The sequence below is a fragment of the Lepisosteus oculatus genome, chromosome 18 (genome assembly GCF_040954835.1).
Source record: "Lepisosteus oculatus isolate fLepOcu1 chromosome 18, fLepOcu1.hap2, whole genome shotgun sequence".
Lineage (NCBI taxonomy): Eukaryota > Metazoa > Chordata > Actinopteri > Semionotiformes > Lepisosteidae > Lepisosteus > Lepisosteus oculatus.
In genome coordinates, this window is record NC_090713.1 from 10834355 (window position 1) to 11122712 (window position 288358).

Consider the following 288358-nt stretch of genomic DNA (forward strand, 5'->3'; position numbering starts at 1 on the left):
CAAAAAGCTCATAATATGAAACAGATGAAGACATAAATACGAGGAGCAACACGTCTCCACTCTCCAGTGCCATGTTGATTGATTATATCAGCCAGTGATGTATCTAACTGAGTCTGCCTAGACTAAATGCTCACGTGACTGACTAAATCGTTCGACATAGAACCGCGCCGAAAGTTCCGTAACTTTTTTCTCCCTTGCTAGAGAACATTTTATGTTCGTCTCTCCACAAAGCGATATGGCTCACTCTTAAAATATTTAAAAGAATACCTCACCCACGTATTGATTCCACACAGCCACTCTGTCTCCTTCAGAGATATCAGACAGTAAGCCAGTGGACCCCGCAATCCCAAAAACCCACTCATTGTCCCACCTCACTAAAAAAGCTGACAACCCACAGTGGGGAGTCTTGTGCGCTACCATTGTTATCAAGTAGTTTGTCTTGGTTTTGGATCCAGCAGAGTCTGTCTATCCCTTCTGTAGCTCTGTGTGAATTTATGTAGTTTTAACATATACTTTTTGTTGTTTTAGTATAGTTTGTGAATATAATGTTAATGTAAATATGTTCAGGTGAAATGCAAGTCATATTAAGATAAGATCACTTTATTGGCCATATACAATTTCTTGTATTAGGAATTTGCCTTTTTGCATACCCCAACTTTATCTCCATGAGACACACAGACAGGGAGAGAATATTGGGGTCAGAGCACACGGTCAGCCATTTATAGTACACCCCTGGAGAAGCTGGGGTTAAGGGCCTTGCTCAGGGGCCCAACAGAGTAGGATTCCTCTCCCAGCCACAGGCACAGATCCTTAGCCACAGAGCCACCGCACCGCCCCATATATTGTAGCTCAACCAGGTTAAATTAACATGTCCTGTGCTCATTGAACTGGAGGGGGTCTGAGGCTATATGTCCTGAGAGATAAAAAAACCCTGGAGAGCGAGTATCAGGACAGCAGTGTGGAGAGATCCGGAGTATACAGTTCGGCTAGTGAGCTCGTAGGGGTGAGTTTAAATTTAATTAACAACTGGAGGAAAAGAGGAGAGATTATTGGGAAAAGAGAGAAACAGAAGGGACTGGATTGGGATTGGAAAAACGTCTGGAGACATCCACATTCATTCTTAAAGAGAACACTCGGGATCTGCGGACCGTAGTGAAGAGGCAGCAAGTTTCTCGATCGTCAGAGGCTGTGAGTGAACCTGATGATTTACAGCTCAGAACAGTGGACACAGGACACAGATTATTCTCACCGAACTGTTTGATTTATTGTAGTCAGGACTCAAATCTATTTTACTGTTTTATTGCAGACAAACCTGTTTTTTACTGACTTAACTTTTACCATCCAGTATTAAAACACATTTTTTTAAAAAGTGTGTGAAATTACTAAATTTGGGGAATATATCATCTCGTCTCTTAACCAGCGCGCCAATGATTTTTTTGGTTTAAGAGACTCCGTACATTCCTTTATAGTGAATATTGTTTTTTTTTAGTTTCTCTAACGGTTATTTACAGATGAAGCCATTTAAAGTGCGCAGTACAGACACGTACCGGAGGTAATTGGCTACAGCGTCGCGCATTGTGACGCAAGATGACGTGCGGTACAGCGGTACGTGATTGGTTGACCGACAGGGGCACTCGTTGGTCTGTCGTAGAAAGATTTACAGTAAACGTCTTTACTGTGCCTGTTGTAGTATTGAATATTCATATGGAATTTTACCACTTAAGGGAAATCTTAGTAGCTGAGCATAAAAAGAATAGGAGCATACTGTAATGCGTGTGAAGGCCATAAACGATATTAATTTTGGAACATAAACATACACTATATGGCTGGTCTAGGTACTTTAAAGAAAAAATACACAGCAGTATTCCATTTCTCCCTAAACATTTTAAGCATCGAAGTCTTTAACTAAAGAGATACCGGAGTCAACAAGCATACTTTTAGAATTTGATTAAAAGGGAATATAATATGGAATCGCGTATCTAAAGAAATTAATAGCGATATAATTATATTCATGTACCGCAACACAAGAATAGTACACACTATACATTGTCTGTCGATAATGTTTCTGTAGTGCTTTTTCGAATTTAAGTCTTTTTAATAACAATGAATAGTCACCTATGCGTTACAAAATAAACATTTATATTGATTTGAATCGCGTTTTTATTTAAATCAGAAAATAGCAGTATAACTTTGTTCATGCACATCATTATATCTCATTTTGTATTTCTATAAAAAAAATTGTTTGCCCAGCCACTATTGTTGTTATTGTTTTTATCCTGTAAAGCGCTTTGAGGAGCATTTAATTATATGTGTTTTTTTAAATCATAATCAGACTAATGCAACATAAATTGATACAGTATCTTTGTCTTCTAAGTATCTTAATAAACTTTCAGCATAATTTTCTACCCGTTTAGATTTATTTTTCTTGGGATTTTGGGATCAAACGTGAAAGGATTAGATTGTAATCGTTTTTATTTTTCAAATACGTTTTAGAAAAGTGTAATCTATACCTGCCCAGACTGTACGCCTTCCTAAACCTCGCCCTGACCACTTTCACTCCTGTCCTGCTCTTCCCCGTGCACCCCAGCCGGGCGCCCTTCGGCCTCTGCCGGAATGTATATTTTGATATTTACACCCGGCGCGGCACCGAGGGAGCGTCTGCATTTATAACTTAGTTTTTAAAATTAATCAAGCAATATGAAGCATCTCCTTTTACTTTTAAGTCCCTTAAATACATTGAGCACAGTGTTCTCACCACTTAGATTACTTTTTGATACCATCCTTACACAAAGCAGAAACTTATTGTATTTTCCGATGACAAGTGGAAAGATTACAGATTTTAATCGTCTTTTTTCTGAACCAGGGAAAATCTGATCATGTTTCTCTATAACAATTATAAAAAACTTTATTTTACATATCACCTTTAAAAGTGGCATCTCAAAACAATACAGTAGATGTAAACCACAGATTACAAAGTAAATACCCAGACAAACGCAAACGCATTTTTAATAAAATGCTTTAATTCATTCAGCAGAGAGAGAGTGTAAAACGGGTGTAAAAGCTGTTCCTTTTTCTGATCACGTCTCGCCTGTCCTGTTCTTTGTTTTCCTAATTTGCCGATTATGCCTGCTGCGATCCACTCCTACCCTCACACCTATAGAAAACTATTTTAAATTTCTTTGCGCGGTCCATTGTGAAATTAACCCTTGTTTGTGCTGTCCTTAAGGTGATATCATATAAAGGTGATATGTAAAATAATGTTTTTTTATTATTGTTATAGAGAAACATGATCAGATTTTCCCCGGTTCAGAAAAAAAGATCTAAGGTATACTAGTTAAGAAAAATAAATCTAAACGGGGAGAAACTATGCTGAAAGTTTATTAAGATACTTAGAAGACAAATATATCAATTTATTTTAGTTAAAATTTTATATATCACCTTTAAAAGTGGAATCTCAAAGCAAAGTAAATACCCAACACTGATTGTACCCATCTGTCATGCTAATAAAACACCTTGAATTGAATTGAATTGAGGGAGAGAGGGGGGGAGGGCGAGCGAGATAACCTGGCCATAGAAACTGGGCGACACAGGCAGACCTGGCTGCCCAGAGAGGACAGGCTGTGCTCCCACTGCCAGCAGGGAGAAATAGAGACAGAGGTGCACTTCCTACTGCACTGTGACAGATACTCTGGGATTAGAGAAACATTCTTCCCGAAATTCAGAAATCTAATCCCAGAGTTCCCACACCTGCCAAAACCACAACAGGTCCCAATCCTACTGGGAGAGGGAGGAGGGAACTCAGTTGATCTGGCAGCCCAGTATGTGATCTCCTGTCACAGCCTGAGGAACAGTGAGTCCCTCTCCCAGTAATGCTCCAGCCGCCTACAGTAGATGTCAATATTATATAATATGTCTTTGTTGTAAATGTCTGTAACATGTCTGTAGATTTTATTTTACTTCTATTTTTTGTTTTGTTCTATGTTAATTTTATTATTTTTATTTGCTTTGGCAACACTGATTGTACCCATTGGTCATGCTAATAAAGCACCTTGAATTGAATTGAATTGAATTGAGTCAGAGAGAGACAGACAGAGAATAGAGACAGAGGTGCACTTCCTACTGCACTGTGACAGACACTCTGGGATTAGAGACACATTCTTCCCTAAATACAGAAATCTAGTCCCAGAGCTCCCACACCTGCCAGAATCACAACAGGTCCCAATCCTACTGGGAGAGGGAGGAGGGAACTCCATTGAACTGGCAGCCCAGTATGTGATCTCCTGTCACAGCCTGAGGAACAGTGAGCCTGTCTCCCAATAATGCTCAATATGTTTACAGTACATGTAAATATTTTATGACATGTCTCTGTTGTAAATATCTGTAATATGTCTGTAGATTTTATTTTACTTTTATTTTGTGTTTTGTTTCATGTTAATTTTATTATTTTTATTTGCTTTGGCAACACTGATTGTACCCATCAGTCATGCTAATAAAGCACCTTGAATTGAATTGAATTGAATTGAATTGAATTGAATTGAACTGATAACCAGGACATAAGGCAAATAAGATACACTCCACAGACATTCACAACAGCGACATATCATAAAACGTTTGCACATATAGTTAAGTTATTACTTGGTTTTCAAAGTGCAATGAAATACAATATTGTTGTTGTTGCTGTTCTTGTTGTTTTTATCCTGTAAAGCGTTTTGAGAAGCCATCTTTAAAGGCGATATATACTGTAAAAGCGCTGATTCTTATGGAATGTGTTCCGCCGGGGATTCAAAAAATTTTTTATTTTTTTTAATCGCGTATCTAAGGAAATCTCAGTATAACTTTGTTCATGCACAAACAGTGGCATGTTACATTATTAATTTGGGTGTCTCCTCTTGCCAGAAAGCTCTAAATTGCAGTTTAAATAATTTTCAGTGTTGGAAATTATGAAACGCTCTGTTAAAAGCAAGGGAGTTTTTGTGCCCGTAACAGTAAAAGAAAATGCCTGACAGAGTAGGGCTTGGACAGATTCCAAGTGCATTTTTGCAATCGGCCTTATTTATGGGTTGCAATTTAAAAAAAGTCAAAAACCAAAAACTTTCTGGCAAGAGGAGACACCCAAATTAATAATGTAACATGCCACTGTTTGTGCATGAACAAGGTTATACTGCTATTTCCTAGATACGCGATAAAAAAAAAAAATTTGAATCCCCGGCGGAACACATTCCAGAAGAATCAGCACTTTTATATATCGCCTTTAAAGGTGGCTTCTCAAAACGCCTTACAGGATAAAAACAGCAAAAACAGCAATAACAGCAACAACAACAATATTGTATTTCATTGCACTTTGAAAACCAAGTAATAACTTAACTATATGTGCAAACGTTTTATGATATGTCGCTGTTGTGAATGTCTGTGGAGTGTATCTTATTTGCCTGTCTGTCCTGGCTCTCTCGCTTGCCCTCCCCCCTCTCTCCCTCAATTCAATTAAATTCAAGGTGCTTTATTAGCATGACAGATGGGTACAATCAGTGTTGGGTATTTACTTTGCTTTGAGATGCCACTTTTAAAGGTGATACATAAAATCAAGGCTTTAACTTGCTTTAACTCCGCAAGTCTTAGTTATCGTGTCTGTCCTATCCGAACTCGAAAGTATTACAATATGTATCTTTATAGCAGGTGGTGTACAGCTTTTTAGTATAGATTACACTTTTCTAAAATGTATTTAAAAAATAAAAACGATTACAATCTAATCTTTCCACGTTTGATCCCAAGATCCCAAGAAAAATAAATCTAAACGGGGAGAAAGCTATGCTGAAAGTTTATTAAGATACTTAGAAGACAAAGATATCAATTTATGTTGCATTTGTCTGATTGTGAATCAAAAAACACATATATTTAAACCCGCTTTTGCGATTTAAATCAAAACGCGATTTAAATCAATATAAATGTTTATATTGTAACGCCTAGGTGACTATTCATTGTTATTAAAATGACTTAAATTCGATCATGTTGTGATATTTAGAAATATAAATTTGTTTGGTGCGAGTGAGGTTTTATTTAATCTCTGACCAAGGGAAATGTTTCATTTTTTCAAAGAAATGTTTGTTAAAAAAGTCATGGTTCCAGTGGGATTCAATCACAGACCATGTGACATGGGAGTCAGGAACCTAACCCACAGTGCCACTGGGAAGGTCACATGGAGAGAGCTGAAAAAGCACTACAGAAACATTATCAACAGACAATGTACAGCGTGTACTATTCTTGTGTTGCGGTACATGAAAATAATTATATCGTTATTAATTTCTTTAGATACGTGATTCCATACTATATTCCCTTTTAATCAAATTCTAAAAATATGCTTGTTGACTCCGGTATCTCTTTAGTTAAAGACTTCGATGCTTAAAATGTTTAGGGAGAAATGGAATACTGGTGTGTATGTTTTCTTTAAAGTACCAAGACCAGCCATATACTGTATGTTTATGTTCCAAAATTAATATCGTTTATGGCCTTCACATGCTTTACAGTATGCTCCTATTCTTTTTATGCTCAGCTACTAAGATTTCCCTTCAGTGGTAAAATTCAATATCTACAACGGGCACAGTAAAGACGTTTACTGTAAGTCTTTCTATGACAGACCAACGGACCACGAGTGCCCCTGTCGGTCAACCAATCACGTATCGCGGCACCGCGCGTCATCTTGCGTCAAAATGCGCGACGCTGTAGCCAATTACCTCCGGTACGTGTCTGTACAGCGCACTTTCAATGGCTGCATCTGTAATATGGAATCGCACATCTAAAGAAATTAATTATATATTTTTATTCTTTTAAATCACATTATCACAGTAGTACACTTTCTTTGTAAGCATCTGCATCAATTTGACTCATTCAAATTTACACTCATTCAAGTTTCCACAATTACTTGGAAACTTTTTGCTTTCAGCTACAGCCTAAGTTGTTAAGCAGCATGTTGGTGTAATGGGTTAGGTGTATTTCTTGTATACTAGAGGGTGGTGGTTCGGACCCAGCTGTTGCTATGAGTTTTCTTTTGACAAATAAATAAATATGTCTTTGAAAAATTAAATACCAAACATTATGGAAAATAATATATATATATATATTAATGTTCTTATAGTGGTAATAGGCAATGGACTGTCATGTACTGCGCTGCAAACCCGGATCAGAGAATTACTTTGTTTCTTACAGAACTGAATTTATAAAAATAGTCCACTATTATAGCTTAAAAAGCATTTAAACACGCGTTTGCAATTTTAATAAATAAAAAAAAAGGAAAATAGTGTGAAAATGTCTTCTCACCTCCTTGTCCCCTGGGGGTAATGGGGACTCTCCATTATAAACGTAAATGTAAAGCCCCAAAATAAACACACTGTAATAAATAACGTGTTCTACATTGACCTTTTTATTAAGTGATAGACAAAAAACAGGGCAATGACTTTCTCTGCCAGCCAGTTGAAGAAGTAAGTAGGCGACTCAAAGCTTGAAGCTTGAAGATTTTCTATTGATCTCCTTAAATCTTTTAATATACTCCTCTAAATGTTTTGTTTTATATATTCATCCAGTAACAATGAGTAAATTTTCCATCTCCCCCTTAATGTTTGTGTACCTGGTATTCAGAATTTTAATTGTGGTGGTAGTTGAGTGCCATCGAGTCAGTATTGACTCATGGCGACCCTATGGACAGTCCCACTGTCACTATCCATAGAGTTTTCATGGCAAGACAGGGAAGAAGATTTGCCAGGCCTTTCTTCCACGCAGATACTGCCGACAGCTCTCTCCTATATTGCTGCTGCCCAGTATGGGTTATTAGAAAACTTTGCGCCCGATGTGGGACACAAACAAGTTACGACCACAAATGGCACCTGTCATTAATTGAACCTCATTACCTCGTTAATCTATCACACCTGACTCCTTCACTATTTAAACCCTCATGTACCACTTTCCCATGCTCGGTAATGGAGTCTCTCTCTCTCTTCTGAGCTCATTGCCTGTCGGCAAGCTCCTTCCATACATTTCTCCTGAACAACTCTCCCGGCTTTTTCGATCAAGTTCTTTGACCTTTGGATTTCACTCTTTTTGGACTTAACTTTTCAGATTTGTCTGCCTTTCGGAATATAAACACGTGCCACATAGGGTCCTGCTTATTCAGTGGTGTTCAGCTCTACCTAACAGAACCAACTACCCTGAGATTATAACTCCCATGCTCTACCAACAGAGCTAATCGGGGATGCTGAATTCTAATTGTACTGAACCATAATTTGAAATAACAAGAGGATAGTGGCCTTAGTAAACTGTAAGATGTCATATGTAACCAAAAAATAATCTAATCTAGAAAAGGAATTATGTCTGCTAGAGAAAAAAGTATAGTCCTTCTCACTAATATGAAGGGTTCTCCATACATCTGATAACGTATCAATTAACTTTTGAAGTGGCTGCTTTGAAAGGCTGCTCCCTGTTTTATCTATAGTATGTCTCATAAACACGTTAAAATCTCATCCAAGGTATAGAAGTATCTTTAAAACATATGAGTCTGGCTTCTATTTATATAAAAATACAGGATTATCTAAGTCCATATAGTAAATATTGACAAGCTTGAATTTTATAAAAAATAAATCAACCATTGTGATCCTCGATTTTATTCTCTAACACAAATGGTGCTGTTTTTGTATTCGTATGGTGACCTCCCCTTGAGGAATTACTAGAACAATAGACCTGATCCACCTAGTCCCAGCAAATATGATAAACATTTGAAAATTCTAAGTGTTTCTTGCAGAAAAGCCACTTGTGTTTTGAGAATCTTACACCATTTGGCTGTATTAGCAGCTTTTACATTTTAAGTCACAGCATTAATAGAATTATCCATCTTAAAACCTCAATTCTTAATAAGAAAGGAAAAGACTATCCATAACATCCATCACAGTACCAATTAGAACAGTGATAATTAACTCCATCTCCTAAAATAAGTCCTCTGGTGGGTCCTCATCCCCCATCACCCCACCTGTATTCCCTCTCAGAAATTTCAGTATGGCTTACCATAGTGGAACATTTTTTTTCCCTCACCCTCTCAAACTAAATTCAAACAAATTACTTTTAACCTCAACTCATCTTTCATAAACAGTTTTACCCAACTCCTCGGTTTGTACAGTACATGTCTTTTTCATTTTTTTTTCTATTTTCAATACATTTTCTATTTTTTTTATATTTTGCTTTATCCCTTTGCTTCCATTATAATAATATTTCTTCTAATTCTTCTACACTGTTAGTCCATAAACGATTCCTTTAGACGCATGTTATCATTTTGCAGTTTTTCCGTGGTATGAGTGAGTACAACGACTTTGTCACTTAGCGTTTTATTCTCTTTCTTCGATTAGTGTTTAATTGAGGATTTTAATTTTAATTTACCAGCGTCACTAACAACTTTCTGTAGCAGATCCAGCTTCTGCAATTTTTCAGATATGGGGATATCTTTTCAAATAAGTAGATATCAACTGCAGACCCTTTACTGGCTTTACCCTTGGTCTTCATAGCCTGATCTTCTCAACTTTGTCTGTGCTGTTCACAGGGTTCAGCTGAAGAGATTAGGGTCACCAGTCCCCAGCTGTGTGTCTATGATGAGTGACGAGTCAATGGAGCCACCAATACAGTTTGGAGATGGAGCCCTTGACACTGACCCCAGGTGAGGTCACTGTTGTCCATCATCTCTTCCTTTCTTATTTTCTTTGTTCTGTGAAAAGTTTAAGAAGTTTATGAAGAATAAATACCTGAAAGCTGAAAACTGCTAAAAAGAAATGTACAGCTAGTATTTTCTCCTGACCAATGGATGAAAAAGTGTGTATCCACTGCAGACATGATCAGATATACACACAGGTTGAGGAACAGAGAGCTGTAATTAAGTACAGAAGTAATTAGAAAGGACCTGGATTCCTCAAAACATGTCTAGCCCTTGAAGTTGTGTGACATCATATATGACAGACGCAGAGATCTATAGATCCAGCTCCCTGCTGTGTGTTCATGAAGACCGACCCTTCAACAGATCAATCACTAGAGTGTGGAAAAAGAAACTCCACTAGGACACCCTGTCCATTTACACAATAATGTGAACCTGGTTTTATTGAGTTTAATTCCTTGTCAGTTGCATTGGGAGCAGATTGAAGACAACTTGATGATGATGGATGGCAGCTGCAATTACAATTGTTAATCTGGGTATTTCCTTCACACTGTATTGTAATTATTTGTTTACAAAGTCCAGCCCCTTGTCCTCACAGTGGAACCTGCCTAGAGAGTCCTGTAGTCATGTGGGTTCAGAGTCAACAGGGTGACTTGTATTAGTAGACAGACACTGGTAGGTGTAGGTAAACACTTGATACCTGCATTGCATACTACAAAATAGTGTATTCTAGACAATATGGGAAAGCAATAAAACAGGCATACAGAATGTTAGGTTATTTAGTTCAAAGCAAAGAATTTGTTGAAGGATCTTCTGTGAAAACTGTATAAAGCACCAGTGAGGTCTCATTTAAAATTGTGAACAATTTGTTTGAATTTGGTCACTGTGGTTACAAACAGATTACGTCTCTGCAATTAGTCAAGATACAATCCTGGAACAAAGGAATGTCTAACAACTGAACATTTCTAATCTTATAAGAGTGGCTAAGGGGAGTCCAATTCAAGATTATAAAATCCTAAAGATAATGACACACTCAGTCCAGTGACCTGAATCACTATGAACAGTGATACAAAATGTGAGAGACATGAGTTGACACTACAGGAAAGGACATTTCAAGCTGAGGACAGGAGGACCTTCTTTACACAAAAGGTTGCTGAAGAGTGAAACACACAACTAAGCCATGTTACTGATACCCTGGTGTCTTTCAAGAACAACACAGTCTGAGAGCCTTGGACCAATTAGGTACCAACTAGCAAACTGGCTATACTGCCTGAATGGGCTCTTCTAGTGATTTTAGTTTAGCGCTGTAAATATGGAGCAATACTTGTACCTACTGGATTTTTACATTTTCACATACGGGCTGTGTTGAATTTCTGCTGCTTTTATAAGATTTATAATTTAACGTGGATTAATGATTGTCAAAAACATGCAACACCCATGTCACTCTGCGTACAGTATTTATAAACAAGGTGTTTCAGAGGCCTACATTCTGTTCACCCAGACAACCCCAGACTGCTACTAAGCATTAAACTCTTAATGCATAGAGATAATGCATAAGAGGCCACTTAAGAGATAAGCTGCCTTCTAACTAAATATAAAGCAACCTGCAGTTAAAATCTCTTTCTCTCTGCAACCCAGATGCCACAAAATAAATGGGAGCCTATGTCCCAACCATAAAAATACACCCTAAGCAGGGCAGATGTTTCTAACTGAGGTATCTTTTACCCAGGAAACCCAAGTTCCCTAAAAACACAATAGCATGCTCTCTCTAACCTAGTTCAAATGCTTAGCTCCAGTCAGGTCTGGTTTGGATGATCATGAAGTAGGGGCTCTTGCCTGGCACAAGCTTCAAGTCCCAACTCCTGTTGACTCCTCTCTCTTCTCTGCTTGCCTGCTTCTTGTTTCTTCTTCTCTCTGTGCTCTTAATGTGATCTTATATTGAGTGTGTCTGTCTTGCTCCTTGACAATCATTAATCCACAAATGTATACTAAGGTAAACTTTACAATTGTTTTTCCTCAAGGGACCCCCAGACCTCAGCAAACATCCTCCCTGCTTTGAAGTTATAAGTGTTTACTCTGTCAAGTGTCACAAACTTAATCTAAAATCGAAGAGACACTTCTCAGCCACCTAAAGCTGTAACAATACACTACTGATTTATCACTTATACCTACAACATCACCAGCTACATGATCAATATGTGACTTCAGTCGAGCAGTTCAGTTGAGAAGTGGGAGAACAGCCCCAATACCAGCACAGCCAGTCCTGAACATCATATACCGCAGGCAGCAGGAGAGAAGCACTTGAATACTGAACGAGACTTTCTGAAGGGACACACTTGGTCACAGTACTTCAGACCAGTGTCCAGATATGGAGAAAGGAGATTAATGGAAAGAATGTGTCTGTGCTGTTCACAGAGTCAAGTTGGACAGGCCAGGATCACCAGTGCCCAGCTGTGTGTCCATGAAGAGTGACTGGTCAATGGAGCCACCAATACAGTTCAGAGGTGGAGCCCTTGACACTAACCCCAGGTGAGTTAATGTTGTCCATTGAGTGAATCTGTTAGCAGGTCATGAAGTGAGATTGTGTGAACTGGATCATCTCTCCCTTTCTGATTTCCTTTGTTCTGTGAAAAGTTTAAGAAGTGTCTAAAAACACAGAATAGCATGTTCTCTCTAACATGGTTCAAATACTAACAGTAGCTCCAGTAGGGGCTCTTGCCTGGCACAAGCTTCAAGTCCCAACTCCTGCAGACTCCTATCTCTTCTCTGCTTGCCTGCTTCTTGTTTCTTCTTCTCTCTGTGTTCTTAAAATGATCTTATATTGAGTGTGTCTCTCCTGCTCCTTGACAATCATTAATCCACAACTTCCCTATGTATACTGAGGTAAACTTTACAATTGTATTTCCTCAAGGGACCCCCAGACTTCAGCAAACATCCTCCCTCTGCTTTGAAGTTAGAAGTGTTTAATCTAAAGTCGAAGAGACACTTCTCAGCCACCTAAAGCTGTAACAATGCACTACCGATTTATCACTTATACCTACAACGTCACCAGCTACATGATCAATATGTGATTTCAGTCGAGCAGTTCAGTTGAGAAGTGGGAGAACAGCCCCAATACCAGCACAGTTAGTCCTGAACATCGTGTACTGTAGGCAGCAGGAGAGAAGCACTTGAACACTTAATGAGACTTTCTGTAGAGATGCACTAGGTCACAGTACTTTCGACCAGTGTCCAGATACAGAGAAAGGAGATTAATAGAAAAACTTTGTCTGTGCCTTTCACAGGGTCAAGCTGGACAGGCCAGGATCACCAGTGCCCAGCTGTGTGTCCATGAAGAGTGACTGGTCAATGGAGCCACCAATACAGTTCAGAGGTGGAGCCCTTGACACTAACCCCAGGTGAGGTCAATGTTGTCCTTTGAGTGTATCTGTTAGCAGGTCGTGAGATGATATTGTGTGAACAATTTCCTTTATTTCCTTTGTTCTGTGAAAAGTTTAAGAAGGATAAATACCTGACAGCTGAAAACTGCTGAAAATAAAATCAAAATTTTACAGCTAGTAAAATGGGTGAAAGAGTGTGTATCCACTGCAGACATGATCAGAGACACACACAGGGTGAGGAACCTAGAGCTGCAATTGAATACAGGAGTGTATTTTTAAGGAGTGATGGGCACTCCTGATCATGTGTGACCCAGGCAGACATCTGTGGAATCAACTGTGTGTCCATGAAGATCAACTAATAGAGTGTAGAAGAGTAGCTCTGCTGTGATACTCAGTCCATTTACACAGTATGATGAACCTGATTTTATTAAGTTGAACTCACTAAAATGTGTATGGCCAGAGAGAGGTGTGATGATCACTTGATGATGATGGCATAGTTGGCAGCTGTAATTTTTACTTTTAATAGAGATGTTTCCATCACACTCATATTATTATTATTGATTTACAAGTCCAGCTCTTCATCTTCATAGTGGAACCTGGTCAGTGAGTTTTGATGTCATGTAGGGTCAGAGTCAGCAGAGTGAAATGCAGAAGAACCGTCTCAGTGCTGGTGTGTTTTGATGGCCTGGTAGACATCCTGCATCTTGAACACTCAGCACACAGGGTTCTGGCCAAGTCAAGCCAGTGCAGGAGTCAGAACAAGGAACAACCTGGATTATCTGATTGTCCATTCTGATGGACATTAATCAGAAAGAGACATCCAATCGTCTGGCCATCAGGCCACTTGATCGAGGTCTCACTAGGTCAAGATGTGTTTAGGCTCATGTACAGTGATTTCTCCACAACAAGATGTCACACACAGGTATCTCATAACCCTAGCATGTTGTCCAGATAATGTAGAGACCAGATAATGGCAAAACGAGCAGAATAGTGTTGTCTTTTGACAATCCCATTCGTTTCTCAATTTCTCTTTCCCTATTTAATGCCGAGGCACCTCTTTAACAGTGCTTTGTCATTATTCGGCTCACCCCCTTCACTCCCTTTCTGTGAGGACAGACTACATCACAGGACAGTGTTTAAGGAAAATACACATTCTACATGTTGCAACTGCAACAGAATTACAATACGTTCACATGACAAAGTCAATTTACTTTTACTTTTTTGTGGATGTGAATCTCCTCCTGTCCTCAGCTCTACTGTATATGTGGTCATGTGTTTGTATTCTTGTCCTCAGCTCTGTGTTTGTGTGCATCTCAATCTCTCCTTCTGTCCTGAGCTGTATCTTTCCCCCCTTCCTGTCTTGAACACTTTATGGGTCTTTTCCTCTTTTTTTCTCATGTCCTGAATTCTTAAACCTGTATTTTCTTAAGGAGTGATATAGTGAGTGTCAGGCAGGCTTTATAACTCTAAGATAAAGGTACAATGTGAAGATTTACATTGCTTTTGCTCATAGGTCTGCTAGGCAAGTGGATGTGTCATGTGATATCTGCACTGACAAGAAGATGAGAGCTGTGAAATACTGTCATGTCTGCCCAGCCTCCTACTGTGAGACACATGTCCGACAGCACTACACGGTCCCAGCCCTGCAGAAACACAGACTGGTGGACATCAGTGGAGACCAGGAGTCCAGACTGTGTCAGCAGCACCACAGAGCTCTGGAGCTGTTCTGTAAGACTGACCAGACTCTCATCTGCAGTCTGTGTTCAGTGCAGGAACACATGGGCCATGACACCATCTTTAAGTCAGAAGAGCAACAGACACAGGTAAGAGGCTTCAGTCACTTATCTTCTATATGAGATCAGACCTGTGCAGAACACTAACATTCTTTTCACCTGCTGACTCAGTGAAACTCTAAGGGCTGACTGCTTCTGTACTGTGTCATCTCTTCCCTGAGCTCACGGAGATCTGTAGTGACCAGTGTGACTGAATTAATACACACTCATCACTGAAGACAGCTGATTGACTGTGTGCTATTTTATTTCACATGTACTGTACAGTGTAAAACATTAGTGACCAGAACTCATTATCTCAGTACAGAAACACTGAGGGATGGTCTCTTACTCTTACTGCGGAACTGTTTTCACTATGGATGTTGTCCTTCTCTTTCTATGAAAACTTTAGATCTATTGATTTCTTTACACTCTGCCAATTCTGCCTCTTCCTGAAGTCTCACCCCTTTCTCTGCTCTTCATGCTCAGGATGTGGGAAGAGCTGTGAGTGACCTTACAGATGATCTTGAGAATTTCTACACAGGAGGATTTCAGGAGACTGACCAAACAGGTTAGTGTATAAGTGTGTCTCTCAGGAGAAGGACAGACTAGGTCAGTGTGTGAGTGTGCTTTTACGACTGTTACTGTAGGACTCAATTAAACATAATTAAACATAATTAAACATAATTTTAAGTCTCACACATAATTTTAAGTCTCACACATGGATTCTAAATATGCAATATACACAATATATGCAATATATATGCAATATATATATATATGCAATATACACTCTATTGATACAACACTAAAACATGCATTACAAACCAACAAGAGTCAAAGAATATATTTGTGAATCTGTCTGCTGTAATATGAATTGTTGATTGTTACTCAGGGATTAAAGATCTGTAAATAACAACAAAGTTAAATATATATCAACTATTGTTATTGTCTATCTCATAGGGTATATGAATCTCATATCAGTATCTTTTATATATCTTATCAGTGGTTAAATCACATTCATATTCTCATTGACAAGACTACTTTACAACTACTTTACAACTATTTTATCAAACGCGTCTGACTAAAGAACCGAAAAGACAAAACATAACTGTCTCACAAAAAACAAGATTTCTTCTGTTTTTTACTGTTGCACTCTCTCAGACTGCTTGGTGTCATGTGATGAAAACAGTCAGATTGCCAGGTTAGCTGGAGAGAGAAAAGCTGAGCCAGTGAGCAAACCAATGAAATGACTTGTGTGCTACCTTATAAAACAGGAAATCACAGTTGTTGATTGACTGGGATGTCAGCAGATATATCTTGATACCCTCTAGGTTCCTCATTGGTTGATCATACAGATTGGAAGGTTAGTGATGTCTGACCCATTATCTTGGGTCTTGTTGTCTTGGTGAAAGCAAAAGGAAGATTTTTAGACATCTTTAATAACAGCTTTAAAATCTCTAAAAACTAGTTCTATAATAACACTGACAGCACCCGCCTGTCCAGGAGCATTTGAGCCCTCAATCAGTCGGGTCTCCTGGTTGTTCTGTCACTCTTGTGCTTTAGACACAGTACCACCTTCTCGGCTATAACTGGATGCAGCCTTACAAGCCCTTGCTTTTACAAGGTAGGGGTAGAACGAGAAACTTCCCCTGCCGATGTAAAGGTAGAAAGTGAAAAATAAAAAAAAGTTTTCTATAATCCTATAATTAAAATAATAAAATTCCAAATATAGTATAATGTAACTTAAAATACAAATACATAAAAGTATACTCTCCTGTAAATAAAATAAACATTGGAGTTTGAGTATTATCGTTTATTAAATGTATAAATAATATAATCTTGTAACAAAACTAGATATTTACAGAAAATACTTAGCAGGATAATCAATAATTAAAAAGCATTATTATTATTGTTATTATTATTATTTAGGATATTGCATTCCAATATATCTCAATATGCTTCACATAAAAGAAAAGCTAAAAAAGAAGTCAGGGAACTTAATAATAACTAAAAACAAAATAGATAGCAAATTAGTTTATAGTGCCGGAAGTTGAGAGGCTTGCTGGTAAAGAAGGGTTTTAAGATCTATTGTAAAGTTCTGGGTGGAAATTGCTTGTCTGAGATGATGCTTTGCCTAGACTAGGGATATAATCTGATTTCCTTGCTCTGGTCAATACCAGTGAGTTGGTGGGAACTTATGTGAAACGGTAGCTGAGTAACTGCTGCCTTCTTGAGGGAATGGGAATCTGTGAATGGAACTGTCTCCTTATTTTAAAAATATATCTTCTAACCAAGAGAGACTGTTTTTAACTAAGGGATTCTCTATACAGGAAATCAGAGTTTCCTATAAACAACAGAATGGTAAACTCTCTTAATAAGGTTCAAATAACTAGAATCTGGTGTTTATGGGTGACAGTAATCTGGACAGGCATGTCTTGCCTTTGGTGTCTCCTTTTTTCTCTTCTGTGTTCTTCCCCTTGTCTCCTTCTATCTCTGTCTTTGTAATCTGTTTTCCTGGATTGTTGATGACTCTTAATGATTTACCTCTAACTTAATTAACCAGGCAGTTCCTTTGATCAGTGTGTCTCTGTACCCCTACAACTCAGCATACACCTCAGTTTCTTTCTTGCTTTAAAGCTTCTGAGATCTGCATGAATGTTTTCAGTAGATGTTAACCACTGTCTCTAAATTCTTAGACACCTCAATCCAATAGCCATAACAATTTACTGTACAATGCATTACCCTACACTGTACTGTTCAACAAATGAAACACAAAATAAATCCATAGTAAATAATAAAATAAGATCATGTCATGACCAGGAATCAGAAACCTGTTACCAGAAAATGCTCTAACCAGTCCCCAGCGCTTTCTAATTCCACAATTGTTGGATTTTTGCCTGCATAACGACTCAATTTTTTGCCTAGCAATTTAGATTTTATGCCTAACGCTCGGAGATCACCGCACAGGGTCCTGAAATACTTTTTAGCAGCTTGCCATAACAGATAATTAAGGTCTTTCCCTGACATAACTACATTACAAGTTAGTCACAATTTTCAGCAGAAAAGCACATGATGCAGAAGATGTAAGAGGATGAAGTAGAGCCTTATGTAACACAGAAAATAGGTGTCCCTGTATCAGGTCCACTCATAGCCTGCTTTGTCCAGGACTAAAACAGTCCATTTCTTTCAGAGGCTCCCTATGCAGTATGTTTTGTCTCTTTAAATTGTCACCTGTTGAACATTGTGCTGAAGGGAAAAAATGGTCCATTTAAATTCATTTAAACTTGCATTTAAAACCTAAGGAGTTTGTGACAGACTACCCTTTTATGGTAGCTAAATGTTAGGAACTTACACACATGAACTCTTGACTTGACTTGACTGGATCTTTTGCACCGCATCTGGACATATATCATTGTATTTAGCTGCTTTAACTCTAATTTGGTCTGTAACTATGCAGCTTTCTTAACCTTTCCATACCTTACGAACAAGTAGCAGTGGAATGAGACCTCAACTCTGTTGTGTCCATTTTGGCTAGTCTGCCCACTCTGCCTTGTTTTTCACTGGTAAGCCAACACAGAAACATTTTGCCAGCTAAGGTTCTCATTTCCCCTGGCTAACAGGGACCGTTCACTCCCTGGATGCTCACATAAGGAAAACTTGGCTTCACACAGGTCACCAATCCCCTAATAACTTCCTGCTGATTGAGCACACATTCTCCCTGGGTATTTAGAGTATCTGTATGCCTCCCTCTGGTGTCCTGTTCATGTACTTGACACTCCAGATCTAGTTGCCCTGTTACAGAGACATAGAAAACTTAAACTGTTTTAATATAGTAAGTAGCCTCTTCAAGGCCTGAGATTTCAATTTTACTTAATTTTTGTTCCTTTGTTGTGGTAATATTGGAAAAAAAAAGGCATTACTTCAGCTTTAATTACAATATTCATTTCTTTTTCACATATCCTCTTTTGGTGTTTCTAATATCTTTCTTTTTACATGTGCTTGTTACAGTTCATTATACTCTATAATATGTTGAACATAATCTCCATTTCTTTCTTAATGATTTTATAAAGTGCTTTATTTTATTTCAATGTCTGAACCACTGTTACTGCACAGTTATGGTATTATGGTTTTTGATAGTTGTAAAAACTAATGGTTGTTCAGAAGGAGTCCTGAAGAGGTGTATTTTCTGACTGCAGAAAGTCCTGCAGAACTACTGTAGGTTAAACTACGTGCTTCATCTGCTCCTGCAGGAACCCCACTCTGACTCCGGCAGCCAGCTGCATAACCTCAGTTACTGTAACTGTTCCCAAATGCTGGAGCACATGTGTCCTTGTGGAGCTCTGAATCCTTGATCATGTAAATTCCACTACTGCTTCAGCTGGGCTTCTTCAACCAGATTCTACTCTGGTACTTTCCCTTAAGTCTTCTTACCTTTAGAAACCCTCATCAAATTGAGCTCCTATCCTCTGAGCTCGGGGAACACTGGGGTCCAGTTGTGCTCCCCTTTGTTGTTGCAACTTTTTCCCCACTTAAATTTCCAGCCATCTTCTTCTCCCTCTTCTTCAGTGGGCTGCAGACTTTTGGCACCACCTCAGCCTCTCAAAATTACTAAATAAATAAAGCAAAATTATTCAGTTGGATATATAAGAATTATTTTATTATTATAGCCTCTGTGAATACAATGTTTTTTTTACAGATTTACATACACATTAACATAATCTATATTTTATCTTACTACTATTTTAAGTAATTGTTACAGCTGGAACGGTAACAACTGTGTTTGTATGTGAAAGTAACTTTTAGAAAATAGACTCTTGCCATAACAACAAAGGTTTATGATTCTTATAAAGCCTTGATAAGCCTGCCCTGTACAAGAGCGGTATCCAAAATCCTTCTTACTGTAAGAGTTTATGATGTCCTAATTAGAAGATAAAGAATCCAGATTGTAAGTCAAAGTCCTACCCATGATTTTCTTTTCCCTCGTAGCACCAGAACACTGCCGTAGATAGTATATTGCCTAACAATGTGACTCAACAATATGCAAGACACATTATTCCATGAATAAATAGAATGCTTATACAATGTATTATAAAACCCCCAACATCAACATAGCAGCTGCTTGTTTTTCAAACTTTATTTGAAAAACTAAACTGAAAAAAGACCAAGCCTGTGTAGTAATACTGTACACCCCCAACAACCACATCACTGGTACAGCACACAGGTACTGTATGACTCACAATATTAGGTGATAAACAGTAGAAGCTCGGTTATATTCAGCACTGTATTACTTGTTACAACAGACACATATTTTTAAAAAAGCTTTAAAAAACTTTTAAAACAAAAGTTATTAATCCTATTTCACATCCATGTGTGAGATCTGGTGTGCATCATGTCATTCAAAACTACTGACCTGTTTTTTTTTAAGTCACTATGTATAATATATTTTAAAATCATAATTGGTGTACACATGACTACTGATGATTCTATAAACTGAATTTCATGAAAGAAACAAAAAATTTTAGTTGTGTTACTGTACTGTATGACTAGTGCAGGAATTTACTAATGGGTGAACATTTAATTTTTATTATTAAAATAAGATACACTGTAGGTTAGACACAATGTTTTGTTAAGGATTCACTGTGCCACCTGGCAGTTTTACAGAGTAGTGGAGTCCTGCATCAGATTATTTAAAAAATAAGGTTGGTACCTTTCAACATACCATGGCATTGTAGTATTGTAGTGTCTTGCAGTATTAGGTTTTTGTCTATGATCGGTCCCAAATAATTTTAGTAATTGACATCTATTAAGTGGGTTGAAGGGGGGAAGCATTTTTCCTGAAATCAATGTTAAGTTCTTTTGTTTTCCAAATATTTAACTCCAAAGATTTTTACCCAGTTTCAGCACTAGAGGGATCACTAGCTCACTACAGGTATCAGTATTCACATTGCCACGTGTGGTTCAGATTTAAAATAATTTCTTCTTTAAATTTGAAATCTTTCCATCATTCTGTTGAAATCAGAACTCAGATTCATCTGTTGTGTTATAAGCAGTTCTTTCATTTAAAACTACACAACTGATATTTGTGAGCAGGGCCATCCCTAGCTTTTTGGGGGCCCTAGTCAAGCCCTTGGAAAGGGGCCTCCACATCACGATTTGTGCATACACTACTATTATCAGCTCCCAACCAAAACTGATAAATTAACTATTAAGCTAGAAAACATTTATTAACCAGCTTCAAAGAAATCATAATAAATAACTTAGAAACAAGAACAAGACACATGCATTTTATAAAGATAACATACAGATGCAGCCATTCAAAATGCATGGTACAAACCCGTACCACATGCAATTACCCACAAGTCACTGTGTTGTACTGTGGTACGTGATTGGCTGGCCAAAATGACCAACAGTGGCACTCTTGGTGCAATGGTCATTAGTGAAAAGATTTAATCATTTAATCTCTTTACTCTGCAAGGTCTGAGATTTTGATTTGACTTCATTAATGTTTTCTTGCTATTTTGATACTGAAATAAACCTTATTTTAGCCTCCATTACAATATTCATTTCTTTTTTCACATATCCTCTGTTGTTCTTTCTAATATCTTTTTTACCCATGCTTGTTCCAGTTTATTATACTCTGTATAATATGTTGAACATCATCTCCAATCGTTTCTTAATTATTTTCAATGTATATTCTTTTATTAAAATATCTGAACCATTGTTTATGAACAGTTTCATTATGGCTTTTGATAGTTGTGGAAGACTAATGGCTGTTCAGAAGGAATCTTGAAGAGGTGTATTTTCTGACTGCACAGTCAAGTCAAGTCCTGCAGAGCTACTGTAGATTAAACTACCTGCTGCAGCTGCTCCTGTAAGAACCACACTCTGACAGCCAGCTGCTGATCCTCAGTTAACTGGTCCCAGCTCCTGGAGCACATGTGTTCTTGTGGAGCTCTGAATCCTTGATCATGTAAACTCCACTGCTGCTTCAGCTGGGCTTCTTGAACCAGATCCTGCTCTGTTGCTTTCCCTTCAGTCATCTTACCTTAAGAAACACTCATTAAGTTGAGCTCTTTTCCTCTGAGCTCAGTGCACACTGGGGTCCAGTTCAGCTCCCCTTTGTTGTTGCAGCTGGTTCCCCATCTGAATTTCCACCCATCTTCTTCTTCTTCCTCAGTGGGCTGCAGACTTTTGGCACCACCTCAGCCTCGCAAAATTACTAAATAAATCAAAATTACTCAGTCGGATATGTAAAAATTAGTTTATTTTCACCTATTTAGTTTATTCTGCCTGTTGTGAATACAGTGTTTTTTTCAAGATTTATGTACACATTAACATAAACTATATTTAGTCCTACTACTACAGCAGGAACTGTGTTTGTACTGTATGTGAAAGTAACTTTTAGAAAGTAACCTCTTGCCATAACAACATAGGTTTATGCTTCTTATGAAGGCTTGATGAAGCCTGCCCTGTACAAGAGTGGTATCCAAAATCCTACATACTGTAAGAGTTTATGATGTCCTAATTAGAAGATAAAAAATCCTGATTGTGAGACAAAGTCCTATGTATGATTTTTTTTTCCTCGTAGCACCAGAACACCGCTGTAGATAGTATATTGCCTAACAATGTGACTCAACAATATGCAAGACAAATTATTCCACAAATAAATAGAATGCTTATACAATGTATTATAAAATCACCTACATCAACATAGCAGCTGCTTGTCTTTCAAAATTTATTTGAAAGACTAAATTGAAAATCCTCAGACCGAACCTGTGTTGTAAAACAGACACATATTTTGAAACATTCTTTTTAAAAAAAGCTTTTAAAACAGAAGTTATTAACCCTTTCTGTGTGAGATCATGGTGTGCATCATGTGTCACATGTGTTCAAGCTACTGACCTGTTTTTTGTTGGTTTTTAAATATAACGTTTTTAAAGTCACTATGTATAATATATTTTACAATCAAAAACTAAAATGAAATTGTTTTCTAATTGGTGCATACATGATTACTAATGATTCTGTAAACTGTATTCAAAGAAAGAAACAAAAAATTATTTTAGTGTTACTGTAGTGTATGACTAGGGCAGGAAATCACTAATTAATTACTAATTATATTTAATTTTTATTATTAAAATGTTTTATTATTAAGTTAAGATCAACTGTAACTTAGAAACAACAGTACATTAAGGAATAATTTTGCCACTTGGCATTTTTACAGATTAGTACAGTCCTGGATCAGATTATTTGAAAACAAAAGATGTTGGAGGTACCTTTCAACATACAGCGGCATGTGTCTTGGAGTATAAGGTTTTTGTCTGTGATCAGTCCCAAATAATTTTAGTAATCAGCATCAATTACAGTGGGATGAAGTGGGGCTGCATTTTTCTAAAATCAATGATTAGGTCTTTTGTTCTCAAAATATTTAACTCCAAAGCATTTTACCCAGTTTCACCACTAGAGGGGTCACTAGCTCACTAGAGGTATCAGTATTCACCATATATTTCAAAGAATTTCTCCTTTTAAATTTGAAATTCTTCAGATTCATCTGTTTGTTTCATTTAAAACTGTTAATAGTGATATTTGTGAGCAGGGCTGTCCCTAGCTTTCTGGGGGCCCCAAACAAAACCTTGAAAAGGAGCCCCTCCAGATCACGATTTTCACATACTGTACACTACTATTATGAGGTACCAACCCAACTGATTTTACTACTTAGAACAGTTAAATAAATTATTAAGCTAGAAAACTTTTACTAACCAGCTTCAAAGAACATATAATAAATAACTTACAAAAAAAACAAGACGCATGCATTTTACAAAGATAACATATTTTAAGAATTAAAGTAATAACATGAAATGTGAATCAGTTACTTTTAGGAAAACACCTCAAGTAGTCTATGTTTCCAGCTAGAAAATGTGGCTTATCTACCATTTGCCAGTTACATGGAACAAAACAGACACAAAACTAAATGAAATAAAACATTATTGCAGTGTCTTGATTTGTTTTGAGATCGCTTGTACTTGTACTGAAGCCAGCAACACAGAACCAGTCAACAGAGCTGCACCCTCTGCAGCTGACCAGGTGCTCTCGCTGTCTGCAGATGAGGTGAGGAGATCTCTGCTAAAAGTGAACACACGCAAGGCTGCAGGACCTGATGGCATTCCTAGTCGCATCCTCAGAGCCTGCGCTAATCAACTGGCGGGTGTATTCACAGACATTTTCAACATGTCCTTGGCCCAAAAATAATCCCCACCTACTTCAAGACAACCACCATCATCCCAATACTGAAGAAAACTACAGTTACATGTCTTAATGACTACCACCTGGTGACACTAACTCCTGTTATCAAGTGCTTCAAGAGGCTAGTAATGGGGCTCATTAAGTACACCATTCCAGACATACTGGACCCGTACAAATTTGCCTACCGGCCCAACAAATCCACAGATGAAGCAATCTCCATTGCAATACACACTGCCCTATCCCATCTGGATAAAAAGAATACATATGCAAGATTACTATTCATCGACTTCAGCTCAGCTTTTAACACCATCATTCCAGAGAAACTAGTCAAGAAACTCAGTGCACCTTCTGCAGTTGGATTCTGGACTTCCTGACAGGCAGACCCCAGGCTGTCAGGCTTGGAAACCACAACTCCGGCACACTAACTCTGAAAACTGGGGTCCGCCAGGGGTGTGTGCTTGGTCCAATGCTCTACTCCCTCTACACCCACGTTTCTAAGGCCAACCATAACACCAACCCCATCATCAAGTTTGCGGATGACACACAGTTGTAGGTCTGATCAAAGACAATGATGAGAGGGCCTACAGGAAGGAGGTCAATCTCCAACAACCTCACCCTCAATGTCAGCAAAACCAAGGAGCTGATCGTTGATTTCAGAAAACAGCAAAACAGTCATGCCCCTATTCACATCAACGGGACTGAAGTGGAAAGGGTCAGTAACTTCAAATTCCTTGGCATCCATACTGTATCACCAAGAACGACACATGGTCTCTCAATGCCACTTATCTGATTAAGAAAGCACAACAGCGCCTTTACTTCCTAAGACAGTTGAATAAGGCTAAGATATCTCCCCAGGTCCCCACTAACTTTTACAGATGTACTACAGAAAGCATACTGACAGGTTGCATTAAAGTGTGGTGTAGGAGTTTTGTGAATTTACTGGGACAATTTATTAATTGTAACAGTAATCATGAGGTGATTTGTTATGACTATTAGAAAATCAATCGATCAGCGACGCACACACATGGATTCAATACATGAAATACATTTATTAATACATGAATTGTGCATATAAAACATATACAATAACAGTCTACCTGGATACAGATGGTAGATCTTACTGTGAGGGTTATCAAAGTGCAAGGCATATAATCACGAAGAGATGCAAAACACAAAGAGATACAAACAAAGAATATGCTTCAGTATACCATTCGGCTATACTATCATTAATCAGTTTCATTAATACCACTTCTACATTAGATACTCAGAAGTAAATACATTGCTCATGAATTAAGTTGATATCAACTTGTGTTGAGGTAACAATTGAATTCTCGAGATGCAATTAAGAACATTGTGTTTACTTATCCAGATATGGATTCGTGTTTCTCTAAACAGACACCAAAGACCAGCTAGCAGCTGCGTACAATCACTGCGGCGTTCAATAGGCGTTGTCTCGATGTCCTTTGGCTCGCGGTCAACCAGTTGGGGTGCAACTCGGAGTCGGAAGAATTAGGAGGAGAGATTTCTGCTGTGGTGATGCACCCAACAGTGCCTCTCTCAGGGACCTACTAGTAGTACAGCTGACTAATAGAAAGCCTCTATGCACAGAGGGTGACCGCGGGTCCGAGCAAGTCACTCTTTAGGGGGAAGAAACTCGGTTTGCTTCCGGTGTAGCGCTGCTGCTGAATAAAAACTTATCAGGTTGTCGACAAGAGTCCAAAAATATACTTCGGTGATCAAGTGAAGCGTCCATGTTGGCGGCCAGCGATTTACATAGGGCATTCCCCGAACACTTTGCTGAAACAAGGTTTCAGTCCCTATACAGACAACACTGTCCATCATATGATTGTCTAAGGGTGAGAAAATGGCTGGAGAAGCTAAATTCTCAGCTGTGCAGTCTTTTAAACCAGAACCAAGACAGATGGTGATTGGTCGAAAGTTTAGCGGGCATTTCCGACCCACGTGGAGTTACCACGCCCTGCAGGTTCCTGATTGGTTGATCAAGGTGAGTAATGAATAACAATGACCTCTGACATCTAGGACTGCAATCCAGATGTTCCCAAGAATCTCACCACAGAGATGAGGATGAGAGAGATGGGGCCTCATTTAGGAAAGCACAGCAACACCTAATTCTGTCTTATTAATAAGCATTGCTGCTACTGTGGTATGGCAGTGGTATGATTTGGCACATCTGTTGTTGTTTTGCACATTGCCTGTTGTCTCTGTCTTTCTTTTCTTACACAATTGTATTCTTGTCTTTTGTACTACTAACCATCTGAGAGCCAGCTAAATAGCATTTCATTATACCAAATACCTGTTTATGAGTATAATGACAATAAACTTGAACTTGAACTTGAAGATGAGACATTTACTACATCAACAGTGAAACATACCACTACACTTCCATTCACAACTCATAATATTATAATTTAACTAACAAACATTAACATAACAGCCTAGTCTAGCACAGCAGCAACAGAAAGAGCCATTAAAGGGAATTATTTACTCACATTTAAATATGTAAAATGAAACAATATGTCGCCCTGCACATTGAGGGGTCCCCTGGTGATCTCAGGTCTGTTTGCAGTTACAGTAAACCCTCAGTTTGACATGCTTCTCATAACACACTGTGGATTAAACACACAAAATCTGTTAAACAGGTATTTTGTTTGTAAAATCAGAAATGCCTTTCCTTTCCCTGCAATAATGAGGGAATTCACAAATATTAAAATAAGGTTAAAATAGTTTGAAAAATAAAATTCAGGAATATCAGTAGTGCACTATAGGGCTGGGTCACGTGCTTGATGGGTTTCATATGTTTCAGTGAATCTTATACAGTACAGTATATTTATGACACATTAAATATAGAGCTTGTGCTGTATATTTATGACATAAGACAATTTTCAAAGTGATTATTGTAATTCTTAAAAAAATGAGTCAAAAGATACAGAAAACAAATATTTTAGTATAATCTATATATAATTGTGTGTTTTGGGTTGAAAAAAGTCACTGCGATTTAACAGACATTCAACAATAATGGACCCCTTCCCCCATTAGTCTGTTAAACCAAGGATTTACTGTGGTCACCCACCCTTGTTTCTTGAATTTCATTATCGTTGATTATATTTCTCCTGTGTGTTACTGTACTGTTACTTTATTTTTATCAATCAAATACATGTGATTCTGACGGTAATTGGGTTCATGTGAGCTAATTAAGAATCACTGCTACAAGTGGGTGGACTCTTATCTACTATTAGTTTGCTTAAAATGTTGTAGAATATTGTTCACTTGGATGTTGAAGGTAGGATGTCAGGTCCAAACTATAAGGCAACAAAAGTTGACAATTTTTAAAGGGAGTTCTATAGACACTGTATATGTACTCTTGTAGTGAGTTTACTGTTCACATTCTGTTGTTGTATTAATAAATTATTTATTATGTACTTTTAATCCATGTGCAAATATTGCTTTTACTGTACCAATTTCTAATTGATCTGATAAATTCAATTATCACATCAATTCAGTGAATACATATTTTAAATATTTTTTTAAGAATAGTGTATTCCAGTAAATATTGTGACTCATTTGGCTTTTGCCACAATGGTCTGTCAACATCATGAATTAATTTCAGCTCAGCTTTCCAATATCTAGAGTAGTAAAGTAGTCTTCATTCTTAGGAATGGAAATATCCCCTGTGTGGAAACTCTCCTTATGACAGGGTGAGTCTGTAAGGCTGTGAGAGAGCAGAACATGACTATCAGAGGGACATTAAAAATGAGGAGCTGCTGCCTGGAGCTCTGATGGACTGTGTCTGTGACTGGACTTTATCTGTGTCCATCTGTTCTGATTGTGTCCTACTCTTGCAAATTTAAACCTCAATAGCTGGTGTCCCTATAAGAGATCTATCAATACACTGCCAGGGTTTCTCCTGCAGCCTCAGACTGTGTCTTTACTATCATGTGTTCTGTCTGTTTCAGGGTGGCTGCAGACACTGAAAGACAAACACAAGGAAGCTCTAAAGAGGAAGTTTGAAGTTGTGTCTGAGGGAATTGCTAAGCCAGGAGAGCAGACCCTCCTCAATGATGTCTTTACACACGTGTGGATAACTGAGGGCAGCTGTGTTGAGGTGAACCATGGACATGAGGTCATGCAGGTAGAGACCATGTCCAAAATCACAAAATCAGAGATCTGCTCCATCAAGTGCAGCGATATTTTCAAGCCACTGCCAGGACAGACAAGACCCATCAGGACTGTACTAATGAAGGGAGTCGCTGGCATCGGGAAAACATTCTCTGTGCTGAAATTTATTCTCGACTGGGCTACTGGAAAAGACACCCAGGACTTTGATTTTATATTTTTTCTTCCATTCTGTAAATTGAATTTGATCAAATCAGAAATGAGTTTACAGGAACTTGTTCAGTGTTTCTGCCCAGAAATTAAATCATCTGCTAATATTTTAGACCATTGTAAAGTCCTGTTCATCTTTGATGGTCTGGATGGAAGCAGACATCCTTTGAACTTTAGAAGAAACCAGATCTGCTCTGATGTGAAAAAAACAACTTCAGTGGACATTTTGATAATAAACCTCATCAATGGTAACTTTCCTGTTGACACCTCCATCTGGATCACTTCCAGAATGGCTGCAGCAGGTCAGATCCCTCCAGAGCTCATCAGCAGGGTGACAGAGGTCCAGGGGTTTGAAGACCAGCAGAAGGAAGAGTACATCAGAAAGAAGTGTAAGGAAAGAGCTCTAGCAGACAGAATAATTTCACATTTAAAGACACAGAGGAGTCTTTACATGATGTGTCATGTCCCTGTTTTCTGCTGGATTGTAGTTACTATTCTGGAGCACACATTAGAAGAGAACACTGGGGAGAGTCCAAGAACTCTGACAGATTTCTATACAAACTTTCTGCTTGTCTTACTGACAGCAAAGGAAGAGAAAGAAGAGAAAGAAAATGTCCTCAAGTCACATCACGAAGCAATTCTGAAGCTGGGAAAGCTGGCATTTGAAAGTCTGGAGAAAAACATAATTGTGTTCAATGATAAAGATCTGAAAAAGTACAACATTGATCTTAACAACTGTTCACTTCACTCAGGGTTGTTCAAGGAAATATTCAAACAAGATTCAGTCTTATTTCAGGAAAAGGTGTACTCCTTTTTACACCTGACTGTCCAGGAGTATTATGCAGCTCTGTATGTTCTAGGTTCCCATCAAAACAGCAATATTAACCCACTGGAGAAAGGAAACCCACCAGCTTCCACACTGTTCCACTTAAATGAAGTTGTCCTGGGAAAGGCCATCCAGAGCAGGACTGGTCACCTTGACCTGTTTGTCCGATTCCTTTTGGGAATGGGAATGAAGAACAACCAGGAGCTTTTGAAGGGATTCCTGTCACACATGCAAAATTACCCCAGTGACATCCAGAAAACAACAGAACACATCAAGAAACTCATTAGAGAAACGTCCTCTCCTGAAAGATGCATCAACCTTTTCCACTGTCTGAGTGAACTGAAGGACAAGTCTTTAATGGATGAGTTCAATGTGACTCTGGATAAAGTAAAACATTCAAGACAAAGACTTTCACCTTCCCAGTGTTCAGCACTCGCCTATTTCTCACTGCTGTCTGAGAAAGAGATTGATGTCTTTGACATGAGTGAATATGCTACATCAGAGGAGTGTACACGGAGATTGCTACCTGTGGCAAAGATAACAAAAACCCTTAGGTAAGTACCTCAGATTTACTTCACATACAAGATCCGAACTTATACTCTAGAACAGTTTTTAATTTTCAACATTAAATCCCTCAATTAACTATTTTTTACTTTTTAAAAATTATATATAAAAATAATTTGTTATTGATTGTATGGTACAATGTCTTAACATATATATATATAATATAATATATACATAAATATATGGCAGTTTGCCAAGTGAAAAACTCACAATTCATCCTTCAGACACTTCAGCTGCAGGTGTAATGCATCATGTTACTATTTCTATTCTGAGTTTTGTTTCTTTTTTTTGGAGCTGCTGGTCAAAGATGTACTTGACCCCCAGCTCTCATGTGCACGGTCCAGGGCCTCGCTCTCTCATCATGTGCTTTTACTTGTATGAAGTCAGGGAATTGGTGCTGCGGGCATCGAAGGTTCATGCCAGTTTCGAGACCTCCGTGTACTACTCATTTCCAGGGCAGCTGTTTTGGAAAGGGGTTTGGTTGGGCTGGGGGAGGCTGTAGGGATTTTGTTTTCTTTCTGACTTTTTTCTGTTAATTTTATGGTCTAGTTTTTTAATTATTTTGATATTCCACTATATCACTCTCCCTCATTGGCTAGTGTATTTTATAATATGCCTCATACTGAATTGCAATTAATCAAATTCATACAGTCAGCTTTGTGAGCTGGAATCTTGAAGGTTTAAATCATCCAGTAAAATGATTTAAGAATGAATGACAGCTGAAGGTAGGAATTGCATTCCTTCTGAAAACTTTGTCTTATCTCTGACTAGTTTGTGTCTGTAGAAATTGCACAAGTCAGACTTGCTACAGCCTGAAGCAGGCAAGGACTGTACAGATGAAGCCCCTATACCACACTGCAGTACACCTCCCACAGAAAGATCACTGGCCAGAGAAGATCGATGGGTGGCACTTGTAGTGCATTAGACATTAGAGAAAACATCAGCTTTATTTAATCTGTTGCCTTATTTCTTTAAATGCACTTAATATAGAATATTAATATCCAATCATTTAAATAAAGGGAATTTTTGGAAGCTGAAAATAAGTTTCTTAACATCATTAACAATATTGATTTACTATTTAAAATATGGCTGCTGGCTGAAATATATATATATATTTATATATGAAATAAAATATATCTACATAGCTGGTAGTGATTGCATATTCTACATTTTTCATATACATTGGTATGGCATTGTTTAACTCAGTCACCTGTGGTTTTCTTGGAAATATGCTTGTTTTAAATACATTTTGCTGTTTTTATTGTTGTAATGGAAAATGAAAGGCTTGTGAACTGAGTGATGTTTACGTTAAGTGGTAGTATTTTCACCTGTGAGACAGCTCTCGGGCTCAATTCCTGACCAATGCAATATTTTACTATCAAAGAAAGACTCTTTTTTTGGTAATAAAATACGATAATGTGTACTATACTGAGTTATTATTATTATATATCAGTGAAACAGTGAAATATTAAAATAATATACTATTTAGCAAAATAGTTAGCAAAATGTGAATACTGTGAGTAAAAATCAGTTCTACCAGATATTCAGAGAGAGTCAGAGAATTTAAAGATGCCCTTAAACAGAAATCACAGTTGAGGTTTTTAAACGCATGTTTGATTTTAAATACTTATCATTAAAGCCACTATGCATAATATATTTTATAAGTAAAATTTAAAATAAGAAAGAGGAATTAATAAGACAAAAATGACAAACTTTTTTTGATATTTTGATATTCTACAACAATCTTCCTCCTCCCACTTCTTCACCACTTTGATGATGAGGACGCTGGGACCCCTGCAGAGTGAGAAGGGGGGAAAAGAGGAGGAGAAGGGGTGTAACAGATGAAATATGAAAAAAGAGGGATTTGGTATCATGAGAATTTCAATGAGACAGGTCATGTTGCAGTATGAGTTATACTTTATCTGACCATCATGTTCTTTAGCATTTATATACATTTGGAGATTTACACGGTTTAAACTGAAGAGCAGTGCTTTTCACTGTAGCATGAACAGGAATCTGTTTCTCAAAGTGAGACTACTCAACCAGATAGCTTTAGTAAATTGGCAAATGTCTGTATTTTCAGATTGATTTCATAAAGCAAGATCAAATTGTATTTCGTTAAGTGACTACAGTAGCTCCAGGAACTCATGTATGAACTGGCTTCATCACTATGTTCCCCTCTCCACTGATAGGTGGCGTGCAGTGAGCATACTGGTGCACTTTGGCTGCCTTTGCATTATCATGTGGTTGCTACACATTGGTGGTGGTGGAGGGGAGTCCCCATTATCTGTAAAGGCCTTTGAATCGAATGTCCCAGCTGCAGTTCTATCCATTTTGAATACTCTTGAGATGTGTCAGTTTGCATCTATACAATCTGTAGGAAATGTGGTTTTCCTGCAGGAATTAAGAATTATTTATTATATATTAAAATATATGTCTGTTAAATATTCACTTTACATTCACAGTCTCTTAAGCCTTTTGAAGATGACTGCCAAGTTTCAAACTTTGTCACCACATTTGTACTGGGGGGTGTGTCTGATACAGCCCCCCCCCCCCCATAAGCAGCACCCAGGGGAAACCCATGTGAATGGGGAGAACATGCAAGCTCCACACAAATGGCCCACCAGGAATTGAACTCTTTCAATTGAGCTACCACAAATTGAGCAGTAATGAATGAGACTGGTTGTTCTACACTTTGTAGGGGGGCTGAGTGATGTCACCCATCCCTCATAAAAATAAGATACTAGATCTCAGAAATGGAAGGAGCACAAACACTAGTGCCAGGTCATGTAGGTGATGCCACCTTGCATCAAAGAGGCAAAAGGTAGCTGGATCCAGTTGCTCTGTGACCTGCGTAGGGGAAGACCATAGATGTCTGAGCTGGATATGCCCAGAGTCTGTCCTGGGAAAGTAGAAGTTTTTATCCGAGCATGAAGGTGGCTGGTGAGCTGCTAGTCGTGGCGAGCTGTATGGCCCTGTAATGGAGCAGGGTCTGCATGGCTGAATTCAAGTTCAGTACTTTATGTCCTTAACTAGCTGTATGGAAATTGATTCAGTGAGCTCATACAGTTAAAGAATACAATACAAACATGCAACATAAATCCAATAACAGAATGCATCCACTCTGCACATTCACAAAACACCCTAAACAAACACCAGTTAAAAAATAAATAACAGTGAGATAAATAACAGTGGGGCCTAAAGGAGCTGCACAAAAATCTCAGAGTTGAAGTGCATAGTTTATGCATCTCACAGCCTCCAGATAGGTGCTGTTACAGAACCTAGTAGTCCTTGTCTTAATAGACCTAATTTACTTATCAGAGGGGAGAGAAGTAGACAGAGGTTGGGCAGTATATGAAGGGTCAGTGAGAATCTTCACAGCTTTGCATTTCAGAATCCACAGAAGGAAAGTGACATCCTATAGTTTTGGAAGTGATATACACTACTCTCTCTACCTGTTTCTTGTCCAGGGCAGAAGTGTTGCCATACCGCACAGTGATGCAGAAGGTCAAAACACTCTCGATGACAGATCAATGTCACAATCTCAGGAAGAACAGCCTCTTGTGAGCTTTCTTGACCAAAATGGGTGTGTTGACCTCCCATTTTAGAGTGCTGGAGATGACAGTGCACAGGAACTTAAATTTTTCCACCATCTCTACAGCCTGACCTTTGATGAATAGTGGTGAGAGTGCTCCTTTGCTTTGCCTAAAGTCTACCACAAGATCTTTTATCTTGAAATCATTTATTTCAAGGTCGAGGTTTCACTGTTTAACTAATTGAGCTATTTTATTCCTGTATACTGACTCACCATTGTTTGTGATGAGCCCTATGAGAGTAGTGTCATCAGCATACATGACCATTTTAACTGAACCAGATTATGAAATAGTCATTTGTTTTCAGAGAGTAAATCATAGGTGATGAGACACCAAGGAGCTCCTATGCTCAGAGTGAGAGGCTTAGAGACGGTATCCTTCAGCTTCACCAGCTGATTCCTATCAGAAAGGAAATCCAGCAGTCAATAGCATAAAGTCTGATCAATACCACCATCTGCTAACTTATCCAAAAGCTGGAGAGGGAAGATCATGTTAAAAGCAGAATCGCAGTCAATAAATAGGATCTGGCTGCTTCTAGATGTTGAAATACAGATGCAGCCATTCAAAGTGCCTGGCACAGACACGTACCGGAGGTAATTGGCTATGGCCTCGTGCATCGTGACGCGCGTTGACGCAAAATACCGCGGTACGTGATTGGTTGACCGACAGGGGCACTCGTGGTGCGTTGGTCGGTCGTAGAAAGATTTAAATGTCTTTACTGTGCCCGTTTTAGTATTGAATATTTATATGGAATTTTACCACTGAAGGGAAATCTTAGTAGCTGAGCGTAAAAAGAATAGGAGCATACTGTAACGCATGTGAAGGCCATAAACGATATTAATTTTGGAACATAAACATACAGTATATGGCTGGTCTCGGTACTTTAAAGAAAAAATACACACCAGTATTCCATTTCTCCCTAAACATATTAAGCATCGAAGTCTTTAACTAACGTGATACCGGAGTCAACAAGCATACTTTTAGAATGTGATTAAAAGGGAATATAATATGGAATCACGTATCTAAAGAAATTAATAACGATATAATTATATTCATGTACCGCAACATAAGCTGGAATCCAGCCGGAGCCATGACTTTTTTTTTTAACAAACATTTCTTTGAAAAAATAAAACGTTTCCCTGGGTCAGAGATTAAATAAAACTTCACTCACACCAAACAAATTTATATTCCTAAATATCACAACGTGATCAGATTTAAGTCATTTTAATAACAATGAATAGTCACCTATGCATTACAATATAAACATTTATATTGATTTCAATCGCGTTTTGATTTAAATCGCAAAAGCGTGTTTAAATATATGTGTTTTTTCACAATCAGACAAATGCAACATAAATTGATATCTTTGTCTTCTAAGTATCTTAATAAACTTTCAGCATAGCTTTCTCCCCGTTTAGATTTATTTTTCTCGGGATCTTGGGATCAAACGTGGAAAGATTAGATTGTAATACATTTTAGAAAAGTGTAATCTGTACTAAAAAGCTGTACACCACCTGCTATAAAGATACATATTGTAATACTTTCGGGCTCGGATAGGACGGACACAAGAACTCAGACTTGCGGAGTTAAAGCAAGTTAAACCCTTGATTTTATATATCACCTTTAAAAGTGGCATCTCAAAGCAATACAGTAGATGTAAAAACAGTTAAAAGGACCACAGATTACAAAGTAAATACCCAACACTGATTGTACCCATCTGTCGTGCTAATTAAGCACCTTGAATTGAATTGAATTGAGAGAGAGAAGGGGGGAGGGCAATAGAGCACAGCCAGGACAGACAGGCAAATAAGATACATTCCACAGAATTCACAACAGCGACATATCATAAAACGTTTGCACATATTGTTAAATTATGACTTGTTTTTCAGGAAGTTAAAAAAACACTTGAATTACTTATCCCATCTCTCGAAATAAAATTATTATTTCGGGCAACGTGTTTTTTTTAATCCAACATTGACAGCCACATCTTAAATCTTGTCAGTCAGCTCTTTTTTCTCTATTTGAATTGTGGTGATTCAAACAACTTGGGATAACAAGTGGTTTCAAAGTCATCAAGCTCACAGAGCTTCAACAACAGATGACAATTTCCTTAGTCCTTCCTTAGTCTTCCTGAAGTTGTCAGATTATGAGTGAATAAAAGCATTTTATTAAAAACATGTTTGCGTTTGTTTAGGAGCTATATTATGTATTTTTCATATGTAAGATATAATGATGTGTTCCTGCTTACACATCGCACGACTTTAAAAGCTAGAAAAACAGGTTTTGATTCATATTATCTGGCGAGCCTTGTTTTGTCAAACGACAGCACACTCTCTCTCGCTTGCCTTAAACAGACAATACACAGGGGGGAGGGAAAGCAAGAGAGAGATGGGGGGTGTGATATGTTTATATGATAATGTGAATTCCCTCAAGTCAGGCACCTGTGAATTTGCAGTATTCCCAGAAAGAGCCGCATCCCATCCACTGTTCCTCCATAAAGCTTATGCAGCAGTGAAGGAATTAAATATGGAATTAATATGGAATTTAATATGGAATTAAACCGGTTTCACAGGTATTTTCAAAGTAGAAGGGGGCGAGATTTCCAGCGAAAGACACCTCCCCCCCTCCAAAACCCAGTAAGTACAGTACTTACTAGTTAAGAAAGCTAGGTGTTAGCATAAATTATTAGTAATCAATAATATTAAATTTAGCACTGTAATAAATTGTGCTAATAATAAATTATATTCTACTCTGAGAATGTATGGGGGAGGAAGAATGCCTGTGGTCTTTTCACATACTGCAATATTATGGAACCTCAATTGACTTAAAAAAAACAACAACTTTTTTTTGACAGCCGGTACAGCACCCCACCGCGCCCACACGCCAGCATTATATTCTCATGTATGGGTAAAATATGTTCATTGTCTTCCAATGAAAGAAGGGTTCCTTTCTCCATAGTCGGGAGACATTAGAAGCTTGCCACACCCGGACTGTTACACCAACGCATTAGCATGTTAAAGTGATTTCATTGAGGAGCCTAGCTTTCTTAACTAGTAAGTACTGTACTTACTGGGTTTTGGAGGGGGGAGGTGTCTTTCGCTGGAAATCTCGCCCCCTTCTACTTTGAAAATACCTGTGAAACCGGTTTTATTCGTCACAGCCAGCACTCCCGCAGAGAGGGGGGTTGTACTTGCAGTGCATCGGTATAGATGGGAAAGCCAGAGCCGACCGCTACGCCGCCCCCGTGTTCGGGGTGCTTATCATTCTCAGTGCATAACAAGGAAGATTAATAAACATAAACATAATCTCATGGTTAAATAGTCAAGTCTAGCCATGTGTGAGTCTAGTCTCACAGAGCTTCAACAGCAGATGACAACTTGTGAGTTTGATTAAGAATGAATAAAAGCATTCCATTAACAACGCATTTGCGTTTGTCTGGGTGCTGACAAAGTAAAAAACAATTACTTTTTGACAATGAAGAACTGTGTGTGTGTGTCTCTCTCTCTGATGGCTTTTGTAATCGTTTTTATTTTTAAATACATTTTAGCAAAGTAATGTACCATAAAAGTATTGTAAGACATATTTGGGTTAACATGTTCAGTGTTCAGTGTGTGGTAATTTGTTTGCTGTGAGTGAAGTTTTATTTAATCTCTGACCCAGGGAAAAGTGTGGTGTGGACAGCTGAGGAGAGAATGCAGGCTCGCGCTGTGTCCGTTATTCTTTTTGTCTTCTTCTGGCTTGGTCGGATAGCTTTTGTTTTTGTTTTATCAATAAAGTTTGATAATTGGCCAGTGAAAGCTCTGTTGTCCTTCACATGAATGCCTGAAACATTGTACCGAACCCAGGATTTTACAGTATTTTTTCTTTAAAATACCAATAACAGCAACATACAGTTTACATAATATGTTGATGTTCCAAAATTAATATTGTTTATTACCTTTATGACCTTCGTTATGCTCTTCGTTAATGTTTAAGCCGGAACACATCATTATATCTAATTTTGTATTTCTTTTAAAAAAAATCGTTTGCCCAGCCTAACAGTATTGTTGTTATTGTTTTTATCCTGTAAAGCGCTTTGAGGAGCCACCTTTAAAGGCGCCATATACAATAAAGTTTATTATTATTACTATTGTTAATTTGCTGGACAGAGAGGTGAACATTATTACGCAGAAAACAAAGAGCGATTTACGTTGCATTGTGCATTGTGCTGCTGTAATACAGTTTTAAATAATTAAAAGTCTAAACAGTATCAGCTTTATTTATGGGTTTTAAATAATAGCGATTTAAATGCGATTTAAATCAATATAAATGTTTATATTGTAACGCATACAGTAGGTGACTATTCATTGTTATTAAAATAACTTAAATTCAATCATGTTGTGATATTTAGAAATATAAATTTGTTTGGTGCGAGTGAAGTTTTATTTAATCTCTGACCCAGGGAAACATTTTATTTTTTCAAAGAAGTGTTTGTTAAAAAAAAGTCATGGCTCCGGCTGGATTCCGGCTTGTGTTGCGGTACATGAATATAATTATATCGTTATTAATTTCTTTAGATACGCCATTCCATATTATATTCCCTTTTAATCAAATTCTAAAAGTATGCTTGTTGACTCCGGTTTCACGTTAGTTAAAGACTTCAATGCTTAAAATGTTTAGGGAGAAATGGAATACTGGTGTGTATTTTTTCTTTAAAGTACCGAGACCAGCCATATACTGTATGTTTATGTTCCAAAATTAATATCGTTTATGGCCTTCACATGCTTTACAGTATGCTCCTATTCTTTTTATGCTCAGCTACTAAGATTTCCCTTCAGTGGTAAAATTCCATATAAATATTCAATACTAAAACGGGCACAGTAAAGACATTTAAATCTTTCTACGACTGACCAACGCACCACGAGTGCCCCTGTCGGTCAACCAATCACGTACCGCGGTATTTTGCGTCAACGTGCGTCACGATGCACGAGGCCGTAGCCAATTACCTCCGGTACGTGTCTGTGCCGCCCACTTTGAATGGATGCATCTGTATTACTGTCTTAGTCAGACATGCTGAGAACCTGGTTACTGTTTGTACAACTCTAGTCAGGACTTGAGTCTTTCTAGTAGGTGGTAATAAGAGGGTGATTTGGATGCACTGTTAGATAAAGTGCAATAAAGGGCTGTGAAAATCATCACTCGCACCACTACACAGCAGGTGAGAACAAGCAGCAGTGCAGCTGATGAAGAACGTGCATGATTCTCTACACCCACTGCATGAGATGCTTCCTCCCAGGAGAGCTGCTGTTCAAACAGGCTGGTGAGGAATAGAAATCAACTGACCTGCTTTCAGGCCAGAACAAATAATCTGAGAAGCACCACCCTGTCCACCGCTGTCAGGCTTTAGAATGACTATAATATTTTTACATTTTGATTTCTAAATATGTATTTTACAGTATATAGCTTATGATTATGTTATAGTTTATGAATTTTGTAAACTATACTTTATTCAGTTTTTAAATGTCTCTCAATGTCACCTTTTACCATCTTTACAAGCATGTTTCTTTCCTCCTCCCCCCTAATCATGCAGTCCTTATTCAAATAGTAAAACCAATCCCAGAGAGATAATCTTATCTTAAATAGCATAAACTAACATTTAAGAGCTTAAATCAGGATACTCATTTTAAACTTATGTGTCTTCAGGGTTTGAAAGAAAAAATCATGCTGTCCCCTTTCCGTTTTAACTGAATAACAACAATAAACATGGAACTACACATTGTTCCCTTTGTCTTTTAACAGTTTGTTTTCTGCATTAACTATTACATCTACTGTTTAGACTAGAGAAAAAAAAAACAAGCCTAGAAAACATATACTTCCAAATGATGTTTTTTGTGTAGGTATTCTTTAGATTACTCATATGGTCATATGCTCAACTCATCTTCTTGATTCTCTTGTCTCTGAAGAGATTGAAGTAGATCTTGAAATTCCTTGATGATGCTGCCGATCACTTTCTATTTTTCTCTGACTCCTCTGTGAGCTCTGTGTGACCCAGTACCAAGCTGTCAGTTGCTCCTTCCAGTCCAGGCTGCTGGGTAACTCATCCCGAATCCCAAATTCCTCCAGGCCTGTGGACACTGTACTGCTTCATACATTCTTATCCCATTCTCTTAAAGACAGTGTCTGGCTGGGAAGAGAATGTAGGATTTAATGTGCTCATCCTTCAGCTGTTTTCAGATGGGTCTGTACTGATGTCATTCATTTTGTCAGTTAGCAGAAAAGCCCTGTTCAATGTACATGCTAGCACTGTTGTATTTACAGTAAATCCTTTGGTTGCCCAGGCTGCTTACAAGACCTTCTGTCTAGTAGTGTAGATCAGTTAGTGATCTTGGTTGGGCTCCCAGTTTCCTGTAGTCAGTTGCAGGAGGTCAGTGGTAAATTAGATGGCAAAGAAGGGGATCTGTGTGAAATTAACTTGAAATTAAACCATTGCCCTCTTGTTATGAACTAGAAAGTATTTTTATTTTGGTTGGTGGTCTCCAGATTACTGGGTTTGTATTGTGATGAACAACTCTGCTCTCTGATTTCGGCAACTGAAAGCTGACACAGAGGAGACAAGAGACAAGGATTCAATTCTAATTAAAGAGGGTTTAATTGCCCTTTTTATTACAATGATTGTAATGGTCACTAGGGAAGGGAGAAACCTAGAGACCAGAGAAGGGAGAGTGACCACAGACTCAAAACATGCAGTGAAAAAATTGAGAGATGGGGTCCCCTCTATTATAGGCTGTTGCAGAGGAAGTAGAAGCAGACAGGTTCAGAGGTCAGAGTGGAGAGAGCAGCAGTGCAGTTCCACATTGTGAAGGAACAAAATGCTACAGTTCACTGGTGTCGTTTCACTAGACCAAGAGAGGCATTAGACTAGGTTGAACACCAGTACTTGTGATCGATCATCCGAACTTTCATGTTTGTTCTGTTCTTCACTGCTGTAATTTGGGTTAATACAAGTCACTGTTGTGATGTTTGAATTATAGGGGTCAGCCATGAAGTGTAACAGAATATGTCCTACATCCTGACCAATCTGAAAATCCCACAACAGTGATTCTAATTATGCAAAACCTAAACAATGTCTACAGAGGCCAGCAGCAGAGAAAGGCTGCCTTCTGAACTAAACATAATCTTAAGGATGCTACAAAGTGAATGGGATTATATTTCCATAATCCAAAAAATACATCCACTAAATAAGAGATTCTATTTTTAACTTAAGGTTTCTCAATACAGAAAATTATTTTCCTAAAAACCACAGAATGGCAAGCTCTCTTACCAAGGTTTAAATACTGAACTGGAACCTGGTCTTGAAGGCAGATCAACACAAGGAGCTCTTGCATTCTTTCATTCTCCCTCTGGAGACTCTTTCCGTCTCTCCTCCCTCTACCTGCCACTGTGTGCTGTCTTCCTGGACTAGTGATTGACACTGAATCTTTTACCCAGAACTTAATTAACCAAGGTAAACCAAGGTGTTTCAAGTCATCTTATACTCAGCAAACAACCCAGTTACCAAGAACCGTAAATGTTGAAACCAGCCAGGTGTTAACTATTACCTTTAGATTCTACAAACACTTCGAGAGTAACTTCAGGTAACAATAAAAATAATAATCCACCCATTCCCTATTCACACTGTCCAGTAAAGCAGTGTTTAACCCACATACCTGTTGCTTTTCATTCCATCCCACCTTGATTTGATAGTTAGTCATCCATCCTCTTAAGGGCGCTCCGGACCTTTCGTATTTTAGTTAATTACATGCACCTGCCCCCTGTTCTGTCTCCTTATTTAAGCCTGGTGCTCTCACTATTCCTGGCTTAGCACTGGAAGATGGACGCCCGGAAGCCCACCTACCAGCGGGTTCAGGAGAGACCCGATGGCATAGGCTTCAGAACGGCATCCTGACAATCCGAGTCTGTGGCTCAGAGTGCCTGGCCTTGTTACCCTGGTTTTTACTTCCTGTTCCTGCTCTGGATCCCCTTTCGGATTTTAACCCTGTCTGTCCCGGATGGATCTCACGGCACATGGACCATGGACTGCCCCCCGGTTTCCCCTCTTGGACTGTTCAGACTTGTTCGCTCCAACAAAGTTTAACACATGGAAACAAACATTTCAAATTAATCTTTTTATTAGATCAATGAAAAAGTTGGATTGTGTAACTGAGGGCTCGGCTGGAACAAAACCCAACAGGTGTGTGGGTCACCAGGACCAGGACTGGGAACCACTGCAGTACGGGGTCACATGGGGTCCAGAGCCCAACTCAGCAAGCAACAGGCACAAGGCAAGATACACCCTGGTCTGGACACCAGTCCATCACAGATCACATAGATATACTGTAGGCACACAGACCAGGGCAGTTTTCCCCCAGACATTAATTAACTTACAGTATTAGTGTGTTTTTAGACTGTGGGAGGAAACCAGAGCACCTGGAAAAAAGCCCACACTAATTTGGGGAGAACATGCAAACTCCATTCAGATAGTACCAAGGAACTGAACTCAAGGTAACATTGCTAACTCCTGCACCATCATGCTGCCCCTCACTGAAAGATCATATAGACCATAAATATTGACCAGTGACCTCTTTTACATGCCACCGTTGGCACAAGGGGCAGCAACTTTTTCCTGTTGCTGTTTCATAACATCAGGTTTTTACGGGACAAGGTTGTCAGCCATGCTCCCATGTTGCCTGTTGTGGGACACAAACCAACTACCCTGATATTGCAAGTCTCATGCTCTACTAGCTGAGCTACCTGAAACTATTGCTTCTGTTGTGCTTTCCAACAAGACTGAGTAGACTTAGCTTTACTACCCATTTTTATACCAAATCGTCACCACCTATCCCTTGAAAATATCAAGAGGAAAAATAACAGAAAAAACACATTCCACATTATATCCAAATACATTATAAAATATCATATATTCTAAACACCTAATACTTCAAGATATAAGAAAACCTATAAAAAGGAGAACATCTCAGTCAAAGGTGCTTCTATTATGAAATGTACGATAGCTAGGTGGGTCTAGGAGAATAAACAGGGCCCAAATTCACTAGAGTTAATTTACACAGGTTGGTTTTTAAATGTGTGGCCAAAAGACATTTCTAAAACAGACTGAATCAGCTAAAAGGAGAACTGTTTAACTTTGCCTCGTAAATACTGCTAAATGAAAGGATGATAAAAACAAACGTGTTTTCCTCTTTTATGTTATAATAGTAGTTTTAGCAGAGTGACAGTTAAAATTTGTGGACTGTTGCTGTTCTTGGTGCTGATGTCTCCCCCCTGGGGCAACTCAATGTCTGTGTACTGAGTCTGCCTCGGGTGCTGCACGAAACAGTGCTCAGATTACCCCAGAATATAGTGCTTTTACCACCTAGAGTATTGCATAAAACATCAGAATATACTCTGATATACAACAATTAAATCCAACTGTATCAATGTTAACAAAATTTACAGCAGGTTCCCAAGTCATGTGATTTCCCCTGTGTCTCTCTCTGGAAACTTGTGTGGGGATACAGCCTGCCTGGGAAAGCCTGTACAGATTTATCTCTGTGAAACAGTGGAGAAAAAGTAATACAACACCAGTGGCAGCCATTAGAGTGGCCAAGATAACTAGAGGATAATTTTTGTTCTTCTCTCAACTGAGCTTTATCGCTTACTCCTAAAATAAAACAGTAGAAAGAAAGAAGTTGTCAAGTAGTTTGTGTCTGTTTCGGATCCAGCAGAGTCTGTCTGTTCCCTGTGTGAATTTATGTAGTTTTTAATATGTCATTTTTGTTGCCGTTTTAGTACAGTATGTGAATATGAATATTAAATATGAACATTACATATTAATGTGAATATGTTCAGGTGAAATACAAGCTATATTGTAGTTCAACCGGGTTAAATAAACATGTACTGGATGGGGTCCAAGGCTACTGTACGTGTCCCGAGAGAAAACAGCTGGAGAGCGAGTATCATGACAGCACTGTGGAGAGATCCAGAGTATACAGATAGGCTAGTGAGCTCGGAGGAGTGAGTTTAAATTTAATTAAGTGCCAGAGGAAAAAGTGAGAGATTATCGGGAAAAGAGAGGAAAAGAAGGGACTGGATTAGGATTGGAAAAATGTCTGGATAGATTGAACATTGTGCGAGCCATCCACATTCATTCTAAAAAAACTTGGGATCTGCAGATCGCAGTGAAGAGGCAGCAAGTTTCTCGATCGTCAGAGACTGCGAGTAAAGTGCCTGATGATTTACAGCTGAGAACAGTGGACACAGGATACAGATTATTCTCACCAGACTGTTTGATTTATTGTAGTCAGATCTCAATCTATTTTACCAAGTAATCATGGACAAACTTGTTTTTTTCTGACCGACTTTACCATACAGTATTAACAAACACACTTATTTAAAAAAAAGAATGTGAAAAAAGGTTACTGAAATAACATTTTGGGAATTCATCCTCTCCTCTCAACAAGCACACTATTTTTTAATTAAGACTCAGTGCATCCCTTTATAGTAAATGTTTTTTGTTTTTGTTTGTTTCTCTATGTTTTTGTTTTTGAGAAATTTCATAGTGTAATGTGGTCTGTACTGTTACACCGTGGGAAAGCAGGTTCTGAGGCGGACAGGTTTCGCAGACGTCTGCTCTTTATTGTGCATAAACTCTGACACAGAATGGCAAAAACTTAAGTGTCGTAAAGCAGTAACCCCCCGAACCATAAACACAATGGCATCGTAAACCCCAAACCGAAGTTGTTTGCGACATGACATCCACCCCCTTCAGAAAATGAAACAAACATAGTTCTTCGAGACAGTGAAAAGGACTGCCAGAGGTAGAGCTGGCAATCACAATAAAAGCAATGAAAAGTCAGTTATAAAGCCTTTAAGCCAGGCTGGTCTGGAATGGACCCTGGCTGGCCGTGGAGAAGGGGCTATGGGCTGCTCTCCCACAGGAACGAACAGCTCCACAGGGATGTTGACCTCACCTGAGAGTCCGACAGGGACAGCCTCGACTTCAACGTCAGGGTGTGTGAGTGGTGTCACTCTGCTGAGGCAGCTGGTATGCCATCGTGACCCATCAAATAGACGGAAGGTGGTGGGACCCAACTGCTCTGTAACCTAAAGGAAAAGACCAAAAAGACTGGAGCTTGTGCTCCGGACTGGATCTTCAGATCCAGACCCAATCCTGGACAGCAATTCTATTGCTGGTGGCGTCACCTTGTGTGATCTGTTATACTGCCTTTTCATGTGACATTGGCATTTTGCTACAGTGCTGTGGGTGCTGTGGGTGCGCAACAGAGGTGTTGGAGCTGAATATACCTGGAGCCTGTCCAGGGGCATTTGTAGTTCGCAGCCAAACATGAGGAAGGCTGCTGAGCTGCCAATCATGGTGTACTTTGTGGCACTGTAGTGAAGGAGAGTGCGGAGGAGCACGGCTGAGAAGGAACAGAGAGTCTCCTCTTGAGAGTCTGATTGAGTTGTTCCACACCCCTGCTCACCTTTGGGTTGAAAAAAGCACTCTGTGTCGAATGCCTTGGTCAGCCAAGAAAGACTCAAACTCTCCAGACACCAATTTCCCATTTTCAGTGGTAATGACAGCTGGCAGCTCTCAGTGGGTAAAGAGGGATTCCAGAAAGTCTGTGACAGCTTGACTTGTGACTGATCCTGTGAGGGCTACTTCTGGCCATTTTCAATGGAGGTCATAGACCACTATGAGGAAGCACTGATATGGCAGCTCCCCACAGATGTCCAGCTGTTTCAGGTGGAGACACAACATTGGCCACATTAAGAATATAGATCATCCCATGTGTTATATACTGCATGAAATTAATGTTATACCTCTGGTTGTGGTTACACTTCTGCACTGATATTCAGGTACACTTTCACTGCTCTAGCACCTGCTCCCTCCTGACTCCCATGCTGAGTCTCTTGATCCACCTGTTCTCTAACCTTAGTATGGCCTTCAGCAGTTGCTGTGTTGTTGTGTTTTGGCTCATGTTGTGTTCAGGGTGAGTTATGTCAATAAGAAGAGAATTGTACCCAGTGCACTTTCTGCTGGGCCAGACCCAACTCCTCTTCTACAAGAGCAGGATTAACACAGTCTCAGGTGGAGGGTCTGTAGAGGAGGAGAGTGTTTGAGGGGTTGGTGAAGAGCAGGATCTCACTAGAATTCCTCTAGTAAAACTGTAGAGATTCTTGTTTGAAGGTGTCAGTGTGTTTTGACTATGTTACATGTGAGAGTCTGTGTAGAGAGTCTTTCATGTGTAAAACGTGTGCAGTGTTATGTAGTTTTGCAAGGGATGAGATTTGTTTAGTTTCATGATCAATTTCTTTATTCTTTTTATTACTTTTTTGAAATAATAATTATATTATTGCTTAATATAATTATTAATTATTTTTATTTGGTGTTATAGTTAAAATCCTGTTTTTTTTTTTCTTCAAATGGTTTATTTTCTTTAAATGGGAAAGTTGTTTTTCTCAAAATATCTACAAACATCAAAATCTCCAGTTCACTTACTCCAGTATTGGTCATTTACATTTGGGATTAATAAACCATTTGAAGAAAAACAACAACACTAAAACTAACTAAAATAACTATACGAAGATGACGTCATAATAAAATATAATAATACATGTGAAGCAATTTTGTTATGGTTAAAAGTCAAAGTCTCTCTATTTCTGTTTCCCATTTCCAGTCACTTTAGCTCCGTCTGTCTCCCTGTTTCCCACTGTCTCCCTTCCTGACAATTTCTTCTCATTTTTCTTCTTCCTCCTGGAACCCAAATTTTGAAGCAGCTTTTGTCTTCATCATCCTCACCCATGTACACTCTGAGATGGATAATGACATGATGTTGTATATTACTGCTGAGCTGGGTGTTGGAGTGAAGACTTGGGCAGAAAGATGCGGATGAGCTGTGCAGATGTTCAGCTGTGCTCCTGTCTTTTTGTCTGCAGGATGGAGAGATGTGGACTAACAGAGAGATGTTGTGAAGATCTGGCCTCTGTTCTTCAGTCTCAACACTCCAGTCTGACAGAGCTGGATCTGAGTGGCAATAACCTGGGGGATTCAGGAGTGAAACTGTTGTCTGCAGCTCTGAAGGATCCCAACTGTAAATTAACAGAACTGTGGTAAGTGAACACTGGTGATTTTTGTGTTTTTTTATGTGCTAATGCTGAGACACAACATTTGCTTTTTCACATGCATCAAAAAATTAACACCTAGGAAGTACAAAAACGAGAAAGAAGGAGGGCATATAGAAAGATAAAAAACTGCTACGTGATTTTATACAAGTTGCTGTGTGTGGTTTCTTTGTTAACATCTCATTACATACTAACATGACATATTAGACATCTCGACATGCAGTCTTTCCCAGTTTGCCCATCTTTTTTACACATACTGTATATAGGGATGCAGCCATTTAAAATACACGGAGTACACTGCGGTAAAACAAGGAATCACCTTGTAAAACTGCCAGGTGGAGCTAATAAAGCTTAACGTCTTACAGTATGTACAGCATTTGAGCTGTCACCAGAAAACACACGGTTTTGAATCCCGATCACTGATGAAGGACAGTCTTTTTCAAATTAAGAATTTAAGTTGTATACTCTTTAGATTTTTAATAATTTTAAACTGTGTATTACAGCATGTTAATCATTAAACATTAAAAAGTTGGTATATTTTATTAAAGCAAGATTACTCAGTTGGACAAAAGTACACAATCTTCCACCTGCATCATAAATATTTTAATTATGCAGAAATATTTTATGCATCAAAGTCTTTCCGAAGGTATTACTAATAGTATTAATAATGAATGACCTTGGACAAGCTGTAAACTCAATGTATTACCGTGGTCCACTTCCTTTGTAACCGTCTTTGTAAACGAAAATACTTTATTTTTTAATTGACAAAAAGTAACACCAAAGCACTTCTGATCACGTATTGATTTCCAATCATACAAATTAAGTTTTGAAAATCTCTGATTCACCATGCCTTTCACATGCACATAAACGATATTAATTTAGGAACATAATCGTATTATGTAAACTGTATATGGCTGGTCTTGGTAGTTTAAATAAAAAAAACACCAGTATTCATAAACATTTTAAGTATCAAAGTCTTACATGTGGGTATGTTGGAAACGTTTTTATGTGCCTGTTCTGACTATATTAAGTTTATATACATTGTAGAAAATTATAGTGTTTGAACATTTTCTGCGAATATGCTCGTTATTACAGTAAAAACACGCATACTTTTTAGAATTTGATTAATAGGGAATATAATATGGAATTGCTTATCTAAATAAATTAATAAAGATATAATTATATTCATATACTATAGCTCAAATTATCACAGTAGTACACTTTCTTTGGAATTGTCTGTATCAGTTTCACTCCTTCCCATGTAATTACTTCTGGGGCCTAATGGGCTAGGCATGTGCTTTATTTACCCCCATTACCCCCATTTTGATTAAAATCGCAAATGCGTGTTTAATTAAATGCCTTTATTGATTCACAATCTGACAATGCATTGTAAATCGTTATCTTTGTCTTTTAAGTTCCTTAGGTAACTTTAAGCACAGCTTTCTCACCATTTAAATTTATTTTTCATACCATCGTTAAACACAGCAGGAGTGTAATGTATTTCCTAATGGGATCACACGTGGGAAAAATAGATTGTAATCATTTTTTTTTAAATAAATTTGAGAAAAGTGTCATCTATACAAAAAAGTTGTCTTTATTTAATACCACTTGATAGTTATATGAATAGAGATAAGAATTTAAGTTGTATACTGTTTAGACTTTTAATCATTGTAAACTGTATTACAGCATGTTAAGCATTAAATGTGAAGAAGTTGGTATATTTTATAAAAGGAAGATTGCTTAGTTTTACAAACGTACACAACCTTCCACCTTCACCATAAATATTTTAATTATGCAGAAATACTGAGATGGTTAATTTAAGTAAATATGTTGACAAATATCTGAATTTTTACCAGAAAAATTAGTATCCAGCTGTGAATCAGCTACGTGACCTCGCCCCCGTGAAATTGTGGGAAAGAGGTTTAGTGGGCAGTGTAGTGACCATAGTGTGTTTTAATACACTGTGTAGTATAACAGTATAAAGCTTGTTTTTTTGTTTGTAAACGCTATTCTTGCAAGTACATTTTGTACAGTGTGCTTCTCTGTGTTAGCTGGTGGGCAAACGTTTGAGGTGAAAATTCATCCACAAGGAGTGTACCTTTAAAGCAGAGAAGACCGCACCAAACGTTTTTGGCTCTGTATGTCGCTCCAGACATTTCTCTTTGACACTTTCTTTAGTCATAGAGGTGGGAAGATGCCTCCCCCTTCCCTCTGCCTGCCTCACCTGTTCCCATTTTAACCAATTTAGTGGTTTCATTAGTGACAAAGGCTAAACTTTCTTGGAAATAATGTCTTTTATGTTTTGCAAGAAACTGACTTGCTTTAACAAAATATATTTACAAATCCTTTTCCCTGGCAATCTACCTAAATGCCCATCGCCTCTTGTTAAAAAGAACATTTCAATGTTAATGCAATACGGAAGACGTTATTAAATCCCAGGGTGTTTCTCGAAAAGAGTAGGGGTGTAACCCCGGCATCCTGTCCAAATTTCCCCTTGGCCCTTACCAATCATGGCCTCCTAATAATCCCCATCTATGAATTGGCTTCATTAATCTGCTCTCCTCCCCACTGATAGCTGATGTGCGGTGAGCGTTCTGGCGCACTATGGCTGCCGTTGCATCATCCAGGTGGATGCTGCACATTGGTGGTGGTGGAGGGGATTCCCATTACCTGTAAAGCGCTTTGAGTGGAGTGTCCAGAAAAGCGCTATATAAGTGTAAGCAGTTATTATTATTATTATTAATAATGTAGCACTTTCGGGCTCACCTGAGTATGCAGCTGAAACGTCACTGTTTAAACGAATAAGAAATTAGATTGCTCATAAATCTAATAACTTATTCTGCATAAACATAACGTAATTGCTCTCTGAAAATGCTCTTTTTCCTGTCCGTTTAAAGTTATACTGCGCAGTGGGGGACGGTGCGCTATTTTGTCAGCAACCTGCTAATCTGCTTAACACCTGTAGAAAACATGATTTTATTTCTGTACGGAATGCGCGGAAAGTGTTTCAAAAGTTTGATTAAGAAGTAAAAAGAATTTACAGCTTACACAAAGACTCAAACTACAGTATGAAAATACGAGTGTTTTGGAAAAAAAGGACATTTGATTGCTGATTTCCTTATATTTATTTTAAAAATGCTTTAAATTATTCACAATCTGACAATGCAAGACAGAACAAAAGCATCTGTGAAATCACATTCCGAATGTCCCCCACTGCGCTCAACAATCTTAGGAAGAACACGAAACAGCCTGTTAACAGCTTGTTTTTTGCCTAATCTGTCTGCTGCTAAAAAATCACGCCCGACTTTTTAATAGCAGCAGATAGATCAGCTAATCAAGGAAGAAAACAATTATCTGCTGTTTGCTGCTGAGGCTGGGAGAGTAAATCTTCTCTATAACTCTTCAGTTTACAGAGCAATTTCGCCAGAGCCTCACCTTGTCCAAAAATACTCTTCTTGTGTCAAATTTTTTGTTCGGCAGGATTTGAGTTACAGTATATGAATACAACTATATCGCTATTAATTTTTTTAGATACGTGATTCCATATTATATTCCTTAGTAATCCAATTCTAAAAAGTACGCGTTTTTTTTACTGCGATAACAAGCTTAAGTATTCGCAGAAAAGGTTAAAACATTATTACTTTTTCCGAAGTATATACAGTAAACTAACAGATGAAGCCATTCAAAATGCATGGTACAAACCCGTACCGCCCGCACCCGCCGTACTACGGCATGTGATTGGCTGGCCAAAATGACTGACAGGGGCACGTGTGGTGCATTGGTCGGTATTGAAAAGATTTAATCCTTTAATCATTTAATCTCTGTACTGTGTATGTTTTAAAATGTAATTTTACAACTAAAGGGAAATTTTAGTAGCTGAGCACAAAAAGAAGAGGAGCATAATGCATCTAATGATCATAAACAATATTAATTTAGGAACATAAACATATTATGTAAACTGTATATGGCGGGTATTCCACTTTCTCCCTAAACATTTTAAGCATAAATAAAGACATATAGAAATCCCTACGTTACAGACTGTATATGGCTGGTATTGGTAGTTTAAAGAAAAAATACAAACGTTTTTACGCGCTGCTTCTGACCATATTAAGTTTATATACTTTGTGAAAACTGATAGTGTTTTAACCTTTTCTACAAATACGCTCGTTATTGGAGTAAACAAAAGCATACTTTTAGAATAGGGATTAATAGGGAATATAATATGGAATTGCGTAGCTACAGAAATGAATGAAGATATAATTATATTCATGTACTGTAGCACAAACTGTAGTATAAGACTTTCTATCGATATTTTTTTATGTGATTGTGTTTGTGGCATGATGGCTTAAGTGACTGACTTATATGCCTGGGGTTGAGTGTTCAGACCCACCTATCACCATGAGTTTCATTTTAACAAATAAACATTTCTTTGAAAAAGTAAAATAGCAAATATTATGGACTCCATATTGACGTTTTTTATATTTCTAAATATCACAACATGTTTGAAGCCAAGTCATTTATTAATAACAACAAATAATTTCAAACTGCTACTGATATCTTTACTGACAATAAATATTATCGATACTATTTTGTCATTACAAACGTATGCCATACGGCTTCCGTGTTACTGAAGCTAAAAGTTTAGCCTTTGTCACTAATGTAACCACTAAATAAAGACATAGAAATTGCTACGTTACAAACTGTATATGGCTGGTATTGGTATTTTAAAGAAAAAATACAAAGTAAATACATATAAGAAAGACAAGCAGTTAGAAGTGCTACCAAAATTAGAAAATGAAGCAGATACAGACAATACAACTTCTGAAATGAAAGGTTTTGAGGTAAGATTTAAATGCACTCAGGGTAGGTGGCTGGTATTGGTATTTTAAAGTAAAAATACACACTAGTATTCCACTTTCCCCCTAAACATTTTAAGGATCAAAGACTTACATGTGGTTATTTCAGAAATGTTTTTATGTGCTCCTTCTGTCCATATCAAGCTTAATATCTGAATATTAAATATATTAAAAAAGTGAATCCTGTTTTTTTATGGTCTGTAGCTCAACTCCTGCTTAACTAAAAATTAAACACAAGAGGAGTATTATTGGACAATGTCTGCTTGCCTGCACGGTGATGTCACCGTCTTTCCCTCTGATAGCTACAGTAGCAGGAACCTGTACTGTGTGGATCCCTTTAGATCTCCCTTCAGATTTAAAAGGTTATTAATAATATCTTCAGTGTCGCATTAACATTGGAATATTCTTCCAAGTGTAGAAAGAGGCGATACGCAACGTGTCTTCTTCATACATTTTCAGTTTACAGGCCGTACAAGATCATTTATTATTAATTATGTCTTCCGTATCGCATTAAAATTTTCACAGGTGTAAATCCACCTATTTTCTAACCGCTTTATCCAGGACAGGTAACAATTTCACAACTCATCCTCCCCCCTGCCTCTCTGACTTTCTTTTTAACCCTTCTGTACGAATCGCAGTGGGTGAGAGAAAAAAAGTGAAACAGAGCGTAAACAAAGATTTCTCTAGTTCCTAGTTTCTCTATGTTCCCTTTAAAATAAACTATTATTCCACAATGCCGTGTACTACATGGCCGGTAGGGAAACTAAAGGGAAATTTTAGTAGCTGAGCATAAAAAGAAGAGGAGCATAAAGTGTTTGATAGTCATAAACGATATTAATTTAGGAACTGTATCAGAGATATTTTTTTTAACTGCACTGCATCGGGGAGAACAAGTATAACTTGTGGGAAATATATTTATTTGTCCTGCATCAAAGTTTAACTCATTCAGAGCGCCCTATATTACAAACTCCAAGCATTTCATTTTGAGCTGAAGACCCTCACACCTGAAGAAGGCTTCACAGCTGAAACATTGCGTTTTCTCTCTTCTCTTTTCAGCATGGAATAAACCTATTACTTGTTCCTTTTATTTTTATTTTACTTGAATTTTGTAAATTTAACACGAATTTCATACAGAAATAAAATCATAATATTTACAGTTGTTAAGCAGATTAGAAGGTTTCTGACAAAATAGCGCACAGTCCACCACTGCCCAGTGATATAACTTTAATGTAAACAAGATCTAATATCTGGTGCACTCCAGGTGTAAGTTAAAAAAACCTGAATTATGTACTATGCTTATGTCTGCGAAACACCTGATCATCTACAGTACTGTGACGCTTTCAGTGCCTTGTGTATATTCTAAACGGAGTGGGGGCAGGGTGTGTGGGGACAGGTTTAGGCTGAAATTGAATTGGTGATCTGTATTCTTCACAACTGAAACACTGTTTTCTCTGAAAGCGTTTTCTTCCTTGTTTAGCTGATCTTTTGCTGCCTGCGCATGCTTACACAGCTCCCTGTGTGAATTATCATACTTGACTGAGAAAGCTTTAGAGAACTTAACATTTTTATTATTAACAAATTTTAAAAATGACTTTTACATTGGCGTTATTAAATTTTCACTTAAATGTATGGAATAGAGTCAGCTGTCAATGAGAGCAAACCCCCCCTCTTAGGCTGGGCAAACGATATTTTTTAAATTAATTAAATTTTAAATTAAGGCAAATGAAAATGAAGGATGTTAAAGTGCTAGAGGTGTAAAAAATTAAAAATACACATGAGCAAAAAGATTTAGAAATGGAGCAGGATTTGTAAATATATTTTGTTAAAGGAAGTCAGTTTTTCCGCAACACCTAAAAAACATTTTTCCAAGAAAGGTTAGCCTTTGTCACTAATGAAACCACTAAATAAAGACATAAATATAGAAATCTTAAGCTTTTTTTGATTCAGTGTTGGTAGCAGGATGAACTGTCAGGTTGAGCTAAGTGTATATTTTGTCGCAGAGTTGCTGCAAGATGTTAACAGTGAAAAAAGGTATTTAGAAATGAGTTATTTCAAGAAGAACATTTTCAGAATAATTGCAAATCTAGCAGGATAGAGGAAGCACAGAAAATAGGCAGTTAGATTGATCAGATTAGGATGAAAAGCCGTTTAGCAAAGAGGGTGTGAGAAGAGTGACAAACTAGTATATTTTTTTCTGAACCAGGGAAAATCTGATCATGTTTCTCTATAACAATAATAAAAAGCTTTATTTTATATAGTTCCTTTAAAAGTGGCATCTCAAAGCAATACAGTAGATGTAAAAACAGTTATAAGGACCACAGATTACAAAGTAAATACATACTGTATAAGAAAGACAAGCAGTTAGAAGTGCTACCAAAATTGGAACATGAAGCAGATACAGACACTATGTCTTCTGAAAAGAGAGGTTTTGAGGTTAAATTTAAATGCACTCAGGGGAGGTGACTCTGATATCACGGGGGATACAAATTCAGAGCTCTAGGGTGCAGCTAGAGAAGGTCCTGTTATCCACAGAGTGTAGATGTTCTCGAGGACAGCTAGAAGACCAGAGTCAGATGGATTGAGGATGTGAGGGAGTGGCACGGTGAAGTGCGCTGGCAGCTGTGTGATGCAGTGGTGGCCGGGCACGGTGAGGTGCGCTGGCGGGTGGGTGACGCAGAGGTGGCCTGGCACGGTGAGGTGCGCTGGCAGCTGTGTGGTGTGACGCAGTGGTGGCCTGGCACGGTGAAGTGCGCTGGCAGCTGTGTGGTGTGACGCAGTGGTGGCCTGGCACTGTGAAGTTCGCTGGCAGCTGTGTGGTGTGACGCAGTGGTGGCCTGGCACGGTGAAGTGCGCTGGCAGCTGTGTGGTGTGACGCAGTGGTGGCCTGGCACTGTGAAGTTCGCTGGCAGCTGTGTGGTGTGACGCAGTGGTGGCCTGGCACGGTGAGGTGCGCTGGCAGCTGTGTGGTGTGACGCAGTGGTGGCCTGGTACGGTGAGGTGTGCTGGCAGCTGTGTGATGCAGTGGTGGCCGGGCACGGTGAGGTGCGCTGGCAGCTGGGTGATGCAGTGGTGGCCTGGCACGGTGAGGTGTGCTGGCAGCTGGATGGTGTGACGCAGTGGTGAAAATGTTCACCATGTTTCACCATGCTGAAAATGTTTGTACCAGACTTTTTTTAGGCCTGTTTAATTGTGTCTGAAGTCTGATGTTGTAAATTTTATTGTTAAAAAGATCCATGAAAATGTCACTACTAAAGTTAGCTGGTACTGTTGGTATTGGAAGGGGCAAGTAGAGCTCATATTTTAGATTTTGTGTAGTTGCTAGTTTTGAACTGTGTGTTGGATGCACATGAATATATTCATTATATGCCAGCGCACCTTACCGTGCCAGGCCACCACTGCGTCACAACACACAGCTGCCAGTGCACCTCTACATACCCGACCACCACTGCATCACACTGCTGCCAGCGCACCTCACCGTGCCAGGCCACCACTGCGTCACATAACTGCAAGCGCACCTCACCGTGCCAGGCCACCACTGCGTCACAACACACAGCTGCCAGTGCACCTCTACATACCCGACCACCACTGCATCACACAGCTGCCAGCGCACCTCACCGTGCCAGGCCACCACTGCGTCACACCGCACAGCTGCCAGCGCACTTCACCGTGCCAGGCCACCACTGCGTCACACCACACAGCTGCCAGCGCACCTCACCGTACCAGGCCACCACTGCGTCACACCACACAGCTGCCAGCGCACTTCACCGTGCCAGGCCACCACTGCGTCACACCACACAGCTGCCAGTGCACTTCACCGTGCCAGGCCACCACTGCATCACACAGCTGCCAGCGCACTTCACCGTGCCAGGCCACCACTGCATCACCCACCTGCAAGCGCACCTCACTGTGCCAGGCCACCACTGCGTCACAACACACAGCTGCCAGTGCACCTCTACATACCCGACCACCACTGCATCACACAGCTGCCAGCGCACCTCACCGTGCCAGGCCACCACTGCGTCACATAGCTGCAAGCGCACCTCACCGTGCCAGGCCACCACTGCATCATACAGCTGCCAGGGCACCTCACCGTGTCAGGCCACCACTGTGTCACACCACATAGCTGCCAGCGCACCTCACCATGCCAGGCCATCACTGAGTCAGAGATTAAATAAAACCTCACTCGCACCAAACAAATTTATATTTCTAAATATCACAACATGATCGAATTTAAGTCATTTTAATAACAATGAATAGTCACCTAGGCGTTACAATATAAACATTTATATTGATTTAAATAACGTTTTGATTTAAATCGCAAATGCGGGTTTAAATATATGTGTTTTTTGATTCACAATCAGACAAATGCAACATAAATTGATATCTTTGTCTTCTAAGTATCTTAATAAACTTTCAGCATAACTTTCTCCCCGTTTAGATTTATTTTGGGATCAAACGTGGAAAGATTAGATTGTAATCGTTTTTTATTTTTTAAATACATTTTAGAAAAGTGTAATCTATACTAAAAAGCTGTACACCACCTGCTATAAAGATACATATTGTAATACTTTCGGGTTCGGATAGGACAGACACAAGAACTCAGACTTACGGAGTTAAAGCAAGTTAAAGCCTTGATTTTATATATCACCTTTAAAAGTGGCATCTCAAAGCAAAGTAAATACCCAACACTGATTGTACCCATCTTTCATGCTAATAAAGCAGCTTGAATTGAATTGAGAGAGGGGGGGGGGGGGGTATATTTGCTTTGTGTATAAAGTACATTGTGAATGTTTTCACAGCCTTCACTTTGTCGTTTTTATGCCATTTTTTGACCATGCACGAATATTCCTATGTCCATATCTTCACAAGGGAATCAGTGCGAATTTTAGTACTAATTAAATGACCGCGGGCACTTTCCACCACCTCTACATTCTCAGAGTAGAACAGACTAACCTTCTAATGAAAGACAGTCAACCCCCCACGGACAGGAAAAGTGCCCACAGGCACTTAAACTTAATATGGTCAGTAACAGTAAACAGTAACATGGTTAGAAGGAGCACGTACAAACGTTTCCGAAATAAACACATGTAAGACTCTGATGCTTAAAATGTTTCGGGAGAAAGTGGAATACTGGTGTGTATTTTTTCTTTAAACTACCAATACCAGCCATATACAGTCTGTAACGTAGGGATTTCTATATGTCTTTATTTAGTGGTTACATTAGTGACAAAGGCTAAACTTTTAGCTTCAGTAACGTGTACATATCTCCCCTTTTTATAAAACGACATGGTTGAAAACTGTTCCAGAGCCACTGTTGTTTCATCAGTGAAAAGTACATCATGAAATGCCTCTCCTTGTTCAACCCACTGGAAAAAGGAAAAGGAGCATAAAGCTTCTGATGGTCATAAACGATATTCATTTAGGAGCAGCATCAGAGGTATGTTTTTAACTGCACTGCATTGGAGAGAATACCATAGTGTGTTTTTTTTTTTTTACTCCCTGGCGGAAACTGGCTTCCAGAATAATCAGTATGGCTCAGAGATTAAATAAAACTTCACTCGCACCAAACAAATGTATATTTCTAAATATCACAACATGATCGAATTTAAGTCATTTTAATAACAATGAATAGTCACCTATGCGTTACAATATAAACATTTATATTGATTTAAATCGCGTTTAAATCACCTTTATTTAAAACCCATAAATAAAGCTGATACTGTTTAGACTTTTAATTATTTAAAATTGTATTAAAGCAGCACGATACACAATGCAACGTAAATCGCTATCTTTGTCTTCTGTGTAATAATGTTCACCTCTCTGTCCAGCAAATTTACAATAGTAATAATAATGAACTTTATTGTATATGGCGCCTTTAAAGGTGGCTCCTCAAAGCGCTTTACAGGTTAAAAACAATACTGTAGGGCTGGGAAAACGATTTTTTTTTTAAGAAATACAAAATGAGATATAATGATATGTTCCGGCTTAGACATTAACGAAGAGCATAACGCGTGTACTGTATACACTGCAAGTACAACCCCCCTCTCTGCAGGAGTGCTGGCTGTGACGAATTGAACCGGTTTCATGGGTATTTTCAAAGTAGGAGGTGAGATTTCCAGCGAAAGACACCTCCCCCCCCCTCAAAAACCCAGTAAGTACAGTACTTACTAATTAAAGGCTAGGCTCCCGACTACGGCGAAAGGAACCCTTCTTTCATTAGAAGACAATGAACATATTTTAGCCCTGAATGAATTAATAGCAAACATGGTTTACATAAAAGACATTTTTCCAAGAAAGTTTTGCCTTTGTCACTAATGAAAAAACTAAATAAAGACATAAATATAAAAATCTTAAGATTTTTAAAATACATGACTTTGATAAAATTTATTTGAAAATAAAAACAATTACAACCGCCAGGGGAGGGAGAGAACAGGGGAGGGATGTTGGTTTTGCATAAGGGGCGGGGCTATGGAAATTAGGTATGTTTGGGAATGTGTAGTTACATGTTCTGGCTGTTTGTGAATTATCGTTGTTGAGTATGGAGTGTTGAGGTATTGATTTTGTGTAATGCTTTATGTTGAAAATTGAGGTGGATTTTGTTTATGATAAACAGGATAAACTGGGATGGGAGGAAGGTTTGGTTTTGCATAAGGGGCGGGATTATGATAATTGGAGGACTTTGTGAGAGTAAAATGGTTTGATATTGTAACGCTTACGGCTGACAGGCACTGTGTAAGAGCCGGCGTACCAGAGCAGGTGACTTCACCGCCCTTCCCTGTGATAGCAGGACTACAGCTACTGGGCTGTGGAGAGATCTCTCTTTAGCTCACGGGGCTAGGTCGCTGTAGAGAGACGCGGAAGTCCTGGGTTTGAGCCCCGGACAGTGTGGGGCTGACCTGATGCGGCAAGGTCGCCCGCCTGAGCCCCCGTTGCGTTACAATATATTTGATTTTGTATTGTGGTTGTTATCTATTTTGTTTGTTTTTGTTTTTGGTTGGTTTTATGTTTATATGGTTGTTTTTGTTGGTTGGTTGTTATTATGGTTATTAATAATACGATCTATAGTTGAAATCTGAGCCTAAATAAAAAGAAAAAGCAAGTGATTAGGTTTATGAGCAATCTAATTACTTATTCATTTAAAACGCTATATAAAATAAAGTTTATTATTAATTTGCTGGACAGAGCGGTGAACATCCTGATCAGTTTAGAAATCTGTGTACGCTGTAAGGTTTTTACTTCTTAAACTTTTAAAATACACGTTTTGAATAGAAAGAAATCCTCTTCCTGGTACAGTATGTATAGCAAACCAGCACGTCTTTTTTCTCCAATCAGAGGGGTGTCAGATGGTGTCAGCCAATCACCATTCTGAAGCCCTACCATAATCTCTGGTATGGGGAGACCCCAGAATTCTGTCCCATAGTTTAGACAGATGATAGATACTTTTATTGATCCCGTGAGGGAAATAAAGTAAATCATTTCATTTTAGGAAATTATTAAACGCTTGGTTAAAAGCAAAGGAGATTGTCTGTTATAGTGGACATAAAAACAAGAGTTCGCTGGCATTTTATCCTAGAAGACGTAGACCGGCGCAAGACCGGTAAAATGCCTGATGAACTAGGGATTGGACAGTTTCCAAGTGCTTGTACAATCGATGGAAATGTTCAAATAAATGTGCAAAAGAAATAAACAAAATAATCATTTATTTCTTTATCATATTGGCTAGCTAATGTCCTCTCTTTGCTAGTTAGTGGCTGTGTTTCTGCGTTGGGTAGCAACGGGTGACTGTTCTCAGGCGGAAGATGTAAACAGCTTAATTTTCGTGTTAAATAATTTTTTAAAATTAAAATTCATTCTATACAGCAATCGCATATTTGGGTACCGTTTCATAAAACTTTCATGCTTAAAATGTTTAGGGAGAAATGGAAGACTGGTGTGTATTTTTTCTTTAAACTACCAAGACCAGCCATACACAGTACAGTTTATATACATACAGTAATGTTTATGTTCCTAAATTAATATCGTTTATGACCTTCAGATGCGTTATGCTCCTCTTCTTTTTATGCTCAGCTACTAAAATTTCCCTTTAGTGGTAAAATTCCATATAAATATTCAAAACTAAGTGGATTAAAATGTGCACAGTAAAGACATTAAATGATTAAATCTTTTCACTACCAACCAATGCACCACGAGTGCCCCTGTCGGTCATTTTGGCCAGCCAATCACTTACCGCGGTGCCCTCCGGTGCCCTGCGGTGGCTTGTGGGTAGGTTACTGTACCGCGGGTTTTTACCGCGCATTTTGAATGGCTGCATCTGTACAATTTGGCAGTACTGCTACGTTAGCATGTCTTTGCTAAAGTTGACTTTACCTGGTCCAGGAATTTTTTTTCTTAAGCAGGGTTTAGGCTTTCATTTCATTTTGAAAGGTGCTGCCAAGCTAGTGTCACTTAATGTAGCTAGCAGTACATTACAATTTGGCAGTACTGCTACATTAGCAGTAGGCTGCAGTATGTGTCCCAAAAGCCTAATATACTCACAGATTGATTCAGGTCTGTTTCAGGTGGAGGCACTGCCAATTTAAAAGAATCATTTTGTTATGCAACATTAAGAACATTAACATTGGTCACATTTAGAACTTAGGTCATCCCATGTGTTAAATACTGTATGAATTTAATGTTGTACCTTTGGTTATGGTTTCACTTCTGTGCTGATATTCAGGTACACTTTCACTGCTATAGCACCTGAACCTGTCTGACTCCCATGTTGAGTCTCTTGATCCACCTCTTCTCTAACCTTATTCTGACCTTCAGCAGCCCTGCTGTTGTGTTTAGGGTGAGTTATGTTAGTAAGAAGAGAATTGTACCCAGTGCACTTTCTGCTGGGCCAGACCCAACTCCTCTTCTACAAGAGCAGGATTAACACAGTCTCAGGTGGAGGGTCTGTAGAGGAGGGGAGTGTTTGAGGGGTTGGTGAAGAGCAGAATGTCTCTAGAATTCCTCGAGTAAAACTGTAGACTCTTGTCTGAAGGTGTTGGTGTGTTTTGACTATGTTACATGTGGGAGTCTGTGTAGAGAGGCTTTCATGTGTAAAACGTGTGCAGTGTTGTATAGTTTTGCAAGGGATGAGATTTGTTTAGTTTCATGATCATTTTTTTAATTCTTTTTATTACTTTTTGTATAGTTAAAACCCTGTTTTTTTATTCAAACGGTTTATTTTCTTTAAATGGGAAAGTTGTTTTTCTCAAAATATCTACAAACATCAGAATCTCCAGTCCACTTACTCCAGTATTGGTCATTTAAATTTGGGATTAATAAACCATTTGAAGAAAAACAACAACACTGTAACTAAAATAACTATAAGAAGATGCCATCATAATAAAATATAATAATAAATGTGAACCAATTTTTGTTATGGTTAAAGTCAAAGTCTTTCTGTTTCTGTTTCCCATTTCCAGTCACTGTAGCTCCATGTGTCTCCCTATTACTGTCTCCCTTCCTGAGAATTTCTTCTCATCTTTCTTCTTCCTCCTGGAACCCAAATTTTGAAGGTGTTATCTTCATCATCCTCATCCATATTGTTGTATATTACTGCTGAGCTGGGTGTTGGAGTGAAGACTTGGACAGAAAGATGCGGATGAGCTGTGCAGATGTTCAGCTGTGCTCCTGTCTTGTTGTCTGCAGGATGGAGAGCTGTAAACTAACAGAGAGATGTTGTGAAGATCTGGCCTCTGCTCTTCAGTCTCAACACTCCAGTCTGAGAGAGCTGGATCTGGATAAAAATAACCTGGGGGATTCAGGAGTGAAACTGCTGTCTGCAGCTCTGAGGGATCCCAACTGTAAATTAACAACACTGTGGTAAGTGAACACTGGTGATTTCTTTGTTTTTTATTGTTTGATGTAGATATTCTGAAACGCACAACAATCACTTTTTCTCATGCATCAGAAAGAAACACCTAGGAAGTACGAAACAAGAAAGAAAGAGGGCATACAGAAAGACAAAAAACTGTTACACAACTTTATACAAGTTCTTGTCTCTGGCTTCTTTGGTAATATCTCATTACTGAGAGACTCGACATGCAATCTTTCCCACTTTGCCCATCTTTTTACACATATGTTTACGTTGTTGTTGATTTATAATTCTGTGGGTAACATTGTCTTTGAGATTTCATTCATAGAGTCCTTCTTCATTTGAACACAAGGTCTGTTCAGCTTTAACCAGTTTCTAGTGATTTATTTCATGGCTGCCGTCTTGACAGTTCTGAACAAGTATCTTTCTGCCTCTGAAGGCAGCTCATCTGGTGTTTGTCCCAGAAGAAAAAAGACTCCTAATAAGGATTGTTGTATATTTCTTCAAGATTTTGAAGACTGGGCCAGCCTAAATTTCTCATCTGTATCTTACTCTTAACTCTTGTATTCCTTCTGTATTTTTTAATATTCTATATACATCTGAAAGGATGTAGCTGTGGAAGTGAGTTAGGTATGCAAACTTTATCAATACTGTATGTTAACCTCTTATTTTAGTCTCATTTAATTCTTCTCAGCTTTGAATTTTTCCAGTGTTTTCTCCTCTCTCTCTGTGCTTTAACCTTGCCTGTTTGACCAGGTCTTGCACTGATCCCTGTGCTCTGAACCCTGCATGTTAAACGACTCTGCCTGGTGCTTTAATCAGTTCCTCTCAGCTCAACCCTTCCATTTCGATCGCGTCTCTAGTTTCACTTTCTCCTGCCTGCCCTGCTTGCTTCCAGCAGAGCCCGCACCTGGATTCAGTCTCCAGGTTACTGCTTCCATCAGCTCAGTGCAGGAGATATCACACTGGGGCCCTAGGTTCAATTCCAGAGCTGGGGTGCTATCTGTATGGAGTTTGTATGTTCTCCCCATGTTTGTGTGGTGTTCCAGTTTTACTTGTGGGAAAGCTGGCACTGGTATGAGTGTGTGCTCTTTGATAGACTGGCATCCTGTCCAGGGTTCAATCCTGCCTTGTGTTCAATGCTTCCTGGGACAGGCTCTGGGTAACTGTGACCCTGAATTGGATAATTGTTTATTAAAAGTGATGTTGATGGTGTTCAAATGCTGCACTACCACTTTTTCAATTAGCTGACAGTATAAACATATCCCTGTAATGACAGATAACGTCAAATTTCAGGGCAAACTTCAGTCTAGATTTATTTGGGAGGGAAGAATACCTCAAGTAAAACCTACAGAACTCTCTCCTAGATCTACAGTCTAACTTCTGTGCAGCTCAGCTTAAAGCTTCAACAACCTGAGTGACCGCTCCCCAGCAAAATGGTGAAGAGGTATTCATCTCACTTAAAACATTATGTTTTACACCTAGTATAACTCAAAGCATTATGAAAATAATTAAATTCTGCAATTTAAATACATTAATCATTTAGAAAATAGTGTGTATTGAAAAAAAACTCAAGAAAGGAATAGTTGTTTTGAGGGTTGAGAGAAATAGCATGGCACCCTGACTTAAAACCACATAAAATACACAGACGTTTTAGAAATGGTCATTGAGGGGCATAAGACAGAAATAAGGAGGAAGACAGAAATCCTGGAAGTACATTCATTCTTGTTGTCCCAATCCTTCCCAAGAGCAAGGGAGAAATTAATTTCCATTTTTTTAAGTTTTGCTTCATGTCAGAATAATGTCAGATTCTGTCTGCACTGCTTCTCGGAGGTTACTACTAATGTAGGATCTAAATGATTGAAACAATGATTTGGACGAGCTGTGCAGATGTTCAGCTGTGCGCCTGTCTTTTTGTCTGCAGGATGAGTGAGTGTGGACTAACAGAGAGATGTTGTGAAGATCTGGCCTCTGTTCTTCAGTCTCAACACTCCAGTCTGAGAAAACTCTTTCTGAGTGACAATAAGCTGGGGGATTCAGGAGTGAAACTGTTGTCTGCAGCTCTGAGGGATCCCAACTGTAAATTAACAACACTGTGGTAAGTGAACACTGGTGATTTTTGTGTTTTTTTATGTGCTAATGCTGAGACACAACATTTGCTTTTTCACATGCATCAACAAATTAACACCTACAAAACGAGAAAGAAGGAGGGCATATAGAAAGATTTAAAAACTGCTACGTGATTTTATACAAGTTGTTGTGTGTGGTTTCTTTGTTAACATCTCATTACATATTAACATGACATATTAGACATCTCGAAATGCAATCTTTCCCACTTTGCCCAACTTTTTTACACATACTGTATATAGGGATGCAGCCATTTAAAATGCACGGAGTACACTGCGGTAAAACAAGGAATCACCTTGTAAAACTGCCAGGTGGAGCTAATAAAGCTTAACGTCTTATGTACAGCATTTGAGACGAAAACACATGATTTCAAATCCCAATCACTGCTGAAGGACAGTCTTTTTCAAATTAAGAATTTAAGTTGTATACTCTTTAGATTTTTAATAATTTTAAACTGTGTATTACAGCATGTTAATCATTAAACATTAAAAATTTGGTATATTTCATAAAAGCAAGATTACTCAGTTGGACAAAAGTACACAATCTTCCACCTGCATCATAAATATTATAATTATGCAGAAATATTTTATGCATCAAAGTCTTTCCGAAGATATTACTAATAGTATTAATAATGAATGACCTTGGACAAGCTGTAAACTCAATGTATTACCGTGGTCCACTTTTTTTGTAACCGTCTTTGTAAACGAAAATACTTTATTTTTTAATTGACAAAAAGTAACACCAAAGCACTTCTGATCACATATTGATTTCCAATCATACAAATTAAGTTTTGAAAATCTCTTATTCACCATGCCTTTCACATGCACATAAACGATATTAATTTAGGAACATAATCGTATTATGTAAACTGTATATGGCTGGTATTGGTAGTTTAAATAAATAAAAAAACACCAGTATTCCTAAACATTTTAAGTATCAAAGTCTTACATGTGGGTATGTTGGAAACGTTTTTATGTGCCTGTTCTGACTATATTAAGTTTATATACATTGTAGAAAATTATAGTGTTTGAACATTTTCTGCGAATATGCTCGTTATTACAGTAAAAACACGCATACTTTTTAGAATTTGATTAATAGGGAATATAATGTGGAATTGCTTATCTAAAGAAATTAATAAAGATATAATTATATTCATATACTATAGCTAAAATTATCACAGTAGTACACTTTCTTTGGAAATGTCTGTATCAGTTTCACTCCTTCCCATTTGATTACTTCTGTGGCCTAATGGGCTAGGCATGTGCTTTATTTATCCCCATTACCCCCATTTTGATTAAAATCGCAAACGCGTGTTTAATTAAATGCCTTTATTGATTCACAATCTGACAATGCATTGTAACTCGTTATCTTGTCTTTTAAGTCCCTAAGGTAACTTTAAGCATAGCTTTCTCATCATTTAGATTTATTTTTCATACCATCGTTAAACACAGCAGGAGTGTAATGTATTTCCTAATGGGATCACACGTGGGAAAATTAGATTGTAATCATTTTTATTTTTTTTAATACATTTGAGAAAAGTGTCATCTATGCAAAAAAGTTGTATTTATTTAATACCACTTGATAGTTATATTAATAGAGATAAGAATTTAAGTTGTATACTGTTTAGACTTTTAATCATTGTAAACTGTATTACAGCATGTTAAGCATTAAACGTGAAAAAGTTGGTATATTTTATAAAAGCAAGATTGCTCAGTTTTACAAACGTACACAACCTTCCACCTTCATCATAAATATTTTAATTTTGCAGAAATACTGAGATGGTTAATTTTAGTAAATATGTTGACAAATATCTGAATTTTTACCAGAAAAATTAGTATCCAGCTGTGAATCAGCTACGTGACCTTGCCCCCCGTGAAATTGTGGGAAAGAGGTTTAGTGGGCCGTGTAGTGACCATAGTGTGTTTTAATACACTGTGTAGTATAAAACTGTTTTTTTTTTGTTTGTAAACGCTATTCTTGCAAGTAAATTTTGTACAGTGTGCTTCTCTGTGTTAGCTGGTGGGCAAACGTTTGAGGTGAAAATTCATCCACAAGGAGTGTACCTTTAAAGCAAAGAAAACCGCACCAAACGTTTTTGGCTCTGTATGTCGCTCAAGACATTTCTCTTTGACACTTTCTTTAGTCATAGAGGTGGGAAGATGCCTCCCCCTTCCCTCTGCCTGCTTCACCTGTCCCCATTTTAACCAATTTAGTGGTTTCATTAGTGACAAAGGCTAAACTTTCTTGGAAATAATGTCTTTTATGTTTTGCAAAAAACTGACTTGCTTTAACAAAATATATTTACAAATCCTTTTCCCTGGCAATCTACCTGAATGCCCATCGCCTCTTTTTACACTTGTAAAAAAGAACATTTCAATGTTAACAATAATTATTGCGACATGGAAGACGTTATTAATAATGTAGCACTTTTGGGCTCACCTGAGTATGCAGCTGAAATGTCACTGTTTAAACGAATAAGAAATTAGATTGCTCATAAATCTATTAACTTATTCTGCATAAACATAACATAATTGCTCTCTGAAAATGCTCATTTTCCTGTCCGTTTAAAGTTATACTGCGCAGTGGGGGACGGTGCGCTATTTTGTCAGCAACCTGCTAATCTGCTTAACACCTGTAGAAAACATAATTTAATTTCTGTACGGAATGCGCGGAAAGTGTTTCAAAAGTTTAATTAAGAAGTAAAAAGAACTTACAGCTTACACAAAGACTCAAACGACGGTATGAAAATACGACTGTTTCAAAAAAAAGGACCCTCACACCTGAAGAAGGCTTCACAGCCAAAACATTGCGTTTTCTCTCTTCTCTTTACAGCATGGAATAAACCTATTGCTTGTTCCTTTTATTTTTATTTTACTTTAATTTTGTAAACTTAAAACGGATTCCATACAGAAATAAAATAATGTTATCTACAGTTGTTAAGCAGATTAGAAGGTTTCTGACAAAATAGCGCACAGTCCACCACTGTCCATTGATGTAACTTTAATATAAACAAGATCTAATATCTGGTGCACTCCAGGTGTAAGTTAAAAAAACCTGAATTATGTACTATGCTTATGTCTGCAAAACACCTGATCATCTCCAGTACTGTGACGCTTTCAGTGCCTTGTGTATCTTCTAATTGCAGTGGGGGCAGGATGTGTGGGGACAGGTTTAGGCTGAAATTTAATTGGTGATCTGTATTCTTCACAACTGAAACACTGTTTTCTCTGAAAGCATTTTCTTCCTTGTTTAGCTGATCTTTTGCTGCCTGCGCATGCTTACACAGCTCCCTGTGTGAATTATCATACTTGACTAAAAAAAGCTTTAGAGAATTTAACATTTTTATTATTAACAAATTGTAAAAATGACTTTTACATTGGTATTATTAAATTTTCACTTAAGTGTATGGAGGAGTGTCAGCTGTGGGAGCAAACCCCCCCTCTTAGGCTGGGCAAAGGATATTTTTTAAATTAAGGCAAATGAAAATTAAGGATGTTAAAGTGCTAGAGTTGTAAAAAATTCAAAAATGCACGTGAGAAAAATGTTTTAGAAATGGAGCAGGTGAAAGGATTTGTAAATATGTTTTGTTAAAGCAAGTCAGTTTTTTGCAACACGTAAAATACATTTTTCCAAGAAAGTTTAGCCTTCGTCAATAATGAAACCACTAAATAAAGACATAAACTTAGAAATCTAAAGATTTTGTTTGTTCAATGTTGGTAGCAGGATGAACTGTCTGTTTGAGCTCAGTGTATATTTTGTCGCAGAGTGGCTGCAAGATGCTAACAGTGAAAACAGGAATTTAGAAATGAGTCATTTCAAGAAGAATATTTTCAGAATAATTATAAATCTAGCAGGATATAGAAATCACAGAAAATAGGCAGTTAGATTGATCAGATTAGTATGAAAAGCCATTTAGCAAGAGGGTGTAAGAAGTGTGACAAACTAGTATATTTTTTTCTGAACCAGGGAAAATCTGATCATGTTTCTCTATAACAATAATAAAAAGCTTTATTTTATATAGTACCTTTAAAAGTGGCATCTCAAAACAATATAGCAGGTGTAAAAACAGTTATAAGGACCACAGATTACAAAGTAAATACATACTGTATAAGAAAGACAAGCAGTTAGAAGTGCTACCAAAATTAGAACATGAAGCAGATATACAGACACTATGTCTTCTGAAAAGAGAGGTTTTGAGGTTAAATTTAAATGCACTCAGGGGAGGTGACTCTGATATCATTGGGGATACAAATTCAGAGCTTTAGGGTGCAGCTAGAGAAGGTCCTGTTATCCACAGAGTGTAGATGTTCTCGAGGACAGCTAGAAGACCAGAGTCAGATGGATTGAGGATTTAGAAGTTGACTCAAAATTCGAAACCTGATAGGAAGCCAGTGCAAGGACTTGAAGACGGGCGTAAGGCATCCCGATCAGGATTCTGGCTGTCCAATTCTGAACATATTGGAGATTGTTCAGTGTGGATTTTATTACCCCAGTGAACTGGATGTGCATTTATTAATTCTAGAAAAAATGCCTTTCTTGATTTGTCTAGTTCCCTTTAAAAGAAACTATTTTTCCAAATGCAGAGTACTACATGGCTGGTATTAACATATGATATTTGTGATTTAAACAAATTAACACAAGCAGTTTTTAGGGATTTAAGTGTTGGCTGAGTTATTGCAGGATGTAAGACTAGTGATGTAGGTAGGAAAAAGATAATTTTGGGAAAGTTGAGGAATACACTGATAATAAGAACACTTCCTAATGGGGTTAGGCATACTTTTGACAAAATGACAGGATATGTTATAGACTGCAGAGGAAGATGATGAAGTTAACAGACTGTATGTTTCCATACTGTAGATCCTGAAATGAGGATTGTATTTTACATTTTGTGTAGTTGCTAGCATTGAATTGTGTGTTGGATGCACATGAAATGAAGGGTTGGGCAAACATAGCTGATGCTGATCCACAGAGCCAGCATCTTAAGATGTTTATATTTAGAGGCAATTTGTTTAAATAACTAACTAGGTATGGATACTGATGTGCAAGAGAGGTGGAAAGGCTGTTTCCTTAAGCCAGCACTATAAAATAATTTATCCTCAGTGATATGCTGCCATCTCATAGTGGGTTTCTAACACTGTGTGTACTGTAGTTCCATCCACACAGTGCCTTTACTTCCATCCATTTTCTAATCTCTTTATCCAGTACAGAGGATTTGGAGCCTATCCCAGTAAGCAACGGACACAAGGCAGAATACACCCAGGACATAGCGCCAGTCCATCACAGGACAGACAGACACAAACACACACGCATCAGGGCCAGTTTTCCCATAAGCCAATTTACCTTTCTCTTGGAGTGCAAGAGAAAATCATATCACACATATGGAGAAAAAACACGGAACCCAAAAAGAACATGCAAACTCCACACACACAGGACAGCAGGAATTGAACCTAGGGCCCCAGTACTGCAAGATAGCAATGCCACTTGGCCACCATTAGAAATGCGTGGATTGCTTCGTTATAATTCTAGTTCAGAGGTATGCATGCATAATTTAATTTTGAAAGCCACTGAGACATCTGGTTCTGTTGTATTTATGAAAAAAAACATACTAACAACTTTGCCATCTTATTGCTTAGTTAATACATTTTATTTTTATAAAGAAATTAACATTGTTAGCAAAATATTTTGAATATTTTACCCTATTGTTCTTTAATTTTGTATTTAACTTGTTTTCTGATAGTCAGATTTAATGCATATTTGAACAATAAAAATATGGTATTACAAGATGTGGGGAAAAGTGCAACAATTTATTGCTAAATTTAATATTATTGATTACTTATAGTTTATGCTAACACCTAACTTTCTAAATTAGATGTATTCAAAACAATGAACTAAATGTAACATAGTATTAAGAAATACAATCGAGAATAGTTTTGTGGTGCATGTATAGATGAAACTTTTCTAAAATGTATAACAAAATAAAAGACAATTAAAATCTGTAATCTTTCCACATGTAATGTCATTAGAAAGTACAACAAGTTCCTGCTTTGTCTAATGATGGTATCAAAAAGTAGTCTAAGTGGTGAGAAACCTGTGCTTAATGATAATTAAGGGACTTAGAAGTCAAAGAAAATGATTTACATTTACATTGTTTAATTTTAAGCACTAAGTTATGAATGCAGACGCAGAACGGCCATTGTGCAATAAAGAGCTCAGCGCTTCCTCCCTCTCTCGGTGTTGGCCCCCCTCTGACGGAGCGAAGTGGGTGGTACGCTGTTTTCAGAGCCTCTGATTGGGAGAAAAAGACCTGCTGATCTGTTCTACATACCAGGAAGACAACAGAATATGATTTTTTCTATTCGAAATGTGTGTTGTCTTTATGAAATTTGTGTATTTTAAACGTTTAATTAAGGAGTACAAACCTTACAGCATACACAGAGATTCTAAGCTGATCACGAGGAAGAAAAATCAGCCATTTTTTGCACATAAAAAGTGGTTATTAACTAGCAAAACCTGTTTTTATAGGTTTAAAAGTCATGCAATGTATAAGTTAAACAGGAACACATTATATTTCATTTTTTATTTTTATTTTTTAAATTTAAAAAATCATTTTCCAAGCTTATTTTTATGCCTTTTTTTTTACCACGCACGAATATTCTTATGTCCATATCTTCGCAAGGAAAACACAGAAAGCCTTCAAACCAAATGCATTTTAAAGAATTTCCACAACCTCTACATAAACGTATCAGTGAGCTAATTATTTTTTCTGACAGTCAGGGAAACAGGGTTTTGATTGATGCGCAATTACGCACCATCTTTATCAGATTGTGAATCAATAAAAGTAATTAAACATGCGATTTTAATCAAACCGGGTGTAATGGGGTAAGACCATTAGACATGCAATACACTTCCTCATGATCATCTTAGAATCTTTGCATAAGCTTAAAGTTTTTTTTTACTTTTTAATTATACATTTTCAACACTTTAATTTTGTTAACGCAACACACATTCCGTACAGATACAGTACAATCACATTCTCCTGTCTTCTCGTGGTATAAAACGAATTAGCAAGTGATTGAGATAACAATGCATCGCCCACTGAGTGAAATGTTCTTTTTACAAGTGTATAAAGAGGTGATACAGTATGTGTCTCCTCTATAACTCTTCAGTTTACAGAGAAATTCCACCAGATCCTCACAACATTATCCAATTATACTCTTCTTGTGTCTTATTTTTAGTTTAGCAGGATTTGTGCAATAAGCACATTGTTTAATGGGGAAAACATCACCCACATCTATTATCACTGTACAACACTACTTCAGGTGGCATAGCCACGTTAGCCTGCGTAGTCTGCAAAAGAACAAGTAATAGGTTTATTCTATGCTGAAGAGAGAAAACGTAACATTTTGGCTGTGAAGCCTTCTTCAGGTGTGAGCTCAAAATGAAACTCTTGGAGTTTGTAATGTATGGTGCTCTAAACGAGTTAAGCTTTGATGAGGGCTTGCCAGCGCGGTGACGTCACTGCCTTTCATATGAATAGGAGGGACCTGGTCCGTCAGAGTTGAAGGTGAATCTCACTGTAGCGCAACTGGCTGCTTCCTTGTTGAGTGATGCTGGAGGCTTGGGTTCGATTCCCCAGCTGTTAGAGTGTGAGCCTGAAAGCACTACATTATTAATATTATGTTCTGTGTCGCATTAACTAACTCTTCAGTTTATTCCGTCAGACAGTACATGAATATAAATATATTATATTAAATTCTTTAAATACGTGATTCCATAATATATTCCCTGTTAATCAAATTCTAAAATGCTTTTGTTTATGCCGATAACGAGCAAATTCACAAAAAAGGTTGAAACATTATCACTTTTCAGAAAGTATATAAACTTAATATTGTCAGAAGGAGGACGTAAAAATATTTCCAAAATAACTACATTAAAGACTTTCATGCTTAAAATGTTTAGGGAGAAAGTGGAATACTGGTGTGTATTTTTCTTTAAAATACCAATACCAGCCATATAAACTTTATTAGCTCCACCTGTCGGTTTAACAAGATGATTCCGGATACTATTATAATAACTGCGGTATGATGCATTATGATGCACCACGCCGTTTTACCGCAGCGTACTTCGTGCATTTTGAATGGCTCTATCTGTATACAGTTTACATAATATGTTTATGTTCCTAAAATAATATAGTTTATGACCATCAGATGCATTATGCTCCTCTTCTTTTTATGCTTAGCTACTAGAATTTCTGTTTAGTTGTAAAATCCCATATAAATATTCAATATTAAGCAGATTTAAACGTGCACAGTAAAGAGATTAATTGATTAAATCATTTCACTTATCACTAATTTTGGCCATTCTTCCAACAGTTTGTGATTCAAATTTATCATATTTGGCTTGTAATTGGTGTGTCTTCCTATATTGAATATGAACTTTTTACTCATATTCTCTCCTTGAGTTAAAGTTGGTGGATTTATACAGAATTGAATGGTTTTAGATTCCTCAATTACTGTGGGAGGCCCAACCCCAACTTCTCATTTGTATCTTACTCTTAACTCTTGTATTCCTCTTGTGTTTTCTTCTATTTTATATACATCTGAAAAGATTTGTCTGTAGAAGCAAGTAAGGTATGCAAAATGTATCAATATGTTAATGTCTTATTTTAGTCTCAATTACTTCTTCCCAGCTTTGAATGTCCTCAGTGTTTTCTCCTCTCCCTGTGCTTTAACCTTGCCTGTTTGACCACGTCTTGCAGTGATCCCTGAGCTTTGAACCCTACATGTTAAATGACTCTCCTTCAGACTCTCCCTGGTACTTTAATCAATTCCTCTCAGCTTAAGCCCTGCATTTTTGATCGGGTCTCTAGTTTCACTTTTGCCTCCCCTGCTTGCTTCCAGCAGAGCCTGCGCCTGGACTCAGTCTCCAGGTTACTGCTTCCATCAGCTCATTGCAGCAGATATCTCACTGGGGCCCTGGGTTTAATTCCAGACCTGGGGTGCTATCTGTGTGGAGTTTGTATGTTCTCCCCATGTTTGTGTGGTGTTCCAGTTTTCTTCCACAGTCCACAAACATGCTGGTAGGTTAATTGACTTCTGGGAAAACTGGCACTGGTGTGAGTGTGTGCCCTTTGATAGACTGGCATCCTGTACAGGGTTCAATCCTGCCTTGTGCCCACTGGCACTGGCTCTGGGTAACTGTGACCCTGAACTAGATAATTGTTTATTAAAAGTGATGTTGATGGTGTTCAAATGCTGCACTACCACTTTGTCAATTAGCTGACAGTATAAACATATCCCTGTAATGACAGATAAAGTCAAATTTCTGGGCAAACTTCAGTCTAGATTTATTTGGGAGGGAAGAAAACCTCAGGTAAATCCTACAGCACTCAAACTCTCCCAAATCTACAGTCTTACTTCTGTGCAGCTCAGCTTAAAGCTTCAACTACCTGAGTGACAGCTCCCCAGCAAAATGGTAGTCATCTCACTTAAAACATTATTATGTTTTACATCTAATATAACTCAAAGCATTATAAAAATAAATTTTAGTAAAAGGTAAAACTTTGCACACAAACGTTGTGAAGTCATCTTGTGATCACTGGTAGAATTACAGTTGAAATTTCTGAAAAGTCTAATTTAGTCACAAATTGAGGGCTGTTTCTGGTGGAGGCACCGCCAAATTAGAAGTTTAATTTTTTGTGCAATTGACTGAAGTGGGCCACAACATCGGCTACATCAAGAACCTAGGTGATCCCATGTATTATATACTGTATGAATTTACTGTTATACCTCTGGTTATGGTTTCACTTCTGTGTTGATATTCAGGTACACTTTCACTGCTATAGCACCTGAACCTGTCTGACTCCCATGTTGAGTCTCTTCTCTAAACTTAGTCTGGCCTTCAGCAGCCCTGCAGTTGTGTTGTGGGGCCAGCAGGGGGCGCTCACCCTGTGATCCATGTGGGTCCTAATGCCCCAGTATAGTGACGGGGACACTGTACTGTAAACAGGCACTGTCCTTCGGAGGATATGTAAAAAGACCTGCAGTTGTGTTGAGGGTGAGTTATGTCAATAAGAAGAGAATTGTACCCAGTTCATTTGAACACAAGGTCAGTCCAGCTTTAACCAGTTTCTAGTGATTTATTTCATGACTGCAGTTCTTATAGTTCCAAACAAGTATTTTTCTGCCTCTGAAGGCCGTTCATCTGGTGTTTGTCCTAATTTGTCTTCAATACTCTTTCGCCAGTTTATTTTCATACCAAAAATGTTTATGATATGCCTGGTGTTCCATTCTTCCAACAGTTTGTGCTCCTAAATTTATCATATTTGGATTGCAGTTTGTCTTTTTTCCAATATTGAATATGAACTTTTTACTTGTACTCTATCCATTAATGTGAATTTCTGTATTTATACAGATTTGAATGGTTTTAAATTCTTCAATTTCTGCCAACGTCCTTTTTCTCATTTGAATGGTACTCTTAACTCTTGCATTCCTTCTGTGATTTCTTTCTGTGATCAATGTGTTAATCTCTTAATCAGTGTGTCTCTTAATTTGTTAATCAGCTAATTGCAGGAGATATATCACTGGGTTCAACCCAGACCTGGGGTATTATCTGTATGGAGTTTGTATGTTCTCCCCAAATATGTCTGGTGATGCAGTTTTCTCCCACCGTCCACAAACATGCTGGCAGGTTAATAGACTTCTGGGAAAGCTGGCACTGGTGTGAGTGTGTGCCCTTTGATAGACTGGCATCCTGTCCAGGGTTCAGTCCTGCCTTGTGTTCAGTGCTTCCTGAGATAGCCTCTGGGTAACTGTGACCTTGAATTGGGTAACTGATTAATAAAAGTGATACTGATGGTGTTCAAATGCCACACTGCCTTCCTTGTCAATTAAGTGATAGTATAAACATATCCCTGTAATGTCAGATAAAGTCAAATTTCTCTGATTTTATTTGGTAGGGAAGAAAATCTCAGGTAAAACCTGCACCACTCAAACTCTCCCAAATCTCTCACAGATCGCCAGCAGCCATATCACTCTGCAATTCACAAATGGCAATTCACTGAAACTTAGCAGGTGTGAGCCTGGTCAGTACCTGGTGGGAGACCTCCTGGGAAAAACTAAGGTAGCTGCTAGAAGAGGTGTTAGTGGGGCCAGCAGGGGGCGCTCACCCTGTGGTCCATGTGGGTCCTAATCCCCCAGTATAGTGATGGGGACACTGTACTGTAAACCGGCGCTGTCCTTCGGAGGAGATGTAAAATGGAGGTCCTGACACTGTGGTTATTAAAAATCCCTGGGCATCTCTTGAAAATAGTAAGGGTGTAACCCTGGTGTCCTGGCCAAATTTCCCATTGGCCCTTACAAATCATGGCCTCCTAATAATCCCCATCTATGAATAGGCTTCATTGCACTGCTCTCCTCCCCACTGATAGCTGATGTGGGGTGAGTGTTCTGGTGCACTATGGCTGCTGTTGCATCATCCAGGTGGATGCTGCACATTGGTGGTGGTGGAGAGGAGTCCCCATTAACTGTAAAGTGCTTTGAGTGGAGTGTCCAGAAAACTGTTATATAAGTGTAAGCAATTATTATTATTATTATTATTATTAATAATCTACAGTCCTATTTCTGTGCAGCTCATCTTAAAGCTTCAACTACCTGAGTAACAGCTCCCCAGCAAAATGGTGAAGAGGTATTCATCTCACTTGAAACCTTGTTTTATACTTAATTTAACTTGAACCATTGTGAAAATAAATAATTTCTGCAATTTTAATACAGTAATCACATAGAAGAAAAAGAGTATTATGAAAAAAATATACTGTAGAAAGGAATAGACTTTTCGAGAGATTGAGAGAATTAGCATTGGTCCCTGACTTTAAACCACATTAAATAGATGTTTTAGCAGTAGTCATTTAGAGGCATAAGGAAGGTCTGGAACAAGACAGAAATCCTGGAAGTACAGTACATTCAATCTTGTTGTCTCAGTCCTTCCCAAGAGCTAGAGAGGCATCAATTTCCATCTATTGAAGTCTGGCTTCAGCTGATTTTCTACCACCTTTTAGTTACATTTTAATGTTTTCTAGGGTTCTGGGTACTGCAATTTAATCTGCAATAACATTTAATCTTATCCCAGTTTTATCGTAAATTGAATGTATTTTTTGTCTCCACGAATATAGGTTCCCCAATAACATTGCTTCAGAATTTTCTTTGTTTAATTCCTATTCTGAAAAGTTGCTGTCGTCTGTGATTACATCTGTGAGAACAGGAAAAGATGTTGAATTTCTGCTGTATATAACAACATCATCTTTATAAAGAGCCTGATTGTGTGTTCTCCTGCTATATCACCTCCCTCTGTATCCTTTTGTTGTCTTATACTCTGAGAGAATAAATCAGTGGTGACAAGCATCTCCTAGCCTTGTTCCCCTCTATGAATTAAAGCTCTCTGACAGAATACCATGAGCCTGTTCCTGTGCATTTGGTTGTTTTTACATTACATGTAGCCAAACAATAAAACCATTATGAAAACCCAATTCCCTATAAGTTCCAAATACAAAAAGGCTGTAATACTCTTTTAAGTGCCTTTTCTGTATCCAGACTTTTTTTAAAGTTTGAAATTTGCTACCCTCCTGCAGACATCTCACATTGAAGCATTTGAGACCCGTGACTGTTTTCCCCTTCACATGAACTTAGATTCAGTTCACTTATATAGATTAATTAATTCATTTTAATAAATTAATTGCTTACACTTATATAGCACTTTTCTGGACACTCCACTCAAAGCGCTTTACAGGTAATGGGGATCCCTTCCACCACCACCAATGTGCAGCCCCACCTGGATGATGCAACAACAGCCATAGTGAGCTACTGGCAGTGCCACTGTTGACACTGTATTAGCTGTCTCCTGTAGATTGGGCTGCCGGACTCCTAACACACTGATAACATCACAGTTTATTTGATCTCAATCAGACTGACAGGTATACAAAAGGACACCTCAGCCTTTGAAAAGACTTAGTTTTTTTAAATTTCTCAAATGGAAATGTGGTATGGAAATCTAAACACATTTCTATACATTACAGATGATAATACTTGCTAAAATAATATTTCTATGTAGACCGTGAGAGAGAGCCTGGAGAGCTAATCAGTCACTCTTGTAAATCTCCTCCAAAACTTCAAGAATCTTCTCTTTTTCTGTTCTTTCTGATCCTTCTGTGCCACTGTCTTTGTTCTTCCAAGAAATGGAAGTGCTAAAGGGTCATTAAATATTTTTTCTTTCTCAATGGAGAGATGCTCTTGGTATCTCCATTGAAGTGAAACAATAGCTAGTCACAGGATTAGACTACGGACAAGTATGTACAAGATAATCTTTATCAGTTTTCAACCTCTGCAAAATCTTCATGGTCAGATTTCACTGAGTTACAGCGAGTTTCACCAGCAACACACAGCCAATCTGTCACAGTTTTTGCCAATCCAGGAAAAACTGGAGACACAGCAAAGAGGACAGATGTCTCAGTCATGGGATGAGCTTTTGGAAAATTCATTACTGTTTCACAGTAAGGATGCAGGGTTTTGACATTTGGACAAGTCATTGCTCTTGTTACAATATTTCCACTATAATAAGGACTCAAGTATCATTATTTTGGCATCATGTATACTGCACCATCAGGAAAATGATCTTATATGTAAGGATCATGTTGTCTGATTAGGATGTAAAACACACTCTTGAAGTAGAGATTGACTTGTTTCTTATGATATAGGGTTTGTTGCACTATGTTTTAATTTGGTTGCTAAAACTTGTTGAAAGTGACCAGTAGCATTATGTCGTTTCCCATTCCTGTGGTCAGCACTGACTCATTAATATGTTCTTTTTCTAAATACTCCTCTCACTACTGTGAAAACATACAGTATTCAGCTGCTGGAATAAGAGGATATTGGAGATCACTTGCATGTGTAATACTTTGTATACCAATTACAGAATATGTTTTTTATGGTGATGTAAAATTTAACTTTCCAACACTGTCCTGTGAACATCCATGATGCAGAATAATTACACTTTTGACTATATATCCTAGCATTGTGTTTACATTGTTTATTACTTTCCCACAGTGTGTAGAAGATGTAAAAGATGGATGTTAATAAAAACATCTGTTTTTTTTTCACAAATAAACGTGGGTGTGTCTGACAGGGAGTCGGAGTTGTCAATAGAGAGTTGTCAACAGACGTGTTGCCTCGGTAACCACAGCTGATAGGAAAGAACAGGTCTGTGACAGGGAAGACAGACTAACGGCTGCAGCTACAAACTGATAAGGAGAAGAGATGTGAGAACAACAGTCTGGGAAGAGACTGTGAATAGAACAGTGAAAGAACCCCAAAGAGGGGAGAGAAAGGAGAGCTTTAGTCTCGAAGGAGAATAAGGAAATCACAGAAGGGACCAGGAAGAGTGAAATCCAGGAGGGGATTGTGGTGGAGAGCCTACAGAGTTGGAAGATTGAATTACTTAAAGGGACAGCTGCCTGTTTTGGTGTTAGTGATCAGGGCTGTCCAGGAGCCCACTGTATGAGTGTTTAGTGAGTTTGGAGTCAGTGTGTATGTGCCAGCATCTGAGGTGCCACAGAGGGACCCTCTCCCAGATGATAAGGGGTATCAGGTGAGAGAGTTAGGTCTGTCTGGCTGCAAAGCTCTGGTCAAAAGACAGTGGCTGCTGGGCACGGGTTTGAGGTGTACCATCAGCTGTGAATACACAATCTGGGGCATGAGAGTTAGGCACCAAGGAGGTTGTGTATGTTTTTATACACACAGAAAGTGTGTTGAGTCTCAGCAGTGGGATGTGATGAAGAGAGATGGTGATTAGGAGCAGAGGGTGTCATCTCCCTGAAAGGGACAAGCCAGACGGTGTGTGAGAGGTGAAGCTTGTTGAGTCTAGGAATCTGCGACAGAAGGACTTGGCTTGGTGAGGGACCTACATTATGATCTCGGAGGAGATCAGATAGAGAAGACAGTGGAGTCAGTGAGTTGGAGACTTGGGACCTGAGAGTTTTAGTGTAGATCCCTGTGTTACTCCAATAATTACATCACCTCTGTTTGCTTCATGTTATCTCTGCTCTTTTTTTTGTATTTTTTAAATAATTCTTAATTCATGCTTCTCTGCCTGTGATTTGAGAATTCCACAAAAAATATTAACTTTATTAAAAAATGTTGAAAGTGCAAATACACAGTATCATGCTGTATGCTTTGTGTGTTCATTACTGCTTTGCTTGTTCAAATAGCAAACACGTTGGTTATACAAGAACTATCTTCTGTAAATCCCCATTGACCTTTTCATGTATGTGATCCTCTAGTTCAGGGGTGCCCAACCTTTTTTAATGCAAGATCTACTTTTTCATTTGCCAGTCCAGTGCGATCTATCAGTGTGAATTTGAAGCTCTGATATAGGGAAAACAGACTGTGGGCACATCAGCATAATAACGATACCCATCACTAAAATGACAGCAAATAAAAACAAGTGACTCATGCTACAGTGAACACGTAATCTTCCCTATTTTAAGAAAAAAGAATATCCTACCTTAATGTGAGCTTTGGCACTGAGAAGCTTACAACAGAACACCTGTCATTTCTTTGAATGTGTTGACACTGCTGATCATGTTTTATTTTGTCCCTGCAACTCGACATTCAGGTCATTCAGCAGTTCAATCAAGTCTGTGAGGAATGCTAAATCCAAAAGCCACTGGTTATCCTCTAACTGGGCATATTCACCATGTTTATACGACTTGAGAAACTCTTTAAATTCAGCTGTCTGAACACTTCTCGCCAAAAATGTTTGTTTTCGAAATCTCCAAACAGCAAGTCAGCAGTCTCAACAAACGCTTTCTTATTACTTCTCGATCCCTGAACGACTTTTTGTGATGAGCCAGGATGTAGAACACAGAGAACGATGCAATGATTGTATTAGGTCTCGTGAAAACCATCTACTGCTAGTTGAGATTTTAATTTTTCCACTTTTCTTTTCCGTAACTCACTTTTAGCGGGAAAGTCCACATCATATGTTTTGTGTGCAGTTTTGAAATGTTGCTTTTCGTGTAGACGCTAGCATTGCAGATTTGAATGCGAAAAAATGCTCCCATTCCTTGTGGTAACGGTGCATTTTCGGTCTCTTTATTTCAACTTTTTTCGCTCAAACACTCCCAACTATCAAATAGGCAATCAAACTTATCAAACTGTTGGTGAATTGATCACAGCAGGTCTGTTTCGCTCCACTATGCACTGTAGTAAATGCGGGGTTAACAAATCTTGTGAAAATCAGGAATTGACTGAGCTGTTTAGTGAATAAGTAAATATTAATAACCCCCAATTTGTGATTTTTCCAGAATATATCCGAGCAGTTGGTATAATTAGAGGCACAGTTATACCAGACATACTGTACTGTATACTACACCACAGACAATAGAACACACAACACACAAATTACTATGTTTAAGGTCAGCAGCCATATCACTCTGCATCTCACAACTGGCAACCCACTAACCCAAAGTAGGTGTGAACCTGGTCACACCTACTTAAACAGGCGCTGTCCTTCCGATAAGACATAAAACCGAGGTCCTAACTCTTTGTGGTGATTAAAAATCCCAGGGCGTTTCTTGAAAAGAGTAGGGGTGTCCCTGGCGTCCTGGCCAAAGTTCCTATTGGCCATTTTTAATCATGGCTTCCTAATAATCTCCATCTGTGAATTGGCTTCATTCCTCTGCTCTTCTCCCCAGTGATAGCTGATGTGTGGTGAGCGTTATGGCGCACTATCATCCAAGTGGATGCTGCACATTGGTGGTGGTGGAGGGGAGTCCCCATTACCTGTAAAGCGCTTTGAGTGGAGTGTCCAGAAAAGCACTATATAAGTGTAAGCAATTATTAATTATTATTATAAGGGTGTGTGCTCAAACAAGGTGTTCCACAGGCCTAACATTCTGATCACCCAGAAAATACTCCTGACTTCTACTGTGTATTACACTCTTAAATAATGCCTACAGCGGCGAAAGAAGAGATTACCTGCCTTCTAAATAAATACAACCTAATTCTCTTCTTCATTGGCTGCAGCTGGTCAGTAAATGGCTGTACATCCCTGGCTGCCCTGATCCTACTATCCTGGACTCGGATTACACTGATGTATGAGGGCACTGTGAAAAACCCAGGTGCCACAAAATAAATATTATAAATTGGAGACATCTCTAATTGAAGTTTCTTTTACCCAGGAAATGCAAGTTCCTTAAAAACACAGAATAGCAAGCTGTCTGCTGGCACTGTGTGGACTAGATGTGAGCTACACTGGGACGGTATTCACTGCAGTATACAGGCAGATATTCATGTCAGATTCTGTCTGCACTTCCTCTCTGAGGTTGCTATTAATGTAGGATCATCCCCCTGATGTGTCTCTCTTCCCTGGCCTGCTGGGACCTGTAATAGTCTCATACCTTAGGGGAACGGTCTTTAGCTTCAACTGAAGGGAAAACTCTGTCAGACTATGCACTGATCTCAGCTGTCTGCTGATGCACAGCCTGTCCTGGGAAGCCTGTACAGATCACTCTCTAAAGTTGGAAAGGGGAAACGTGCACACCATCACTGTTGTCCATTAATTTGTGTTTGTTTTGGATCCTAAAGGGTCTATCTATTTCTTCTGTGCTGAGAGTCTTTAGGTGATGTGTGTGTATGCTGTTTATTGCTTCTTCTGTTATATACATAAGATCACTTTATTAGCCATACACAATTTCTTCCATTAGGAATTCATCTTTTCACATACCCCAGCTTACTCTACATGAGACACAGACACAGAGAGAAGCTGGGGGTCAGAGTGCAGGGTCAGCCATTGTATACCACCCCTGGAGCAATTGGGGCCTTGCTCAGGGGCCCAACAGAGTAGGATTCTTCTGCTAGCCATGGGATACGAACCAGTAACTTTCCAGCCATAAGCGCAGATCCTTAGCACAGTGCCACTGCTCCGACTCATATAAAATGTTATTTATACATTGTTATAGTTAAAACCCAGGTGTTTTTTTTTAATTCAAATTGTTTATTTTCTTCAAAAGGGAATGCTGTTTTTCTCAGCATATCTACAAATAACAATAAAAAGTCTCCAGTTCACTTACTCCAGTGTTAGACATTTACATTTGGGATTAATAAACCATTTGAAGAATAACAACAACACTGTAACTGATTAAAATAACTATAAGAGGACGACATAATAATAAAATATAATAATAAATGTGAAGCAATTTTTTATTATAGTTAAAAGTGAAAGTCTCCCTTCCTGACAGTTTCTTCTCATCTTTCTTCTTCCTTCTGGAACCTAAAATTTGAAGCAGCTGTTATCTTCATCATCCTCATCCATGGACACTCTGAGATGGATAATGACATGATGTTGTATATTTCTGCTGAGCTGGGTTTTGGAGTGAAGACTTGGAAAGAAAGATGTGGATGAGCTGTGCAGATGTTCAGCTGTGCTCCTGTCTTTTTGTCTGCAGGATGTGGAGATGTGAACTAACAATGAGATGTTGTGAAGATCTGGCCTCTGTTCTTCAGTCTCAACACTCCAGTCTGACAGTGCTGGGTCTGAGTTTCAATAACCTGGGGGATTCAGGAGTGAAACTGCTGTCTGCAGCTCTGAGGGATCCCAACTGTAAATTAACAAAACTGGGGTAAGTGAACACTGGTGATTTCTTTGTTTTTATTGTTTGATGTAGATATTCTGAGGCACACAACATTTGCTTTTCACATGCATCAGCACCTAGGAAGTACAAAACAAAAAAGTTCTTGGCTCTGGCTTCTTGGTTAATATCTCATTACCAAGAGACTTGACATGCAATCTTTCCCATTTGACCAAATTATTTACACATACAGTATGTGTATGTTGTTGATAATTCTGTGGGTAATATTCTCCATGGGATTTAATTAATAGAGTCCTTCTTCATTTGAACACAAGGTCTGTCCAGCTTTAACAAATTTCTAGTGATTTATTTCATGGCTACAGTCCTGACAGTTCTAAAGTAGCTATATTTTTATATTTCTTTAAGTATCTTTCCCCATTTTATTTTCATGCCAAATATGTTTATGATGTTCCCAGCCATTCTTCCAACAGTTTGTGCCTCCAAATTGATCATATTTAGCTTGCAATCAGTGTTTCTTCCAATATTGAATATGACCTTTCTACTCATTTTCTCTCCGTGAATGTGAATTGGTGGATTTATACAGATTTGTATGGTTTTAGATTCTTCAATTACTGTGGAAGTGGCAACCGCCTTCTCATTTGGATCTTACTCTTAACTTACGTATTCCGCCTTTGATTTCTGATATTGTTCATAAATTTGAAAGGATGTAGCTGTGGAAGTAAATTAGGTTTGCAAAATTTATTAATGTGTTAGTCTCTCATTTTAGAGTCTCATTTACTTCTTCCCAGCTTTGAATTTCCCCAGTGTTTTCTCCTCTCTCTCTGTGCTTGACCGTACCTGTTTGACCACATCTTGGACTGATTCCTGTGCTTTGAACCCTGCATGTTAAATGACTCTCCTTCAGACTCTCTCTGGTGCTTTAATCAGTACCTCTCAGCTCAACCCCTACCTTTTTGATCACGTCTCTAGTTTCACTTTCTCCTGCCTGCCCTGCTTGCTTCCAGCAGAGCCTGCGCCTGGATTCCATCTCCAGATTACTGCTTCCATCAGCTCATTGCAGCAGATATCACACTGGGGCCCTGGGTTCAATTCCAGACCTGGGGTGCTATCTGTGTGGAGTTTGTATGTTCTCCCCATGTTTGTGTGGTTTTCCAGTTTTCTCCCACAGTCCACAAACATGCTGGCAGGTTAATAGACTTCTGGGAAAGCTGGCACTGGTGTGAGTGTGTGCCCTTTGATAGACTGGCATCCTGTACAGGGTTCAATCCTGCCTTGTGTCCAGTGCTTCCTGGGACAGGCTCTGGGTAACTGTGACTGTAAATTGGATAATTGTTTATTGAAAGTGATGTTGATGGTTTTCAAATGCTACACTGCCGTCTGTGAATTTCCTGAAAATATAAACTCATAATTGATTTATTCCATGCTGAAAAGAGATGCGGTTTCACAGCCGAAATGTTGTATTTTCTCTCCTCTCTTTTCAGCATGGAATAAACCTATTTCTTGTTCCTTTGCAGACTACACATGCTGACGCAGCTACCCACCTAACTAGTATAAACTCATCCCTGTAATGTTAGATATAGTCAAATTTCAGGGCAAATGTCAGTCTAGATTTATTTGGGAGGGAAGAAAACCTCAAGTAAAACCTATACCACTTGAACTCTCCCAAATCAGCTTAAAGCGCCAACAACCTGAATGACAGCTCTCCAGCAAAATGATTAAGAGGGATTTGTCTCACTTAAAACTTATGTTTTACACCTAATATAACTCAAAGGATTTTCAAAATAAATAAATTCTGCAATTTAAATACAAAAATCACATACAAAAATGTATTGTGAAAAAACAACTAAAGAAAAGAAAAGTCGTTTTGAGTGGTCAAGAGAAATAGCATGGAACCCTGTCCTTAAACCACATAAAATAGACGTTTTAGAAATGGTCATTGAGGGACATAATCAAGGTCTGGAAATAGACAGAAATCCTGGAAGTACATTTATTCTTGCTGTCTTAATTCTTCCTAAGAATGAGACAGGCAGCAGTTTCCATCTATTGAAGTCTTGCTTCAGCTGATTTTCTAGCACTTCTTAATTACATGTTAATATGTTTTCTAGGTTTCAGGGTATTTTAATTGCTAAACATATTATTTTATCCAGATTTTATTTCAAGTTGTAATTTTTTTTTATCTTCAGGGATAGCATTGCTTCAGAATTTGCGATTTTAATTTGTATCCTGAAATGGTGCTGTAGTCTGTGATTATATTTGTGAGAACAGGAAAAAATGTTGAATTTCTGCTGTATATAATAACATCATCTTTATAAAGAGCCTGACTGTGTGTTCCTCCTGCTACAGTATATTACAGTATAAGTTTTCAGTTTTTGTGTTTAAAGATACAGTTTACTCTAGCCCAATAAGACCTACAACAAAATAGTCATCTTCTCCCTGGAATGATGTTGTAGTGTGCTCTCTGGAGGCACCAGTTCTGTAGGGTTTGGGCATTTACTGGGACAATTATTAATTGTAGCAGTAAATCACAAAATGATTATTTTGATGGCCTTAGAATCCAACCATGCAATATAACTCAAACAACGCACACACACAGGTACTAATACACGAGGATACATTTATTAATACATAGAATATGCATATAAACCTAACAGATCTTATCGAGAGGGTTATCAGAATACAAAAGGTATATATTCAGTCAGTTACAAAGAGTTACATATATCAAGAGGACATACATTCAGTATATCATTCATTTAGACCGTTTCGTAAATGAACTTGGTTATAACTTCTACATTAGATACTCAAAATAAGTACATAACTCTTAGGAATTAAATTGATATCAACTGGTTGGGATAACAATTGAATTCTCGAGCAGTAATGCAGTGAAGTTGAATACTCATCCAATCTCTGGGGATTCAGATCTCCCGCAGGCACAAAGAAACAGTTTCAGGCTGTTGCTGTCCAATCCGCGCTCTCTGGCTCAGTGCCAGGCTGTGCTGTACGGCTTGCGATGGTGCGCTGCTGATGCTCACTGACCGGCTAGTTAGTGTTGGCTTTAACTAGCAAAGTTTGCGCACAGGAGAAAAGATGACTGTGGGTCCCAGCAAGTCAGGAAGAGGACCGGTTCGTTCCTGATGAAGAGCTAGTTCTGAATAGTGATTCAGCTGTCCACAGTTCTGACCTGTTCACGAGGCCTGCTGCTGGTGCTAACCTCGGGTGGATCCTCTGGTTACTCTCTGGCAACCTCCGCTCTAGACTCTTAGAACAAAGGAAAGTTCTGGCACTCGGACACACTGGCCGTTCCGTGGTTGTCCGGGCTGAGTCTCAGGATGGTCAGGAGGTGCGCTGCGAGAATGTCCTGCCCTTGGGAGCCTTCTGCTCCTGGGCTGTCCTGCCCTGGAATTCTCCTTTGAATTCCCTTTAGAAAAGTCCACAGAAGTCCACTGAATCTTACTGAATCTCTCAGGCTCTCTGTGTTGCCTGTTTTTACCTGGAGGAACTTCAGCTCATTGATTGGCTGAAAGTTCCATGGGCATCAGAGTCCCACGTGGGTTACTCGGCCCTACCAGTCCCTGATTGGTTGATCAAGGTGAGATATGAGTCACTAACTCCTGACACTTAGGAATGCAGTCCAGATGTCCATCTGGCACTCCCTAGACAGATAGGCGCCAATGGATGACCATTGATCATGATAGCCAGGCTTAGCTAAGTGCATCCCCCTTTGGGAGCTGTACTAGGAAACCTTATCAAACGAAACCTTAAATCAGCCTGCATGAATAGTTTCTCTGTGGCTGCACCACAGAGATGAACAGAGAGATGAGGCCTAATTTGGGAAAGCTCAGAAACACTTAATTCTTTCTTATTAATAAGCCTTACCGCTACACCCCTTTGGGAGCTGTCCCTTATCAAAAGAAAACATCTTTAAATCAGCCTGCATGAATAGTTTCTCTGTGGCTGCACCACAGAGATGAAGAGAGAGATGGGGCCTCTTTGGGAAAGCACCGCAACACTTCTTTCTGTCTTATTAACAAGCATTGCCGCTACAATGTCCTCTCAAACATTTTATAATATCTCTGGAATTACAAATGTAATTATACAGTAGAAGTGTACAGTATACAGTAGAGTCCTTAAATTTCTTATATGTCTTACTGTGTCTTCTCACCAGACAGAAATATCTAGGACAAACAAAGAAACATATTTTGTTTTCAATTTTTCAAGATCAATTTTTCAGGTTGTGGCCCTGTCAGCCACCTGAAAATGCTTGTAGACATTGCCCCATGTGCACTAGTTTGGATTAAACATTGAGACATTTTTTACGCACCCAGATAGTCTAGGGGTATATGGAGTGTGACATTAAGGAAAATTCAGGTGTGCAGGGAGAAATCTTTGGTGTGGGAAAAAGAAAGTTGTAATGAATTATAATAGGTAAACAGGAGTGAAATATGTACAATTTGAATAGGTGACTGGTATTGGAGAAGAGGAAATATGAGTGGTGCCAAAGGAACAAAAATAACAAACAAAATGGAGCTGGGTAATAAAGTGAGGGGAAGCTGACCTAACTACAAAACCCGAAACACTCGGTCTTCGGCGTCTTCTAACGCCCTACCCAACTTCGCTGACTACTCAAACCATACAAGACAAAAGGCACTCATCCCATACTAAACTAGTGTTTCTAATAATACAAAGACCAACTACGTGTGCACAATGTTACCCGACAACCTTAACTAACCCTTTACACAAAAGTTCACAGAAATACAAATACAAAAAGTGAGCTACAAATACAAATAAGGGAAAACGAGAGTAGACACAAGGAATAGGGTACAAAAGAGCACAGAGGTTGATATAACCCGTATGGACAAGGTAATGGCCAAATAAAGGATAAACGCAAACAAATGAAAGAACAAGGAGGAGACGAACACAAACCAACAAAGCCGAAGCTATACGGAAACAAACACACAAAGCAAAACGAATGAAAACGAAGAGAGACAAAGCCGAAGCGAAACGAAGCCAAAGCTGAACCTAGCAGAACCGAAGTCGAGCGAAAGGCCGCTTTATTCTGAAAATCTCAAGTTAAATACCGAAGTTGAGTTCTGATCGGTCAAGAAGCTGATTACAAATGACGTAATATGGCAAAAATGGTGTAATGATGGACCAATGCGGGAGGGGGGGGTATCTGGAAGTGGAAAGTGGAAGTGGAAGTGGAAGGAAGTGGAAAAAAAACAAAACATACAGACACACAAGAGGACGTAACAATTTTACATTGAAAATTCTACATAATTTTTGTGAAGACAGTATTTGGAATGATAATCTTCACATACCCAGATTTTTAAAAAATATATTAAAAATCTTAAAAGCTATAATAGCTATCGTAATTACTATGTAATCCTCTAGGGAGTGATAGAGGAGTTTTAATTGCTTTCTTTGCACTGCCAGCTTATTAGCAGGGTGAGTTGTTGATAATAGATGACCCCTGGTTGCTAAGTAAACAAACCAGTTGCTGAGGGTTTTTTTCTCTCCTGAATCATTATAACAGAGACAGTGACATCTCCTAGGGCTCTGAATGGTCCATAATGAATGAATGACAGCAGTTGGAATCAAACCCCCCTTTTTTCAGACTTTTCAGAAAAAGTGGTCAGCCAAACAGATTTACTCTTTCGGTTTTCATTGACCCAGTGGTTTAGCAGGTACAGATGCAGCCATTCAAAAGGCACGGTAAAACCCCATACTGCGGCAAATAATCTGCGGCACGTGATTGGCTGGCCAAAATGACTGACGGGCACTCGTGGTGCATTAGTTGGTAGTGAAAAGATTTAATCATTTAATTTCTTTACTGTGCACATATTAATCCACTTAATATTGAATATTTATACGGAATTTTACAACTAAAGGGAAATTTTAGTAGCCGAGCATAAAAAGAAGAGGAGCATAATGCTTCTGGGGGTCCTAAATGATATTAATTTAGGAACATAAACATTATGTAAACTGTACTGTATATGGCTGGTATTGGTAGTTTAAAGAAAAAATACACACCAATATTCCATTTCTCCCTAAACATTTTAAGCATCAAAGTCTTACATATGGTTATTTGTACGTGCTCCTTCTGACCATATTAGGTTTTTTTTGTAACACATACGGCCACCAGTGAGTGTGTAAGAGCCTGCTTACCAGAGTGGTGACGTCACGGCCCTCACTTGTGAATAGCAGGGCCCACAGCCGCAGGACTGACGGGAGATCTTCCTTTTGCTCAAGCGGCTGGATCCCTGTTGAGCTATGCTGACGGCCCAGGTTCGAGTCCCCGATGGTGGTGGGGGGGCCAACCAGAACCCTGGAGCGTTACAGTATACTTTGTGAAAAGTGATAGTTTTAACCTTTTCTGTGAATACGCTTGTATTCAAAAGTAAACAAAAAGCATGCTTTTAGAATTTGATTAATAGGGAATATAATATGGAATCGCATATCTGAAGAAATTACAGTCTGTGCGTACAGTCTGGGGTGATCGCCCATTTTCATGTAAATAGTTCCCTGGTTTCACACCCCTGTATTTTGCTCTCTCTCTTTTCAATTCAAGGTGCTTTATTAGCATGACCGATGGGTACAATCAGTGTTGCCAAAGCAAATGAAAGTAATGATGTTTACATTAAACAAAACAAAAAACAGAATTAAAATAAAATCTACAGACATATTACGGACATTTACAACAAAGACATATTATAAAATATTGACATATACTGTAGGCGGCTGGAGCATTATTGGGAGACAGACTCACTGTTCCTCAGGCTGTGACAGGAGATCACATACTGGGCTGCCAGTTCAACTGAGTTCCCTCCTCCCTCTCCCAGTAGGATTGGGACCTGTTGTGATTCTGGCAGGTATGGGAACTCTGGGATTAGATTTCTGAATTTCGGAAAGAATGTTTCTCTAATCCCAGAGTATCTGTCACAGTGCAGTAGGAAGTGCACCTCTGTCTCTATTTCTCCCCGCTGGCAGTGGGAGCACAGCCTGTCCTCTCTGGGCAGCCAGGTCTGCCTGTGTTGCCCAGTTTCTATGGCTAGGCTGTGGTCACTGAGCCTGTACTTCGTCAGGGTCTGTTCCTGTTTGTTGTTTCTTATTTTGGTCAAATATTCAGCTATTGTCTGATATTGTCTGTTTAGGGTTCTGTAGCATTCCAGTTTATGTTGTGTTTGTGTGTGTGTCCCAGTGTGTGAGATATTGCTGTTTGATCTGTGCTGTGATGTGGTTGAGTCTGGGATGTGGTGCTCTAGCAGTGCTGTCCTGAGGCTGGTTAGTGTCGGTGTGGCTCAGGTCAGTGAGCCTCAGGACCAGCTGGCTCATGGGGCTCTGTTTTGGGCTCAGGTCTTGACTCAGCAGGGCTTTGTGGTGGTAGGTATTTTGGTCGCTGTTTTTTAGGTGTACCCAATACTTTAATATTCTTTTCTGTATGTTTATCAATAGTGGGTACTGGCCTAATTCAGCCCTGCACCCGTTGTTAGGTGTTTTTCTCTGCACACGGAGGATGTTTCTACAGATCTCCATGTGCAGAGTTTCTGTGGGGTGTTTGTCCCATTGAGTGTACTCCTGGTCTGTGAGGGGACCCCACACTTCACTGCCGTATAGGGCAAAGGGTTGGATTACACTTTCAAATATTTGGAGCCAGATTCTTGTTGGTGGGTTGATGTTGAAGAGCCTCCTTCTTATTGCGTAGAAAGCCCTGAGTGCCTTTTTCCTCAGTGCCTTCACTGCCAGGTCAAAACTCCCAGAAGAGCTGATGGTGAGACCGAGATATGTGTAGCTGGATGTGTGCTCCAATGTGTTGTTGTTAAGTATGAATTTGTACCTGTTTCCCTGAGGTCTGGCTCTCTTCTGGAAATCCATAACTCTGGTCTTGTCCAGATTGACTGTCAGTGCCCAGGTCTGACAGTACTGCTCCAGCAGTGCCAGGTTCTGCTGCAGCCCCTTTTCTCTCTCTCTCGCTCGCTCTCTCTGGCGCTCTCTCTCTCTCTCGGCTGGCGCACGGGAGTGCTGGCTGGCTGGTTGTGCCGAAAAGAAATAAAACGCAGTTTTTCACTCCACAAAGTCTGAGTCTCTGTGTCCGACCTCGCTGAACCCAAATTCACTACATTATTAATAGTCTTCTGTGTCGCATTAACATTGGAATGTTCCTTTTTTACAAGTTTAAAAGGGGGCGATACACAAGTGTCTCCTCTTTAACTCACAACATTGTCCAATAATACTCTTCTTGTGTCTAATTTTTAGTTTAGCAGGATTTAAGCTACAGTATTTGAATATAATTATATGGTTATTAATTTCTTTAGATATGCGATTCCATAATATATTCTCTATTAATCAAATTCTAAAAATGTCAATATAGTGTCCAGAATATTTGCTATTTTAGGTTTTCAATGAACCCTTTCAATGGCTTGAGGCGCCTGTTAAATTGCCCCACTGGATGAATTGTTTGGAAAGAAACCGGTTTTACAACTCTTTTCCTCCCCCTCTTCATTTTCAAAGTAGAATAGGCGAACCTTCCAATGAAAGACATCCCCCTTCTCCCCACGGACAGGCTGACAAATGTTTTATTAGAAAAAGAGATTCACAACACAAAGCTGTGTCGGTCGTCTGTGTAAAAAAATCAGTTTGAACATAATGGGTGTTTTTAATAAGCTGAAGCAACTCTGTGACAAAATATACACTTAGCTCTACCAGACAGTTCATCCTGCTACCACCATTGAATAAAATAATCTTTAGACTTCTAGGTTTATGTCTTTATTTAGGAATTTTATTAGTGGTGAAGGCTTAACTTTCTTGGAAAAATGTATTTTATGTGTGGCAAAAAACTGACTTACCTAAACAAAATATATTTACAAATCCTTTCACCTGCTCCATTTCTAAAACTTTTTGCTCATGTGCATTTTTGTATTTTTTACACCTCTAGCACTTTAACATCCTTAATTTTAAGGATTTAATTTAAGTAAAACTATCACTTTTCACACAAAGTATATAAACGTACAGTAATATGGTCAGAAGGAGCATGTAAAAATGTTTCCAAAATAACCACATATTAGACTTTGATGCTTAAAATGTTTAGGGAGAAATGGAATACCGGTGTGTATTTTTTCTTTAAACTACCAATACCAGCCATATACAGTACCGTTTACATAATATGTTTATGTTCCTAAATTAATATAGTTTATGAGCATGTGAAAGGCATGGTGAATTGGAGATTCTCAAAACTTACTTTGTATGATTGGAAACGAATATGTGATCGGATCAACGAAATGCTGTGGTGTTACTTTTTGTCAATGAAAAAATAAAGTCTTCTCGTTTACAAAGATGGTTATAAAGGAAGTTGACCAGAGTTATACTTTGAGTTTACAGGTTGTCCAAGGTCATTCATTATTAATACTATTAGTAATATCTTCGTAAAGACTTTGATGCATAAAATATTTCTGCATAATTAAAATATTTATGATAAAGGTGGTAGGTTGTGTATTTTTGTCCAACTGAGCAATATTGCTTTTATAACATATACCAACTTTTTAATGTTTAGTGATTAGCATGCTGTAATACAGAGTTTAAAATTAAAAGTCTAAAGAGAATATAACATAAATTCTTAATTAAATAAAGATTGTGCAGTGATCGGGATTTGAAACCAGGTCTTTTTTGGTGAGAGCTCAAATGCTGTATATGAGAGGTTAAGGTTTATTAACTCCAGCTGGCGGTTTTACAAGGTGGTTCCAAATACTTTTAACATAATCTAAACGCATGCGGTAAAATGCTGTATGACGAAAATGACGCGTTAAGAAGCGTTTTGATACAACACGCCCACTGTGTTGTACCACAGCATACCCAGCTCGTTTTGAATTGCTGCATCTGTATGTATATGTTGTTGTTGATTTATAATTCTGTGGGTAATATTCTCCATGAGATTTCATTCATAGAGTCCGTCTTCATTTGAACACAAGGTCTGTCCAGCTTTAACCAGTTTCTAGTGATTTATTTCATGGCTGCAGTATCTTTCTGCCTCTGAAGGCTGTTCATCTTGTGTTTGTCCCAGAAGAAAAATGACTCCTAAAGAGGATATTTTATATTTCTTCAAGAATCTTTATTATTAATAAATAAGAATTTATTTTAATACCAAAAGGTGTTTATAATATGCCAGGTTTCCTCGCAATTCTTCCAACAGTTTGTGCTTCCAAATTTATCATATTTTTCTTGTAATTGGTATTTCTTCCAATATTTAATGTGAACTTTTCACTCACATTCTCTCCATGAATGTGAATTGGTGGATTTATGCAGATTTGAACGGTTTTAGATTCTACAATTGCTGTGGAGGTGCCAACCTCCTTTTCTCACCTGCGATTTACTCTTGTATTCCTCCTGTATTTTGATCATTTATATACATCTGGAAGGATGTAGCTGTGGAAATAAGTTTGGTATGCAAAATTTACCAATTTGTTAATCTCTCATATTAGAGTCTCATTTACTTCTTTTCACGTTTCCCCAGTGTTTTCTCCTCTCCCTTTGCTTAGACCTTGCCTGTTTGACCACGTCGTGGACTGATCCCTGTGCTTTGAACCCTGCATGTTAAACGACTCTTCTTCAGACTCTCCCTGGTGCTTTAATCAGTTCCTCTCAGCTCAACCCCTGCCTTTTCGATCATGTCTCTAGTTTCACTTTCTTCTGGCTGCCCTGCTTGCTTCCAGCAGAACAAAGCAAAGCATTATGAAATTAAATTCTACAATTTAAATACATTAATCACAAGAATTTGTATTGTGAAGAAAAGAAAGAAAGAAAAAGTCATTTTGAGGGGTTTATAGAAATAGTGTAGTGGAGCTAGTTTTGACATGGTGACGTCATCGCCCTCCCTGTGCGTAGCAGGGACCTCAGCCGCCTGGGATGAGGGAGGTCTCCTTTAGCTCATGTGGCTGGTTCCCTGTTGCGTTATGCTGACCCAGGTGACCTAGGTGTTGTAGGACGAACCGGCGGGTCACACGCGGAACCTTAACGGTCACAATAGCATGGGACCCTGACTTTAAACCACATAAAATAGACGTTTTAGTAATGGTCACTGAGAGGCATAAGGAAGGTCTGGAACAAGACAGAAATCCTGGAAGTACCTTCATTCTTGCTGTCTTCATCCTTCTCAAGAATGAGACAGGCAGCAGTTTCCATCTATTGAAGTCTTGCTTGAGCTGATTTTCAAGCACCTCTTAATTATATTTTAATGTGTTCTCTAGGTTTCTGGGTATTGAAAGTGCTCAACATTTTATCTTATCCCAATCCTATTGTAAATTAAATTTATTTTTGACCTCCAGGGATATAGATTACCCAATAACATTGCTTCAGAATTAACCCCTATTCTGAAAAGTTGCTGTAGTCTGTGATTACATCTGTGAGAACAGGAAAAGATGTTGAATTTCTGCTGTATATACTAACACATTTAAAGAGCCTGATTGTGTGTTCTCCTGCTATATCACCTCCCTCTGTATCGTTCTGTAGACGTACACTCTGAGAGAATAAATCAGTGGTGACAAGCATCTCCTTGTTTTGTTCCCTGTATGAATTAAAGCTGTCTGACAGAATACAGTACCATCAACCTGTTCCTCTGCATTTGGTTGCTTTTACATTGCATGTAGCCAAACAATAAAACCATTATGAAAATCCTACAAGTTTCAAATACAAAAGGCTGTAGTACCCTGTCAAATGCCTTATCTGGACCCAGAATGTATTCATTTCAGTTTTCATTATTTGTCTTTAAGGATACAGTTTAGTTTAGTTTAGCATGATAAGACTACCAGCCAAATAGTCATTTTCCACCTGGAATGCTGTCCTCTCAAATATTTTATAAAACCTCTAGAATTCAAAAAGTGATTATGTAGTAGAAGTATACAGTCTATAATAGAAGCCTGCGCTAGGTCAGCAAGGAGCTTTACATCCTGGGCTGTCCTGATCCTACTATCCAGGACTCGGAGTACACTGATGACATCATGGTCATGGCTGGGATGTCAGGCACTGTGAGAAACCCTAGAGGACTCTCAACTCTTGTCATCAACTGCTCATGGCCTGGCCTTGTGTCCTACAGAATTAAGCGCAGGAGACTTCAAACTCGCCCTGGTCCTCTTTCTACTGATCACCTGTGGGGTTGACCTGTCCCCACTGCCTCCTTTCCTCCTCAGTCTGCTAGAGGAGTGGTGCTCTCTGTGTGTGTAGAGAGCAGGAGACACCCAGTCTGTCCTGGACTCCACTGTTTCTAACTCAGGGTCATGAGTGAGCCAGAGCCTATGCTAGCAAGCAATGGGCCCAACACAGGGGCCTGTACTGGTTGTCAGTCAATCAGGGGTTCGACAGAGGAAACAAATGAGAACACAGAGAGAACATACAAACTTCACACAAATATCTCCCCAGGTCCGGAGCTGAACCAGGGTCCTGGCACTGCGATACAGCCATGTTAACCACTATGTCCCCCTGTGTCTCCCCTCTTAAACAACCCATCAGCCACAGTACTAGAATGGAGACAGAACTGGGCCACTTCTTATTCTTCACCAGCAGACTGGTCTGAGCCATTGTCCCCCAGTTACAACACCTGCTAGACATGGATCCAGGCTGCTGGTGCTGTGTGGACTGGATGTGAGCTACTTTGGGACTGTATTCCCTGCAGTGTACAGGCAGATATTCATGTCAGATTCTGTGTGCACTACATCACGGGAAATGCTGTTAATATAGGGTCATCTCCCTGATATGCTCCCTGTTTTCCCTGGCCTGCTGGGAACTGAAATAGTCTCATACTTTAGAGGAATGATCTCTGGCCACAGCTGAGGGGAAAGCTCTGTACAGGCTGTGCACCTTTCTCAGCTGCCGTCTCTCCCTGACACTCCCTGGAAGCATGTGTGGGGATACTGCCTTCCTGGGAAAGCCTGTACAGATTTCTCTCTGTGACACAGCGGAGAACAATTAATGCTCTACCGCTGGTCACCACTAGGGGGCAAAGATACGATCAATTACAGCCCTCTAACTTTCAGCTGTGTGTAATTTTTTTTTTCCATCTGAACCATTGACATCTCTAATCGAGAGCCCTGCATTAAAAGTTCAAGTGGCTGATTAAATTGTTCGTCATAGAACCGCGTCGAAAGCTTAATAGGCAGAGGTGCACAACTTTTCTCTCTCTAACTTGAATTTTTGTTCTTATCTCGACAGACCTTTATCAATCATTCCTAAAATATTTAAACCAATATTTCACCCATGTATTAATTCAAAACAGGCACTTTGTCTTCTTCGGAGATATCAGATAGTTAGCCGGTGGACCCCACACTCCCAAACACCCCCATTGTCCAACGCTGACAACTCACAGTGGGGAGTCTTGTGCACTACCATTGTTGTCAAGTAGTTTGTGTCTGTTTTAGATCCAGCAGAGTCTGTCTGTCCCTTCTGTAATCCTGTGTGAATTTATGTAAACAGTTTTAATATGGATTTTTTGTTGTGTTAGTACAGTACAGTATGTGAATATAATGTTAATGTAAACATGTTCAGGTGAAATGCAAGTTACATTGTAGTTCAACCAGGATAAGTAAACATGTATTGTGCTCATTGAATTGGAGGGGCTCCGAGGCTATGTGACCCGAGAGAAAAAAAAAGAGAGTGAGTATCTCGCCAGCACTGTGGAGAGATCCGGAGTATACGGAACGGCTAGTGAGCTCGGAGGGGTGAGTTTAAATGTAATGAACAAGTGGAGGAAAAGAGGAGAGATTATCGGGAAAAGAGAGAAACAGAAGGGACTGGATTGGGATTGATAAAATGTCCGGAGAGGTTGAACATCATGCAAGGCATCCACTTTCATTCTCAAAACATTTAGGATCTGCGGAGCACAGTGAAGAGGCAGCAAGTTTCTCGATCATCAAAGACTGCGAGTAAACCTGGTGATTTACAGCTGAGAATAGTGCACACAGGATACACATTATTCTCACTTGATTTATTCTAGTGAGAACTCAATCTATTTTCCTTTAGACAAGCGTACCAATGATTTTTTTTCTTTTGGTTTAAGAGACTCAGTGAATACCTTAAATTAAGATTTAAATTACAGAAAGTAAGGAGGTTATTTGTTGGTTGTAATAAACTGCACGGTAAAGTGAAAAACTGGGCACACAGACCTTGTGAAGTCATCTTGTGATCACTGTTAGAATTACAGTTGAAATTCCTGAAAAGCCTAATATCTTCACAGATATCCCATAATTCTAGACTAGTTTGTTTTTGTAGGAAACCAGTGTTATCGCCTTTATTTTGATAGTGGAATGTTTGCATATGCGTGTGTGTATGTGTTCATGTGGCTACCTCTCAAGTGCCAGGTGATCTGGAAACGGAGTCTCCAGTCACAACAGTAATTTTTGAGAATCTCCGATTCACCATGCCTTTCACATGCTCATAAAATTGACTCAGGAACATAAACATATTACTGTATGCAAAACTGTACTGTATACAGGATGTATATGTATATTTAAATGTCTTTACTGTGCCCGTTTTAGTATTGAATATTTATATGGAATTTTACCACTGAAGGGAAATCTTAGTAGCTGAGCATAAAAAGAATAGGAGCCTAACGCCTGTGAAGGCCATAAACAATATTAATTTTGGAACATAAACATACAGTATTACAGTATATGGCTGATCTCAGTACTTCAAAGAAAAAATACACACCAGTATTCCATTTCTCCCTAAACATTTTAAGCACCGAAGTCTTTAACATGTGAAATAACGTGTATAAAAAGTGGTAGTTTTTAGCTTTTCTGTGAATACGCTCGATACGGGTGTCAACAAGCATACTTTTAGAATTTGATTAATAGGGAATATAATATGGAATCACGTATCTAAAGAAATTAATAACGATATAATTATATACACAAGAATAGTATACGCTGTACAATGTCTGTTGATACTGTTTGTGTAGGGCTGTTTCACCACTTCTCATGTGACCTTGTGGTGGTACTGTGGTCTAGGTGGCTGACTAGATTTGTTCAAAACCAGCCAGCGCCGTGACTTTTATTTTAACAAACATTTCTTTGAAAAAATAGAATAGCAATATTATGGACAATTAATTGACAATACATATAGAAAAGCACATATTAAATTTGGGAAATTTGGTTTCTGTCAAAGCGATCTGTCAAAGCGCAATGAAACCTATTACTTGATTCTTATGGACTCATTCTTACGTCTGGTCCTGCCAGGGATTAAAAAAAAAAACATGCAATTGCGTATCTAAAGAAATAACAGTATACTGTAACTATGTTCATGCACAAACACAAACCCATAAATAAAGCTGATACCGTTTAGACTTTTAATTATTTTAAACTGTATTACAGCAGCACAATGCACAATGCAACGTAAATCGCTACCTTTGTCTTCTGCGTAATAATGTTCACCTCTCTGTCCAGCAAATGTATTAATGGTTTTCAATTACCATACTTTTATGGTACATGACTTTGCTTTGAAAATGCTCTTTTTCTTGTTCGTTTTGGAGACCTTGATCGAAACTGATTTGAGATGTCAGAACGGATTTATTTTCCTTGTATTTCTGGGTGCGCATTTCCTACATTGATTTTAACTTTATATTTAGGCTCAGAATTTCAACTTTAAATCGTACACTAATTATTAGCAGTAAATACTGGTGTTTTGCTCCCTCTTACCACAAAAATATATATGTATTGTAGCTGGAATGAACTTTTTTTCGTACGTGTCTCTACCTACTGCGACTCGAACACGGAATGGTTAAAGATGGCGACAAGTCAGGCACCCAGAGGTGGGGGGTGCGTCTTTCCGCCTCCATAGCTAAAATGCCACATAGGAGTGGCCCAGCATGGTTTTCATCACTCTCTGCGGGAGTGCTGGCTGTGACGAATTAAACCGGCTTCACAGGTATTTTCAAAGTAGAAGGGGGCGAGTCTTCCAGCGATTGCAGATCAGATCAGATTCCCTTCTCCCCACAGAAAGACAGACTAATGTTTTCACTGCTTATTAGTCGCTATTCACCGCGCGGCGAGCAGTTCCAATTTCAGGCGTAAGCGACAAATACTGTATATTTAGCTGAAAAGCTGTACAACACAAGAATTTCGTTACCCTAGGAGGTTTCGTGAAAAAGCTACAGGCGTGCCAATTGCAATCGTTTTTATTTTTAAACACATTTTAGCAAAGTCATGTACCATAAAAGTATGGTAATTAAAAACCATTAATACTTTCGCTTGGGTTTAAATAAAGTCAATGTTTTCTCTTTTGGCTAGACTTGAGTATTTAGCCATGAGATATACAATAGATTGTCATTAAACAACCCTGTGTTTATTAATCTTCCTTGTTATGCACAGTGGGAATGATAATATAATGAGAATTAATTTAATCACAGAGTGCTCACAAGCTGATTCTCTCCAGACACAGCTGTATGAGCTCCACCAGTCAGGACAAGAGGCTCTACTGTACACAGAGAGGGGCGGGAGGGGAGAACAAGCTGCCCAGCCATGTGGTTGAGCTGATACCCTGGATTCTCTCCAGACACAGCTGTATGAGCTCCAGCAGCCAGGACAGGAGGCTCTACTGTACACAGAGAGGGGCTGGAAGGGGGGAGCTCTGGGGTCCAGCCATGTGGAATGCTACAGAACCCTAAACAGACAATACACACTAGCCAAATATTTGACCAAGATATCCAGACACAGCTGGATGAGCTCCACCAGTCAAGACAGGCAAATAAGATACACTCTACAGACATTCACAACAGCGACATATCATTTGCACATATTGTTAAATTATTACTTGTTTTTCAGGAAGTTAAAAAACACTTGAATTACTTATCCAGTCTCTCGAAATAAAATTATTTTTCAAGCAATGTAATGCAAGATGCTTTCTAACGTCGGGCAATGTGTTTTTTTATCTAACATTGATAGATTAAAAAAATCATTCTTTATAGAAATTATTTACCTGCATAAATTTAGAAAGGTTGTATTTTCACACAGTGAAGAGGTCTTTTTTAGTTATACAGTAGTTGTGCAAGCTCTGGTGAGTGTATCTTTTTTGATGAGTTTCAAAGGACAATCACAGCTGTATGAGCTCCACCGGTCAGTACAGGAGGCTCTACTGAACACAGAGAGGGGCGGGAGGGGGGAACAAGCTGATACCCTGGCCTGTGTCTCCAGACACAGCTGGATAAGCTCCACCAGTCAGGACAGGCAAATAAGATACACTCTACAGACATTCACAGCAGCGACATATCATAAAACATTTGCACATATTGTTAAATTATTACTTGTTTTTCAGGAAGTTAAAAAACACTTGAATTACTTATCCAGTCTCTCTAAATAAAATTATTTTTCTAGCAATGTAACTAACGTCAGGCAATGTGTTTTTTTTAATCTAACATTGACAGCCACATCTTAAATCTTGTCAGTCAGCTCTTTTTTCTCTATTTGAATTGTGGTGATTCAAATAACTTGGGATAACAAGTGGTCTCAAAGTCACCGAGCTCACAGAGCTTCAACAACAGATGACAACTTCCTCAGTCCTTCCTTAGTCTTCCTACAATTGTTAGACAGGGTGGGGGGCACTCGGGAATGTGAGTTATGCGAGTTAGATTATGAATGAATAAAAACATTTGATTAAAAACACGTTTGCGTTTGTTTGGGAGCTATATTATGTATTTTTCATAAATAAGATATAATGATGTGTTCCTGCTTACACATTGCACGACTTTAAAAGCTATAAAAACAGGTTTCGATTTGTGTCTTTTTCACATTATCTGGCGAGCCTTGTTTTGTCAAAGAACCAGAGATCATCTCGCTTTCAAAGGACAGCACAGACTTTCAAAAGTCCGCAAATGTATTAGCAAGGGTTGCTAATTGCACTATGGACCACACATAGAAATGTAAAATAGTCTTCTTTAGGTGTGAGGGCAGGAGTGGATCGCAGCAGGCATACACAGCAAATAACAAGGAAACAAAGAACAGGGCAGGTGAGATGAGAATCCAAACAGTGAGTGATCAGAAAAAGGAAACAATTGTTACGCCCAGCTTTTCGACACAATTTTTTTTAACTTGCTAATGTTATGGAGGTGGAAAGACGCACCCCCCACCTCTGGGTGCCTGACTTGTCGCCATCTTTAACCATTCCATGTTTGAGTCGCAGTAGGTAGAGACACGTTTTCAACCATGTCATTTTGTAAAAAGGGGAGATATGTGGACAAGCCAAAGCCCAAACATCCACTGAAGGTTCACGTCTGGGGGGGTATATCTAGAAGAGGCCCGGACCACTTCTTATTTTCAAAGGAATTATGGATCATGAATTCTTCGAGGAAGTCGTGGTCAAACAGCATGCCACCCCATATATCAGGGAGCACTTTGGATCAAGGCACTGTCTCTTTCAAGACAACGATCCGAAACACAGCAGCAAGGGCGAGGCTTATAGCAGAAGGAGTGAACTGTATGAAAACTCCAGCCGAATCCCCAGATTCAAATCCGATAGAGATGGTTTGGCATTCACTGAAAGACTATGTTCGGAAAACTGCTAAACCCAGCACAAAGCAAGAACTGAGCAATGCGATCTACAAATTCTGGGAGGAAGAACTGACCGAACAAAATTGCAACAATTTTATTAACAGGCTGTTTCTTCCTACGATGATCAGTGGGGCGGGGGGCATTCGGGAATGTGAGTCTGATTAAGAATGAATAAAAGCACTTTATTAAAAACGCATTTGCGTTTGTCTGGGTGCTCACAAAGTAAAAAACAATTACTTTTTGACAATGAAAAACTGTGTGTGTCTCTCTCTCTCTCTCTCTCTCTCTCTCTCTCTGCTGGCGTTTGTAATCGTTTTTATTTTTAAATACATTTTAGCAAAGTCATGTACCATAAAAGTATGATAATTAAAAACCATTAGTACTTTTGCTGGACAGAGAGGTGAACATTATTTAACGCAGAAGACAAAGGTAGCGATTTACGTTGCATTTTGCATTGTGCTGATGTAATACAGTTTAAAATAATTAAAAGTCTAAACAGTATCATCTTTATTTATGGGTTGTAATTTTAAAAAAGTCAAAAACCGCACTCAAAATGCAATTTAGAGCTTTCTGGCAAGAGGAGACACCCAAACTAATAATGTAACATGCTACTGTTTGTGCATGAACATATTTATACTGTTATTTCTTTAGATATGCGATTGCATAGTTTTTTTTTAAATCCCTGGTGGGACCGGGCGTCCATAGGAATCAAGTAATAGGTTTCATTACGCTTTGACAGATCGTCTTTAAATCAAGCCTCCATTTCTCTATAAAAATCTAAAAGATTGCACAGCCTAAGGGGGGGGGGGTCTTAAAAACGTCGTGTTTACAATTTACAACTATTCATTGTTATTAAAAAATGACTTAAATTTGAACATGTTGTGATATTTAGAAATATAAAAAGTCAATTAATTGTCCATAACATTGCTATTTTTTTTTAAAGAAATGTTTGTTAAAAGAAAAGTCGTGGCTCCTGCTGGAGAACACCCAACCTGTGGTTTATAAGTCAGGCACCTAGACCACAGTACCACCCGCAAGGTCACATGAGGAGTGGTGAAACAGCCCTACACAAACAGTATCATCAGACATTGTACTGTTTTAGTACATTAATATAATTATATCGTTATTAATTTCTTTAGATACGCGATTCCATACTATATTCCCTATTAATCAAATTCTTAAAGTATGCTTGATGGCTCCAGTATCGAGCGTATTCACAGAAAAGCTTAAAACTACCACTTTTTATACACATGTTATTTCACATGTTAGTTAAAGACTTCGATGCTTAAAATGTTTAGGGAGAAATGGAATAATGGTGTGTATTTTTTCTTTAAAGTACTGAGACCAGCCATATACTGTAATACTGTATGTTTATTTTCCAAAATTAATATTGTTTATGGCCATCACATGCATTATGCTCCTATTCTTTTTATGCTCAGCTACTAAGATTTCCCTTCAGTGGTAAAATTCCATATGAATATTCAATACTTAAACGGGCACAGTAAAGACATTTAAATCTTTCTACAACCAACCAACGCACCACGAGTGCCCCTGTCGGTCAACCAATCACGTACCGCGGTATAACGCATGATGGCGTAGCCAATTACCAGCGGTACGTGTCTGTGCCGCGCACTTTGAATGGCTGCATCTGTACCAATAGAAAATAAATGGGTTTTGACGTCATCAATCAGTATCGATCAAGGTCTCCAAAACAAACAAGAAACAAGACGCTGGTGCATTTTGGATCATTGTCCTGCTGCAGAACCCAAGTGCGCTTTAGCTTGAGGTCACGAACAGATGGCCAGACATTCTCCTTCAGGATTTTTTGGTATAAAGCAGAATTCATGGCTCCATTTACCACACCAAGTCTTCCAGGTCCTGAAGCAGCAAAACAGCCCAAGACCATCACACTACCACCACCATATTTTACTGTTGGTATGATGTTCCTTTTCTGAAATGCTGTGTTACTTTTACGCCAGATGTAATGGGACACACACCTTCCAAAAAGTTCAACTTTTGTCTCGTCAGTCCACAGAGTATTTTCCCAAAAGTCTTGGGGATCATCAAGATGTTTTCTGGCAAAACTGAGACAAGCCTTTATGTTCTTTTTGCTCAGCAGTGGTTTTAGTCTTGGAACTCTGCCATGCAGGCCATTTTTGCCCAGTCTCTTTCTTATGGTGGAGTCATGAACACTGACCATGAACACTTAACTGAGGCAAGTGAAGCCTGCAGTTCTTTGGATGTTGTTGTGGGTTTTTTTGTGACCTCTTGGATGAGTCGTCGCTGCGCTCTTGGGGTAATTTTGGTCGGCCGGCCACTCCTGGGAAGGTTCACCACTCTTCCATGTTTTCGCCATTTGTGGATAATGGCTCTCACTATGGTTCGCTGGAGTCCCAAAGCTTTAGAAATGGCTTTATAACCTTTTCCAGACTGATAAATCTCAATTACTCTGTTTCTCATTTGTTCCTGAATTTCTTTGGATTGCAGCATGATGTCTAGCTTTTGAGGATCTTTTGGTCTACTTCATTTTGTCAGGCAGGTCCTATTTAAGTGATTTCTTGATCGAGAACAGGTGTGGCAGTAATCAGGCCTGGGTGTGGCTAGAGAAATTGAACTCAGCTTTCCAAAGATGTGATAAACCACAGTTGATTTATGTTTTAACAGGGGGGACAATCACTTTTTCACACAGGCCCATGTAGGTTTGGATTTTTTTCCCCTTAATAATAAAAAACATTCATTTAAAAACTGCATTTTGTGTTTACTTGTGTTATCTTTGTCTAATATTTCAATTTGTTTGATGATCTGAAACATTTCAGTGTGACAAACATGCAAAAAAATAAGAAATCAGGAAGGGGGCAAACACTTTTTCACACCACTGTATGAGAAAGACAAGCAGTTAGAAGTGCTACCGAAGTTAGAAAATGAAGCAGATACAGACACTAAAAAACAGCCTTTCTAAAAAGAAAGGTTTTGAGGTTAGATTGAAATGCACTCAGGGTGGGTGACTCTTATATCACTGGGGATACAAATCCAGAGCCCTGGGGTGCAGCTAGAGAAGGCCCTGTCACCCACAGAATGTAGATGTTCTTGAGGTCAGCTAGAAGACCAGAGTCAGAGGGACAAAGGTTGCAAGGTGGGGAGTAGACAGGTAATAAGCCAGACAGGTACTGAATGAGGATGAGGATTTTGATGTTGACTCGAAACCTGATAGGAAGCCAGTGCAAGGACTCGAAGACAGGCGTAATGCAATTGCTTGCTTGCGACCTGATCAGGATTCTCGCAGTCAAATTCTAAACATATTGGAGATTGCTCAGTGTGGATTTAATTACCCCAGTGAGCAGGATGTGCAGTAATCAATTCTAGAAAAAGAAGCCCTTTTGGTTTCTCTAGTTCCATTAAAAGAAACTAAATTGGTGTGATGTTCCACAATGCAGCTTATTTTAATGCTATACATGGCCGGTATTTAAATATGATGTTTGTGATTTAAACAAATTAATACAAGCAGTTTTTGAGGATTTAGGTTAGGGTGACTTATTGCAGGGCGCAAAGCATTGGGAGTTATGTTCAGGCTAGTAACAGCGTGTCTGAAGAGCTCTTGCAAAAAAGACAACATACTGTATGCAAAATAACAGCATACAGGTATATTAGAAATGAATGCAAGGTATATGGATATTCAAGGTTTGGCTAGAATAAGAGATGCCAGACACTGAAGGAGAAGGATGGAAAGGTTGAAAAAGAAGCAAGGGAGGATGTACAAACAATCTACTAGTAGTAGAATTAAGAAAGTAAGAGGAGCCTGAAACAGTGAGAAAGAAAGAAATGGACAACAGAGAAGCTGGAATGTTGACCTGAAACTTCCTGTAGGAACAGTATAGTTAAAATGAAGAATGAAGAGGAGTTAGGACAGGGATGAAAATGACAATGGGATTTTCACTTTCTCAAAGTAGTAGAAAATGATTAATCTAGAATAACTGAAAGTGTTATCTGTAGGCTGCAAAAAATGGCAGGTACAGTAAAATTAGACAAAGATAGTTTGCTACCATGTAGTAGATGAACAGACACAGGTTAAAAGTAAGTTCTCATGGAGCATGTTAAGACTAGGGATGTACAGGTAGGTAGGAAAAAGGTAATTTGGGGAAAGTTGAGGAATACACTGATAACCAGGACACTTCCTTAGAGAGTTAGGCATACTTTTGACAAATGCACAGGAGATGTTACAGACTGCAGAAGAAGATGATAAAGTTAACAGACTCACTGAATATCAACTGTTGAATGTTTACATAGATTCTGAAATTAGGATTGTATTTTAGATTTTGTGAAATTGCTAGCATTCAGCTGTGTGCACATAAAATGAAGGAATGGGCAAACAGCTGATGCTGATCCAGAGTCAGCATCTGAAGATATTTATATTTACAGGGAATTTATTTGCAGGCTAGGTATGGATACTGATGTGCCAGAGAAGTGGAAAAGCTGTTTTGTTAAACCAGCACTATAAAATAATTTATCCTGTGAGATCCTGCCATCTCATAATGGGTTTAATCACTGTGTTTTGTTACACAATTCCTTTAGTTCCATCCATTTACTCATGTCTTTATCCAGTACAGGGGAGCTGGAGCCTATCCTAGCAAACAATGGACACAAGGCAGAATACACCCAGAATACATCACAGGGCAGACAAACACACACACCAGGGCCAGTATTCCCATAAGCCAATTAACTGACCAGTATGTAGGTACAGTACCCATAGAGTACCTGGAGAAAACCCACTTAAACCCAGAGTGAACATGCAAACCCCACACATACTGTACCCCAGGAATTGAACCTGGGGCCCCAGCACTGCAGGACAGCAATGCTAACCACTGTGCCACCATTTGAAATGGATGGATAGCTTAGTTATCTTTCTAGTTCAAAGGTTTCCATGCATCATTTAATTTTGAAAGCCACTGAGACATCTGGTGCTACTGTTGTATTTATGAAAAAAACTTACAAAAAGCATGCTAAACACTGCTACCCGTTCCTTAGTTAATACTGTAGTGCCATGCAGGGCGCTTTAGCATGTGAACGCAAGGCGGGCTGAAAAGAGCACCTGGGGGCGGGACTACAGGACTGTATATAGTGGGGCGGAGACTGTGAGACAGCCTCTTCCCTTCAGGTGTGTGTGTGTTAGTGAAGGTGCAGAACTGTAACCCCTGTCCCTGTGTGTTTACCTTTCCCGGTTCGAGTTAATACATAAATGTGTTGTTCAACCCCATTCCCATGTCCCATGCCTGCTCCATTCCGTACCGAAACCCGCAGTCGTTAAAATACATTTAATTGTTATAAACAGTTAAGACTGTTTTTAATTGTGAAAGCAAAATTTTTTTAAATGTATTTTACCCTAATTTGTCTTTACTAATTTTGTGTTTTACTTCTTTTCCAATACGTACATTTGAACAATGACATGTATTTCAAATATTGAACTAAATTAGACATAACATTCAGAAATACAATCGAGAATAGTTTTGTATTTGTTTTGATGAAACTTTGCTAAAATTTATAAAAACCTAAAGGCGAGTAAAATCTATTATCTTTCCACATCATGTCATTAGGAAGTACAATAAGCTCCTGCTTTGTTTAACAATGGTTTAAAAAGTAAATATAATTGGTGAGAAAGTAGCTGTCCTTAATGATAATTAAAGGAACAGAAGTCAAAAGAAATGATTTACGTTGCTTAATTTTAAAATCTAAATCATAAAAACAGACGCTGCAGACGGCTCATTCTGTATGACAGCTCTGTGTAAAAAGTGTACAGTGTTGTATATGTTTGGGAGGGATGGGGTTTGTTTAGTTTCATTATCGTTTTCTTTTTTCTTTTTAATGGGATTTGTACAGTATATACTGTAGGGGTTGTGTGTGTGTATGCTGTTCACTGCTTAACATTATTATTTTTATTATTTTATTTTATGTTTTGTTATGCTTAAAACCCTGGTTGATGCTTTTTTCTTCAAATGGGAATGTTGTTTTTCTCAACATACCTACAAACAACAGTAACAAAATCTCCAGTTCACTTACTGAAGTGTTGGTAATTTACATTGGGATTAATAAACCTTTTGAAGAAAACAACATATAACCCCATAACTAACTAAACATAAATATAAGAAGATGACATATAATAAATGTGAAGCAATTTTTATTTTGGTTAAAAGTCAAAGTCTTTCTTTCTGTTCCCCTTTTCATTGTAGCTCCACGTGTCTCCCTGTTTCCCAACTGTCTCCCTTCCTGACAGTTTTCTTCTCATCTTTCTTCTTCCTTCTGGACCCCAAACTTGAAGCAGCTGTTGTCTTCGTCATCTTCATCCATGGACACTCTGAGATGGATAATGACATGATGTTGTATATTATTGCTGAGCTGGGTGTTGTAGTGAAGACTTGGAAAGAAAGATGTGGATGAGCTGTGCAGATGTTCAGCTGTGCTCCTGTCTTTTTGACTGCAGGATGTGGAGATGTGAACTAACAGAGAGATGCTGTGAAGATCTGGCCTCTGTTCTTCAGTCTCAACACTCCAGTCTGAGAGAGCTGGTTCTGAATGGCAATAACCTGGGGGTTTCAGGAGTGAAACTGCTGTCTGCAGCTCTGAGGGATCCCAACTGTAAATTAACAACACTGAAGTAAGTGAACACTGGCGATTTCTTTGTTTTTTATTGTTTTATTTAGGTATGCTGAGACACAGAATATTGCCATTTTCACATGCATTAGAAAAGAAACACCTAGGAAGAACAGAACAAAAAAGAAGGGGGGCACCTAGAAATACAAAAAACTGCTACGCAATCTTATACAAGTTCTTGTTTGTGGCTTCTTTGTTAATATCTCATTACTGAGAGACACGACATGCAACCTTTCCCATTTTACCCATCCTTTTTTACACATGTATATGTTGTGGTTCATTTATAATTCTGTGGATAATATTCTTCATGAGATTTCATTCATAGAGTCCTTCTTCATTTGAACACAAGGTCTGTCCAGCTTTAACCAGTTTCTAGTGATTTATTTCATGGCTGCAGTTCTGACAGTTCTAAACAAGTATCTTTCTGCCTCTGAAGGCCGTTCATCAAAAATGACTCCTAATGAGGATTTTGTTTTATATTTCTTCAAGAAGCTTTCCCCAATTTATTTTCATACCAAAAAATGTTTACAATATGCCAGGTTTTCCTTGCAATTCTTCCAACTGTTTGTGCTCCCAAATTTATAATATTTGGCTTGTACTGTAGTTGGTGTTTCTTCCAATATTGAATATGAACTTTTTACTCATATTCTTCCATGAATGTGAATTGGTGGATTTATGCAGATTTGAATGGGTTTTAGAGTCTTCAATTGCTGTGGAAAGGCCAACCTCCTTTTCTCACCTGCGTCTTACTCTTGTATTCCTCCTGTATTTTCTGATATTTTATATACATCTGAAAGGATGTAGCTGTGGAAATAAATTAGGTATGCAAAATTTACCAATTTGTTAATCTCTCATCTTAGAGTCTCATTTACTTCTTCTCAGCTTTGATTTGTGTCCCCCCAGTGTTTTCTCCTCTCTCTGTGTGCTTTGACCTTGCCTGTTCGTCTTGGACTGATTCCTGTGCTTTGAACCCTGCATGTGTATGTGCTTTGACTCTCCTTCAGACTCTCCCTGGTGCTTTCATCAGTTCCTCTCAGCTCAACCCCTGCCCTTTTGATCTTTCGCCTGCCTGCCCTGCTTGCTTCCAGCAGAACAAAGCAAAGCATTATGAAAGTAAATTCTGCAATTTAAATACAGTAATCACATAGAAAATAATTTGTATTGTGAAATAAATAAAGAAATAGTAATTTTGAGGGGTGTAGCAGAGGTAGTTCGAACACAGTGACATCATCGCCCTCCCTGTGCGTAGCAGGGACCTCAGCCACCTGGGTTGAGGGAGGTCTCTTTTAGCTCATCCGGATGGTTCCCTGTTGCGTTATGCCGGAGACCCGGGTTTGCGCCCCAGGTGTTGCAGGACAAACCGGCGGGGCGGAGTGGCAGGGGGCACGAGCCTGTGTGGAACCGCGATGGTCACGGTAGCATGGGACCCTGACTTTAAACCACATAAAATAGACATTCTAGTAATGGTCATTGAGAGGCATAAGGAAGGTCTGGAACAAAACAGAAATCCTGGAAGTACCTTCATTCTTGCTGTCTTCATCCTTCTCAAGAATGAGACAGGCAGCAGTTTCCATCTATTGAAGTTTTGCTTAACCTGATTTTCTAGCACCTCTTAGATACATTTGAATGTTTTATAGGTTTCTGGGTATTAAAATAGCTTAACATTTTATCTTATCCCAATCCTATTGTAAATTAAAAAAATGTTTACCTCCAGGGATATAGATTCCCTAGTAACAGTGCTTCAGAATTTCCTTTGTTTCCTATTTTGAAAAGTTGCTGTAGTCTGTGATTACATTTGTGAGAACAGGAAAAGATGTTGAATTTCTGCTGTATATACTAACATCATCTTTATTAAGAGCCTGATTGTACCCTTCTGTTGTCTTATACTCTGAGAGAATAAATCACTGGTGACAAGCATCTCCTTGTCTTCTTCCCCTGTATGAATTAAAGCTCTTTAACAGAATACCATCAGCCTGTTCTTGTGCATTTGGTTGTTTTTACATTGTATGTAGCTAAGCTATAAAACCATTGTGAAAACCAAATTCCCTACAAGTTTCAAATACAAAAGGCTGTAATACCCTGTCAAATGGAAACATGTTTTTTTCATTCCAGTTTTTGTGTTTAAAGATACAATTTAGTTTAGCCCAGCAAGACCTCCAGCCAAATAGTCAATTTCCACCTGGAATGATGTCCCCTCAAACAGTTTATAATAACTCTGCAATTACAAAATGTAATTATACACTAGAAGTATACAGTATACAGTAGAAGTCTTAGATTTCTTATACTGTGTGACTTACTGTGTCCTCTCACCAGGTAGAAATATGCAGGATGAAAAAATCCCTGGTTTTTAAAAGATCAACTTTTCAAGTTGTAGCCTTGTCAGCCAGCTGAAAAAGCTTGTACATGTTACCATATGTGTACTAGCTTGGATAAAACACCGAGACAAATTGAAAATATAAAATAAATCAACATAAGTTCTGTGAATACAGGACCCGGATTGATAATGTTCACATACCCAAAATTATTATTTAAAAGTATTAAAAGCTATTCTAGTTATTGCTATATTACTATATAACCCCCCCCCCCCCCAGTGTGTTGAGTATATTGTGTTATGTATTGCCTTGTAATTTGCACTATCTGCACTTTGCACTATGTGTATCCTGTTTACAATGTCTACTGTATGTCACCCCACAATCTGTATGTACTGTATTCTAATGCCCCAATATAGTGACAGGGAGACTATACTGTAAACAGGCTCTATCCTTTGAATGAGATGTAAAACCAAGGTCTGTCTGTGGTCATTAAAATACCAGGGTTTTCTCGAAAAGAGTAGGGTTATTACCCTGGCATCTTGGCCAAATTTCCCGTTGGACTTTACCTATCATAGCCTCCTAATACTCCCCATCTATGAATTGGCTTCATCATCCTGTTCTCCTCCTCACTGAGAGCTGGTGTGTTGTGAGCATACTGGTGCATCATCCAGATGGAGGTTGTATATTGGTGGTGGTGAAGGGGATCCCCATTATCTGTAAAGAGCTTTGAGTGGAGTGTCCAGAAAAGTGATATAAGTGTAAGCAATTCTTATTAATTATAGGTATTCCTGTAACATCACCTGCCAATAACTTTGCACATTAAGATGTGTCCTTCTTCATATACACTTACACCACGTACATATACTGTCCGTAGTGTAGTGTATGTGTATACAGTATGTACACTTTCATCAGTGTTATGTCAGCACGTCCAATCTTTCCAAGGACATAATATATAATAATAATAATAATAATAATAATTAATAATTGCTTACACTTATATAGCGCTTTTCTGGACACTCCACTCAAAGCGCTTTACAGGTAATGGGGTCTCCCCTTTACCTGTAAAGGTAAACGTGCAGCATCCACCTGGATGATGCGACGACAACCATAGTGCGCCAGAACGCTCACCACACATCAGCTATTAGTGGGGAGGAGAGCAGAGAGTAATGAAGCCAATTCATAGATGGGGATTATTAGGAGGCCATGATTGGTAAGGGCCAATGGGAAATTTGGCCAGGACGCCGGGGTTACACCCCTACTCTTTTCGAGAAACACCCTGGGATTTTTAATGACCACAGAGAGTCAGGACCTCGGTTTTACGTCTCATCCGAAGGACGGCACCTGTTTACAGTATAGTGTCCCCATCACTATACTGGGGCATTAGGACCCACATGGACCACAGGGTGAGCGCCCCCTGCTGGCCCCACTAACACCTCTTCCAGCAGCAACCTTAGTTTTTCCCAGGAGGTCTCCCATCCAGGTACTGACCAGGCTCACACCTGCTTAGCTTCAGTGAGTTGCCAGTTGTGAGTTGCAGGGTGACATGGCTGCTGGCCATAAAGTCACAGTAATAGGTTTATTCCATGCTGAAAAAAAGAAGAAAGAGTTTCGGCCGTGGAGCCTTCTTCAGGTGTGAGAGAGACAGGGCAGTAGGCAAAGGTAAAGTAGCGGGAGAACAAAGGCTGGGAGGGAGGAGGAGTGAGAGGCGGGAGCAGGGGACAGAAAGAGAGGCCAATCAAGAGGTGTGAAGTCAGAATAGGTGTAGAGAGGTGTGAAATGAAACTTCCAATGAATGGAAGTCTGTCGTTAAGAGAATGTAACGAACAGTTCTTTCCAGACCCTATGCGGATGACACAATCCGAAGGAGTGGGGAAACACTAGGGAAACGTCATGCAGGAAAACGGGGCTGAAGACAAGGGGGCGTGTCCAAGGTGCGCTGGTGCACGGGGGAGGTGTGGCCGAGGCGAACAATCCAAGAGTAGTCCTTAGGGAAAATCCAAAATACAAGGGTAAGTCCAAAACCAGGAGATCCATCAGAACTCGGAATTAAAACCACGAAGGCCGGGTCAGAACCGGCGGACGGGGAACGGGAACGGAGGTTAAAACCTTAACGGGACCAGGCGCTTCCAGGTCCCGGACTCGCATGATATGGAAATCAGAGCAGAGCCCGGAAGAGCGTCAGCGCCTGGCTTTTAAGGTGGGCAGGGAATAGGGAACAGGTGCAGAGAATAAAGTCTTGAGTGATAGGGCTGGAGCACCCTTAAGGAGGGGGAACTAATATCGTGACAGAGAAAGGAGAAGGTGTGATCCTAGCTGCAGAATCATTTTGGTTCTTTCTGATGTATGAGTTCGGAAAACCGTCTTTGAGAACACAGACGGAGAGATTAGAGTGGTCGTGGCCGTCAGAGTTGAAATGAGAAACAATGGGCTTGGAGAGATCTTTAATCTTCACACCAAACAGGCCATACAGTATTGAAAAAAAGAACAATCTGCCAACCAACTAAAACACACTCATATTTATTTTCAAGTTTTGGCTTCTTGTTCGCTTACATCGATTAGTGAGCAGGAAGGGACAGTTTTATATCACAATCCTTGCAAACTCTTGCTCTCGCCAGGGGTGAGACCAGCAGATTCTCGTCTTCCTTCACCAACATGGCAACCATGCAGTACTTTCACTTAGTTCATGATTTTGAACTGAAATTTGCAGTATTTTGCAATACTACTTTGATACCAAGAGTTAAAACCCTGTCTGAGAGCTTGGGACCTCTGAGTGAGGTGTGGATCAATATTGCAGGTGGGGTCATGATTTTGATTAGGAGCAAGTGGGAATTAAATAGAAAGAAAAGTTCCACTCAGTGCTCTATATTCAGACACATCTTTCTACAATCTTCTTCATCCCACTGTGTCTCACCTTCCCCGTAATAAAACTGTGATGAGAAATATAAGATGCCTGAATTTGTAAGAAAAGCTTCCCCTCTCATTTCCGTGTCCCGCAGGTTTAAACTTGCTCCTCACTCTCTTGCTCCTCTTTAACTTTGTCTCTTTCTTTCTCTTGTCTGTTCTCCATCTGTCTCAATCACTGTCTTCACAGCAGTAATGCCAGCCAGACCCTTTTCAGTAGTGCTGCTCAGTCAGTATAGAAGTGGTTATTCAGCAATAAGACCAGAGGGGAGTGAGGAGCACTCTGCTTCAACAGTGTGGACAGTGTTGCACACACCTTTTCCCAAAAATCTCAAACTCTAAAATATCAGTGCTTTCCCATACTACAGAGAGTGTGCCTGTGACTCCCTGTGAACACAGTGTGCACTTTGGGGAATCAGTAATATGCATTGAAACTGACTCCGAGACAATAGATGTGTCCTAGGAATTAAGTTAAAAAGGATCAACTGGTGATTGGGATTTCTCAAAGCAAAATTTAGATCATTCCAAATAGTGTCCAATGAGAAGTGTATCCATGAGTGACACATCAATTTCCAGCTGTTATAGATCCTTAAGGATTTAAATCAGGATCTAAGTAACAAAGAGTAACATTAGGACACTATTCACTAAGCTGTGTCTCCTGCATCTATTATCTTACATAAGGGGTGACCCAGAGCTCCATGTCCCAGGTAACCCCATAAAAACACACAGCAGAGAGAAGTAACAAAGAATGAAAAATTTTGTATATTATCCCTAACAATGGCAGATGCAAATGTTATTTCCCTTATTCAACAATTGAAGAAAAAGAAACCGGCATCCATCAGATAAAAAAAAGTTTTTATGAAAAACTGGACAGTGTGAGCCCCATGTAGTCTGATTTTTAATATGTTTTTCCACTAGGCACCACACTGTAATTGGGTACAAAACAATGGGGTTTAATTGTCATTCTTTAAAAGTCAATTTTCTAAAGTTGTAGTTCATGAAAATACCCAGATTTTTTTCCAGTGCTTTTCCAGTGCTACTCCAGTGTCTTCTACTGAAACTGGGGGAACAAAGACAGCACATTCTGCATGAAGGTTTTATAAAGCCAGGTCCATGGGTCTCAAAACCTTTTCAAAATCTAAAATTATACAGATACTTATGGGCAGTTATAGACCCAGTCATAGTTTTATAAGCAAATAGTAAAAGATATGTTATCTTCTGGCAGCTCAGTTATAAATTTCTTAAAGATCAGAGTTTGCAATCCACTTTTTTTTTCATTGTAATCGACAATTTCTTCCAATATGTGGCCTTTTTGAGAAGTTTGAGGTGCCTGAAATGTATGAGCAATAAGTAGGCCTAGCACATGACCTTATTTCATACACCACAGCTGTCAAACACCTCTCTCACTTTTTCTGTAAACTTAGTAGCCTTGATTTTTATTTCCATCAGTACAATTGGTGATGTTACTGAACTGACAAGGTTTTGTTAGCCTTTCAAAATAAAAAATAAAATTAAAATAAAATTATGAAAATGTCCATTATTATTATAAGTGAGCTACTGGCAGTGACACTGACAAGGCAGACCTGTGCAGCGTATACACAGAGTGGCATCAGAGTGAGGAGCCAGGGAGGTTGTGTATTTGTTTTTTATAACGGAAAGTGTGTTGAGTCTCAGCACGAGTGGGATGTGATGAAGAGAGACTCGGGGTTGTTAATGTGAGAGGTCTGAGTGCGGGAGTGAGTCTCTGGAGACTGTGTGTGTGTGACTTAGTCTGGTGGCTTCAAGTGAGGATGTCAGAGGCTGGAGGTGGACCTGGAAGTCGGAGTGCTGACTGGCCGTGAGGGGACCAGTGAGTGTCATGTGGGAGCAGGAGGCTCCAGATCAGGGAAAGAGCAGGAAGCTGCTTGTGGTGACTCGGAGCAGAGGGTGCCATCTCCCTGAAAGGGACCAGCCGGAGGCCGTGTGAGAGGTGAGGCTCAGTGAGTCCAGGAATCTGCGACAGAAGGGCTTGGCTCAGTGAGGGACCTACATTATGATCTCAGAGGACATCAGACAGAAAGGCCAGTGAAGTCAGTGAGCTGGAGACTCAGGGCCTGAGAGTCTGTGAGACAGGGACCCAGAGGTCTCTGAGGATGTGTGCTCCATGCTCTGGTGCCATGATGAGGGAGTGAGCACATCACCATTCTTGAAGGAGAGTGGTTGCAAAAAATGTGAAAACGTTCTCCAGCAGGCTGTGAGGGGTGTGTCTGGAGTGGTGGACACGCCTGTTTGTTGGGGTCACTACCACTGTGATGTCACAGTATCATGGAGAAACATGGTTAGTTTTCTAACTAACCTGGAATCTATATCAATGGTTGTTATGGTCCTCAGTTGGATTCTCTCCAGGAAGGTGAATTAGTGGATTTATGCAGATTTTAATGTTTTTAGATTCTTCAGTTGCTATGGGAGTGCCAGCCTCCCTTTCCATTTGAATCTTACCCTTATCTCTTATATTACTCCCTTTTTTAAATATTTTGTATACATCTGAAAGGAAGTAGCTATAGAAGTGAGTTAGATTTGCAATATTTATCAATTTGTTTATCTCAAGGTTCTTCCGGATGCTATTATCATATTTTAATTTGCATGCAGTATGATGCGCCACGCCCACCGGGTTTTGACGCAGTGTACTCCATGCATTTTGAATGGCTGGATCTGTATATTAAATACAGGGGACCTGCGATGCTTATTTTACATTTTGGGATTATAATGAATCTGCAATGATGAGTGCATTTCAAATCATAAGGAAACTACCAAGTACAAGATAACATGTACCATAACAATCTCCAATTTATATCACAAAACAGATGAAGTGTCAATGTATGGTTAGTGCCATATTGCCATCATTGTCTGTGATTCAGAATGAGGCATCCCTTAGACCAAGTGAATTTTGCTACTATGTTAATTCTAAATATTTTCATTTAACCAACACATACAAGACAACATGTTTTAGATTCTTTTAAGTATTGCAAAAAAGAAACCTGCCAACCAACTAAAACACACTCATATTTATTTTCATTTCATTTCTTGTTCACTTGCAGCGACTAGTGAGCAGGAAGTGCTGGGTTTATGGCACAATTTGCCCAAAATCTTGCTCTTGCCCTTGGTGAGACCAGCTGATTCTCATCTGCCTTCGACAACATGGCAACCATGCAGTACTTCCACAGACTTCACGATTGTGTACTTAATTTGAAATTTGAAATTTTGAGATACTATCAGTTTATTTTGTTATGGATATTTAAAACCCAGTCTAAAATTGTGGGACTGCAGTTCCCCTTTTAGATCTGAGTGAGGTATGGATCAAAATTGCAGGTGGGATCATGATTTTGATTGGGAGCAAGTGGGATTTAGTTCCACACAGGGCTACACACTCAGACACATCTTTCTAAAGTCCTCCTCATCTCAGTGTGTCTCACCTTGCCCAGCAATAAAACTGTGATGAGAAATATAAGATACTTGATTTGTAAGAAAAGCTTCCCCTCTCATTTCCATGTCTGACATGTTTAATCCTGCTCCTCACTCTGTTGCTCATCTTTTACTTTGTCCCTTTCTTTCTCTTGTCTATTGTCCATCTGGCTCAATCATTCTCTTCACAACAGTATCTGCCAAACATAACAACAAACAAACACAATCTGCCAGGTGTTTGTCCATTAATTTCTATATAATGTTTTTTTTTTAAATTCTGTTTGATTATTCCACAGTGTTTGCTAATCCAACTCATTTGGTACAGTATGTAGTCCTCTAGTTTAGTTTTTATAATTTGACCTTCCATGTCATAAAAATCACACTTTATTGGTCTGTAATTGCTCGGTTCAGTTTTGTTATCCATCACGTGGATTGGCACTGCATTTCCATTTCTCCAGTCCCTGGTTTTAAGTGTCTGTTTTAAGAGTTGTGACAGTGGCTTCTGAATACATGTACTCTGACATACTGTAATATAATTATATTTAAGCATTAATGGTATTAGCCATAAACATTGTCATGCACAAATCTTTAAATAAATAACAATGATAATAAAACAATGACAATCTGCAAGAGTTCAATTTTTAGATCTATTCATTGTGTTTTTGTTCTTACAGAACATGAGGATGTAAGCCTAATGCTGAAGAAGATTCCTTAACAGAGCAAGGTGGCAGAATTCCTTATCTTTAAAGAGACAGAACAAGCTTCTCCAGATGTTCATCAAACATCACAGTCTGCAGACCTGCTGATCAAACCCCTCTGGGCAGACTGTGTGAAGGACTGTGTTTCCATTGTGCTCTAGTATATGTGAAAGTTAGAGACAGGTCTCTCTCCTGCTCTGGATCTGGTCCAGTGTGTAATTGGATGAGTATAAATGTGTTTCTTATCTCTAGAATTAAAAAAGATTGTATCTTAAATATATAATTAGTTCTGTTGGTTTGCTATGCACATTTTGTCTTAATAAAATTGGATTTTTTTATTTTGTGCAGTTAATTCCTAGGAAAATGGCATGGTAGCACACTGGTTCGTATTGCTGCCCAACAGCACTGGGACCCTGGATTCAGTTCTGGGATGCTACTGTATCTGTGTGAGGTTTTTATATTCTCTTCATGTTTACATGGGTTTCCTCCAGGTACTCCAGTTTTCTCCCACAGTCATGTTCGTAGATCAATGGGATTCTGGGAAAATTGACTCTGGTGTGAGTGTGTGTCCTGTGATGGACTGGAGTCCCATTCCGATTGTAACCTGTCTTGTGCCTATGGATTTCTGTGATAGGCTCTGGCTCCATCATACAATTTCAGTAATAAGTCTCTTTCTGTATGTAGAGTGGAAGAGTGTGTATGAACAGTTTGTCTATATGAAGGCGTGCAGGGACGTGGATTTAGACTGACTGTGTAACTGGGTCCACTCTGGGTTCAGCTGGTACTAGTGGGTTGAACATGTATTTTCCGTTTTTCCAGTAGAAAAGTACTGCTGGTTGTTCTGTATGTCCATGTTGCACCTGAACCAGACATAGCGCAGAAAAGGAATGCACAAACACTTGCAAAAGCTTAAATATATAAAACAATCACAGATAGCTGTGTGTTACAAAAGAACATGTGAACATGCATATTTTAATCATAATTTAATCGAAAAGTGTTAAACATAAGCATATTTTAGATTTTGTGTAGTTGCTAGCATTGAACTGTGTGTTAGATGCAAGATGAATCGAAGGAATAGGCAAACATACAGTAGATGATGCTGATCCACGGAGCCAGCATCTTAAGATGTTTTTATTTAGAGGCAATTTGTTTAAATATCAAACTAGCCTGTGGATACTGATGTGCCAGAGATGTGAAAAAGCTGTTTTCCTAAGCCAGCACTTTAAAATGTATCCTCAGTGAGTAACTGCTGCTACAGTAACTCATAGTGGTTTTCTAACACTGTGTATAGTTACACAGTATCTTTACTTCCATTCATTTTCTAATCTCTTTATCCAGTAGAGGGGAGCTGGAGCCTATCCCAGCAATAACAGATGCAAGGCAGGATACACCCTGGACATAACACCAGTCCATCACAAGGCAGACACACAACACAAACACACACATTCACACCAGGGCCAATTTACCCAGAAGCCTATTAACCTGGCAGTATGTTTGGACTACGTGAGGAAATCAGATCCCCTGAGGAAACCCATAATTTGCATGCATAATTAAATTTTGAAAGCCACTGAGACATCTGGTGCTCCTGTTTTATTTCTGAAAAAAAGATACAAAAAGCATGCTAACCAGTGTGCCAAACCTGTTATTTAGGTAATACAATTATATATTTATAACAGTAACATTGTTCAGCATTGTTATTAATTATTGTTTAGTTAGAAAAATATTCCAATTATATTTTACCCAGTTATATTTTACTGACATTTTTCTTAATTTTAAATTTTTTTATTTTACTTATTATCTGATACAGTACTCAGATTTAATGTATATTGGAACAAAGTCTTGTAAATTAATATTTTTTTCAAGATGTGGAAGAAGGGAAACAATTTATTACAGTGAAATTGTTAATATTCATTATTAATTACTAATAGTTTATGCTAACACCTGCCTTTCGTATTTAGATGTATATGAAATAGTGAACTAAGTGTGACATAACATTCAGAAATACAATTGAGAATCGCTTGTAGTATTTGTATAAATGAAACTTTTAATTTGTATTAAAAATATTAAAATCGATTAAAATATATATTTTTGCCATGTGTAATGTCACGAGGAAGTACAATAAGCACCTGCTTTGTTTAACGATATTTCAAAAATAAAACTAACTGGTAAGAAAGCTATTTTTAATGCTAATTAAAAATCTTGAAGTTAAAAGAAATGATATAAATTGCTTGATTAATTTTACGCAGATACCCTCGGTGCTGAAAGCGATCCAGGCTGCAGATGGCTCATTCTGTATTGCTGAGCTCCACACCTCCTCTCTCTCTCAGTTCTGCCTCTTCTCTAACGGAGCTCAGTGGGCGGGATGCTATTTTCTCAGCGACCTGCTGATCTGCTTCACACCACAGGAAGACAGGAGAACGTGATTTTTCCCGCATGAAACGCATGTTATGTTTACAAAATTAAGGTGTTTCAAACGTTTAAAAATTAAAAAGAACTTACAGCATACACAAAGATTCTAAGCTGATCACAAAGAAGAAAAATCACCCATCATAAATAGGCATTTTAATAAGAAAGCAAAAGTTCTGAAAACGTGAGAAAACAAATGACCCTGAAAAAAATACAAGATGTTTGAAATTATTCTTTATTATTAATAATAAATTAATATTGTTAATAGTGATCAGATACATTATTATAGTTCAGTTTCAGCGGCCTTTTTAATACCACTTTGTTATTTTCGATTGTATTTATTATAATTATAGTTTCATTTTAATGCTTGTTGTTAAGGCTTGTTTTAAAGTGCCCCACTGGAAGAATTAATATTTTGAATTGAACCGAATTAAACCAGTTGAACTGTTTTTTTCTCCCACTGTTGACAGTATTTACCTTTGCTCATTCATGTTTCTATTGATATAATTTAACATTGAATACTTTGTGATATAAAACAAAAAAAAAGTAAAGTATAGTGTACATAATATTTAGGATTTTATTTTTTAAAAAGGAGTATGTTTGTTAAAAGAAAAACTTGTACCATAAGCAAGAAAAAAACACAGACCTCTGGGGGGAGAGGAGCTCTCCAAACCCATTGGTCCAACACACCACTCGGAAAGACAGCTGAAACAGACATCTCAGAATGTTTCCAAAGTAATCACAAGTCAAAGAAAGTGGAATACAGTAATACTACCAGCTATATAAATATATTGCATTTAGATCCTTAAATTAATATTGTTTTAATGTCTTTAGTTATGCGATTTCATATTATATTAAGCAGACTCTAAAAAGTCCATGTTGAAATAAAGACAGCAAGTATTCATAGAACAGGTTAAAACATTATAGCTTTTTATAAAAATATATAAACTCAATATACTGCAGTATATTGTCAGAACCTTTCCAAAATAACCACAGTAAGTGACCGAATTAAAGAGTTTGATGCATAAAATGTTGTAAATTTCTTTAATTTAAGCCATATCTTATTATTGTCCATATCTTCGCAATGGAAGCACAGAACGCCTTCAAACCAAATGCATTTTAAAGACCACGACTTGTGGAAATTTCCACAGCCTCTACATCAAACTATCAGTGGGCTAATTATCTTTTTTTAAACCATCGATGCGTAATTACGCACTAACAGGAAACCGGTGGAACTCTGTGTCACGTTCACAACGCGAGAAATACTGTTCAGTACAGCTTCATGCAAAAAACCCATATATGACCATAGGAAGCAGAACAGCACAGTTTCCAATTACCCAGACTGTAAGCACGGGAATAAGGCTTTGTTTGATTTCTGAAACCCTTCCTTTACGTCCTGTTTTCATTCAGGTAAGGGTCAACTATATTCACAATACTACTGACAGCAGGAAGATTAAAATATTCTTTACTCAGCAGCTTATTAAAAACAGCTCCCATGATGTGCAAACCATTTTTTACACAGAACACTGACACAGCTTTGTGTTCTGAATCTCTTTTTCTCGTGCTTTTATTTAATGTGGCGCAATGCACTGGGATAGGGGTTTTCTGTTCACAAACCAATAACATTTAAACCACAGCACCCACAATGCTGCAGGTAAGTGTTTTGCACACTAAGCAGGTCCTCTGACGTTTCCCAGCTTTGTTTTGGGTTGTGGAGCCTTTATTTTTTATGATTTTTTGAAGATAACACTACAGCTAATACACTGGGATAGGTGGGTCTTCTTCAGCCACAGTGCTGAAACCAAGTGTTTTACACACCAAACACCCCCCACTAACCTTATACAACCTTGCTGTGGCTGTGGCCCCTTTCTTTATTTTTTATGATTTTTTCAATATGGCACCATTAGACAGGCGATACATGGGGATGGGGGGGTCAATAGCGAGTCAATATTCACGAGTCAATAGCTCTTCAAGCACAACAGCCACAGTGCTGCAACCAGGTGTTTTACGCACCAGACAGCTCCCCTAACCTTATACAACCTTGCTTTGAGTTGTGGAACATTTCTTTATTTTTTTATGATTTTTTGACTGTAATCAAGTGTTGTGCTCACTAGGCAGGCCTCCTGACCTTTCACAGTCTTGCTTTGTTGTGTAAAACTTTAATTCTTTTTTTAGGATTTTTTTAACATGGCAACTTCCACCAAGATGGGTGGGGATGGGGGGGTGCTCTTCAATAGCTTTTTCATCTATACACACAAACGGATGTAACCAAAACACTCAGAAAAATACAACAGAAATGCCGACAGTGGAGCACGGAAGTGTACGGAGGCTAATTATTATAAAATATCTCATTTATACGAGATAGTATTGCGTTTATACGAGAAAATAATCTTGTATATACGAGACATGTATTGCGTTTAAACACAATAGTTAATTTGTGAACAATGTTGCCTACTGTATTAAAACTGTAGCACTACAGGGTTCACGTGGGTGCCCTTGCCACTCCCGCATCAGGTCGACCCCCAACCGTCAGGGACTTGGACCCAGGCCTCCAGCGTCACTCAACAGGGACCCAGCCTCTTGAGCCAAAGGGAAATCTCCCCTCAGCCCTACGGCTGCAGGTCCTGCTATTCACAGGGGAGGGCCCTGACGTCACCACTCTGGTAAGCCAGCTCAGCTCTCACAAGCAATGGAGACTGTATGCGCTACAATACTGAATACAGCATTGTACTGTATATTGTAACGAGACGGGGTCAGCGAGGATGGAGACAGGAACTCGGGCTCTTTTAAAACCACAGCGCTTTATTTTTTTTTCTTATAAAATATACTTTATTCCGAAAAAAAAAAACACATCTCAAAAGGAAAACATCTCATACAATAACACTCCACAAGTTAAAACAACGGCGGAACGGCGGTGATTGTCCGTTTTCAATCCTTGCAAGGGTGGGCGGATTTGCGCTATTATGAGTGTCCCTGCAAACCCTACCGCTTGCTGTAAACCATTAATCCCTGTACAGGGTCCATAGGCCTTTCCAGCGCTCCTTTGCCGTGGGGAAACCCCATTTAGCAACGTCGCGCTTCATCCTCCTCCTGAGGTCCGCCAGGATCCTCTCCTCCAGCTCCCTCGCTCCCCACTTGTTGTTGTGCCGGATGAGATTGTTCCTCGCGTCCCACAGGCCTTTCTTTGTGAGGGACAGCAGCAGCCACATCAGGAACTGCGTCCCCCTGTCCAGTCCGGTAGGTGCCAGCCCCAGCAGGATGTACTGGTAGCTGAGCACCGCATTCGTTTCCAGGAGTTGCATTATGTTGTCCATTCTGCCCCACACCGCCTTGGCGAAGGGGCAGCTCCAGAAAACGTGCTCCTGAGTCTCCTCGACGAAACACGTGTCCCGGGGGCAATGCGGATTCCTGGAAATCGAGTGTCTGTAGAGGACCTCTCTGGTAGCCAGTCTCTTGTGAACGGCCATCCAGTTGAGGTCCTTCAGTTCGTTGTCCAGTTCTTTCGGCTGCGTCCTTTCCCAGACTTGTCTGGGAACTCGCAGCCTTTCGTTGGCGACCAGGTGCCCCCTCACCTCTTTGTACAGAGCTCTGTGGTTGGTGCAGAGCTCTGGCTGTCTCGTGGCCTCGTACCTCCTGCTCCACTTGACAGCGTGGGTGTAGAACTCCGGTCGCCTCTCTGCCTTGGGCCCAGTGTTTGACCACTGGACCAAGTGCCTCATCGGGATGGAGAGCCACAGCCTGACGAAGTACTCGTACTTGTGGCCGATGGGCTCCCGCAGCGCCCGACAGAGGTTGCAGTAAAAGATGCAGTCGAGTTTCAGGGGGAAATGTGGGACATCTCGACCCCCTTCCTCGACCGGCTGACACATCCGGTTTCTGGTGATGGACTCGTACCTGCCGCCCCAGACGAAGCCGAAAATCATCCCTTGCAGCGCTCGTCTGAGTCTGGCCGGCAGCGGGTACACCACCGCCAGGTAAACCAAAGCCGGCAGGACGTCTGCTTTCAACACCGTCACTTTCCCTGTGTAGGACAGCGACCGCGTTTTCCACAGACCCACTTCGCGTTCACCTTGGCGATCCTCTCAGTCCAGTTGTTGGTCTCGTTGTCCTGGCTCTGGAAGGAAACCCCCAGTATTCTGAGGGGCTCCGTGCAGAGCTCGAGACCCTCCGGCGCCGTCGTCCTGTGCTTCCAGGGCCCGAAGAACTTCAGTTTGCTCTTTCGGCGGTTGAGCTTCGACCCCGAGGCTCTGGAGTATTGCTCCATGACCTGCAGGGCCCTCCTCAACCCCCTGTCCGACCTCAGGAACAGGGTCGTGTCGTCGGCGTACTGGGAGATCTTCAGGGTTTCCCCCGCGCCTCCCGGTATCTCAAGGCCGTCGATGACGGGGTCCCGTCTCACCGCCTCTGCTAAGGGCTCTGTGAAGAGAACATAGAGAAGGGGTGAAAGGGGGCAGCCCTGTCGTACTCCGGATTCCTGGGGAATGAAATCCCCCAGGTTTCCGTTCACGTTCACTCTGCTGCCCACGTCAGAGTACAGAATCTGAATCCAGCGGCTGAAACTCTCTCCAAAACCGAAGCGTTCCAGCACCCTGAACAGATAGCTGTGGTTCACTCTGTCGAAGGCTTTCTCCTGGTCCAGGCTGACCACCATCATGGGCACGTTCCGGTCCTCGGCCCAGGCGATGGCGTCTCTGGTCAGCTGGAGGTTCCAGCTGACGGATCGCCCCTCCACCCCACACGTCTGGTCGCTGTGGATGATGTGGGGGAGGGCGGTTCTCAGTCTGCCGGTCAGGAGCTTGGACAGGATCTTTACGTCCACGCAGAGCATCGTGATCGGCCTCCAGTTTTTGAGGTCGGCGGCGTCTCCTCCCTTGAAGAGCAGGAAGATGACGCCCTCCCTCATGGTGTCTCCGAGTTTCCCCCGGCGGAAGATCTCCTGCGCCACTTCCACCAGATCTGCCGCCAGGGTGTCCCAGAAGCAGGTGTAGAATTCCTTGGGGAGTCCGTCCGGCCCCGGCACCTTGCCATTCTCCATGGACAAGAGCGCCGCCTTCAGCTCCTCGGCCGTGATCGGACCCTCCAAGTCCTCCCTCACCTCCTCCGGTACTCGTGCCGTCAGCCCCTCCAGAAAAGCATCGCCTGCCTCCACCTCCGTCTGCTTTTCTGAAAAGAGCTCCGTGTAGAAAGCGGTGGCCGCCTCTACTTTGTCGCTCTCGTCCAGCACTTCCTCTCCATCTCCCCGTCTCAGGCTGTGGATCACCCTCTTTTTCTGGGCTCCCCGGACCTGGTTGAAGAAATAGGAGGAACAGGTTTCATTATTTTCATAATGCTCCCTCTGTGCTTTGACGAGGAAAGCCTTGGCTTTCTCCGTGTGCAGTCTGCGGAGCCTCTCCTTCAGGTCCCGTGCCCGGGCTGAATTGAAGGCTCCTCCCCCGTTAGCCGAGCTGTACTCCTCCTCGAGTTGCCTCTGGAGTCGTGCAGCTTCCTTCCTCTCCCTGGCCGCCTTCCGTCTGCAGTACGTCTGCGCCAGGGTTCGGGTCCTGTCCTTCACCGACTCCCACCATTCCACCACGGAGCTGTAGCCGTCTCTCAGGTCTCCCCAGCTCGCGTAGTCTTTCCGGAACAGTGCCCTGAAGTCGTCTTCCTCCAGTATCTCCCGGTTCAGCTTCCAGTACCCACGACCGAATGCCGGCAGGCTGGTGTTAGCCACCACCGTCAAGCGCTCGTGGTCGGAATACCACGCCGGGGACACTGTCGCCGACTCCAGGGAGCAGGTCGTGTGCACGAAGATGTAGTCCAGGCGGCTGCACACTCCCCGGGAGTTCTTCCAGGTCGGTCCGGCGTCGTTCGGGCGGCACCGTCTGAAGCCGTCTACTAGGGAGAACTGCTTGAGTAGCGACTCCAGCTCTGCCGAGCTAGCGTCGCTCCCCTTCTCCCGGTCGACGTTGAAGTCCCCGCCGAGCACCACCTGTCTGTTAGTGGTGCAGCAGCTGGCCAGGTCAGCAAACCCTTCCGGATAGAGGGTTCCGTCGGAGCATAGACGTTAATCGCTCTCAACTTCTGCCCCCTCCAGTCGATGTCTGCGACCAGGATCCGGCCCTGCACCACCGAGAAGGAGGAAACCAGCGTCATCTCTGGGTTTCCGAGGAGGATTCCCACTCCGGAAGAGTGGACCCCTCCTACGCTCCAGCATGATTCTCCCTTCGTCCATTCCCTGGCGAATGTCAGCTTGTCGCTTTCATCCGTCAGGTGGACCTCCTGTAAGAAACAAACTGAGAAAGACTTTGAGGCCAGATCATGAAAGACTCCCCGTCTTTTCACTGGGTCTCTCAGCCCTCTCACGTTAGTTGTTAAGAAGGTTAGTTTCACAGTCATGGTTAAACTAGTGAAAGGTAAACCTCCTCTCTGTACTTACAGTAGAAACTTGGGAGTCTACATCTGGGCACTGTTTAGCCTAGATGTAACTCCTCTCGTTCGGGTCCTGGGGGGAATATACTGGGCTCCCTCCAGGTTTCGCTGGGGACTGAAAAGAAAACATGCTGGACAGGTCCAGCCCTACCATCAGTCCGGGCTCCAGGGCGGCTTCAAAATAATCCTCGTCGTCCTTGAGGATACTCTCAGCCACCGCTTCGGGGAGGCTCCTTTCTTCCCAGTCTCGGGGAGTTTCGGGGGCCTCTAGTTTCTCCTGGGCCTCGGGGGAAGGGGGCTCCAGTTCCTGGGCTGCCTCTTCCTTTTGTCCCTGGGCCTCGGGGGAGGGGGTTGCCTCTTCCTGGGCTGCCTCCTCCTTTTGTCCGTGGGACTCCGTTTCCTGGACCTCGGGGGGGAGGGTTTCCATTTCCTGGAGCGCCTCCTCCGGTTGTTCCTGGGCCTGGAGGGAAGAAAGTTCCGTTTCCTCTAGGACGAGGAAACGGTTTTCCCTTACCACTCTCTTTTTCTGTCCTTCCGAAGGTTGGTCCGCCCTGGGTCTCTTCTCCCGCTTGCGCTTTCCCTTTTTGCTGGGAGTTATCCAGGTCCCTTCCTCCGGTCGGCCATCTTGTCCCTCTTCCTGGCGGCCATCTTGTGGCACCGATGCGGCTGGGGGTGTGGCCTCGGCAGTTTCGGGTCTCAGCGGGGGAGGTGCGGGTTCTTTGTTCTCAGCCCTCTCCCTTTGTCTGGAGACCGGTTTCTGCCTGCCGGCTTCCACCACCTGCGCAAACGAAGGTTTGCTTACCTTGCATTGGCGAAGGAGGTGTCCCTCGGCGCCGCATCCGTCACACTTTTTGGCTGCCCGGCAGGTTTTTGCCAGGTGCCCGTCCTCATTGCAGTTGTGACATCTGACGATGTCACATGTATTTGTCTTGTGGCCGGACCGTCTGCATTTGCTGCAGAAATCCGGCATCCTGGGGTAGTAGAGGTACCCCCTGTCGGCTCCGATGTTGAAGCGAGCCGGGGGGTGCTGGAAACCGTCAACGCCCTCTGGGTCCTCCTTCAGGAGGACTCGGTACTGGCGTTTGCCGTACCAGACGCCTTCGTCCCTGACCTCTGTCGGTTTTCCCACTACGGTTACATACCTCCCTAGGTACGCTGTTACCCGCTCCGCTGGTACATAGGGATTGTACGTGCAAACCGTAATGGTCCTCTGGTTCGTCTTCCTCATAGGCTCCGGCCTGAAATCAGAGAAACCAGGGTGCTTACCTTTCTCCCTGACCAGTCTCGTTGCCTTTTCGTAAGCCGCGTCCGTGGCCATGTAGGCCTCCATGTATCTCTCTGCCTTGTTGTCCTGGAGGCAGTAGAGATCGCCGGCAACCAACTGCAAGATCCCTCGCAGGAAGGTCATGAAAAAGGCCTTAGCAGCCGGCATCGGCTCCGTCTTCTTTGTCCAGTGGAACCGGATCAAAGTCCTCTTGTCCGCCATCTCTGAGGGAGAAAAAAGGGAACAAAAGGGAAAAAAAAGGAGGGAAAGAGAGAGAGCAAAAGGAGCAGCGAGGGAGCCCTGGCCTTTGTCCTTGTGGGCAAAGCCCAGCTAGGTGCAGGCGCAGGAGGAGAGAGAGAGAGGAGAGTGGAAAGTGCTTCCGGGTCTCAAGGAAGAAAGCAAGCACCGCGGGCAGGCCACGTGTACCTGCTCCCAGCCAAGAGGCCAAGGAGGCAGAGAGAGAGAGGGAGCGGATAGCGCTTCCGAGTCTCGAGGTGGAAAGCAAGCACCGCGGGCAGGCCACGTGTACCTGCTCCCAGCCAAGAGGCCAAGGAGGCAGAGAGAGAGAGAGCGAGAGAGAGAGGGAGCGGATAGCACTTCCGAGTCTCGAGGTGGAAAGCAAGCACCGCGGGCAGGCCACGTGTACCTACTCCCAGCCAAGAGGCCAAGGAGGCAGAGAGAGAGAGCGAGAGAGAGAGGGAGCGGATAGCGCTTCCGAGTCTCGAGGTGGAAAGCAAGCACCGCGGGCAGGCCACGTGTACCTACTCCCAGCCAAGAGGCCAAGGAGGCAGAGAGAGAGGGAGAGAGAGAGAGCGAGAGAGAGAGGGAGCGGATAGCGCTTCAGAGTCTCGAGGAAGAAAGCAAGCACCGCGGGCAGGCCACGTGTACCCACTTCCAGCCAAGAGGCCAAGGAGGCGGAGCAAGAGAAAGGGGGAGGGGAGAGGAGAGGAGAGAGCAGAGAGAGAGAACGTTGATGCCGGATTCCACCCAGCTCAGCTGCTGCTTGACCTTAACCCCCTAGGCTCAACCTAGAGCGATACCAGCTCAAGCACTCTTCAGAATATTCGATCGCCTTCTAGACCTCTGGCAAGACAAGAACTGCGGGCATGCCACTTGAACTTGATCTTAGCCAAAAGGCCGAGAACCACAGCGCTTTATAGTCGGACGTGCGTCCAGCTCAGCACCAACAGAGAAAGTGAGAAAAGAGAGAAACGGTACAACACACTGGGGTCATTTCATGTACAGTATAGAGTGGTAAGTGGGTACAGATATAAAAGTGGCTGCAAAACTGGGATAACTATTTACAGGGACCCCGGCAACTTATCCAGGGTGTACACCCGTTCAGAATGGTCAGCGGCACTGGCCAGTGGCTCCCCTAGTCCCCGCCCTGACCACTACTACAGTACTACTCCCGTCCTGCCCCTCGCCGCGCACTCTTCGGCCGCAACGCCAGGCGAGGACGCCACACTATGAAATAATATTGTCCCCTGCAAAGTACTGTAGCATTGACTTAAACATAAGCAAAACGTGCACACAAAAAAAAAACAATTTAAAGGAACACGTGTTCTGTCTTTTGTATACATGAAGTACAACGCCGTGTCAGTAAATACGGAAGCGCATTGCTGCCACCAAGGGTAAAACAATCGCCCCTTTTTTCCTAATTACGAGATAGCAATGATTACTTCAGAGTATAGACAACCTGTTGTGTTGTGCACTGAACGCGTGTAGAAGCTACCGTGAGCTTGGTTGGCACTTTTGGTTTAATGATCATGTCAATGTCCGGCGCTGCAAAATTTGTACGTATTTACTTTCGACTGGGGTTTAGTCATAATAGAGTCATGATATTTTGAGCAAATATAAACAGAATCATTATAAGCATCGCAACCAGGTGTGTGGGATTTAGAGATCAAAGCAATGATTGCTCCGTTATACTGTACACAGTTATACCTGCAATCAGCTCCACTGCTTAAAACTCCGGACGGAGCGATAGAGGTAATATATGGCGATCGTGCTGTCGCATGATCACATAAAGTACGCGAGAATTACTATCTCGTACGACAAAATTCCTTACCGATGATTTTGTTTTCCTTAGTGGCAGCAATGCGCTTCCGTAAGAAAGCATTCCCAGGTTAAACGCGTATCATTTTCGCCGTTTCTGCGAGAAGAGACGTCACGGTTTTCCAAACTGTCAATATGTTCTTCTTGATGTGAAGCTGCAGAAACATGTCCTGTACATAGGTTGTACATTGTTTCCTCTTTAAACATTGAACGCAATACGTTCACTTCACTTGATAGTAAGGCGTATGCCAAGTGTTACCGCTGGAAACAGTAAACGGAACGCCAGCCATGTGCAAGCTGTAATATGGGTTGTGTGCCGTCCTGGAATTCTTTTTCTTTTTCAAAAAGTTTTTGTTTGGCATTACCCTGTCTCTGTACACATGCACATCCGGGCAAACGGACACAGAAATATTGTTTCTTCTCCCATCAAAATGCACGTTTCCTACATTTTGCTGTGTAAATCCAAATTCAAATCATTTGATGTTAGGATACTGTAGTCTAAAAGCTTTTAATAATTATTATAATTGCTTACACTTATACTGTTCTGTATAATTATTAGTTCTTTGTAAAAGGCTGCACAGGGATTACTGTATTATTAGTCAACAGAGGGCAGCACTGAAAACTGAATTGAGAGTCAGTCTCAGCTGGCAAACGTTGCTGCTCTTCTTCCTGATGTGACTCTTGTCTCAGTGTAATTACCGTATTACTGACACTAGAGGGCAGCACTGAACACTAAATTGAGAGTCTCAGTTTTTCCCCAAAAAACACTGTTCTGCTCCTCTTACTGTGACACTTGTATCAGTGTGTGAGAACAGTGCTGCTCTTTCATTTCACCCTGCCCGTCCAACAGATTGTTTCATCCTATCAATACAGCCTCTCCTAAGAATCCAGTCTGCCTGATACTGAGATACCTCACCTGTGAACCTATCTGAGATGCTTTGCTGCCTCACACTTCTTCTTTGTACTTCGGGATGTTCACCAGTTTCAATCTGTTTAATCAGTTTCTGTATATGATGCACTGAAAGTATTGATGTAAGACCAGCATTTGAATCTGCAGTGCAATAATTATACTTTAAGATTACAGTTGAGAGGGTATCTCTAGTGTCAGTAATATGGTAATTACACTGAGACAAGAGTCACATCAGTAAGCAGAGCAGCAGCGTTTGCTAGCAGAGATGAGACTCTCAATTCAGTTTTCAGTGCTCCCCTCTGTTGACTAATAATACAGTAATCCCTGTGCAGCTTTTACAAAAAAAATATACAGAACAGTGTTGTGTGCAAAACTCTTAATACAATGATTCAAATGACTCAAACGAGGAGCAACAATTCTATAATTCTATAAAAACTGTAACTTTTAATGATTCAAACAAAAAAGGAAAATGGTCACTTTTAAATTGGCTCCTCAAGCAGAAAAATTTGCAAGGAATCAGGTGCTTTACAGATATTTGATCATTTGATTATAAAAAGTTTTGGTTTTATCTGCTTGGTTATGAGGAAGCCTATTGGTGACCAGACGAAGGGCCTCAACCTCCAAAAAGAAACAAGTGAACCCCAAAACCGCACTGCAGAAACAGACAGAAGGAACATTGAAATACAGACATAACATTAAAGGAAAAGGACATTAAAAACTGTGGGACACTCTGACACAGAGACTGACCATCAGCCTGTGTGTCACCTGAGCGACACTGGGCCAGTCAGTGTGTCCGGTCTCACTCTCTCTGTCAAGATACTGTTACTGACTGTGAACAACCCTGTTACAGCCCGAACTGATCTGTCTAAAATGGAATACTGTATATATCTGAGACATGTTAAAACAAAACGGGCACATTACAGGAAGTAATTGAATAATACTTGGCTTTTTAGTTGAGTAAATCTTTACGTGAGTGAAAATACAGTTTGGAGGAACAATTTCTTTAGTTCTGTCAATGCTGCCTGGCAGCACTGGGGCCTGGATTCAATTTTATTTCAATTTCTATTTCAATTCAATTCACAGTGCTTACTGTGTGGAGTTTGCATGTTCTCCTCATGTTCTCATACGGAAAATTAACCCCGGCGTGAGTGTGTGTGATTGTGTCTGGCTGCCCTGCAATGGATGGGAATCTCATCCAGAGTGTATCCAGCCTTCCACCCTTTGTAAGTAACACAAGTAATGTGGCATCGTATTGCATTCTGTATATATGTGTTTCTTATGATTCTCCTTTCTCTTCTTGTATCTTTCTTTTTTTTTGGTATCTCTGTTATTTCAAGCACACCACAAAACAAAAGGTTCGGTTTGGCATTAAGTTTGCTTTGACTTTGTGCCCCATTACTGGTTAATGTGGTTAGGAAATGGATGGGTGGGTGGATTTTTCTGTGCCACCAGGAAACATACTTCTCATGAGCATGATGAATACCAGAGATATCAGTTGAGATCTGTATCTTGCTTTCCAGCCTCATTATCAAAATGATTGAAATGAGAAATAATATAATTAGATTTCTTTGAATACTGTGACTATGTTGAATGATATCTTATAGTAGTATAATAACTTGATCTGTAAGTGCACCTGCAGTAGGTCCCAGCTGCAGCAGTGCAGTCATTGTGCAGTCCTGCTGAGGGAGGTTTTTGTATGGCTGTGTAACACTGTGTGAACACAGGAGTACTGCCAGGGTAGTGGAAACTCTGACAGTAATAATCTGCTGCATCTTCAGCCTGGACTCCTGTGATGGTCAGAGTGAAGTCAGTCCCAGATCCACTGCCACTGAAACGCTCTGGGATCCCAGTCTGACGGGTAGTTGCATAATAGATCAGGAGTTTAGGAGCTTCTCCAGGTTTCTGTTGGTACCAGTGGAGGCGATTATTACTGTACACTGCAGGACTGGTCTTACAGCTCACAGTGACTGTCTGTCCAGAGAGAACAGATTTCACTGCTGGAGTCTGAGTCACAGTAAACTGTCCACTGGATTCTGAAAACAAGACAAAACACAAGAAATACAGGAATTTAATAACTAGAATGTATTAATTTATTTTAGGTATTTTACACTTTTATATAAAGCTTGTTGAAATAATATTTTACAAGGTATATGCTCTATCAAAGTTTTAAAAAATGTTTAAGTCAACACCTGGATATGTATTAAATCATATCCTGAGCGCAGATGAGGAGACTCCAGAGGAAGATGGTGATGAAGGTCATTGTTGCTGTGGGTTCTGTTGCCATGAAGGGCAGCTCTCAGTCATGAAGTGTTAAACTCACAGGGCTATAAACACTTCCAGAGCACTGAATCTTGTGCTGCCAATGCAAAGTGTCTCTTCTATGCAAATTGTCTTCCTGGGTTCAGCAGCACTTGTAGCCAGTCAGTGCTGGAAACACAGGCTTGGTGCTGTGTGTTGTGACAGAGCAAAATGATCAGTTTAACATGAAAACTCCCAGGACAGCAGGACTAGACAGAGAACAGCTTTATAAGGAGTAGAGGATGACTCCTTATGACTCCTTATAAAGACTCCTTATAAAGTTAACTTCTTCTTAATGTTCAGTACACGCACTACATTTTATATAAATATAACCATAGACAAGTGTTAAGATTTCATAATCATTAAAACATGTTTATGGTCTTTTCTAAGACAAATGGAACAATACATCAATGGATTGTACTTATAAGATAACAATACATCTGTAGTTTTTCAAATGTTTTTCTATTATTACATAGGCTGATATTCCAGACTTATTACAAATTGATTGCTAAGCCTTTACTAAATTGATATTACTGCTAAATCACCGAATGGGACCTCGAAATATAAAAGTCACAGTTTTATCAGGGCCCAAAGGCAGTTTTTATTTATTGAACAACTTCCCTGTTCACACTAACTCAACAAACATGAAACCTAATATTTTCTGAAAACCTTTTTTCTATTTCTATTTATTTCCTATCTTATCTCTCAGTTACTATAAATTATAACTTCACTTTTTGTCTCATTTAATCCCAATATTTAAGCAGCTGTATCATCCTGCAGCTCACCACTGGCAGACCACTGGAGCCCAGCTGGTCCTCCTGGAAGAGGTGTTAGTGGGAACAGCAGGGGGCGCTCACCCTGTGGTCTGTGCAAGTTCTTGTGCCTCAGTATAGCAATGGGGATACTATAATGTAAAGAGATGTTGTCCTTTGGATGACATGTAAAACCAAGGTCCTGATTCTCTGGGGTCATTAAAAATCCCAGAGAATTTCTTGAGAAGAGTAAGGGTGTAACCCTGGCGTCCTGGCAAAATTTCCCCTTGGCCTTTATCCATCATGGCCTCCTAATAACCCCCATCTCTGAACTGGCTCCATCACTCTGCTCTCCTCCCCACTGAGAGCTGGGGTTTGGGGAGCGGACTGGTGCCTCATCCAGGTGGGGCTGCACACTGCTGGTGGTGGAGGGGATCCCCATGACCTGTACAGAGCTCTGAGTGGAGGGTCCAGAAAAGTGTTGTATACTGTAAGTGTAGGGAATTATTATTATTAGAACAATCATTCTAATAACAAACAAGTACAAACAACTGAAAAGAGAAGAAAGGAAACATAACATTTCAGCTGTAGAGCCTTCTGGTGTGAGGAGCTATAAGATTTGTATTATCATTAGTGTACTACTAATAATAATCTGGATCTTAATTCTGAAGTTCTTTATTGTTATCTGGGCTTTAAACATTCCCAGAGCACTGAAACACTGAAACTCAGGCTTGGTGCTGTGTGTTGTGAGTTTGAACTGGGAGTGCTGCGTTTGGCATGAATGCCATGAACTTTACGGGTATTTGTCATGCCAAAGCAACTATTAGTAATATACTTCCTATAATTCAAAACATTATTATTTTTATGGTGCAGTTATTAACATTTTGTTGCATTGCAGCTCTGGGGCATTGGGTTCAAGTCGAAATCTGGGGTGTTGTCTGTGTGGAGTTTGCATGTTCTCACTGTGCTCACATGGGTTTCCTCCGGGTGCTCCGGTTTTCTCCCACAGTCCAGAGACATGCTGTGAGATAAATGTATTATTATATCTCACATATTAATTTATTAATGTGAGAATTTGCCCTGGTATGAATGTGTTTGTCTGTGTGTGTCCTGTAATGGACTGGCGTCCTGTCCAGGGTGTACCTGCCTTGTGCCCGTTGCTTGCTGGGATAAGGTCCGTCTACCTGGTGACCATGAATTAGAAGAAGCAGTACAAACATTATCAATAATATAATATACAGTAATATAATATCATATAATATCATATCATTATTACTATTTTAGACTCTTGTTTTCTTTATCATTCTGTGACAGAAGCGTATACACTGCTCTGCAAAATGTTTTGAGTTTCCTCCCCATATTAAATTGAGACTTATTTTGGAAGGTGTGAGAAATCTGGAATCAAATTAGTTATTGTAGGGAGTCCCCGAGTATTTCCTGTGATGCAGCAGAAAATGCCCCCTGTCTCTGCTTCTCTCTGCTCAAGGTAATAGGATTGTCTGTCCTCTCTAGACAGGCAGGTCTATCTGTGTCCAATCTCTATGGCCACGCTGTGGTCAGTTAGCCTGTACTTCATCAGTATTGATAGTGATGAGGTGATGTGTTATACAGTATGTTTTAATTTTTTCATTGACGCTCACTGTCTGAGTGCAACTGAGCTCCTCCTCAGGCTGTGTCCTGTGTCTTTGTCTTCACCCTCAGCACCTGCAGGAGGTACCAGGTGCAGCCATGCAGTCGCTGTGTAGTCCTGCTAAGGGAGGTTTTTGTACGGCTGTGTAACACTGTGTGAACAGATATTTACTGTTGGTGTAGTGCCAACTCTGACAGTAATAATCTGCTGCATCTTCACTGCTACTGAAACGCTCTGGGATCCCAGTATAACGGTTAGTTGCTGCATAGATTAAGAGTTTAGGAACTTCTCCAGCTTTCTGTTGGTACCAGGACAGGTAGTGATAAGAGCCAGCAGTATACACTGCAGGACTGGTCTTACAGCTGACAGTGACTGTTTGTCCAGTGAGAAAATATTTCACATCTGGAGTCTGAGTCACAGTAATGCTGCCAATGCAAAGTGTCTCTTCTATGCTAATTGTCTTCCTGGCTTCAGCAGCACTTGTAGCCAGTCAGTTCTGGAAACACAGGCTTGGTGCTGTGTGCTATGACAGAACAAGATGAGCAGTTTATCATGAAGACTCCCAGGATAGCAGCACTATACAGAGAGCAGCTTTAATAAGAAGCAGAGGATGAGACACAACCAGCTGAGCCCTTATGCCACTCAACACAGCTGGAATGGAGTGAAGTGTTGAGAGTCTGGTTAAAGCAGCACGTGGCTCTGTGTGTTCAGACACAGCAGGACTGATTGTCTAGATTGTCTTTTCACCTGAAAATGGAGCCAGAAAATGATTCCTATACATTGTGTTTCAACATGGAGCTCATGCTTGTCTTGTCTGCTTAGACAAAATGCTAAAAGAAGGTACAAACTGCTCAGAGATACAATGATACAAGAAACAAGGAGGCTAGTGGGCCCATCTTGCTCTCTCATTTTCAGTTAGCTAATTGGAAGGCTGTGGGTTGAAATTCCTGTTGTTGTCCCCTTTTAGAATACACTTCACCCAGATTGCTGCTGTAAAATGCTTGGATGGATCAATGGCAGTCTTAAAAATGACAGCCAAACTAATTGGTGATTTTTGATGATTAGTGGTGTTTTTCAGCCCAGCCTCTTCTTGAATAGAATCACCTTCAACACTGCAGCTATGACAGCTTGTGCCACACACCTACACTTCAGTGTGTAAAGAAGTACTTCCTGTTTTCAATTCTATAAAATCTCTTTCCTCTCCTATTACTTTCCCGGGATCCAGCCTAGATCCAGGTGTTGATCTTGACATAGGATATTTGATAACCTTAGACCTTTTCAGGATTTTGAATTTTCAAACCCGATTCCTCTCCTGTGGTCTCTGTTTTCACTGTGAATAATGTCTACGGTGCATTTGGCTTCATTCAACATGTTTTGGCCACAATATTTCACCAGAAGCAAGTCTCCATTAAAAGTTCTTTGTAAATTATTATTAAGTCTTTTTAAAATATTTTCTAGGCAGATATTATACAGCAGAGATGTCAGACAGAAAGATGGGAAATGCCGTTCTTCAGCAGCTTTCAAACGGCTTGGCTAAAATCAATCAGAGCCTGTTTCCTGGAAAATATAAGGTATGGTGCTACTAATTTACACTTTACCCGAGGTTCATGTGGTTACTGAAGATGAGTGAGATCACCTCAACCTAGTCAAAAAGAAGAACGTTAAGGCCAACACTTACATCCGTAAGTGGCTAAGCCTCCCACAATGTCTTTCAGAGAAACACTCTCCAGCTTCCTATAAAATCTTTAAGCCTAGGCCAGAAGCAGGAGAAAAGCTTGTTAATCATAGAACAAAGAGAGTCCAGCGCCCAGATAACAGAGGTGTCAATGCACAAGTGCATACTGGGAGAAGTTGTACGGCACACGATGACGTGTGGAAGGCAGTGAATAGGCTGCAACACCAGGAGGTGGTTGGCTCAGTCCAAACAGGTTGAGCAGGAGTCAGATGGAGGCAGGCACTTCGACTGTGGTCCTAAGCCAATGAGAAGGAACAGAAGGAGATGGTGGTCATGGAAGCGATAAAGATAGAAGAGGAGAGATGGAGGGTGTCACATGGACAACAGGGGAGCAGGACTAAGTGGGAGACTGTGGTGAACTGGAAAATCAGCTGGAGGGACATGTGGAAAGTCCCACAAGCATGCCTCAGCTTCCTGATCAGGGCAGCCTATGAAATTTGGCCTTGCTGCAAGAACCTCCATTGATGGTACGGGATAGAGGAGGCCTGCCATCTTTGCAGTACCCTTCAATACTGTAACAAGCGGTGTGAAGAACCCTATGCAGGTCGGGTAGCGAACAAGTCCAGTAGGGCAAGGCGAAGTCGGAGTCGGGTAGCCAGGCAGTGTCATTATCCAGGGAGGCGTTGAGAGGTTGCAAACAAATCCGTAGGGTGGGACGAAGACGGAGTCGGGTTGGCAATCAGTGTCGTATCCAGGAGGCTTGAAGAAAGGGATCGCAAAGGTTTCGAAAGGGAAGAGCTCAGGAAAACAGTAAACTGTTTAATACCAAGCGCTGAAGTGAAGGTTGAGGATGTTTAAATAGCAGGTGTGGTGAGAAGCGAGAGACGTGATAGGATGACTAGATTGTGCATTGTTGTATTTTAAGAATTGGATCGGGCTGGTGTCTGATTGACAGGGTTCGTGGGAATGTGCCGGCAGTTATTCACATTATGTGAGAGTGCGACAAATACAAGCCTCCAGCATAATCTGATAGGCTGCAAGATGGCTCTCTCGCTGGGCCGATACAGGTGGCGATACGCCCAGGTCCTCGGGAATCTGGCAGAGGTGCTAGAGACCAAGCAGCAGGAGGCAAAGGGAAAGAGGAAAGGAAGTGGGAAAGTGCAGGAGGAGGGTGACATCAAAGATCCTCACACCAGGAGTGGAGTGGAAGATGAAGGTGGATCTTGGCAGGCAGCTCCAGTTCCCTAGAGGAATCTGCAGTACAGCACTGATATAATGGTGTGGGCAGAAGAGACCAAGACTTATGATTTTTCTTTCTGTTCTTGTATCTATCTTTTTGTATCTCTGTTATTTCAAGCACACCACCAAAAATTCATATCAACCCAAAGGGACGGTTTGGCATTAAAGTTTACTTGGGCTTTGCACACATGTACTGGGTAAAGTGGTTAGAAAATGAATGGATGGAGTTTTTGGTGCCACTAGAAAATGCACTTTTCACGAGCAGGAAATTAAAACCCCTTGATTATGAGAATTGTCAGATATGATCAGTATCTCTCTCTCTAGCCTCACACTCAAAATGGTTTAAATAAGAAATAATATAATCACAGTTCTTTGAATATCGTGAGTGTGTTAAATGATCTCTTATGTTAGTAAAATAAACTTGTAAGTGCACCTGCAGGAGGGCCCTGCTGCAGCACTACGGTCAGTGAGCAGTCCTGCTGAGGGAGGTTTTTGTACAGCTGTGTAACACTGGGGGAGCACCCATTTCCCGCTGAGGTAGAGTTCACTCTGACAGTAATAATCTGCTGCATCTTCAGCCTGGACTCCTGTGATGGTCAGAGTGAAGTCAGTCCCAGATCCACTGCCGCTGAAACGCTCTGGGATCCCAGTAGACCGATTAGTTGCTGCGTAGATCAGGAGTTTAGGGGCTTCTCCAGCTTTCTGTTGGTACCAGGCTAGGTATACATTACCATGTACAGCAGGACTGGTCTTACAGCTCACAGTGACTGTCTGTCCAGTGAGAAAAGCTTTCACTGCTGGAGTATGAGTCACAGTAACCTGTCCACTGGATTCTGAAAACAAGAAAAAACACAGGAAATGCAGGGGTTTAAAAACTAGGTTTAAAAACTAGGGTGCATTTTAGCTATTACACACTACTGTATTTCTGTAAAGCTTGTTCACGTAATATGCTAAAAGCTACTGTATATGATCTATCACAAATTCAAACAATTATGTTTAAGTCAACACCCAGCCATGTACTAAATCGTACTCTGAGCAGAGATGAGGAGTGTCCAGAGGAAGATGGTGATGAAGGTCATTGTTGCTGTTGGTTCTGTTGCCATGAAGGGCAGCTCTCAGTCATGAAGTGTTAAACTCACAGGGATATAAACACTCCCAGAGCACTGAAGCATGTGTTGCAAATGCAAAGTGTCTCTTCTATGCAAATTGTCTTCCTGGGTTAAGCAGCACTTGTAGCCAGTCAGTGTTGGAAACACAGACTTGGTGCTGTGTGTTGTGGCAGCGCAAGATGAGCAGTTTAGCATGAACACTCCCAGGACAGCAGGACTAGACAGAAGGCAGCTTCATAAGGAGCAGAGGATGAGACAATCAGCTGAGCCCTTATTCCACTCAATACAGCTGGAATGGAGTGGAGTGTGGTGAGTCTGGTTACAGCAGCACTTAGCTCTGTGTGTTCAAATGTAAGTTGCCATTATAAGACATCATTTAACTTCTTAATGTTCAGTGACACAGATGATTAAGTCTCTCCTCAATTCCAGCACTTTGTATGTTGGGCTGGAGAGCAGCACATTGAACAGGACATCTCTGACTTCAGGGATAGACTCTGGAGGAGTTTGCTCTCTTGTGGCACCAAAGTGGTTTTACTTTCCTGTGAAAAAGAAATTGCGAAAACTGTGAAAAAGAAAAGTAAATTGAATGTACAGAACTTTTCTAAGCCAATATAATTTTCCATTTCCAGAACTCACTGACCTTGTGCAAAACCTGAAAACCGTCAGAGAGCCAAACATCCCCTTGTAGCACCAGTTGTGTTTCCTGCTTTTAAAGAGGTTATTTTTCCAAACACTACAATCCCCCTGAAGCACCTCAAATCCAATACAGAACAGGCTCTTTGCGGGTCCTGGCAAGAAAATATCATCCTGGTTTCTTACAAAATACAATCATATTAAAAATGATACATACTGGAGATCATCAAATTTGTAATAGGTTTCAGATCTGTACATGTTTTGGAGTTTCACTCTGGAGCCTGAAATGCAACCAATTGGATCTGTAGAAGGAAAAACCTCTCTGGGTGTGTCTGATACCTTGTCTGTCTCCAAAGTGGTTCATAACGTGTCAGTCCCACTGTGGGCGTGTCTGATACCACATCCCTCCCACTTAACTATTCATCTTCAATTGATCAACTAGTAGGATCTGTTCAATCAGAATTAAAAGCTGACAAATTGAAACCAGGTCATGTAAAGATCTGTGTGCTGACGCTGCACAACTGAAGTGTGATAAAAGTCTAAACAAGCAAGAATATCAATAAAGTTATGAACACACACTGGAGCAGCAGAGCTCAGCTAGAATGAAAACCAGCAGACTGTGTTTCTGCAGCCCCAGGGCTGGGAGCCACTGCTCTGATTTATTTTCATGCCCAGGGAAATGTGAGAATGACTGTCAGTGAGGCTCTGATCTCTGGAGGGGCTGTGCCTGGGCGTACAGACCTCCAGCCTGTAAAGATCACTGTGCTTTAGAAAGAAGAGCCAAGAAGCCCTGCAGATTTTTTTAAAGCTCTGTTTTTTCATGTGGAACGTCTTCGGCAGATGCTCTGTCGTTCACACACCAGTCCGCCTTCACATCAGACTTTCTGGGTGTCTTGATCCCCATGTGGGGCAGGGCTGTGTGCTCTCCTTTGAAGCAGACTCTCTGAAAGGGCACGAGCAGGTGCTGGTGATAATCCGTCAGCTGGAAGGGCGTGAAGAGTGCAAAGGTGCCCAGGCTCCACTTCTTCACCAGCCGCCCTCGCCGTGGATGGCCACCAGGAAGAACACAGACTCGTCCGACCACATGTGAGACACCACACCAGCCCGACCCTGCTCTCAAGCGCTTTGCTCATGTAGTAGATAAAGATCGATGAGCGATCCATGACAGACTTGTCCCTGCGGATCCCTTCCTTCTCCCAGAACCGCTCCTTGAAGCCCAGGAAGAGTTCAGTCCAGCTGTGGTAGGGGACTCTCTGCAGGGCCTCTCTTTTGTGCAGGAGGAGAGGGGGGTTAAATCTGACTTATATGAGGGTCCCATACTATGACAGTGAAACCAGGCACAGAGAAACAAGACCTATGGGTGTAATGAGGCTGTTTAAGGTGGAACTGTAATAGAGGTCTGTAGGTAATAAGATGAACCCTAAAGCTGGAACAGGTCAGCTGGTGAGCAGCAGGCAGGAGCAGCAAACAGGCAAAGCACAGTCCAGAACTGAAGTCAAGAAACAATCTTAGCTCGGAGCTGGAAAGACATAACAAAGGAACAAGGAAACATCTGATGAGAAGCAATCCAGGTACACAGTTGAATGAAACTCAAGGAAAATGCAAAGCTGGAGTTGAGACAAATCAGGTTGATAGCCCAAAGAGAAATACAAGCACAGCCAGGAACAAGGCAGTGGCTCAGAAATGAAGCTCTATACAGGAGACCAGAGCAGAGCTCAATCAGATCTTAAACAGCCTGCTTCACCAGGAGACAGGGAGGACATGGTGATCCACAGGTGAAGCCATCTACCTGTCTGACTGCATTACCATGGCAACCAGCTGACTGGTAGAACTAGTCAGCTCTACAGCGCCCCCACTAGGACGGCAGAGACTAATGGTACATTGTACTAACAGCCAGACCCAGACATCACTGTGTTCTAGAGATAATAAACCTGCAGGTTAATTTCTTTAGTTTCTTCTAAAGAAATAAGAACTGTCTGAAGAGCAGCAGTGTTTCATTAGTACCCAGGAGTAGTAGGAGATATAATCTTACAATATATTTTTGAAATATTCAAATGTAAACTTGAACATAAAATAATTTTAAAAAATATTAACAATTGCAGGTTCAAAACATTTTGTCCTCCCTAGGAAATGAAGAGGAAAAATTCAGCATCAGCCCAATGTAACATGACAAAGTGAGGATGAGACTTCAGTGTTAGAGAGCTGTGATATACTGTACATCCATCCATCCATTTTCACTTCCGCTTTTCCTGGTGAGGGTCGCGGTGAAGCTGCGCAAGGCAGGGTACACACTGGACAGGGTGCCAGTCCATCGTCGGGTAAGTGCAAGCCAATCATACATGGGGACAATTTGGAGGACACGGTAAGGGCAGAAGGGGGAAATTTGGCCCAGACACCAGGATAACTCCCTACTCTTATCAAGAAATGCCTGGGGACCTTTAATGACCACTGAGAGTCAGGAGCTTGTTTAACCTCTCACCCGAAAGATGGCACCCACGGTTCCGTGTCCCACTATACCAGGGGATTAGGACCCACACAGACCGCAGGGTGAGAGCCCCCTACTGTTCCCACTAACACCTTTTCCAGCAGCAACCAGAGCTCCGCAGGAGGTCTCCCAAACACGAACTGACCAGGCTCAACCCTGCTTAGCTTCGGTGGGTTTCTAGTTGAGAGCTGGGAAAATTGACCCTGGTGTGAGTGTTTGTGTCTGTCTGTCCTGCAATGGACTCCTTCAGAGTGTATCCTTTCTTGCACTCTTTGGAAGTAATGAAAGTCATGTAGCATCATACTGTATTCTGTATATACTGTATGTGTTTTTATGGTTTTTATCTTTTTTCGTATCTTTGATATTTCAAGCACACCTGAAAAGTCCCTAACAACACAAAGGCTTGGTTTTGGCAATCAAGTTTACTTTGTTTAGAATGCTTTGCTGCCTGTACTGGATACAATGGTTTGAAAATGGATTGATGGACTGTTTGGTGCAGAAAACACACTTCCCATGAGCAAGAAAGCAAAATCCATTGAATATCAGAGATGGGAGATGTGATCAGTATCTCTCTCGGCAGCCTCAAAGTAAAAATGATTGAAATGCTAAATAATATAATCAAAGTGTTTTGAATACTGTAACTGTGTTAAATGATCTCTTGCAGTAGAATAATAAACTTGTAAGTGCACCTCTAGCCCTGCTGAGGGAGGTTTTTGTACGGCTGTGTAACACTGTGTGAGCAGAGCTTTACCACTGGGCTGATGGTAACTCTGACAGTAATAATCTGCTGCATCTTCAGCCTGGACCCCTGTGATGGCCAGAGTGAAGTCAGTCCCAGATCCACTGCCACTGAAACGCTCTGGGATCCCAGTCTGACGGGTAGTTGCAAGATAGATCAGGAGTTTAGGAGCTTCTCCAGCTTTCTGTTGGTACCAGGCTAGATAGTTGTTATTATACACTGCAGGATTGGTCTTACAGCTCACAGTAACTGTCTGTCCATGAAGAACAGATTTCACTGCTGGAGTCTGAGTCACAGTAACCTGCCCACTGGTGTCACGCCCCACACTCTCCCTCGCAAACGACGTTACATTCCCGGAACCTCTGCTTCCTAATCTCATCCCTGATTGAACCCAGCACATTCTCACATGCATCAGATTCCTCAAATCCCTAACCAATCATCCAATCACACCCCTTTCCTTTCAGTATTTAAACCCCCTTCGCACACCTTCCCACACTCACTATTGAGAAGCCTTTCTTAGTATTCTCCAGTGTGTGTGTGTTTCTTAACCTTTTGATTGATCTCCTTGTTTTTGAATATCTCTCGTTACCAGACCCTCTGCCTCCCTTATCGACCCTGCCTTTGGATTTTGTCTTTTGGATTGTCCCCTTGCTACTCTGTGTTCTGTGGGATTCCGGTCACGCATAAGGATCCTCCTATTCCACGTATAGGTTCCCTGACAACTGGATTCTGAAAACAAGACAAAATACAGGAAATGCAGCAATTAAATAATGTGAATGCTTTAGTTTCTTTCAGCTATTTTACACTTTTTTGTAAAGCTTCTTAACTATAATAAGCTAAAAGCCATATCCTCCCTCATTAATTAAAAAACATTTTTAGTCAGCATCCAGCCAAGTTTTATATTGTACCTTGAGCAGAGATGAGTAACGTGCAGAGGAAGACAGTGATGAAAGTCATTGTTGCTGTGGGTTCTGTTACCTTGAAGGGCAGCTTTCAGTCATGAAGTGTTAAACTCACAAGGCTATAAACACTCCCAGAGCACTGAAGCATGTGCTGCCAATGCAAAGTGTCTCTTCTATGCAAATTGTCTTCCTGGCCTCAGCAGCACTTGTAGCCAGTCAGTGCTGGAAACACAGGCTTGGTGCTGTGTGTTATGACAGAGCAAGATGAGCAGTTTAGCATTAGACAACTGCTGTTTTGCCCTTTTAGAATGCACCTCAACCATATTGCTCTCATAAAATTAAATGGGACAGCCAAATTAAGTGGTGATTTTTTAATGATCTGAGATGCTCATCCATCCTCTTCTTGACTAGAATCACCTTCAACATTGTAGCTATGACAGCTTGTTCCACACACCCACACTTCTGTGTGTAAAGAGTTACCTCCTGCTCTTGATGCTATAAACACTCTTTCCACTCTGTGGTGGCTCAATCCAAGGCTTTGTCCAGGGCCTTTCCTGGGAGTGAGAATTGGACACACCTTGCCTGACTGCCTGGTCAGTGCCCTGTGTGACTTGAATGCCACTGGAGCTCATGTGATTGGTCCAGGAAAATTCCACATCCCAGTGAATTTATTATCAGGTTATATGAGTAGACAGGTGTACATAAGCTACAGGCTGTGTCTAAGCTCCTCCTGTTTAGGGAGAGAGGAGAGTAGACACTGTAATGCTTTAGGATCAAGGGAAAGGCTTTTGCTTAACCTGTGGGTTAAATGGGGTCTTTCAAACAGGATAAGGATAGGTGAATAGTTTTATATGGTGCACAGCTGGGGTTCTTGTGGCAGTTTTGTCTATGTCATGGAACCCTGTCGGTTTGCACCATTACTTTTGTGCACATATTGTACATCTACCCAGTTTACACTACCTGACCCCAACCCATCAACCTTGATGCCTAATATTTGTATTAAATCCTTTCTATTTATGTCTATTTTCCATCTTATCATCCAGTTACCATTAGTAATAACTTCACATTTCATCTAATTTCATCTGATTAAAAAACATATTTAACATAGCTATTTTAAAGGTGGCTTCTTAAAGCACTTTACAGAAAGACAACAATAAAAAAAAATATACAAGATATAAACAATGAAAATACACAGTGAGAGGATAAAGTAGATGGGGTTACTGAATACTGTAGTGTCATGATAGATAGTTTGAACACACTCCCTTGTGTTCTAGTTAGTCTAGAAATTGTGAGACACTCCCTAGAGTAAGCTGGTGAGAGTTCGAAGATGGCTGACCTACGAACAAACTGCTAAATAATCCTTCAAGTACAAAGTTAAGTTAAACACATTCCTGTGTTACGCTCAACTGTGTTTAAGATGTATATTTAAATGAAACAAAAAGGTGACAAGTTGGAGCAAAGGGATAAACAGAGCCGGTTAAGCAAAGGCCCTTCTAAACAAGAAGGTTTTAAGCTCTTTGAAAGAAGGAATCAGCTATTGCAGACAGCAGATCTTTTCACAAATATATTCTATTACATTTGTTATTTGTCATATATTTAGAACCCATGTGAAATACTGTAAATGATCATTTTTGATTGGTTCATAAAAGTTGTTAAGTGTTCACACAAATGTAACATTACAATTTCAGAATGTATTTCAATTTCAAAACCCCACATTATCTACACATTTAACACAGGTGTTTCACTGTAAATTAAGAATGTATCGAGTTAAAAAATAATGCGATTGTATTTCAATTCAAGAGTAAAGAGGGTTAGTAGGAACAGCCTTAGCAGCTCTTGAAAACTGCACCATCTGTAACGATCTCGTGTCTAAGGACCCTATGCAGAATTCCTCTGAACGTAAATTTTCTTGTAGACACAAATCCAAATTAATGAGTCCAAAATCCAGGCCAGAGTCAAAAGGCAGAAAAATACACTACAATCAAATCATGAACTAAGAGACCTACAGTAGTCAGTAAACAAGCCGACGTCACAATCACTAAAACTAGGAGTCTTGGAGAGAAGCACAGGAACGATGTAGCTCTGGATAGGAAAACCCTAATACTAAGCAAGGAGTGGAGTGTCAGGCTGCTTGAAGTAGACAGATGGGAGAAGGTGTGTCTGAATATTTAATTAGAGACTCCACTGGAATGTGAAGGAGTTGATTGAGGGCAATGAGACCTCCAGGGGCGTGACGCAAATGGCATAACACCATTTCCAACTCAATAGGTATGATCAACGATAAAGTGCTGTACATGAAAAAAGCAAAGCTCATGCATAAACTGACTTGGTTTATCCAGTGTGAAGCCCCACCTAGATGAATTACCAGCAGCCGGAGTGTGCCAGTAGGCTCCCCACACACTAGCTCTCAGAGTGATGGAGAGCGATGGAGCCAGTTCATAGATGGGGATTATTAGGAGGCCAGGGAGGCATTTGACCAGGACACTGGGGTTAACTCCCCAATCGTAAAACCCCAAATTTATAAAAATCTGGTTTAAATGTTGAAAACATACGTTTTTTTTGTCACAGAAGGTGTTATGAATTATAGCATTTATTAGCTTGAGCCACAACTAATAAATAAAATCACAAATCCCAGCAAAGCCCTCTTTTTCTAGGGAAGGAGTGGGAGGAGGGGTGGAGCAGAGGGGGTCAGAGTGGCAGTACTGCTGGTCCAGTCCCTAGGGCAAATCTCTACAGTACTACAGTATAGTAACTAGCAATGTACCAAGCATGATTTGAGAAGTAGACGATACCTTTATTGTTTGAATTGGATGTGTACTTTGCTTTGATATGTCATTCAGTAGGACTACTTTATACAGTGACTGGGTGATTCAGTACATAACATATAATGTTTCTGGGTAAATGTCTGCACTGAAACAATTGTGTCCTGTGAATGAACATCTCTGTGTTAAAATGCATAGAAAATTACAAAACATTCTCAATGAATCTTACAAAACTACCAGTGCACTTGGAACTTATTATACATGGTTCACTTCGATTATAATTTAGGAGAAGCTCAGGGTGGCAGGACAGTAGTGAGTTACCTCCTGGGCAACAGCAGCTTCAGGGAATAAAGTCCTGAGAAAGAAGAGCTGTGAGCTTCCCTGCTGAGCCTGTGTCTCTCTGAGCAGAAGGATAAAGAGAGAACTGGAGGGAGAGGAAAGAGAGATGAGGAGGAAAGCAGAAGCCAATAAGACTAGAGGACCGGAACAAGACGCACAAGACCCGAATCCAAGTGCACAATGAGAAAACCAAACTGAAATGATTAAAAAGACACTTTTTCAGGGCGCACATCAACAAACCAACTCTGATCATTCCATGCCTGGCATGATACACATGGGGTCACTTTCTTGTCCATAAATGTAGACAAATTTAGAGTCATTTTGGGGAATTATGGGAAACGTAAACCGTGTTCCACTGAAGCCACAACACATTGTTGGAGTGTGTTTATAAAAGTGCTTTATAAAGTACTGGAAATAGTGGTTAGAAAATGGATGGATGGACTTTTTCGTTGTCACCAGAGAACACACTTCTCATGAGCAGGTAAATTAAACACCTTGAGTATCAGAGATGACATATTAGAATTTCTCTCCAGCCTCACAGTCAGAATGATGAAATAATATAATCCCAGTTCTTTCAATACTGTAACTGTGTTAAATGATCACTTGTAGTAGTAAAAAATATAGATTTTTTTTATTTTAAAATAAAGTTTTTTAAGTGCACCTGTAGTAGGTCCCAGCTGCTGCACTGCAGTCGCTGTGCAGTCCTGCTGAGGGAGGTTTTTGTATGGCTGTGTAACACTGTGTTAACACATAACCACTGTGGTAACTCTGACAGTAATAATCTGCTGAATCTTCAGCCTGGACTCCTGTGATGGTCAGAGTGAAATCAGTCCCAGATCCACTGCAACTGAAACGCTCTGGGATCCCAGTATACCGATTATTTTTACACATTTTTTTGTGTATCTGAACTTCCCAAAGATTTTATGATGGGAAGGCTATCTATTTCGTAGGACTGGAAAGGCGTAATATTGTGGTTGGGAATCATCCAGGATGTTCCACTTGTTATTTAAGATGCAGACCAGAAGTTTGGGGACCACATCTCAGGTGGGTTTTAATAGAACATTAGGGATATGACTGCCAATTGTGTGGTGATTCATAGGACTATTAATATATGATGATTGGCAAGTGTTGTGGAGTGCTGTGTCTTTTTTCCTTTAGTTCCTTCTCTTTAGTGTTCTGTCTGTCCCTCTATTCCAGGTGTGGGCCAGACTGCACACATCCATTCTGACTATATGGTAATTGATGAGCATCCAGGCATCTAGACACACTGTATGAATCTTCTTCTATATGTAAAGAAGCTTCTGTTGTGCTAATCGCACTAATAGAGATAGCTTTTAAAATTATTTTCAATCAGAGCAATCCAATTGTTAATTATGATATCATTGATGCATTTTCAATTTTTTTATCATACTATGTTGATCATCACTTTCCATTGGAATATCCCTTACTGCCAAACTTTTATTAACTTTTTATTTCTGTATTTTGCTTGTGCAAAATGTTCTCCCCGTGTTCATATGGGTTTCCCACCAGGTGCTCTGATCTCCTCTCACAGTCCAAATACATTGTTGAATAACTGGCTGCTGGGAAAAATGACCCCAGTGTGAGTGTTTGTGTGTCTTTTTGTGTCTATCTGCCTAGCAACTGACTGGCTTCTCTTCCAGAGTGTATCCTGCCTTGCAACCTTTGCAAGTAATTCAAGTCATGTAGTTTTACAGAGGGTTCTCAATTTACGTGGAGGTTGCATTCGGGAAATCCACGTGTACTGTAAATTTCGTGTATTTTTAAACACATTTTTCCTATTTAAAATATTGGTAATTTCTATAGTTGCATTCCGCACAAGTAAGTTTGACTCTGCTTACACACTATAGATGTGAATGATGGGACGTGGCATTCGCTAAATACCTTCAATACATCAACTTGTACTATGTATAAAATAAAAACACATGTATAAAATAAAAATTCCCAATGCACCAATGAGAAACTCGCATCGAGCGGCCAACGGCATAACTATGTGGTGCTCGTTATTTTGACTCGCACTACATAATTCAAACAAAAATATACTTAAGGGTATATGATTTTAAAAACGCATATTTCAAACTCCCATAAGACTGTACTGTAAGACTTGCGCCCCTGTACTGGGTTCTGTGGTAAGAAAATGGACGGATGGACGTTTTGGTTGAATATGGTGGCATATGTGATTGGTATCTCTCTGTCCTGTCTCGCAGTCAGTATGATTGTAATGAGAAATAATATAATCACAGTTCTTTGAATACTGTGACTGTGTTAAATTATCTCTTACAGTAGTATAATAAACTTATAAGTGCACCTGCAATAAGTTCCAGCTGCAGCAGTGCAGTTGCTGTGCAGCCCTGCTGAGGGAGGTTTTTGTATGGCTGTGTAACACTGTGTAAACACCCATTTACTGCTGAGGTAGTGAGCACTCTGACAGTAATAATCTGCAGCATCTTCAGCCTGGACTCCTGTGATGGTCAGAGTGAAGTCAGTCCCAGATCCACTGCCACTGAAACGCTCTGGGATCCCAGTCTGACGGGTAGTTGCTGCATAGATCAGGAGTTTAGGAGCTTCTCCAGCTTTCTGTTGGTACCAGGCTAACCAATTGTTATTATACACTGCAGGACTAGTCTTACAGCTCACAGTCACTGTCTGTCCAGGGGGAACAGATTTCAATGCTGGAGTCTGAGTCACAGTAACCTGTCCACTGGATTCTGAAAACAAGAAAAAACACAGTAAATGCAGGAATTTAATAACTAGAATGCTTTAATTTCTTTAAGCTATTTTACACTTATCTGTAAAGCTTGTTTACATCATATGCCAACTGCTATATACTCCATCACAAATTTAAAAAAAATGTTCACATCAACACCTAGCCAAGTATTAAATCTTACCCTGAGCAGAGATGAGAAGTGTCCAGATGAAGATGGTGATGAGGATCATTGTTGCTGTGGGTTCTGTTGCCATGAAGGCAGCTCTTAGTCATGAAGTGTTAAACTCACAGGGCTATAAACACTCCCAGAGCACTGAAGCATGTGCTGTCAATGCAAAGTGTCTCTTTTATGCAAATTGTCTTACTGGCTTCAGCAGCACTTGTATCCAGTCAGTGCTGGATACACAGGCTTGGTGCTGTGTGTTGTGACAAAGCAAGATGAGCAGTTAAGCATGAACACTGCCAGGACAGCAGGACTAGACAGAGGGCAGCTTTATAAGGAGCAGAGGATGAGAAAGTCTTCTTAATGTTCAGTGACACAGGTGGTTAAGTTCCTTTCAGTTCCAGTATTTTCTGTGTGGGACGACTTCTTGGAGAGACTCTGGGGGAGTGCGCTCTCTTTTGGCACAAAAAGTGACTTTATTTTCAGTGAAATTATATTTACCGATATCTGCTCCCCACAAATTGTCTTGGCACCTGAAAACAATTCCTATACATTGTGTTTCAAAATGGAGCTTATACTTGTTTTGACTGGCTGGCTCTGGCTCTGAGGGAGGAATGAGTTACCACTGAACTGAAATGGGCTGTGTTAATTGGAACTCTTTACTTTGGGAACATGTACAGTATAAAGGACCACAAGTTGATTACCATAAGCCTGGTAAGGTAATTCTGTTAGTAAAATAGTACATATGAGCCAGTTTCTGCTGACTGAGGCTATAACTCCTAAACTATTTGTCTTCACAGAGCCTGTCCTGGTGTAAATCAGATGTTTCAGCCATTAAATGGCTCTGTGGCTAAGGATCTGCGCCTATGGCTGGAAGGCAGCTGGTTTGAATCCCACGGCCGGCAGAGGAATCCTGCTCCGTTGAGCCCCTGAGAAAGGCCCTTAACCCCAACTGCTCCAGGGGTGCTGTATAAATGACTAACCCTGCGTTTTGACCCCAAGCTGTCTGCCTGTCTACTGTATATGTGTCTGTGTGTCTCATGGAGTGTAAGTTGGGGTAGGTGAAAAGATGAATTGCTAATACAAGAAAATTGTATTTGGCCAATAAAGTGTATCTTATGTTAAATTATTTTTCTTCCTCAGGCTGTGTGTGAAACATTTTACTACAACCAATGTATTAATGTTTTAATACATTATACATGCAGATATCTGGGTCTTTGCAGTAAGACTACTGGAGCAGTCCCTGTGTCCCCAGGAAGCAGCGATTCCATGAGGAAGCCATGAGGATAGTGTAGATTAGAAATGTGAAGATTAGAAGAGGTTTTGTGGGGAACAGACCTCACACTTCAATGTGATACTATGTACATAATGTCCTTTCATTTAGTGTAGACTGGATTTCATGAAATGTAAACTGACAGCAAGTTATTGAACTTTCTGTTTTTAAACAGTAATTGTCTTGTATAAGCATGTCTGAAACACTTCTCCAAATATAAACATAAAAACAAGATTTATTATAATGAATCTCAGTAGTTTCACTGACGAAATCATTGGTCCTGTTACAATGAAGACAGCAATGACCTGTTCTGTCCCCCTCTTGTGGTCATTATTAATATTGCAGTCATTGTTGATTCTTGTGGTTCTGTTTGATTAACTTATCTGAATGAAAAACATCCAGATATCCAGTGTCACACTGATGACGTACAGAATTCTGTCCAAGATATTCTTTCTGTAACCGAGGAAATCTTCTGTTGGTGAACCCACTCTTATCTTTGCCTTATATTTCAAAATAAGACAATTTGACACTTTCTTTTTATTGACACGTTGAATGGACAAATCGAGTTCACCCACCTGTCTACCTTGTGGCCAAACCCAGGAAATCAAACTGTGCAAGATTGTTTTTAAAGACCGAAGTTCAGTAAGACGTGGTTATCCACAGGTGAAACCAGCTTCCAGTCAGACTGCATTTCCACGGCAACCAGCCTGACTGGTAGAACTAGCCAACTCCACTGCAGCCCCACAAGAACGGAAGAGACAACTGGTACATTGTACTAACAGCCAGATCCAGACATCACTGTGTTCCTGAGCTGATAAAACTTCAAGTGAATTTCTTTAGCTTCTTCTAAAGTATAAGAAATAAAAACTGTATGAAGGACAGTAATGAATCAATAGTGCAAGCAGATATAACCCTGCAATATATCTTTGAAATTTTCAAAATCTAAATTATAAACAAAACGGGATTTTGCTAACATTTTTTGAAGTGCTGCAGTATGGTATTGAATGAAGGGCACAAAATTCAGCATCAGCAGAGTGTAAAATGACAAAGTGGGCAGGAGACTTCAGTGTTAGAGAGCTGTGATACACAGTTCAATGAATATCATGAAGCTGACAAGAGCTCCACACTCACATGTCATTTTGAGAGCGGTCTGAGTAAAACTACAGTTTATAGGAATGATTTTTTGAGTTATGGCATTGCTGCCTGGCAGTGCTGGAGCCCTGGATTCAATTCCCGGGGTGCTGACTGGGTGGAATTTGCAAGTTCTCTCCGTGTTCATGTGGGTTTCCTTCATGTGCTCCTGCCACAGTCAGAAGTCATACTGGTAGAATAACAGGCTGCAGGCTGGAAACCTTACCCCAGTGTGAGTGTGTGAGTGTGTGTCTGTTTGTATCTGTCTGCACTGTAGTGGACTGGCTTCCCATCCAGAGTGTATCCTGCCGTGCGCCCTTTGCAAGTTATACAAGTAATGTAGCATCACATTGTATTCTGTATACATGGAACAAGTAATAGGTTCATTCCAGGCTGAAAAGAGAAGAAAGAAAACACAACGTTTCGGCCGTGGAGGTATGCACCTGAAGAAGGCTCCACACCTGAAAATGCTCCCTGACCTACCTGAACTTCTGTATACTGTATATGTATTCCTTAGGATTTTTCTTTCTGTTCTTGTATCTATATCTGTTATATCAAGCACACCATAAAAACATTCTTAGCAACCAAAATGTTTATTTTTGCAGGAGTGTTTATCTTGACCTTGCTCCCCTGTGTATAAAGTGGTTAGAAAATGGATGAATGGAATTTTTGGTGCCACCAGTGAACACAGTTCTCAAAGCAGAAAAGTAAAACCCATTGAATATCAGAGATCTCAGATGTAATCAGTATCTCTCCAGCCTGACACTCAAAATTATTGAAACAAGAGATCATTTAATCACACTTGTTTGAATACTGTGACTGTATTAAATGATCTCTTATAGTTTTAAAATAAACTTGTAAGTGCACCTGCAGTAGGTCCCCTCTGCAGCAGTGCAGTCGCTGTGCAGTCCTGTTGAGGAAGATTTTTATACGGCTGTGTAACACTGTTTGAACACCCATTTACTGCTGGGGTAATGCCAACTCTGACAGTAGTAATCTGCTGCATCTTCAGGCTGGACTCCTGTGATGGTCAGAGTGAAGTCAGTCCCAGATCCACTGCCACTGAAACGCCCTGGGATCCCAGTATAAAGATTAGTTGCATTATAGATCAGGAGTTTAGGACCTTCTCCAGCTTTCTGTTGGTACCAGGCTACAGATGCAGCCATTCAAAGTGAGCGGTACAGACACGTACCGCAGGTAATTGGCTGCGGTGTCGCGTATCATGACGTAAGATGACGCGGGGTACCGCGGTGCGTGATTGGTTGACCGACAGGGGCACTCGTGGTCCGTTGGTCTGTCGTAGAAAGACTTACTGTACAGTAAACGTCTTTACTGTGCCCGTTGTAGATATTGAATTTTACCACTGAAGGGAAATCTTAGTAGCTGAGCATAAAAAGAATAGGAGCATACTGTAACGCGTGTGAAGGCCATAAACGATATTAATTTTGGAACATAAACATACAGTACTGTATATAGCTGGTCTTGGTACTTTAAAGAAAAAAATACACACCAGTATTCCATTTCTCCCTAAACATTTTAAGCATCGAAGTCTTTAACTAAAGAGATACCAGAGTCAACAAGCATACTTTTAGAATTTGATTAATAGGGATATAATATGGAATCGCGTATCTAAAGAATTTAATGACGATATGATTATATTCGTGTACTGCGACAGGGCTGTGTAGGGCTGTTTCGCCTCCCGGCTCATGTGAGTTGTCTTGTAGCCTACTGGTCTACGAGCCTGACTAACACCGCATAGGTTGTGTGTTCAAATCCAGCTGGTGCTGGACTTTTCCTTTAACAAACATTTCTTTGAAAAAATAGAATAGCGATATTATGGACAATCAATTGACTTTTATATTTCAAAATATCACAACATGATCGATTTTAAGTCATTTTTGATAACAATGAATAGTCACCTTCTTCCCTTCTGACAGCGGTTCCTGCTTCTATTGTGTGTGTGTGTGTGCAATAGAGTAAATGTTTATAGAGAAATGGAGGCTGGACAGTATGCGTTACAATATAAACATTTATATTGATTTAAATCGTGTTCTGATTTAAATCGCAAACGCGTGTTTAATTATGTGTTTTTTAATCATAATCAGGCTAATGCATTTCTACATTTCTGTATGAACCAGCTTAGAGGTTCATACAGAAAGACAGCTTGTGTTTAAATTGAGTGTAAGTTAATTTATGCTTCTAAAGTCATGGTCAGCATTTATTATTGTACTGTGCTGTAAACTTGTTCTGTGCCTAGTCACATTATTTTATAGCGTTTTTACTGCGTTATTGAATCCGGTGGCGCTGTGTGTTAGTTTCCTGACTCCCATGTCACATGGTCTGTGATTGAATCCCATGGAACTATGACTTTATTTTTTAACAAACATTTCTTTGAAAAAATGAAACGTTTCCCTTGGTCAGAGATTAAATAAAACCTCACTCGCACCAAACAAATTTATATTTCTAAATATCACAACATGATCGAATTTAAGTCTTTTTAATAACAATGAATAGTCACTTATGCGTTACAAAATAAACATTTATATTGATTTGAATCGCGTTTTGATTTAAATCGTAAACGCGTGTTTAAATATATGTGTTTAAAAGCGATATACTGTATAAAAGCGCTGATTCTTATGGGTGTGTTCCGCCGGGGATTCAAAAAAATTTATTTTTTAATCGCGTATCTAAGGGAAATTGCAGTATAACTTTGTTCATGCACAAACAGTGGCATGTTACATTATAATTTGGGTGTCTCCTCTTGCCAGAAAGCTCTAAATTGCAACGTAAATTGCAAAAATGCACCTGGAATCTGTCCAAGCCCTCCTACGAAAATTATATAAACTGCAACACTGATCATTCATCTCTAAATAAACTTTATTTTATATAGCGTTTTAAGCGAAAAGGTAATAAGATTGCTCATAAACCTAATTGCTTTTTCTACATAAACACAGCGTGATTGCTCTCTGAAAATGCTTTTCCTTTATATTTAGGCTCAGATTTCAACTATAGATCGTATTATTATAAACTTTCTTGGAAAAATGTATTTTATGTAAACCATGTTTGCTATTAATTCATTTAGGGCTAAAATACGTTCATTGTCTTCCAATCGAGTCGAGTTGACATTGGAAGCTTGCCACTCCCGGACTGTTAAACCATCGTATTAGCATGTTAAAGCGATTCTATTGAGGGAGGAGCCCAGCTACCACTTAACACTGTACTTCCTACTTTGAAAATACCTGTGAAACCGGTTTAATTCGTCACAGCCAGCACTCTGGCAGAGAGGGGGTTGAGTAAAGTAGAAGCAGGCGAGATTTCCAGCGAAAGACACCTCCCCCTCAAAAACCCAGTAAGCAGTAATGCTTTAAGTTGAAAATCGAGGTAGATTTTGAGGATGATAAAGAGGATAAACTGGGATGGGAGGAGGGTTTGGTTTTGCATAAGGGGCGGGATTATGATAATTGAAGGAATTTGCGAGAGTATAATGGTTTGATCTATTTGATTTTGTATTGTGGTTGTTATCTATGTTTTTGGTTGGTATTATGTTTATATGGTTGTTTTTGTTGGTTGGTTGTTATTATGGTCATTAATAATACGATCTATAGTTGAAATCTGAGCCTAAATAAAAAGAAAAAGCAAGTGATTAGGTTTATGAGCAATCTAATTACTTATTCGTTTAAAACGCTATATAAAATAAAGTTTATTATTAATTTGCTAGACAGAGCGGTGAACATTATTATGCATAAGACAAAGATAACGAAATCTGTGTACGCTGTAAGGTTTTTACTTCCTAAACTTTTAAAATACACGTTTCGAACAGAAAGAAATCCTCTTCCTGGTACAGTACTGTATGTATAGCGAACCAGCACGTCTTTTTTCTCCAATCAGAGGGGTGTCAGATGGTGTCAGCCAATCACCATTCTGAAGCCCTACCATAATCTCTGGTATGGGGAGACCCCAGAATTCTGTCCCATAGTTTAGACAGATGATAGATACTTTTATTGATCCCGTGAGGGAAATAAAGTAAATCATTTTCATTTTAGGAAATTATTAAACGCTCGGTTAAAAGCAAAGGAGTTTGTCTGTTATAGTGGACATAAAAACAAGTTCGCTGGCATTATATCCTAGAAGACACAGACCAGGAGAATGCCCACAGCGTAAAAGAAAATGCCAGATGAACTGGGCGTTTGCCCAGCGTAGTTATAGTGGACATAAAAACAAGAGTTTGCTGGCATTATATAATTATACGAATTACACGAATATAATTATATCTTATTAATTTCTTGAGATACGCGATTCTTTTAATACAGTCTTTGCTGTGCTCTAGAGGATCCTTGTGATATTTCGAGCTCTTGGTGAATGATAAGTGTCGCAGTTTAAATCATTTTCGTAGTTAGAAATTATGGAACGCTCTGTTAAAAGCAAGGGAGTTTTTATGTCCGTTGCAGTTCTTTTGAAACTGAACTTGTTTGAATTGACTGAGCTCCGTGCTGTACCACACAATGTCTGTTTTTTTTTGTGCTGTCCTACTGTACTTCCTACATTGAAAATACCCGTGAAACCGGTTTAATTCGTCACAGCCAGCCATCCCGCGGAGAGGGGGGTTGTACTCGTTAATGTCTTAGCACAAAGCAGAAACTTCTTGGAAAGATTACAGATTTTAATCATCTTTTTTCTGAACCAGGGAAAATCTGATCATGTTTCTCTATAACAATAATAAAAAACTTTATTTTACATATCACCTTTAAAAGTGGCATCTCAAAACAATACAGTAGATGTAAACCACAGATTACAAAGTAAATACCCAGACAAAAGCAAACACGTTTTTAATAAGATGCTTTTATTCGTTCATAATCCGACGATCTCAGGAAGACTAATGGGGGTCTGGCTTTTTTTCTGGAAAACCATAACTCTGGTCTTGTCCAGATTGACTGTCAGCGCCCAGGTCTGACAGTGCTGCTCCAGCCTCTTCTGTGGGCGACAAAAAAAGGAGGAAAGAGGAGGAACTCGATTTCTGTAATTAATGAAGATCAGTACAGTGCCTTGCGAAAGTATTCGGCCCCCTTGAACTTTTCAACCTTTTGCCACATTTCAGGCTTCAAACATAAAGATATAACTTTTTTATTTTATGTGAAGAATCACCAACAAGTGGGACACAATTGTGAAGTGGAACGAAATCTATTGGATTTTTGAAATTTTTTTAACTAATAAAAAAATGAAAAGTGTGGCGTGCAAAATTATTCGGCCCCTTTACTTTCAGTGCAGCAAACTCACTCCAGAAGTTCAGCGAGGATCTCTGAATGATCCAATGTTGTCCTAAATGACTGATGGTGATAAATAGAATCCACCTGTGTGTAATCAAGTCTCTGTATAAATGCACCTGCTCTGTGATAGTCTCAAGGTTCTGTTGAAAGCGCAGAGAGCATCATGAAGACCAAGGAACACACCAGGCAGGTCCGTAATACTGTTGTGGAGAAGTTTAAAGCCAGATTTGGATACAAAAAGATTTCCCAAGCTTCAAACATCCCAAGGAGCACTGTGCAAGCTGTAATCGCAGCAAAAGGTGGCTCTACAAAGTATTAACGCAAGGGGGCCGAATAATTTTGCACGCCCCACTTTTCATTTTTTTATTAGTTAAAAAAGTTTCAAAAATCCAATAGATTTCGTTCCACTTCACAATTGTGTCCCACTTGTTGGTGATTCTTCACATAAAATTAAAAATTTATATCTTTATGTTTGAAGCCTGAAATGTGGCAAAAGGTTGAAAAGTTCAAGGGGGCCGAATACTTTCGCAAGGCACTGTAAATCAAGGGACAAAACAGTTATTGCGCCCGGCTCCTCAATGGGCTTCGACGTGCTAATGCGTTGGTTTAACAGTCCGGGTGTGGCAATGTATTTTATTATTGTTATAGAGAAACATGATCAGATTTTCCCCGGTTCAGAAAAAAAGATCTGAAGTATTTTACCGTATACTAGTTTGTCACTCTTCTCATCCCCTCTTTGCTAAATGGCTTTGGAATCGAGTCACATGAAGACAGAGGTGAAAGAGCCCTGTCGCAGTACACAAATATAATTATATCTTATTAATTTCTTGAGATACGCGATTCTTTTAATACAGTCTTTGCTGTGCTTTAGAGGATCCTTTTGATATTTCGAGCTCTTGGTGAATGATAAGTGTCGCAGTTTAAATCATTTTCGTAGTTAGAAATTATGGAACGCTCTGTTAAAAGCAAGGGAGTTTTTATGTCCGTTGCAGTTCTTTTGCAACATGAATATAATTACAGTATATCGTTATTAATTTCTTTAGATACGTGATTCCATATTATATTCCCTTTTAATCAAATTCTAAAAGTATGCTTGTTGACTCTGGTATCACGTTAGTTAAAGACTTTGATGCTTAAAATGTTTAGGGAGAAATGGAATACTGGTGTGTATGTTTTCTTTAAAGTACCGAGACCAGCCATATACTGTATGTTTAAGTTCCAAAATTAATATTGTTTATGGACTTCACACGCGTTGCAGTATGCTCCTATTCTTTTTATGCTCAGGCACTAAGATTTCCCTTCTGCTTCCCTTCTGCTTTGTGTAAGGATGGTATCAAAAGCAATCTTAAGTGGTGAGAAAGCTGTGCTCAATGTATTTAAGGGACTTAAAAGTAAAAGGAGATGCTTCATATTGCTTGACTAATTTTAAAAACTAAGTTATAAATGCAGACGCTCCCTCGGTGCCGCGCAAAAACACGTGTTTGCGATTTAAATCAGAACACGATTTAAATCAATATAAATGTTTATATTGTAACGCATACTGTCCAGCCTCCATTTCTCTATAAAAATTTACTCTATTGCACACACACACAATAGAAGCAGGAACCGCTGTCAGAAGGGAAGAAGGTGACTATTCATTGTTATCAAAAATGACTTAAAATCGATCATGTTGTGATATTTTGAAATATAAAAGTCAATTGATTGTCCATAATATCGCTATTCTATTTTTTCGAAGAAATGTTTGTTAAAAGAAAAGTCCAGCACCAGCTGGATTTGAACACACAACCTGTGTATTGTTAGTCAGGCACGTAGACCAGTAGGCTACAAGACAGCTCACATGAACAGGCAGGCGAAACAGCCCTACACAGCCCTGTCGCAGTACACGAATATAATCATATCGTTATTAAATTCTTTAGATACGCGATTCCATATTATATTAGCAGAAAAGCTTAAAACTACCACTTTTTCACATGCTATTTCACATGCTAGTTAAATACTTCGATGCTTAAAATCGTTAGGGAGAAATGGAATACGGGTGTGTATTTTTCCTTTAAAGTACCGATTCCTGGAATCTGACTGGCTGACACCCTTCTGAAGTGGTTCCATAAAATCTGGTATACGGAAAGAAAGCGTTGATACATACAAGTATCTTTTAATACACTCTTTGCTGTGCTCTTGAGGATCCTTGTGATATTTTGAGCTCTAGTTGAATGATAAGTGTTGCATTTTAAATCATTTTCGTAGTTAGAAATTATGAAACGCCCTGTTAAAAGCAAGGAAGTTTTTATGCCCGTTGAAGTAAAACAAAATGCCTGACAAAGTATGGCTTGGACAGATTCCAAGTGCTTGTAGAAATGTGCTAAAGAAATTATACTTTGAGTATACAGCTTGTCCAAAGTCATCCATTATTAATACTATTAGTAATATCTTTAGTAAAGGTTTTGATGCATAAATATTTCTGATAAAGGTAGGTTGTGTACTTTTGTCCAACTGAGCAATCTTGCTTTCATAAAATATACCAACATTTTAATGACTGATGATTAACATGCTCTAATACACAGTTCAAAATTAAAGGCTCAAATGCTGTACATGAGAGGTTAAGCTCCCCCTGGCGGTTTTACAAGGTGACGCCGGATAGTTTCCGGCAGAGCGTCAAATGACGCGCGATTAACCACGTGACACTGCGTGACACCGCGTGACACCGCGACACGCCCACCGGGGTATGCCGCGAAATACCACACCCATTTTGAATGGCTGCATCTGTAGGTAGTTGTTATTATACACTGCAGGACTGGTCTTACAGCTCACAGTGACTGTCTGTCCAGAAAGAACAGATTTCATTGCAGGAGTCTGAGTCACAGTAACCTGTCCACTGGATTCTGAAAACAAGACAAAACACAATTTTTACAGGAATTTAATAACTATAAAGTTTGATTTCCATTTTTTTATTTTACACTTTTCTGTAAAGCTTATTTTAATAATATTCTACAATAACGTTCTATAATCTTCAAAGATTGAAAAAAACTGTTAAATAATATGCTAGAAGCTGTATACTCCATCACAAATAAAAAAACTTTTTTAAATCAACACCTGGCCAAATATAAAATTATACCCTGAGCAGAGATGAGGAGTGTCCAGAGGAAGATGGTGATGAAGGTCATTGTTACTGTGGGTTTTGTTGCCATGAAGGGCAGCTCTCAGTCATGAAGTGTTAAACTCACAGGGCTATAAACACTCCCAGAGCACTGAAGCACGTGCTGCCAATGCAAAGTGTCTCTTCTATGCAAATTGTCTTCCTGGGTTCAGCAGCACTTGTAGCCAGTCAGAGCTGAAAACACAGGTTTGGTGCTGTGTGTTGTGACAGAGCAAGATGAGCAGTTTAGCATGAACACTCCCAGGACAGCAGGACTAGACAGAGAGCAGCTTTATAAGGATCAGAGAATGAGACACAACCAGCTGAGCCCTTATTTCACTCAACACACCTGGAATGGAGTGGAGTGTGGAGAGTCTGGTTACAGCAACACTTGGCTCTGTGTGTGGGGCTGGAGAGTGAGACATTGAAGAGGACCTCTCTGATTTCAGGGACACACTCTGAGAGAGTGTGCCCTCTGGTGGCATGAAAGTGATTTGGTTTTCAGTGAAAATACATTTATTGGAACCTCTTCATTATAAATACATACAGTACTTACTCTATACATACTCGTCTAGCTTGAAAAATCATTCCTATCCATTGTGTTTCAAAAGGAGCATTGAATGTACATTCCTAAGCCAATACATTTTTCCGTCTCCAGAAATCACAAACCATGAAAACAATCTTAGACCCAAGCAACCCTTCTTAGCACCAGTTGTGTTCCTGTTTTATTTAATTTTTTTCCACGATGCTCCCCTTGAAGCAGCTCCAGGAGATAAACATGCTCCATGGTTGTCCTGACATTAAAATAAATTATCACCCTGGTCTCAAGCAAGATATAATCATATGAAAATAGAAAAAAGAGACATACTGGGGGGTTTACTGTACTGAGCAACGGCTTCGGCAGCAGCTTTGTCGTTCACACGCTAGACCACCCTCACTGCGGACTTCCAGCAAGTCTTGATCCACACATGGTGTTACAACCCCAGGTGTCTAGGGGTATAGGGGTGTAACACTTAGGATAGTTTTTAGATGCAGGTGGGTTCTGATAAGGGACTTAGGAAGTGTGACAACAAGTGTTGGTGCAAAAGTGATTTATTTTAAGGTGAATAAGTGACTGGTACTGTACATAATAGGACACAATAACACACAGGGAGAGGGAACTAGAGTGGTGCCAAAGGAAAGAAAATAACAAACAAAATGGAGCTGGCTAAGAAAGTGAGGGAAAGCTGACCTAACTACAAAAGTACTACACACAGTCTTCGGCTTCTTCAAACACCCTAGCTAACCTTCACTGACTACCCAAAACCATACAAGACAAACGGCACTCACCCATACTAAAGTAGTGTGACTAATACAAAAATCAACTACGCGTGCAAAATGTACCCAACAACCTAAACTAACTCAATACACAAAAGTTCACACAAATACACAAGTGAACTACGAATACCAATAAGGGAAAACGAGAGTAGACACAAGTAACAGGGTACAAAAGAACACAGAGTTTGATACAATACGTTTGGACAAGGTAATGGCTAAATACAGGATAAACACACAAACAAACAAAAGTACAAAGAGACGAATACAAACCAACAAAAGCCGGAGCTATAGGAAAACACACATGCGCGCATACACACACGCGCTGTGGATGGCAGCCAGGTCACTCAGCACCAGCCCCTGGCAGGCCTTGTCGCTCCTCTTCAGGAAGAACAGAGGCTCGTCTGACCAGGTGTGAGACACCAGACCAGCCCGACCCCGCTCTTGAGCGCTTCGCTCACATAGGAAATAAAGATCGATGGGCGATCCTTGATGGACTTGCCCCCGTGGATCCCTTCCTTCTCCCAGAACCTCTCCTTGAAGACCAGGAATAATTCAGTCCAGCTCTTGTAGTGGACACTCTGCAGGGCCTCTCTCTTGTACAGGGGGAGAGGGGGGTTAAATCTGACTTATATGAGGGTTCCATAACTATGACATGGAATCCAGGCACAGAGAAACAAGACCCATGGGTGTAATGAGGCTGTTTAAGGTGGAACTGTAATAAAGGTCTGTAGGTCATAAGATGAACCCTAGAGCTGGAACAGGTCAGCTGGTGAGCAGCAAGCAGGAGCAGCAAACAGGCAAATCACAGTCAAGAACTGAAGTCAGGAAAAAATTGCAGCTCTGAGCTGGAGTGACACATCAAAGGAACAGGGAAACATCTGATGTATTAGGACTAGAGAAGCAATGCAGGTACTCAGTTGAGTGAAATATAAGGAAAATTCAAAGCCAAAGTTAAGACAAATCAGGTCGATAGTCCAAGGAGAAACACAGACACAGCCAGGAACAAGGCAGTGGCTCAGAGCCAGACCTTATACAGCCTGCTTCACCAGGAGACGGGGAGGACGTGGTGATCCACAGGTGAAGCAGGCTTCCTGTCTGACTGCGTTTCCACAGCAACCAGAACTAGCCAACTCCACAGTGCCCCCACGAGGACGGGAGAGACAACTGGTTCACAGTGTTCCTGAGCTGATAAAACTGAAGGATAATTTCTTTAGGTTTTTCCAAAGTTTAAGAAATAAAAACTATCCAAATCCAACTAACTCTTAAATGGACCAGTGGTGTTTCATTATTACCAGGAGATATAATCTTACACTTACATCTTTGTATCATTGCATTGTATCTTTGAAGTGTTCAACTGTAAACAGAGGAGGATAAAGACTTTAAAGAAATATAAAAATAGGGTTTTTCAAAATGTTTATTTCTAAAAAAAGCACTACAGTCTGGTATTGAGCTCACCTGTCATTCTGTGAGCAGTGTGATTAAAAATACAGTTTGTAGGAATGATTTCTTGAGTTATGGCATTGCTGCCTGGCAACTCTGGGGCACTGGATTCAATTTCCTGGGTGCTAACTGTGTGGAGTTTGCATGTTCTCCCTGTGTTTGGTGGGTTTCGTCCAGGTGCACTGGTCTCCTCCCACAGTTCGAAGACATGCTGGTAGAATTACTGGCTGCTGAGGAAATTGACCCCACTGTGAGTGGGTGTGTTTGTGTCTGTCTGCCCTGCAATGGACTGGCTTCACATCCAGAGTGTATCCTGCCTTTTGCACTCTTTGAGATTAATTCAAGTAATGAAGCATCATATTGTATTCTGGATATATGTGTTACTTGTGTTTTTCTTTCTCTTCCTATATCTATGTTTTTTTTGTATCTTTATTATTCAAACACGACACTTTTCAGTTGCAGGAAAATAAAACCCCTTGGATATCAGAGATGGCATATGTAATAAATATCTCTCTCCCCTGCTTCACAGTCAAAATGATTCAAATGATAAATAATTTAATCACAGTTCTTTGAATACTGTAACTTTGTGAAAAGGTCTCTTATAGTACTAAAATAAACATGTAATTGCACCTGCAGTACTGTAGGTCTCAGCTGCAGCTGTGCAGCCCTGCTGAGAGAGGTTTTTGTACGGCTGTGTAACACTGTGTGAACACATAGGTACTGCTTGGATAGTGGAAACTCTGACAGTAATAATCTCCTGTATCTTCAGCCTGGACTCCTGTGATGGTCAGAGTGAAGTCAGTCCCAGATCCACTGCCACTGAAACGCTCTGGGATCCCAGTCTGACGGGAAGATGCATCATAGATCAGGAGTTTAGGAGCTTCTCCAGCTTTCTGTTGGTACCAGGCTAGGCGGATATTACCATACACTGCAGGACTGGTCTTACAGCTCACAGTGACTGTCTGTCCAGCGAGAACAGTTTTCACTGCTGGAGTCTGAGTCACAGTAATCTGTCCACTGGATTCTGAAAACAAGATAAAACACAGGAAATGCAATAATTCAAGAACTAGAATGCTTTAATTTATTTTAGCTATTTTTACATTTCTGTAAAGCTTGTACATAATATGTTAATAGCCATATCTTCCATCACAAATTAAAAATATGTTTAAGACAACAACTAGCCAAGTATTAAATTATACCTTGAACAAAGATGAGAAGAGTCCAGATGAAGATGGTGATGAAGGTCATTGTTACTGTGGGTTCTGTTGCCATGAAGGGCAGCTCTCAGTCATGAAGTGTTAAACTCACAGGACTACTGTATAAACACTCCTAGAGCACTGAAGCATGTGGTGCCAATGCAAAGTGTCTCTTTTATGCAAATTGTCTTTCTGTGTCTGTAGAAAATGGAGAAGAGCAGCTGCTGTAGTTGTTAATTAAAACAGTGTGGCTCTGATATGCAAAGCGCTTTATTCTCCTGTATATAAATCCTGTGCCAGAGCTGCCATTGTGATCTGAGCAGTGAGCAGAGGTAGGACTTGAAAATAGACAGATAGTTTTCCTCTGTTCTGTATCATTCAATAGTCACATTTTTTTGAAAGATGAGATAGAGGGGCTTTCTGTCTGATCCCTGACTGAATTTAAGAAAGACATTGAGCAACAGGAGACCCCAGTAGGTGAGGGCCAGGGAGAGATCATAACATCTCACTCTGTACAATATCTCCCTCTGCTGGGGACTGTCGGGAGAGCATTATCATTACAACCCTGCTCTCCTCACGATCTCAACCCGGGAGGATGAATTTCTCACACAGCCTGTACTCAGCCTGCAGGGGACAGCAGCTCCCTGTAGAAGAGAGCAGGGACTTGTAACCTCCAGTCGACAGCAAAGGGAGGCTACGCTGAGGGGGCTGTACTTTCCACTTGCTGGAGGGTAGAATTCACACTTTCACACACCGGTCTGCTGAAGTGGTTTCGTTATATACAGAAAATTCAAGATGGAGGTTGGTGTTGGGTTTTGAAGATCCTCCAGAGGAAAGATTTGCTTTATTCAAAACTCCTTGCACTGTAATTATTCTGCAATTGCAAGTTTTAATGTGCTGAGGCCGCATGATCCGCATGTCACGAACCGTATTCCCGCGTGCACCTCTCGCCGTCAACACCTGCGCACTAGTTAAGCTATTATCACTTCTCACACCTTTTCCTATTTATACCCTCTCACTCCTCTCAGTTCCCGCTCAGTGTTGAGCTCGACTTTTGACTTTCTCTTGTGCACATACCTTTCTGTACTGACCTTTTGGCTCTTTGGCTTTGGCTTCGACTTCGTCTCTGTCTAGCATCTTTTGGATTTGGATACTCTTGACCTGACACTCCGGAAACCCGACCCAGCCTTCCTACCCCGACCTCGTATTCTTCCTTTTGCTTCTGGGATTTGGACGCCAAACTCATTCAAACTACTCTCTCAGCACCGCGTAGGGTCTGAGCAGTTATTCTCACACGTCCCTAGTGACAACATTGACACCGCAGGTATTTACAGTAGGTTGAAAACTATATTTCTATAGTTTTCAACCTATATCAAGCAGATATTTCTTATAGCCAATCACAGTACTGCTGGGCTTTTGCACAGTGCTGCTGTCTGAATGCTTGTGGACATTGCAGCTGTTTTACTTCTAATTTATACTACCGCTATTGTGTTCTGTATTAATTACATCCATATTCCTCCAAACCACAGTTTTATTTTGTTTTATTTTATACTATTATGCTGTTGTCACACATTCCATTATGTTCCTGTCTCCAACAATGTCATGTGTTATGTGGGGAAACAGTCAAGTAAGCATTTCATTGTACTCAGGTACACATGACAATAAACCTGAACTTGAGGTATGAACAAAAGTGACCCTTGTGTTTTATGGGAATCAATCATTAATCAAAAATAGGAATTTTATTTTGTTCAGTGCTAGTAGTATTAGAGTACTGTATTTTTAGAATAGTTTAAAGGAGGCTTCAATATCTTAAATATAAAGATTTCTGTCATATGATGTTGTTCGTTCCTGTTTTATCTGGGGAATGAATATAGCTGGAGCCACTGTGTCTAATAATTGAACTCCATATTACTGCAGATATGTCATTCACGAAATTCAGTGTGTTTGTGTGCAGTTGAGTTCTGTTTCATTGTCTTCTCTCTCAGCACCTGCAGGAGGTCCCAGCTGCAGCAGTGCAGTCACTGTGCAGTCCTGCTGAGGGAGGTTTTTGTACGGGTGTGTAACACTGTGTGTTTGGCCAGTTACTGTTGATGTTGTGCAAACTCTGACAGTAATAATCTCCTGCATCTTCAGGCTGGACACCAGTGATGGTCAGAGTGAAGTCAATCCCAGATCCACTGCCACTGAAATGACTTGGGGTCCCAGAGTTTAGTTTATTTACAAGATAAATCAAAAGTTTAGGAGCTCCTTCAGATTTTTGATGGTACCAAGCCATGCGTTCACCATAGCTGTCACTGTAAACTGCAGGACTGGTCTTACAGCTCACAGTGACTGTCTGTCCAGAGAGAACAGATTTTACTGCTGGAGTCTGAGTCACAGTAACTTGCCCAGTGGATTCTGAAAGGAACAAAAAAGAACAAGAAACATTGAAAGTTATACTAGAATATTGTTCAAATATGTAGTACAATATTTGTTTACATACAGTATTTCTGTTACAAATTCTTTCTACTGTATACCATTCTTACCTTGAAAACAGAGAAAGAGAACAGAGATGAAGATGGTGATGAAGGTCATTGTTTCTGTGGGTTCTGTTGCCGTGAAGGGCAGCTCTCAGTCATGAAGTGTTAAACTCACAGGGCTATAAACACTCCCAGAGCACTGAAGCATGTGCTGCCAATGCAAAGTGCCTCTTCTATGCAAATCGTCAGCAACAATTCTAGAAAATATTTTGTCTTTGAATGGACTAAGATTGGCATTAAAACATCCATGAAGAAAACAATTGATCATGACAAGATTTATAACAAGAACATGATAAGGCAAAATTGATCGAGATCATATTGTATTTGTTGAGGTTACGAGGTTTCTGATAAATGATTTTGAGAAGTTATGGTTTGTGACTTGATTACATTTTTATCTGAAACCTGTTCTTATACTGTACATTCTGTATGTATGGTGTTTCTATCCTTTCAATTTTGAAGATTAAAGTATGAAGGAGGTGAATATGAAAATTATGAGAATTTATCATTTTATTGCAATACAACAGATTCCTATTCTTATAAATATGTACAGTATGATATCACTGTCTGTTGAGTTGTGATTAAAAGGGCAGTAAGAATAAATAAATACAGACTGAGTTACACCTCAAAGCAACTTAACCAGAGCCTGTAGATACACTGTTGGCCACACCTGAGAGTGAAAGTCAATTCTATTGTTGATTCTACTGGAGATGAAGAGATTTGACAACCAGACTGTCATGAATATAGTCCCCCCTCCTTAAGGGTGCTCCAGCCCTTTCACTTTAGACTTAATTCTGTGCACCTGATCCCTTTTCCCAGCCCACCTTAAAAGCCAGGCGCTGACGCTCATCCTGGCTCTGCATCTGGTTTCCGCACCGTGCGAGTCCGGGACCTGGAAGCGCCTGGTCCCGTTCAGGTTTTAATCTCTGTTCCCGTTCCTGTTCCCTGTCCGACGGTTCCGACCCGGTTCATGGTTTTAATTCCTTGTTTGGATGGATCTCCTGGCTATGGACTAACTCTTGTGTTTTTGGATTCCCTCTGTGGATTACTCTTTTGGATTGTTTGCCTTGGCCACACCTCCCCCGTGCACCAGCGCACTTTGGACACGCCCCCCTGTTTTCAGCCCCGTATTCCTGCATGACGTTTTCCTAGTGTTTCCCCACTTCTTCAGATTGTGTCGTCTGCATAGGGAAAGAACTGTTCTTACACAGACACCAGCAGTGAAATCACAATGAGGTACAATGAGGCAGCATATGTTTCTCACTTTAAGGTGCTCAGACACTGGTGGCTGATGTTACTTTTATATTTCTGCCAGGTTGCTTGTAAGTCAAAGCTTGCCATGGTCACTGCCTGTGTGTAATCAAAATGGAGCAGCTTGACTTCCTTATAAATACATCTTTCTCGTTAATAGATATTTGATGTTAAGTCATAAATGTCAAAGCAGTGTGACAAATAATCAAGAAGAATTAGGTTTTGGACCAAATTAGGGATGAAGCGTGCAAAAGGCACTGATCAGTAGAAGATTACTTTTGTCTTTAAGTATAGTGACGTTCATCATTATGTCCTCGAATGTGCATCATATCACCTAGACCCCTAGATAAGACTCCTGCTTCTCCTGCTGCTCAGTGTGGAAGAGGGAAGTGATTCAAAATGCCACTGTAAAGCTGGTCTGTATCTGAGCCTGTAGTCATTGTTCACACATTGACAATATTCTAATCTCTATAGATACAGTAACTCATTTGTATGGGTAGAAATGGACTAAGTAAAGTGTGTAATTCTAGAGGAAATCATATTTGACTTACACAATAAATTAAAAATGAGTAGAAAATTAACTTTTCATTAGTACAATAACCCGAAGCTCAAGTCCAGAGCCACACTGAAGAGGTCTGTCAAGAAGAGACTGAATGTCCTTGAGTGTCCCAGTCCCAGTCAAAGCCCAGATTTGAATCCCATAGAAAAGTGATGGAGAGGCTTGACAGCTGAAGTTCATAATCAATCCTCAACAGACCAAGTGAGGACTGAAGCAGTTTTACCAGGAAGAACAAACACAATTATAGTACAACATCCTGCTGTTCACATCTGAGGGAGATGTACTGTATCCAGGAATGTTGACAACAGTACTTACTGCCAAATCTGCTTCTCAGCAATGACTGCCTTAGGGTACTGAATACTGATGCTTCGGTAAATGTCACGGTCTATATCATCCTCGAAGGTTTTACTGGCATTTAACCTTCTACACCTATAACAGAGTTGATTTAAAACTCAATGAAAAGAAATGCTTGAAAAACAAAATTAGACACATTACTTGGAATTCAACAAAGTGTCTATATCATGTAGTATACTGTACTTTGTAATACTGCAGAATTACTTGTAGTTAATACCATTCATTTATACGTGTAAATAGGAAAGTTTTGAGGTACATATGGAAAAAAGCCATTATTTTCAAGTGCAAGAAAGTAATAATGTATTTCAGGCATTAAAAACCGAAAATCTCTTGAATCACAAATCTAAACTACAATCACAGACCTGAAACTCATGAAAAAAGATGAATTGTGTTTCACTTCTTGTACTGTAAATCAATGATAGACGATATATTAAACTCTGTGAATTGTCTGTACCTGTATAATTTTTTACTTATTGAATTCACATGTTGTATCTAAACAAAGGCATTCAGAATGTGGGAAACTGCCTAATTTGCAGAAAGACCTAATTTCATAAACATGACAATATTTATGAACATGACAAACAAATGCCACGTTCACGAGGAATGTGTCACGGTCATAAATCCCTCCTCTTAAGGACGCTCCAGCCCTTCCTTGTTTAGATCTCATTCCCTGCACCTGCCTCCATTTCCTGTCCCCCGTCCTATAAAAGCCAGGCGCTCACTCAGTTCCGGGCTCTGCACTGGTTCCTGTACCAGGCAAGTCTGGGACCTGGAAGCGCCTGGTCCTGTCAAGCTTTTAAGTTCCTGTTCCTGCCTGTTCCGACCCGGTTCCCGTTTTTATTCTGTTCGTCGTGGATGGACGGCCCAGTTTGGGATTTTCGCCTTCTCTTGGATTGCCCCCTTGGACTTATTTCTGGATTGTTTGCCTCGGCCACACCTCCCCCGAACACCAGTGCACCATGGACACGCCCCCTGTTTTCATTCCTGACTCCTGCATGCCTTTTTCCCCATGTTTTCCTCGCTTACCCCGGATCATGTTGTCTGCATAGGGTCCTGAAAGAATGACAACGCCCCAAAATTGAGGCTTGATGAACTATTGTGGAGTGAATATTTGGCTTAACCCGCTTTGCTGAGAGCTGACCTCCTGGACATAGGACGAGGAGGTCAGGAACCCCCCACAAAGTAACCAAGGGGTAGCTGCAGAGGTGGAGTTGGGGTGGAGGTGAGAAGCAAAGTCGCACGCAAGGGAGAGGGAGATATCACATTTGGTATTTATAGCATTCGGTGGAGGAAGGATGAAGGGAGTGATTGCTAATCGCTGACAGCTGGGGATGATTGAGCGTGGTTGTTGTCCTCCCTCCAGAATTTTAGTTAAATAAACTCCGTATATCAGAAAGAAATGGGATAAATTTGTCCTTAATGTGAAATTAATAACTATGGATAAGACTGAGGATTTCTAATAATGTCTACAAGTAACAGAATACAGTATGAATTTGAAAAAACTTTTAATATCCCACTTTATTAATTCTGTTTTCATGTTTGAACACGGGCATGAAACTTTTATTTTCCCTGTTGTTTAAAAATAGTATAAATATTAAATTCTTGCATTACACCAATTTTTTTATGTCAATCAAACCCCATCTACACACTGTTCTGATTGACTGAGTGTGGACTGTGGGCTCAGGATGATCTGGGATATTACACAGGGTCACTATGAGCTCAGACAGTAGAGACAGTGAGAGACTGTAGGTGTGAGATGAGAACTTCAATTACATCACTGTTCTTTTATTAACACAGACTTTCAGATTTATAAACTGGGCTTTACGATCTTGTGTTTGAGCTTTCCTTCTGTTATGGAGTTCATGACCAATTATTTTCAAATGAACACAATTGAATTAAGTGTATAAAATACATTATAGAATTTGCAAACATGTTTATGTTATACCTAAAAATATTTTTGTATATTTTATACTGTGTTTAATTATTAAAAATATTTTAATTCAGGGCATTTCAGGAATCCTTCTTTAGGTGCTTAGAAAGAAATTCAACCATTGGCACAGAGGAGACAAATGCCAACAATCTGCAATGAACTGCAATGCGTTTTGGTGGCTTTATCAATGTACTATTGAACAGTGCAGGAATCGGTGATCTGTCTCCCTCTTTTGGTCAGTGTTGAAAACTGCAGTCTTCAATGATTGTGCTTCTATTGTTCTATGTAACAATAAACACACCAGGAGAATCATCAAGAGCTTCAGTGTCTTCAGGCTCCTGATTCATCTGATTGTCATTCTAACAGATCCAGTGTCCTTTGAACAGCCAGTCACACATGTTAATAAGAAATTAACTCTACTGCCTAAACAGCAGCTTTTGCTTTCTCTTCTATATTTAACATATTATCTACATAGCTGTTAAAAGCAAAAAATATTCATATTTTTCACAGTCTCAGTCCTCTGTGGTTCCTGTTGATGAGCTCCTGTAGAGCTGAGGGAGGTTTTTGTACAGACGTGTGTCACTGTGTGAATGGAGTGCTGTAGCTCTGCTGACAATAATAATCTTCAGTCTGGACTCCAGTGATTGTCAGTGTAAAGGCTGTTCCAGACCCACTGCCAGTGAATCGATCAGGAACCCCAAACTGACGGTTTGTTGCAACATCTGTGCAACAGCTGTGGAGCCTGACCAGCTTTCTGCAGGTACCAGTTGAGCTCATTGCTAAAAGACTGACTGGCTGTACACCTGATAGAGACAGAGCTTCCTGGGAGAACAGACTGAGCTGGAGACCGAGTCAGAACAATCTGCCCACTGGACTCTGGAGGTGAAATAGCAACAATAATTAATTATTAATACATACTTAATATAAACACTTGTATAATATATTTGCCCTAGAAAACACATTTGCTACATTTCTATTGATGTTTTTTAAATTTTAGGTTTATTCTAAATTGATACCAAGTTCTTTAAAACTTAGGTTAATATTGTGAAATTAATATTAATAAAATAAAGATAAGAGAATTAGAGTCATATTTTCTTTAACCCTCACCTTGAGCAAAGAGCCCCAGTGTCACCAGCAGTAGAATCAGTGGCATCATTGTTCTGTGTGTGTTAGTGACTTTGAAAGGGCTGAACAGTGACTGATTGACAATGAGCAGTGAGGCAGCACAGGTATGCAAAGCTCCTTCCTGTATACAAATCCTGTTACAGACAGTTAGAAAAGACCTGAGCTGGGAGGACAGGTGCAATCTGCAAGGGTTGGGTCTGTTGTTATGTGTATATAATATGTAGTGCACATACCGCTAGATCAGTACTCTGACGTTAGAGCTCTACCACATTTAGACTGTGCATATTCACCTCTTAAAAACAAGCCTTTTCTCTAAACATTCTGAAAGCACTGATCCAGTGGAGACTCGCCTTCCCCTAGAGGTCCTCTTGCCAGCACTTGGGGATCCCAGTCCTCCGCTGGCCTTGCTACAGAACCTGCTATTCCTCTGTCTGTTTACTCCCGGTGAAAAATGATATAAGATGTGAAGAAGGGGTTAACTGATTCCTTTCTGCACAAGGACTTCTTCTGACACAAGACATTCCAGGCTTTGAGTAATGACAGGGTTGGAGGTTAAATGATAAGAATTATTGATGCAAGCTAGAGACCCCCCAACTAAGGAAACCTAAAACTGACCATTAAGAATGGTCAAAGTCTGGTAACTGTCTGAACACTGTGACCTCTCCCCATAACCATGGTAACAAACTGCGTCAGAAACGGCTGAAATGTGCTATATAAACTGAAAGATCTGTACCTATATTCTGAACAATACTTCAGTCTTATTGTTCCTTGCATGCAATAAACTCAGTTGTTTAAACTTCATCTCGGGATCCAGAACTTATTTTTCTCTTACAACACCGCGAACTCTCCCCAGTGACCCTGCTGTCTACTTTCCACACAGCTCCTCTCGCACTGATCTCCCCACCTTCTCCACAGACAGGTCCCAGTCTGCAGACTGCAGCCTTCACTCGCTCCCAGCCCAGTCAGCCCACACATCTCTCGCTCTCTGCTTCCTGCTCGCTGCCTCACACCCATCTCATCTCTCTGATCTCCCAAAGATCCCTGCAGTCCTGCGCTTGGGGCTCAACTTGTCAGTTCACTGCAGGGCTTAATAGCGGCTGCAACACAACATACTGTACATGGTGTACAACATATTGATACAACACCAGAACATGCAACAATAAGCCATCAGTCTTAAAAGAATATATTTGTGAAATGATCTGCTGTGATAGGGAAAATTGATCATTCCCTCAGATATTACCAAGATAAGACTTAATAACATCAGAGTTGATATGTTCCTGTTGTTATTTAAGATGCAGACCAGAAGCTTGGGGACCACATCTCAGGTGGGTTTTAATAGGGCTTTACGGATATGACTGCCCATTGTTTGGTGATTCATAAGACTATTACTATATGATGATTGGCAAGTGTTGTGGAGTGCTGTGTCTTTTTTCCTTTAGTTCCTTCTCTTTTGTGTTCTTGTCTGTCCCTCTGTTCCAGGTGTGGGCCAGACCGCACACATCCATTCTGACTGTGTGGTAATTGATGAGCATCTAGGCACACTGTATGATTCTTTATGTGAAGAAGCTTCTGCTGTGCTAATTGTACTAATAGAGATAATTTTTTAAATCATTTTCAATCAGAGCAATCCAATTAATAATTATGAAATCAATTATGTGTTTTCAAATTATTATCAGACTATGTTAATAAGCAGATTCTATTGGAATATCCCTTACTACCAAACTTTTATTAACTTTTTATTTTTGTATTTTGTTTTTGCTACAAAACACTAGTTTCTGAATACCCTTCCACTCACCAGATATTCTATTACTACCAGTGTCTCACATCTGAAGTCATAGTAATTATTTTTAATAAAAGGTCCATCTTACTTTGTAATCTCCTCATACAATGTTTCTGACAGCACAGTCTGAATTTTAATTTTTAAATTTATGTCGTAATACCTGTTTAATCTGTTTCCTGTTGATTCCATTTTCTGTGAGCTTTTCAAATGATTATGTTCTTTCTACATTGAGAGAGGAGTACCAGAAGCATTCTAATACTTTTCTAATCGTCTCTGTGTGCCTTGAGCAAGCAGAAAGGGCACAAGAATGTAGCTAAAGAGGCCCCTGTCTTTAGCTCCATACGGCTCTCATGCTGTGATCTCAGCCACAGAGTGACCTGGTGCTCTTTGTGTGTGGGGAAGTGAGGGAGATTAATTTGTCTTTCACAGGACAGTGATGACCCAGTACTCTCCATGGTGGATGTTTGCCAAAGGTGGCTGGATGTCAAGCAGAAAGTCATCTAGACATGATCATAAGGTCCAAGGCCACTGTTCATCACCCAAAGGAATATCCACTAGTGGGAGATCTGTAGGGTGGTACCAGAACTTAACCTGACAGCATCTCAGCCAATCACCAGCTGTGATGTACATAATTCTGTTCAAGATATTCTTTCTGCAACAGAAGAAATATTGTGTTCATGAACCAACTGTTATTTCTGCTGTCTATGTTGCTGTCTTAGACCATTGGACTGTTTCTTTTGTCGACATGTTGCATGTCCGAATATATTAAAAAATAAGTTGTAGCTGGGACAAACCAAGTTCTGTCATCTGTTTACCTAGTGGCCAGAACCAGAAAATAATGGTGTACAAACTTTGTTTTTAAAGACTAAAGTTCAGCAAGACATGGTTATTCACAGGTTAACCCAGCTGCCTGTCTGACTGCGTTTCCACAGCAACCGGCCACACTGGTAAAACTAGCCAACTCCACAGCGCCCCCGATGCTGGGAATATGGACCTTGGTGTGAGTGTGTGAGTGTTTGTGTATCTGTGTAGTGTGCTCTCACGAGGCACCAGTTCTGTAGGGGTTTGGGCATTTAAATCACATAAATCACAAAATGATTCTTTTAATGGCTTTAGAAACCAACCATGCGGTATAACTCAAACAACGCACACACACAGGTACTAATACACGAGAATACATTTATTAATACATACAATATGCATGTAAACCTAACAGATTTTATGGTGAGGGTGATCAGAATACAAAAGATATATATTCATTCAATCACAAAGAGTTACATATATCAAGAGGACATACGCTCAGTATATCATTCATTTAGAGCGTTTCGTAAATGAACTTGGTTATAACGTCTACATTAGATACTCAAAACAAGTACATAACTCTTAGGAATTAAATTGATATCAACTGGTTGGGATAACAATTGAATTCTCGAGCAGTAATGCAGTGAAGTTGAATACTCATCCAATCTTTGGGGATTCAGATCTCCTGCGGGCACAAAGAAACAGTTGCAGGCTTGTTGCTGTCCAATCCGCGCTCTCTGGCTGCGTGCCAGGCTGTGCTGTACGGCTTGCGACGGTGCACTGCTGATGCTCTCTGAAGACCGGCTAGTTAGTTTTGGCTGAAACTAGCAAGAGTTTGTGCACAGGAGAAAAGATGACTGTGGGTCCCAGCAGGTCAGGAAGAGGACCGGTTCGTTCCTGATGAAGTGCTAGTTCTGAATAGTGATTCAGCTGTCCACAGTTCCGACCTGTTCACGAGGCTTGCTGCTGATGCTAACCTCTGGTGGATCCTCTGGTTACTCTCTGGCAACCTCCGCTCTAGACTCTTAGAACAGAGGAAAGTTCTGGCACTCGGACACACTGGCCGTTACGTGGTTGTCCGGGCTGAGTCTCAGGATGGTCAGGAGGCGCTCTGCGAGAATGTGCTGCCCTTGGGAGCCTTTCTGCTCCTGGGCCGTCCTGCCCTGGAATTCTCCTCGCACCCCTGGAATTCTCCTTTGAGATTCTCCTACTCCAGGTTCTCTGTGTTGCCTGTTTTTACCTGGAGGAACTTCAGCTCGTTCATTGGCTGAAAGTTTCATGGGCATCAGAGACCCATGTGGGTTACTCTGCCCTACCAGTTCCTGATTGGTTGATCAAGGTGAGATATGAGTCACTTACTACTGACACTTAGGAATGCAGTCCAGATGTCCATCTGGCACTCCCTAGACATATAGGCGCCAATGGATGACCATTGATCATGATAGCCAGGCTTAGCTAAGTGCATCCCCATTTTAGGAGCTGTTCCTTATCAAAGGAAACCTTAAATCAGCTTGCATGAATAGTTTCTCTGTGGCTGCACCACAGAGATGAAGAGAGAGATGGGGCCTCATTTGGGAAAGCACAGCAACACTTAATTCTGTCTTATTAACAAGCATTGCCGCTACATCTGTCTGCCCCAAAGCCTCAATCTTAAAATGATTTAAATGAGAAATAGAATAATCACAGTTCCTTGAATAATGTAACTGTGTTAAATGATCTCTTACAGTAGTATAATTAACTTGTAAGTCCACCTGCAGGAGGTCCCAGCTGCAGCAGTGCAGCCTCTGTCCAGTCCTGCTGAGGGAGGTTTTTGTATGGCTGTGTAACACTGTGTGAACAGATTTTACTGTTGATGTAGTGGAAACTCTGACAGTAATAATCTGCTGCATCTTCAGGCTGGACTCCTGTGATGGTCAGAGTGAAGTCAATCCCAGATCCACTGCCACTGAAACGCTCTGGGATCCCAGTCTGACGGGTAGTTGCATAATAGATCAATAGTTTAGGAGCTTCTCCAGCTTTCTGTTGGTACCAGGCTAGGCAGTGCTTAGAGTTATAAACATATACTGCAGGACTGGTCTTACAGCTCACAGTGACTGTCTGTCCAGAGAGAACAGATTTCACTGTTGGAGTCTGAGTTACAGTAACCTGTCCACTGGATTCTGTAAACAAGACAAAACACAGGGAATTTAATTTCTTTTAGCTATTTTACTCTTTTCTGTACAGCTTGTTTACATAATATGCTAACAGCTATATACTCCACAAATCATAAAATATATTAAAGTCAACACCTAGCCAATAATTAATTATAATACACACTTTTTACAAATTTGTAAATATATTTGCCTCTGAAAACACATTTGCTACACTTCTATTGAAGTTCTTTAAATTTTAGATTTATTCTAAATTTATTCAGTTCTTTAAACTAACTTTTAAATGTTGTGAAATTAATGTTAATAAAATAAATATAATATAATTAGAGAAGTATTTTCTTTAATCCTCACCTTGAGCAAAGAACCCCAGTGTCCCCAGCAGTAGAATCAGTGACATCATTGTCCTGTGTGTCAGTGACTCTGAAAGGGCTGAACAGTGACTGATCCACTCTGTGAGTCTTAAAGTGTTTGGAGCAGTGAGGCGGCACAGGTATGCAAAGCTCCTTCCTGTATACAAATCATGTCACAGACAGTTAGAAAAGGCCTGAGCTGGGAGAACAGGTGCAATCTGCAAGAGCTGGGTCTGTTGTTATGTGTATATAAAATGTAGTGCATGTACCACTAGATCAGTACTCTGACGTTAGAGCTCTGCCACATTTAGGCTATGCATATATGCCTCTCAAAAACAACAGCTTTTTCCCTAAACAATCTGAAAGCACTGATCCAGCGGAGACTCGCCTTCCCCTGGAGGTACTCTTGCCAGCACTTAGGGATCCCAGTCCTCCGCTGGCCTTGCCCCAGAACCTGCTATTCCTCTGTCTATTTATTCCCAGTGAACTCTCCCCAGTGACCCTGCTGTCTACTTTCCACACAGCTCCTCTCACGCTGGTCTCCCCACCTTCTCTACAGACAGGTCCCAGTCTGCAGACTGCAGCCTTCACTCGCTCCCAGCCCAGTCAGCCCACACATCTCTCGCTCTCTGCTTCCTGCTCACTGCCTCACCTCCATCTCATCTCTCTGATCTCTCAAAGATCCCTTCAGTCCTGTGCCTGGGGCTCAATGTGTCATTTCACTGCAGGGCTTAATAGCAGCTGCAGCATAACATACGTGGTGTACAACCTATTGATACAACACCAGAACATGTATAATAAACTAGTCTTAATAGAATATATTTGTGAAATGATCTGCTGTGATAGGAAAGATTGATAATTCCCTCAGGGATTACCAAGATAAGACAATAACATCAGAGTTAATATATTTCACATATGTTAACTCTAATGTTCTCATATCTCATAAAATATATTGAAAATAAAAGCTGAATAAACCACAAAAAAAGAATAAATCACATTTATTCTCACATACAAGTAAATATGCGTTCACTATCAGGAACTATCAAACATGTCAAGACAAATTTTGGCATTCATACTGTATATATATATATTTTTTTTTTGCGCCTGAACTTCCCGAAGGTCGATCTGTTTTGTAGGACATTGCAAAGATGTAATTTTGTGGTTGGGAATCTTCCAGGATGTTCCACTTGTTATTTAAGATAAGACCAGAAGCTTTGGGACCACATCTCAGGTGGGTTTTAAAAGGGCTTTAGGGATATGACTGCCAATTGTGTGGCGATTTAGTGTTCTGTCTGTCCCTCTATTCCAGGTGTGGGACATAGTGCATACATCCGTTCTGACTGTGAGGCAATTGAAGAGTATCTAGGCATTTAGGTACACTGTATGATTCTATATGTGAAGAGGCTTCTGCTGTCCTAATTGCGCTAATAGAGATACTGTAGTTTTTAAAATCATTTTCAATCAGAGCAATCCAATTGTTCATTATGATATAATTGATGCATTTTAAAGATTTTTGATCATACTTTGCTAATTAGCACATTCCATTAGAATATCCCTTACTTCCAAACTTTTATTAACTTTTTATTTCTGTATTTTGCTTGTGCAAAATGTTCTTCCCGTGTTCATATGGATTTCCCACCAGGTGCTCTGGTCTCCTCTCACAGTCCAAATACATTGTTAGAATAACTGGCTGCTGCGATAATTGACCCCAGTGTGAGTGTTTGTGTGTCTTTTTGTGTCTATCTGCCTAGCAACTGACTGGCTTCTCTTCCAGAGTGTATCCTGCCTTGCACCCTTTGCAATTAATGCAAGTCAAGTAGTTTTACAGAGGGTTCTCAATTTTAAGTGAAGGTTGTGTTCTGGAAACCCGCGCGTATTGTAAGTTTCACATATTTTAAAGAAATGCTTCCTATTTAAAATAATAGTTAATGCTATATTTGCATTCCGCACACATAAGTTTGACACTGCTTACACACTATAGATGCACACTTTATAGATTACACACACTAAATAATTCAATACATCATCTTGTAACATGTATAAAATAAAAATACATGTATAAAATAAAAATTCCCAATGTACCAATGAGACACTCGCATCGAGCGGCCAACAGCATAACTATGCGGCTCTCGTTATTTTGACTCGCACTACATAATTCAAACAAAAATATACTTAAGGGTATACAGCATTATTTTAAAGACGCTATTTCAAACTCGCGTAAGACGTGGACCCACTGTACTGTGTATTGTATTTTGTATGTTTGTGTAATTTATGAATTGTCTTTATTTTCTTCTATCTTTTTTTGTATCTCCGTTATTTCAAGCACACCACAAAAATTCCTCAAAACCCCAAAAATGGCAAGTAAATTTACTTTGATTTTGCATACTGGATACAGTGAAAATTAGAAATGGATGGATGGACTGTTTGGTTGAATATCAGAGGTGGCTTATGTGATTGGTATCTCTCTGTCCTGTCTCACAGTCAGCATGATTGTAATGAGAAATAACATAATCACAGTTCTTTGAATAATGTGACTGTATTAAATAATCTCTTATAAAAGCAGAATAAACTTGTAAGTTCATCTGCAGTATGTCCCAGCTGCAGCAGTGCAGTCGCTATGCAGTCCTGCTGAGGGAGGTTTTTGTACAGCTGTGTAACACTGTGTGAGCAGAGCTTTACTGTTGATGTAGTGTTCACTCTGACAGTAATAATCTGCTGCATCTTCAGCCTGGACTCCTGTGATGGTCAGAGTGAAGTCAGTCCCAGATCCACTGCCACTGAAACGCTCTGGGATCCCAGTCTGACGGGTAGTTGCATAATAGATTAGGAGTTTAGGAGCTTCTCCAGCTTTCTGTTGGTACTAGTAGAGGTAGTTGTTATTATACACTGCAGGACTGGTCCTACAGCTCACAGTGACTGTCTGTTCAGAGAGAACAGATTTCACTGCTGGAGTCTGAGTCACAGTAACCTGTCCACTGGATTCTGAAAACAAGACAAAACACAGCAAGTGCAGGAATTTAATAACTACAATGCTTTAATTTCTTTTAGCTATTTACACATATCTGAAAAGCTTGATTACATAATTTGCTAACAGCTATACACTCCATCACAAATTTAAAAAAATATGCTTACATCAACACCTAACCAAGTATTAAATTATACCCTGAGCAGCGATGAGGAGTGTCCAGAGGAAGATGGTGATGAAGGTCACTGTTGCTGTGAGTTCTGTTGCCATGAAGGGCAGCTCTCAGTCGTGAAGTGTTAAACTCAACGGACTATAAACACTCCCAGAGCACTGAAGCATGTGCTGTCAATGCAAAGTGTCTCTTCTATGCAAATTATCTTCCTGGGTTCGGCAGCACTTGTAGCCAGTCAGTGCTGGAAACACAAGCTTGGTGTTGTGTGTTGTGACAGAGCAAGATGAGCAGTTTATCATGAACACTCCCAGGACAGCAGGACTGGACAGAGAGCAGCTTTGTAAGGAGCAGAGGATGAGACACAAGCAGCTGAACCCTTATTGTACTCGGCACAGTTGGAATGGAGTGGAGTGTGGAGAGTCTGTTTAAAACACCACTTGGCTCTGTGTGATCAGACACAGGAGGACTGAAAGATTAAAGTTCAGACTGTAAATTGCTGTTATAAGTAATCAGTTAACTTCTTCTTAATGTACAGTGACAAAGATGATTAAGTCCCTCCTAAATTAGAGCACTTTTTGTATAGGGATGGAGAACGAGTGTTTGAGCAGGACATCTCTGACTTCAGGGAAAGAATCTGGGGGAGTGTGCCCTCTGGTGGCAGCAAAGTGACTTTTATTTTCTAAAAAATAAATTTACTAAAACCTCCATCCTACAAATTGTCTTTTCACCTTAAAATGGAACCTGAAATACCATTCCTATGTGTTTCAAACCGAGCTTATGCTTGTGGAAACCGCTCAGATAAAATGGTCAAAGACGGTACAAATAGCTCAGAGACACAAGATAGACGAGGAGGCTAGTAGGCTCATCTTGCTTTCTCAGTTCTAATTAGCTAACTGGTAGGCTGTGTGTTGAAATCCTTGTTAGTCCACTGCTGTTGTGCCCTTTTAGAATGCATTTCACCCAGTTTGCTCCAGCTAAGCGATTGGTTGAATCAGTGGTCATTTTTGATGATCCAAATTGCTCATCCTGCATCTTGAATAGAAATGTCTTTAACACCACAGCTGTGACAGCAGCTTGTTCCAGACAACTGGGTGTAAACAGTTGTCTCCTGTTCTTGAGGCAATTAAATTTCAACTCCTATTGGTTGTCCCAAATCCAGCCTGGATCCAAGTGTAGATCTTGATCTAGGATATTTAAAAAATTAAGACTGACATAATTTTTCACAATTTTGAATTTTCAATCAGAGCGGATACCTCTCCTGTATTCGCTGTTTTCAATCCAAATTATTTGTGTAGTGCATTAGGCGCCATTCAACATGTTTTGGCCACAATATTTCACGAGAAGCTAATTTACTGTCACACACAGAACAAGAAGATGGCGTCCTTAAAGAATGACATGGCTGCCTAAAAGGTGGTGAACCCCTGCAGAAAGAACTAGAGAAAGCAAAACCTGCTTTGTAGCAGTTTTATAAACATACTTAATGTACACTGAATGTACATTTTTAAGCCAATACATTTTTTCCATCTCCAGAACTCACTGGCCTTGTGCAAACCCTGAAAAGCATCTAAGACCCAAACATCCCATTGTAGCTCCAGTTGTGTTTTGTGTTTTTAAGGATGTTTTTTTCAAACACTATGTTCCCCTTAAATCCAGTAGAGCTGCATGCTCTGTGGTTGTCCTTATGTGAAAATAGAGAATTGTTACAAATGGAGGGTTTTGAAAATGGTGAATAACAGGAATTGACCAAGCAGATAAATCAAGAAGTAAAATAAGTAATCAGAGTGGTTGCTATAATTAGAAGTACATGAATTATTTGTTCTCTGGCACAGTTTTGGTGAAAATAATACTAATTCAGGCACACTGAGTTAAACAAATATTCATTAACAGTGAAAATACAAAGTGTATTAAACACAACATAAACATGCAACAAGTTACTGTGCTTACAAGTACTGTAGATATACAAGGCCTACACTACATCTACAGCATCCAGAAGACCTCACTTGGTAAATGACACTTAATCATTTACCCAGAACTTAATTAACCAGGTAAACCAAGGTGAACTTCATGATTGCTTGTGATCACAGGATCCAGACCCCTGCGTCTCAGCCCCCCCCCCCCCCATTTTCTGTAAAGCTGGAAATGTTTATGTCACGGTTGTAGTCCCTCCCCCTTAAGGGCGCTCCGGCTCTTTCACTTTTGAGTTGATTTTGTGCACCTGCGCCCTGTTCCTGCCCTCCTACTTAAGCCAGACGTTCACTCTGTTCCGGGCTCTGCATTGTTTCCCGTACCAAGTGAGTCCGGGATCTGAGCGCCTAGTCCTGTTCCCCCCTTGTTCCCCCCGACCCTCCACCAGATCCCGCTCCGGTTTTTAATCCTATTCATCTCGGATGGACCGCCCGGCTTTGGACTTTTGCCTCATCTTGGATTTCCCTTTGGACTCTGTTTTGGATTGTTTGCCCCGGACTCACCCCCCTGAACACCTGAGCACTATGGACACGCCCTCTGTTTTCATTCCCGACTCCTGCATGCTTTTTCCCCGTGTTTTCCTCTCTCATCCCCAGATTGTGTCATCTGCATAGGGTCCCGAAAGAATACTTTCGTTACAGTTTACACTGCCAGGTTTTACACACTTTAACTAGATTGTTAGACAAGTCCATTGTCATCTACCTTAGCCTGTAGCAGTATTTACAATAAACAGGAATGCAAATTGTATTTATTGTAATACAAACAATTTTTATATGAATATGTCAAGGATGATGAGCCCTAAATGCAGGAACCACTTTTAAATGTTAGCTTTGTAGCTGACTGGCTGTACCACCAGGCACCTTAAAGTGTGCAAAGGCCCCTTTACACCTGTAACAGACCTTGAAAGACTGTTGTCTATCTCTCACTGAGAACACTGCTGAGAGATAAGCTATTTTGTTTTCCTCTGTTTCTAGTTCAAAAATGGGGAAGTTGCTCCATCTTACGGCCATTCTGAGCTCGTGTCTCTCGCTTAAGCGTATTTGTTCCTGTACTGTGTGTTGATCAGAACCCAGGCTGAACATCTCCAAGCTTGTAACTGAACAGCTCAGTGTCCAACTACCAGCCCCTCTACCAAGTGTACAGGGTTTCTCTAAATAAAAGGGACATGATTGAGAACAAAGGTGTCATTTTGATTATGTCGATTTCCCATTAATTATGACCTTTGTGAGGAATAGAGTATTTCAATATTTTTTAAACAGAAATTATTAAATAAAACCTCACAAATAAGTTACCAGTTTCCAGAGTCAGGATCACTGCCTGTTGCATGCAGGCTGTGGGATGGACTGTAGATGGGCCCTGCCACACCTCCTCCTCCCTATCCAACCACCTCCCAAATCTTTCCACCCTTGTTGAGCCCCAGACACTACAGAAGTCTCCTGCTATAGGAGACCAGTCTTCTGGAGAAGCAGAGCTCTCTGCTGTCTGGGAAGTGGTAGTGAGCTCTGAGCCCTCAAGTCACATGATCATGTCTAGGCAGGGGAAGAGCTGCTCTCAATGCAGTTACTTCATATTGGTTGAGCTCAAGGGTTACTAAAAAATAGAAAAATATATGTCACAAGTGTCAACAGTTGAAGAAAGGCCAAGGCTCAGAAGATTAATTGAGTTTGTACACAGTACTTTATATAGTGGCCAGTGATTTTGTCAGTTCAGGGATGTTTGTCTTTCTCCAGTGTGTCTGTTTCCTCTTCCTAATCAAAGTCTTCAAAAGTAAAAATTGGGGCAGGTGATGATTAAAAATGTGTCACTGAGGGACATACCGACCCCGTCCAGCTGTGGTAGGTCTGCAGTTGTTCTCTGCTTCAGTTTTCTGTGGTTCCTGTTGATGAGCCAGAGCAGCGCCTGTACACGGTTTTTCTATGGGTGTGTAACACTGTGAACACAGGACCACTGTGGTAACTCTGACAATAATAATCTCCTGCATCTTCAGCCTGGACTCCTGTGATGGTCCATCATGGTAATCATGGTAAATTTGTACTATATGTGATATTAATAACCATGGATAAGCCTGGGGATTGTTTGTAATGACCCTAAATAATTAACAGAATATAGTATGAAAAAATAATAATTTCTGACTTTGTTAATTCTTTATTCATGTTTGAACATGTGCTTGAACCTTTCATTTTTCCTATTGTTTAAAAATAGTATCAATATTAAATTATTGTATTACTCTAATATTTTCCTCAATGTTAATCAAACCCCACGTACTGGATGTACTGTTCTGACTAAGTGTGGACTGTGGGCTCAGGATGAGCTGGGATATTACACAGGGTCACTATGAGCTCAGACAGTAGAGACAGTGAGAGACTGTAGGTGTGAGATGAGGACTTTAATAATATTACTGTTCTTTTTCACATATATTAATTTTCAGATTCATAAACTGGGCTTTATGATCTTGTATTTGAGCTTTTTTTCTGTTACAGAGTGTAGGAATTATTACTTTCAAATAATCAATAAGTGTATGAAATACATTATAGAATTTACAAACACCTATGTTTGTATTAGGATTTTTTGCATATTTTATACTGTTTTTAATTATCATTAAAAAAAAAATTTAGGGCATTTCAGTAATCCTTCTTCAGGTGCTTAGAAAGATAGAAAGAAATGAATCCAGTAGCACAGAGGAGATAAGTGCTAACGATGTGGGAACTGGATTGACAAGGGTGAGAACTGCAGGCTGTTCTGTTGGCTTTATCTATGTGCGATTGTACAGTGCAGGTAGCAGTGATCTGTCTCCCTCTTGTGGCCAGAGTTGATAAATACAGACTTCATTGTCTTCAGGCTCCTGCTTCGTCTGATTGGATCTGTTAGAATAACAGTGTCCTGTGCACCGTCAGTCCAACATGTTCAGAATAAATTAACACTACTGACTGAACAGCAGCCTTTTCTTTCTCTTCTTAGTGATGGAAGCTACTACTGTTTTTATTGGAAAAATAATAATAATAATAATAATAGCTTACACTTATATAGCGCTTTTCCGGACACTCCACTCAAAGTGCTTCACAGGTAATGGGGACTTCCTTCCAACACCACCAATGTGCAGCATCCACCTGGATGATGCGACGGCAGCCATAGTGCGCCAGAACGCTCACCACACATCAGCTATCAGTAGGGAGGAGAGCAGAGTAATGAAGCCAATTTATAGATGGGGGTTATTAGGAGGCCTTGATGGGTAAAGGCAAATGGAAAATTTGGCCAGGATGCTGGGGTTACACCCCTACTCTTTTCGAGAATCGCCCTGGGATTTTTAATGACCACAGAGAGTCAGGACCTCGGTTTTATGTCTCATCCGAAGGATGGAGCCTGTTAACAGTATAGTGTCCCCGTCATTATACTGGGGCATAAGGACCCACATGGACCGCAGGGTGAGCACCCCCTGCTGGTCCCACTAACACCTCTTCCAGCAGCAACCTTAGTTTTTCCCAGGGGGTCTCCTATCCAGGTACTGACCAGACTCACACCTGCTTAGCTTCAGTGGGGCTGCCAGTTGTGAGTTGCAGAGTGATATGGCTGCTGGCCGTATGCAGTATGCAGATGACAAAATAAAATGTATAAATGATAAACATTTAATATTGTTGAAAAATATATGATTAAGAGATATAATTTTATTTTGTATCAAGACTGTATAAAAATAATATCTACGTAGCTGTTAAAAGTACAAATAATTATTTATTTTTCATCTTTGGTTTAATTTAAAAACATACTGTAGATACGTTTAGAAGTAATTTGGGTAAAAATACTGACTATAACATTAAGATAAAAGTTTAATACATTATGTACAACCTTAGTTGTGCTCAGTTCACTGTAGACACTCTGCAGCTGTTCTCCGCCTCAGTCCTCTGTGTTTCCTGTTGATTTTTTACAGACGTGTATCACTGTGTGAATGGAGTGCTGTAGCCCTGCTGACAGTAATAATCTCCTGCATCTTCAGCCTGGACTCCAGTGATACTTAGTTTGTACTGTGACCTAGACCCACTGCCAGTGAATCGATCAGGAACCCCAGACTGACGGTTTGTTGCCCAATAAACCAGGAGCTGTGGAGCCTGACCAGGTTTCTGCAGGTACCAGTGAAGGTGAGGGTGGCACTTTGGTCCATGGAGAATGGCAAAGTGCCAGGGCAAGAAGGACTCCCAAGAAATTCTACACCTGTTTCCGGGACACCCTGGAGGAGGCACGAGGGAAACCCTCAAGATCTCCCAGTATGCAGATGACATGATGCTGTTCTGGAGCTCGGACTGGGTTTTGAAGAGAGCCATCCAGGTCATGGAGCAATACTCCAGGGTTTTGTGATCAAAGCTCAACCGCCGAAAGAGCAAACTGAAGTTCTTCAGACCCTGGAAGGACAGGACAATGGCGCAGGAGGGTCTTGAGCTCTGCACGGAGCCCCTCAACATATTGGGCATTTCGTTCCAGATCCAGGACAAAGAGACCATCAACTGCACAGAGGGGATCACCAAAGTGAATGCAAAGTGTTTTTATAAATTTTTTCAAATGAGGTCTTATTGGTTTGTTATAGATTTTTTACCCAGTATCCCTCAGCTGCAATTCTACATGTTTGACTGTACTAACATATTATTTGCCTTTTTATTTTTTTTCTCCACAATACATTGTCTGGAAGATATAAACCTCCTTCATATTCCAACATTATAACAATACAAAGCAGCAACTATTGAGATTACAGGATAATAAAAAAGGATATGAATGCTCCCTTTGTGAATGTGTGAGTTTGATAAAATAATTAACTCTTAAATTATTAATTAAAAACATTTATAAATAACTTTTCTATTAAACTGCAGCTACCCTCAGCCTAGCAGCCTACTGTTGTTAATGTTTAAAAAGGAAAGCAGTTCCTGTGTGGTTGTCTGAGGTTTATGTACAGGTGTCTATCACTGTGTGAAAGGACGAAGGGCAGTTTGCATGCAATAATAAACTCCAGCATCCTGGGTCTGCACTTCAATGATGCTCAGAGTGTAGATGAGTCCAGATTTCTGCCACTGAAACGCTCAGGGATCTCAGAATGACGAGTGTTTACTGTGTAGATCAGGAGCTTAGGAGCTTCCCCTGGTTTTTGCTGGTACCAGGACAGCTCCTCAACTTTATGAGTAGAGCAGTAAACTGAGCTGCTGGCTGTACAGCTGATAGAGACAGAGCTTCCTGGGAAAACAGACTGAGCTGGAGACTGAGTCAGAACAATCTGTCCACTGGACTCTGGAACACAGCAGAAAAAAAGAACTGATATTTTTATAATGTCTCAACGTGATCTATTTTTTCCCTATTTTTATTTTATTTGAATAAGTAAATGGAGTTACATTATATACTGTAAATCTCTCACTATGTTGGAGTTCTCCTTATGTTCACATGGAAATGGATGAATGGATATATGTCTTACCTTGAGCAAAGAGCCCCAGTGTCCCCAGCAATAGAATCAGTGGCATCATTGTCCTGTGTGTCAGTGACTCTGAAAGGGCTGAACAGTGACTGATCCACACTGTGAGTCTTAAAGGGTTTGGAGCAGTGAGGCGGCACAGGTATGCAAAGCTCCTTCCTGTATACAATCCTGTCACAGACAGTTAGATGAGATCTGACCTGTGAAAACAGATGGAGCTTGTTAGGGTTTTGTGTCAGTTAATGTTTTGCTTTGTTTATCACAGTCAAAGATGGGTTACTAATTTCTAACATGCTAAAAAACACAGCTTTCTTATTACAGCTTGATCCTTATACTGAATATTTAATACTGAAAATACATTGTTACAAATGTACCAGTACTTTTCAATTCACATTTTATAAGAAGTTCAAGTATTATAAAGACACTTTGATGGAGAACCAGTAAAGTAACAGTGAAAAGGCTGAATTCATGTCCTCAATGGCACCGCAGTGTGATGGAGACCTGGGAATATTGTCCACCTGGAAAACAGACTCCTGTTTAAAAGAGGTGTGGGAGAATAACCTGTTTGTCTAAAAGACGTTATATTGAGTTTAGTACCGTATATCAGGAAAAAAAGAAAATTGTATATTCAGGTTCAGTAATGAGCTCAGATAGAATTAAAGTAACTGCACCATAGAGCAATTGATTTAATTGATTAAGAAAGTTGTTTCAAATAAACACTTTGATTGTGTTGTGTCCAGTTCACAAATGTACAATAAATATCTTTCTTTGAGGAGAAGGGGCATCACCATCATTTTTGGCTAAACTTGTGACCTCTGAACCTAAGCAAAGCTGGTCCTGGTCAGGACTGCAATGGGAAACCAATGATATGATTGTGTTTCTGTGAGTGTTGCTTGTAGAGCAGGAGTGTGCAGACCTTCCTCTGTATCAGGAGTTCATTAGCTGGCCAGTAGGAGGTGCTGTCCTATTGATGGGCTGTGCGACACAGCGGATCGTTTTTTCACCTGAAGTCCCGCTAGTCACCACTAGAGGGCACTGGAGGACCAAAAACTGCTCTCGATCCCCAGAGCTCTGAGAGCCATGTGGGAATTCTGCCTTGATGAAATGCCCAACAGCTGCGCCTCTTGAGAGGGCAGCTATAAAAGAGCTTCTCTTTTCTTTCTTGTGAGCAGTATGAGCTTGGCTTGTTGCATTTCCTTTAAACCTCAAAATAATTAAATGAAAGATCCCTGAGCTGGTCCTCTGGCTCTCACTCAAGTTGGAATAGATCTGAGACCACTGTAGACGCAGGACCAGTGTTATTCCAGCACCACAACCCGTTTACAGGTGTTCAGTCAAATTCTTGAGCTGTTGGTTATTGAAGGCTCATGACACTTTTAGAATGTTTACCACGATATCCAATGATATGAATTTGCACAAACAATAGTAACTCCATATTCACTTATCTTCAATAGTATGGGTGCTGAGTATGTGAACTGATTGATCCTGCAAGTTAGACCATAACAGATGGTGTCGTTCATGTTCAAGCTCAAAACTTTATTGCCAGAAAACTAATTGCATAGAATGTGGTTTGGTGAGTTCATACAATGAAAAACATGCAATACAAATACAACATAAAGCCAATAACACAATGCATCCACTTAACACATTCACAAACCATCCTAACCACATGTATTTGATGTATTTTTGGTGTATTTCGATGGTGTATTTTTTACTTTGACCTTATTCAAATATTTCTTTGTCATTCCGGAGTGACCAATTAGCCTTTGCATAAAAAACAACAATTCATACAGCATATACTGTATACAGCAGTAGCAGATATAGCATATACTGTATACAGCAGTAGCAGATCCTCTTTGAGGTATCATGAATAGAAGGGGTTTTGCAGATAAACCCTGAGTTTTCTCTGTTTTACTGAGGTTATCCCAAGCTCAGGCAGTAACAAAGTGTTATTTTCTCTGCCCTCGTTGTACTTGGTCTTGAACCTTCATTTATCTTTCATACTCTAACTGCAGATTTATTGTTATTTGGTCTTTAACTTTAATTTCTTTTTCAACACTCCCTTTTTTACACCTTTAATAACCTGGAGTTCAGCCCAGCAGACACTGTTGGGCCCAAGGCTGCTGATACAGTACATGTGATATAATGAATGACGCAATGTACTGCCAAATCCTACAGGAAAACATGTTTGACTCACTAATCTAAACAATGGGCAAAAAATTCACTCTTCGTTGTGAATAAAGATCCGAAGCATAAGGCCAAAACCACACTGAAGAGGTCTGACAAGAAGAGACTGAATGTCCTTGAGTGCCCAGTCACAGTCAAAGCCCAGACTTGTGTCACGAAGCGTGTTTTCAGGACCCTATGCAGATGGCAGAATCCAGAAGGGAGTGAAACAAACATGGGAAAAGAAGACTAGGAGTGAGTCTGTTAGACGAACAGGGGGGGCGTAATCCAAGGCAAACAAGTCCAAAGGGAGTCTGTAGGGAAATCCAGAGCGGGCAAATGTCCAGAGGCGGGGTAATCCATCCAAGACAGACATGACAGAAGCAAAAAGCCGGAGCGGGATCCAGTGAAGGGTCAGGGAGATAAAAAGCGGTAACGGGGCCAGGCGCTCCCAACCCTGGACCCAGATGGTCAGGATGCCATTGTGAAGTCAATGCCGTCGAGCCTCTCCTGGACTCGCTGGTAGGCGGAATGGTAGGAGCATCTGGCTTTTAAAGGAAAAGGCTGAGACAGGAGGCAGGTGCATAAAAATCAAGACAAACAAGAAAGAGCCGGAGTGTCCTTAAGAGGAGGGACTTATGAATCGTGACAACTTGAATCCAACAGAAAAGTGATGGAGAGACTTGACAAGTGTGGATCATTAACTAATTTTGCCAAGATGAATGGACCCATTTACGTTATCCCTCAGCACAAATCCAGTAAAGACCTGCAACTTACTGTATGTAATAACTGAGCTGAAAGGAGAACAGTGGTCTGGGCTGGTGATGAATCCTACATGCAGGCAGGCAGACAAGTGAGCAGGAGGGCAGACAGGCGAACAGGCAGTAAACTGCAAGCTGGAAGGAAACATTCAGCAGCCAGAGAAACACAGTCCTGTGGCCATGCTGTGGTCATGCAAAAAGGCTTTCAAGGATAAGAAACAATGTGCACAAACAAAAGGAGTATAGTCAGGTGAAGTCCAGACAAGGTAGAAACTTTCTGGGTCAGAGACAGGGAAACAAGCAAAGCAGAAGGGATCTCAAACATAGTATTACACCCCAATATGGCTGTATTACATTGCAGTTCATAAGAAAGTTCAACTTATCCTTGATGACCCCTCCCAACTTCTTCACTCCAATTTCCAAGAGCTGCCTTCAGCAAGGTGGTTTAGAAAGCCTGTGGCCAAGAAAAATGTCTACAAGAAATCCTCTGTTCCCTGAGGAGTTTGTATATTAAACACAGCTCAGTGTCTGTTTCCTGTATGGGAATATATGTAATGGTAGTGTAGTATGGGCAGAGCAAGATGTGTGTACTGTATACAATTCATATTTTTGCGTGCCTAGGCCTATTGTTTGTATTGAATGTGAATTTATTTTATGTTGAGTATTGCCTTTTTTAGTTTTGTATGGTGATGCCAAAGACAAATTTCCACCCTTTTGGATGGCAAATAAAGTTATATCTTAACTTATATCGTTAATGAAGTTCAGCTTTTGTCTCAGTTCAATTGCTTCATACAGTAAACTGTGTTCTGTGTCATTGTCTTCATCTCAGAAGGTCCCAGCTGCAGCAGTGCAGTCGCTGTGCAGTCCTGCTGAGGGAGGTTTTTGTACGGCTGTTTAACACTGTGTGAACAGATGTTTACTGTTGATGTAGTGGTAACTCTGACAGTAATAATCTGCTGCATCTTCAGCCTGGACTCCTGTGATGGTCAAAGTGAAATCAGTCCCAGATCCACTGCCACTGAAACGCTCTGGGATCCCAGTATAACGGTTAGTTGCTGCATAGATCAGGAGTTTAGGACCTTCCCCAGCTTTCTGCTGGTACCAGGATAGGCAGTCATTGCTTGAATAGCAGTTGCCTACTGCACTGCTGGCCTTACAGCTCACAGTGACTGTCTGTCCTGCAGTTACAGATTTCACTGATGGAGTCTGAGTCACAGTAACCTGTCCTCTGGATTCTGAAAATAAAAAAAAACATCATTATATTTATATTGTTTGTTTTCATTGCCAGCATTATATTTTTGCATTGTTCAATGTATTATACTTCAATTATATCTTCTCCCAAAAATAAAAAATAATAATAATAAATAAATAAATAATGAAATAATATCTTACCCTGAGTGCAGACGATGAGTGTCCAGATGAAGATGGTGATGAAGGTCATTGCTGCTGTGGGTTCTGTTGCCATGAAGGGCAGCTCTCAGGGATGAAGTGTTAAACTCACAGGGCTATAAACACTCCCAGAGCACGTGCTACCAATGCAAAGTGTCTCTTCTATGCAAATTGGTTTCCTTGGTCAGTAAACCGTAGACTGTTATTATAGCAGTTGCTTAGAGCAGGGAGTTTTTTCTGAAGTATGAAAACAATCTTGTTTTATACATACTATATCTATATTGTATGACAAAAATAGTTCTGATCTGCTTGCAGAGTGAAAGTTCAGTCTGCACCAGAGATTGTCTTTTTTTATTGCAGATAAAAACAGATGACACAGTGGCTGCTATCTCTGCCTCACATCACTTGAGCACTGGGTTGAATTCCTTTGCTGCTGTCTGCATGGCTTTTGTATGATTTCACCTGGTTCAAGTGGGTTTTCTCCTGGTGCTTTAGTTTCATCCCACAGTCTAAAGGACATACCAGGCTTATTGTCTTCTGGGAAAGTGGTTTGACTCTGAACATGTTTGTTTCTGTGTCTGCTGTGTGGTGGACTGCTGTCACGTACCGTACAGGGTGTATCCTGCCCTGTGCTGTTTGCTGGCTGGGATAGACTCTGGCACCCTCGTGATCATGAATTGGATCAAGCAGCTAGAAAATGGATGGATGGAATATCAATAAAGTCCAACACCGAAACGTATTTTCAAATGACATAGAATGATAATCGTTAATCATCATGAGGTAAGAACTCATTTATTTGTATTTTCTTCCCTAAGCCCTAGAAAAACGTGTTGAGTGACTCAACGTGCTATCTTTATTCTCTGCAGTGTGGGACAGGGTGTAGTCAGAGGATTTTTACAGGTGTTACAATCCTTCCTCCTACCCCTGTGTGATCAAAGAGACCCTGGAGAGGAGGAACACTCTAACATAACAAGTGTAGCTGCTACTGGACTGGTGAGATGAGTGAGTCACAAGTTGTGGGCACACTCGAACAGAAGACATACAAAAGAAGACAAGGGAGGACCCACTCCAGATCTCCAGCACTGTCCTTCTGCCGTCTCTGTATTAAAATATTTCCTGAAGAAATAAAGTTGCCCATGATTTTAAAAAAGGGATGAAATTATTTTTTTTAGTTTTGAATGTTTCAAAAAAGCATTTAGAAGATGCAAAAAGAGAGAGGACACACTCTGAGTCCTTCCACAGGTGGGATTCAAACCAGAAAAAAAATCCATTAACAGTCAAAGATATCCAAGTGACCTTCAATAAATTTGGTTTCCATACATCCTAAATTCATTGTAGTTCCGTCTTGAACTTCTTCTGACCACCTAAATGTTCTCATATTATGCGAATACAGATGCAATATTAATAATTCTATTGCTTCTCATTGTAATGCATTTCTAATTGCATTGTCACTGTGCAACGTGTCATTTGACAAGTATATAGACTTTGAGCATACAGTATATAATATAATAATTTTCAAAAGAAATCAGGGATGTAAAAGTGTCCCATTTCTTCATTCACGAGTACAGGTAAAGATAGCCACAGTTAAGCTTTTCATTACTCCCCTATAATGTTGTGTGAAAAGTGGGTAGTTTTGAAAAGTACAAGTATAAAAAGATAAAATACACCCAGTGTAAGAGGGGACAGGAGACAAGGAGATGAGCCTGACAGAGCTGGAGAGGAGAGGAAGAAGACTGATAGGCTGGAACCCACTCAGACCATGAAGAAACAGAAATGTAGCAGCCCTGTGGTATTGATACTGTATATTGATATTGTCAATGAGCACCCTCTTGTGGGCATTGCAAGAGCTTTTTGAGTGTAATAAATAGTGTGATGGGCTGGAGCCACAGGTGTTGGTGCAGACAGCATGATGAGTGAGGAAACAGGCCTTCATTGATTAAAGATTATAACATCTCTCACTGCTGAGATATTCAGAAACACTGTTAAGTTAATAAGAATAATTTAAAATAAAGGTGGGTAGCTAGATCTGTCACATTGTTAGAGTTTTGACAAAACACACAAACAAATCTCTGTTGTAACTGAACCTCAGCAGGTTTCCGTTTTCATTTGCAACATTTTACCTGAGTGTTTTAACCGTAATTGTGTGTATCTCTGTGTGAACCTGTGCAAGTATCTATCTGCACAGGTTTTAAGTAAAGTCCGTGTCTGATTCACTAACACTGCAATGAGGTGGGATCAGTGGCAGATTAAGGTGATCAGAGGTCCCTAGACTACACGTTGTGTAGCCCCCCATCCCATTCCCCGAAGAAAGCGAGAGAAAATACTGTAATAATTCAGTGATGCGTTCGGAGTATGAGCTGCTACTGCCTATTCAAACGGAATGTAAGGCAGCACAAGCAGGGAACACACGTGTACACAGGAGCCCAAATACACACACACTACAAAAGCCTGTAATGTAAGTACAGCAATGCAACCAATAAATCAGATTCACAGCCAGTCTGCGAGCTGACAACAGAAATCATGCGCACGCTTACTTTGAAACCGAAGATAGACAACAACAAGATCAGCACAGCAGAGACCAGTCACCACTCTGTTTGAGCGCATTATTTCAAGAACAGCAGGACACTCCCAACTCGTGCAAGTCCATTGCAGCCAATAGATTCAAATCAGTCAATACACTGCATCGACGATTAGAAATTTTTCTATATGCGCTTTCAAGAAGGGATCAAACTCACTGATAACTTCGAGGACACCCATGAAGTTCCCATTGTTGGGGCGCCCGAAGGTTTTGCTGCATCCCCTAAAAGACAGCCCTCGCTCTGCTAAACACTTCACTGCAACCATGCTTTTCAAGACGTTAGTCCAATACTCATATTCATTGTCAAACTGTCTTTTTAGTTCTGAATCTAATTTGACCATTATCAGCACAGCACATAACGTATGCAACCATAGCCTTTTTATGGCTCTCTGACACTTGTTCAGCCAAGCGTGCAGCGGCATTTTTCCAGTCGCTATAGCCTACAGTCAGTCTTGACTGATTATCGCCGTCCTCAAATAATTTACATTCGAAACAAAACACTGCGTCTTTCGAAGGGGAATCTCAGCACCCATTCTCTTGACACACACTCGCCATTTCCGAGTTTTCTTTTGAAGAGGGTTTTAGAGAAATACCTCTTTTGGTGTTTATGTTGTCTTTCTGATGCTGCAACATCCACGTCTTGGTTTTGACACGATTTCGGGCCCAACCTAACCCAGTAAGCCCACATCTGTTCATCTATTTTACCCCAGCAAGCTGGGTCTGACCTATACGTGCTGTTAGCTCCATGGCAGCAAGTGCAACAGCCATTGCGGCGGCTCGGATATGGCTCGTTGATCATATGGAGATGGTGGTGGCATTTCAGATGGCTCTGCCTCTGACTCATGTTCCTTTGATTCCGTTGCGGGAGCTGGCTTGTTCTCATGATTGGCGTTGATGTAAACTGCACCCAGGCTAGAGCTAGGTGCAGCTACGTTTTCTACTGTGGTTGCTGTAGCACTGGCTGTAACGTTAGCCTTAAACTCAGGATCGGGTCCGGCTCAGCAAACTTGAAATAACGAGTCAATCTGGGGATCTTTCTAAGTAGATCCTTCTCACACTGCTCTTTTAACCACCATGCTTTTCATCTTTGCGTCCCACTATCATATTTTCTATCGCACATTTTGAGGCTAGCTACCGTAAACTTGTTCAAGAGATCAACCGATGAATCTGCCGAAAGAAATTTGAACTGCAAATCCATTGCATCTAACCAATCATTGGTTCACAAATTATTCAATGTTTTTATGGACCAATGGGGTCCCAAAAAAATACCCTGGCCATTCAGGGGCCCCTGATCACGCCCACAGGTCCATTTAAAAAAATACTCTGGCCAATCGGGGGCCCCTAGGCTACAGCCTATGCTAGCCTGTTCTTCAATCCACCCCTGCTTATCCTGCTGTTATTGGCACGGGCAGACATCAGGGCCTTACAGTCACTAAATAAATGGTGTTTATAAGCTTTAAGGTGAAAAGTGTACTTTTCCTTCATAAAAACTCTAGTCTGTGACCTTGTGTTTATCATAATTCATAGCTCATCAGTAAACCAGGATGCAGTCCACCCTTGGTTTAACAATCACAGTGGAGGAAAGGCATGTCTGTTATTGTTGAATGTCCATTAAATCAGGAATGATGATGTTTCAGCCCCAAAACACACTATTATATGAGAAATATATACAGTATATACTATATATACAATATATGCTTCTGGATCTTTTGACTTTTTTTTAACAATCGCAATTACCAATCGACAAAACTGTTCCTGTGCCTTTTTTAATATAAATGTACAAATTCTTTTTATGTGTCATAAATAATATGTCACCGTTGGGCAACATCCTTTTTAAAATGTCTGAGGTTTACAAAGTTGTCATAAATATGAAAATTCACTGTAAAAAAATGAAACAGAAGCCTCACATCCATTGAAAAACATCCTGTATGCTGGGACCATATGCCACTGCAACAAAAATCCAAAAAGATAAGAAAATAGAGAAGAGAAAAAGTTTAGAAAAAGTAAAAAAATAGCAAAAGGAGAAGCATCAGCTCATTTGCAGCGGTGTCCTCTCCCTACCCCACCGGAAAGATGACCTGGTAAGTTAGTTCCCTACTTCAGTAACCTCTAATGGGCAGCTGGCGTTATTTTGGGTTTCTTGCAACTGAGAACAGGTTTAGTACGGTGCTATGGGCTAATTTCAGCGGTCAAGATTGTTGCAATTAAGTTGCACACACGGAGCTGTGTACTCACCATGGGTTCAACTCCATATCTTATTTTTCACTACTGCTACTTCAACTAGAGCACCAGAAGGAATAACGTACAACATACTGCCGTACAGTAGTACTGTATTAATACTATGAATCTGGTGGATGTAGTAACAAAGATATACTATAATTATATTAGAGAGGAATTAAGAGAGAATAAGAATCACATAACACGTTCAGTGAAAATTCGGAAAAACTTGGGTTCAATTACATCAATATTTATTTGAGATTTCAACTTTCCAAGTGCTAGAAACGGAGGAAATGAACACAACAAACCTTCTTCATTACCACCTGAAACAGAATCATAGTACAGTAAGTGATCCCAAATACCTCCGGAAAACAAATCAGAAGAATACGTCTTTTCAACTACAAATGCGCACAAAATTCCTCCATAAAGAAAAAGAAACTAAAAAGCAGTGAGCTTCCCTTTAATAAAAAATACTAAAGACACAATTAATCTACGAAGAACATACGAAGAACATACGAAAAAGACAGTAAATTTCAAATGAATTGAACTGAAAAACAGTGATCGCTGCTCGGGTCCTCGGTTCGAGAGCGAATCGAGTGCTGTGGTTTTTAAACTTTTCGGAAAGCGAGTGCAAATACTCAATTAGCGAGAAGCGCAGGCAGAAGTAGCCGCCCGTTCCCTCTGTGGCTTCACTCTGTTTCCGTGTTCAAAACTTTGAGCAACATGACTCACTTTCCAGGGGGAACCGCCTCGGAGACAGCCGTTCGCATTGAAGGCGCCTCTCTGAGCAGCGCGCTCCAATCCAGGGGTGCCGTGCCCGCGGCTGAGCCAATCGCCCAGGGCTCATGCGCGCTCTTGGTCACAGAGGGACTGTGATTTTCTCAGAGAGGCGGAACGCGTTTTGTGGTCTCTGACCGGAGTGATAGCGGCTGGGGTTCATCTCTGGGAACGTGTGAAACCGGTCCTCGTCATCATTGGCGTCCTGCCTGCGACTGCTGCTCCTTCCATGCCAGTATGAAACGGACACATCCATCCAGCTGCCTGACACCTCACGCAGGGTTCTGTCCTGCGAGAAACGACCGGAGCCAGCGGGACATTACGAACCTGCCGAACTCACAGCCTGACTGATGTACCATCGATTGCCTTTAAATAAACGTTCCATTGAATATCGCTCATTTAGTGGTTTCTATGATGTTTATTATTAAAGTAACTGTGACATTTTTCTTTTAATATAAAAATCACAGATTTTCCATACCAGAGATTCCCAGCACAGATCCCAGGGAACTTCTGTGTCTCCTGCTTTCTCTTCAATCTTAATCGCTGATTGAGATTTTTAAGGGGCATCACCCCAGTCCCCAGCTCTGAGTTTCAGAGCTTTTATTACAGGACCACTGAAGCCTCCTTCTCTGCCAGTTATGTTTTTATTAAAATGGGTCAAATTCCTACTATTTTAGTACATTATAAACTGATCCTGTTTGTTTAGCGAGACACCTTTATTTACACCATTTCTCCTCAAAAGGCCAACAGCTCCCTGAGCTCTTAAAGCAGTGGCCCCACAGTGTCTCTGGAGCTAATGTAGTGTCAGAAAACAGACCAGAGTCTCCAATGAAGAGGCTGCAGCAATCTGGAGGAGAAACTAAGACTTATTTTTAACCTGTTAATGTTAATTTATTAAATGTTGATACAAGTGCAGTACAAGATATCTTTATTAATGGGTGGGGAAAAGGAAGATCTGCATAAACTCCTGGCCAGTAAAAATATGGTTGAGCCCAAGGAACATTTTTTGGTAATGCCTGGCTCCCCACTACAGCACCCCAACAATGGTCCTGGTACCAGCAGTGCTCTCGATTTCTGTGGGATTTCCTTCTTTTGTATATCTTTGTGATTGTGATATCTTCGGTATCTTGGTAACCCTCGGTATCTTGGTATCCAGGCAGACTGTTATATGTTTTACATGCACAATTCTATGTATTAATAAATATATGTTGTGTGTTTGAACCTGTGTGTGTGTATCACTGATTATTCTGATGATTGATTCCTAATAGCCAAAAGAACCACAATGTAATTTACTATTACAATTAAATTGTCCCAGTAAATTCACAAAACTCCTACGTGTCTTAACAAAGACGTCCTGTGTATCCTTAGATGATATGATATGAGTAACGGCTCATACTGTATATTCCTAGTGCTTTTTTCCCCAAGACCATTAAATTCATATTTCTTTACTATGTATATAAGGTGTGCATAATAAAGAATAATTTTGTGAAGAAATGCATTTACCATAGAAATGTGTGTATTGTAGCGCCACGCAGGGCGTTTTAGGCAGGCTGAGACCAGCACCTGGGGTGGGACTATGGGACTGTGTCACGCCCTCTGCAGCCAGAGGGCGCTCCTTCTCTGTCCTGTCCCTAGTTTCCGGTCTGCTGTCCTTCCTGTCCCTCTCTTTCCCTTGGGCTATATATTTCCGGGTCTTGCACTCTGTCCTCGCTCAGCAGTGATGTTCGGATGTCCTGAGACCCGCCTAGCACCAGGGCGCCCCACGTCCGCTCCCTGAGGGCATAGGTTTCTGTACGGCATTCCTGAACTCTTTGCACTAATGAGCCCGGGCCTTTTTCCCGTCTCGCCGCTACGCATATGGGTCTTTTTCTGCTCTCCTGCTCCCCACGGTTAGTCCCTTTGGACGTCCGTGACAGAATGCTGAGCCACCTACTGACCCCGCGAGCGGCGCTTTTTTTTGTCTTGCCGCAGTTTTTTTTCTTTTTTTCTCTAGGCTGTTTTTTTTTCAATTCCTCTATTCTAATCACTGGTTATCACTCCGATCTTCCGTGCCTGTGAGCGGGTCCTGTACCTGGCTTTCCTCGGGTAGATCACTCCGATATCAGTGATTGAATGTTGAGCTGGCTTGCCTATTCTTATTACTGGATATCACTCCGAGCTTCTGTGTCTGGAGCGGGTTCTCGTGCCTGGCTCTTCCTGGTCTGGCTCTCTCCGATATCAGTGATAGAATGGTAAGCTTTCTGCCGTTCCTCCATGCCTTTTGCTGGATATCACTCCGGGCATCTGTGTCTGTGAGCGGGCTTCGGTCTGGCTTTCCTCAGGTTGTCCACTCCGATATCGGCGTTAGTATGTGAACGTGCCCATTTGCCGTTCCTCCATTCTTTTCGCTGGATATCACTCCGGGCATCTGTGTCTGTGAGCGGACTTCGGTCTGGCTTTCCTCAGGTTGTCCATTCTGATATCAGCGTTAGAATGTGAACGTGCCCATTGCCCAGTCTGCGGTATTTTTCCCCGGGGTTTTTGTGTTTTTTTGCCTTTTGTTTTGATTTTTTTTTCTTCCTGGTTTCCCCTCCTTTTTGGTCCCCCCTGCTCTCTGTGTCTCGGAACTTTGGTTCCTACCTGTTTTCGGTTCCTATATATTTTGTGTGGTTTGTCTCCCTGGTCTTTCCCAGGTTTGTCTGTTGTGTTTGTGCTTGTGTACTTTTTTGTTTTAAGTCTCCGGAGCTCTTCTCTACCCCCCCTTCCTCCACCCAATAAAGGTTTATACCCCGGAGGAAGGGGTAGCTCTCAGCCGTGGATTCCCGGAGGTTTCCTTTCAGTCAAATGAGGTTTTTCCTCCCCCCAGTGCTGTGCAGCTTATTTTTTTGTATGGGCGTCGGGAGCCGCCCATGAAGGGGGGGGTACTGTCACGCCCTCTGCAGCCACAGGGCGCTCCTTCTCTGTCCTGTCCCTAGTTTCCGGTCTGCTGTCCTGCCTGTCCCTCTCTTTCCCTTGGGCTATATATTTCCGGGTCTTGCACTCTGTCCTCGCTCAGCAGTGATGTTCGGATGTCCTGAGACCCGCCTAGCACCAGGGCGCCCCACGTCCGCTCCCTGAGGGCATAGGTTTCTATACGGCATTCCTGAACTCTTTGCACTAATGAGCCCGGGCCTTTTTCCCGTCTCGCCGCTACGCATATGGGTCTTTTTCTGCTCTCCTGCTCCCCACGGTTAGTCCCTTTGGACGTCCGTGACAGACTGTATATAGTGGGAAGGAGGCTGGAAGACAGTCTCTTCCCTTTGTGTGTGTGTGTTAGTGTAGCTGCAGCGCTGTAACCCCTGTCCCTGTGTGTGTACCTTTCTCCGGTTCTGCTTGATAAATGTGTTGTTCAACCCCATTCCCAGAGTCCTATGCCTGCTCCTTTCTGTACCGAAGCCTGCGGTCGTTACAGTATGATTAAAGTGAATTATCACCAATCTGAACATGATTTGTTAGGTGTCTGAGCAAATGGATGCATTTGAATAAAGTGGTAAAAAGCAACAAAAAACAATTGCTTGTAAGAGAAAAAGGAAGGAGACATATTCTATCAGTGGCTCAAAATCACGATGTGTAGATATCTGTGACCTTCCATGCTTGTTGACACTTTGGAGAAGTATTACTGTGCTATCTCATGCTTTTGCAAAATAAATGTTTGCGAACAATAAAATAACACAGCTACATATCATTTCATAATATCACAAGTGTGTGAATGTAAGCATTCCAGAAGTCATAGAGACCTAGATTATCCATAATTCCAGTCTCTGTAACCCAACAACACTATGGAATACTAGTAGGGAGTACAGTAGATGCACACATCATGAAAAGTAACATCCCTGCTCCTCTATGTCATGGCCAGCAGTGTGTTAGTTGGTGCGCATGCACGAGTGTATGTGAAAATAATATTCATAATAATCAGGCTTGTTCCTGACCCTTGTCCGGTTTCAGCTCATTGTCCTTTTCTTTTTTCTTTCATACAGTAGTTTTCTCCTGGTGCCTCTGTGTTTACATTTCAATACCTTTTCTCCTATTTGTCCCTCAGATTGCCTTCCTGTTTTCTGAATTTGGCTTGTCATTGGACTTTGTCTGTGCGTTCAGTATAGTCTTCTGGTTATTACTCTAGTTCCTAGTCTGTTGGTACTTGTACCTGCATAGGGTCTAGGCAGTTCTTACAACACCCAGGGCAGCTGAATGCCAAGGACATCTTAAATGACATTTCAAACCCTTTTGTAAAGTCCTACAGTAAATGACGAAAGTCTCAGAATTTGTGATGGTGGTCAGGAATACATACGGTACTGCATGAAGCAGATGTAAATCTGTTCTATACAGTAAATAATTCAAAGAAAAAATCAAACCTCATTGATTTAAATTACACAGAGAATAAATAATAGCTTTGCGTTAATATTTTGCACGCTGTGTGTATAAATTGATGAAAAAGGATTGCACCCATACGAAAATGCTGTTGGGTGCAAATCAGATTCACCAGGTTGTGGGTATCAGAACAGATGAAAATCAGTTTATCAAGATGTTTCAGTTTATGAGAAACACTTCGAAGTGATCTTTAAAGTTCCGTCCTACTCAGATTCTGGTTGCAGTTATTTACAACGGGACCTGCCCCAGCAGACTCTAAAGTACTGTTTGTGCCTTTACATGATGCACATTTCAACTGGATTTTAAATACAAAAGCACTTGTGGGTTCAGCCTCTGAAAACTTCATCTGTCGGTTCGAATCACACTTGTCTACTTGCACTTGAGCATAAACACATTAACTGCTATCCCAGGACAGCAGGACTAGACAGAGAGCAGCTTTATAAGGAGCAGAGGATGAGACACAATCAGCTGAGCCCTTATTCCACTCAACACAGCTGGAATGGAGTGGACTGTGGAGAGTCTGGTTAAAGCAGCACTTGGCTCTGGGTGCTCAGACAATAGCAATACATGTGTTTGAACTTACTCTATGCCCATTTACTTAGTTTTCTGCCAGAGCTCAGAGGAGACAGAACTCCATGAAGTCCTTCTCTTAAGAAGCTGACTGAGATTTGTAATGGGCATCACCCCAGTCCCCAGCTCTGAGTTTCAGAGCTTTTGTTACTGGACCACTGAAACCTCCTTCTCTGCCAATTATCTTTTTCTTAAAATGGATTTAATTCCACCATTTTGTGATTCACCAATTGTGTAAAGGTGTAAAGGTGAGGGAAATATAAACACATGTCTTAAATCTCCTGTGTCCTGAGTCACTTTACACTGAGCCCAGCCAGACCCCTTGATGTAAGGAGAAAATCAGATTAACTTATTCAACTCAACACAGCTGGAATGCAGTGGAGTGTGGAGAGTCTGGTTAAAGCAACACTTGACTCCCTCTGTTCATTGTTATTTAAACCATGTTTTGCAAAGTCTGAAGCATGCATATATACAGTTATATTTAAAACTCTGCAATACACCATCAATTAATACTTCATCTGTCATTATTACAGATCAGAGAGCTTCATCAGTAGGGCCCTGCTGACCTCACCCAGCTGAGAGAACTGCATACTACTGTCAGCCTTTCATGAGTGATGGGCTCCCTGCGACCCCTAGTGGTTCAGCCCCTGTAACTACCACCTCTCAACAGTTTCCTTGTGCCATCTCGGAACTCATGTCACAAAACACTCATTCCTCCTAACTAGCTGTTGAAAGTAATGAACGAGTTTTGAAAGTGGGCAGCACTGGTCACTTCTAAGGTCCGACCTAGTATTGTCTTATAATTTACACCTCTAAACTGATTACATTAGAAACATTCAATCACACATATTGCTCTCTAGGTTTACTTTAAAAACACTCAAATTGAAATCAAATAATTTTAGATGTATTACTACTCAATTACTCTTTTGCAAAGTAAGAACAATTACCAGTCCAACTGAAATATATTAATATTTTTGTTGTTTAATAAGAAATACATTTGGATTTGTATGGTATCCATCTATTGATAAAGATATGGATGCATGAATGCATTATGTTGACAGTGTTTAATATGTTCAAAACATAACTCAAAGCCTATTGGGGTCAAAAAAGGGACAATGGACATGGTTTAGGGTCCATATGAATAAATTCCAATTGGATTCAAAGTGCCATTTCCTTGCTGTAAAGGAAGCCAGTATTGTTTAATTGTAATAGACAGATTTCCAGTATGTGTTTATGTAATTCTGGCAGAGCATTGTAATATTCACCCAACCGCATACTGTTTTTCTGGAGAAAAGAATTCCACTATGGGAAATATCCTTTCAAACTAATAGTGACCAGGGAAAACATTGTTTGGTAAACATGATTTAATTTTTTTTTAAATATTAAGAATTAAGCAGAAGTATCAATCCTGTCCAATGTCAGCCAGGAACGTACTACAGTATATTCATGTTTTTGCTCTAATGTGATCCAGTGTTCCTCTTAGTACGCTGCTAAGTACTATTACTGCTCAAACCACATGAAGAGATGTTTTAATTTAGTCCCTTATTTCAATAACCCCTAGAGGGCAACAGGTGTTATTTTGGATTTGTTGCAACAAGTTTAGTACTGTGCTGTGGATTAATTTCAGCGGTCAAGTTTGTTGCAATTGGTTTTTAATGTAGCGCACTAGTTTAGCTCGGAGCTGTGTGCTCACCACGGGTTAACTCCATATCTTATTTGCAGTACTGCTACTTCAACTAGAGCACGTCCATTATTGTCACACCAGAAAGAATAATGTACAATACACAAAGATATACAGTAATTATAGAGAGATAGAGGAATTACACCCGGGAGAGTAGGAATTCTCTCTGAAGTAGAAACTGGGGAACGCATGGGTTCAATTGCAGCAATATTTATTGGATATTGAAACTTTCAATTGCTAGAAAGGGAGGAAATGAATACACTTCAAACAGGATCACAGTCCAGTAACAATCTGAAATCTGAAGAATATGTCTGTAGCGCCCTCATCAGGCAGTGTTGGGCACTGAGCAGACAAGCAGTGGGGCTGGTAATGTCAGCTCTTGGAGAGCATGCTGGGATAGTTGGAACTTGTCTGGGAGAGTTAGGAAATGTCAAGGACATTGCTAACTCCTGTGACTTGAGGGGAAGGACAGGAGTTTGTGTAAATGGTATGTGAGTGCACATGTGTGGAGATCCCATGTTTCCCGATCCAAGTCTGTGACCTCATGTTCCCACCCTGACACACTGACATCTGTCAGTCATGACGCCTCCGTCACTAGGAAACAGTCTTCAAAATTTCTTTGATATATTTTTAAGTTTTATGTTTGAGGAGTTATTGTTTGTTTTACAGGTGCCTGATACTTTATTTTCTATTTTTCCAGTGAGTTGGAGTTATTGGTCTCTATTTGTGCGCTGTATACATGTGTTCTAATTTCTCAAGCTCTGGCGTGTGCGAAGCACTTACAGCAAAGAAAAATACTCCTACTAGAAAAGGTGATTATACGTTCTATTATTGAAGATAATCCGGCATGCCCTTTGCTGGCTGCTGTTTCTTCTTTGCCATTTTAAAACAGACTTGTCCATCAAGTTCCACTAGAAATCATTGATCAACACTCGAGTCCTCAGTTCGTGAACGAATCGAGTGCTGTGGTTTTTAACTTTTGGGAAAGCAAGTGCAAATACTCAATTAGCAAGAAGCACAGACAGAAGTAGCGGCCTGTTCCCTCTGTGACTTCACTCTGTTTCCGTGTTCAACACCATGAGCAACATGACTCACTTTTTCAGGGGGAACCGCCTCGGAGACAGTCGTTCGCATTGAAGGCGCCTCTCTGAGCAGAGCGCTCCAATCCAGGGGCTCCGTGCCCGCGGCGAAAACTGGTCTTCGTCATCATTGGTGTCCTGCCTGACGCTGCTTCTTCCTTGCCGGTATGAAACAGACTCATCTATCCAGCTGCCCGACACCACGCAGGGTTCTGTCCTGCGAGAGACGGCCTGAGCCAGGGGGACTTTCCGAACCGGCCGAACTCACAGCCTGACTGATGTCCCATCGATTGCCTTTACTTAAACATCCCATTGAATATCCGTTATTTAGTGGTTTCTGTGATGTTTATTATTCAAGTTCAAGTTCAAGTTTATTGTCATTATACTCATATACAGGTATATGGTATAACGAAATGTTATTTAGCTAGCTCTCGGACATAAGTAGTACAAAGAAAAAAACGAAAACAAAAACAACAACAACAACAAAACAATTGTTTAACAAAGGAAAGACAGAGACAACAGGCAGTGTGCAAAAACAAAAACAGGCAATGTGCAAAAAAACAACAACAGGCAATGTGCAAAACAGCAAAAAGGTAACAGGTTATGTACCTTTACTGTCTCCGATTGCCTTTACTTAAACATCCCATTGAATATCCGTTATTTAGTGGTTTCTGTGATGTTTATTATTCAAGTTCAAGTTCAAGTTCAAGTTTATTGTCATTATACTCATATACAGGTATATGGTATAACGAAATGTTATTTAGCTAGCTCTCGGACATAAGTAGTACAAAGAAAAAAACAAAAACAAAAACAACAACAACAAAACAATTGTATAACAAAAGAAAGACAGAGACAACAGGCAGTGTGCAAAAAACAACAACAGGCAATGTGCAAAAACAAAAACAGGCAATGTGCAAAAACAACAACAGGCAATGTGCAAAAAAACAACAGGCAATGTGCAAAACAGCAAAAAGGTAACAGGTTATGTGCAAAAATATGCATCAACAGAATGAAATAAAGGGATAGAAATCATGGTGAGTGAGCTTTTGACATGCATGGTAGAGGTAGATTTACAATGTGTGTTTGGGTTTTTGGTAAGAGAGAAGGCACTGTGAGGTTCAGATCATTGATGAGAGTGAGAGAGGCTGGGAGTTTAACAGTTTGATAGTGCAGGGGTAAAAACTGTCTCCGAGTCTGGTAGTCCGGGCCTGAATGCTCCGGTACCGTTTTCCAGATGGTAGCAGATCATAAAGTCTGTAGCTGGGGTGTGTGGGTCTTTGATGATGCTTAGAGCTTTCCTCAAGCACCGTCTGTCATAAATGTCCTGTATAGATGGGAGGGCAACCCCAGTGATGGACTGGGCAGTTTTCACCACCCGCTGTAGGGCTTTGCGGTCAGCAGTACTGCAGTTGCCATACCACACTGTGATGCAGTCTGTCAGTGTGCTTTCTGTAGTGCATCTGTAAAAGCTAGTGAGGATCTAGGGACATATCTTAGCCTTCAACCGTCTTAGGAAGTACAGGCACTGTTGAGCTTTTTTGATCAGACAGGTGGAGTTGAGAGACCATGTGAGGTCCTCAGTGATATGGATGCCAAGGAAAGTTACTGACCCTTTCCTCTTCAGTCCCATTGATGTGGATAGGGGCATGTCCGGTTTGCAGTTTCCTGAAATCAACGATCAGCTCCTTGGTATTGCTGACGTTGAGGGTGAGGTTGTTGTCATCACACCACATTGTAAGGAGATTGACCTCCTCCCTGTGGGCCCTCTCATCATTGTCTGTGATCAGACCTACAGCTGTGGTGTCATCGGCGAACTTGACGATGGAGTTGGTGTTGTTTGGCCTTACAGTCGTGGGTATAGAGGGAGTAGAGCAATGGACTAAGCACACACCCCTGGGGGACCTTAGTGTTCAGAGTTAGTGTGCCGGAGGTGTGGTTTCCAAGCAAAACATTTTTTATTGATTTTATTATATTTATTATCTATAATGTTAATTAACATTATTTTATTTGTAATTTTCACTTTCATAGCCTATTAAGCTTAATACCTAAATACATCTAAACATTATTTATGTGTATTTATTACACAACGTTTATAAATGATGTACAAACCCAGCTCTGTTCAGTGTGATTGTAGCAGTTCTGCAGTTGTTCTCAGCCTCAGCCCTCAGTGGTTCCTGTTGATGAGCCAGAGCAGCTCCTGTGGAGCTGAGTGAGGTTTTTGTACAGACTTGTATCACAGTGTGAATGGATAACTATAGCCATTCTGACCACTGTAATAATCTCCTGCATCGTAAGCCTGGACTCCAGTGATTATCAGTGTAAAGGCTGTTCCAGAACCAGTGCCTGTGAATTGATCAGGAACCCCAGACTGACAGTTTGTTGCAACATAAACCAGGAGCTGTGGAGCCTGACCAGGTTTCTGCAGCTACAAGTGCAGGTAGTTGCTGACTGGCTCTACAGCTGATGGAGACAGAGCTTCCTGGGAGAACAGACTGAGCTGAAGACTGAGTCAGAACAATCTGCCCACTGGACACTGGAAGTGAAATAGCAACAAGAATTATTAATACATGCTTTTTATAAATATAAAAAATATATACTCCAGCAGCCATATCAGCCTGCAACTCACAACTGGCAACCCACTGAAGCTAAGCAGGTATGAGCCTGGTCAGTACCTGGATAGGAGACCTCCTGGGAAAAACTAAGGTTGCTTCTGGAAGAGGTGTTATTGGGGCCAGCAGGGGGCTCTCACCCTGTGGTCCATGTCAGTCCTAATGCCCCAGTATAGTGATGGGGACACTATACTCTAAACTGGCGCCGTCCTATGGATGAGATGTAAAACTGAGGTCCTGACTCTCTGTGGTCATTAAAAATCCCAGGGCGTTTCTTGAAAAGAGTAGGGGTCCTGGCTAAATTTCCCATTGGCCCTTACCAATCATGGCTTCCTAATAATCCCCGAATTGGCTAAATTTACTCTGCTCTCCTCCCCACTAATAGCTGATGTGTGGTGAGTGTTCTGGCTCACTATGGCTGCCGTCGCATCATCCACACTGGTGGTGGTGGAGGGGAGTCCCCATTACCTGTAAAGCGCTTTGAGTGGAGTGTCCAGAAAAGTGCTACATAAGTGTAAGCAATTATTATTATTATTATTATTATTATTATATACACATTGGTTACATTTCTATTGAAGTTCTTTAAATTGTAGATTTTGTTAATATTGTAAAATTAATGTTAATAAAATAAAAATAGAGAACCAATACTTTTTCAAACATTTGTATTATATATATTTGCCCTAGAAAATACATTTGCTACATTTCTATTGATGTTCTTTAAATTTGAGGTTTATTCTAATTTTATTCTAAGATCTTTAAAACTGAGGTTAATATTAGGTTAATATTGGGAAATTAATGTTGTTAATTTTTTTTACTTATTCTAAATTTATTCAGTTCTTTAAACTTTAACTTTTAAAGGTAAATTAATGTTAATAAAATAAATATAATAAAATTAGAGAAGTATTTTCTTCAATTCTCACCTTGAGCAAAGAGCCCCAGTGAATCGATCAGGAACCCCAGACTGACGGCTTGTTGCATAATAAACCAGGAGCGGTGGAGCCTGACCAGGTTTCTGCAGGTACCATTGCAGATAGCTGGTACTACCACTGATAACAGAGCTGCTGGTTGTACAGCTGATCGCGATGGAGCTTCCTGGGATAACAGACTGAGCTGCTGGTGACTGAGTCAGAACAATTTGTCCACTGGACACTGGAGATGAAATAGCAGCAATAATTAATTCTTAATTCATACTTTTCGTAAACATTTGTATATATATTTACCACAGAAAACACATTTGCTACGTTTCTATTGACGTTCTTCAAATTGTATTTTTATTCTAAATTTATTCTTAGTTCTTTAAAACGTAGGTTTATATTTGGAATTAATATTAATGAAATAAAAGTAATAGAATAAGAGAATTATTATCTTTAATCTTCACATTGAGCAAAGAGCCCCAGTGTCCCCACCAGTAGAATCAGTGGCATCATTGTCCTGTGTGTCAGTGACTCTGAAAGGGCTGAACAGTGACTGATGCACACTGTGAGTCTTAAAACGTTTGGAGCAGTGAGGCAGCGCGGGTATGCAAAGCTCCTTCCTGTAAGCAAATCCTGTCACAGACAGTTAGAAACACTGACATGGGAGAACAGGTGCAATCTGCAATGGTTGGGTCTGTTGTTATGTGTATATAATATTTAGTGCATATACTGCTAGATCAGTACTCTGACATTAGAGCTCTATTACATCCTGGCCCCCTTCAGTTTGCTATTGCCCTTCTGCCCAAGACATTCAGACACCCTCAAAATGATCATTCAGTGATGGACCTGATAACATCCTAATCAATCCTCAGCTGTGATTTTGTATCTTAACAGGTAGCACCGAGCTCATTTCATTGGTAAACTCGCCGGCTCCTCTTCTCTGTCCATCTAACTTGGCAATTCTGAGTTTACCAACCAGGTGACTGCAAGCAGTCCAAATCAGGGTTTACCTTTTTTCCAACATGCCAGACCCAAAGAGTGAGTCAGTGAAGAACTGAATTCTGCCTGATAAATTCTTACTGCTACAAACTAACTCTTCTATTTCATGAACCAATTGTTAACTTTAACTGATCATTGGAACTGTGAAAGTTGGACTCTGAATATAGTTGCATTCAGAATATCTAAACATATTCAGTTAAGCACTGTAGCTGGGGCAAACCAAGTTTATCCCACCTGTCTTCCTTGTGGCTGTACTCAAACAGACAACTGTGACCAGAATGTTCTAAGTGGGGTATTTAAGGCAGGCCTATCTGTAATTAAAAAGAAGCTTTTTCTCTAAACATTCTGAAAGCACTGATCCAGCAGAGACTCGCCTTCCCCTGGAGGTCCTCTTGCCAGCACTTGGGGATCCCAGTCCTCCGCTGGCCTTGCTACAGAACCTGCTATTCCTCTGTCTGTTTATTCCTGGCAAACTCTCCCCAGTGACCCTGCTGTCTACTTTCCACACAGCTCCTCTCGCACTAATCTCCCCACCTTCTCCACAGACAGGTCCCAGTCTGCAGACTGCAGCATTCACTCGCTCCCAGCCCAGTCAGCCCAGGAACACTTACAAAGGACCACATGGTGATTACCATTACCATGGTAAATCTGTTGGTAAAATACCACATATGACCCACACATCTGCTGACTGAGACTGCAATTCCTAACCCTGATTCCTCTGTCTGTTCGTGTGCTTATTAATAATGTAACATACAGTATAGATAATTTTCCAGAACACCCCACCCCCCACTCCATACAGAATAAGTATTATTTAGAGAGAATCTATATACTGTAACTTATTAACTAATAACTTTTTATCATACAACATAGTCACTTTGTTTTGGTTTACTTTGAACTTTTAACAGTAGGGAATATTGCAATAGAATCTGCTAACTAACATCTTAGAATGTAGTAGTTGTAATCTATCACAGATGGAGTCAACGTATTAATGTAATAATATAATTATGTTATTCTGATAATTTTCCACAAGATGTTCTGTAATATTACTGTCTCGCTGTTCTCTGGTGGCATTAAATGATTAAAGGCCCAGTGATTTTTACCATGAAGGTAATTAACATAAGACAAAAAATGGAATTAAATACACACAAAAACAAGACATACCAACTGAAAATACTTAGGAGAGAGATAGATATTCTGCATCCCTCAAGTTTTAATCTAAACAGGAAATTGACTATTAAGCATTGAAGTCCATCGAAATTCTGTATACGTCTAACTGATTGCTTAGAGGCTGGCCATTCCTCTTCACTCTGCCTCTCCTGGTGTAAATCAGGGAAAAATTATTCTTCTTCAGGCTGTTTGAAACATTTGCTTTTATACATTAATACTGTAGCAGTCCCTCTGTTCCCAGGATGCAGTGATTCCATGAGGAAGCCATGGGGATAGTGAAGATGAGAAATTTGCAGATTAAGATAAGATCATCTTATTAGCCATTTACAATTTCTTGCATGACAGATTTGTCTTTTCACATACCCCAGCTTGCTCTCCTAAGACACAGACAGGGAGAGAAGCTTGGGGTCAGAGCACAGGGTCAGCCATTGTACCTGGAGAGCTGGAGGTAAGAACCTTGCTCAGGAGACCAACAGAGTAGAAGTTCTCTGCCAGCCACAAGATTTGAACCTGCAATCTCCCAACCATAGGTGCAGAGCTTTAGCCACAGAGCCACCACTCCGCATAGTGGAGAAGTTTGTGGGAAGCAGACCTCACACTTCAATGTGAATAACCCAGAGATAATGTCCCTTCATGTAGTGTGGACTGGTGGTCAAGACGTGAACTGACAAGTTATTGAACTTTTTTTTTATTCAGAGTGGTTATAAAAGTACTGATCAATTACTTTACAGAATTACCTTGCATAAGCATTGCATATGCCTTGCATATGTCCGAAGCACTTCACCGAATTTATAAAGAGAAAAACAAGATTTATTATAAAACTATCTCCTTCAGGATACACAACATTTTATACACAACATTTAAATAATTAAAATATCAGGATGTTTCAGACTAAACTCCTTCAGGTACTGTGAAAGCAAACTAAGCACTGTGCAGTTTTTACATCACTAGCTAGGAGGACACAAATGTCAGCAAAGGGAGAACTGAGTTACCTATTGTGGGAAGTGAAGCCTGTTTTACTGATGAAATCATGGTGCTGTTACAGCGGAGACAGCAATGATCTGTTCTGTCTCCCTCTTGTGGTCAATGATTATAACTGCAGTCTGTTTAACACAGATGAAAAACATCCAGATCCCGTGTCTCACAGTAGCTTCTGTAATCTGTCTTTAGAAATGGAGTTGATTGGATTGTATTTTACATAATTAATAAATATCACAATGTAAAAATAGACTAGTAAAGTTAAAAATACAAAAAAAATCTTATTAGCTATAGTGCTAATTAACGTAATTTATTTAATTGCAATTTTCAATTTCATAGCCTATTAAGCTTAATACTTAAATACATTTACACATTGATTATGTGTTTATTACACAATATTTATAAATGATATGAAAACTCAGCTTTGTTCATTTAATTGTAGCAGCTCAGTTCTCAGTCTCAGTCCTTTGTGGTTCCTGTTGATGAGCCAGAGCAGCTCCTGTAGAGCTGAGGGAGGTTTTTGTACAGATCTGTATCATTGTGGTAGCCCTGCTGACAGTAATAATCTCCTGCATCTTCAGCCTGGACTCCAGTGATTGTCAGAGTAAAGGCTGTTCCAGACCTACTGCCAGTGAATCGATCAGGAACCCCAGACTGACGGTTTGTTGCATAATAAACCAGGAGCTGTGGAGCCTGGCCAGGTTTCTGCAGGTACCATTGCAGATAGCTGGTACTACCACTGATAACAGAGCTGCTGGTTGTACAGCTGATCGCGATGGAGCTTCCTGGGATAACAGACTGAGCTGCTGGTGACTGAGTCAGAACAATTTGTCCACTGGACACTGGAGGTGAAATAGGAACAATAATCAATTCTTAATTCATACTTGTCCTAAACACTTGTATATATATTTACCACAGAAAACACATTTGCTACGTTTCTATTGACGTTCCTCAAATTGTATTTTTATTCTAAATTTATTCTTAGTTCTTTAAAACGTAGGTTTATATTTGGAATTAATATTAATGAAATAAAAATAATAGAATACGAGTATTATTATCTTTAATCTTCACCTTGAGCAAAGAGCCCCAGTGTCCCCAGCAGTAGAATCAGTGGCATCATTGTCCTGTGTGTGTCAGTGACTCTGAAAGGGCTGAACAGTGACTGATCCACACTGTGAGTCTTAAAGTGTCTGGAGCAGTGAGGCGGCACGGGTATGCAAAGCTCCTTCTTGTATACAAATCCTGTCACAGACAGTTAGAAGGGGCCTGAGCTGGGAGAACAGGTGCAATCTGCAAGGGTTGGGTCTGTTGTTATGCATATATAATATGTAGTGCATGTACTGTACCGCTAGATCAGTACTCTGATGTTAGAGCTCTACCACATTTAGTCTATGCATATACGCCTCTTAAAAACAACGTTTTTTTCTCTAAACAATCTGAAAGCACTGATCCAGCAGAGACTCGCCCTCCCCTGGAGGTCCTCTTGCCAGCACTTGGGGATCCCAGTCCTCCGCTGGTCTTGCTACAGAACCTGCTATTCCTCTGTCTGTTTATTCCTGGTGAACTCTCCCTAGTGACCCTGCTGTCTACTTTCCACACAGCTCCTCTCACACTGGTCTCCCCACCTTCTCCACAGACAGGTCCCAGTCTGCAGACTGCAGCCTTCACTCGCTCCCAGCCCAGTCAGCCCATACATCTCTCGCTCTCTGCTTCCTGCTGGCTTCCTCACCTCCATCTCATCTCTCTGATCTCCCAAAGATCCCTGCAGTCCTGCGCTTGGGGTTCAACCTGTCATTTCACTGCAGGGCTTAATAGTGGCTGCAGCATAACATACATGGTGTAGAACTTATTGATACAACACCAAAATATGCATAATAAACTATCAATCTTAATATAATATATTTGTGAAATGATCTGCTGTGATAAGAAATACTGATCACTCAGGGATTACCATGATTAAAGTTAATAACATCAGAGTTAAAATATATATATGTTTATAAATATATATAGGTTTCTGAACCCCCTTCCACTCACCATATATTCTATAAATACCAGTGACTCGCATCTGATGTCATAGAAATTATTTTTTTTAAATACATCTTAATTGCAAAATCCCCGTACAATGTTTCTGATAGCACAGTCTGATGATTTTTACTTTTTATTTATTTTGTAATGCCTGTTCAATTTGTCCCCTGTTGATTCCAATTTTTGTATGTGAGCTTTTCAATTGATCATGTTCTTTCTAGGTTGAAAGAAAAGTATCACAATCATTCTAATACTTTTCAAATCATCTTTGTGTAACTTGACCAAGAAGAAAGAGCACAAGAATGTAGCCGAAGAGGCCCCTGTCTTTAACTCCATATCGATCTCAGCCACAGAGTGACCTGGTGCTCTTTGTGTGTGGGAAAGTGAGGGAGATGAGTTTGTCTTTCGCAGGACAGTGATGACCCAGTACTCTCCATGGTGGATGTTTGCCAAAGGTGCTTGGATGTCTAGCAGAGAGTCATCTGGACATGATCATAAAGTCCAACGGCACTGTTCATCATGCAAAGGAAGATCCACCAATGGGTGATCTGTAGGGTGGGTACCAGAACCTGACTATAAAGAGTTGTTGCCAACCTAGTAAGTTATTTCTGTATCAAATAGGTTAATCACATTTATTCTCACATACAAATAAATGTGTTTTCATTATCATGAACTATCAAACATGTGTCAGTACAATTTTGGCATGCATACAATTTTTTTTTGCATCAAAACCTACCTAAGTTCTTATCATGAAAAGGTGATCTGTTTTTTAGGACTTTGGAACGATATAATATTGTGGTTGGGAATCTTCCAGGATGTTCCTCCTGTTATTTAAGATGCAGACCAGAAGCTTGGGGACCACATTTCAGGTGGGTTTTAATAGGATTTTAGGGATATGACTGCCAATCGTGTGGTGATTCATAGGACTATCACTATATGATGACCGGCAAGTGTTGTTGAATGCTGTGTCTTTTTTTCCTTTAGTTCCTATCTCTTAGTGTTCTGTCTGTCCCTCTATTCCAGGTGTGGGCCAGACTGCATACATCCATTCTGATTGTATGACAGTTGACAAACATTTATAGTGGGCATCTAGGTACGCTGTATTATTCTAGACCTGAACACTATGTAAACATTGCTTCTGCTGTGCTAATTGTGTTAATATAAATATTTTTTAATCATTTTCAGTCATAGCAATCTATTTGTTCATTATGATATCAATGATGTGTTTTCACATTATTATCATGCTATGTTAATTAACAGATTCTATTGGAATATCCTTTACTACCAAACTTTTATTAACTTTTTTATTTCTGTATTTTGTTTTTGCTACAGAATACTAGTTTCTGAACCACTTCCACTTGCCAGATATTCTATAAATACCAGTGACATGCATCTGAAGTCATATACATTTTTTAAAATAAAAAAGTACATCTTAATTGAAAAATCCCTGTACAATGTTTCTGATAGCACAGTCTGATGACAGTCTTTTTTATAAATTTATATTGTAATACCTGTTTAATTATTCCCCATTGATTCAATTTTTTGTATGTCAGCTTTTCAAATGATTATGTTCTTTCTACATTGAAAGAAAAGTATCAGAAACATTCTAATACTTTTCTAATCATCTTTGTGTGCCTTGACCAAGCAGAAAAGGCACAAGAATGTAGCTGAAGAGGTTTCTCTTTTTAGGTCCATATGGCTCTCATGCTGTGATCTCAGCCACAGAATGACCTGGTGCTCTTTGTGTGTGGGAAAGTAAGGGAGATGAGTCTTTCGCAGGACAGTGATGGCCCAGTACTCTCCATGATGGATGTTTGCCACTGGTGGCTGGATGTCTCGCTGAGAGCCATCTGGACATGATCATAAGGTCCAAGGGCACTGTTCATCACCCAGAGGAAGATCTACCAATGGGAGATCTGTAGGGTGGGTACCAGAACCTAACCTCACAACATCTCTCCAATCACCAGCTGTGATGACAGAATTCTGTCCAAGATATTCTTTCTGCAATAGAAGAAATCTTGTGTTCATGTACCAACTGTTATCTTTGCTGTCTATTTCGAAATAAGACAGTTGGATTCTTTCTTTTTGGCGACGTTGAATGTCCGAATATATTCAGAAATAAGCTGTAGCCAGGACAAACCTAGTTCTCCCACCTGTCTACCTTGTGGCCAGACCCAGGAGAACAAATTGTGTACAAACAAGCTCAGCAAGATGTGGTGATCCACAGATGTAGCCAGCTTCCTGTCTGACTTCCACAGCAACCGGCCTGACTGGTAGAAGTAGCCAACTCCCCGCTAAGATGGGAGAAACAACTGGTACTAACAGCCAGACCCAGACACAACTGTGTATCTAAACTGATAAAACAGCAAGTGAATTTCTTTGGTTTCTTCTAAAGAATAAGAAATAAAAACAGTCTGAAGACCAGCAGTGCTTCAGGTTTACCAGGAGAAATAATCTTACAGTGTATCTTTGAAGTATTCAGATGTAAACACTGGAGGAGTTTAAAGGAGACTTTAAACAAATATAAAAATTAGGGCTTTTCAAAATATTTTCCTGAAGAGCTACAGTCTGTTATTGAGCTCCCTTGTTAATGAAGGGGACAAAATTCAGCACCACAGTGTAACATGACAAAGTGGGAATGAGACTTCAGTGTTAGAGAGCTATGATATACAGTTCAATGCATATTATGATGCTGACAAGAGCTCTTCACTCATGTGTCATTCTGAGAGCAGTGTGAGTAAAAATACAGTTTTTAGGAATGATTATTTGAGTTATGGCATTGCTGCCTGTCAGTGCTGGGCCCCTGGATTAAATTTCCAGGGTGCAAACTGTGTGGAGTTTGCATATTCTCCCTGTGTTTGAGTGGGTTCCGTCCACGTGCTCTGGTGTCCTGCCACAGTCCAAAGAGATACTGGTAGAATAACTGCCTGCTGGGAAAATTGAACCCAGTGTGTGTGTGTCTGTTTGTGTTACGATCCCTGCCTCTCGGCAACGAAAGATGCAGAAGAAGACGTAGCCTTAGTTCATCAGTCCACCTATCACTGTACGCTTTCACCACCACACCTCCGTCTCATCTGGTATTTAAGCATTAGTCTTTCCCTACCTCCTCGCTCAGTATTGGTTTCCCTTTCGAGCTACTTAGTTGCGCTACGCCTTCTACCGCCTCGTACTGTTCTGGTTCTGACTTCGGTTTTTCCCCTTTTACTTCGTCTTTTGGATTACGGCTCGGCTTCGGTTGCTTTCTCCTAGTTTGGTTCTCTGGCTTCCCCTGGACTCTTGGCTCTCTCCTTCATCTATGGTTTTGGATTACGGTCTGACTTTGGATCACGACTCGTCTCTGTCGGCTCCCGCAAGTGGGTTCACTACTTGGTTTCGGTTTCACTGGCCGAATCCGTAACAGTTTGAGTTTATCTGCCCTGCAATGAACTGGATTTCCATCCAGAGTGTATCCTACCTTAAACCCATTCCAAATACACGGCACAGAAATTGCCCTGGTCAAAGTCACTAAAGATCTTCTAATAGCTGCTGATTCTGGTTCTCTTTCTATACTCATCCTTCTTGATCGCAGTGCTGCTTTTGACACTGTTGACCATAACATCTTACTTTCTCATCTTGAGACTGTGTTTGGAGTTTCTGACACTGCTCTCAAATGGTTCAAATCTTACCTCACTGATCGCTGTCACTTTGTCTCTCTTAATGGGTACAGGTCTGAAATTGATCTTGTTAAGTCTAGTGTTCCTCAGGGCTCAATACTGGGCCCCTTGCTGTTCAGCATTTACATGTTTCCACTTGGTCAGCTTTTAAGATCACATGGCTTCAGCTTTCATTTTTACGCTGACGATACTCAAATATACAGTACATCCATACCAAACCTGATACTGATGTGGCTGTCTCTATTCTATCTAATTGCATCTCTGACATAAAAATTTGGATGACTCAAAACTTCCTTCATCTTAACAGCGACGAGACTGAAGTCATGCTTATTGGCACCCCCCATCAACTTCATAAAGCCAGTCCTGTAACTCTATCTGTAGATGGTTCTGTATTTGAGCTCAATCAAAATTGAAAAACCTTGGGGTTATATTTGATTCTGGCTTAACATTTGACCCACATGTGCAACATACTGTCAAAACATATTTTTTTCACCTCAGAAATATCGCTAGACTACGCCCTATGCTATCAGCTTTTCAGCCACAGTTAGTGATCAACACATTCTCTCGAATTGACTACTGTAATGCTCTACTCGCTGGGGTATCTAAATCTACTCTGTATTATATCCAAAACTCAGCCGCCAGAATCCTGACCAGGTCTAATGCAAGTGTTTACATCACTCCTATCCTGGAGTCCTTGCACTGGCTTACGGTCAAATTCCGTGTAGACTTTCAAATCCTCATGCTCACCTGTAAGGCTCTGCATGGCTTGGCACCTCAGTCGCCCTACTCCCCACCTCTCAACCTTCGCTCTTCTAATTCTGCTCTCCTTACTGTCCCCCAAGCCCATCTACATTGTATTGGTGACAGGGCCTTCTCCTGTTATGCCCCCAAGCTCTGGAACTCTCTCCCCAAGGATATCAGAGAGTCACCTTCTCTAAACTCCTTCAAATCCAGACTCAAAACCTTCTTCTTCAGAAAAGCCTTTACTTAACTGGTTCCATTCTTCACCCCTCTGCTTTTCTTAGTACAACTATCCACGGTCTCCTCTATATATTGTAATTGTGTTTTATCTTGTGTATTCTTCTTAATATTGTTGTTGTCATCCTGTAAAGCGCTTTGAGAAGCCACCTTTAAAGGCACTATATAAAATAAAGCTTATTATTATTATTAATTATTATTATTATAAATAAAACATGTACCATCATATTGTAGTCTGTAAATATCTGTTCCTTCTGATTTTTCTTTCTGTTCTTGTATCTATCAGTTTTGTATCTCTGTTGTTTAAAGCACAGAAAATTCCTAAGAACCTGAAAGATTTGTTCTCTGTTTGGTGAGATGGCTGTAACGAACAGTTCTTTCCGGACCCTATGCGGACGACACAATCCGACAGAGTGGGGAAACACTAGGGAAACGTCATGCGTGTCCAAGGTGTGCTGGTGCACGGGGGAGGTGTGGCCGAGGCGAACAATCCAAAAGAGAAGTCCTTAGGGAATATCCAAAACACAAGGGTAAGTCCAAAACCAGGAGATCCATCAGAACAAAGAATTAAAAACCACGAAGGCCGGGTCGGAACCGGCAGACAAGGAACAGGAACAGGGGTTAAAACCTTAACGGGACCAGGCGCTTCCAGGTCCCGGACTCGCACGATATAGAAATTAAATGCAGAGCCCGGATGAGCGTCAGCGCCTGGCTTTTAAGGTGGGCTGGGAATAGGGAGCAGGTGCATAGAATACAGTCTTGAGTGAAAGGGCTGGAGCACCCTTAAGGAGGGGGAACTAATATCGTGACAATGGCAGATGTGATCAATATCTCTCTCTCTCGCCAGCCTCACGCTCAAAATGATTGAAATGAGGAATAATATAATCATTGTTCTTTGAATACTGTGACAGTGTTAAATGATCTCTTATTGGAGTAAAATAAACTTGTAAGTGCACCTGCAGTAGGTCCCAACTGCAGCAGTGCAGCCGCTGTGCAGTCCTGCTGAGGGAGGTTTTTGTACGGCTGTGTAACACTGTGTGAACACATAGGTACTGCTTGGATAGTGGAAACTCTGACAGTAATAATCCCCTGCATCTTCAGCCTGGACTCCTGTGATGGTCAGAGTGAAGTCAGACCTAGATCCACTCCCACTGAAATGCTCTGGGATCCCAGTATAACGATTACTTGCATCATAGATCAAGAGCTTTCTGTTGGTACCAGTGGAGGTAGTTGTTACTATACACTGTAGGACTGGTCTTACAGCTCACAGAGACTGTCTGTCCAGAGAGAACAGATTTCACTACTGGAGTCTGAGTCACAGTAACCTGTCCACTGGATTCTGAAAATGAGACAAAACACAGTAAATGCAGGAATTTAATGACAAGTGATTTAATTTCTTTTAGCTATTTTACACTTTTCTGTAAAGTTTGTTTACATTATATGCTAAAAGCTATATACTTCAAAAAACATTAAAAAACTATGTTTCAGTTAACACCTAGACAAGTATTAAATTATACCCTGAACAGAGAAGAGTGTCCAGATGAAGATGGTGATGAAGGTCATTGTTGCTGTGGGTTCTGTTGCCATGAAGGGCAGCTCTCAGTCATGAAGTGTTAAACTCACAGGGCTATAAACACTCCCATAGCACTGAAGCATGTGCTGCCAATGCAAAGTGTCTCTTCTATGCAAATTGTCTTCCTGGGTTCAGCAGCACCTATAACACAGACTTCGTGCTGTCTGTTATGACAGAGCAAGATGAGCAGTTTAGCATTAGACCATTACTGTTTTGCCCTTTTAGAATGCACTTCACCCATATTGCTCTCATAAAATGCTTGTTTTGACCAATGGGGTGTCTTAAACGGGACAGCCAAATTAAGTGGTGACTTTTTAATGATCTGAGATGCTCATCCGTCCTCTTCTTGACTAGAATCACCTTCAACATTGTAGATGACAGTTTGTTCCACACACCCACACTTCTGTGTGTAAAGAGGCACCGTCTGCTCTTGATGCCATAAACACTCTTTCTCTGTGGTGGCTAAAGCCAAGGCCTTGTCCAGGGCTTCTCCTGGGAGTGAGAATTGGACACACCTGGCCTAACTGCCTGGTCAGTGTCCTGTGTGACTAGAATGCCACTGGAGCTCATGTGATTGGTCCAGTGAGCAATTCCACATCCTAGCTTAGTTATTTAATAGGTTACATTAGTAGTCAGGTGTACATAAGCTACAGGCTGTGTCTAAGCTCCTACTGTTCAGGGAGAGAGGAGGGTAGATACTGTAATGCTTTAGGATCAAGGGAAAGGCTTTTGCCTATTTGTTTTAGCCCGTGGGTAAAGTGGAGTCTTTCAAACAGGATAAGGATAGGTGAATAGTTTCATATGGTGCACAGAAGGGGTTCTTGTGGCAGTTTGTTTGGTAGTTTTGTCATGGTCATGGAACCCTGTGGGTAAATTACTTTTGTGCACATACTGTACATCTACCCAGTTTACACTACCTGACCCCAACCCATCAACCTTGATGCCTAATATTTTTATTAAATTCCTTCTATTTATATTTCCCATCTTATCTACCAGTTACCATTAGTAATAACTTCACTTTTCATCTAATTTCATCTTAATAAAATATTTAATTTAACATTTAACTATTTTAAAGGTGGCTTCTTAAAGCACTTTACAAAATGACAACAATTAAAAATACACAAGATATACACAATGAAAATACACAGCAGAGGAGACAGTAGATGGGGTTACTGAAATCAGTTGTGTCAGGATAGGTAGTTTTAACACACTCCCTTGTGTTCTAATTAGTCTAGTAATTGTGAGACACTCCCTAGAGTAAGCTAGTGTGAGTTCGAAGATGGCTGACCTACGAACAAACTACTAAATAATCCTTCAAGTACAAAGTTAAGTTAAACACAGTCCTTGTGTTACGTTCAACTATGTTTAAGATGTATATATAAACAAACCCAAAAGGCAACAAGTTTGAGCAAAGGGGTATAAACAGAGCCAGGTAAGCAAAGGCCCTTCTAAACAAGAAGGTTTTAAGCAATTTGAAAGAAGGAATTCCTTGTGATTGGAGGTAATAATAATAATTATAATAATTGCTTACACTTATATAGCGCTTTTCTGGACACTCCACTTTACAGGTAATGGGGACTCCCCTCCACCACGACCACCTGGATGATGCGACGGCAGCCATAGTGGGCCAGAACGCTCACCACACATCAGCTATTAGTGGGGAGGCAGAGTAATGAAGCCAATTCATAGAGGGGGATTATTAGGAGGCCATGATTGGTAAGGGCCATTGGGAAATTTGGCCAGGACACCAGGGTTACACCCCTACTCTTTTCGAGAAACGCCCTGGGATTTTTAATGACCACAGAGAGCCAGGACCTCGGTTTTATGTCTCATCCGAAGGACGGCGCCTGTTTACAGTATAGTGTCCCCATCACTTTACTGAGGCATTAGGACCCACATAGACTGCATGGTGAGCACCCCCTGCTGGCCCCACTAACACCTCTTCCAGCAGCAACCTTAGTTTTTCCCATGAGGTCTCCCATCCAGGTACTGACCAGGCTCACATCTACTTAGCTTCAGTGGGTTGCCAGTTGTGAGTTGAAGAGTGATATGGCTGCTAGTGACCTCAACGGGCATAGGGACGGCTACACACAGTGCCATGGAGGCCAAGGCTTCGGTGCTCGCAATGATGATGGCAGCCGCATCCTGGATTGCATGGACACACACGACCACACTGTGGCCAGCACCTTTTTTAAGAAGAAACCGGTGCACTTGATCACATCTGGCGGGCGAGCAACCAAATCGACTTTTGGCTACTCCAGCGGTGAGACCTCAAGTTGCTGACCAATGTGAAGGTGATCCCGTCGGTCAACATTGCCCCTCAGCACCGCCTCCTTGTGTAGCGGCAATGCTTGTTAATAAGACAGAATTAAGTGTTGCTGTGCTTTCCCAAATGAGGCCCCATCTCTCTCTTCATCTCTGTGGTGCAGCCACAGAGAAACTATTCATGCAGGCTGATTTAAGGTGTTTACTTCTGATAAGGGACAGCTCCCAAATGGGGATGCACTTAGCTAAGCCTGGCTATCATGATCAATGGTCATCCATTGGTGCCTAAAAGTCTGCAAGATTCCAAGGGAGAGCCTCATCCAAGTGGTTTACAACCCCAAGGTCAGAGGGCATGGTTACTCATCATCAACCAATCAGGAACTGGTAGGGCCGAGTAACCCAAGTGGGTCTCTGATGCCCATGAAACTTTCAGCCAATGAACGAGCTGAAGTTCCTCCATGTAAAAACAGGCAACACAGAGAGCCTGGAGAGCCTGGAGAGAAATTCTAAAGACTATTCTAAGGAGAATTCTATTCTAAGGAGAATTCCAGGGGTGCAAGACAATTCCAGGGCAGGATGGCCCAGGAGCAGAAAGGCTCCCAAGGGCAGGACATTCTCGCAGGACATTCTCGCAGCGCACCTCCTCACCATCCTGAGACTCAGCTCGGACAACCACGTAACGGCCAGTGTGTCCGAGTGCCAGAACTTTGCTTTGTTCTAAGAGTTGAGAGCGGAGGTTGCCACGAGTAACCAAAGGATCCACCCGAGGTTAGCATCAGCAGCAAGCCTTGTGAACAGGTCGGAACTGTGGACAGCTGAATCATTATTCAGAACTAGCGCTTCATCAGGAACGAACCGGTTTTCTTCCTGACCTGCTGGGACCCACAGTCATCTTTTCTCCTGTGCACAAACTCTTGCTAGTTACAGCCAAAACTAACTAGCCGGTCTTCAGAGAGCATCAGCAGCGCACAGTCGCAAGCAGCACAGCACAGCCTGGCACGGAGCCAGAGAGCACGGATTGGACAGCAACAAGCCTGCAACTGCTTCTTTGTGCCTGCAGGAGATCTGAATCCCCAGAGATTGGATGAGTATTCAACTTCACTGCATTACAGTTCGAGAATTCAATTGTTATCCCAACCAGTTGATATCAATTTAATTCCTAAGAGTTATGTACTTGTTTTGAGTATCTAATGTAGAAGTTATAACCAAGTCCATTTACGAAACGGTCTAAATGAATGATATACCGAACGTATGTCCTCTTGATATATGTAACTCTTCGTAACTGACTGAATATATATACCTTTTGTATTCTGATAACCCTCACGATAAGATCTGTTAGGTTTACATGCATATTTTATGTATTAATAAATGTATTCTTGTGTATCAGTACCTGTGTGTGTGCGTTGTTTGAGTTATATCACATGGTTGGATTCTAAGGCCATTAAAAGAATCAATTTCGTGATTTACTTCTACAATTAATAATTGTCCCAGTAAATGCCCAAACCCCTACAGAACTGGTGCCTCGTGAGAGCACACTACATTGGTTTCAGTTACCTCCTAAATGCCAGCCAGACCACCACTGCTGCTGTTGTGCCCTTTTTGAATGCCCCTCACCTAGATTGCTGCAGTAAAATACTTAGCTGGATCGATGCCCTTTCTTAAAAGCGAATGACTCGGTGATTTTTGATGATCTGAGACCTTGTGTTTCAAAATGGGGTTCACGCTTGTCTTGATTGCATAGATAAAATGACCAAAGAACGTAAAAGCTGCTCAGAGACACAAGAAAGATTACAAACGAGAAGGCTAATGGGCCCAACAAGTTGTTGGTTCAAATCCCAACTAGACCACTAGTCTAGAATGCACATCACCCAGATTTCTCCAGTAAAATGCTTGGCTGGGCCAATGAGATGTCTTAAAAGTGAACTAGTTGGAGATTTTTGATTATCATAATTGCACATTCAGCCTCTTCTTGAATAGACCTGTCTTAAACACCACAGCTGTGACAGCTTGTTCCATGCACCTACATTTCTGTGTGTAAAGAGTTATTTCCTGGTCTTGATGCTATAAACATTCTTTCTAGTCTGTGGTGGCTCAAGCCAAGGCTTTGTCCAGGCCCTCTCCTAGGAGTGAGAATTGGAGACACCTGGCTTAACTGCCTGGACAGTGCCCTGTATGACTGGAATGCCACTAGAAATCATGTGATAGGTCCAGTGAGCAGGGAACTAGGACACTGCCCAGGCCCTGAGGCTACCAGGGGGCCCCCTCATTGTGCAACACAACATCTTTTTGTTTTGTTGCTGTGACTTATCCTAAAAAATGGCAAATCATAATATTGAATGTAATGCTTCCAAAGCACAGAAAAAAAGAGTGGGATAAGTGATCACAAAATAGAGGTACACTCAAAGTATTATAATAATGTATAATATGCATGATAATGTAATAATTTCATTCTGTTTTGTGTTTGTCAGATCCATGTAATTAGCAAGCCATTTCAAGTCCCAGTCAATGCTGAGGGACAATCTTTTTTCCAGTTATATAATGTAAGTTGTTTATACTGTTGACTTGTATTAATTTTAAACTGTATCATAGCATATTATATATTGAACTAATTAAAAAGGAGGTATATTTTACAGAAGCAAATTGCTCAGTTGTATATATAAAAAAGAGTTTATTATTATACCGTAGCTTGTGAACATAATGTGTTTCTTTCAGGTTTACTGTATTTAATCCTCTTACTAAATTAGTGTGGACTGTAGTTCAAAACATGTTAACTGACAGCAATTTTTAGTGTAAAAATACTTAGCACTTCAAAAACAGAATTGCCTTGCATGAGCACTATGCAATATGTTCATGAAAATGCTTATTAAATCTTAAACGAAAGACCTCACTAAAATGCACACTGAATATCAAAAAGCCATGTTACAAAGGGTAAGAAGAAGTACAGTACAGAGCAGAACTGTTTAATTATAATTAGACTCTGGGCTCTTGTTTGGATTTTTTTTTCCAGATTTTGAATGGGTGCATCTGTATCTAGTGCTTCTGTTTCTACTAGATTATCTATATAAAAATCCTTTATTATACTGTACATAGATTACAAGACAAGGGTGTTCTCTTTCCCCCTCTTCTTTTTAATCTTAATGACATCCAGGGAGTCAGTCCTAATGGCAAATATAAAATATTTTTTTATGAGGATGACAATTTATTGACACTAACAAATCCTAAATCTCGAGAGCTTCTTGTTCCAGATCACCCAAAAAGACCAGACTGGAGCTACTGTAAGTACAGTACTGAACAGAGCTTGCTATTCTCTGTTTTCTAGGGAAGTCTGTTTTCCTGTGTAAAGAATCCATTGGTTAATAAATGGCCTCTCCTGGCTGGTAAGTGCATTTTTAAAATGGAGAGATTCAGCAGGTTCCCTTCATTTAGTGGCATTTGGGTTTACAGTGAAAGATTTAACCTCAGGTTGTATTCTGGTTAGTTTAGAAGACTTATCTTTTATTTTGGGATATTGTAGACATTATAAAAATTCTTGATAACTTTAGACCTCTGAGACACATTATTTGAAAGTTTGTACATACAATAGTATAACTTGTGTGAGGTATGTTTATACTGTGTGTGCGTTAGTGTGTGCATTGTCATTATTAATAAATATTTGTTAATCCCAGTGTGCCTGAATTATTACTCTTTTCACCAAAGCTGTCCCGGAGAACAAAGAGCTCATGTGCCCCTAACTATACCAACAACTCTGGTGTATTTTTGGCCACAATGTTTTACAAGTCTGGGGATTATGATTATTTATTTCATTTATTGATTAATCTGCTTGGTCATTTCCTGATATTTTGATTTTTTCATTTTCACAACTCCCTATTTGTAACTGTATTAGCCCCTCTCTGTAAGTGCACTGTTCACGTACTGTGATATAATAAAAATGTTTTATAATATATGGTTGATGTCTATTATGCAATAATATATTTAATTTAATGTTTACTTGTACTATTTTTATGTTTCTAGAAGTTCCCCTGATGAAAGACACATTTCTGATTTAAGTGTTATTGTGTTATATAAATGTAAAACATTATTTGTGCAAACTAATGTGCACAAAACCAATGTGATTGCTTTGTTTTATTTATCCCAATAATATCATTATCAGGCTTCTTTGTTCACTGCTACTTTATTAAAAGATTACATTGAGAAAGCATTGTATATGACATTTAAAAATAATAATTTGATAAATGTCAAAATAAGCTTGCAGATACAAAACTAATGCTAATGCTTTGATATTCTTAGACATATTTGCATTTTACTGAGTGTCAAATACTGATAAATGTGAATGTAAAACATACAGTAGAGGCAAATCTATACAGTATGTCAGCCGACATCGCAACATTTCTACCAAATACTGTTTCCAGGGAGAGCAGAGTACAATATAACTTTCATCCACAGTGAGCTTGTAACCAAAAAATACAGTATTTATACACTTCAGTTTTCATTGGAACAATGATGGTAAAGATTAGGATTAGAGCTCTGTACTGTATAAGAGTTAAACTTTTTTCCCATTGCAACTATAAAGCCACTCACTAGTATAACACAACAACAGTACCTTGTTTTATTTATTTTTTAATTGAGTAAGTCATTAATTTTAAGATTTTATGACAAGCCTGTTCATATTAATGATACAATAGTTTCCTGATCCTCTTGAAAAGAAATGGCTTTCAGTTTCTCGTTGTCTTCTCTCAAAGCACTTATGAGTGTTGCAATATCTTCCTGACAGAGAAGATGGTATTTTTCCATGCCCAAGATGTCACACAGATTCAGAGAGATGTCCTGTAGAATGTTAATCACCACATCAAAGATGATGACATACTCAGTCTGTTTCACCAACACCTGTGCTTTCCCTGACAATGTGTTGAGCATCTGTGTGGCATTCCTCAAGTCTTGCTGGACAGTCACCATGTACGAGATCTTAGAGGAAATGTCTTGAATGTCATTCTGAATTTGTCTTAACCATGCATCAGTGTTGTTGAGCTCCTCTCTCTTCTTTTCAACCATTTGCTCATATTCCTCTACTCTACTAAGAGATGTGGTGAAATTTTCCTCAGATGTCCTCAAAGCCATTTCAGCAGTGTTGGCAGCCTCTGTGGCATTGTTTAAGTCCGTTTGATAGACACCAATCAGAGTAGCTCCTGAAAAATGAAAAAAGGAAAAAAAAACAATAGTGTATTATTTTGTGTCCAGGAAAGACCAATATGAATTGATATTTTCATATTTTATTCTCATCCTTGTGTGAAAGCACATTCACCAGAAACCTCTGGGGGAATAACCTGCTTCTTTCAGTCACCTGACCAGTTGCTGGAAGATAATTGGCCAGGAGAAATTTAAAACCGGGAAGTGGAGGCTTTCTGGGTAAGTCAATGGAATTATGTCTGCCATCTGGAGAATAGAAGGCCTATTGGCTCCACTCAACATAGAGAAAAGGACTGACTGACCACCGAAGGGAGACTGAGACTGTGTAAATATTGTTTTGAAGCCAGTAAATGGCTTAGCTGCTTGGTTATGATAGTCAGAGACTTTATGCTTCTGACTACACTTTTCGATTAAGGTTTCGTTTTGGTATTTGGTTGTGGCTGTTTCTTTCTTTATTTCACTGTAGTGTAAATAAAGAACACTAGTATTTTTTAATCTTAATGCTGTAACAAACTTCTGATTTCAAGTAACTTTGGGGTATAATGTGGATATGTAAATATGTTGATTCAGTGGTAGAAGCAATTTTGGCACTTCTTTCTACCAAATGTTATTATTACTGTACACTACATGTCCCCTTTCAGCACTTACCTATTATAGTCCCAATAATAGGAATAAACATCAGTCCAATTCCAGTGTTTCTAATAGCTTCATCATGCTGCATTCTGGCTTTAATATCATTAACAATCTGCTGTTTGGACTGAAGATTACTTTTTGCTGACTGCAGTTCATTTCTGTGTCTCTCCAATATTTCAGTGTTGGCTGTGAGCTGGTCTTTCAGGTTGGCCAATTCTGTTTTCTTGCTACCATGTTCTCGTTGCAGCCTGCCCTTCTCCATTGTCAGCTCCTCACAGTGCTTGTCCACCTTTTCCACTTTGCATGTTGCAGCTTTATCTGATCGTTCTAGCCATTCCTTTGCTGCCAGAATCAGTTTCCTAATGTCTGCATGTTCCTGCTCCATGTGATTTCTGTCCACAACCAGGAGAATCGCAAAGAGATTCTGCAGTGTGAGGACACCTTCCTTCATGGATGATATAACAGCCTCACCAAATTCCTCCAAGTCTTCGTTACAGATGACAGCGAGTGTCTCTACAGTTGACACTGACATGATTTCTCTACAGAAGAGAAGATTCAAGTATTAGAGTTAAATAAAACAGCTATTACTACAGATTTAAGTTCAATATTGTGAAACATGCAAATGCAGCCATTATAAATGAATGGTACAACCCTGTATTGCACGAAATTATCTACAGTTCACCACGTTGTACCGCAGTACGTGATTGACTAGCCAAAATGAACGACAGGGGTCTCATGATGTATTGGTTGTTAGTGAAACTATATAATCATTTAATCTCTTTACTGTGCATGTTTTAATCCACTTAATATTGAATATTAATATGGAATTTTACAACTAAAGGGAAATTTATGTAGCTGAGTAAAAACAAAAGAGGAGCACAACATGTTTGAAGGTCATAAACAATATTAATTTAGGAACATAAACATATTATGTAAACTGTATATGTCTGGTTTTGGTAAAAAAATATACACCCGTATTCACTTTCTTCCTAAACATTTTAAAGTCTTTCATTTGGTTACATGCTGTGGTTAATTTGCAAAAGTTTGTATGTGATCCTGACTATATTAAGTTTATATCATTCATAAAAAGTTATAATGTTTTAACCTCATCTATGGATATTTGCGCTCGTTATCATAGTAAGAAAACGCAAACTTTTTAGACTTTGATTAATATGGAACATAACATGGAATCGTGTATCTAAAGAATTTAATAACAGTATTAATTTAAGGATCTAAATCTATGTATCTTTATAGCTGGTAGTATTACTGTAATCCACTTTCTTTGTTAACACGTTTTATTTTTAATTTGACTCATTCACGCATGTTAAAGTATTATGTACACTATATTAACAGTTTTTTGTATATATATTATAACATATTCACTGTTAAGTTATATTAATAATGAAATAAAAATCGTGAATACTGTTAACTCTTCAACCGGTTTAATTCAAAACACTTTATTCAGTGGGGAATTTCACAGACGCCTCAAGCCTTAAAATGAAATCGTATATATTGTGATAAGGATTGAGAATAACAAAGTGGTATTAAAAATACCACTGAAACTATAATAATGAGTCTGGTCATTATTAACAGTATCAATTTAATTATAATAATTTCAAGCTTCTTGTATCTTTTTCAGAGTCATTGTTTTCTTCAGTTTTCATGAGCTTCGCATATTAAAATACTTATTTATGAGACACGATGTTTCAGATTTCAATAACTTTGCCCACTAGCTAACACTTCAGCTAACACACAGAAGCAAACTGAATATGAAATGTGCTTGCAAGAATCGTGATTACAAACATTAAAAAACATACTTGATTTATACTATTATACTGTACAGTGTATCAAAATAATCTATGGTGACTACACTGCCCACTAAACCTCTTTCCCACATTTTCACGGGGGCAAAGTCACGTAGCTGATTCACAGCTGGATGCAATTTTATCTAACAATTCAGATATTTGTTAACATATTTACTTAAACTAGTTCAGGTGGGTAGCTGTGTCAGCATGCATATGCTGCAAAGGAACAAGTAATAGTTTATTCATGCTGAAAAGATAAGAAAGAAAACAAAATGAGCCTAGAAGGTTCCACGGCCAAAACATTGTGTTTTCTTTCTTCTCTTTTTGTTATGGATTCGGTAGAGGGACCGAAACCAGTGAGTGAACCCACTTGCGGGAGCTGACAAAGCCTAGCCGTGATCCAAAGAAAGCCGTAGTCGAAGGAGTGAGCCGAGAGTCCAGGGGAAGCCAGAGATCAAAAAGAAAAGAGTTACCGAAGCCGAAGCGTGATCCGAAATCGTAGACAGTAGAGCAATCCGATAGTCCAGGTGTAGCCAGTGATCCGAAACAGAGCATAAGTAACGAAGCCAAGCCGTGATCCGAAAAGCCGTGGTCAAAAGGGAAAAAAACGTAAACCGAAAGCCAAGACAAACACAAGGTAGAAGTAGGAGTAGCGCAACCAGGAAGCTCGAGAGGAAAACCAATACTGAGCAAGGAGGAAGGGAAAGACAGGTGTTTAAGTAGGATGAGACGGGGGTGTGGTGGTGAATAGGAAAACTGACAGGTGAACTGATTGATTGGGGTTACGCCTACTTCTGCCTCTTCCGTTGCCGGGAGGCAGGGATCGTAACACTTTTCAGCATGGAATAAACCTATTACTTGTTCCTTTACTTAAACTAGCCATCTCAGTAATCTCACTGTGTTAGTCTCACTGTACACCTCAGGGCTCATTCAATGTTCACACTCCCAGCAAAATAAAAAACCCATTTGCTGCATTGTTACCTTGCATCAGAGGGGAAGGAAAAGTGCCTGCGGTCATTTTCTTCACTGACAAAGTTGATATAAACTAATTCAAAGGGAGTATTGTGTTAACACAAACTCTGCTTAACAGAGCCTCTTGTAAGAGCTAGGTGACTTTCTGCTATCTAAACCAGTTTTTACAGCTTTTAAAATCACGCAATGTTTGAACACGTCATTGTATCTTATTTTTTATTTCATTTTTAAAAATAAAATAAATAAAATATCCTGTGTTTTTCTTAACACTAGTTTTTCCATACTGTACTTCTAAAACTTCTAAAACAAAGACGTGCCACATGCAAACAGCATGATGTTGCATCGTTTTAAAGCCACTACAGTTCAGCTCATGGGAAATACATTTTATTTCTACTGCATCAAAGGCTAACTCGTTCAGAACGCCCCACATTACAAACTCAGAGTTAAAAGGAACATGTCAAAATATTTCCAAGTAATCACAAGTGAACGAGTTGATGGATTCAGTAATAATAAAGAAATCATAACAGTAATCATGCAATCCAACTGAAAGAAGGACACTTAAATCAATATGAAAAGACAGTTAAAACACTTTTATGTACATAGATTGAGTCTTTGTGTGAGCTGTAAGTTCTTTTAACTTCTTAATTAAACATTTGAAACACTTAAATTAATCTTTAATCTTTATTAGTTTAAATTAAAATAAAATTAAAACTTATTTTAAATTAATCGAATCCCAGGTGTGAGTTCATAATACCAGAATTACGTATCCCCACGTCTGCGAAATGCCTGATCATTTACTGTAAAGCTTTCAGTGCTTTGTTTATGTATATTCCAATCGCAGTGGGGGCAGGGTGTGTGTGGAAAGATTTAGGCTGCAATTGAATGGAGGTTTTTATTTTTCACAACTTAAACATTGTTTTCTCTGAAAGCGTTTTCTTCCCTCTTAAGCTGATCTTTTGCTGCCAACATATGCCTACACAGCTCCCTACATGAATTATTGTACTTGACTGAGAAAGCTTTAGAGAACTTAACATTTTTATTTTTAATCAATTGTAAATATGATGTTTACATTGGCGTTTTTATAAATTTTTTACTTAAGTGTATGGAGGAATGTCAGCTGTCAAGGAGAGCTTCCCCCTTTCCCCCACGGACAGACTGAAAAAGCAATTTTGAAGTGTTAACTATCCAGCCATTGCAAGCCACTGCAGCAGCAACAAATAAATAAAAAATAAACATTTTTTCTCCTGATGGTAACTGTAACAAATTGTCACGTTTCACATACATGTGAAACAATCATGACATTCTCATCCAATCAAAGTTTTGATGTTTTTTTTTTATTTTGAAACTGTGATCTTTGACATGCAGGTGTGAAGTAGAATTAACAGCTTCAGATTTAAAGGGTTATTAATAATATCTTCCATGTTACATTAACATTGGAATGTTCTTACAAGTGTAAAAAGAGGTGATACACAATGTGTCTCCTCTATAACTCTACAGTTTACAGAGAAATTCTGCCAGAGCCACACAACATTGTCCAATAATACTCTTTTTGTGTTAAGCAGAATTTGCGCAATAAGCACATTGTTTAATGGGGATGACATTACCCACATCTATATCACTGTACAACATAGGTTTGAGTCGGAGTGTCTGTTAATAAAACAGAACGCCTTTCAATACATATAACCACTGCTTGATTTCTTTATCCATTTCAGCTAAGTGAGGGGAATTAAATCAGCCAGAAATTCGGAGTGCCAATTGTAAAAATAACCCTTCTTCCTTCATTTAAAGAATTAAAGAATTAAAGAATTTCACGAAGAAAGTTTGTAATGTTCTGTAGGGTGCTCTGAATGAGTTAAACTTTGCTGCAGGTCAAATACTGTAAATGTATTTCCCACAAGCTATACTGTAGTGGCAGTACAGTAGCAGCTTGAAAATATTCATTGTTATTTATAAATCACTTAGCTTCGAAAATGTTGTGATATTTAGAAATATCAAAAATGTCAATATAGTGTCAATAATATTTGCTATTTTAGTTTTTCAAAGAAATGTTTATTTGTTAGAGGAAATATCATGGTGATAACTAAGATTGAATGCCTGGCTTCCAGCATATAAGGAACATGCCTAAGCCATTATGCCACACACATAATCACAATGGTAAGTGTTAAACTGATGCAGACATGCACTACTGTGATAATTTGAGCTATATGAATATAATTATATCATTATCAATTTCTTTAGATATGCGATTCTATATTATATCCCTATTAATCAAATTCTAAAAAGTACTCGTTTTTTTACTGCTATACCGAGCGCAAATATTCATAGGAAATGTTAAAACATGTTTACGTTTAATGAAGTATATAAACTTCATATAGTTGAAGGAGCACGTAAAACCTATTCCAAAATAACCACAGTATGTAACTGAATGAAAGACTTTTGAATGTTTAGGAAGAAAGTGGAATACTGGTGTGGATTTTTTTATTTAAACTACCAATACCACCCATATACAGGTTACATAATATTTTTATGTTCCTACATTAATACCATTTATGAGCAATCTTTGGGAAAACATTATATGCATGGTGAATCGAAAATTCTCAAAACTTACTTTGGGTGATTGGAAACGAATAAGTGATCAGATCAACAGAATGCTACGAAGAAAGAGGTGCTGTTTTCCTTTGGTTTAACAGTCTGGGGAGCAACAAAACAGTCCACAAGACTGAGTGACTGAGACAAGAGAGTGTGGTGTTACTTTTTGTCAATGAAAAAATAAAGTTATTTAGTGTCGCAACAGTTAAACTGATGCAGACAGTTACAAAGAAAGTGGACCAAGGTTGTACTTTGAGATTACAGCCTATCCAAGGTCATTCATTATTAATACTATTAGTAATATCTTCTGTAAAGACTTTAATGCATAAAATATTAATGAAAAATTGAAATATTTATGATGGAAGTGGAAGGTTGTGTACTTTTGTCCAGCTGAGCAATCTTGCTTTTATAAAATATACTAACTTTTTAATGTTTAATGATTAACATGCTGTAATACACAATTTAAAATTAAAAGTCTAAAGAGTATACAACTTAAATTCTTAATTGGAAAAACGATTGCCCCTTAGTAGCAATCTTAGTAGGATTCAAAACCCAGTGTTTTTTGGCAACAGCTCAAATAAATACATGAGACAGTAAGCTTTATTAGCTCTACCTGGCAGTTTTACAAGGTAATTCTAGATACTATCATAACATGCGGTATGATGGGGTATGACGCGTTGTGTTGTGCCACGCCTACCAAGTTTTACCGAAGCGTACCACACTCTTTGAATGGCTGGATCTGTAATTGAGCAATAAACTACTCAACAAGTTAAAAGACAAAAGATTCCAATTACTGTATTTACAAACTGAAACACACAAAGTTTGCTATTTACAGTGTAGCGGTGAGGCTTATTAATAAGGCAGAATTAAGTGTTTCTGAGCTTTCCCAAATTAGGCCTCATTTCTCTGTTCATCTCTGTGGTGCAGCCACAGAGAAGCCATGCAGGCTGATTTAGAGTTCCTTTGATAAAAGACAGCTCCCAAAGGGGGATGCACTTAGCTAAGCCTGGCTATCATGATCAATGGTCATCCATTGGCGCCTATCTGTCTAGGGAGTGCCAGTTGGACATCTGGACTGCATTACTAAGTGTCAGGAGTAAGTGACTCATACATTTGCCGGAGCTTTCTAAATTTCTTTAAATTGCTTCTTCATAGTTTGAATTCACCTTTCATTAATTCAAATTTGGGTAACAATTCATGTTCCAAAGCATTGCATTTTCATAAAAAGAACATTCTTAACAATAGGTATGGGTCTATTAAACTTATGATTCATGTAAGGTAGGGGTGTCAGATGACTGCTGCAATTTTTTTTGCACAACTTACTGAAGTTTTAACTTTTATATTTTTCTCACTGTTAGTGGAGTGAAATACTGTAGATGTTAACTTGGTTGGTTTATGATACACGCTGCTAGCAGGCTGTGAAGCCTAACTATAGGTTACTATAAAAATCAAGGAAACGACAACATGAAGTGTATTAATATGGTTTAGGGTCACAATGTGACACCAGAACAGCTTCAATGTGCCTTGGCATAGATTCTACAAAGATCTAGAACTCCACTGGAGTGATGTGACAGTTATTCAGCATGATTTTGTAATTATTGGAATTATTGGCATTTATCTTGTCCTCTTGTCCTCTAGGGGGATTGAGTGGCCCTTAACCATGTCTGAAAAGCACCTCACACAATTACAGAGCCACCAGAATCCTTCACCATGGCAAACAAGAACTTAAGCCTGTTGACTTCTTTTGGAGTGGACAACATATGTACTCATCTGCATGTACTCACTCATCTGACAACTTCAGTAATTCATTGTTTATCCTTAAAGATTTATTATTAGATTTAAGAATTATTGTTAGGTGTAGTTAAACACTTCATATCTGAAGAAAGATACAAGATGTTAACTTTAAGTTCATTCTGCATGAAGATTAGACTTCTAAGCAACAGGAGTTTATGGCAGGAAAGGGAGAACTGATAAGGATTCCAGATGCAAGCTAAAAGAGCTAGGGAACCCCCTGGGGACTTAATCCCTGACCATTTGGCCAAAAAGCTGTAAACTGGCCAAATACCATGACCCCCCTCTTTACCATAATACCAAGTGACGTCAGAAGCGGAAAGAAAATACTAAATAAACTAAAGGTTTGTACCGGCACATTGAACAATATTTCGGTTTTGTTGTTTCTTGCGGGGAAACAAGACTTCGGCTTTATTGTTCCTTGCATGCAATAAACACATCTGTTTAACTTCATCTCAGGATCCAGACCTTATTCTTTCTGTTACAACATATCCCTGACATATATAAAATATACAAGATTGTTTACAGATTACAACGTTAAAAAAAAACTTTTACTACTTATTTTCCAACATGCATCATTGCATTAACTTTCACCATTTGTTTTTGTATTGCAGCTGCAACAGTCACAGATTTTTGCACAGGGACTATTCTAGCTATTATTTTAGCATTCACAGCCACCTCTGGGACTGTTGACAATAAGAATAGAAGATTTGGTGCACAGTTCCAGTAGTTCATTAGATACAGTCAGTTAAGTAAAATAGTTTACAAGGAAAAACTACAATAACAACTCAAATTTACTCACAAAGTGTTGGGTATGTATTTTTCTAACAATCAGTGCATTTCTCAGATTAAAAAATGTTTTCTCTAACAATTGAATTGTTGTTGCTTACCTTTGTTAACACTGTTAAGATCTGTGAGTAGTGTAATCTGTAGATAGATCTTGTGCTTCTGTGGGCTCCTGGCAGAGAGATTCGGTTCCCCGCACACAATACTGATACTAAGCTACAGAGCTTTTATATTAGAGAGATGCACTTTCACTTTCAATTTCCTGTAACTGGTGTTGTGTATTAGTTTACATATTCCATTACTTTTAACTTTTAAGAATTTATTTTGATTTAATGTTTAATATTTAACTGTAGCATTTGGAAAGAAAAATACACTTTTTAGTTACCTAAAGACATTTATTAAGTTGCAATATGCAATTGGAATACTTAATACAATTAGTTTTATTTATGACTGCACATTTAGTACAATTTATAAAGCAGGGGATGTTTAAGAAGGGCTAGGTTAAATCAAAATAAATTCTTAAAAGTTAAAAGTCATGGAATATGTAAGTTAATACACAGCACCTATTACAGGAAATTGAAAGTGAAAGTGCATCTCTCTACTATAAAAGCTCTGTGGCTTTGTATCAGTATTGTGTGCAGTACTGGGAACTGAATCTCTCAGTCAGGAGCCCACAGAAGCACAAGAACAATCTACAGATTACACTTCTTACAGATCTTAACAGCGTAAACAGAGGTAAGAAACAACAATTCAATTGTTAGAGAAAACATTTTTTTAATCTGAGAAATGCAATGATTGTTAGTAAAATACATACCCAACACTATGTGAGTAAATTTGAGTTGTTATTGTAGTTTTTCCTTGTAAACTATTTTACTTAACTGACTATATCTATTGAACTACTAGAACTGTGCACCAAATCTTCTATTGTTATTGTTGACGGTCCCAGAGGTGGCTGTGAAAGCTAAATTAATAGCTAGAATAGTCCCTGTGCAAAAATCTGTGACTGTTGCAGTGGCAATACAAAAATAAGCATATTTTATGTCTTGTAATCTGTGAACAATCTTGTATATTTTAATTATATCAGGGATATGAAGTGTTTAACTACACATAACAATAATTCTAATCTTTAAGGAAAAACAATTACTGAAGGGTTTATCAGGCTAGAGCTCCACATGTATCCTATATCTTGTCAATTAAGACAGGGGCACTCGTGGTGCATTGGTCATTAGTGAAAAGATTTAATCATTTAATATCTTTACTGTGCATGATTTAATCCGCTTAGTATTGAATATTAATATGGAATTTTACAACTAAAGGGAAGTTCTGATAGCTGTGCATAAAAAGAATAAGAGCATAACACGTCTGAAGGTCATAAACAATATAAAATTAGGAACATAAACATTATGTAAACTGTATATGGCTGGTATTGGTAGTTTAAATGAAAAATGCACACCAGTATTCCACTTTCTTCCTTAACATTTTATGCCTCAAAGTTTTGCATTCAGTTACATACTGAGGTTATTTTGGAAAAGTTTTTACATGCTCCTACCAACCATATTAAGTTTATATACTTTGTAAAAAAGTATAATGTTTTAATTTTTCTGCAAATACGCTCGTTATTGCAGTAAACAAAAGCATACTTTTCAGAATTTGATTAATAGGGAATATAATGTGGAATCACGTATTTAAAGAAATTAATAACAATAAAGTTATATTCATGTACTGTAGCTCAACCAGTAGTATAATACACTTTCTATGTGTGCTTCAGTTTCAGTGCTTCCCGTGTGATGGCTTAAGTGGTTGTCTTATGAGCCTGAGGTCTGGTTTTTAAACCCAGCTATTGCCATAAGTTTTCTTTTAACAAATACAAATTTCTCTGAAAAACTAAAATAGAAAATGTTATGGACACTACTGTATATTGACATTTTTTATATTTCTAAATATCACAACTGTTCGAAGCTAAGTCATTTACTAATAACAACGAATAATTTGAAGCTGCTCCTATTGTCGTTATTATTGATAATAAATATTATCGACACTATATTGGATTTGTTGGTATTTCTAAATATCACAAAATGTTCAAAGTTAAGTGATTACCATTTTCCATGTATACTTTCGCTCATTATCACAATAAAATAAACTCATACTTTTCAGAATTTAATTATTTAAGCAATAAGGCACTCGAGGCCTGTGCTATATCGTGGATATACAGATGCAGCCATTCAAAATGGGTGAGGTATTTCGCGGCATACCCCGGTGGGCGTGTCGCGGTATCACGCGGTGTCACGTGGTTAATCGCACGTCATTTGACGCTCTGCCGGAAACTATCCAGCGTCACCTTGTAAAACCGCCAGGGGGAGCTTAACCTCTCATGTACAGCATTTGAGCCTTTAATTTTGAACTGTGTATTACAGCAAGTTAATCATCAGTCATTAAAATGTTGGTATATTTCATGAAAGCAAGATTGCTCAGTTGGACAAAAGTACACAACCTACCTTTATCAGAAATATTTATGCATCAAAGCCTTTACCCAAGATATTACTAATAGTATTAATAATGGATGACTTTGGACAAGCTGTATACAAAGTATAATTTCTTTAGCACATTTGTACAAGCACTTGGAATCTGTCCAAGGCATACTTTGTCAGGCATTTTGTTTTACTTCAACGGGCATAAAAACTTCCTTGCTTTTAACAGGGCGTTTCATAATTCCTAACTAGGAAAATGATTTAAAATGCGACACTTATCATTCAACTAGAGCTCAAAATATCACAAGGATCCTCAAGAGCACAGCAAAGAGTGTATTAAAAGACACTTGTATTTATCAACGCTTTCTTTTCCGTATACCAGATTTTATGGAACCACTTCAGAAGGGTGTCAACCAGTCAGATTCCAGGAATCGGTACTTTAAAGGAAAAATACACACCGGTATTCCATTTCTCCCTAACGATTTTAAGCATCGAAGTATTTAACTAGCATGTGAAATAGCGTGTGAAAAAGTGGTAGTTTAAGCTTTTCTGCTAATATAATATGGAATCGCGTATCTAAAAAATTTAATAACGACAGTCTGTCCACAAACAAAACATGTAAAAAAAAATGTAAAAAAAAACAATTACTTTTTGTCAATGAAAACCGGTGTGTGTGTCTCTCTCTGCTGGATGTCCCTCTCACTCTCTGCTGAATGAATAAAAGAATTTTATTGAAAACGCGTTTGCGATTGTCTTGTATTTACTTTGGTCCCTTTTAACTGTTTTTTTCGGTCTACAGTATTGCTTTGAGACGCCACTTTAAAGGTGATATGTAAAATAAAGTTTTTTATTATTGTTATAGAGAAACATGATCAGATTTTCCCTGGTTCAGAAAAAAATATCTAAAGTGCTACACATAACTTTCTTAATTCGATGTATTTAAAACAGTTCACTACTGCAGGTGTAACATAACATTCAGAAATACAATCGAGAATAGTTTTGTGGTGTTTGTTTAGATGAAACGTTCCTAAAACGTATAACGTAACAAAATTAAAGACGATTAAAATCTGTAATCTTTCCACTTGTACTGTGAGTCATCGGAAAGTTTCTGCTTTGTGTAAGGATGGTATCAAAAAGCAATCTTAAGTGGTGAGAAAGCTGTGCTCAATGTATTTAAGGGACTTAAAAGTAAAAGGAGATGCTTCATATTGCTTGACTAATTTTAAAAACTAAGTTATGAATGCAGACGCTCCCTCGGTGCCGCGCCGGGTGTAAATATCAAAATATACATTCCCAACACTAATTGTACCCATCTGTCATGCAAATAAAACACCTTGAATTGAATTGAATTGAGGGAGAGAGGGGGGGAGGGGGAGAGAGACAGCCAGGACTCAAGGCAAATAAGATACACTCCACAGGCATTCACAACAGCAACATATGAAACGTTTGCATGTATAGTTAAGTTATTACTTGGTTTTCAAAGTGCAATGAAATACAATATTGTTGTTGTTGCTGTTCTTGTTGTCTTGGAATGTGTTCCGCCGGGGATTCAAATTTTTATTTATTTATTTTTTAATCGCGTATCTAAGGAAATCTCAGTATAACTTTGTTCATGAACAAACAGTGGCATGTTACATTATTATTAGTTTTTTTGTTAACAAGGCTCGCCAGCTAATGTGAATCGAAACCTGTTTTTCTAGCTTTTAAAGTCGTGCGAGGTGTAAATGACAATTCAAATAGAGAAAAAAGACCTGACTGACAAGCCGATACATACTCTTAGAGTTTGATTAATAGGGAATATAATACAAAAATATTGTACTAAAAAAGGTACTACCACTTTTAAAGGTGATATGTAAAATAAAGTTTTTTATTATTGTTATAGAGAAACATGATCAGATTTTCCCTGGTTCAGAAAAAAAGATCTAAAGTGCTACACATAACTTTCTTAATTCGATGTATTTAAAGCAGTGAACTACTGTAGGTGTCACATAACATTCAGAAATACAATCACGTATTTGACAAATAAAAACGATTACAATCTAATCCTTCCACGTTTGATCCCAAAATCCCAAGTAATATACATCTTAACGGGTAGAAAGCTATGCTGAAAGTTTATTAAGATACTTAGAAGACAAAGATACTGTATCAATTTATGTTGCATTAGCCTGATTATGATTAAAAAACACATATAATTAAACACGCGTTTGCGATTTAAATCAGAACACTATTTAAATCAATATAAATGTTTATATTGTAACGCATACTGTCCAGCCTCCATTTCTCTATAAAAATTTACTCTGTTGCACATACACACACAATAGAAGCAGGAAGCAGAAGCAGGGACCGTTGTCAGAAGGGAAGAAGGTGACTATTCATTGTTATCAAAAATGACTTAGAATCGATCATGTTGCGATATTTTGAAATATAAAAGTCAATTGATTGTCCATAATATCGCTATTCTATTTTTTTGAAGAAATGTTTGTTAAAAGAAAAGTCCAGCACCAGCTGGATTTGAACACACAACCAGCAAGTTGTTAGTCAGGCACATAGACCAGTAGGCTACAAGACAACTCGCATGAACAGGGAGGCGAAACAGCCCTACACAGCCCTGTCGCAGTACACGAATATAATCATATTGTTATTAAATTCTTTAGATACGCGATTCCATATTATATTAGCAGAAAAGCTTAAAACTACCACTTTTTCACATGCTATTTCACATGCTAGTTAAATTTAATTTATTTTTATATTATATATTTATATCTCTGACCAAGGGAAACGTCTCATTTTTTCAAAGAAATGTTTGTTTGTTGATTGTTATCAAAAATGACTTAGAATCGATTATGTTGTGATATTTTGAATTATAAAAGTCAATTGATTGTCCATAATATCGCTATTCTATTTTTTCGAAGAAATGTTTGTTAAAAGAAAAGTCCAGCACCAGCTGGATTTGAACACAACCTGCAAGTTGTTAGTCAGGCATGTAAACCAGTAGGCTACAGGACAACTCACATGAACAGGGAGGCAAAACAGCCCTACACAGCCCTGTCGCAGTACACAAATATAATCATACCGTTATTAAATTCTTTAGATACGCGATTCCATATTATATTCCCTATTAATCAAATTCTAAAAGGATGCTTGTTGACTCCGGTATTACGTTAGTTAAAGACTTCGAAGCTTAAAATGTTTAAGGAGAAATGGAATACTGATGTGTATTTTTTTCTTTAAAGTACCAAGACCAGCTATATACTGTATGTTTATGTTCCAAAATTAATATAGTTTATGGCCTTCACATGCGTTACAGTATGCTCCTATTCTTTTTATGCTCAGCTACTAAGATTTCCCTTCAGTGGTAAAATACAATATCTACAACGGGCACAGTAAAGACGTTTACTGTAAGTCTTTCTACGACAGACCAACGGACCACGAGTGCCCCTGTCGGTCAACCAATCACGTACCGCGGTACCCAGTGTCATCTTGCGTCATGATACGCGACACCGCAGCCAATTACCTGCGGTACGTGTCTGTTCCGCTCGCTTTGAATGGCTACATCTGTAGCCACAGTTACAAGGTGTTGTTAGGCCTGACGCGATGTGGAGGGTTTTAATAAAAAGTTATAATGTTTTAACCTTTTCTGCAAATACACTCATTCTCGGAGTAAACAAAATCATACTTTTGATTTGATTAATTTGATTAATTTAATTTGATTAATGGTGAATATAATATGGAATCGCGTATATAAAGAAATTAATAATGATACAATTATATTAATGTAGCTCAAATAAAAGGCAGTGAAAACATTTGTCAGTCTGTCTGCAGGGGGAAGGGGGACTGTCTTTCATTGGAAGGTTCACCTATTCTACTCTGAGAATGTAGGGGGGGAGGAAAAGTGCCAGCGGTCATTTTTTTCACTGACAAACTTCTGTGAACAAAAACTACAGTATGCTTAAGAGCAGTTAAACCGGTTTAATTCAAAACACTTTATTCAGTGGGGCAATTTAACAGATACCTCAAGCCTTTGAAAGTCTTCTTTGAAAAACTAAAAGAGCAAATATTATGGACACTATATTGACATTTTTAGAATTTGATTAAATTGGAATATAATATGGAATCATGTATCTAAAGAAATTAATAACAATATAATTATATTCATATACTGTAGCTCAAATCCTGTTAAACTAGAAATTAGACACAAGAAGAGTATTATAGGACAATGTTGTGAAGCTCTGTTTGGAATTTCTCTGTAAACTGTAGAAGAGTTGAAGAACAGTTAAAGCATATCGCCTCTTTTTACATTTGTGAAAAAGAACATTCCTATATTAATGTGACACAGAAGATATAATTAATAATGTAGCGCTTATGGGGTCATATGGGTTTGCGCCCTACACCCTGCGGTACCGCTGTGTACATACAGTACGAACATGTTGTGATATTTTGAAATATAAAAAATTTCAATACAGTGTCCATAATATTTGCTCTTTTAGTTTTTCAAAGAAATGTTTATTTGTTAAATGAAAACTCATGACAATAGCTAGATTTAAACACCCAACCTCAGGCTATCACTTAAGCCATCACACCACAAACAGTTTGTGCTGCATTAGATTAATATAATTATATCGTTAATTTCTTTAGATATGCGATTATATTCCCTATTAATCAAATTCTAAAAGTATGCTTTTGTTTACTCTGATAATGAGCGTATTTGCAGAAAAGCTTAAAACTGTCACTTTTCTCACAAACTATATTGTAACGCAACGGGGGTTCAGGCGGGCACCCTTGCCGCATTAGGTCGGCCCTCCACGGTCGGGGGCTCGAACCCAGGACTCCTGTGTCACTCAACAGCGACCCAGTCTGGTGAGCCAAAAAGAGATCTCTCTACAGCCTAGTAGCTGTAGTCCTGCTATCACAGGGAAGGGCGGCGACGTCACCGTTCTGGTAAGCCGGCTCTTACACACCCTGATGGCCGTATGCGTTACAATATAAACGTAATATGGTCAGAAGGAGCACGGAAAAACGTTTCCGAAATAACCACATGTAAGACTTTGATGCTTAAAATGTTAAGGGAGAAAGTGGGATACTGGTGTGTATTTTTTCTTTAAACTACCAATACCAGCCATATACAGTTTACATAATAAGTTTATGTTCCTAAATTAATATCGTTTATGAGCATGTGAAAGGCATGGTGAATCGAAGATTCTCAAGACTTACTTTGTATGATTGGAAATGAATACAGGATCAGATCAACGAAATGCTGTGCTGTTATTTTTTGTCAATGAAAAAATAATGTCTTTTAGTTTACAAACAGTTACAAAGAGAGTAGACCATGGTAGTACTTTGAGCTTACAGCCTGTCCAAGGTCATTCATTATTAATACTATTAGTTATATCTTCCGTAAAGACTTTGATGAATAAAATATTTCTGCATAATTGTAAATATTTATGACAAAGGTTATAGGTTGTGTACTTTTGTCTAACTTAGCTATCTTGCTTTTATAAAAAATACTGACTTTTTAATGTTTAATGATTAACTTGCTGTAATACACAGTTGACAATTATTAAAAGTCTGAAGAGTATACAACTTAAATTCTTAATTGGAAAAAGATTGTCTTTCAGGAGTGACTGGGATTTCAAAGCATGCATTTTCTGTCAACAGCTCAAATGCTGTACATGAGAGGTTTAGCTTCATTAGCTCCACCTGGCTGTGATTCCTGATACTATTATCATAATTGCAGTATTATACCATATAATAATAATAATAATAATAATTGCTTACACTTATATAGCGCTTTTCTGGACACTCCACTCAAAGCGCTTTACAGGTAATGGGGACTCCCCTCCACCACCACCAATGTGCAGCATCCACCTGGATGATGCGACGGCAGCCATAGTGCGCCAGAACACTCACCACACATCAGCTATCAGTGGGGAGGACAGCAGAATAATTTAGCCAATTCATAGATGGGGATTATTAGGAGGCCATGATTGGTAAGGGCCAATTGGAAATTTGGCCAGGACACCGGGGTTACACCCCTACTCTTTTCGAGAAGCACCCTGGGATTTTTAAGGACCACAGAGAGTCAGGACCTCGGTTTTACGTCTCATCCGAAGGACGGCGCCTGTTTACAGTATAGTGTCCCCATCACTATACTGGGGCATTAGGACCCACATGGACCACAGGGTGAGCGCCCCCTGCTGGCCCCACTAACACCTCTTCCAGCAGCAACCTTAGTTTTTCCCAGGAGGTCTCCCATCCAGGTACTGACCAGGCTCACACCTGCTTAGCTTCAGTGGGTTGCTATATATAACGTGATATGGCCCATTATGATGCGTTGTGAGGTGACACGCCAACCGCGTTTTACCACAACATACCCCGCTCGTTTTGAATGACTGCATCTGTAAAATAGCCAGAGCCTATCAACACTCAGACCAAGACCTATGTATCCAGATGCTAATAAACCTATGAGTATGTCTTTGTACTATGTGAGGAAACTGGAGCACCTGGAGGAAACATTTGAAGTCCATGTAGATAGCATGATAAGGTCTGTAATGGAGCCCAGGGCGTCAGCTGTAAGAGGCAGCAATACTAACCACCACTGTATCACTCTACTCTTTCAGTTCTTCAAATTACATTAAAATGTTGTTTTAAAGTGAATGCTGAACTGTCACAACCTAGTTTCTATTCCATTGAAGATCTTTCCCCCATCATTCTTGGAGAGAAGGGGGAACACAAATGATTGGTATTAAGAAGAAGGAGCAGGACATATTTGCTCCCAAAGAGAAGCCTTAAGAGTTTCCCATAAAGTTCCATAAGAAATGTCTGGGGTGGTGTTTGTGTCTAAAAGTATTTCTATCTGGGAAATAATAAATTAGATAAAATCCAGGTCAGAGACCAACAACAGGTTGATTCTCCAAAGGTGGACATGTAGGATCTCCAACTGATAGATTTAGTTCTGTAATAGGGGAGTTTTACTATTTGCAACTGAAAATTGCTGTTTGAGCATTAAATTATTGTGTGAGATAGACATTGTTGAAAGAGAGAAAGGAGGACATTTGAAAACTGCCATGAAAGAGTGTAAGAAAACTCCAGGCATCAGAGATAGTGTAAAAATAAAGAAATGATGTAATGTTTAATGCAGTCTTATTGACAGGAAAACACCTAGAGGAGCAACAGTTTAATGTAGAGTTTAGAACAAAGTTAGAGTCTCCCCTAAGCATCAAGTGATGAGAATCCAAGAAAAAAGTTAATTAGGCTCCTGTCATCCCTATTAGGGTAATAGACATTTGTTAAGATTACTGGAACATTGATCAATTTACCTGTATTACATACCTTACTTTATGATTTTAGACAACCTGAGATACAATGAAAGGTATAGCCTTGTGCAAAACATCCCATGGGCCTCTGCAGTTTTGTATCCTCTCCTAGCAGTTTAGGAGTGAATCCAACACGAGCACGGTGTGCAGCACTGGGAACTGAATCTGTCAGCCAGAGTCCACAGACGCACAAGAAGAAACTACAGATTACGTTGCTCGCAGATATTAACACCATAACCAAAGGTAAACAAAACAGTTTTGATACATGTACACATTGTAAACAAGGAAGAAATACCTAACATCTTATTTTAAATTAAGTTAAGAATGTGCTTAAAATATTTTACTTAACTGACTATACAGTAGGTGGTGATTTAATAAGGTCATTGAAGATTTATTATTGTCATTGTTCCCAGATTTGGAGGTGGCTGAAGATGTCCTTACCTTAATCATGCTTCTCCTTTACCAGCTTTGAAGATTAGTCAAAAGACATTTAGAGCATCTGCAATTTTATGTACAGATGAGACTAAGATGAACCTTTCCCAAAGTAATGGAAAGGTAAAATGTTAACAAGGATATGCAGAACCTCCAAAGAACATTACCTCCTCTGTGAAGCAATGACGGCATTATGCTTTGCAGTTTTAATTGTCTGAAATCAACCAAATAGAGACAAAGCAAATATATACAAAATTATCATTATTTCTCTTAGATGATTGCAGTGCACTATGTTCAAGTCCAACATATACAATAACAGTACTTTAACAGTACTTTTGGTACTTTTTTTCTTCTTTTAAACACTGCCTAATTTCAATGTTATTTTACATAAATACAGTATTTGCTTGATACATAACTTCTGCATTCAATACAGATGTATATATGTTACAAAAGAGTTTGGAGTGGGAAATAAAATGAGTATATTAGTATACTCATTTTATGGATTCTATATTTTCTACAGTCAGGATAGAAGTTAATACCATTGCCATAACTCTTTACAAATATTAATAACTGTAGCAAAGCTGAGATTGTAAGCACAGGTAAGTCATCAAAGGGCGGAGTTATTTTTATCAGGAGAGACACATTCTTTGGATTCTCACAGGAAAATCAAGGAATTCGCTGCACCATGTGAGGAACCCAAAGAAGGCTCCACAGCCAAAACATTGTGTTTCCTTTCTTCTCTTTTCAACAGAGAATAAAGCTTTACTTGTTCCTTTGCAGCCTACAGATGCTGATGCAGCTACGTACTTGAACTACTTCTTACTTCAAGTAATCCTAGTAAAACATTAATAAAACATAAATGTTTTTTTTTTGCTGCACAGTAGTTAACATTGCTGCTCATAGAGCTGGGGCCCTGGATTTACATCCTTGGGTGATGTCTACATGGAATTTGTACATCCTCTGCACGTTTGTTTAGGTTTCCACTAGGTACTTACTGTATTGGATAAAAAGTGACTAGAAATGAATGGTTTAGAATACAATGGTATGTGAGTGTAAGTGTTTGGCTATCTCATGTTTCCTCAGCTGAGTCTGTGACTTCAGGTGCCCACTCTGATCTTCCTGGCCTCTATCAGTCAGGACTCCACCTTCACTCATTATTGTGAGAGTTTTTCTTGCTGCTGGCTGGTAAGAGCAGTTCTTTTAAGCATTGCAAAACTATGCTATTTCTGCTTTTCTGTGTGTTTAATGTCTGTACTCCAAAATTTAATCTTTCACTGTAGTGATACCTTTCACAACAATTTATAACATTTAAGTCTCTGTATTTGAGATTAACAGACCAAAATAATCTCAAACCATCAAAGGTATTTTGTACCAAGTATATAAATACAATAAGCTAATAAGAAAATTGGTCATTTGCACTTTACAAATTATAAAAAGAAAATCTTGTGATAGGAGTTCTATTTGTGATGTTTATAACACTATGACAGCAGTGGTGTAGATAATGAAATTTGTTGTTACTTAATCTGCCTTAAGGCACTCACACATATATGCAAGTATATGTACACATAAAGTCTGCATCAGGAGACATACAGAGTATAGATTAACAATCTGTTTCACAGCACTATTCACTGTGTAATTTAAAATCTTATGGACTTTATCATCTCAGACACAATATTTAGGCTACCAAGAGAGACTATAGGGTTTCTATCCATTTCCACCTGTGCTTTTCCTGGTGAGGATTGTGGTGAGGCAAGTGCAAGCCAATCATACACGGGGACAATTTGGAGGCCACGGTAACGGCCAAGAGGGGAAATTTGGCCTGGACACTGGAATGACCCCCTACTCTACTCGAGAATTGCCCAGGGATCTTTAATGACCACTGAGAGTCAGGACCATGGTTGAAGGTCTCATCAGAAAGACTATACTGGGGCATTAGGACCCACACAGACTGCAGGGTGGGTGCCCCCCACTGGTCCCACTAACACCTTGTCCAGCAGCAAACGTAGTTTCCGAGGAGGTTTCCCATCCAGGTTGGCCAGGGTCCACCCTGCTTAGCTTCAGTGGGTAGCCAGTTGAGAGCTGCAGGGTGATATAGCTGCTGGCCCATTTCCTTCCATTTTATCAAATACAGTGATGTTGCAGAGCAAGAGCCTATCCCAGCATGCAATGGGCACAAGGCAGAATACACCCTAGATGGTACACCAGTGCATTACACAGGGCACACACAAACACAAAAACAAACTTATACAGTACCAAGGCCAGTTTTCTCAGAAGTCACTTAATCTAACAGTAAGTTTTTGCTTTGTGAAAGGAAACCTATGCAAACACAGAGCAAGGTCTAGAATTAAACTCAGGGTCCCAGTGCTTCAAGGCAGCAATACTGATAACTGGGTTGCCTGATATGCATGTTGCTAAGTTTAAATATTATATTTTAATTTGAGGTACCTTTTATTAATTAAAATAAAAAGGGCTTTTATTGTGTCAGAGATATGCAGATCCATACATACAATAATTTGCATGAGTTAACTTTTGGTACATCCATTCTAAAATCCCTACTCTACAAGTTATTACCTATAGGAGTTGTTTAAGGAGACATACACCTGACATTCAAATGACTTATTTGGTTTTGTTGTCATCTAAGAATTTTATATTAGGTAGAAAAATGTACTCTTCAGCAAGACAATGACCTCTACTAGAGCACGGCCACATTGAAGTTAACTAGCAAAAGGAAAATTCTATAGAAATTCATGGTAAGACTTGGCAATTCCATCAGCTATGCCCAGAAAACTGTAGAACTTTTGCCAGGAGAAAAGGATCAAATTAACTCACATCAGTTTGCTGTAGTTGCTGGTAAGCTGTACTGCAGCATGATGATTGATCAAAACCCAACCACAAATCTCAGTGCACTGCTAAAGATGTTATTATAGAAGCAGTGAATAGCAAGATCAGAAATTCTAAGGGGGATCTTTCATGCACATGCATAGCGTACAGTATATACTGTACACTATGGTAATTGGCTATGTCGGATAAAACGGAATGTCAGATAAATCAAAGTCAGATAAACGCGACTCTATTGTACTGAATTATGGGTCTGAAACCTTTTGCTTATCACTTAACTTCAATTTGTATATCTTCTTACAGTTTTTGCTGACATTCAGCATCCTTCACATTTAATAATGATAAATCAGATCATTACAGCTCTGGATAAAAATAAATACTGTTTCTGCTGCTTGAAACAAAAGTATCCAAATATTTTCTGAACTGATCTTGATACAATAATATAATGCTAAAATTGTAAAATTTTATAAGCCCCCATTTGTCACACAAAATGTTAACAGGATCACCTCCTAACAATGTTATATCCAGAATATTTAGGAAAGGTTTCCATGTGTACAAGTGCACATGAACACATAATTGCAGATCACAAATTGATTTTCTATCCTTTACTCTTAGGAAGAAGAATCATGGAAATAATGCAAGGTACCAAAAAAATCACCAAGGCTGAAGATGTACGAAATGACAACAAAATGCTAATGAAACCTTATGCTAATTGGGAAGAGTTTTTGATGCCAGCTCCAATTTCCATAGCCATTTTAGGAGAATTAGTCTTTATCTCTTCTAATACAGACTTTTCTATCAATAAAAATCCCCCAAAAGATGGCTTTAAATTCATCCGTTACCCAGAGTCCTTCCGCGCCTGTCTCATGCAAGTGTGCAATGCTGGATGGGGTGCGTTCAACGAGGCCCATAAGAACATGGACCAGATTCGTCTCCACTCTGCCAATGTGCCAGAGTATGTAAAATTAGCAGTCAAGTTGATTGTCCGAGATGACGACAAGCTCATCGAGCTCATGCTCCCTGACCAGCTAGAAAACATCAGCTCCATAGCAGAGGAGTGTAAAATCCTGTCAGAGCTCACAGAGAAAAAATTCACCTTTGTCATTGATCTGATTCAAGAGCTGATGGAGGCCTGTTTGAATGCTAAGGCAGCCTATGGTGAAGAATTAGAAGAACTGAAGCAGAAAATAGAGGAATCCAAGTTGAGGAAACAAACAGCAGAAGAAGGAAAACGTAGAGCAAATAAGACATTTGAAAACATGCAAAAGCAGTTGGATGAAGCTCAACAAGAATATAAAAAAGCCATGGATTCTCTGCCCAGTGGTTGGGATATTGTTGGCATGAACTTTGTGGAGGGCCTCACTAATTTAGTTAATATCTGTTATAGTGCTTGTACTGCAAGTGTAACTAAGCTTGGAAGAAAAACAAGTAAGGAGCAAAATCCCATTGCGTTAGGCAATGTTTATGCCAAATCACAGGTTCTCTTGAGTCTCCTAGAACTAGTTGAGTCTTTTTTTCATGAAGACAAAATACATTGGGGCGTACTTTATGATCAAAAGAAGGAATGTGCAAAGTCTGAGTGGGTGGCAGATCAAGTGAAAAGAGTTAAGGAATCTTTGGAAAAAGAAGAAGACTGCAAGCCAAAAATAACAGCAATGCAAATGTGCGAAGACATTCTTACAATCTGCTCTTGTCTAACAGATATTGCTCCAGACAATGCCTGTGAAGAAAGCAAACAAAAAGAGTTAATAACAAAACTAAAAAAGTTGAAAACACAGGCTATGAAGTTTGATACCGAGAGTAAAGGCTTCACAGGTGCCTCTGCCTTTCCTGTAACCCCCCCACAACTGGCCAAACAGCAAGAGGAGCAAAGTACACAGAGAAAAAGTGCAGGTGATGTCGCAGCTGACAACGCCCGTTTTCGCATAGAGCAGAGTCGAGCTCAGATGAATCAAGCACAAGAGATGTTCCAGAAAAGCTTGGAAAATCTGGACAAATACCACAGTGACCTGACTGAAATCCTAGTCACAATGAGGAGCTGTGAGGTGAAAGAAATCGACTTCAAGACCACTATTAAAATGCTGACGAAGGGACTGGATGTGATGGGAAAAGTAAAGGAACAATGGGAGAAGATGGTGTTCTTTTTCCACATGCTCTCCAACATAATCAAAACCAACCTAAACAAACATTTAAAGGATGTTGTCCAAACTGCAGAAAAAGCAGGTTCTTCCAAGCTTGGCTATTCAGCAAAATCATTCCTGAGAGATCTGCTGTATAACCAAGCTTTCCAAGCATCTAATATTGCCAGTTTGGTGAACATGATCTCTGGGACCTACACAGAGATCTCCAACTTGTACCTCATGGATAGAATCAGCAGCTTGGGGAAACTCATGGCCTTAGACCCCAGCAAATCTGACTTTGATACAGAACGGAAAAAGTTACAGATTGGCTGTGAAGAAGCAGAAGCAGGAATAAAAACAATTGTACTGAAAAATAAAATAGAATTTGAAAGGAATACAAAATCAAGAACAGAGAAGATTGAAAAAGCACTCAATGGAGCATTGCCCCCAGCCTCTGAGGAAGAGATAAAAGAAGTTAGACAATGTGTTGAAGTGGGAATGAAGATGTCAACTCAAGAAGAAGAAGATGAGGGGCAGTATTGTTAGCTCTTACATTTTTCTGCTGAAAATGCAAAGAAATAAATGTACGAGTCCTACAAAATATGCTTCTTTGTCATACAGGCTTATACTATAACATGATAGACGTGATACTGGAAAACATTGCTTAATAGAAAACTGCAGGATTTGTTCAATGGGAATAAACGGGCTCGGGGTAGTTAGTTTGGATTCACGGAAACTAATATATTTTTTTCTGCAATAATACAGTATACACATTTCTGTAGTAATATTATTAGTTTGATTATAGTATTACGAATTAATTGGAGTGGAATATATTTTTCTATTTTTATTGCTTATTGCTTTAGGTACATATGTGTTTCCTGCAGGTATTGTGATGATACTTTTATAATGGACAGCCTCAGAGTAGATCTTGTCTATAACAGAATTGTTCTACAACAATATGATAAATGTGTTTGCTTAGTCGTGATTTGTTTCTAAATCTTTGAAATTTCATTTGCTGCTTCTATGGTTTGCTTCCTCCATATTTGAAAATATGACCATTTCAATATTTAAACAGGAATCTAGGTCACAGATATAAAATTAATAAAGAGCAGTGGTCCTAGTAGAGATCCCTGTGGTACTTGATTACATCACGTCAAACTAACACATCCTTATCTGTATCATCTGTTTTCTGTTTAATAATTAATTCTCACTTGTTTCCCTGAATCCCTACCAGATTTGAGAATTAATTTGAGAATTAACCTGTTCTTTTTATATACATTTGTAGCGGCAATGCTTATTAATAAGACAGAATTAAGTGTTGCTGTGCTTCCTAAATGAGGCCCCATCTCTCTTTCTCATCTCTGTGGTGCAGCCACAGAGAAGCTATTCATGCAGTTCTGATTTAGATTTATCTTTGAGATAAGAAGCAGCTTCCAAATGGGGATGTGCCCAGCCATGCTTGGCTATCACGATCAATGGCCATTCCTGGTGCTTATCTGTCTTTAAGATTTTTGGGAACATCTGGATTGCGGTCCTAGATGTCAGAGGTCATTGTGACTCATCTCTCACTTTGACCAACCAATCAGGAACCTGCAGGGCGTGGTAACCCCATGTGGGTCAGAAATGGCCACTAAACTTTCGACCAATCACCACCTGTCTTGGTCCTGGTTTAAAAGACACTGCACAGCTCAGAAACTTTGCTTCTCCGGCCACTTTTCACACCCTCAGAGACAATCACGTGACAGTGAGTGTTGTCTGGGACTGGAACCTTGTTTCAGCAAAGTGTCGGCCCAAGGAATGCCCGTACATAAATTGCTAGCCGACACCAATGTGGACGCTTCGCTTGATCACCAGAGTTTGGACTCTTGTCGACAACTTGAATACGTTTTTATTCAGCAACAGCGCTACATCAGAAGCAAACCGAGTTTCTTCCCTCTAAAAAGTGACTTGCTCGGACCCGTGGTCACGCTCTGTGCATAGAGACTTTCTACTAATCAGCCAGACTACTAGTAGGTTCCTGAGAGAGACACTGTCGGCATGTCGCCACAGCAGAAATCTCTCCTCCTAATTCGTCCATCTCCGAGCTGCACCAAGACTGGTTGGCAAAAAGCCAGAGGACAATGCCTATTGGCTATTGGACGCAGCCGCTAGCTGGTCTTGGTATCTGTACCAGGAAATACGAATCTACATCTGGAAAAGTAAACAAATGTTCTACATTGCATCTCTAGAATTCAACTGTTACCTCAACACAGGTTGATATCAATCCAATTCATATGAGTAATGTATTTACTTTTGAGTAGCTAATGTAGACTGATTAACGGTAGTATAGCCGAATGGTATACTGAAGCATATTCTTTGTTTGTATCTCTTTGTGTTTTGCATCTCTTTGAGATTATATACCTTGCATTTTGATAACCCTCACAGTAAGATCTGCCACCTGTATCCAGGCAGACTGTTATATGTTTTATGCACAATTTATGTATTAATAAATGTATCTCGTTTATTGAATCTATGTGCGTGCGTCGCTGATTGATTGATTATCTAAAAGCCATAACGAACCACCTGGTGATTGCTGCTACAATTAATAAATTGCCCCAATAAATTCACAAAACCCCTACAGAAGGTAAAAGGGGATGCCCGATGTGAGTGAAAGTGGGAAGTAGATAATGTGTACGCTTTTGATGTTTTTATTGTTTGTGAACATACACACACAACACTCAAACATAAACGCACCTCATAATAAAAGAGCAAATCACTTAGTAGGAGGATTTAAAGGACATTGGGAGCCGGGAATAGCTCTGACTGGAGCCTAGTGCGTAAGTCCACCCTGGGGCAAAAGCATCAATGCTGGCTTTCTGGGGATGGTAAGTTACTTATCCGGAAGGAGAGTTGCACGTGTTCTCGTTCCTTACTTGTGAACAGTGCAAGGTACAGTAAGTCTTCTCTAAAGACTCTGAGAGGCATTTAGATCTGGAGGTAACAGACGCCCCTAGTTGCATGACTGCAGCAATGCACAGTTTTTTTCCAAGTGTAAAGCAATTGTCTATGAGCTGTTACCTCACATGACACAGTAAGAAACTGTACATGTGTGCTAACTGACTGTCTGATGAAGCAGTGGAGGTGTCTGATTATGTATCAGACAAATGCAAGTTAAAGAATGTGAGGAAAAGCTGAAAAAAAGCACAGACTCTCAGATGGTGTTTGGGCTGAACAGTGGTGTAAGGATAAACAGACAGATATTGGAATAAGTGATATTGTGTTTATAAAAAGTTACACTGTTGAAGGAGATACATGTAGAGGTGAAACAAAATACAGTGCATTTACGCTAAAACCAAAACTATAATGTTCATGAGGTGTAACACATAATCTAATAATTTAAGGGTGTAGTACAAAAAATATTCAAGAGTTGTATGTGTGTTTTATGAATTTGTGTGCCGACGTGTGTGTGTGTGTAAAAGACCTCAGTCCGTAACTGTGAGTTTTGGTACAGTAAATGACGCTGCGAGTGTGTTTAGCCAGCCGGACTGGCTAGAGACTTAACTAAAGAAACTTGACTAAAGCAAATCAAAATCAACTTAAGTGACTAGAAAACATAAGAGCGTCTAAAACGTATAAGTACAAATACGAGCACAGTACAGGTGGACCTAAATGAGTTATCTAAACATAGTATTTGTATTAAATTAATTTAAACAAAAGTTGAAATATATTAAGACAGTACAGTCCCGCAGTGGTTAGCATTTGTGCTTTGTACTACTTAGGCTTAGGTTCAATTAAAGGGGTGATTCCTCATTGGTAATTAAGCAGAATTATTTGAGTGGCTTGAAACCAGATATCGCTAAAATGCTGTAAATTCAGAATCATGACTGGTGAATAACACCACTGTGAAATTTGCAGAACTGGCTAAACTCTGCCGACAGATTGAGATAAATAAGGTGGCTAAGGTACGGAAATAGACAGGGTGACCAGGGGAGATCTCTGATTTGCAATTATTGTAAAAAAATACAGGTCATTTTAAGAGAATCTGTAGACAGTGCATGCAGGATGAAGAAAGCAGGGATTTGCTCTGTGGTTCATTTGACAGGGAAGAACAGGAAAAAAATAATCTCCCAGCTAAGAGATTTGTCTGATGAGGATAAATGGTCTTTTGAGAGAGCTCCCTTGTAGCCACCCTTAGTCTATCCCAGTCAATTGGGCAAAATGAGTTCAAGCTAAAATGTACTATTAATGGGGTGTCTGTTTCTCTGTTATGGGATACTAGAGCACAATTGTCATGCTTCTCTCATTTCACTGCTCAAAGGTGTGGTGTAGAGTATATGGGGAGACAGCAGGAGGCCACAGGAGTAGGGGGGCAGCGAGCTGTGCTCTCTAAATACAAGGTCGTTACATTGATTTAGGAGTAGACGTGCACTTTATCACTCAAATGTGGGTGGGTTCCACTGGGATGCCCTGCAGCATTTACAGGGATTTACTTTATACAGAACAGTGTATCACGTGGCTTTGAGACAGCACTTACATGACCTACCGCAACTGACCTCTGTGATCATTCAGTATGTCGATGATATTCTGATTGCTTCCCCTGATGAGGAAACCCACAAGTCTGAGCTACATCAGGTTTTGGGGATTCTAGCTAAAAAGGGACATAAAGTTAGTTACGATAAGGTCCAACTGTGTTTAGGATTGTGTAATTTTAACAAGGCCTGGATGGACTCTTTTTACAGAGTGAGCATACCTCATAACAGATCTGCTTAAGGGGGGAGTGCAGTCCAAGAACAAGATTGCCTTGGATACAGCAGCAAAAGCTGCCCGTAATAATTTGAAAAAAGCTCTTTTACAGGTGCTAGGACTGGAGTTTCCTCAGATGGATCAACCATTCCTTTGTATGTAAGTGTGGAAAATGGGTTCTGGGCAGCTGTGCTAACGCAGGAGCATGGAGGTAGGCACCTCCCGGTGGGATACTATTCAGGACCATTAGATGCTGTTGCCAAAGGGTGGGGTGGCCTTGAAGATTTAATGAAGATTTAATACTGTTTACCGATGGGTCCTTTCTGGTGCATGAGGGAGGCGGGCAGCCCTGGGAGTGCAGGAGTCTCTTGAGACCTCTGTTGGTAGAAAAGGGACAGTTACAGGACATTCAGGCTGAGGCCTCCAGAACAGAGAAATGCAAATGGTTAGAAAAGAATGTGGGGCTGCATGATAATTATGTCAACTACAGCTCAGGTGCGGGTGCTACAGCTCAAACTTCCTGCTCCTGAGGGACCTTTCATGCACTGGCAAATTGACAATTGTAGCTTGCCAGTATGTAAAGGGAAAACTGGACTCTCAAAGATTGTGGATCTGTTTTCCCGGTGGGTTGAGGCCACTGCCTCTTTAACTGCCCAGCCGCTTGGATTCTGATCAAGGGACATACTTAACAGGGAAGGTGTGTCAGGCTGTGGCTGCGTTGTTAGGGGTGAGATGGGACCTTCATTGCCCCCATCACCCTCAGTCTGCAGGAACGGTGAAACGAATGAACAGAACTCTGAAAGACTGACAAGATGTTATCTAATGACTGAAGGAACACTGTGGGTAGATGCTCTGCCTATGGTCCTGTGTAGCCTGCTGGATGAATCAAACAGAACTGTGGGACTGAGCCCATTTGAGATCATCATGGGCCGACCAATGAAACTCCCTGGAGGGCCAAATTTGGCTAATAGATTGTTGAGTTTGCTATCTAATTCTCTATTGCAGTATTGTAGGTTCTTAACTAAAGTGGTGCACGGGGCTGGTGAACAGGTGCTGGATGCTTGGGGACTTCCAGTTGTAGTGGTTTGATGGGTTTACTGAGACAATTATTAATTGTAGCAGTAATCACGAGATTGTTCGTTGGGGCTTTTAGAAAATCAATCGTCAGAACAACTAACAACGCACACACACGGGTTCAATACACGAGATACATTTATTAATATAAATTGTGCACCAAACATATACTAGTCTGCCTGGATATGAGCGGCAGACCTTACTGTGAAGGTTATCAATATACAAGGTATATAATCTCGAAGAGATGCAAACACAAAGAGATACACAACAGAGAATATATGTCAATATATATCGTTCGGTTACCAAATCGCTAATCAGTGTTATTACCCACTGTTACTCTAAACTCGGAAGTAAATACATTACTCATGAATTAAATTGATAACAACTTGTGTTGAGGTACAATTGAATTCTCGAGACGCAATGTAGAACATGGGGTTTACTTATCCACTGTGTATGGATTTGGAATTTCCCAGCACGAACACCAAACCAGCTGACAGGCTCTGTTGCAGCCTCTGTTCCAGCGGTTGTCCAATGGGCGTTGTGTTGGCGTCCTCTGGCTACCGGCCAACCAGTCGAGGTGCAGCTCGGAGTAGGACGGGCGGAGGAATCTGACTGCGGCGCGCAGGGCAGTCGTTGCTCTGAGGGGATCTACCAGCAGTCCGGCTGGCTAGTAGAAAGTCTCTATGCACAGAGTGTGACCGCGAGTCCTCACAAGTCACTCTTTTGCCTGGGAAGAAGCTGGTTCGTTCCCGGTCCAGCGCTGCTTCTGAATAAGCTATTCAGGTTGTTGACGAGGGTCCAACTGTAGGCTGCCGTTGATCAAGCGGAGCATTCACGTTGGTAGAATTCTGAGTACGTACGGGATCCTCGGCCTCGCGCTTAGAACAAAGTCCAAGTCCTTTTGCAGACAACAGCCGTTGTCACGTGATTGTCTCTGAGGATGCACGAAAATTGCCAAGGAGAGCCCCGATCTGAGCTTGCGCTCCCTTTTTGACCAAGACACAGATGTGTGCTGATTGGTTGAGAGTTTGGCGGGCATTGGAGACCCACGTGGTGGTCAAGATGAGATATAAGTCACTTACTCTTGACACTAAGGAATGCAGTCCAGATGTCCATTCGGCACTCCCTAGACTGATAGGCGCCAATGGATGACCATTGATCATGATAGCCGGGCTTAGCTAAGTGCATCCCCGTCTGGGAGCTTCCTTATCAAAAGAAAACATCTTAAATCAGCCTGCGTGAATACTTTCTCTGTGGCTGCACCACAGAGATGGAGGGTGAGATGGGGCCTCCTTTAGGACAGCATACCAACGCTTAATTCTGTCTTATTAACAAGCATTGCCGCTACACAGTAGAGGGAAGACATGACCTGATACCTGACGAGTGGGTGTGAGTGAAAAAGATGCCCTGACTGACATTGCAACCCAGCTGAGAGGGACCATACCAAGTGCTACAGACTACCAACTCTGCCATCCGAATGACTAGGCGAGATCGCTGGATCCATGCATTGCACTGTCACCGAGCCACTGCACCAGAGACTGAGTGAACAGAAATAATGCTGTTGCTATTCTTTCTGTGTTTTACGGGCTTCCTAAGAGCGGCCAACAGTGTGCTTGTTAGGCCTGAGGAACATCACTCTGATATTGGGGAATATGGTATCAACACATTCTTGGCATTGTCATATCTATCAGCCACAAATTATAATCAAAGTTAATGTTGGGTCTGTATTGCTATACCGAGATCCTGATGATTGATCTCCACATGGCTGAGGTCTGTGTTTGGGTTCTGGGGTGGAACTTTGTTACAGTATCTATTTGTAGGGTTAGTATTGCTTATACAGTATGTGCAATTGTAATCGTCACTTGCGGTAAGACTTTAATCACGTCTTGCTGTAATCGTGTAACTCACAAAGTCATGGTAATGCATGCCTGTACTCCTAAAAAGGCGAAGTCTGCCTCATGTTGTTTGTGTAGTACTGAAGGGGGGGAATGAAGAAAGATAGGAAATGTGAAAAAATGGTTTACTTGTTTCTTTATGCACAAAGACTTCTTTTGGTACAAAATATTCCATGCTTAAGCTCTTTTGAGTTATGGCAGGGATGGGAGTTAACTGATAAGAGATTCCAAGTATAAGATAGAGACTCCCTAACTATGGGAAGATAAGACTGGCCATTCAAAGTGTTCAAGATCTAGAGAATGTCCAAACACAGGTGACCTTCCCCCATCACCACTGTAACAATTTGTGTCAGAAATGGATGAAGTTTGCTATATAAACTGGAGCTTTGTACCTATAATTTTGAACAACTCTTTGAATATACTGTACCTAGCATGCAATTAAACTCACTTGTTTCAACTTCATCTCGGGGTCCAGAACTTATTTGTTTGTTACAACAATGGTAACCCCCCTACATCTCAGCAAACATCCCCTTCTGTTTTAAAGATGGAAATGTTTACAATGTCAGGTGTTGCACACTTTATCTAAACTCTTAGAGACACTTCCTAGTCACCTATAGCAGTAACAATACTAACATAAATCTCAATCACAATAGGTAAATTTAAAAAATAAAATGAATGAAAATGTAGCAAATTTGTTTTTATAGGCAAATCAATACACAAATGTTTACAGTAAGAAAACATGGATTCATTTTTTGTTACTATTTCATTTCCAGAGTGCTGTTGTCAGAGTGCTCTGAGTCTCTTCACCCAGTAGATTTGTTACAGCTATGCACTGGCTGAAAACTGGCCAGGCTCCACAGCTCCTGGTTTATGATGCAACAAATATTCAGTCAGGAGTTCCTGATTGATTCACTGGCAGTGGGTCTGGAACAGCCTCTACACTGATAATCATTTTGTGTGTGTAGATGTATTTAAGTACTAAGCTTAGCAGGCTATTGTTGTAACAGAAGAAATAAGGTTCTTGATCCCGAGATGAAGTAAAACAGATGAGTTTATTGCATGCAAGGAACAATAAAGCCGAAGTCTTGTTTCCCGCAAGAAACAACAAAACCGAAGTATTGTTCCCCGTACTGTTACAAACTTTTGGGTTATATACTGTTTTCTTCTCCGTTTCTGACGTCACTCGGTCTGATGGTAAAGAGGGGGGTTCATGGTATTTGGCCAGTTTACGATGTTCTGGGCAAATGGTCAGTTTAACATTACACCCAGGGGGGTTCCTAGCTTGCATCTGCAATCCTTATCAGTTAACCCCCTTTCCTGCCAGCTTGTGACTTAGAAGTCTAAACCCCCTACAGAAAAGATTAAATTCAAACCCCCGTCTTCACATCTTTCTTCATTCCCCCCTTATAAAATATGGCATACGTCAGTGTAGCCTATTTTTATACATACAATGTCAGGGCAGATCTTTCCTTTCTTGGCGAACAGGTATGTATTGCCATGACATTGTACGTTCCACGGTTATAGCAAGATGTGATACATGTTTTTGTGCACGTGATGATTACAATTATACATATAAACAATACTATTCCTACAAATAAACACTGTAAAAAAGTTCCGCCCCAGGCCCCAAACACAGACTTTCCCCAAGATCCAATTCCCCAATTTTCAGTATAATAGTCCTGATATTTCTGTCCCTCATTGTAAATGTGTTGGGCCAGATCTGAGATGTGCTCAGAATTATCAGGGATATATGTGCAGCATTCAGTGCCAATTACTGCACAAGTTCCTCCTTGGGCCGCCAGTACATAATCTAAAGCTAGTCGGTTCTGCATGGCCACTGTTCTGAGGGCTACCATCTCATCATTAACAGCCTTCAGACTAGATGAGGTAGAATTTGCTAATTCTTCTAAAGTCGAGGCCATTTGAATTAACTCTCGACTCAGAAAGTTCATGCCGGCTTGTGGAAATATTATACCTAAATAATATTCCCAATCAGCCAATTTTCTTTGTGGTCTGTGGTTAGGTCCGAAGGGGCTGTGGGTTTGAACACGGATATGAGGAACCACATATCCTAAATAACATGAGCCAGACCACTGGGCTGGCAACCATGGGTAGGCTCGTTTCCACAAATGAAATATGTTCCGTTTGGCGCTCCCCATGCCTCTGAAAATAAGAAACTTATACCGAATTGTGGGGTGTGCCGATCCCATCCTGGAATTTGGAAGGTAGAGGTGGATATATTTGCAGCGATGGTAAGGTTGCAACGACTCCATCCAACCAAGTGCAGACCATTAGTGTGCTGAAAACATATGTTTCCCTCACGTTCCTTATTTAGAGTCAGGTATGGTGGTGTATGGCTTCTGTTATATTTAGGAGCATAAGAGCCTGTGAAACTCGTGGGCTCTAAGCCTCGCTCCTGTAGATATTGTAATGTTGTGCAGGTTAAAGTCGTGTTATGGCAACCCCCATAGTTTGTCATATTAAAATCTCCTAAATTATCCCTCCAAATGATCATGCCTATGACTTCCTCGAGACGCCAAGGAATGGCCCCCATAGGAAGTCCTCCCTGTACATATTTGGGTAATGCGGCACACACCCAGCAGGCACTTTGGTTGGTTTTCATAGCTGTCAGATAGGAGAGGCCTAAAAAGGAATTAATTCCATGTTCTCCTTTGTGGGAGAGATGATCATTAATCCCTGCGGAACATAGTCCTACAGCAACAATTATCATTATTGACAGAAATGTTTTCATTCTGGGTCCGGGGATGAGGCTCGTCGGCAGTGTGACGCGTGGATCCAGCGATCTTTTCCTTCCACTCGAACCGCAGACTCGGTTGTCAACAGGATCTGGTAGGGTCCGTCCCACCTGGGCTGGAGAACCTGTGAAGGAAATTTCCTGATCCACACCCACTCTCCTGGGATGAGGTCGTGCCCTCCTTCAGGTGGTGGTCCCCACGCCTCCAGGACCTGCTCGCGGGCTCCTTGGGTGGCCTCTGTCAGCAACTTGCAATAGTAGAGGTAGAATGGTTGATCTGTCTGAGGAAACTCCAATGCAGGAACCTGTAACAGAGCTTGTTTTAAATCATTAAAAGCGTGTTCAGCTTCAGGACTCCAAGCAATAGGATCAAGGGACCTCCCTCCCCCCTTTAATAGGTCTGTAAGTGGTTTGGCCCTTTCAGAAAAAGCATCAACCCAATTTCTATTGAAATTGCACAGACCCAGAAATGATCGGAGCTCTCTCACCGTATTGGGACTAGGGTGTGTTCGGATTGCCTGGGCCCGATCTTCTGTCAATTCCCTTTTTCCCTGACTAATCTTTTGTCCCAAGTAAATTACGGTGTCTAGGCATAACTGTGCTTTGCTATAACTAGCCTTGTGTCCTTTTTTAACCAAATGGTTGAGAATAATTTGGAGGTCCTTCTTGTGGGTTTCCTCGTAAGGAGACGCTATTAAAATATCATCCACATATTGGATAACGACGGAGGACACTTGAGGCAGCTCCCGGAGATGCCTCCGAAGTGCCATGTGATACACGGTGGGGCTGTTATGAAACCCCTGTGGTAACCTGGTCCAAGTATATTGTTCTCCATCTACAACAAAAGCGAACCAATCTTGTACCTCTGGGTGTAGAGGAACAGACCAGAACCCATTAGCCATGTCAATTACTGAAAACACCTGGTGCTCAGGGGTCAGTAGTTGAAAAATAGCAGAGGGGTCTGCTACTAAGGGGGTGAGACGGTTGATGTGTTGATTAGCTTTTGAGTAATCAACTGTGAATCGCCATGCTCCGCTGGCTTTCTTTACGGGCCATATTGGACTGTTGCTTGTACTATGTGTTTTTCGTACAATGCCTTGAGTCAATAGTTTTTGTATTACTGGTCGAACCCCTTCCTCCATCTCTTTGTTGATTTTATATGGCTTTGTGTATGGCGGGGATTTCCCAGTAAATGTGGCGGGTTCCATATCCAGAAGCCCGCATTCGTCCTTATCCATAGTCCAAATTGAATGCCCTTTTAGTTCGTCTTTTTGGAGGGACCAGATGTTTACCTCCACCCTCTCCTCATGTACGGTTAATGTAACCCCTTGTAGGTATTTCAGAGCATCCCATCCCAACAGATCTGGGGTAGATCCTACCCACATGACAGCGTTAAATGTTACCTCCCCATCTCCTAGTCTAATCTTGAGTTCTTGAGTTTCTCTGAGTGTTATTCGATTACCCCCTACACCAGTGGCGTCCAGCTCCCTCCCTGTGAACATGACACCACACCGTTTGGCTGACTGTTCAGATAAACACGATAATTGAGCCCCAGTGTCCCATAAAAGTGACATTTGAATCCCATTAATCGTGCATTGTAATTTGAGCTCTTTTTCACTCAGTTCCTGAGATAGGCGTAGGGAGGCCACTAGGGGGAGTCCTAGTTTAAAAGCTCCCTGATAGCGCGTTTGTCTGCTTCGCTCAGCTCCTGTAATTGTGACAACAGGTTTTTTTGCCCCTCTCGATTCGAGGGATTGAAAGGGGGGTCTCGGTATCTTCCAAACCTGCCCTCACTGGCTAATCGCTTTTTGCAATTCTTTTGCCAATGTCCGAAATTTTTACAATAATGGCACCGAGTTGTAATTTCGCCTTTTGGATTTAGTCGGGTGTCAGGGCCAGCTCCACCCTTCAGTATGGGGGGTGTCCACCCTGTTTGTATTGCCCGCACCTTAGCATACATATTTCTCTCGATTTGCCGTGCCATTTTAACTATTTCCTCAAATTGTTTAGTCGTATCTTGCCCTATTTCGGGCTCTTTTAACTGAAGGGCTTTGGCTATATCAGGCTTAAGACCGCCCAAATAAATTTGTTTAATCACAGCAGAGGCGTCGCTATTCACATCATCTTCGTCACTCAGTCCTGAGCATTCCAGCCAGAGTGTGACGAAGCGGTCAGTGAAGTCAGCCACATCCTCGCTTTCTTTTTGCTGACACGCAGATATCTTTTTCCAATCTGTCTTTGGTGGATAATTTTGTTTAAGCCATCGCCAAACCCATTCCCATCGCCCTCCCCTGCCGTTATCCTCACACAATTGTTTAAGTTCTCCGACACGCTTTTCCCCTGTCCTTCTGAGGATCATAGCGGCAGTCAGGGGGGAGATACCATAAGTATCTTTTAATTCCTGAAGCGCACTCCAGGTTCGCTGCATCCCTAATTTTGGGTGCGGTACTTCTCTAGCCCACCGGTCAATATCCTCCGGTTTTGGATTTGATCGTATTGGGGGTTCAGGGAAGGTAGGTGCGAGAACGGACCTCCTCGGCGGGGTGCGAGACGGAGTTAGAGTGGCGCTGTCATCAACGGCACCAGCCCCTGCTACATCAAGTCCTTTCCCACTTCGAGTGAGAGTACAGACCTGTGGGCGCCCTCCCTCTAACAGGGGAGACCCTGATCCGTCTTTATCACACTCATACCAAGTGTTATCCCAATCAGACCCCCCTTCTCCATATGGCCACTGAGGGAATTGATCCCAATTATTTTCGTTTCCTGCCTGTTTGTTCCCCTGTGGGAGAGCAGGATATAACTTAGTCGCCGGCTGTAGCACATTAACCAGTGCAGCGTGATCAGGAGTTAATTCCTTCTTTAGTTTCTCATTCTCCTGTACTGCCTCTTTTAGTTTTTTTTCTAGTACCTCTTTTGCCGCGAATAAATTATCTTTCCTCTCATTTAACGCTTTTATTTTTTCTGTGAACTCCTTCTCTTTTCTATCCCATTCTGATTTCTCCTTCATGCTAATCTGCCACCTCAGGTGTCGGCCGATCACCAGGGCTGCAGCTAAATATTTGTTTTTGTTCCAGTGTTCATACGCTTTTTTACAGGCATCTTCGCCCCAAACTCCTTCTGACAGACTCAGCTTCTTCCTATATTTCTCTTCCCTTTCAGTCAATTTACACTTTTCCGATATGTAATCAGATACTTCCACCACTTTCTCAAACACCCAATTAGCACACATGTTTGGTTTCTTTAAGATTTACTTTTGTCGTGTGTAAGGTAACAGCTCATTCAGTAGGGGGATGTTTTCACTTGGAAAAACCTGTGCATTACTGCACTCATTCAGCTAAGGGCGTCTGTTACCTCCGGATCTAAATACCTCTCAGAGACTTTAGAGAGGATTTACACTGCACTGTTCACAGGTAAGAAACGAGACCTCGAAAACCCCCTTTGTTGATCAGTAATTCACCATCCCCAGAACGCCAGCAACGCTGCTTTTGCCCCGGGGTGGACTTATGCACTAAACTCAATCAGGGCGATTCTCGGGTCTCAACGTCCTTTAAATCCTGCTACTTAATGCTTTGCTCTTTTATTATGAGGTGTGTTTATGTTAGTGTCGTGCGTGTGTATATGTATTTCACAAACAAGGAAAACACCAAAAACATACATACATATATCTCTTCTACTCCTGTTTCCTTTAAAACAAAAAAAAACCACGCCACGCCAGAAACCACGCCACTCCAATCTGTGCACGATCAAGGCGTAGCTAATCTCAGGACCCCGGGCGTAATTAAAGCCCACACCAATCCTGGATTATACGTGCATTTAATGCACCACTCAGCTCCAGAACCCCGGGCGCAATTAAGGCCCACACCGATCCCGAGCCACAGAACTCCGGGTGCAATTAAGACCCACACCAGTCCTGAACTACGTGCATTTAATGCACCACTTGCTCTAGAACCCCGGGCGCAATTAAGGTCCACACCGATTCTGAGCCTCAGAACTCCGGGTGCAATTAAAACCCAAACCAGTTCTGACCTTCAGAACTCCGGGTGCAATTAAGACCCACACCAGTCCTGAACTTCACGGTAAGGGTCCAAAACCCGTTCAAAACTCCACGCGCAATTAAGGCATACACCAGCTTCGAACGCCTGTACACAATACCGCGAAACCCCTGCTAGACCAAATTCTGGGCTTACAGCAACCAACCCATTACATACACCGGTGCCTTCCCCGGGCCAGAGGAATTCAGAAACTCACGTTTACTCCGTCATCTCGGGCGATTCTTGCAGGGAGCAGAGATTTCCCAATCGGTCAGAGAGAGTCGGGACTTTTTTTTTTTTTAAAAAGAGGAGTCCTTACCTCTTAGTAATGTGAGCGCTGACCGTCTCTCCTGCCGATGGGAAGTTCTGCGCCTTCTGGAGCATCCGCCGACTACGCCAAATTTGTTGTAACAGAAGAAATAAGGTTCTTGATCCCGAGATGAAGTAAAACAGATGAGTTTATTGCATGCAAGGAACAATAAAGCTGAAGTCTTGTTTCCCGCAAGAAACAACAAAACCGAAGTATTGTTCCCCGTACTGTTACAAACTTTTGGGTTATATACAGTTTTCTTCTCCGTTTCTGACGTCACTCGGTCTGATGGTAAAGAGGGGGGTTCATGGTATTTGGCCAGTTTACGATGTTCTGGGCAAATGGTCAGTTTAACATTACACCCAGGGGGGGGTTCCTAGCTGGCATCTGCAATCCTTATCAGTTAACCCCCTTTCCTGCCATAAACCCCAGCTTGTGACTTGGAAGTCTAAACCCCCTACAGAAAAGATTAAATTCAAACCCCCGTCTTCACATCTTTCTTCAGAAGCAACAGATGTCTTAGTGGCTTTCAAAATTAAATTATGCAGCAAACATCACATGTTCTTTTGTAACACACAGCTATCTGTGATTTCTTTTTATATTTAAGCTTTTGCAAGTGTTCATGCATTCCTCTTCTGCACTATGTCTGGTTCAGGTCCATCATGGACCTACAGAAGAACCAGCAGTTTCTATGGGAAAAACTGAAAACATGTTCAAACCATTAGTACCAGCCTAACACAAAGTGGACCCAGTTTACACAGTCAGCCCAAATCCACATCCCTCCAATGATCCCTTTATATAGACAATCTGCATACACAATCATCCACTCCACATACAGAAAGAATCTTATTACTGAAATTGTACTGTATGAGGGAGCCAGAGCCTATCCCAGCAATCCATGGGCACATGGCAGCTAGATGGGACTCCAGTCCATCACAGGACACATACTCACACCACTCAATTTTCCCAGAAGCCAATCAATCTACCAACATGACTGTGGGAGGAAACTGAAGCACCTGGAGGAAACCCATGTAAACACAAAGAGAATATAAAAACCTCACACAGATAGCATCCCAGAACTTAATTCTGGGTCCAGTGCTGGGAAGCAATACTAACCAGTGTGCTACCATGCTGTCTTCCTAGGAATTAACTGCACAAAATAAAATATAAAACTTACATGTACTGTATGCAAAATCCAATTTTATTAAGACAAAATGTGCATAACAAACCAACAGAACTAATTATATATTTAAGACAATCTTTTTTAATTCTAGAGATTAGAAACAAACTCATACTCATCCAATTACACACTGTCCAGACCCAGAGTAGGAGAGAGACCTGTCTCTACCTTCCACATATACTAGAACACAATGGAAACACAGTCCTTCACACAGTCTGCTCAGAGGGGTTTGATCAGCAGGTCTGCAGACTGTGGTGTCTGATGAACATCTGGAGGATTTTGTTCTGTCTCTTTAAAGACAAGGAATTCTGCCACCTTGCTCCGCTAAGGAATCTTCTTCAATGTTAGGCTTATATCCACCAGGTTCTGTAAGAACAAAAAAAAACACAATGAATGAATCTAAAAATTGAACTCTTGCAGATTATCATAGTTGTATTATTATTGTTAGTAATTTAAGGATTTGTGCATGACAGTGTTTATGGCTCATAATATTAATGCTTAAATCATATAAATCAATATAATGTCAGACTACATGTATTCAGAACCCATTGACACAACTCTTCCAACAGACACTAAAGCCAGGGACTGGAGAAATGGAAATGTAGTGCCAATCCACGTGATGGATAACAAAACTGAACCAAGAAATTATAGACCAATAAAGTCTAATTTTTATTACATGGAAGGTCAAATTATAAAAACTAAACTAGAGGATCACATACATGGAAAAGTCAACAGGGATTTAGAGAAGGTAGGTCTTACATAACCAAGCTTGGTAGTTCTTATCTAGCAACAATAGTACTTAACAAACAATGCATAGAGTATGATACCATGTATTTATATTTTCAGAAGATTTTTAATAAAGTTGAATATAAAATATTCTCAAATTTCAAGCAAAGAGAATGTGTGTTTGTATTGAGAATAATTTAATAAATAGAAAAAAGAGATAAGATAAGATAAGATATGAGTCAAATTGCAGTGTTGTAATTATTGGAGTACCACAGGGATCTGTAGTAGGACCACTACTCTTCTTAATTTATACCAATGATCTCTTCATGATACCAAATAAATTGGATTAGCAAACACTGGAATTAAAAAACATTAGATAGAAATTAATTGACAAACACCTGGCAGATTGTCTTTGTTTGTTGTTATGTTTGGCAGATACTGTTGTGAAGAGAATGATTGAGCCAGATGGACAACAGACAAGAGAAAGAAAGGGACAAAGTAAAAGATGAGCAAGAGAGTGAGGAGCAGGATTAAACATGTCAGACAAGGAAATGAGAGGGGAAGCTTTTCTTACAAGATCAAGTATCTTATATTTCTCATCACAGTTTTATTACTGAGCAAGGTGAGACACACTGAGATGAGGAGGACTTTAGAAAGATGTATCTGAATGTGTTGCCCTGTGTGGAAATAAATCCCACTTGCTCCCAATCAAAATCATGATCCCACCTGCAATATTGATTCATACCTCACTCAGATCTAAAAGGGGAACTGCAGTCAAAAATTCTTACACTGGGTTTGAATTATCCGCAACAAAATAAATTGATAGTATCTCAACATTTCTAATTTCAAATTAAGTACACAATCATGAACTCTGTGGAAGTACTGCATGGTTGCCATGTTGTCGAAGGCAGACGAGAATCAGCTGGTCTCACCAAGGTCAAGAACAAGATTTTGTACAAATTGCGCCATAAACCCTGCCCTTCTTGCTCACTAGTCACTGCAAGTGAACAAGAAATGAAATGAAAATAAATATGAGTGTGTTTTAGTTGGTTGGCAGGTTTTTTTTTTGCAATACTTAAAAGAAACTAAAACATGTTGTCTTGTGTGTGTCGGTTTCATGAAATTATTTAGAATTAACATAGTAGCAAAATTTACTTGGCCTAAAGCATGCCTCATTCTGAATCACAGACAATGATGGCAATATGGCACGATTCATACATTGACACTTCGTCTGTTTTGTGATATAAATTGGAGATTGTTATGATACATGTTATCGTGTACTTGGTAGTGTCCTTATGATTTGAAATGCACTCATTGTTGCAGATTCATTATAATCCCACAATGTAAAAAAGGCATCACAGTTCCCCTTTAATATACAGATCCAGCCATTCAAAAAGCACAGAGTATGCTGCGTCAAAACACGGTGGACGTGGCACATCATAGCGCATGCAAATTGAAATATGATATAATAGTATCCAGAAGAACCTTGTAAAACCGCCAGGTGGAGCTAAAAAAGCTTAACCTCTCATGTACAGCATTTGAGTTGTCGCCAGAAAACAACTGGTTTGGAATCCTGGACACTGCTGAGGGACAATCTTTTTCCAATTAAGAATTTAAGTTGTATACTCTTTAGATTTTTAATTATTTTAAACTGTTTATTACAGCATGGTAATCATTAAACATTAAAAATTCGGTATATTTTATAAAAGCAAGATTGCTCAGTTGGACAAAAGTACACAACCTTCCACCTTCATCATAAATATTTTATTTAGCATAAATATTTTATGCATCAAAGTCTTTAACTTGGTAACTTACATGGGTTCTGGATTTAAGGTGCTTGTTCTAACATTATTAAGTTTATGCTCTATACTTCATAAAAAGTTATAACATTTTATCCTTTTCTAAGAATAAGTAGTAAGAACACCACTTGCTTTTACTGTAAAAATAAAAGTTGTACTGATTTAATACCACTTGATAGTAATATTAAAATGGAGTTGTGTAACTAAGCACCTAAAATATTTTGGAAACATATTTTGGACATTTTGGAAACATTTTGACATTAATTTTTTAAAGCTTGTATTGTTCTTATAGTGGTAATGGAGAACATACTGTAATAATAGTATGAATAATAAATGACCTTGGACAGGCTGTAAGCTCAAAGCATTACCGTGGTCCACTTTCTTTGTAAAGGTCTGCATCAGTTTAACTCATTCACCCATGATTACATGAAAACATTTTGCTTGCCCTTTTCAGCTACAGCTTAAATATTAGTGGCGTAATAGGTTAGGCAGGTGCCTTGTATGCTAGAGGTTGGGGGTTCAAACCCAGATGTCACCATGAGTTTTCTTTTGACAAATAAACAGTTCTTTGAAAAACTAAAATAGCAAATATTACGGACACTATACTGACATTTTTTATATTTCTAAAAATCACAACATTTTTTAAGCTAAGTGATTTATTAATAACAAAGAATAATTTCAAATTGCTTGTATTTTAAAATTGTATTTTATTTGGGGTGACTTGTCACTCACTGTTTTCACAACCTTCAATTTATAGAAGAGTGTTGCACCCCACTGTTTCTTATATAAATTAGACGGTTCGGTTGTCATTGTTGCTCTTTAACATAAGGCAACCAGCATTCAAATGTCCTGTTTTCTTAACAACTCGTTTTTCCGTACTTTAAAACTTGAACAAAGACGTGTCCCATGCATACAGCGCGATGTTGTATGAGATGATTTTGATGAATTATTATAAGTGATGGTTTCATGATTTAGGATTTTTTTAAGTTAAAGGAGGGAAAAAAGAGGGCTGTACTGTCACTGCGCTGCAACCGGTTTGTACCATCTGTGTGCCTGCTGTTCATTACAATATTAATAACGAATGACCATGGGCGAGCTGTAAACTGAAGAGTTAGAGAAGACACGTTGAGTCTGGTCTTTTAAGCTTGGAATTTATTCTTTACAGTGATACTTTTGGCTATATTTTTTACATAGCCGGATGAGTAAAACTAGATTGGATTAACAACTGGAGTAAGAAAAGATATTTCATACGTACTTTGAAGCCAGATGGCTTTGGAACAGCGGGTTGCGAAAACCGGCTAGGAGGGGGCCGGTATTTTGATTTTCCTGCCCAACCATATTCGCTACAATACTATTATGAATCCCCGAGGCATACCGTTAAAATTTCGGAATTTGAAAAAAAAAATATTTTTTTGCTGAATTTGCACGAGAGACAAAAGTACCTTTTGAGAAGTCGTGTCCTGCTTGCAAAGTATCAGATGTTGACAAACAGCTAATTTTGCTTGAAGACTTTAAAATTTGTACTGTAGCTTTATTTAATTGAGCAGAAAGTCACCTTGCTCTTACAAGCGGCTCCGTTAAGCAGTTTGTGTTAACACATCACACCCTCTGAATGAGTTTTAATCAACTTGGTCTGTCAGTGAAAAAAATGACCGCGGGCACTTTTCCTCCCCCTCCAGTGCGGGAAACGGGTGTTTTATTTTACTGGGAGTGTGAACATTGAATGAGCACTGGGGCGTACAGTGAGACTAACACAGTGAAAACACAGTGATATTGCTGAGATGGATCGTTTTAGTAAATATGTTAACAAATATCTGAATTTTTGCAAGATAAAATTGTATCCAGCTGTGAATCAGCTACAGTACGTGACCTTGCCCCTGTGAAATTGTGGGAAAGTGGTTTAGTGGGCAGAATTTCTCACAGTGTAGTGACCAAAGAGTGTTTTAATACACTGTACGGCATAAAGCTTTTTTTAAAATGTTTTTTAATGTTTGTAATCACTATTCTTGCAAATACATTTTGTATTCAGCTTGCTTCTGTGTGCTAGCTGGTGGGCAAACATTCGAAGTGAAACTTCATCCACAAGGAGTGTGGCAGGGAAGACCGCACCAAACTTTTTCAACTCTGTATGTTGCCCCAACCTTTTTTTTTATTTGACACTTTCTGTCGAAGACGCCTCCCCCCTCTCCCTTCCCTCTTCCTGCCTCAACTGTTCCCACTTTGAACCATTCTGTGTCCGAATCGCGGCGGGTGAGAGAGAGAGTAGGGAGAGAGAAAAAAAGTGAACCCTGTTTTTTTTTTTATAGTCAGATTTACAGTAACGTATGTTTGACCATAGTCTTGCAAATTAATGTTTTTACAAGATGTGGTAGTGCAACAATTTATCACAGTGCGAATTTTAATAATAACAATAATAATTAATTATTAATAGTTTATGCACCTGATACCTGACTTTATTTAGATGTATATAAAATATTGAACTGTGACATAATAGTCAGAAATACACTCCGCCTCTTCTCTGACTAAGCTCAGTTGGCGGTGTGCTGTTTTCTCAACCACCTGGTAATTCGTTTCACACCAAGGGAAGACAGGAGAATATGATTGTACTGTATCTGTATGAAATGCGTGTTGTGTTTACAAAATTTAAGTGTTTAAGATGTTTAATTAAAAAGTTAAAAAAACTTACAGCTTACACAAAGAAGAAACAAGGAAGAAAAATCGCCTGATTTTTGTGGATTTCGTGTTTTTAACTAAACCCGTTTTTATGGGTTTTAAAACCATGCAATATCTATTTAAGGCACACGTTATTGTTTCCTATTTTTGATTTTCTTAAAATTTAAAGAATCGGTTGCCCATCGGGCCAAACGATATTATGTTACATTTTTATGTTTTTGAGAGAATTCAGAAGGCTTCAACTGATGCATACAAATATAGCATAATGCCTTCTCGCGTTATAAAGTCACTTGCACCTGGGATCCGCTTTATTCAAACTAAAGTTTCTAAAAATACAACCAAGTACTAGATATTGTTTAAATAAAAGCTGTGAAATTTTTCACAAATCGCGATCTTTAAACCTGTAGGTTGCAGGCTCTGTGCCATTTGTTCACAAAGTTATTGACATCTGAAACATTGTGTCTCATAAATAGGTATTTTAATAAGCGAAGATTATGAAAACCGAAGAAAAAAATTACTCTGAAAAAGAAACTTGAAATTATTATTAGTAAATTAATACTGTTAATAATGATCAGACACATTATTATTATTTCAGTGGTATTGTTAATACTGCTTTGTTATTCTCGATTCTAATTACAATATATACAATTTCATTTTAAGGCTTGCGGCGTCTGTTAAATTGCCTCACTGAATAAAGTGTTTGGAATTAAACTGGTTGAACAGTTGAAATTATTCACGTTTGCTAATTCACATTTTTATTTCATTATTAATATCACTTGACATTGAATATGTTATAATATATATACAAAGAACACATTAGTATAGTGTACATAATACTTCATCATGCGTGAATGAGTCAAATTAAAAATAAAACATGGTTACAAAGAAAGTGGATTACAGTAATAGTACCAGCTATATAAATACATATATTTAGATCCTTAAATTAATATTGTTATTAATTTCTTTAGATTAGCTATTCCATATTATATTCCCTATTTAGCAGATTCTAAAAAGTATAATGTTTTTTACTGCGATAACAAGCGCAAGTTTTCATAGAAAAGGTTAATCTCTTAGGGCTTTCCAGGCAGGTGACAAGGAGGAGCTGAAGCGAACACAGAAAGAGCTGAAGGTGAGAGCTAGGGAGAGCAAGGTGGCTTATGGGAGGAAAATGGAGGACAGGCTGAGGGAGAGCAATGTGAGAGAAGTGTGGAATGGCATGAGGAAGATCTCCGATACAAGTTGTCCAGCGGCCAACAGAGTGAGGGAGGCCTGGAGAGGGCCAATGAGACAAATCTTTTCTTCAACAGATTCGATACAGGGTCCACTGTCCATTCACCTCACAGGCCTTCACCCCAGACACCCTCTTCATGTCCTCAGTCACCCCATCATATGATCCCTCCTACTCCTACTCCATCTTCCCCTGCCCTCCTCGGCCTATCCATCACAGCTGACCAGGTCATAAGGGAGTTGAGGAGACTCCATGCAGGGAAGGCAGCGGGTCCTGACGGTGTTAGCTCCAGGGTGCTAAAGATCTGTGTGGACCAACTGGGTTCAGTGCTGCAGTACATCTTCAACCTCAGCCTGAGATTAGAAAGGTTCCAATGGTACTGGGGCTCCACAGGGGACTGTCCTTGCTCCATTCCTGTTCACCTTTTACACCTCTGACTTCAGGTACAACTCTGAGACATGTCATCTGCAGAAGTTTTCGGATGACTCTGCAATTGTGGGGTGTATTAGAGAGGGGAGGGAGGAGGAATATAGGAGCTTGATTACCAGTTTTGTGGAGTGGTGTCATCTTAACCATCTCCAGCTTAACACCAGCAAGACCAAAGAAATGATCTTTGACTTTCGAAGGAATAAGTCTCCGCTGAACCCTGTTTCCATCCAGGGTGAGGACATAAATAATGTATGACCATTATCAATTCTTGTGAGATACTGTGACTGAGGTGGAATTTGAGAAGAGCTGTGCTGCCCAAAACCCATGTATAGCACAACTACGGGGGAAGATGTAGCTTGGATGCTTATTAATCATTCTGAGGAAAGAGGAAATGACATGAATGAAATATTTTCTGTGACGACTGAAAGTACCCCTGCTATGGTAGGAAAACTGATGTGATATATGATAAATCTTTCTAGTATTTCTCCAATGCATGGATGTCATGTCACTCAAAGCACTGGGATTTAAGGCTCTAGGTACAGACAACACATTTTCTGTTTTCCAGGGACAATCCAGCATTAACTGTCTTTAAACCACTTAAATGAGGAATGGTTATTCAGGGGCTTTAGTTCATACTCCCAGATGATATACAAAGAAGGCAGCATAGGATCTGAACTACATCAACATCACTGTAACTACAACTACATCAACATTGTAAATAAACAATTATACACTTCAGAGTCACAGTTACCCAGAGCCTATTCCAGGAAGCACAGGACACAAGGCAGGACTGAACCCTGGAAAGGATGCCAGTCTATCAAAGGTCACACACTCACACCAGTGCCAGCTTTCCCAGAAGTCTATTAACCTGCCACCACATTTGTGGACTGTAGGAGAAAACTGGAACACCAGACAAACATGGGGAGCACATACAAACTCCACACAGGGAGCCACCCAGATTCAAAAGAGATTCAAAGATGAGAGATAAACAAATTGATAAATATTGCAAACCTAACTCATTTCCATAGCTTCTTCCTTTCAGATGTATATAAAATATTAGAAAAAAGGAGGAATATAAGAGATAAGGGTAAGATTCAAATTGAAAGGGAGGCTGGCACTCCCATAGCAACTGAAGAATCTAAAAACATTCAAATCTGCATAAATCCAATAATTCAAATTCCTGGAGAGACTCATTAGAAACTGGTTAAAGCTAGACAGACCTAGTGTTCAAATCTAGAAGAACTCTATGATTGAAATTTCAAGAATAAAATTGCCTACAGAATTAAAAATCTACGACATATACAGTATATATTTTAAAAAATGGGAAAGGTTGTGTTTTGAGCATCTCAGTTGTAAGAAAACCGGCTCAGGGACGCCAAATATGTAATCATAGCCGTAGCAAAATTAAATGTAGTGGCTCTCTGAAGGCAGCAGTTCTGTAGGGTTTGGGCATTTACTGAGACAATTATTAATTGTAGCAGTAAATCACAAAGTTGATTCTTTTGATGGCTTTAGAATCCAACCATGCGACATAACTCAAACAACGCGCACATACAGGTACTAATACACGAGGATACATTTATTAATACATAGAATATGCATATAAACTAACAGATCTTATCGAGAGGGTTATCAGAATACAAAAGATATATATTCAATCAGTTACAAAGTGTTACACATATCAAGAGGACATACGTTCAGTATATCATTCATTAAGACCGTTTCGTAAATGAACTTGGTTATAACTTCTACATTAGATACTCAAAACAAGTACATAACTCTTAGGAATTAAATTGATATCAACTGGTTGGGATAACAATTGAATTCTCGAGCTGTAATGCATTGAAGTTGAATACTCATCCAATTTCTGGGGATTCAGATCTCCTGTGGGCACAAAGAAACAGTTGCAGGCTGTTGCTGTCCAATCCGCGCTCTCTGGCTCCGTGCCAGGCTGTGCTGTGCGGCTTGCGACGGTGCGCTGCTGATGCTCACTGTTGGCTTTAACTAGCAAAGTTTGTGCACAAGAGAAAAGATGACTGTGGGTCCCAGCAAGTCAGGAAGAGGACCTGTTCGTTCCTGATGAAGAGCTAGTTCTGAATATGATTCAGCTGTCCACAGTTCCGACCTGTTCACGAGGCCTGCTGCTGGTTACTCTCTGGCAACCTCCACTCTAGATTCTTAGAACAAAGGAAAGTTCTGGCGCTCGGACACACTGGCCGTTCCGTGGTTGTCCGGGCTGAGTCTCAGGATGGTCAGGAGGCGCGCTGCGAGAATGTCCTGCCCTTGGGAGCCTTCTGCTCCTGGGCCGTCCTGCCCTGGAATTCTCCTTTGAATTCCCTTTAGAACAGTCCACAGAATCCTCTCCAGAATCTTACTGAATCTTACTGAATCTCTGTGTTGCCTGTTTTTACCTAGAGGAACTTCAGCTCATTGATTGGCTGAAAGTTCCATGGGCATCAGAGTCCCACGTGGGTTACTCGGCCCTACCAGTCCCTGATTGGTTGATCAAGGTGAGATATGAGTCATTTACTCCTGACACCTAGGAATGCAGTCCAGATGTCCATCTGGCACTCCCTAGACAGATAGGCGCCAATGGATGACCATTGATCATGATAGCCAGGCTTAGCTAAATGCATCCCCCTTTGGGAGCGTGTTTCTTATCAAAAGAAAACATCTAAAATCAGCCTGCATGAATAGTTTCTTTGTGGCTGCACCACAGAGATGAACAGAGAAATGGGGCCTCATTTGGGAAAGCCCAGAACACTTAATTCTTTCTTATTATTAAGCCTCGCCGCTACACAGTAATTATATGTTTACAAAGAGCCCCAAAGACAAGAACTTGTATAAAATTAGACAAAAAAAATTATTTTCTAGGTGCTATATTTTGATGCATGTGAAAAACAGAATGCTGTGAGTCTTAACATATCTAAATAAAACAATAAAAAGAAATCACCAGTGTTCACTTACTTCAGTGTTGTTAATTTACAGTTGGGATCTCTCAGAGCTGCAGACAGCAGTTTCACTCCTGAATCCCCAAGGTTATTGACACTCAGATCCAGCTCTGTCAGACTGGAGTGTTGAGACTGAAGAGCAGATGCCAGATCTTCACAACATCTCTCTGTTAGTTTACATCTCCACATCCTGCAGACAAAAAGACAGGAGCACAGCTGAACATCTGTACAGCTCATCCGCATCTTTCTTTCCAAGTCTTCACTACAACACCCAGCCTAGCAATAATATACAACATCATGTCATTATCCATATCAGAGTGTCCATGGATGAGGATGATGAAGATAACAGCTGCTTAAATTTTGGGTTCCAGAAGGAAAAAGAAAGATTAGAAAAAAACTATCAGGAAGGGAGACAGTGGGAAACATGAAGCTACAATGGTTGGAATAGGGAAATAGAATGATAGAGACTTAGACTTTTAACCATAATAAAAATTGTTTCACATTTTATAGTGTCTTGTTAAAGTTAAAGCTTTGTTGTTATTCTTCATATAGTTGAATTAATACAAAATGTAAATTAACAACACTGGAGAAAGAGAACTGGAGATTTTGATTGTTATTTGTAGATGTGTTGAGGAAAACAACATTCTCTTTTGAAGAAAATAAACAATTTAAACAAAAAATAAGCAAGGTTATAAGTATAACAACGCATAATCAAAATTAGAAGCAATAAACAATCTGGCAAGGAATCAGCCATGTGACTGCATCTACTTTGTATGAGTCATGAAACTGAACTTCAGTACAAAACAGCAGGTCAAGAGAGAGTGAGTCCATATGAACCAGAATTCTGCCTCAGACTTTGTCTGCCACAGGGGACATCTTTAGACTTGGGATCCATCTGTACATTTCACTTGAATACTATTAATATTAATACAGTTGGACTCCATTGTCAATAGAGTACTGTACATTAGTTCTGTTAAAATTATGGTGGGTAGCTGCGTCAGCATGTGTAGGCTGCAAAGGAACAAGTAATAGGTTTATTCCATGCTGAAAAAAAGAAGAAAGAGAACCTGAAGAAGGCTCCACGGCCGAAACGTTGTGTTCTCTTTCTTCTTTTTTTCAGCATGGAATAAACCTATTACTTGTTCCTTTGCTGTTAAAATTATTATTATAATGTGTGAGACAGAGTCAATTATGTTTGAGAAAACAAATCAACTTTATTATACCAAAAAAACACAGGGGGGCAGAGGTGCATATTTGTTTTCCAATTGGGAGGGGAAAGACAAAATTAAAAGACCCCGCCCCCCCGACAAACTGACTGACTAAAAAAACAACTAGATAGGCTAGAAAAAAAGTATTCCGTGTCCTACTCATATCTACCCTAACTAACCAAACCAAAAGAAAAAAAGAAAAGCACACAACATGTCTTTCTCCCATCCTTTGGGATCCCCCCTTTTGCTGTCTCATTTTCCCCTTTTAAATGCTTCTGCCTCATTTGCTTAATATATTAATTGGCAGCACCCAGAGAAAAAGGAGAAAACAATTAGGGAAAAAAATAACTCTCCAACTGAGGACCATAACAACCATTGAAATAAATTCCAGGTTAGTTAGAAAACTAACCACGTTTCTTCATGATACTGTGACGTCACAGTGGTAGTGACCCCCCATGAACAGGCGTGTCCACCACTCCAGACACACCCCTCAAAGCTTGCTGGGGAACGGTTCCACATTTTTTTGCAATTTTAGAGCGTGATGTACTCGGGCCCCTCATCATGGCACAAGAGCATGGGGCACACATCCTCAGAGACCTCTGGGTCCCTGGCTCGCAGACTCTCAGGCCCTGAGTCTCCAGCTCACTCTCCACTGTCCTCTCTATCTGATCTCCGAGATCATAATGTAGGTCCCTCACTGAGCCAAGCCCTTCTGTCACAGATTCCTGGACTCAACGAGCCTGATCTCTCACATGCCCTCCAGCTAGTCCTTTCAGGGAGATGACTCCCTCTGCTCCGAGTCACCACAGGGAGCCTCCTGCTCCTTTCCTGATCTGGAGCACCCTGCTCCCACATGACACTCACTGGTCCCCTCATGACCAGTCAGCGCTCCAACTTCCAGGTCCTCCTCCAGAGTCTGATGTCCTCACTTGGCCACCAGGCTGAGCCACTCACTCACTGTCTCTAGAGACTCACACCCGCACTCAGACCTCTCACAGTAACAACCCGGAGTCTCTTTTCATCACATCCCACTCGTATTGAGACTCAACATACTTTCCATTATAAAAAACAAATACACAACCTCCTTGGATCCTCACTCTGATGCCACGATGTGTATACACAGCACAGGTCTGCCTTGTCAGTGTCACTGCCAGTAGCTCACTGATAATAATAATGGACATTTTCAGAATTTTATATTTTATTTTTTTATTTTGAAAGGCTAAGAAAACCTTCTCAGGTCATTAATGTCACTAGCTGTACTGATGGAAATACATATCAAGGCTATGAAGTTCACAGATAGAGTGAGAGAGATGTGTGACCAAAATCATGAACTCTGTGAAAGTACTGCATGGTTGCCATGTTGGTGAAGGAAGACGAGAATCTGCTGGTCTCACCACTGGCAAGAGGAAGAGTTTGCGAGGATTGTTGTCAGGGTTGACCCGCTAACCCGGTTGACCTAAGGAGCAAGACGAGAGGCGAAGTTGGGTTCCGAGGTCAGTGAGGAAAAAGGCCAGAGAGAGGGTATCCAAACCAGAGTGGGGCTAGGCTGAGGTCGAAGTCGAGTAGGCAAATCCAAAGGTCGAAGAGGAGAACAACAAGTGGGGTTTCCAAGTCCGTAGGGTGAGACAGAAGGCGAAGTCGAGGCGAGAGTTCTGAGGTAGGCAGCGTAGAGTCAGAAGGCAAAGAGTAACAAAGGCGAGGCTGGTGAACAAAAGTACAACCAATACTGGGCGAAGAGCAGAGGGATCAGAAGGGTTTAAGTACTGTGCGCAGAGGAAGGTGCGTTGATTGAAGAAGTGTCGTGGTTGGCTGATCTGGAGGGACGGTGTCATTTAGCTGAAGTGCTCGGAGCTGGAGTGTAATTAGTGCGGGTGCGTTTACGTGTGAGAATGCGGTGAGTGGAGGGCATGACAGTACCCCCCCTTTCACGGGCGGCTCCGGACGCCCGAGTGGTCTTGAGGAAATCAAGGATGAGTGTACGGTCCAAGATATCCTTTTCAGGAACCCAGAATCTCTCCTCTGGTCCGTAACCCTCCCAGTCGACCAGGTATTGCCGTGATCCCTTGTGCCAACGTGAGTCCAGAATCTTGTTGACAGTGTAGGCAGGGAGGCTATCGATCAGGCAGGGGGGAGGAGGTCGGGGCTGCGGTCTGGAAAGAGGGGAGCAATAGAAGGGCCGCAGGAGGGAGAATCCTAAGTGAGGGAGGGAGAGCCAGATGGTAGGATACCAGGGTAATTTGGGAGAGGATGCTGAAAGGACCAATAAACTGAGGACCAAGTTTCTTAGAGGGTTGACGCAGGTGAAGATTCCGGGTAGAGAGCCCCTCCCAAATTGGCCCCTCCTAAGTCGAGGAGCCGGGCGCCTGTGGCGGTTGGCAGCCGCAGTGTACCGTAGGGAGGTCTTCTGAAGAGCAGCCCTGGCGGACTTCCAGATGGGGCAGAGTTTAATAAAGTAACTGTGAAGAGAAGGAATATTCCTGGTGAGAGAAGTATTGGAGATTAGTGAGGGTTGATATCCCAGGGAACAGAAGAAGGGGGACATTCCGGTGGCTGAGGTGAGAAGGGAGTTGTGGGCATACTCCGTCCAGGGGAGAAGAGAGGACCAGTCATCCTGGGCAGATGAGGTGTAAGACCTTAAATAAGTAAGGAGGCTTTGGTTGGTCCTCTCAGCTTGGCCGTTGGCCTCTGGGTGATAGCCAGAGGTGAGTGAAACTGAGGTGCCAAGGGACTTACAAAAGGCTTTCCAGAATCTGGAAATAAACTGCGGACCCTTGTCAGAAACAATATCTCTGGGTATACCATGGAGACGAAAAATGTGCTGTATGAATAGGTCTGCCATAGGATTGGCCGAAGGTAAAGCAGGTAAGGGGATGAAGTGTGCTGCCTTGGAGAATCAATCAATCGCGACCATGATGGTTGTATTACCACAACTCTTGGGGAGGTCCGTAATAAATTCTACCGACAAATGAGACCATGGTCGATCCGGGACGGGAAAGGGGGCGCAGAAGACCAGTCTTCTTACATCGCAGTGTTTTTGCCCTAGTGCAAACAGAGCAAGCCCGGACATAATCAAATATGTCCTGTTTCATAGAGGGCCACCAGAACTCTTGGCTAGTAAAGTCCAGGATTCGTTTGGAACTAGGGTGGCCTGCTGAGCGTGAATCATGTCCCCATTGTAGAACGGAAGAACGCAATGAATTGGCAACAAAGAGCTTATCGGAAGGACATTGTGGAGGAATAGTTGTGTTAGCGAGAGCACGTCTGACCTGCTGATCGATGGAGCTCTGGGCAACAGCGAGGATCTTGTTGGGAAGGATGATGGGTTCAGGATTCCTGACCAGGTCTGGAAGATCATGCAGGCAAGAGAGAGCATCAGCCTTTAGGTTCTTCAAGCCAGGTGTGTAGGTGATGACAAAATCTAACCTAGAGAAGAACTAGGCCCACCTAGCCTGTCTTGGATTAAGGTGCTTGGCAGACTGTATATAGGCTAGATTCTTATGGTCAGTAATAATAATAAAAAGGGGTGTTGAGCTCCCTCAAGCCAGTGTCTCCATTCCTCTAAGGCCAATTTAATGGCTAGCAGCTCTCGATTACCCACATCATAGTTGACCTCAGCAGGAGATAGTTTCCTAGAAAAGAAAGCACAGGGATGAAGAAGATTCTTCTCACCATAGCGTTGAGAAAGGACAGCTCCAACTCCGTAAGCGGATGCATTCACTTCCACTACAAACGGGAGGGAGGGATCCGGATGATGCAACAGGGGAGCTGTGGTAAAAAGGTGTTTAAGCTTATGAAAAGCCTGGTTAGCTTCTGGGGTCCATCTACCGAAATTGGAACCCTTGCGGGTGAGGGCAGTGATGTGAGCTGCGATAGAACTAAAATTCCGGATAAAAAGTCTGTAAAAGTTAGCAAAGCCAAGGAAGCGTTGAATCTGTTTTAGAGTGTGAGGAACGGGCCAGTCCTGGATAGCTGAAATCTTAGTTGGGTCTATCTGTACATCTTCAGAGGAGATAACATAGCCGAGAAAATTGGTCTTGTCCATATGAAAAGAGCATTTCTCCAGCTTGGCGTAAAGATTATTTTCAATAAGGCGAGACAGGACCTCCCACACATGTATTACATGCTCCTGAAGGTTAGAAGAAAAAATTAGGATATCATCTAAATAAAGTAGTACGGACTTCTGAATGAGATCCCTGAAGATATCATTCATAAATGCCTGAAAAACTGATGGAGCATTAACGTGTCCAAAAGTCATCACAAGGTACTCGTAATGCCCGTGGGTGGTCATAAAGGCAGTCTTCCATTCATCCCCTTTACGGTTCCTGATAAGATTATAAGCTCCACTGAGATCCAACTTGGTAAAAATGGACACTCCATGTAATGATTCTAAAGCGGCTGGTATAAGAGGGAATGGATAGCGGTTCTTAATAGTGATTTTATTAAGTTCCCTGTAGTCAATACAGGGTTGCAGATAGCCATCTTTCTTGTTAACAAAAAAAAACATGCGCGTGCTGGAGACGTGGAGGGACGAATGAAACCCGACTGCAGAGATTCCTCGATGTATTCCTCAAGGGCTGCAGACTCCACCCTAGACAGTGGATAGATACGCCCTCTGGGGGGGGAGGAATCCAGGAAGTAGATTTATTGCACAGTCGTAGGGGCGGTGTGGAGGGAGGGACTTCTGTTTACTGAATGCAGAGCGCATCTCCATGTACTGAGACGGGATGAGGGAGGAGTTGTCCTGTGGGGGTAGAGCTGACGAGATTCTGATAGGGAGACGGCAGCATGACGACAGGCAGCAGGGGCTCCAGGAGAGGATCTCATTACGTGACCAGGAAAGGTTTGGATCGTGTTTAAGGAGCCAGGGATATCCTAAAAGAAGCAGGAGTGAAGGAGAATCCAGGATGAGAAATTGGATTTGTTCCACATGGGTGACGCCGATGGTGAGGGTGAGTGGAACAGTTTGTCGTTCAATCAAACCAGGTGACAGGGGTGAGCCATCCAGTGAGTGAACCGAGCTAGGCGGAGATAAGGGTACAGTGGGGATCTTCCATTTCTTAACGAGAGAGACGTCTAGGAGGTTTTCCGTGGCACCTGAATCAATAAAAACGGAAAGGGAGATTTTAAAAGAATTCCAAGACAAAAGCACAGAGAGAGACGGACCTGAAGGCACAGTGAAAGGAGAGGAACTGCTGACCGTAGTAGAAATTGAGCGCGCATATCGGGTACTGGAAGGTTTGGTGGGGCATGCAGAAAGGAGATGTCCTGGAGAGCCGCAGTAGAGGGACAGTCCTTCCTGATGGCGTCTGTCTTTCTCCTCCGGGGTGAGTCGGGAATGAGATACTGCAGGTTGTCGTGGTTGGAGAGGAGAGGTCTTAGTGTCCTCTTGAAAACATTCCATCTTCCTAGCCTGAAGGTGAGCATCTAATTCTACCACCTGAGAGATGGCAAGATCCAGCGAGTGAGGGCTAAGAGGAACAAAGATTAAATGGTCCTTCAGTTCCTTGGAGAGCCCTTTGCGAAACTGGCTAATAAGAGGTTTGTTGTTCCAGGCGGAGTCGATGACCAGAGCCTGAAATTTAATTATGTAGTCTTGTAAGGATCGTGCTCCTTGTTGTAATGAGGACAGGCGGAGATTGAGGAGGTCCGGGCAGGCGAGAACGAAAGTTGATCGGAGCTTTTCAATAAAGAGATGATAGTCCGAAAGTTCAGGAGCAGCTCTAGACAGTAGAGCTGTAGCCCAGTCCAGAGTCCTATCTGAAAGGAGCGAGATGACAAATCCAATCGCCTCGCGATTGGAGGGGGAAGCGCTCCAGATGCATCTGAATGCATAAACAGCACTGAGCAATAAAACTCCAGCATTTCGCAGGATTCCCGTCAATCTTATCAGGAGGGATCAGCGGCAGGGCTGTAGCAAGAGGCGAGGCAGCTGCGGGAACAGGTTGCGGAGCCGGTGGAGGAGTGGGAGTAGGATTAGCCGAGAGCCGAGAGACCCGATCAGTGAGGAGCTGAAGGTGGGTCAGAGCTTCCGAGTGCTGGTTGATGAGGGAGGATACAGATTGTAGGTTCGAGGGGTCCATGATTAGCGCCCGGTATTCTGTCAGGGTCGACCCGTTAGGTAAAGGGGAGGATGGTCCCTGTGCAGTACCTAAGGAGCAAGACGAGAGGCGAAGTCCAAGTCAGGTTCCGAGGTCAGTGAGGAAAAAGGCCAGAAAGAGGGTATGCAAACCACAGTGGGGCTAGACTGAGGTCGAAGTCAAGTAGGCAAATCCAAAGGTCGAAGAGGAGAACAACAAGTGGGGTTTCCAAGTCCGTAGGGCGAGACAGAAGGCGAAGTCGAGGCGAGAGTTCCGAGGTAGGCAGCATAGAGTCAGAAGAGTAACAAAGGCAAGGCTGGTAAACAAAAGTACAACCAATGTTGGGCAAAGAGCAGAGGGTTCAGAAGGATTTAAGTATTGTGCGAAGAGGAAGGTGCGTTGATTGAAGAAGTGTCGTGGTTGGCTGGTCTGGAGGGACGGTGTCGTTAAGCCGAAGTGCTCGGGGCTGGAGTGTAATTAGTGCGGGTGTGTTTACGTGTGAGAATGCGGTGAGTGGAGGGCGTGACACTTGTGATATACAACTGGCCCTTCCTGCTCACTAGCCGCTGTAACCGAACAAGAAGCCAAAACTTGAAAATAGATATGAGCGTATTTAGTTGGTTGGCAGATTGTTCTTTATTGCAATACTTAAAGAATTAAAAAAAACACGTTGCCTTGTATGTGCATGTTTTGTGAAAATATTTAAAATTAATATAGTAGCAAAATTTGCTTACTCTAAAGCATGTTTACAATGTAAAAGGGACAGTTTTGCGTCATCAGAAATTCTGTTGCCTCATTCTGAATCACAGAAAATGATGGCAATGTGGCACTATGTATACATTGAAACTTCATCTCTTTTGCAATATAAATTGGAGGTTATGTTATGGCACATGATATTGTGTACTTGGTAGCTTTGTTGTGTTTGAAATGTACTCATCATTGCAGATTCATTATAACATTGAAATGTAAAAATAGCATTGCAGTCCCCCTTTAATATAGGAAAATATTTCATGTGTCAATATTTAAGGTACAAATAAAACCAATAATGAGTTAATATGAAACATTTTATGAGCTAATGCATATTGAAACATTCACAGTTTTAACAGTCTATTAAATAAAAGCCCCCGAACCAGTGGTTGACCTACAGATGCAGCCATTCAAAGTGCGCAGTACAGACACATACCGGAAGTAATTGGCTACGGCGTAGTGCATCGTGACGCGCGATGACGCAAAATACCGCGGTGCGTGATTGGTTGACCGACAGGGGCACTCGTGGTCCGTTGGTCTGTCGTAGAAAGACTTACTGTAAACGTCTTTACTGTGCCCGTTGTAGATATTGAATTTTACCACTGAAGGGAAATCTTAGTAGCTGAGCATAAAAAGAATAGGAGCATATTGCAACGCGTGTGAAGGCCATAAACGATATTAATTTTGGAACAGAAACATACAGTTTATAGCTGGTCTTGGTACTTTAAAGAAAAAAATATACACCAGTATTCCATTTCTCCCTAAACATTGTAAGCTTCAAAGTCTTTAACTAACGTGATTCCGGAGTCAACAAGCATACTTTTAGAATTTGATTAAAAGGGAATATAATATGGAATCGCGTATCTCAAGAATTTAATAATGGTATGATTATATCCGTGTACTGCGACAGGGCTGTGTAGGGCTGTTTCGCCTGCCTGTTCATTTAAGCTGTCTTGTAGCCTACTGGTCTAGGTGTGTGACTACCAACTGGCAGGTTGTGTGTTCGAATCCAGCTGGTGCTGGACTTTTCATTTTTATTTATTTATTTTTTAATCGCGTAACCTAAACATATTACCGTATGCAAACTGTACTGTATACAGTATGTATATGTATATTTAATGTCTTAACGGTGCCCGTTTAAGTATTGAATATTCATATCTAATTTTACCACTGAAGGGAAATCTTAGTAGCTGAGCATAAAAAGAATAGAAGCATACTGCAACGCGTGTGAAGGCCATAAACGATATTAATTTTGGAACATAAACATACAGTATATGGCTGGTCTCAGTACTTTAAAGAAAACATACACACCAGTATTCCATTTCTCCCTAAACATTTTAAGCATCAAAGTCTTTATATATAATTATATTCATGTTGCAAAAGAACTGCAACGGACATAAAAACTCCATTGCTTTTAACAGAGCGTTCCATAATTTCTAACTACGAAAATGCCAGGTGAAAGGATTTGTAAACATATTTTGTTAAAGCAAGTCAGTTTTTTCCGCAACACATAAAATTCATTTTTCCAAGAAAGTTTAGCCTTTGTCACTAATGAAACCACTAAATAGAGACATAAATATAGAAATCTTAAGATTTGTTTTATTTAATGTTGGTAGCAGGATGAACTGTCAGAGTGTATATTTTGACGCAGAGTTGCTGCAAGATGTTAACAGTGAAAAAGGTATTTAGAAATGAGTTATTTCAAGATGAAAAAGAAAACATACACGAAACATGGTTTCATTATGACCAGAATCAGTCTTGAGATATTTTTAACTTGATTTACAGTATTTGAGAGGTATGTCTTAACACCGATACTACAGTGCTTAAGTACTGCTCATGTATATGTTTCTAGGTTTATATTATGCATTTCATACGGTCAAATTACTTTTGAGCAACTAATAAGAAGCGCGAAACGGTATGAGTTTTAGTTTCGTTTTGTGCTGGGACCCGTGGATTGATTAGAGATATCAAGTACATACAAGTAATTTTTTAAATGTTGTAGTTCGTCTTGAAAAAATGTTACGAGTACATCATCTATCAACAATCACACAGGTTCTGTTTCAATATTGCGGATTTGGGTTACGTAATATTATTTTCTAGATTTCACGTTGTGAATATATGATTTGGGCAAACAGAGCCGCAAAGAAGTACATTATTGGTTGTTGTTTTTTTTTTGCAGTTTTATCTAGAACAAGCGATGCTTAAACCTTTGTCTGATTCTTGTGAAACTATCCACATGAACGTTACAGTACCTAGGAGTTGACTTCAGTGATGTCACTGATGGGATGTTTCTAAAAATCCATCCTCTGTAAAACGTCTTCTCTAGTTGTCCTGCATATTTATTCGCTAATGAAGCTGTGTGTTCTGAGCCTGGATCTTTACATTTCTGTATGAACCAGCTTAGAGGGCTAAAGACAGCTTGTGTTTAAATTGAGTGTAAGGCAATTTATGCTTCTAAAGTCATGGTCAGCATTTATTATTGTACTGTGCTGTAAACTTGTTCTGTGCCAAGTCACATTATTTTATAGCGTTTTTATAGCGTTATCAAATCCGGTGGCGCTGTGTGTTAGTTTCCTGACTCCCATGTCACATGGTCTGTGATTGAAACCTGTAAAACCGGTTTAATTCGTCACAGCCAGCACTCTTCAGGTGTGAGGGTCTTCTGCTCAGAATGAAACGCTAAAATGTAATGTAGGCTCTGAATGGGTTCAATTATGATTTGGGCTTGATTAAGGTCGCTGCCTTTCATCTAAAACCCTACTTGAACCCTTCTAAATTAAAAACCAGTGTTAGTGAGTTCTAAATAAAGAGGTATCCAGGTAACAGTGAAACGGGCGGACAGTCTGGGGAGATCGCCCGTTTTCCATGTAAAAAGTTCCCTGGTTCCGCACCCCTTGGTGTTTCTCTCGCTCTCTCTCGGGTCACCTGATCATTAGCTCGAAAGATTTGAGTGCTTTGTGTATATTCTAATGGTAGTGGGGGCAGGGTGTGTGGGAACAGGTTTGGTTGAAATTGCATTAGAGATCTATGTTCTTCACACCTGAAACATTTTCTCTGAAAGCATTTTCTTCGCAGTTTAACCGATCTTGTTACAGCATGTTACAGTTTACTATTATTAACCATATTCATTTTAAGTGCTTAATGTAGAATCTTGTAAAAATATATTTTCATTGTTCAAATAAACATTAAGTCTGACTATCATATAATAAGTAAAATACAAAACTAAAGAAAAAATAGGGTTAAATATAATTCAAAATATTTTGCTAACAATGTTAACTGTTTATGAATAATAAAATGTATTAACTAAGGAGTAGGATGGCACAGTTGTTAGTATGTTTTTTGTTTTGTTTCTTTTTCATAAATACAACAGTAGTACCTGATGTCTCAGTGGCTTTCAAAATTAAATTATGCATGCAAACCTGTGAACTAGAAAGATAACTAAGATATCCATCCATTTATAATGGCGGCAAAGTGGTTAGCATTGCTATCTTGCAGCACTGGGGTCCTAGGTTCAATTCCTGCCATCCTGTGTGTGTGGGGTTTACATGTTCTCTCTGGGTTACATGGTTTTTCTCCATATGTGTGATATGACTCCCTCTCGCACTCCAAAACATACTGGTAAGTTAATTGGTTTATGGGAAAACTGGCCCTGGTGTGTGTGTGTTTGTGTCTGTCTGTCCTGTGATGGACTGGCGCTATGTCCAGGGTGTATTCTGCCTTGTGTCCGT

The 288358-nt window shown here is 40.2% G+C and overlaps 2 protein-coding genes and 3 long non-coding RNA genes across 10 annotated transcripts; 2 read left to right on the plus strand and 3 right to left on the minus strand.

Annotated features, from left to right (window-relative positions):
• The first annotated feature begins 9579 nt into the window (after positions 1-9579).
• LOC107076225 (NACHT, LRR and PYD domains-containing protein 3-like) lies at positions 9580-119031 on the plus strand. Of its 3 annotated transcripts, XM_069180152.1 has the most exons (11): positions 9580-9688; positions 12095-12208; positions 12964-13077; positions 14573-14882; positions 15318-15399; positions 28046-29795; positions 61073-61246; positions 63163-63336; positions 81862-82035; positions 106996-107169; positions 116494-119031. In XM_069180152.1, the coding sequence occupies exons 1-11, from the start codon at positions 9621-9623 to the stop codon at positions 116498-116500; spliced, it is 3141 nt and encodes a 1046-aa protein (XP_069036253.1). In that variant the 5' UTR covers positions 9580-9620; the 3' UTR covers positions 116501-119031. The 3 variants fall into 3 exon arrangements, with proteins under 3 accessions (XP_069036253.1, XP_069036255.1, XP_069036254.1); XM_069180154.1 differs by lacking the exon at positions 81862-82035; XM_069180153.1 differs by lacking the exon at positions 63163-63336 and having other exon boundaries at positions 116494-119030.
• Positions 119032-174370: 55339 nt separating this feature from the next.
• Positions 174371-176710, minus strand: LOC138223979 (uncharacterized). Its single transcript, XR_011182367.1, has 2 exons — positions 176586-176710; positions 174371-176243 (listed from the first exon to the last, which is right to left on the minus strand). It is a non-coding gene; the product is annotated as an uncharacterized lncRNA (long non-coding RNA).
• Positions 176711-226063: 49353 nt separating this feature from the next.
• LOC138223983 (uncharacterized) lies at positions 226064-235849 on the minus strand. Its single transcript, XR_011182372.1, has 3 exons — positions 235759-235849; positions 227727-228250; positions 226064-227077 (listed from the first exon to the last, which is right to left on the minus strand). It is a non-coding gene; the product is annotated as an uncharacterized lncRNA (long non-coding RNA).
• A 454-nt stretch (positions 235850-236303) lies between these two features.
• LOC138223973 (uncharacterized) lies at positions 236304-252938 on the plus strand. Of its 4 annotated transcripts, none has more exons than XM_069180164.1 (4): positions 236311-236389; positions 245548-245678; positions 246951-247052; positions 249321-252938. In XM_069180164.1, the coding sequence occupies exon 4, from the start codon at positions 249332-249334 to the stop codon at positions 251369-251371; it is 2040 nt and encodes a 679-aa protein (XP_069036265.1). In that variant the 5' UTR covers positions 236311-236389; positions 245548-245678; positions 246951-247052; positions 249321-249331; the 3' UTR covers positions 251372-252938. The 4 variants fall into 4 exon arrangements, with proteins under 4 accessions (XP_069036267.1, XP_069036265.1, XP_069036266.1 ...); XM_069180165.1 differs by having other exon boundaries at positions 245551-245678; XM_069180166.1 differs by lacking the exon at positions 245548-245678 and having other exon boundaries at positions 236304-236389.
• A 13854-nt stretch (positions 252939-266792) lies between these two features.
• LOC138223986 (uncharacterized) lies at positions 266793-276784 on the minus strand. The gene is made up of 2 exons (XR_011182378.1): positions 276615-276784; positions 266793-267158 (listed from the first exon to the last, which is right to left on the minus strand). It is a non-coding gene; the product is annotated as an uncharacterized lncRNA (long non-coding RNA).
• Positions 276785-288358: the final 11574 nt, after the last annotated feature.

Bases quoted from the DNA above. Each gene is read 5' to 3' on its own strand.
- LOC138223973 (XM_069180166.1), top strand. From the start codon at position 249,332: ATGGAAATAATGCAAGGTACCAAAAAAATCACCAAGGCTGAAGATGTA.
- LOC107076225 (XM_069180152.1), top strand. From the start codon at position 9,621: ATGATGAGTGACGAGTCAATGGAGCCACCAATACAGTTTGGAGATGGA. The intron at 14,883-15,317 runs GTAAGAGGCTTC...CTTCATGCTCAG, and splicing joins CAGAAGAGCAACAGACACAG to GATGTGGGAAGAGCTGTGAG. The intron at 63,337-81,861 runs GTAAGTGAACAC...TTTTGTCTGCAG, and splicing joins TGTAAATTAACAACACTGTG to GATGTGGAGATGTGAACTAA.